Source organism: Hyperolius riggenbachi, chromosome 5, assembly GCF_040937935.1.
Source record: "Hyperolius riggenbachi isolate aHypRig1 chromosome 5, aHypRig1.pri, whole genome shotgun sequence".
In the NCBI taxonomy this organism is placed as follows: Eukaryota; Metazoa; Chordata; class Amphibia; order Anura; family Hyperoliidae; genus Hyperolius; species Hyperolius riggenbachi.
Window position 1 is genome coordinate 382,161,514 of NC_090650.1, and position 288,358 is coordinate 382,449,871.

Genomic DNA, 288,358 nt, shown 5'->3' on the forward strand with positions numbered 1-288,358 from the left:
AGGGTCACTCGGGAATTGTGGATTGCTAAACGGCAAGCAGACAGGATACTTAGGAGATATTGGGTGGCCACTGTACTGGACACATGCTGGATTCACTCTAGATTCTCAGCGGAGTCGGTCTTTATCAGCTGCCATGGCCAAGTTTAATCCAGCATGTACGGTATACGTAGCTTTATAAGGATTTATACAGAGATTCTGGCCAGCCTACCTGCTCGCTGCACATTTTCTTTGGCTGTTGGGCGGAGCAACTGCCATTCATTAAGTGCTTTTGAAAATAAAGAAAATCCTGAGAACCACCCATGAGGAGATGGGCTAGTCCAAAACCTGCCGGTTCTGTCAGATTTCTACTACTTAGAGCTAGATCACACTCTGCATTTTATTGCGTGATCGCGATTCGGCGGGAAATGTGTGAACCAGCCCTTACTGTAAGTGACAGCAAGATAGGAGGATGTAGTTTATGGCTCATTTTACTCTGGAAGAAACACACTTCTTATTTGTATGTGTTTACAGGTATTTTACATTTTACAATTTTTGCAATAGTGGTCCTTTAAGAGCAGGGGTAGGGAACCTATGGCTCAGGAGCCAGATGTGGCTCTTTTGATAGCTATGTCTGGCTCACAGTGAAATCAGTGTAGGGGTTGATTCACTAAATTACACTGCTCAAGCAGCGCAGCTTAGTGTAAGTAACATTTTCAAAGTAGGCACACTACTGCTGTAGAATGCATTACTAACTTACTCACACTACCCCAAAACGAACAGCTGCTCCAATTGTCCCAGACACAGTTTTGTATGTAGTTTTATCCAAAGAATGTGTGGGAAAGAAATTTCTAAAGAACCATGTCTATTACTATTTATTGGGATACAGGTCTTGGAGCGGACGCAAGGAAGGTGCCAAATAAACTGGTCCACACAATTATTATAGCAGCTAGAAAAGTTATATTTAACAGATGGATTTATCCAACGATTCCAAAGATTGGGGAATTAAAAAGGGAACTGAAATGTTTATTTGACAGGGAAAAATTCATAACATTGGCACACAAAAGCAAATTTACTAAAAGATTTTTTGAGAAATGCAAAAAAATTGATTACTTTCTACTATACAAAATCAGAAATAGAAATAATTATGGAACTGTTTGGGTGTACAGAATGGTACTGTGTGGAGCAGTTACATGGCAATTTGGGAAAGCTTGAATGTTCTCCTAAAGGGGACATTATCAGTGGCGTAGCTATGGAGCTCGGGGCCCCGGTGCGAGTTTTACATTGCCCCCCCCCCCCAGCACTCTATAGGTAACACTTGGTACGGCGCAACAAAAACCTGCCAAGGTCATCCACAGTATTATGGCCCATACTCACGGGCAGCAAAAGAGGCCTGTCGCCAGCACACGTGGGCGTGTGGGCGACAGGCCGGCGACAGCTCCTCGCCAGGTCCCTCCGCGTACACACGCAGAAGAAGGACCAGCGGCGCGACGGAAGCTGTCGCCGACGTTCCTCCTCCCCCCGCCGGAAGCTCCGCATACCTCAATGGAGGTTGCTGTCGCTAGTCCGCGTACTCACGCGGACTAGCGACAGTTGCGGCGGAGGTGCGGCGGCGACGGTCGCCAGGCGATTGAAACTTTCAATCGCCTGGCAACTTCAGCGACGGGCGACAGTTCGGGGTGCGCGCCCGTGCGACGGCCCATACTCACGGGCGACCAGGGACGGATCTAGACCAAGTTGCCCCAAGTTGCGCCTGGGGCAAGGTCAGGTTTTGGCGCCTAAACTGCCATTTCCCATCCACATTTTGCCGCCTTTTTAAGAATTGAACAAACTGCGCCTGGGGCAAGAGACCTGCTTGCCCCCCCCCCCCTAGATCCGTCCCTGCGGGCGACCTGTCGCCGCAACACGCGCGCGCCGTGTGTTGCGGCGACAATTGTAGCCCGTGGGCCATTAGAGGTGCAAGAACAGAATGGGGAACAGTTTGTTAATGATTATTATCATTCAAAGTATCTAGAAGTTATTATTACCACCACAGGACCAATAAACAGCTAATACTTTGGTTGAAGACCTGATCTGCCGCATAAATGGAATAGATATATTGGGAGACTAACCCCTCACGTTCATAAAAATACTGCAACAAGGAGATTTGCCCCTCTTGCCAAATGCTTAAAGTGGACCCAAATTAAAAATACAAGATTTCAGAAATAAAATCTATTTTCTAAATTATAATAAAAAATAGCAGCCTTTTTTCAGCTGCATGATGACAAATATAAAATATTTTACATTTATTGGAGGAACCCCTCCCTTCCTTTCAAATTGCCGGGATTTTCCCGGCAAACTGGTGGAGTAGGTGGTGTCCGGCAAAGGAGGAATTGCTAATGGCTGCCCCCAGTATAACCCTAGCTATGAAAAGAGAAGGGTGAAAAGCAGTCACTGAAATGATCATAGGTTTGGAGGAGTGTTTATTTATCTTTGTATGTGTCAGAGTGGTGCAACTAAATATTTCTAATTAAAAAAATGTTTGGTTTGGGTCCGCTTAAAGGCTCTTCAGCTAGGAAGCAGTAGATTTGGGCGCATGAGACAAGTGGACAAAAAGGGCGCCCCATTCACTTTCATTATAAATATCGTTTAATGGGCGCTGAATGGGGAAAATAAGGCGCCGGAGATTTTTAAGGATTTATAACGGCGCCCGGAGATTTTTAAGGATTTATAACTATGTTTGTGATGATTTAAGTTTACAAAATGAGCCTGTGACGAATAACGTTTATGAAGATAATAAATCACTATTTCTAAAACATTTCTAACACATTATTATCCACCCTAAAAAATAATTTACATTTTTTTTCTTTACATTCTTTATTTATTCATGTCTGTAAAACATTATTATCCATAGGGGGTTTTAGGTTTAGGCACCAACAGGGGGGTCTTAGGTTTAGGCACCTACAGGGGGGTCTTAGGTTTAGGCACTAACAGGGGGGTCTTAGGTTTAGGCACCAACAGGGGGGTCTTAGGGTTAGGCACCTACAGGGGGGTCTTAGGGTTAGGCACCTACAGGGGGGTCTTAGGTTTAGGCACTAACAGGGGGGTCTTAGGTTTAGGCACTAACAGGGGGGTCTTAGGGTTAGGCACCAACAGGGGGGTCTTAGGGTTAGGCACCAACAGGGGGGTCTTAGGGTTAGGCACCAACAGGGGGGTCTTAGGTTTAGGCACCAACAGGGGGTCTAGGGGTTAGGGATAGGTACAGGGAGGGTTTTTAATAAACGAAAATATAAGTTTCACTTTACAAACAGGGAAGATTAACGTTTTAAGAATTGCCGATCTCATACACATTATTTAGTGATTTATACATTTTTAAATCACTATTTATAAACGAAATTCTACACAATAATTTCTATAAACGATATTTCCATTTATCGTTTATACCACGCGCCCTTTTTTCCCGACGCCCTTTTCGTACGTACGCTGAGCTAGAACATATTGTTTAATTAAAATGTATTTTAGAAATAGGCTTTTGTCTTTTGACATCCGGTTAGTAAAATTTGAAAGTCTTTGAACTGTTTGATAGGAGTTTTGGGGGGGGGGGGGTGGGGGGAGGGAAATATAAAAGGTGGGAAAAGAAGAAAAAACAGGGGGTTGGCTGATTTTGTAGAAACCTGCAATGTTGGTACGAAAAGTTGGTTGTGATATCAAGAAAGTGTATTTTCTTTTCAAATCATTTTTATATATGATTGCAATGCTATTTTTGAAATTGTACCACTTTTCCCACAATAAAACTTTGTTAAAAAAAAATAAAAGCGAGATCTTGTCAATGGAGTGCTGAGAGCTGGATGAGTTTTTTCTCCTTTATACTCTGGTCAGGACTCTGCATAGTAAAGGAGGGAGGGAGGCACTAGGGGAGGAGAGTTAGCAACCTTTCCATCTTCAGGCGCCTGTAGGCACGGGCCTACAGTGCCTTATGGTAAATCTGGCCCTGAGCTTCCTGCTGAATCCCCATCCCCAACACTTACAGACCTGCAGACCAGGGTTGACTGGGAGAAAGGAGAGCAGCGCACAGTAACTGTGTACGCATTTGAAGTGTACTCCATGGTCATTGTGCCGCTCTCCCCTCTGTTCACATTGCCGTTCATCTGAGGTCTGTGTGAGAGTGACTTTGCCAAGTACATACAGATGTCCTTCGATGTATACTGACAACTGGCTAGCAATCAGTTGTGCTGGAAAACTGTGCCTGATCACTGTTTGCATCACCTTCCCAAGCAATAGCAGCTTGTGTCTGCTCGCTCTACAAAGCTGAACTCCAAGTGCAATCAGAAGTGTAAAAGGGTTTATGTCCAGCGGTCATTCCAAAACTGCCAACTGTTTTTTTTTTTATAGCAGTTGCTGTAAGTTATCTAGCAGTTGCTGCCAGTTATAACTGAAAGGACAACTGATGAGTAAGGTAATATCCATGTTTCTCTATGGCTCAAGTGGGCGATATTACAGTTTAACAGTGTGCTGACCCGGAAGCTGTTATGGGGTGATGGCCATTTTCAAAATGGAGAACGGAGAATTCCATTGATCACAGTGGACAAACAGGACGCAGGAGAGGAGAAATAGATTAAGTAGCAGATTACACAGGAGATAAGTATGACTTGTGTATGGTTATTTTAACTTTTCATTTTCAGTTCAGGTTTCCTTTAAGCTTGGCCTTAAACCATTTATGTCAGACAAATGAAAACCTATCATAAATCATTTGCTAATAATAAATGAGATTATTTATGTGGAATCTCACACGCAGGTGTTAATTTATGAGAATAATTATCTGCTAATTAACACAATACCGTTCTCAGGGCTGCTTAAAGAGGAACCATCGTGGAAATCTTAAAATTTAAAACAACTACAAATAAGAAGTACGTTTCTTCCAGAGTAAAATGAGCCATAAATTACATTTCTCCTATGTTGCTGTCACTCACAGTAGGTAGTAGAAATCTGACAGAACCGACAGGTTTTGGGCTAGTCCATCTCTCTATAGGGGATTCTCAGTATGGCCTTTATTCTTTATAGAGACATTCCCTGAAAATGCTTATTACAAAGATGCTGACCAGCCTCCCTGCTCGCTGTACACTATTTTGGCAGTTGGACGGAGCAACTGCCATTCATTAAGTGCTTTTGAGAACCTCCCTATGAGGAGATGGGCTAGTCCAAAATCTGTCGGTAATGTCAGATTTCTACTACTTACTGTAAGTGACAGCAACATAGGAGAAAAGTCATTTATGGCTCATTTTACTGTAGGAGAAATGTACTTCCAATTTGTATGTGTTTTAAATTTTAAGATTTTCGCGACCGTTCCTCTTTTAGGTTTTGACTCATGATTATTATTATTATTCAGTATTTATATAGCGCCGACATCTTCTCCAGCACTGTACAGAGTATATAGTCTTGTCACTAACTGTCCCTCAGAGGGTTGCACAATCTAATCCCTCCCTAGCATATGTCTGTGTATTGTGTAGTGTATGAATCGCAGTCTAGGGTCAATTTAGGGGAAGCCAATTAACTTACCTGTATGTTTTTAGCATGTTGGAGGAAACTAGAGTGCCCAGAGGAAACCCATGCAGATACAGGGAGAACATACAAACACTACGCAGATAGTGCCCTGGCTGGGATTTGCAACTCAGCACTGCAAGGCAAGAGTTCTAACCAATACGCCGCTGTGCTGACCAATGATACAAAGTGTATTTAGCAAAAATGTTAACATGTGGGATGAGACAGTAGTTAAAGGGAACCTGAAGTGACAGGGTTATGGCTGGAATGTTTATTTAATTTTAAACAATACCAGTTGCCTGGCAGCCCTGCTGCTCCTCTGCCTCTAATACTCTTAGCCATAGACCCTGAACAAGCATGCAGCAGATCAGGTGTTTCTGACAAAAATCTGACAAGATTTGTGGCATGCTTGTTTCAAGTGTGGGATTCAGACACTGCTGCAGCCAGAATGATCAGCAGGACAGCCAGGCAACTGGTATTGTTTAAAGGGAAATAAATATAGCAGCCTCCATATACCTTTCGCTTCAAGTTTCCTTAAAGGCTCGTACATACGCTTGACTACAGTCGACTGAGGCGGCCGATGTCAACTGTCTCAGCCAAAAATCAAGCGTGTGTACAGCTGCCCCCGACTTCTCACCCCCAACCCAACAGTGGATCAACTCACTCGAACGACGGCCAACTTCCATTGTTCATGCCGCTCCTCCACCTGCTTTGTGATGTCAAGTCCCTCCGCCCCCCCATTACGCATAGCAACAGAACGTGTTGCCAGCTACATAACTGACGTGTCTGTACAGGCTGCAATGTCATGTCGCCCAAACGGGTCGGGCCCCGACGGGCAACACAAGTTAAAGGGTGTGTACGTACCTTTAAATGCACTAAAGATGTTCAGTGAACCAACTCCTCCATTCCCCCTTCACTCAGAGCCTTCCGCCACCCCTCCATGATTTCATCTGATCTAGGTGCTTTGTGAGGTTACAGCTTATAGATTGCTATTGGAAGCACACTTGGCTGTGCTGAAACCCATAAGTTTTCTGCATTGTGTTTCGAGTTTTTTTTTGTATGCATTTTAGTTTGTCCATTTTTTCATGCTTTTTTGTGTGTTTGCGGCTTTTCAATATTTTCACTTTTTCCGGGGAGAATAATACAGTATCATGTATCGCTTATTAAAAAAACGCATGTCAAAATGTGGTAAAATACACTTCTTCTGCATCTCCATTGAAATACATTATGTGCGATTCAAATGCGTTTCACAGACGTATGCAGCAATTTGTGCGTTTAAAAAAGGGAATCGCAGGAATATGCAGGGCCGGTTCTAGCTACAATGGGGCCCCAGGGCAAAAGTAACTTGAAGGGGTCCTCCCAGGCGTGTAACTAGAAATCACTGCTGGGCCCCCCTGCAAAACTTTGGATGGGGCCCCCTCCCCCTGCATACTGAATAGGGACTGTTTACAAATCTTTGTCTACCAAACTTTGTACGATTCATTATCAGTGGCTGAGCAGATGCAGTCATTAGAACAACTGTGCAGAGAGCAGAAAGTTTTTTTCTTTCCTTTCCCTTAGTTGTCAGTCTCTCAGGATGAGGCCCCCTGTGGTTTCTGGGCCCCCCTGCGGCTGCATCCCTTGCAGGGTGTATTGTTACGCCCCTGGGCCCTCCTGCAGCCCCCTTTGCAACTAAATCACCCCCAGGGCCCCTGAGCTGTCTGCCAGACACAAACCAATTTTCTCCCCGTCACTCAATATCATTAGGTGTCCATCATATGTTCCCTAAAAAGCATTGTTGGGGTTCCCATTATTCACCTCCTCTTTTTCCTATACAGAGTAATCACACAGCATCCCCGCTCTCATGGGTCACCATAGCTGGACGGGCACAGGCTCTGGGGCCCTGTCGTAATTGCCCCCTTTGCCTCTATGGAAACTATGGTATGCGTTTTTTATGTGGCCCATAGACTTTCATTACTGTGTGTGCTCTCTCTTGAAAGAGCTGCACGGCAAATAGATGGGCAGCGAACATGGGCATGCTGAAAACTATTAAACAAGGGCATATATGTATAAATGTCTGTAGTTAAGATTTGGTACTGGCAGTCTTTTCTATGTTTCAGGTGCTGTGAGGTAATTTTACCTCAGAAGAGATGCTGTTGTTAAGCAAAGTTTAAGCTGTATGATTAGTAGGTACAGCTTGAAGCGGATTGGACGGTGCATCATTCCCTCCAAAGCCCTCAGCCAATCATTGGGGTTGGCTGAGGTGAAATAAAACCAGTGGTCAAAGCAGTCAGTGTCACTGTGAGGAGAACTCTTGGACAGACCTGAGCTGCTGCCCACCCACCCGTCCCTTAATTTCTGATTTGTCGCGGGCTTCCTTATTGGGGGGTATGGTGAAAGAAAAGAACTGGTGGTAGCGATCGAGTCGGGTCCACAGACCATCGATCGAGCTTGGTGTTGGTTAATTTATGTGTTTTCACTTGGAAATAAAGTTAGTTGGTTATTGAATTATTCAATAAAGTTGGTTTGTCTGTTACACCCCCTTTTTTTTCCCCCCCAATAAACAATGGCCGCGGCCTGTTAAACGCCTCTGGTGGTGTGTGTCTCATTTATTTAATAAGTGGTATAGTAAGTTTTATGCTTAATAATGTTGAATGCATTCCCATGCATGTGGAGAGAGGATTTATGGCCTTGGTGGTCACAAGCACATGCAGGCCGAGCATCATCACGTCAGTATTTGCATGTACAATGCTGACCCATGCAAAGGTGCATGCGAAATCAGTTGCACACCAAGGGCTCTATTCATAAAACCTTACCGCAAGTTTTCCGCTCAAAACAGCGGATTTTCCCGTCCATTTAGCAAAGTGGGCATTCATAAGAGCTGTTCCCGCATGAAAATCTACAATCCCCCAGCAGAGCGAGAAATGTCCGCCTTCTCCAGTGTTTTTCTAGATTTATCTAGAAAAAAGTAACAAAATGGCCATTCATAAAGATTAGAGGAAGCGGTATGTGGACGGGAAATACCGCTTCCTCTGATTTTGCGGATTACATACAAGTGAATGGGACAGACCTCCCAGAGAGAGCAGCGCACGGAGGGACTCTGCCGGCTGAAGTGTTTCCGCATGCCTTCCGACAGCTTACCGCCAGCCTTCAGCGGGAGATCTCCGCTCTGCGATCGCAGCTTTCAAGATTTCTTTGAATGACCACCCAGAAGTGTGAAATACCGCTGCGGTATTTTCCCTCCAGGAGTTTTCTCGCCACAACTTTTTTATGAATAGAGCCCCAAGAGTCAAAAGATAAATTGCTATATCACACCTCTCCTACAAACACCCAGTGCTTTTGTTGTAGGCAGCTCTAGCGATTTGGGACCTGTATGTTTTTGTTATTGCTTCAACCAGTTATCGAACTTGGCTTATTTGACCTCATCTGATCTCAGATCTGGCTTGCAAGACTATTTGTGATCTGCTGTCCTTGATACCAACCTGACCTGTATGTCTATTCCTGATCTTCTGCTCCAGCTGTCAGCTTGATTGAGCATCCAGCTTGGTGAGCTTGTGAGTCCCCAGACTTCTTGTTCTATTCCTGTTCTACCTTCCTTGGGGCAATCCTAGGAGTGGCAGCCTGATGCTGACTGGCAGCCCAGAATACATTGCCATTATGGGTTGCGGTACATTGACCCCTGCAGGGCACTCTAGTGAAGACTGGTTACTCAGCCACTTCCACTCTTTGCCTAGGGAAAGCTTATGCCTACCACTGGTGCAGAGTGAACAGTTCCTGTGACAACATGTCAGAACTGATGGGCTGTCTAAGGGCTCGTTTACATTGCATTCCGTTTGCGTGGCCGTCCGCGTTGGCCTTGTTTTCAGGCATTTTAAAAAAAAAATTCTGTGCATTGTACGTTTTTGTTAAGCACTTTTCTAAGCGCTTTTGCAGAGCAATTGCGTTTTTTCACTTCCTGACGTTAGTCAAGAAGTGAACTCTTTGATCCGGAAAATAATAAATACAATGTATTTTTTCTTAAAAACACTCACGCCATTTTGTAAGCGTTTTGCACTTTCCTATACCTTCCATTGAGGCGGAATCGCCTCAAAAATGGCCCATGCACCGCTTATCTGAGCGGATCAGAAACAAACCGCTCAGGTGTGAACTTTATCATAGAGAATCCTTGCACAAGCGCTTTCAGGGCGATTTTGAAAATCGCCAGTGCTTAAAAAAATCTCAAAAATGCCCCTAGTGTGAATGAGCCCTCAGGCCCGGTTCAAATCTGCGTTTTTTTGCAGAGCCGGCCGTATGGATCCGGCCATCTGGATCCTGGAAAACCGTCCATTTTTACAGCCAGTGTGCTGTAAAACAGACTTCCATAGGTTCCTATTGTGCTGCAAAACCTATTTCTGTTTTTTTCAGCGGAACAGACCACAGAACCGTATGGCCAGTTCAGTTGGCAAAAGATAATGTGAACTGAGCCTAAATCAGTTGGCAGTGGAGTGGAAGCTGAAGTGAAAAAATTTTAAGAAATTGACCGGTTCTTTTCTGTTAGCTGGGCGCAACCACTAGGTGGCGCTAAAACGCCAGCGATCGCTAGCAGCAGAGTTACATCTTTCCCTACTATCCATGGCGGCCCGGAGGGGGAATAGTAATTAACGCCACCTAGTGGTTGCGCCCAGAATAGTACCAATTGACCATTCGGCTCCTTCCACACTTTGTCTGTTTGCCATCATCACAGCTACGAGTGACAATCCCCCTGGCGCTGTTTCCCCAGTGTATAAATGTATGTGTGCATGTGAGCAGTTACCTGTCCTGTGTCACGATGCCTGCCCATCGTCCAGATCCGCCGCCACTTCCATTAGCCCAATAAACGCCACATAGCAAGCCGTCCTGTGTGTGTGACATCACATACGTGTCACGCTTGTATGCAGCTAATGGAAGAGTGGAACAGCGACCGGATCAGTGAATAATGGCGCACCGCGCCTATGCAGAAAAATTGCGCGGTATTAAAAAGATACGCTTATCGCTATTTATTGTTAGTACTGCATAATAATGGCGCACAGGGAAAAAAAGAAGAAAAATGGCACACAGTAATGTTATTTATCAATAGCGCTGTTCATATGCCAAACCGCAGACGTTATTGCGCACAGTAACGTTATTTATCAATAGCTAACCTACATAAGCCAAACTGCAGGAGTTATTTAACTGCAAAACGGTGAATGGATTTAATGTAACACTGTCAAGGTTAGGGTTAGGCACCATCAGGGGAGATTTAGGGTTAGGCACCACCAGGAAGGTCTTAGGGTTAGGCACCACCAGGGGGTGCTTAGAGTTAGGCACCTCCAGGGGGGTGGTTAGGGTTAGGCACCAACAGGGGGGTCTTAGGGTTAGGCACCACCAGGGGGTGCTTAGGGTTAGGCACCTCCAGGGGGGTGGTTAGGGTTAGGCACCACCAGGGGGGTCTTAGGGTTAGGCACCACCAGGAAGGTCTTAGGGTTAGGCACCACCAGGGGGGTCTTAGGGTTAGGCACCTCCAGGAGGGTGGTTAGGGTTAGGCACCACCAGGGGGGTCTTAGGGTTAGGCACCACCAGGGGGGTCTTAGGGTTAGGCACCACCAGGGGGGTGCTTAGGGTTAGGCACCTCCAGGGGGGTGGTTAGGGTTAGGCACCACCAGTGGGGTGGTTAGGGTTAGGCACCACCAGGGGGTGTTTAGGGGTTAGGGATATGCACAGAGAGGGTTCTGTGTGTTAACGATAAATAACGATAAAGCTAAATAACAATAAGGCTTTGACGTTAAATAGTGATAAACGACAAACAGATTAGCGGCAACACCGTGCGCCATTATTAGCAGGCGCCATTTTCAGATGGATCCTACAGTGACACAGGAAAGGTAATGTATACATGCACATGCATGTACATTTATACACTAGGGAACAGAGGTGTTCGACCATAGAAAACTGATACAAATCTGACAGGACTGTACTAGACTGGACCGGAAATGTGTAAACACAGCCATAAAAACACATACCAAACTGATGCCAACTGTCAAACACAGACAAACAGGACTGGACACCTTAGGCATCTGATGAGCCCACATTACAGACAGTAACGATAACTAAAGTAACATATTACCACTACGTGTTCATTAGAGATTGGCAGCATTGCATAGTTCCGTGTGCGGCCTGAAGGGGGAGCCAAAGAGAAGCGCCCGAACGCCGCCGAACACCTAGACGGAAAAAGCCGAAGCGACCTGGCCAGGTATCTCTTACCTGGGAGACCACGTGGGAAGGGGGAGGGTCAGACACATCCCAATGACAAGTCACCAGCCACTGCAAGGCGCCGAGCAGGGGCGCAGCCTGCATTGTATTGGCTCACCCACAGGAGTGCAAAACAAAAAAGAGGCAAAACCGGCCTCTCCCTCCCCTCCCCCCACCTGGATCCTCCTGCAGAGTGAGCAGGTCCCCAGGGTGTCCTGTTCCATAGCTATAGGTGGAGGTGATTCAAGGTGTAGGGTGGTGTTGTGTGGTTTTTGGGGGGGCTTTTCTTTCACTTTTTGGGGGAAGGTGAAAGTTTTTTTTCTCTTTTTTGTTGTTGTTTTATTTTTTGTATATATTTGTGTTGTTTTTGGGCCACTTTAAACTCATCATGACTGCGGCTTCCCCGGATTACCTGGTGATTTTGTTCACTGGCACTGCGGGGGCAAACTGTGCTAAGCTGGGCTCCGATGAGAAGGAAGTCATCCAGCTGTTGTGGAAAGTGATAGATTTGGCCAACAGGAAGGTGAGTACTCCCCTCTGCGGGGATCCCGTCTGCAGGCAGAGCACCTGCCTGGGCCAGGAGGGGGGCTGCATGGAGGGCACGAGTCACACTGGGCTGCTTTTTGTCTTTCTAGGTGGGGGAGCTGCACGATGTTAAGGTCAGACCTGATCACCTGGACTTGACAGAAGAATGCAAAGAAGCCAGCAAGATAGAAGTAGAGAGCCTGTATATGGCCTCACAGCTAGAGCAAGCCCTGCAACAGGTGAGCAGCCCCCTCTCCAACCATCACCATCGTGTGTGTCTTTATGGGGTATTGTCATAGAGCATTGTGCATGTCACTATATGGATGATTGTCATAAAGCATCTGTGTGTGTGTGTCACACTATATGGAGGTGTGTGTGTGTGTGCGTGTTACTATATGGAGGCAGGTGTGTGTGTTAGTTACTATATGGAGGATTGTCAGCGTGAGTGTGTTGCTATATGGAGGATTGTGTGTGTGTTACTATATGGAGGTGTGTGTGTGTGTGTGTGTGTGTGTTACTATATGGAGGATTGTCAGTGTGAGTGTGTTGCTATATGGAGGTGTGTGTGTGTGTGTTACTATATGGAGGATTGTGAGTGTTGCTATATGGAGGATTGTGTGTGTGTGTGTGTGTGTGTGTGTGTTACTATATGGAGGCAGGTGTGTGTGTTAGTTACTATATGGAGGAGTGTGAGTGTGTTGCTATATGGAGGTGTGTGTGTGTGTGTGTGTGTGTGTGTGTGTGTGTGTGTGTGTGTGTGTGTGTGTGTGTGTGTTACTATATGGAGGCAGGTGTGTGTGTTAGTTACTATATAGGCCTCAATTCACTAAGCTTTATCAAACACTTTATCAAACGTTTGATAATTTACCTCATGGGTAAAAACTAATTTTGAATTCCCTAAGGTGTTATATTATGTTATATATTTATTGAATGTTTTATCAATAAAATATTTGATAAGTATTTAACACTTTAGTGAATTCAAAATTCGATTTTACACATGAGGTAAATTATCAAACGTTTGATAAAGTGTTTGATAAATCTTAGTGAATTGAGGCTTATATGGAGGATTGTCAGCGTGTGTTGCTATATGGAGGATTGTGTGTGTGTGTGTGTGTGTTACTATATTGAGGATTGTCAGTGTGAGTGTGTTGCTATATGGAGGATTGTCCTGAAGCATGGGGTGTGTGTGTCAAACTATATGGAGAAGTGTCATGCAGTGTGCTGTGTCACACTATGGAGGATTGTCTTGGTGTGTGTCACACTACATGGCATAGTCGTGGAGCATGCTGAGTGTGTGTGCGCACTGCTGTCTCCACTTCCTTGTTTGCAAATGTCATGCAGGAACGCTGAGATTCCCATTGAGCCACTGTCATGCTGCCCAGGAAGTTAGATTTCCAACTTTTATTTTAATTTTTTTTTTAATCTGGATCATTGGATCATTTTTCATAGGGGTGTGTCATAAAGATGGGTTTAGACATGACTTGAATTTGTTGTTTCACAGGAACCATAATTAGCAGGGATTGGAACAGTAGGTTGTACAGGGCTAATTGGGTTCAGCAAGTTGATGGTTAATTGTCAAACTGCTTTATTAGTTAATCAAGGTGTCAGATATTCCTTCAGCTTTTCTCAATCTGGTTATTCCTGTGCAAAGTTTCCCAGTTTAGCCCTGCTAATTCTGGCTCATGTGTTTTGTTTTTTAAAGAGTGAAGCTGTTTTAGATCACAGCATTGGGCTCTATTCTCAAAGACTTCCCGCATGCGGTAAAGTACATGCGGGAAGTTTGCACCCAAAATACCGGCAAGTTGGGATTCTCAAAATGTTCCGCATGTTTTTTCCGCATGCGGAAAAAGTGTGATAAAAGTGCGGGATTCATGCGGTAAAATTTCCGCAAAAGTCGGTATTTTCCGCAATAAAAGATCAATTCTCAAAGATGTTCAGGCGCATCATTTCTTCGTTAATTACCGAATTTTTATCACCTACAAGAAGTAGGTGATATATTCCGCATCCCATTGACTGTAATGAAGTGTGGAGGCTTAAGGGCTGTGCTTGCTGGACTTTAACTTTTTTTTTTTAAACACTTTTTCATGCGACCTTTTTACCGCATGATTCCCGCATGAATAATGCCTGTTTCCGCATCTTTTTTCACGCATGCGGAAAACATGCGGAAAATATTAGTGAATCTGGAAATTTTGCGGCGTTTTCCGCATGCGCTTAATTTCCGCACAAATAAAAAATACCGCACATGCTTTTGAGAATAGAGCCCTTTGTGGGGGAGATTTGCCAAACCAGTGCTAGTACAATTGGAGCAAACCTTGGAATAGAGTGGACCATACACAACGCGACCAATCAGAATCAATCATCTGGACACCTGATCCACTGTTCTCTTGCACTGGATTGGATAAATGTGTCCCATTAGGAGTTCGGCTCCAATATTCAAGCACTGGTATTGATAAATCTGTCCACACGATCTATTTATCGGGGGATTGGAATTGTGGGTCCATATTATAGCTTTATAATGCTAATACTATGTTCTAGGTGTTTTTAACTAGCTCCTTCATGTATGGACTGATCTATCCAGGGGTTGACTGTATTTCTGCCTTTCATAGCTGAGTATCATTACACCCACAGAAAGTCATTAACTAAACAGGTGGCTTGGGTTTGCACAACTACAGCTGTGGCGTTATCCGCCCATAATCCGTCTGCTGGTAGCTAGTAATCACACAAGGGCAGAGATCCGGGTGTTGCTGGTGTTCCTGGAGGAGGGACTAATTTACTGGAGCGCCATAGGAAGTCTGTCTCCTCTCCTGTGTGTCTATTATGGTCTCACCTGGCACTACAATTACACGCTATGCTTAGTTACATTTCGCTTTACATCTTTTCTGTATAATGCTTCTCTGATTAGATGTCAGGGGAAGAGAGGACAGGGAAGTCTTGGGGCTCATGCGCTGTTATTAATAGCCTATTTCACATCACAGGTTTAGGGCTGATGGCATTCTCTGCAGAGATAGATAAATGGAAGCCAAGCCATGTTTGTCTTCAGTATTTTAACACTAATTGGCACACCAGGTGCTGCCTTATTAACTCTATCATTGCCTGCCTGAAGCTGCTTACACTAACTGCTGCATAATGCTACACAGTCAGATGTCCATAAGAAATGACATGGAGGGATATAGATTAGTATCATTTTAAATTCAGCGCACTCATAAATGGCAACCGGTTAAGTTCACACCGCAAGACGCAATTGCGATTTTCAGCACGCTTTTTGAATGAATGTGTGATTTGCACATCCAAAAAAAGGCATTGCTAAAAGTTTGTTTGCGATTTTTTTTTTTTTTTTTTTTTTTTTTTTTTTTTTTTTTTTTTTTTTACAAAATTGCAACGCTAGTGATCTGCAAGCTTGTAGCAGTCAATGTGGACCAGGCATGGGCAAACTCGGCCCTCCAGCTGTTACGGAACTACAAGTCCTACAAAGCATTTGCCTTTGAGTCATGCCTGTGGCTGTCAGACTCCTGCAATGCATTGTGGGACTTGTAGTTCCTTAACAGCTGGAGGGCCAAATTTTCCCATGCCTGGTGTGGACCATCCCTTAAGGAGGCCATACATGATCCAACCAAAATAGTTTTTCAATTGAGCAGAGGCAATCACATTTTCTGAAGTTCCTATTTAAAAAAAAAAAAAAAAAAAAAACCTATAATTTTTTTTGGTTCTTTTCCGTTAGCCGGGCGCATCCTCTAGATGGCGATAGAACTCCAGAAGTGTTACATCTTTCCCTACTATCCTACTGGAGGGGGAATAGTAATTATCGCCACCTAGAGGATGCGCCCGGCTAACGGAAGTGTTTTATTTATTAATTTATTTATTTTTATCAGCCAAGGTGGTAGATTCTGATACATGATGTTTTAGAACAATGAAATGGTAGTGTAGGGTTGGTTAGATGTATTTGTATTTAAAAAAAAAAAAAAAAAAAAAAAAAAAAAAAAAATTATATAGTCAATCAAGAAAATTGATTGTGTTTAAAGAGTCTGAAGCGAGAATAAATCTCGCTTCAGACCTCATAGATAGCAGGGGCATGTGTGCCCCTGCTAAACCGCCGCTATCGCGCCGCTAAACGGGGGTCCCTTCACCCCCAAATACCCTCGGTGCAGCGGGGGAGCGCTTCCTGGTTGGGGCAGGGCTAACCGCAGCAGCTCTGCCCCACGCGCATCTGTCAGCGTGCATCTCCGCCTCTCCCCGCCCCTCTCAGTCTTTCTTCACTGAGAGGGGTGGGGGAGAGGCGGCGATGCGCCGCTGATAGACGCGACTGGAGGCAGGGCTGCAGCCGTTAGCCCTGCCTCCAGGAGCGACCAAGTCTGTGACCAAGTGTTGCAGTGGGGGGTTTGGGGGTGAAGGGAACCCCGTTTAGCCGCGGGATAGCGGCGTTTTAGCAGGGGCACGCATGCCCTTGCTAACTATGAGCTCTGAAGCGAGATTTATTCTCGCTTCAGTCTCTTTAAGGCCTCTTTCACAGTGCGACGTTAAAATCGCATGTTACTAAATTTTTCAACGCAGGCTAACGCACAGCAGTACTAAGTCTGCGACATTCACAGTGCACACGTTGCGTTTGTGTGCACCATGTAGCGTTATTAGGTGTTGCATGCTGTGCGTTATACACGTTGTTAGCTGCGTTGGCCTGTTTGCACATGCTCAGTAATGACTTGGAAGCATACTTTTCATTGCCTGTATGCTCTACTGTATGCGATAACTGGGCATTAAGTTGCATTGCAACTTTTTTTGGGTGTTGCAATTTGCGTTGCGACTTTAGTCGTCAGCCTCAAACCGCAACGCCCTACTGTGAAAGAGGCCTTAATTCCTAAATGGCCACCCTAACATTAATGCATTCAAATATTTAAAATTCTCATAAAATTGTTACAAAACCACAGATTGGTAATATCTACATTCAGATGCATTGGCCTCCATTCACAATGTGCAGTAAATACATTTTTTAATGGAAAATGTCCACATTCACAAAATATTTTCTAAGTGAGGGTAAAGGTTGGTAAAGTGTGGTAACAAGGCGTTAATAGTTTAAAAAGTCGGTAAAAGTGCGGAAAAGTTCAGCAAACACAGCTCAGAAGGCTCTAGACTACGTGTAACTGGATGTCAATTGAAAAATGGCACCAGGTACTTACAGGTGATTAAAAAAAAATGGTAATTAAGGATGAAACTATGCGCTCCTTTTTTCATGATGAATTTAATTTTTTCTGGAATTTACCTCTGAAATAACACATTTTTACCAACCTGTTACTGCACTTTTATCACTTTTTTTACCGCACTTTTTTTCCACAAACATTAATTTCAGGCGGAAAACATTGTGAATGTGGACATGGTCATACATAAGTTGGTAATTTTATGGCACTTCGTTAAGGTACCCATACACTTATAAATTTCCAGCCGATTCGATCATCGGATGCCTGTCCAGTCGAATCTGACAGGAATCTATCTGATGTGTGCCACACACTACGAACAGATTTCCAATAGATTGCAGTATGAAATCTATTGAAAATCCTTTGAAATGCAGCATTGCACTATTCGATCCAATGCAACGCTATAGGCTATCGATCTGCCGCCAGCAGCCAATCTAACTAGAAATTTTGTCTTGATTGATCGAGTAAATCGAATTTGGCCAGAAATCGATCAATTGGTCAATCGTGCTGCTTGCTGCATCGATTTCTAACCGCTTCGATCAGAGTGGTCGAATTGGCCGCATATCGATGAGTGTATGGTTAACTTTACTGCGTGCGGTAACTCATTGTAAATAGAGGCTCATGTGCGCCCGGCGGATCGCTGAAAACCTGAACGATAGTCTGTACACACGCCGGATTTGACGTGCGAATGACGGGTCGTTCGCAAAAATCCGACGTGTGTATGGGCCATACCACTGATTCATGCAATCTAATGAACAGTTTGCTCCTCTGTCAATGATTGCAGCCTGTCAATACACTGTTGTTTTATCACAGTCCTGTTTAAACAAACATCAGTAGTAAATGTGTAGGTTTGAATGCTGACAGTAATTGTTTCATTACTATGTGTATTTGCAACAATAGCTAATTGATCAGGCCTGCTGAGTTTCCAGTGAGTCAGCCCTGTAGGCAGACAGAGCTTTCATAGCAGCTGGTTGGGCAGTTTACATAACAATGGCAGAACTGGGTAACAATGCAGGTGATGTTTCCTTCTGATAACTTGTAGCTTTTTTTGTAAATGAATATTGGCACTTTTGCTGCCAATCGACCATCTGATTAAATCATTATTGGAATGGATGAAAATGTGTGCTGCCAAGAGCGTTCCCGATCAACTATGCAACCAATTTCAGGCTGAAATTGGTCGACTGTATCAATCGGACTTGCTGCAAGTTGTTGAGCTGTTGTGGTCGATCAGGTGCACGGTAGTAATGGTAAGCGATATCGGAACGAGCAATGAAACCTTGGTGCTGTTCCCCATTGTATAAATGTGACCAACACCCCCATTAGCTGTATACAGGCCGGTGGCACGCATGACGTCACACTTGCGCAGCGTGCTATCCTCTGCCGGCGTGTATACCGCTACTGGAAGAGTGTTGGATTCTGAAGACGGATAGGCATTGCACAGGTGGGCGACACAGGTCAGGTAATGCACATCCGGGGTGGGGGGTACATTTTTATAAACTGAGGGGGGGGGGGGGCAGCAGCATGGAGGCGGACTTGGCTGATTCACGAGAGATTTCATGCTGAAATCTTTTAGGAGTCGGCCTGCAGTGTATGAAAAGCCGGCAGATCTCTCTCTAATCAGACTCGATTAGAGAGATTTGTTTCTTAATCAAATCAATCATTGCTAGATGTATGGCTACTTTTAAAGCGGACCTGAACTCAGAATGTCCTCTGCTCTAAAAGATGCACAACAGCATAATAACCTTTAAACAAACATTTTTTTTTTTTTTTTACACCTGATAGAAATGCTAAAATAAATCTGCACTGTTTCTACTTCCTGATTCATGAAAGCAGACATGTTAACATCCTGTGCTTTCTAATGGCCTTACCTGCCATCTCTGCCATAAGCAGTCATGTGACACAGAGGAGAGATCAGATTACAACTTGTGATTAGACATACATGAGGGGGAATTAAACTGGCTAAACTCTCAATACATAAAGGGTGCAATTCTCCATGTATTTCTTCAGTCCTGTGCAAGCGTTCAGGTCCTTTCTAAAGCTAAGATCGTCAAATTGATCGATTAGTTTCCAGCATGTGCGATTTGCTCTTGACAACAGGATCAATTTTCAGATCCATACTGCACAAAATCTATTCCCGTTATCAATCAAAAGCAGATTGGACATGCTTGAAATGATCAATTTACCCATCAATCTGATGGGAAAATTACTTGTGTACCAGCTTTAGTGGGGAAAAAAAAACTTTTTTGTTTTTTACAATAAAGATCTTCATACACACTTTGAATTTCCCACTCGATTTCTGGCAGATTCGATTGATCTGCTGGGGATTGATTTCCCCAAGTGTCCAGTTGATTCTGACCAAAAATTGGTTGACCGTATCAATCAGGTAGGATAAAATGTAGGTCGATTGGGGCAGGACAGGAATGGCACAAGATCGCCGACCCATAGCGTTGTACTGCACAGAACAGAACAGTGCAATGCTGCAGTACAATCAATTGATTTTTTTTTTCCAGTAGATTCCCTGCTGGATGGTCCAGTACACACACATTATGGCCTAGTGCACACCAAAAACCGCTAGCAGATCCGCAAAATGCTAGCAGATTTTGAAACGCTTTCTTTTTCTGCAGCGTTTCAGCTAGCGTTTTGCGGTTTTGTGTAGTGGTTTTGGTATAGTAGATTTCATGTATTGTTACAGTAAAGCTGTTACTGAACAGCTACTGTAACAAAAAACGCCTGGCAAACCGCTCTGAAGTGCCATTTTTTTTCAGAGCGGTTTTCCTATACTTAACATTGAGGCAGAAATGCATCCGCAATCCAAAATCTGCAGCAGCCCGGGAGTATGCGTTTCTGCAAAACGCCTCCCGCTCTGGTGTGCACCAGCCCATTGAAATACATTACCCTAGCGGATCCGCACCCGCAAGCAGATCGCAAACCGCAGCGGAAACGCTCCGGTGTGCACTAGGCCTATGTGTGTAGACTATAGCTACATACAAACACTGGATTAAATTCAGCAGAGGCCACTGATAAGGGCCAACTCGGGCGAGAATATAATGTCCCTACTTTATTATGTATTCTTTTAGCACTGTCCTCAGGCCAGAGTCCATGGTCCTATCACTATCTAAATCAGAGGGGCTCGTAATCTAATTCCTGCCATAGTTTGGTATCCTAATAGTCCTAGGCAATTTTGTTTCGGGAGAATAGTCTTATCGGTATGGGACAATTGCCCAGTCTGACTCTGTGGTAGCACTGGCACTGTTCTGTATTCCTCTGCAGCCCAGGGGCCTTCCAATCTTACCTCCCTCCCTGCACCCCACCAAGAAAGAACAGGCACACTTGGCCAGGTAAATCCTGCAAGTCTCTTCTGTGATTTTTCATTAGCATAATATATGGCAATGCGATCACACACCCGACACGTTTGGCACATTGACTGTCAGCACTCAGCATATATTGGATAAGGTTTATATTGTTCAGAGGGCAATAAAACTGTGGTGGACCAATAATAGAGCAAATTTTGCATCCCTTGAATGGCCTTCCATTGTTTAAGGATGCATCTGTCTGCTTTGAGAGTCTGTGGGTTATATACAAAGGTTGCTTATCAGAGAGATCTATAATGCCTTTTCTAGCTGGTACACCTTTAGGCTGCTTACACACAGGGACGTTACTGTAACGCTCCGCCAACGCACAGCAATGTAACACAAGTGGGCTGTTCACACAGCCCACGTGGCGTTACATGTAACGCTGCACGTTGTCCGGAAAGTGCAGCATGCTACGGTGTTAGAGCGGCTATAGCCGCGTTAGACTGTTTGCACATGCTCAGTGGGGGGCAGAGAGGAGGCGGGGAGAGCCAGCTACAGTAGCCGCGCACATGGCTACTTAATATTCACTGCACTGGCGGCAGCTGATTGGCCGGCGGGACCATGTGATGCGGAGTGTCTTGCTCCGCATCACGTGGTCCCGCCGGCCAATCAGCGCCACTCTGGGAGACCTTATAGGGATAGAGCCGCCTAACGAGGCTCACTCTACCGTCCTCTTGCAGCACCATACGTTGTTAGGTGCACGTTATGCGACCTTAACGTGGCACCTAACGCAACGTCTTGGTGCGCAAGTAGCCTCAGGCAATAAGATGTTTAGTGGGCTGTGAGCAGGGCAGACAGTGTGGTCAGAACTGATCTGAGAAAAGCAATTGCTTTACCATCTTGGCAATTGAACTGCTGCCTCTTCTACGTTTTGTACCGCGTGGTTCTGTACCAAGCAATCATTCCTGCCACAAATTATCTCCTCACCTGACTGGACAGGAAACCACCTTGCTTGAGCAGGTTGTATAATCTGTCCAAAGCTAAAGGGAAGTTTACCAGTGGGCTTGTGAGAGTCAGGAAATGCTTGACTGCTTCCATCAGGGATTGAATCTTCAGGAAATATATAATTAAAGCACACCTGAACTGAAAAGCATATGGAGATTTGCTGGCTGTCTTGCTGATCCTCTGTATTTGATACCCTTTGGGCCCATTCACACTTGAAATTGGCAAAACGGTAGTGCTTAGCATTACGGTTTTGCACGGATGATTTTACCGTGGTAAAAACACTGTACACTCTCACGATTCAGAGTGCTTTTTTTTTTTTTTTTTTTTAAGCATTGTATGGCGATTGCTCCAGAATTGCAAGAAAATGCTGCAGGCAACACATTTGCGATCGGCAGCAATCATGGCAGTGAGATCACCACCATAGGGTTACAATTGCGCTAGCTCTTTAAAAAGTGCTAGCGCATTGGCGATTAGTGGGAATCACGTGGCGTCACACGTGACTGGTCCACGCTCCTCTCCTCTTGCTCCCCTTCTGGTAAGCGCGCTCTCACTGTCCTCAGCGTTCTTACCACTCTTACTTCCACCATCCTACTAGTTGCGACCTTTGCACACTACAGGTCTCACAAGTTTCCAGGTCTGGTTTGGGCTCTTTCTACTGTTCACCTGTCTTGTCACCAATTCATCATTCTTAATTCCCACACAGTCACTTGTCATTGTAGTTCCCTATAGAGCTCTGTTTTATGCACTAAACACTTTATATGTGCCTGTGGTGGGAGCTTTGTTCAAGTAGTAATCGTATCACAATAAATGGAGTATGGAGTGTTTCATATAACTGTCGGGCATTATTTATTTATGTATGCTGCCCATGTGTGTGTTTAATTTTTGTTTACATTTCATACCAATAAGGCCTTGTTCACGTTATCAATCGCAAGCAATGAGCGATTTACTGAGCAATTTTTGATGGCGCTTTTCTAAGCGATTTTTGCATAGCAATGGTGTGGTGTTTTTTAACTTCTTGACTTCAGTCAGGAAATTAACTGTTTGGCCTGGAAATTTATAAATGCATTTATTCACTGAAAGCGCTCAGGAAATCGTTTTTCAAAGCGCTTTTTTCAAGCACTTAGCGATTTCCCTATCCTTACTATTGAATTGCAAATGCTCAAAAAATTATGCAGAAGTTACATTTTGCAATTGGATAGAAAGCTCATCGCTTATATGAGAACATTCGCATAAGTTACCATTGCACTAGCAGTTGGGACACGCTAGCGATTTTAAAAATATCCTTCAAAGCGCAACTTGTTTTATTAAAAAAAATAAATTGCCTGGCTGTTGTGCTGATCCAGCATTTCTGAAGTTCATCTACAGTCACAGAAATGGAATTGGCTTCCAATAGCTTATCAGCAATAGTTTTCATTATATCCTTTGTTTGTGTGGTTGGCAGGAGGGGAGAGGATACTCACACATAACAGATCTCATTCTTGATTCACCTTGGAGAGTTCTCTGGTGCTGTCAGTTCTTTTTACACCAGTTGTTGCCTGTCTGATAAATCCCTAGTGTAAGTTGTAGTTGGTGCTTTGTAAACATTTTGTAGAAAACTGGAGAGAATTCAGAGCCGTCCACGTTTTAGTTTGGTTGAGTCTATTTGAGATCCTGTCATGAAACAGAACGGTTTATTGATCCGTTTTTATCTCAGAAGTGCTCAATTTACCTTAAGCCAGGTACACACCTCCATATGTCATCAGGAATAAGCCTTATCTGCACATTGCACAATTTTTCTTCTTCTAATAGTTCAGACATTGGATTTGATAGATACATCAGACATGCCAATGGATGTTCAGTCGTAGGCAGGAATGGTACGCAGTGAAAGCTTCTATAGCTTTGTCTTGCGTCATGTGGTACAAGGTTGGTGGCAACAGGATTGATATTGGTTCAGACATCTTGTGTGTGTGTGTGTGTGTGTGTGTGTGTGTGTGTGTGTGTGTGTAGAGAGACAGGAGGCTGGTCCCTGTTCCTTAAAGGGCAATTGTTGTGAGAAGAATGTGGAGGCTGCCATATATAGGGATTTGGGTGCATGCTGCTGGAAACTGTCCAGAATTTAATTGCAGTGCGATTCAGACGGCTAGCCATAGGAGTAATAGACAGCGTTTTCCAGTCCAACTAACCCGTGGGGAAACGCTACAGATTTGGCCCTAGTTGAGTCAGGCCCTTACCCTGTAGAACAATCGGCAGGCCAAGGCATTGTGAGAAGGTATTTGTGCTTGTAGTCAAGGGCAACCAGATGTATTTCTCATTTCCATTGCAAATCAGATCTGTAAATTGACCGTTGGTTCCTCTGAAATGTCTGCTTCTAGTTCCAACAGTCACTCGCATACACAGAGGATCAAAAATGCAGAGTACAGAGCCACAGACTTCCTGTCTTCCCACATGAGGAATGGACAGTATGAATTAGAAAATCTACAGACCACATTTCTAAAAAGTGTGCATATCCTTATGATCACTCATATCTGTACCTGCATTCATCTTCTTAAGGTCATTTTAGACACGTTTGCTTTTAAATTACACGTGAAGCAAAAACGAAAATTGAAATTGGGCATCAACTTGCCTCTGACACCTCTTCTGCTGTCCATTGGCCTCAACCCCCACTCTGCCCCCTATATTATTCAACAGACTTGTCAGCCGAAGTGAGAAAGTGGTCATGCGTGGTTAAGAATTGCTCATACTCTGGTAAACATACGGGACTATGACCAGAACACTCCATGGATCTGGGAATGGGAGGGTCCCTGAAAACAACCAGCAGCAGGGAGTGTTAAAGGGAACCTGAAGCGTAAGGCATACGTAGGCTACCATTTTTTCTTTTTTTTTTTTTTTTTTCTTTTGAACAATGCCAATTGCCTGGCAGTCCTACTGATTTTTCTGGTCAGTAGTGTCTGAAAAAAATCTGACAAGATAAGTTGCATGCCTGTTTGAGGTTTGTGATTCAAATGCCTGATCTGCATGCTTATTCATGGTATATGGATAAAAGTATCAGGCAGATGATAAGCAGGACAGCCAGGCAAGTGGAATTGTTTAAAAGGAAATCAATATGGCAGCCTCCATATCCCTCTCACTTTAGGTTCCCTTTGAAAAATCGTAGCATGCAAGACAGAATGTTTAATTTTCAGCACGCTTTAGGAGTATTTTACAAGGAACCCGACCTGAGAGACATATGGAGACTGTCATGTTTGTTTCCTTTTAAACAATACCAGTTGCCTGGCAGTCCTGCTCATCTTTCTGGTCAGTAGTGTCTGAATCGCACATCTGAAACAAGCATGCAGCTAATCTTGTCAGAAACGCATGATCTGCATGCTCCATGGTCTATAGCTAAAAGTATGAGGGTAGGAACCCACTAGGCAAAATCGCATATGGAAAACGCATATGCGATTCTGCCTAGTGTTCCTGCTCTTAGGGCCCATTCACATGTAAAAGCGCAAAATGGTAGCGCTTAGCACTATCGCGGGTGATTTGTTTTTTTTTTGTCTTTTTTTTGTTTTTGTTTCCGCAATTAGTGCGATAAAATCACTGTATACTCCCGCGATTCAGAGCGATTGTGATCAGCGCTTGTTCAAGCACTGTACTGCGTTTGCTGGAGAATTGTGGCAAAATGCTGTAGGTAACACATTTTGTGATTGCCGTTAATCGTGAAACGCCTGCGAACGATGGAAATCATGGCAGTGAGATCACTGCCATTAGGTTACTATTGTGCTAGCGCTCTATTGCGCTAGTGGGAATCGCCCGGTAATTGCCAAATGAGAACGGGCCCTTAGGGCTCGTTCACACGAGGGGCATTTTTGGCCTTTTTTCAAGCGCAGACTATTTTTAAAATCGCCCACAAAACTCTTGTGCAATGAATCTCTATGAGAAGGGTCAAATCATCGCGGTTCGTGCGCTGTGCGCGCAGCAAAGCGGTGCCTGGGCCATTTTTGGGGCGATTTTTTTTTTTTTTTTTTTTTTTTTTTTTTTTTTTTTTTTTTTTTTTTTTTTTTTTTTGCCTCAATGGAAGGTATAGGAAAAAAGCAAATGCTCACAATCGATTTATGCAGTGATTGCGTTCACGTTTTAAGAATAAATACACTGTATTTATTCTTTTCTGAGTCAGAGTGCACTTCCTGACTTGCGTGGAACTCGGGGAGTGAATTACAAAACCACTCTGGAAAAGCGCTAAGAAAATCGCTTTTACCAGAAACGCAGCGTGCAGTGGAGCGCCGGGAGCAGGAAAAAAGCCCACAAAAGCGCAAAGCGCTTGCGTTTTCGATTTCAGGTGTGAATGAGGCCTTAGAGCCAGAGGATCAGCAGGACAGCCAGGCAAGGTGCTTTTTTACTTTTTTTTTTTTTTTTTTTTTTTTTTTTTAAATTTAGGAAATGTCAGCTTCTATATGTCTTTTAACTCAGATTTCCTTTAATATGCTACTGGACAGTTTGTTTTTTTTCCCCCCTAAACTTACTTTATGAGTTATGATGACCTTAATATGGAGAAATGAGTTTCACCTGATCACAATGAAATGAAATATTACGGTGTTGACCTCGGCTGGCTTGTGTGTTAATCCTACCACTTAATGTTACACTGGAGGGTTTCCCTAGACCTGTAAATTTTAACCAGACTGCTGTGCTACTCAAGCCTGTCGCTACTGTGCGTGTGCGAGCCTGTCCCCCCATGCGTGTCTAATCTTGTGGTAGCAGCACAGTCTTGCTGGTAACATCTGAGCGCAGGGTCTGCACAGCCAGCGAGGTTAGTGAAGCCTTCGGGGTACAACAGTCTCCAGTATCCAGGGGAAGATATATTTGTGCATTCTGCTGAATACTGAAACGGATTGTAAAGTGTTGCCTACACCTCTCCATGCAGTGGTTGTTTTTGGTGGTTTTGTTTTTTAACTTTTCTTAAGGTGCATACACACATCAGACTATAGTCTTTGGAAAATGAAAGATCACTGACAGGCATTCATCTGCAGATCAGATCCACCAGGATGGATTTTCAGATCTGCAGATGATTGCTAGTTGATCTGCAGATGAATGTCAGTTAAATCATGTGTGTATGATGATCTGCAGATCTCATAGACTATCATTGCAATTTGCAGGAATGGATTTTTGGCAGGAACAGATCTTTTGCAGATACTGATCTTTTGTGTCTGTACAGCATCTGTGTGTGCAGCATCTTGCAAAGATTTTTTTTATGATGTGGAGTTCAGCTCCATAGAAAAGACTGTGTAGAGTATGGCTCTCATACTACATGAAGGGTGGTAAGATTGGTCTGTGATCTTTCATTTTCCAAAGACTATAGTCTGATGTGTGTATGTGGCCTTATTCTTCTGTTACTGCACCTGATGACTTCACTGGTAAGTTTTTGAACTTCTACTTTTGCGTTAAAGGCACAATCGTTCCATAGCGAAAATGTCTTAAAGTGATCCCGAGGTGAGTTAGAGGCTGCCATACTTATGTCCTTTTAAAGGGGAGCTTCAGCCTAAGCAAACACACTGTCATTAAGTTACTGTACATTAGTTATGTTAATTAAAACAGACAGGTAATATAATCTCTTACCCACCCTGTTTTTTAAAAGAACAGGCAAATGTTTGTGATTTCATGAGGACAGCCATCTTTTTGGTTGAAAGGAGGTGGCATAGAGCATGAGACACCGTTCCAACTGTCCTGTGTCCTCATCACCCCTCCCAGCTGCACGCATTAGGCTTCAAATCTCAAATTCAAAGTAAAAAAGATTTAAGCCAAAAGTGCAGAAGAACATCAGAAATCCCATCATGCTTTGCGCAGCATCAGGTGAAAATGCCTGGGCAGTTTTCTTCTGTGCATCTAAAAATGAGGTTTGGGTAAGAAAAACAAAGTTCTGATGCTGTGAAACTGTTAAAGAAACACCAAGCCTTTTCAGTGCTGCTGAGTAGATTTTTAGTCTGGAAGGACTCTGTGAAGTTTCATTTGGTTTGGACACTGATGAGGACTGAGACTACAAATGTTACAAGTAAATGTATACCTTTCCAAGAAGGGCAAAAAATAAGTTACAAAATGTTATAACTCGCCATTTCTCCTGTGTAACAATATTACTAATCCCTGCAACACAGTCCCTTACCTTAGGGGAAAAAAAAAGACCCACAACGTTTTCCATACCACACATACTAACAAAATAGTCTCCATGTACGAATTATACATTACCTTTTTTCTTTTACTTATTTTTTTTGTTGCATGTTAGTGTTATAAAATGTAACATTTTCAAATTGTGTTGAAAACAATCAAAACAAGTTGTCAGAGAGCTCATCCTTTTATCTACATTTCCCTGTGTGTAACAAGACATGACTCCACTTGCAAACAAATTCAACTTACAAACTTCCAGGACATGACCTGATTGTAAGTAGGGAACCACCTGTATTATTATGCATTTATTTCATGCGGGCATTGTCTGCAAAGTACTCCAAATAGTTAAGATCATTAACTGTACAATAGTCTTTTATGATTCTGAAATACAGGTGTCCCTTAAAGAGACACTGAAGCGAAAAAAAATATATGATATAATGAATTGGTTGTGTACTATGAATAATTACTAGAAGATTGGCAGCAAAGAAAATATTCTCATATTTTTATTTTCAGGTATATAGTGTTTTTTCTAACATTGCATCATTCTATAATGTGTGCAGATTACACAACACTCTGCATTCAAAATGATTCTTTCAGAGCAGTCTGTGAAGTAATGACCTCTCCTCTGGCAGAGGAAAAATAAAAAATTAACTAACAGTTGAGATAATAAAAGTCAGACAACAGCCCTCTCCACGACTTTTGAAAGTCGTAGAGCTTAATGGCTTTTTTGTATAGAGATAACAGCTGGAGTTTCTTAAATCTTCCTGTACTGGAAACAATTAGACTGATGTATCTGATCTTAATGTTTTATTTCTTAGCTGTACTACACATACAAATCATAATATCATAATTTTTTTTTCGCTTCAGTGTCTCTTTAAGGTCCATACACACGTCGGATTTTTCCGAACGACTGGTCGTTTGAACGTCCCGTTGTTCAGTCGTCCGCACGCCAAATCGGGCACGTGTACAGTCCGTCGTTCGGGTGATAAGACTGGTCTTGAGCGATCCGCCCGGCGACCCGTCGTTCGGGAAAAATCCGACGTGTGTATGGGCCTTTACTTACAAACAGGTTATGTTCCGAAAAGTTTGTAAGTTGAGTCTTGTTATACATAAGTGTGTAAATGATTTACCTTTGGATGTATAGTATATACAAATTTTTTATTTTTTTTCAAATGTGCTTTTAAAGTGTTACAAGCTGTTTACAAAACGTAAAAAAAAACCCAGAACTGTATATTTTGTATATGGAGACAACTTTTGTATGTATGACATGTTGGGTTGCAATGAACGCTGTTTAGCATGCAGTAAAGGTGCTCATACATCTACTGTTTTTGCAACCCGGTCGACCATATGATTTGATAATTCTATCAAATTGGATGAAAATTGGTGCCGCAATAAGCGATACTCGATTGACTAGTTGACCAATTTTGGGCTAATATTGGCAAATGCGTCGATAGGGCATGCTGGAATGATCTCGGTCGAAAGTGCTCAATGGCCTGCCCTGCGGTAACCGCTTGTGATATCATCATAACAACCAATTACGACGGGTCCCCAGTCGGCGGTCACTGTCCATCTCTGACACAAGCACTTAGAAAATGGCAGTTGCTCCATCCAGTCGCCAGAATACTGTGCATGGTATGGGGGGGGGGGGGGGGGGTCATGCATCTTTGTATAGATTTCCTCTAGGGAGTGCTTTTGTAAAATATAGATTATAGATAAAATACTGATCCTCTCCTATGAAGCAATGGACTAGTCAAAAACGTTCTGTTAGATTTCTACTAACTACTGTAAGTAATGGCAAAACAGAAGAAAGGTGTGTTTTGTTTTGTTTTTTAACTCCTTTTACTCTAGAAGAAACCTACTTCTTAGTTGCAAGTGTTTACATGTATATTTTAAATTTTAACAATTTTTACGTGATAAGTTTGGCAGATAGTTTTTCACGCGTGCCTGATGAAGCGGATTTTGTACTGAGAAATGCATAGCAATACTTTAGTATTTTTATTTATTTATTTTTTGAGTAAAAATCAGTTTAGTCAACTTGCTAGAGGTAAGTCCACAGTTACCTCCTTTTTTTTTTTTTTTTTTTTTTTTTAACATTGTATTCCCTGTGGTGCCTCTGCTGCCCTTGCTGATTGCCGTTAAGACTGTAAAGTGGTTGTGTCCACAACTATAGTAGTAGCATGTCACTTCCTGGCTATGATCTGGTGTGAATGGTGATCACGTGCAGGAACTGTTCAGAGGTTCTCTTTTGCAATGTCTCAATGAGGAGAATCTTTCACTAGGGAAAGAATGCTTCGTCATGCTGTCATTCACTAATTGAGCAAAGTAACATATTTCTTCCATGTCTGTCAGTGTCCAGATTAGTATTGCAGTGTAATGAGGAATCCACTTCGGGAGTGTCAATGTTTCAGACACAGAGCCGTGAAAAGATTTGATTAACCAATGGCTAACACGTGCTAAACTGTTACTGGTATAGATCACAGTCCGACCCTTTTTTTTATTTTTATTTTTTTTCCCCTACCTTCTCCTTAGTTACAATGTAATATATTTCTTTTTGGCATGATACAGACATAAATACTTTATCTGTTATAAAAAGTAGTGGATGGATAGTGTTCTGGTTAAGGGCTCTCCCTCTGACACAGGTAACCAGGGTTCAAATCTTGTCTCTTCCTGTTCCGTAAGCCAGCACCTTTTCATTAGGGAGACCTTGGGCAAGACTCCCTAACACTGCTACTGCCTATAGAGTGCGTTTTAGTGGCTGCAGCTCTGGCGCTTTGGGGACCTCAGGAGAAAAGCGCGATATAAATGTTTTTTTGTCTAAATGTATGCACAATAATTGTTTTACTTGTAGCAAATGCTATGCTAATATGAAAAGGGGGAATTGATAGAAGAACAGATCCACGTGATTTGAAAGTGAATCTAGTGTATTTACAGTGGCCCCGATGCCTCGACTAGCCATCAGCCCGTTGGATCAATTTAACCAAGTGTGTTAGTCAACCCGCCTGCTGCATGCGCTTTGTTGCCCTCTTGCCTGTATGAAAGATGCCTAAATGAGTTTCTCAGAATAACTGTCACTGATAGTAAGGACTACTGTACTGTGCCTTTTCTTTTTTTTCAAAGCTATGTGTATGTCTGATTGGCACCCCCCCTTAATTGGCTTGGCTCCCCTCTACACCACATTGGGGCTGCACTCTTTGTGTGTGTGTGTGTGTGTGTGTGTGCCGCTCATACACAATTGGCTCCGGCATACTGCTTGTGTGGTTACTGCATACCCGCACTGATGGAAGAGGAGGTGCGTAGCCCTGATATGATTGCCTAGAATACCTTGTCACCAGCCTTCCTGGGGGGGGGGGGTCAGAGTACTGAGAGAAGCCTCAATAGGATCCTGAGGCTTCCCTCTATTTAGGTAAATATCTAATTATTCAGCTTGGGTAAACTTTAAGGGCATATGAAGTGGTGCCTAAACACCGTACATTTCAAAACACTGCACGCTAATTTTGGCGCAGCGTAAACATCACTCTAGTTAGGGGTGCAGGAAATGGCAGTAGTAGACTGTTAGTAAACTTACCAATATTCTACTATTTGCTTGATATAGTGAAATATGTAACGGACCTAACCTCTCCCTACTCTCTTCCCCCCCCAAAGCAGGCCACTAATAACCACACACATACTAAACCCCTGCAACAAAAATGGGCAGGTGCCAGGACTGCACGTTATACACACTGTGGCTACTAATAGTGGAAGCAACTCTCCCATTTTTTTTCCTTTAACTGCTCCAGCCTAAACAGGGGCCTGAAATATTGCTGTAGTTCCTTGTTTAACACACGCTTGTTTCCTTTTTTGCAGTTCAACCAGTCAGTGGGTAACGAGATAAACATTGGCGTGGGGACCTCTTTCTGCCTGTGCACCGATGGCCAGCTTCACATTAGACAAGTGTTACATCCAGAAGCCTCCAAAAAGGTAACTCCTCCCCCTTCTACCAGCCACGCTGTGTCCTGGAAATTATAATGGCATTGTTGAACATACGTAATGGATCCAGTAGGATGCAACAGGCAGTACCAAGATTATGGCTTTCCTTTGACAAATGCATTAAATTTTCATAGAGGTTATACAACAGCTGGCATTTTCAAAGCAAACCTGTCACATAATTGTAGAGATTATTTCCATCGCAGCCTTTGTGCTGTAAAGTATTTGTGTATTTTATACAGTGTTATATATTACCCTGCAAACCTATAGTGAACCAGAACTCCTAGGATTGTGTAAGGGGGGTGGGGAGGAGGGGCTACAAAGGACCTAAAAGCCCTCTAGCTAAAATGCTATGGAAAACAGAAGTTTGCCTTCTTAAAACAGGTGTTTGCCATTATTTAGGTTGGAGTGAGCATATGATGTTTCCCACAATGCATCACTGCTGAATATGCAAGTCATCCATTGTTCTCCCTGTAAGATAGCCACACCTCCAGAACCACTGGAATGCAATAATGTGTCAGCTTGTTAATTGTACAGAGCCACAATAATCTACCATGCATACAGACTTTTGGCTTGATTGCTCCTCATCAGTGCATGGCGTGGACTAATGTGGCTCTATGGGGTGGCAAACTCCCATAGTTACGGACTACCCAGCAAGCTCATGGTGAACAAGAAATCCCAGGAGTGTTTAAGGGGCTACAATGGGCCTAAAAGCCCCCTTAAAATGCATGGAAAACAAGTTTGCTTTCTTAAAACAGAAAGTATTTGCTGTATGTTATACGGAGTGCCTAAAATAAAGCTGTGATCATTAATGCAATATACTTCATATATATTCAGTTTTGTTACTGGTAGACTAACAAAAATATTGGTATCGGTACTCCAATACTGTTTGTAGATGTTTGCATGTTAGATGTCAGCACTTCAGCGGAGGGATAAGTGTAGGTAGTCATTTTTGTAAAAAAAAAAAACCTATGTAGCGTGGGTTTGGGCCAATCAAATGCACTTCCTACAGATTTTGGCTCAATTCCAATTTGCATATAATTTACATGCAATCCAGGATTCCTAGCGTCTCACTGACCCTCTAGTCAGGGCAGTTTCTAGGCTAAATTTCACCCAGTTCGAGAGTCAAAAAATATGCCCCCCCCCTTTCCCCAAAATCAGAAACATTGTGCGTTAAAAAAAAACAAAAAACTACTTACCTGGGGGGTGGGGGCTCCTCCACCTCCTGACAGCCTATGCGTATTTCAACTGCAGTTCTGCTCCCAGACGGTATCCCGAGATCCCCTCCATAGTAGCCACTAAAGAGGTCGGCAGCTTCTGTGCCTCCTAAGTGCACGGCCACACTGATCCCACTCCTGTAGTTGGCCGCGTTCTAAATACTGGCCGTGTTGAACGCTAGTAAAACTACAAGCAGCGAGGTTGCAGGCCCGCATAGGCGCAAAAAACGCTGACCTGCTACGGAGGGGACCCCGGTTGGGAGTGGAGCTGCAACAAGGAACACATATGCTGCCAGGGCTGGAGTAATCCCCAGGTAAGTAGATCTGTTTTTTTTTTTTTTTTTTTTTAAACTCCCAGACAACTATGTAAAATCACAAATTGGAACTAGGCTACGAGTGCCATTGTATCATGCACTGAGCAAGGGTCTCTGGCTGAGGGGGTCTCGGGTGGTATTGTAAGTTACAAATATTACAATACCACCTCAGGCCACCTCAGCCAGAGACCCCCCCCCCCCCCTACATGTTGCAATCCCACTGGCCTGACCCCACAACCCCCCTCCCAGTACATGGGACAGCACGGTGGCATAGTGGTTAGCGCTCTCGCCTTGCAACGCTGGGTTCCCGGTTTGAATCCCAGCCTGGTCAACATCTGCAAGGAGTTTGTATGTTCTCCTCCGCACTCCTTATCCACCGCCTCCATCATGGCATCCAGCTGCGGGGAAATCACAGCCAGCAGATCCCAGAGGCAAGCAGCCAGTCACTGTGCCACACATACAGCTCATTAGCATACTCTGCATACAGTTGATTACTGTGCCATACGTGTAATCTACCTATTACTACCATGGGAGCAACCATCACTATACCTATCTCTGTACCATGTACAATGCATGTAGCCCACCACAGTGCCAACCATGTAGCTCATCACTGTGCCATCCATAGAGTCCATTACCATAGTATGCATATAGTCCATCCCTGCACCATCCATGTAGCCCACCACAGTGCCATCCATCCCTGCAGCCCATCAGTGCCCCTCACAGCAGCCCATCAGTGCCATCCATCCCTGCAGCCCATCAGTGCCCCACACAACAGCATGCCATCCATCCCTGCACCATCCATGTAGCCCACCACAGTGCCATCCATCCCAGCAGCCCATCAGTGCCCCTCACAGCAGCCCATCAGTGCCATCCATCCCTGCAGCCCATCAGTGCCCCACACAACAGCATGCCATCCATCCCTGCACCATCCATGTAGCCCACCACAGTGCCATCCATCCCTGCAGCCCATCAGTGCCATCCATCCCAGCAGCCCATCAGTGCCATCCATCCCAGCAGCCCATCAGTGCCCCTCACAGCAGCCCATCTGTGCCATCCATCCCTGCAGCCCATCAGTGCCCCACACAACAGCAGTCCATCAGTGCCATGCCATCCATCCCTGCACCATCCATGTAGCCCACCACAGTGCCATCCATCCCTGCAGCCCTATCAGTGCCCCACACAGCAGCAGCCCATCAGTGCCATCCATCCCTGCACCATCCATGTAGCCCACCACAGTGCCATCCATCCCTGCAGCCCATCAGTGGCATCCATCCCTGCACACATCCCATCAGTGCCCCTCACAGCAGCATCCCATCAGTGGCATCCATCCCTGCAGCTCATCAGTGGCACTGGCATCCATCCCTGCACACATCCCATCAGTGCCCCACACAGCAGCAGCCTGGCAGATCCTGCAGGATGGATGTATTAATCAGCAGGAGGTGCCCCCCTCCTCCCCTCTTACCTTGATCATTGATGATGATGGCCTAGAAGAGCCCCCCCCCCCAGCGCCCCACACTCCTTATCCACCGCCTCCATCATGGCATCCAGCTGCGGGGACAATCCAGAGAGGAGAAATCACAGCCAGCAGATCCCAGCCGCGGCCGCTCCTGTCACGTGACGTCAACACGCGGGAGCACCCGCCGCCCAGAAGGATCTAGGCTAGCTAGGAAGTAGGAGGAACTGAAGCCGGCGGTGATCGCGCTGGCGCGCACAGCTCCTCCTGCCTCTTGCTGCACCGCGTCCGCACGTCACCGGCGGCGGCTCCTGGCAGTGACGTGACGTCACCCTTCTCCTTCTGCCTGGCGCCCCCCCTAATCTGTCTCTCATCAGCGCCCCGTTCAGCAGAACCGGCAGAACGGGGCAAGAAATGGCCCTGCCTCTAGTATAGTCCATTTGTACAAAAGAAGCAGTGGGAATAGTTTTTAAAGTGGACCTGAACTTAGAACTTCCTCTCTGCTCTAAAAGATGAGCAACAGCATAATGACCTTTACACAAAAACATTTATTTGCTCCAGCTTACAGAACTCCTGCAATAAATCTGCAGTGTCTATTTCCTGCTTTCATGGAAGCAGTCAAAGGGTTAGCATTCTGTTTACATATTAGCTGTCTACTGAGGATTGCGGAATTTCTGTGCTTAGAGATCAAATTATACTCATAATTACTTGAAGATGAGGGGGCATTAGACATGCTCTTTTCTCTAGGAAAACATGGTGCCTTTCTCGGTTTTCCTTGTGTCCTATGCAGGAGTTTAAGTCCACTTTGTAAAAGCACCAATTTGAAGTTGAGACTTGCATGTTGGGCACAGTGTAACAGCTTATGCTCTACATACCCAGAGTAACATGCCCGTATTGTGTGTGTTTAAAAAGGGGCCCCTGATCAGTAAACCTATGCATTTTTTTTATTTTTTTTTTAAGAGGAGCTGTCAGCCATACTATCTCGGAAAAAAACCCACATATATAAGTAGATAAATACTTGCTCTACTTACATAACATATGTATTGCACTGTCCACGTTTTTGATTTTAGTGATTTTTCTACAGTAAAAAAGAGAATATCCTTCTTAGCATTTCCCATTTAACTGTGGCTGTTTTGAAGCCAATCCTGATGTCATTTCCTCCTTTACTCTCCTCTGCCTGATTTGCCTGCCCTTCACTATAAAAAGTGCATTGTCTCAGCATGAGAAATATTGGCCATTCAGAGAGGAACAGAGGTGTAGGAGGGGAAAACGGGAGGGAAAGAGGCTTCAGCCAATCGGGCTGCATTAGTTAAGTCTGAGGGGAAGTAGAGCAGCAAAAAAGGAAAACCCAACATGCCCTGCAACTTCCTTTTTGTGTACCAAATAAGTCAGGTAAACTGGGGAATGATCATTTATCAACAAGAAAAGTAATAGTGATTTTAACTTTTGGATTGCCTGATTAGCATCCTTATTACTTGTTTACCAGATAAAAATAAAGAATTGATTTTATGCCCAACAGTTACACTTTAAACACACTAATTATCCGAGTATCTCACCTGATAGCGAAGTAAGCAAAGTGCCCAACTGTTGCTTTTTTTTTCTAGTCAAGCAAAGAGTCTGATAAAGAGCAGTTTTAAAAATCTGACCAGATAACCTGAAGCAGTCTAGCTGGAGGAGTTGACAGCAGATTCACTGTACAGGGCTGCTGCTTTTTTTTTTTTTCTTCTTCATGCTTTTCAGACTGAAGAGGGAGAAAATGCACAGAGCTTTTTAATGACAAGATTGCCAGTCTGAATGACTGGGCTCTTACGGCAGTTTCCACTAGGGTGACTTCACCAAGTTTACCCACATGCACATTCTGATGGGTATTCTCTTCTTCTAGATTTGGGCGCAGCCAGCACCGCCATAGACTATAATAGGAATCAGTCTATAGCGGCGCTCAGTGAGTAACATCGGCGCCGTCAGCAGACTGAGCCGAAGTTGCTTAAAAAACAATAATTCGGCCTACAGCAATCGCTGGAAGCCAAATTCTATCATTCCCCCACTACCCATGGCGGCCTGGAGGGGGAATAGTAATTAACACGGCCTGGACTTGTGCAGAAGCAGGATCAGCCATATATCGGCTGTATCCTGCGCCCAAGTCTATCGGCGCCGATTTCATATGTATGCGAACTACGTGCCTGTTGGCCACAAGTGCCTCTTGGTTGTGATTAAAGGGACTCGGAGCACCTCTCATGAAGTATGCTTTTAAAGAGACTCTAACCAGTAATGCAAAGTACTTAAAGGGAACCTTAACTGAGATGGATATGGCTGTTTCCTTTTAAACAATACCAGTTGCCTGGCAGTCCTGCTGAACTCTTTGGCTGCAGTAGTGGCTGAATCACACACCTGAAACAAGCGTGCAGCTAATCCAGTCTGACTTCAGTCAGAGCACCTGATCTGCATGCTTGTTGAGGGGCTGTGGCTAAAAGTATTGGAGAGTCCGGCAACTGGTATTATTTTAAAGCCGTATTGTCACCATAAAAATCTAATTTCAACAGCAACTGGTCTGAGCGTATTAAGTGATAAAGATGCTAAGCTTGCATTCAAAACTTTCAAAACTTTTTCTGCTGTTATGATTTGGAGTTATCACATAAGGAACACTGGCCCTTTAGTAGTCGTTGTTAAAGAATTGCATGCTGGGTTTTTTTTTATCTATAATCTATTCCTCCTCTTCCCTTTATTTCCCTGCCAGCTGCTTATCTGAAACCTAATCCCCTACTCACTTGTGTTTACAAGCAAGGCTGAGGCGACTCAGCGATTGGAGGAGACAAGAAAAAAAGGAAAGGGCAGAAATGACATCACGAGTTAGCCTTAACTGTGGGAAAAAGACATGGCCCCCACCAGGAACAGAATTCTCGTCATTTACTATGTAACATTCACTGAAATCAAAACGTGGACAGTATAATGCATGAAATATAAGTAGATCAAGTATCTATCTACTTATATATGTGTTTTTTTCCCCCTGGCAAAGTATGGCTGATCCTACTGCTTTAAAAGGGAAACATCCATATCCTTCTCAGTTTCGGTTCCCTTTAAATATGCATACCTTTCTGTAGCTTGTGCTCTCCTCTTTCATTTGTTCTACACCAAATAGTTTTCGTTTGCTTTTCAATTTAAAAATCGCGGCTGCCATCTTGGCTATGTATATAACTTCCGGGTCGCCCCTGTCTTCTCTGTTAGAGAAGTGCATCGCTGAATGAAGCAGGAAGAGGAAGTGACACACATGGCCATTGCAAGAGGCTCCTCCAGAGGGATCATAGCACGACTTTGTTGGAAGTCGTCTGGCTTAAAGGCATGCCCGTGATAGGTGCTCGGTGTCCCTTTTTTAAAATGAAGCCGAATAGCCGTGTTTGTGTTTGTAACGCCATGTGTCATCATGTGACACACAGTGGAGTTTCCCATTGGCAAAAAAAACCACCATAACCTGTCACGTTGTCATTAAATCAATGAAGTTGGGCTTTGAACACGAGTAAGGAGTCTGGCAAGTGGGAAGGCTGCCGTCTTGTTTTCACCATTTGTTTTTCAATATGGATGCTCATTCAGATTACTCTTCATTGAAATTTCTGCATTTCCGATCGGAAATCTGCATTTTCAGTTTGATTTCCACAGAAAATAATTTTAGCCCAATCGCAGAACTCTGAATCAGTGGACCAATCGGAGAAGGCAGAATTTTTCTGCGAAAATCTGATTACTGCAGTTTTACACAAATCACAAGACTCTGATACTGAGTATTCCAGAGTCTGGCCAGTGATTGGTCTAAAATTTCAGTGGTATTCTGATTAGCACGGTTTAGTGAATCAAGCCCCTGGTGTGCAGAAAACGCATACAGAAATCCGACAGATGAGTGTGCTCCCAGCCTCAGCTTATTACACTCACTCTGTCTAGCTCTGATGTAGCAGAACTGGCTCTGCAGACTTCTCCAGCATCACTACAGTACACAGCACTTGGGGAGGGGTAGAGAGGTTGGGGCTGGGCATTGTACACAAGGGCCTGCTGCACACTGAATAGGGCCTGTCTACAAATCTTTGTTTGCAAAACTTTGATTCCTTATCAGTGGCTGAGTATATGCAGTCATTAATTGTGCAGAGAGCACATTTTTTTTTTCACTTCTTGCCCTTAGTTGTCACTCTCTCTCAGGACAGAGTCCCCTGTGGCTTCTGGGCCCCCCTGCAGCTGCATCCCTTACAGGGTCTATTGTTACGCCCCTGATCACAAGTTTATGATGTATTTCCAGTGCACTTCACTGCTTATCTCTCTTTGGATATATTACATTACCTGTTTGTGATAATGAGCAGGAACACTACTTTTATTGCACTGACTTGGCAAAGTGGCTTTTGTTCCTAACCAATCAGATCTCTTGCTCAGCTTCATACAAATAAGGAGATGAAGCTTGATTGGCTGGTAGGAATGCCCTCTACATAAGTTCCAGTTTTCATTCATCTAGGCTGTTTATAGGCCATGAAGCTTATTATACAGCACAACTACCATAATTGCCTGTCAGCAACAAGTTGTATTTGTCTCCTGTGATTGGTTACGCTGTGCTTTTCTTGTATGCCTTCATTAAACCTAATGCTGATGGCACAATAGCCTAAATATAAAGAGGAAGAGCCCCTCTTGTTTTTTCATTGAATCCGATACAGATTTAGTAATGGGAATCTTGGTGTGACCAGTGAATACAATATAGCTGGATAACATGTGTAGAGTCTCTAATTATATCTTCATTAGTGAGCCATGTTCCCAGGGGATCCCTCTGGCCTGCCTGATCTTTGTTTACCTTTTATGCTATTCTTACAGGTACACAGGTTATTCTGATGCGCGTCTTTTAGAGCAGAGAGGAAGTTTTGAGTTCAGGTCCGCTTTAACGGACACCTGAGGGTACTTTTGCCACATCCCACCGCCATTCAATGAGTCTAGGGAGACTTTCATACTGCGACGCGACAGAAGTGGCGTTTTCGCCACGTTCCCGACGCAGGTCCCAAACTACGTTAACATGCGGCTTCTGTGTCGACTTGCAGTGATCTGCGTCGGCCCGTAAGTCATGTCAGTCTATGGCGATGTGTAGATTTTAAAAAAATTTACCGACGCTGTGTGCATGCGTGGAAGCGTATTTAAACCATATGCTTTCGCATACCCAAAGCAGGAAGTGACGTCAAGCGCAAGTCTTTTCGTGCATGGCTGGTGGCCAGATGAAAAACCGCAATAGTACGGTGTTCCCTGAAGGCCTGTTTTTGACGGTGTGATGCGGTGCACCGGGCACGACGCACCGCATCGCCAACGCTGGTTTACAGTGTGAAACCAACCTGAAGTGAGAGGGACATGGAGGCTGCCATATTTATTCCTTTTTTAAAGCAATATCCATTTCTTGGCTATCCCGCTGTTCCTCTGCCCCTAATAGTTACAGCCATAGACCCTGAACAAGCATGCAGCAGATCGGGGGTGTTTCTGACAATATTGTCAGATCTGCCAAGATTAGCCGCATGCTTGTTTCTGGTTTTATTCAGACACTACTGCAGCCAAATAGATCAGCAGGGCTGCTAGGCAACTGCTATTTAATAAGAAAGAAATATGGCTTCCTCCATATACCTCTCACTTCAATTGTTCTTTTTAAAGGAAACCTGAAGTACCCCAAAAAAAGTTTCTTAGCTGGGGCTTCTGCTAGCCCCCAGCAGTTGCCCTGTGCCCGTGCTGCTACCAAACGATCCTTCGGTCCCCCAGCTCGGCTCAGTTTCACTTCAGTAGCTGTTCACTGTGTGGCCCTGGCCGCGCACATTTTCATTCGCTCCAGTCACCGGAAGCATCCTGCGCAGGCGCAATAGAGGCCTGCTAGGAGCCCTCCTTCGTCCATCTTGGTAGGTTTTCATTGGTGCTCTGCTGGTAATAAACACCTCCATAGCTCCCAACTGTTGTTTTTATTTAGGAGGGACAGTCTCTCTTTAGGAACCGAATCCCTTTGTCCCTCTTCCTTCCTCATTTGTCCCTCTTTCGGGACTGATGTACCGATTGAGGAAATGTGTTTTTTTTTTTTTTTTTTTTTTTTTTTTTTTTAAATGAAGGAAAACTACTGATCTAAAGGACCAGTGTGATCTAGATGATAAAAGTACATATTTTGCTTCTGAATTCTTTGTGGTATCCATGGTGAGGGGTGTGATGGGAGGTGTGGCAGGGGTGTGTCTTATTGGCCCTCTTTCTTATGTAAGAACGTTGGGAGGTATGCACCTCTGTGCACGGCATAGTGGTAATCCTTAAAGTGTTACTGTCGGGCATAAAATAAAAAAAACATTCTTTATTTTTATCTGATAAACAAGTAATAAGGATGCTAACCAATCCAAAAGTGGACCTGAACTCTTGCACAGGACAGAAGGAAAACCTAGAAAAATACATGCTGTATGTATTTAGAGAGTTTGGCCATCATGATTGGCTTCAAAATGGCCACAGTCCTAAAAAGGATTTTCTCTTTAAACTGTTTCCTTACTCTAAATACACCTGACACTGCAGCTGCTCTTGGTAGATTTTGGGGCTCCATATTAAGAGTGCTTGGGGCCCCATGTAAAACTTGCACTCGGGCCCCAAGCTCCTTCGTTTCACCACTGAGTCCAAGTCATTCAGCAGGAATGGTACCCGCTGATAGGGTGCATGATCAACCTGAAATCACTAGGGGTAGGACTCTACCAATCTACTATAGGAATACCGGTATATTTTGGTTTGTATAGCTCTGCAGACATGTTCGAAAAAAGTTCCAACACCTCCCAAAATGTTTCAGGTCTTAATTCTGGCTTCAGGCTGTGTCAGAGAAAGGAACTCTGTATCTTCCTCTTATCTTCCAAGCACTCCCTCAGGTCCTTTTCATAGATAATAAATTCTGAGACCGCTGGAAATAATGTCCATGCTACAATTCATGTCTGAACAGACCCGTGTGATGTTTCTGCATTCCAGCTACTATTCAGCCTGTTCGGGATTAAGCCTCATATGCACCTGTACTTTTTATTAAAGGTGAACTGTAACCTCTCTTGCCAGAGCGACTTAAAGGCGGATTCAGAAGTCATTTCAATGTAATTAGTGAAATTGCTACCGTGATTACCGTAAGCAATTACAACTGAGGCCAATTTTAGTTTGAAGGGAATTTTTTTTTCCCTGGGCGGGTTTGAGAAGGGATCCCCTATTTCTTCCCAGCAACTGAAGAGGCTCTGAACTGTAGTTTGTCCATGAATCAATCCCGAACTCTTCATATACAAGACCGACATCATAGAAGCTGCTTGGTATAATAAAGGCTTCTTGCACACTGCATGCATTTCCAATTCCGCTTTTTAATCGGATCTGATTCAGATTTTTAATCTTTACTGCATGCTGTGTTTTTTGATCAGTTTTTCTGTTGAATGTATTCAGGGAAAATCGGAATTGAAAATCGGAAAACTGAATTGGAAAACTGATTTGCAGTGTGCAGGGAGCCTAAAGAGGAACTGTAACCAAGGATTGAACTTCATCCCAATCAGTAGCTGATACCCCCTTTTCCTATGAGAAATCTTTACCTTTTCTGGAGTAGATAATCAGGGGGTCTGTATGGCTGATATTGTAGTGAATCTCCTCCCACAGTGTTATGTCAGGACCATGGTCCTGACAGATTCCTGTCTGTGTACCCTGTTGTATTGTGGGAAATGACAGCTGTTTCCAACTGCCAAGCAACCAGTATCTATTTAAAAAAAAAATAAAAAAAATGTGGTTATTGATGATGGCAGTTGGTGCTGTTTGGTGGTGGTAGTAGTAGTAGAGTGGATTACTTGTGAATCGATTCGTTTCCCCCCCCCCAGTAGTCTCAAGACTGCTGGGCACAACTGGCATAGAGAAACAGTCTAGCCATTGGCATGACACTTGATTGCCTGCGGTGACCGACGTCTGTACAGCTGTACACTCAGTGACAGGTCAGGAGCAGAGACCACGGACTGCAGAAAAATGTAGCTTAGTCTTTCAGCTTGTCGCCTCATCAATCATAAACCATTAGCTCGGGTGGTTGTGATCTGTGTGCATCAGACTAAACTTGCATCTGTGGAAATGTTGCTTTCTCTCTTCACCCTCCACCACACGCACCCCTTCCCTGCTCTCTGCAGGTGTTTGTCTACCTGTGACTTGGTAAATATTGGCTCATACAGTTGCAGGAAAACTTTCAGGCAAGCAGAGCAGGACATGTGCTCTCCGGAGGAGCCAGATCTTCTCTGATTCTGGCTATGCAGGTGTGTAAGAAAGCGAGATGGTCTCCATAGCGAGGTCAACAAGCAGGACTGGTTCCTCTGCTTGTGCAGCGTTAGAATGAGCTGAGCTGCCCAGAAACATTCAGAACAGAAAGGAATTGTTCTTATCCATGGCTCATGGAAGGCAGGTGGATAGCTGGATGTAGATTATGGCGATTACTTACAGCATAGGCATCAGTGTTTATACTACCCGACATGCCATTATCACAGCATTGTCATATTGCTGAAATCACTGGAGAGGGTTTGGTTTTCTGGCAAAAAAGTTATCAATATCGAGAATCAGCACCAAAAACTTATGTGAGCATTTTTAGTAAAATGCTATAGGTTTTATAGAAGCGCAGCACAAAAACTGAGTGTTTTTTTTTTTTTTTTTTTTTTTTTTTAATGCAGAGTAGACCGTATGCAGGCAGTTCCTAAAGTATGCAACTCTGTCCTGTCACCCCATTCCCAACCCCCCAAAAAAGGTACCGGTAAACTGTTTTGGACAAGATTTATAATTCTCAAATGCTATTGTTTGCAAAAAATATTGCTCTATGGAAGTGTCTTGAGAGAGAGAGAGAGAGAGAGAGAGAGAGAGACTCTCAACTGTCCTCTCTTTCTTGGAAGGACAGTTCCTCTTTGAGAACTACAGTGGTTTGCAAAAGTATTCAGCCCCCTTGACGTTTCCACATTTTGTCATATTACTGCCACAAACCTGTATATATATATTTTTTTGGAATTCCACGTGAAAGACCAATACAAAGCGGTGTACACGTGAGAAGTGGAACAAAAATCGTACATAAATCAAACCTTTTTTTTTTACAAATAACTACAAAGTGGGGTGTGCGTAATTATTCAGCCCCCTTAGGTCTGATTGCAGTCAAGTTGCCCATAGACATCGCCTGGTGAGTGCTAATGACTAAATAGAGTGCACCTGTGTGTAATCTGTCAGTACAAATACAGCTGCTCTGTGACGGCCTCAGAGGTTGTCTAAGAGAATATTGGGATCAACAACATCATGAAGTCCAAAGAACACACCAGACAGGTCAGGGATAAAGTTATTGAGAAATTTAAAGCAGGCTTAGGTTACAAAAAGATTTCCAAAGCCTTGAACATCCCACGGAGCACTGTTCAAGCGATCATTCAGAAATGGAAGGAGTATGGCACAACTGTAAACCTACCAAGACAAGGCCGTCCACCTAAACTCACAGGCTGAACAAAGAGAGCGCTGATCAGAAATGCAGTCAAGAGGCCCATGGTGACTCTGGATGAGCTGCAGAGATCTACGGCTCAGGTGGGGGAATCTGTCCATAGGACAACTATTAGTCGTGTGCTGCACAAAGTTGGCCTTTATGGAAGAGTGGCAAGAAGAAAGCCATTGTTAACAGAAAAGCATAAAAAGTCACGTTTGCAGTTTGCCACAAGCCATGTGGGGGACACAGCAAACATGTGGAAAAAAGTGCTCTGGTCAGATGAGACCAAAATGAAACTTTTTGTCCAAAATGCAAAATGCTATGTGTGGCGCAAAACCTACACTGCACATCACTCTGAACACACCATCCCCACTGTCAAATATGGTGGTGGAAGCATCATGCTCTGGGGGTGCATCTCTTCAGCAGGGGCAGGGAAGCTGGTCAGAGTTGATGGGAAGATGGATGGAGCCAAATACAGGGCAATCTTGGAAGAAAACCTCTTGTAGTCTGCAAAAGACTTGAGACTGGGGAGAAGGTTCACCTTCCAGCAGGACAATGACCCTAAACGTAAAGCCAGGGCAACAATGGAATGGTTTAAAACAAAACATATCCATGTGTTAGAATGGCCCAGTCAAAGTCCAGATCTAAATGCAATTGAGAATCTGTGGCAAGATCTGAAAAAAACTGCTGTTCACAAACGCTGTCCATCTAATCTGACTGAGCTGGAGCTGTTTTGCAAAGAATGGGCAAGGATTTCAGTCTCTAGATGTGCAAAGCTGGTAGAGACATACCTTAAAAGACTGGCAGCTGTAATTGCAGCAAAAGGTGGTTCTACAAAGTATTGACTCAAGGGGCTGAATAATTACACACAACCCACTTTGCAGTTTTTTTGTTTTTTTTTGTTTTTTTTTAATGGTTTGGCATCATGTATGATTTTCGTTCCACTTCTCACATGTACACCACTTTGTATTGGTCTTTCACGTTGAATTTCAATAAAAATGATTCAGGTTTGTGGCAGTAATATTACAAAATGTGGAAAACTTCAAGGGGGCCGAATACTTTTGCAAACCACTGTAAATCCCTCTGTCCCTCTCTCTCCCTCATTTGTCCCTCTTTCAGGACTAATATATGGATCTGTGTAAATGTATTTTTTTTCTACTGTTAAAATGTTTAATTGGCTCCAAACTTCCCATTTAAATGTGTATTTTTCTTAAAGTGGACCTGAACTCAGAACGTCCCCTCTGCTCTAAAAGATATGCAGCAGAATAATAACCTTTAAACAAAGAACATTTCTTTGTTACAGCTGATACAAATCCTAAAATAAATCTGAACTCTTTCTACTTGCTGATTCATGGAAGCAGAAATATTAACACCCTGTGCTTTCAAATGAGCTTAAAGAGACACTGAAGCGAAAAAAAATATATAATGAATTGGTTGTGTACTATGAATAATTACTAGAAGATTAGCAGCAAAGAAAATATTCTCACGTTTTTATTTTCGGGTATATAGTGTTTTTTTTCTAACATTGCATCATTCTATAATATGTGCAGATTACACAACACTCAGCATTCTAAATGATTCTTTCAGAGCAGTCAGTGAACAAATTTTCTTTTTCTCTGCCAGAGGAGAGGTCATTAGTTCACAAACAGTTGAGATAATAAAAGTCAGACAGCCCTCTCCACGACTTTGAAAGTCGTAGAGCTTAATGGCTTTTTTGCATAGAGATAACTGGAGTTTCTTAACTCTTAAGGTGGCCATACACTGGTCGATGTGCCATTAGATCGACCAGCTGACAGATCCCTATCTGATCGAATCTGATCAGATAGGGATCGTATGGCTGCCTTTACTGCAAACAGATTGTGAATCGATTTCAGCCTGAAACCGATCACAATCTGTTCAGCTGCTCCTGCCGCCTGTCCCCCCCCCCCCCCCCCCGTATACATTACCTGAGGCTGGCTCCCGGGCATCTTCTCCGCACTGCACCGCACCGCTGTTCTTGCTCCATCCCGGCGCTTCCTGTGTTACTCCGTGACCAGGAAGTTCAAATAGAGCGCCCTCTATTTCAACTTCCTGGTCACCGGAGTGACACAGGAAGTATAAGCGTACACTGGGACATGCGGAAATGCGGTGCAGCGAGGAGAAGAGGACCCCGGAGCCAGCTTCAGGTAATGTATACATGCTCGGATCGGGCCCGAATCGTACGCCGCAAGCGACGCGCTCCTACCGCCGGGCGATCGAGGGTAATTTCCCGCACGGCGCGATCGACGGTCCGATCCGATTTCGGGAGGGAATCGGATCGGCGGGTGCGTTTAGCGCAAGCGATTGGCAGCAGATCCGATCCCAGGATCGGATCTGCTGTCGAAACGGCCGTGAATCGAGCCAGTGTATGGCCTGCTTTACTGTACTGGAAACAATTAGACTGATGTATCTGATCTTAATGTTTTATTTCTTAGCTGTACTACACATACAAATCATAATACCGTAAAAAAATGTTTTCGCTTTAGTGTCTCTTTAACTGCCATCCCTGCCATGGCAGTCATGTGACACAGGTGAGAGATCAAATTACAATTTGAAATTGGACACAAATGAGGGGGAATTAAACAAGCTAAACTCTCTCTAAAAGCATACTGGGTGCATTTCTGTTTTCCTTCTGTCCTGTGCAGTTTATTTCCAAACAGTAATATGAATAAAAACTAGAAATGATGGAAAGAGCCAGAGTGGTTTCAATTCTAAAATTAAGTATTTTGCTTATTATTTTTTTAGTGGCATGTGCGGCTAGGATTGTGGCAGTGCTGTGGTAAGAGGTGTGGCAGGGGTGTGTCTTAGTGTCCCTCTTGCTCATCTCAAAAAGTTGGGAGGTATGAGCAAGTGTCGTGTAGGGGTCCCCATGTTTTTGCAGAGAGCATAATTTCACCTAAAGCCAACCCTGACCCCCAATCGGATCTACCCCCACCCACTACTGCAGAGGCAAATTGAAACTGCATTATCTTGCCAGAGAGTTTCTAAAGAATAAAGGAAATGCTGAGAATCCACTGTGAGCAGATGGAGAAGTCCAAAAACAGTCAGATCTGTCATTTTTATGGCCTACTGTAAGTGACAGTAACCTAGGAAAAATCTATAGTGCATTTTAGGGCCAGTTCACACGGACGTTTGACGGTGTTTACTGCCTAGCGCCCGGGACCGGTCTGTTAAACTTTCCCATTCAAGTGAATGGGGATGTTTACCATTGCGCGGTTACTGTTGATCAAATGCTGCGTTCCAATCCCGATTTTCCCCGTAGTTTCAGCAAACCCTAGAAGCCTCATGTGGCATCTAGGGTCGATTCACTGTTGCGACTTCATGTACACTTGTGGGGATGAAAACTGCCGATCGCAACGGGACGCAGATGATCGCTGCAGAAAAGCCCCTGAACCCGAACGCCTTCAAACAGACGAGAAGCTGCCGTCTGAACCGGCCTTATTTACTCTGAGAATTGTAAAACTTATAAATATGTATTTTTATTTTTTACAACTTTTTGCAATAGTGGTCCTTTTAAAGCGAGAGTGTCACCATCAGGGGCGTTTCTAGGGTCCTTTCGTTTCGGGGGCACCTGTGGGAACCAGGTGGGGAGGTATATGGCAAGAAATAGGCATGGCCATGAGGTGAGTGGGCGTTGCCATGGGTGGGGCCAAATGTACATGTACATGTACATGAACTTAGCAGCGGTGTAAGCTACAGATAACGGGCCTGCCCATCGAAATATTGGATGGAGCCCCCTGTCCTTTATTTAGATAATTTACAATCAGTATAGGCATAGATCAAAGATGTATACGCACATACAATTTTGATTGGTCAATCACTGACCCCCAATTTTACCACCCCCGTGCAGTAAGTGGGCCAACAGACAATGAATTTTATGAACAGAGCTAAAATTGGCTAATCAAAATTGTATGTGTGTACCAGGCTTTACAGCTAATACTGTACATACTGAAAGTAGCAGGGATCAGCATACAATATAGCTGGTTTACAATCAGTAAAGGCACAGAGTAACACCTTACACTGTACACACTGGAGGTAAATCAGCACACAGTGCAGGCACTAGAGAACAGCGTATACTGTACATACTGTAGGCAGCAGAATTCATCACACTGCAGCTAGCGTGCCAAAAATGAGGATCACGTTGTGCGGCGTGCTTATCGCGCTGCACCGAAAAATGGGTGGGCCATGGACCAGAATATAGGTGTGCTAACGGGTGGAGACAAATTTACATGAACCTAGCAATGGTGGGACATTAGATTATGACAGTGGTGGCGAACCTTTTGGAGGCCGAGTGCCCTAACTGCAACCCAAAAGTCACTTATCTATCGCAAAGTGGCAACAGCAATTTAAACTAAATACTGTACAAACGTTTTAACTCATACATGAACATTATGGAAAATCCAAGTTGAAAATAAACTGTGAAGATAAACCATTTCATACATCCTACTCCTGAAAAATGTATTCAATTTTTTAGAACCTCCCAGTTTTATTTTCTGTTTTTAAAAAGCTAAAAAAGTAGGTTTAATGCTATTGTCTCATATAAGGATTCAGCTTTTCCCATAGTCTCGCAGTTAGCAATCATGTGACCCCCAACAAGACAAATTCAGCAGTCATGAGGCACATAAATAGACAGCATTTCACATAAATAGGCAGAATGCCCCCTTAATATGGTAGCCCCCCAAGTTAGGTAGTGAGTGACAGGTGCCTCCAGTTAGGTAGTGAGTGACAGGGACCCCAATAGTGAGTGCCAGGGAGCCCCTTTAGGCAGTGAGTGCCAGGGAGCCCCTTTAGGCAGTGAGTGAGTGCCAGGGAGCCCCTTTAGGCAGTGAGTGAGTGCCAGGGAGCCCCTTTAGGTAGTGAGTGAGTGCCAGGGAGGCCCCTTTAGGTAGTGAGTGAGTGCCAGGGAGGCCCCTTTAGGTAGTGAGTGAGGGAGGCCCCTTTAGGTAGTGAGTGAGTGACAGGGAGGTCCCCCCCCCTCACCTGGCAGTGTATTCAGACCTCAGGATCAGCGGCGACCCGACCAGTACTTGCGGGCGCCGGACGCACCCGCTCGATATGCGGAAGTGATGTCACTTCCGCATATCAGTGCGGGCGCTGGGTCCTAGCGCCCGCACGATTGGTCGCCGGCTCGCCGCCTGATCCTGAGGTCTGAGTGACGCGGCTGGAGGGAGCCGCTGACAGAGGGGGTGGCGGCGCGAAGAGATCTGGGGCACCCCAGGACAGATTAGGGGCACGTGCCCCCCCCCCCCCCCCCCCCAAATAGGGCTAGCGACGCCCCTGGTCACCATAAAAAAAAGTTAAGGGAAGAATGACATCAGTATTTAGCCTCAGCTGTAAGCAAAAGACATGGTTCCCACCAGGAACAAAAATCTCTTAATTTACTATATAAATTTCACTGAAATCAATACATGTTATGGTAGTAGATAAAGTGTGTGTGTGTATGCCTGATCCTACTGCTTTAAGGTTTTGCTTGGGTAAACCCATTGTGTAAAAGCACATATGTGGCTTTCCTGATCCTGGAACCTTACTGCAATACTGTATAGCTCAGTTGCCTTTGTGCCCTGTGATTTTCATCAGGGAAGGTTTGTTTACAGAATGATACTTTGAATTAGCAGCAAGGTGCATTCGCAACCAGACAGAACAGAGGTTGCTCAGTTATACAAACCGTGGCCAATGTTATGAAGGATTAAAAATGTGCGCCTCATTGCCCAGAGTCGCCACATCCTGGAGAGATGGGAGGCTGGGATTCCTGGCACAACCCAAAAGGCTCCGTTCTTGTTGACCAACTGACTTCAGAGGAACATCCCAAAGAGCGACTTGATGCGCATTGTACACACCGACTGCACTTATCACTCACTGTGCAAATATTGTCCCCATTCATTTGTCACTTTTGTAAATGGAGGCCAAGTGTAGTTGTACAAATAAGGAGCAATGTCACATGCAATGCTCTACAAGGTTCCGGGCCCATTCATGCATTACATGTTTAATCTCATTAGATTATGTAGGTTGTGTTTTTCTAATGGTAGCTGCACACTTATCGATTTTGTTTTTGTTTCCCAGTTCTACTACCGGCAATATTGATCACGTTGATGAATCAGTCAGTAGCCTATGCCCCAACATGTCCAACCCAGGAGCATAACAATAGACCCTGCAAGGGATGCATAAGCAGGGGGGCCCAGAAGCCATAGGGGGCCCTGGGGGAAGAAGTTTATTTTCCCTGTTCTGAGAGACAACTAAGGGCACCACGGGGAAAAAGACTCTGCTCTCTGCACAATTGTTCTAATGCCTGTACCTGCTCAGCCACTGATAACGAATCATACAAAGTTTTGTAGACAGTCCCTATTCAGTGTGCAGCAGGCTTTTGTGTACAGTGCCCTGGCCCCAACCTCTCTACCCCTCCCCCTAGTGCTGTGTACTGTGGTGATGCTGGAGGAGTCTGAAGAGCCAGTTCTGCTCCATCAGAGCTAGACAGAGTGGGTGTAGTAATCTGAGGCTGGGAGCACTCTCGTTTTCTATATGCGTTTTCTGCACACCATGTGTGTCTATATGTGAAAACGTTCACCTTTTTTATCACAGAAGCTAATGTAATTGATAGAGAAAATTCCTGCAGTGTTTCACTGCTGTCTGTTTTTTATCTGCATGGAGAAAAACACATTTGTGCACTAGCCGATTGAATAACATTCGTTCTCAGTTTACCTGTGCAGAAAGCTGAGGGGGGGGGGGGGGGGGGGGGGGAGATTAGTGACGCCCCTGGTCCAACCAATTGTAATTTTAATCTATTTTGGTTGAAAATTTAGATTTTTCTATCCTGTTCGATCGACAATCTTGATTGGCGCAGGAGTGTAGCATTGCAATGCATTGAGTCGTGCTAAACTGCAGTTTTTAAAACCATTTCATGCTGAAATTCAATATGCTGTGTGGTGGGGTAGGAGAGGAATAGATTCCTCTGTAATCAGATTGACACGATGGAGTTTTATCTTTTTGCTGCATTGGGTGGAAATCTACAAGTGTGTGTGCACCAGAAGTGTGTTTATATATTCGCTGTAGCATTGTAGTCACTTTGCTGAAGCATTTTCTTGTTTTGTGCTCAGTAACATGGCACATAGCAATGGGGGATAAACAGAAGCTTGTGACTGAGGTTAGGCAGGGGCGTAACTAGAGGAGAGCGACCCAAGCTGTAGGGAGGCCCTGACTACTACTTTACGCCCTCTAATAAAGGGGTCCACCCTTCAGATCAAGTGCTTTGTGGCTACACTTGTTATGGATGTGAAGATTACAATGTCCACTCTTGTTTTATGATGCTTACAAGATGCACCCCCCCAAAGCTGTGAGGGTCACCAAGGGAAAGGGTGTAAATATTGGGTGGGCCCCATCAAAGTGCCCATGGAGTAATACGCTGCTGGTAGACTTGGGCGCAGGATACAGCCAGTATATGGCTTATCCTGCTGCTGCACAAGTACAGGTGGTGTGTTAATTACTATTCATCCTCCAGGTCCATGTGGATGGTGGGGAATGATGTAATCTGGAGGCCGAATTAGTGTTTGAAAGGTAACTTAAAGGGAACCTGAGGCAAGTAAAATTATTTAAAATAAACACATGACGTAGCTGCAAACTAATATTAAATACTTAACTCACCGTCCGTTCCTCTCAGCTCACCACTTTCTTCTTACAGTGACCCCTTCCAGTTCTGACAATATTTGTCAGAACTGAAATATAGCAGTTGCTGTTATTTTATACATCAGCAGCGGTCAGTTACAACTGAATGTGCAAGGTAATGTCCATGTTTCCCTATGGCTCAAGTGGGTGATATTACAGTTTAACAGTGTGCTGACCAGGAAAATGTTAGGGGGTGATGGCCATTTTTAAAATGGAGGACTGAGAATTCCATTGATCAGTGGACAAATGGAACGCAGGTAAAGAGATTGAGTAGATTACACAGGAGGCAAGTATGATCTGTGTATGGTTATTTTGACTTTTTATTTTCAGTTCAGGTTGTCTATACGCTCCATCTTTTGACAGCGCCGAAGTTACTCCCTGTGCGCTGCTATAGCTGTAATTCCTATTATGGGCTATGATGGCTCCGGCTGCGCCCAAATCTCCTGCACTTTTATTATAGCGCTCGGCCCCATGATTTGCAGTTACACCACTGAGGCTAGGTTCACTCTAGGCCCAAAACACAAATCTATTGCGGCAGGAGCGCATGTGTAAACTGATGCTATGGTCAGCAAATGATTTGTTTACACTTGCCACTTAAAACTGAGGTGGAGAGCATGTGAATGTCATTGATATTAATATGCGCACAGAATGTACTCGCCTGTCTTTTGTGTTTTTGATCGCCATTCTGGTCCTCCATGCACATTGACCGGTGCTGGGCTCAAGGAAAAACAGCAGTATCAGCGTTCCAGTAGAACCAGAAGGCTATCATTGGATTGCAAAAAGACCAATGGCAATCCTCCAGAGCACCAGGAAGGATTCTCATTGGTTCAGTGGTAGACCAATGAGAATTCTTCATGTTGCTATGTTGGATTTCCATTGATCTATCCAATAGTAGTCCTGTGCTTCTGCCAGGGTCCTGAGCTTACCGGAGCGCAGCGCTTGCCACTCAGGATATGCTGTGAATGCACTGTGTGCATCTGGCGTAGTGGGGCATAGCCTTAAGGTGGCCACACACCATGCAATTTTTTAAAATATCTATTCAATTTAAGAATTACAATCAATTTTTCTGACTGATTGTAACATTTCAAAAATATGACCAATGTACCACACACCTATGTTCAATTTTTTCCTCAATTATGATAAAAATGATTGGAAACTCAGAGAAAATTGCTAGGGTGTGTATATTAATAAATTAACAATCCAACACACACCATACAATCTTTAGTAGAGATTGAAAAGAAATATCTGGCATTCCGGATCGATTTAAATCTAAAAAAAGGGAAATCCGATCGGATTTTTCAGTCGAATGGAAAAAAAGCTTTCGATTCTTTCGAGAGATACGATCGTTTTTATCGAATTACTGTAAAATCGGATCATTTTATTGTATGGTGTGTGGCCACCTTTAAAGAGAACCCAAGGTGGATCTTCGGGGGCAGATGGACAAAGAGGCATGCTCTCTGCCTAATGACATGGCTCTGTGTCCCCCAGACGCCACTCTCTACTCCCCACTGCCCTGCTATAGCGACAATATTGGTCACTAGCTCTGAAGTAAACACAGCATAGAGGAATTCCCTGTTCAGCTCCTCCTGGCCGCGCCTCCTGACCCCCCCCCCCCCCCCCCCTCATAGAGCCCTTTTGCAGTCACTGCATTTGCTCTTTATTGATGTTGCAGTAGTGATGACTATGCCTTAAATGCTGGGAATCGTTAACAAAACCATTCCTTTTCCCATTGCTTTTATATATTTTAAGGACCACTTAAGTGAGAGATCTGGATGCTGCCATATTTATTTTCTTTTTAAACCATGCACATTGCCTGGCTGTCCTGCTGGTCCAGTTTTTTTGTTTTGTTTTTTTTAGAAGATTGGTTACTGACTTGTTTTAGGTGTGTGATTCAGTCACAACTGAAGCCAGAATGAGCCGAACAGCCAGGCAACTAGTAAGGCTTTAAGGGCCCTTTTCCACTAGCAATCGCAATCACAAACGCCAGCGATTGCAATTGCGATTTTTCATTAATTCTGTTATGCGATTGCAATTTGTGATTTTCATTTGCATTGCATTATCATTGTAAAAATCGTTCCAGCAAGCGATTGCGATTTGCGATTAGCGATCTCCAAATCTAATCACTGTAGTGGAAAATACTTCTCGTGATTTCTATGATAAAGTAACAACTCTAGCGATTTAAAAATCACTAGCGATTTCGCAATTCAGCAATCACAATCGCTCTAGTGGAAAAAGGCCCTAAAAGGAAATAAATCTGGCAGCCTTCATATCACTCATTTTAGTTTCCCTTTAAAGAACAAGTGACACCCATGCTAACCTAGAAATAAAAAAAAACACATATATGAGAAGATAAATGCTGCTTCTACTTACATAGCAGATGTATTGTGCTATCCATGTACTGATTCCTGTGAATTTTATAAAGGGAAAAACAGAAAATCCTATTCTAGGCTTGCCAAGCTAATGCTGACATAATTTCCTCCCTGACTCTTGTTTTCCCCCCTCCCTTCTCTTGCTCATTGTATATTCATTAGCTGCCCTCCTTCCAGAGTCTTAAAGAGAACCCGAGGTGGGAATTACTTTTACTATTGGGGCACAGAGGCTGGTTGTGCGCACTAAGACCAGCCTCTGTTGCCCCATCGTGTGTCTCCATGTCCCCCCTGCTCGCCGCTATACCCCCCGCATTGCTGGCGACACGCAGCGTGTCGCCAGCTCAATGTTTACCTTGCGCTGTCAGTCAGCGCTGCTCCCCCGCCTCCTCCGCATCGGCGCACCCGCCCGTGTCCCTTCCCTCCCGCTGATAGGAGGGAAGTGACGCGGCGGGTGGCGCCGATGCGGGGGAGCGGCGCTGACTGACAGCGCAAGGTAAACATTGAGCTGGCGACACGCTGCGTGTCGCCAGCAATGCGGGGGGTATAGCGGCGAGCAGGGGGGACATGGAGGCACATCATGGGGCAACAGAGGCTGGTCTTAGTGCGCACAACCAGCCTCTGTGCCCCAATAGTAAAAGTAATTCCCACCTCGGGTTCTCTTTAAGACACTCCCACTGAGGTGTATACTAACAAATGCACTGTTTTTAAAAAAAAAAAAATTATTTACACATCCAATCACTGAGTCACCTCAGCCATGCTTGTAAACACAAGTAATCAGAGGGTGTTTCTGATAAGCAGCTAGGCAGGGAAATGGAAGAGGAGGAATATATTGTAGATAAAAATAACTCCCAGCATTCAACTCTTTGGCACTGTTTGGCACTAGGGCCAGTGCTCCATAAAGTATGTGATTACTACAAACCATAACAGCAGAAAAAGTTTTGCAAGTTTTGAATGCAGGATTAGCATCTTTATCACGTAATACACTCAGACCAGTTGCTGGTGAAATTTTTATTTTTATGGTGAAAATACCGCTTTAAAGTAACTTGTCCTTTCACTCACTAGAAGTCTTTCGTCTGAGCAACAAATAATTCTGAGGTTGCTTGTTTATAAAAAAAGACAAATGAAATGTTTTATCATTATCACTCCTTTTTAAAATGCATGGAATTATTACTGCACCCCATGAGGTAAGCACAATACCCATTGTATGAATAGGGGACGGGGCAGATATTAAAGTGGTAGTAGCAATGCTTGCAGGGACAATGACCTGTTGATGGATTTGGCAGTGAGGTGGGAGGAGTTCCGATGATCCGCCCCCAGGATAGATGGGCAATGAGATGCTATTGGTGCTTTATCAGCCTGCATGCAAATGTAAAGCAAATTGTATGCAGGTTGGAATTGGGACTAACAAATACACTTCCTGACAGTTTTCACTGGCCCAACTGACTGTTCCTACAGGCAGGTCTCCGGCAGGCGTACGAGAGGAATCGCCGCCCGGAGACTTGGGTGCAGGATACAGCCGGTATTCCGTATTAATTTGTCCAACCCAGGAGTGAGCAGGGCATGCATGTAAAAAAGGGCGCTGGGGTTTGCTGCTAGTAGAATCTCGCTAAAATGGGTAATATTCTACTACTGAATCCCGATAATAAAATATCTGTAATATTTACTGATATTGTACTATGGCTAAACCTAACCTTACTCCCGCACAGAACCCCCCCCCCCCTGGTGGTGCCTAACCCTAACCCCCAGCTGCCCCCCAAGTTTCCTCCCCTCTCTACTGCACAGCCGTGATATGTGGCAATCCAGGTAAATGTTGCCGCCTGGAGGCCCCAACGATTTAGCGGTAGTGATTTGATCCCAGACGCTGGGGCTTGTGGAAATGCTAATGGCAGTGTTGCATTGCGAAAATGCAAATAGGGGTGCGGCATTGTGGAAATGCCGCTATTTGCATTTCTGCTAGCCCCAGCACCAATTATTCAAATCACTAACGCTAATCAGACGCCTTCCGGGGGCCAACATTTACCTTGATTAGCGCATATCGCAGCTATTATTAAAGCCGCAAATTTGGGGCGAAGGTGAATTTTGGCACCCAATAGCGGCCAACGCTGCGCACCCACATTTCCTTTCTTTGCAGCCATTCATGGCTTTTATAATGGGTGCTGTTATTTCCGAAAGCCTCCTGGGCCCTTCTTTCCTGCTTCAGCGAGGTGGGCAATTTTAGCAGATGTCTCCCTCCATTGGTGACCGTTTGAGAAAAACTGTAGTTAGGAGAAGCCTGGCTCCTGGAATTTGTCTCGCCTCTGCTGTAGGCTAGAATACTTTCTCAATCACTCACCCAGACAATAAGTATGCAGATCGGCAGTTGTGATCCCACTAAACAGCCTGCTAAAGTCCAAGCAGAAGCCATGCACTATATGGAATGTATATCGGTTACAACATTGTGCATTGCCTTATACACTTTGTTGTTTGTGTTTTTTTTTTTTATTTTATTTTTTTTTATTTTTTATTTTTGTTGTTGTTAATATATGTGATATCAAGGTTTCCCCACGGTCTGTTACCTGTAATTACTAGTAATTGAAGGCAGCTAAATTACTGCAGAGGTGTCAGATGTGCTGTGGTGGTTGCAATGCAAAGCATGATGGGAGATCAGCTGAATATCTGGAGAGTAGCTGGCTGTTATAAGTAGGGATGATTAATGAGATGCAAATCATTCTTAGTTCATGTAGAATTATATTACTTCTGGAATCACATATGTGGCTTGAAAATGGACCAATCAAATTAAACTGCGGTAAGACTTAATTGGTTCAATTTCAAGCTGCATACATAGAGATGAGCGTAATGACCTAATTACGATTTTGCGAAATTTCGCGTAATTAGTGTAATTACGATTATGGCCGTAAGTACATAATCGTAACGAAGAAGGATTTCGTGAAATTTCGCGTAAGCGTAATTTTCGCGTAATTTTCGCATTACAGTCGTATCATGCCGTAATTTCGCATTAAACGCTACCGTAATTTCGCGTTAAACCGTAACGCTCCGTATAATATAAAAAAGTCGCCGACTTTAAGGGTTAATAGCAAAGCCCCCTTAAATGCTCAGAGCCTCAAATTTGGAGAATATATTAAGGAGATCAGGAGGAATAAGAGGAAAAAAAATTTTTTCAAAAAGACCTTATAGTTTTTGAGAAAATCGATGTTAAAGTTTCAAAGGAAAAATGTAAACATTTAAAAACCCGCCGACTTTAACGGTTAATAGCAAAGCCTGCTTAAAGTTTAGGAACACCAAATTCCCAGGGTATATTAAGGGGATCAGTGGGAATAAGAGGAAAAATTTTTTTTTCAAAAAGACCTTATAGTTTTTGAGAAAATCGATTTTTAAGTTTCAAGGGCGAAAATGTCTTTTAAATGCGGAAAATGTCAGTTTTTTTTGCACAGGTAACAATAGTGTATTATTTTCATAGATTCCCCCAAGTGGGAAGAGTTTTACTTACTTCGTTCTGAGTGTGGGAAATATAAAAAAAAAACGACGTGGGGTCCCCCTCCCAGACCTCTTTAACCCCTTGTCCCCCATGCAGGCTGGCAGTGGCGTAGCTAAGGAGCTGTGGGCCCCGATGCAAATTTTACGATGGGGCCCCCCAAGAACTCTATACATAACAATTGATACGGCGCACAAAAACCTGCCAATGGCAACTACAGTGTCAGATGTGCAAGAAGGGAATGGGAACTAGTTTCTTAATGATTACCACTATTCAAAGTATCTATAGAAGTGATTATTATGAGCACAGGACCAATAGAGAGGTAATACTGTGGTTGAGGGAGGGTCCACCGGGGCCCCTCTGGCCCAAGGGCCCCGATGCGGTCGCAACCTCTGCAACCCCTATTGCTACGCCCCTGCAGGCTGGGATAGCCAGAATGCGGAGCACCGGCCGCGTGGGGCTCCGCACCCTGACTATACCAGCCCGCATGGTCCATGGATTGGGGGGTCTCGGAAGGGGAGGGGCAGCCAAGCTTTCCCCTCCCCCTCCGAGCCCTTGTCCAATCCAAGGACAAGGGGCTCTTCTCCACCTCCGATGGGCGGTGGAGGTGGAGGCCGCGATTTCCTGGGTGGGGGGTTCATGGTGGAATCTGGGAGTCCCCTTTAAAAAGGGGTCCCCCAGATGCCCACCCCCCTCCCAGGAGAAATGAGTATAGAGGTACTTGTAGTACCCCTTACCCATTTCCTTTAAGAGTTAAAAGTAAATAAACACACAAACACATAGAAAAAGTATTTTAATTGAACAAAAAACATAACCACGAAAAAAGTCCTTTAATATTCTTAATTAACCATTAATACTTACCTGTCCCTTTAAATAAATGATCCCACGCAATATCCTCGGAAATGTTCTATCAGTTACAATGTAACAAAGTTATTATGTAACAACTTTGTTACATTGTAACTACGCCGCACCCGACGCCACTCGCCGCTCAGCTGCCGCATACGCGTCCGTGCAGGGCGCTAAGTCCCCGCAGCTCCCGCTGTCCACCCCGCCCACATCTGTCACCCACATGTCGGTGACATGTGGGTGACATGTGGGAGAGGCGGGGAGGGCAGCGGAGCCGGCGGGGACTTAGCGTCCTGCACGGACCCGACAGAGCTCTGAGCTATATAGCTCAGAGCTCTGAGAAGCATCTTTGTATTTGGGCTCCAAGGAGCCCCATTGGTCCTTAGCAGACCAATGGGGTTCCTTCAAATCAGAAGGAACCCCATTGGTCTGCTAAGGACCAATGGGGCTCCTTGGAGCCCAAATACAAAGATGCTTTTGAGAGCTCTGAGCTATAGCTCAGAGCTCGGGTCCTGCAGCGCAGACGCGGTGGCGGCGGCGGCGGTGAGTGACGTCGGGTGCGGCGTAGTTACAATGTAACAAAGTTGTTATATTGTAATAACTTTGTTACATTGTAACTGATAGAACATTTCCGAGGATATTGCGTGGGATCATTTATTTAAAGGGACAGGTAAGTATTAATGGTTAATTAAGAATATTAAAGGACTTTTTTCGTGGTTATGTTTTTTGTTCAATTAAAATACTTTTTCTATGTGTTTGTGTGTTTATTTACTTTAACTCTTAAAGGAAATGGGTAAGGGGTACTACAAGTACCTCTATACTCATTTCTCCTGGGAGGGGGGTGGGCATCTGGGGGACCCCTTTTTAAAGGGGACTCCCAGATTCCACCATGAACCCCCCACCCAGGAAATCGCGGCCTCCACCTCCACCGCCCATCGGAGGTGGAGAAGAGCCCCTTGTCCTTGGATTGGACAAGGGCTCGGAGGGGGAGGGGAAAGCTTGGCTGCCCCTCCCCTTCCGAGACCCCCCAATCCATGGACCATGCGGGCTGGTATAGTCAGGGTGCGGAGCCCCACGCGGCCGGTGCTCCGCATTCTGGCTATCCCAGCCTGCATGGGGGACAAGGGGTTAAAGAGGTCTGGGAGGGGGGACCCCACGTCGTTTTTTTTTTTATATTTCCCACACTCAGAACGAAGTAAGTAAAACTCTTCCCACTTGGGGGAATCTATGAAAATAATACACTATTGTTACCTGTGCAAAAAAAACTGACATTTTCCGCATTTAAAAGACATTTTCGCCCTTGAAACTTAAAAATCGATTTTCTCAAAAACTATAAGGTCTTTTTGAAAAAAATTTTTTTCCTCTTATTCCCACTGATCCCCTTAATATACCCTGGGAATTTGGTGTTCCTAAACTTTAAGCAGGCTTTGCTATTAACCGTTAAAGTCGGCGGGTTTTTAAATGTTTACATTTTTCCTTTGAAACTTTAACATCGATTTTCTCAAAAACTATAAGGTCTTTTTGAAAAAAAAATTTTTCCTCTTATTCCTCCTGATCTCCTTAATATATTCTCCAAATTTGAGGCTCTTAGCATTTAAGGGGGCTTTGCTATTAACCCTTAAAGTCGGCGGCTTTTTTATATTATACGGAGCGTTACGGTTTAACGCGAAATTACGGTAGCGTTTAATGCGAAATTACGGCATGAACGAAACGCGAAATTTCGCGTTGAAAATTACGCTTACGGTATTTTCAATTACGATTTTAATGGCAATTTCGCTACGCTAATTTCGCATCGTAATCGCAAATTTCGCATGCGTAATTATAGTAATGCGAAATTACGAAAATTTCAGCTCAACTCTATGCATACATTTGCATACTTGGAATTATTTGCATCTAATTGATCATCCCTACTTGTGGGCCAAAGAAAATTAAGGTAGCCATGCATTGTAAATGTATTTATTATTATTATTATTATTATGTTCGATCAGACAGTCTAATCGACCTTTAAATCAAAGTGGATTTCAAAATCGATATTTAGGGCTAAAATTTGGTTTGAAAGAATTAACCGGAGAACACAGAACATTTATATCGCACTTTTCTCCTTTTTGGACTCAAAGCGCCAATTTTATTATTTTTTGCCTTCTTAAAAAAAACAAACAAAGGTATTTGCAATAATTCAGCTTTAAGTGAGCAAGTGTGGTTTCCCATGATGCATCACTTCCGAATATGCAAATCCTCTCTGCCCCTGCAAGCAAGGCTGTACATCCAGAACCACTGGTGTAGTGTGTGTGTAGCCTGTAGCTTACAAGTTTGATTGATATGGCTCCGTAAAACATGCAAGCCTGTTTCAGACTTTGTGGATGTCATTAGTGTATGGCATAAATTTTATATTGCTCTGAGATGGGGCTTGGACCAGTATCATGGTGACCAAGAACAAATAGGAAGAGTATAAGCTAAAAGAGACCAAAAAACCCTCTCAACCCATTCTCAGCACAGTTGGTAGAACTCATTGGGGTCAATGCACAAGACTTCTCATAAATGACTTATTTTTCTCCCGATTAATAAAAATAACCTTTCAGCACATTTACAAGCAAAATAATCATGTAAACTAAGTTGTTCCTGATTTACTTCATTTCAATATTACTTTTCTTACCTTAATTACAGTATTTCTTTTTATTTATTTATTTTTGCTCTTTGGGAGCTTAAAAATGTAACGTAGTTAGGGGAAAACAGGTGAAAAAGCTTTGTGAATCATGCCCATTGTGCTGTAAATTCTTGGAATTCTTTGATCTCTCTCTAAGCAGAAAATATGGAAACTGAAACCAAACTCTGTTTTTGTCTCACACTGCCCCTAGTGACATGTGGCCATAAATACACATTACAGCATTAGTAATTGGATGCAGGGAAATAAAACCATTAAGTTAAAAAAAAAAAGTGCTAAAATTGGACTGGTGCACTTGAAAGCCTCCTAAATTGGCTGCTAAAGGGTTAATAAAACATGCCAAATATAGAAGGCCAAATTGTATTTGCTGGAGTGCCAAGGTTAGCCATGACTGCCTTATACTGTCCTAGTAGTTCTGGGTCCCCATGAGCTATCTGAGCCCTTTTTAGTGAAGGATTAGAGATAACTCCATAAGGGTTTTTAGCAGTTGCTCCTGCATGCACATCATTCCACATACACTTCTGCAGATTAAAAAATCGACTATAAATTGCTCATTTAAAGCTTGGCAAGATATCCATGTTAACACCCTTTTAATAAACACACAAGGAAAAGCTACATGATCATGTGAGCAGTAAATGGGCTGTGATCCCTGTGCTGTGCTTTTGTTGTTCCTTATTAAAATAGCAATCTACCTAATGAAGTGAGTGCTTGGATGGGATGGGCACATGAAGTGAGTGCTTGGATGGGCACAAATTATAACCGTTTTAGTTTACGTGGGCTTAAAGCGAACCCGAGGTGGGTTTGAAGAATGTTATCTCCATACAGAGGCTGGATCTGCCTATACAGCCCAGCCTCTGTTGCAATCCCTCATAAATCACAGCCGTGCTGCTGACAAACAGCTTGTCAGAGCTGGCTGTGTTTATCTCTATAGTGTCAGTCTGCTGCTCTCCCCGCCTCCTGCAAAACTCTAGTCCCCGCCTGCATCCCTTCCCTCCCTGCTGATTGGAGGGAAGGGACGGGGGCAGGGACCGGAGCTATGCAGGAGGTGGAGAGCAGCTGAGACTGACACTACAGATGTAAACACAGCCTCACAGCATGGCTGTGATTTATGAGGGATTGCAGAGTGCAGGGGGACCTTGGGGGGGGGGGGGGGGGGGGGTTGGGATAGCAACAGAGGCTGGCCTGTATAGGCAGATCCAGCCTCTGTATGCAGATAACATTCTTTAAACACACCTCGGGTTCTCTTTAAAGTGGATCTACAGGCCAAACCAGATGGCATACTGATGCATGCACTCTTATGTCCCGTCCGTCTTATATGGGTGAAGCTGTCTGATGATCATAGCCACCAATGGGGAGCTACTAATGCAGTGACTGGTGGAGGGCCCAATGTGAACCCTGTTCAGGAGCTGAGGTAGCATCCTGGCCTCTGAAGCCTCTATTACTGATTTGGATTTCTCAATTTGAATTCTTGGCACCTCCCCTGCCTGCTCACACGGAAAGTTTCCAACATATCCAACCACACCTTCGAATGAAGTACCCAAAATGAATAGAAAGTAATTAATCGGGTATATTGAGGGCAATGGATATCCGGAGCAGTGCTTTTCAGCGCTGCTATATTTGGGCGCAGCCGGCGCCTCCATAGACTTCAATAGGAATCATTCCTATTGAAGCGCTCAGTGAGTAACGTCGGCTCCGTCAGAAGACAGAGCCGACGTTGCTTAAAAACATAATAATTCGGCCTCCAGCAATCGCTGGAAGCCGAATTATTTCATTCCCCCACTATCCATGTCGGCCTGGAAGGGGAATAGTAATTAAATCGGCCCGGACTTGTGCAGAAGCAGGATCAGCTATATACCGCTGTATCCTGCGCCCAAGTCTACCGGCGCCGATTTCAAATGTACGCAGTAATTAATCGGGTATATTGAGGGCAATGGATATCTGGCAGTGATTGGATCGACGGGAAAAATCAACGTGTATGCCTAGCTTAGAAGGAAGCTATGTTCCCTGCAACTGAGAGCATGTGAAAGATACAGGTATTGCTGCCCTTCCTTGACTGGTCAGCATCGGGATTTGCCATAATCCAGCCTTTGTGTGGCTAATAAGTAGATGTATGCATTGAGAATCAATATTTTTATGTGGAGTAACCTATTTTATGTTTCCTCTCTACAGAATATACTACTTCCTGAATGTTTCTACTCCTTTTTTGACTTACGGAAAGAGTTCAAGAAGTGCTGCCCCGGATCCGGTGAACTGAGTGAGCTGGATGTGACCGCCATGGCAACTTGTATCCTTTTCTTATTTGGTATTTGGATGTGTCCTGATCATTACAGGAGTACAGATGCTTCCTTTTCAGAATTGATATCTGGTGATATATGCACAGTGCATGGAAAAGGGAGAATTCACAGAATTTTTAAGCCTTCTGGTCACAGCTACAAATAATTTATCTGAAATAATTGAGTCAAAACAGAAATGGAACAAAAATTCCATCCATGGCAGATTTAATAAAAAACAGAACGTGGCTGGGAATACCATTTGGTCATTCACTAATGTATAAGACTACTAATCTGCCCGTCTGTGTAGTCGGTCTGTTCTCTTTTGAAAAACCACTCCTATGATCAAGTTATGTCACAACAACAAAGCATTTGTAAAGCGCTTTTCTCCCGTAGCACCCAAAGCACATAAGCTTGTCTTACATCAGTACATAGGGATGTGTACAGCGGAAAAAGTTAAGTGCCACTCTAAACAGGTGGCTATTCAGTTTTGATTTAAAAGTTTCAAGGGTAGGAGCTGTTTGGTAATACATTCCACAGGGTAGAGGCAGCATGACAGAAACCTCTGGCTCCAAAGGTTTTTAGTTTGACTCAGGGGGTGGTCAAGTTATTGGATCCTTTTGATCTGAGGTTGTGGGAAGTGTGACAGTTGCAACAAATCCTTCAGGTATCCGGGGCCTAGATCATGTAAGTATTTGAATGTTAGCATGCCAGTTTTGAAAAGGATTCTCCATTTTTTGGGTACTAGCCAGTGTAGTGAGTAGAGGGTTGGTGTTATGTGGTAATGGCAGGGTTGGCTTGTCATGCAATATAATTTATAACCGATATTAAAACTATGATGGTAATATTCATGTGACAATACTACATGCAGTGGCTATGTTTGGGCATGTAACAATTGGATGCTGGCAGCAATTTTCTTATGATTAAGTGTTGTGTATTGTGTATATCAAATTCAGGTACTTGACCTGAACTTGAAATTAACTTTGTTTACACACATGAGACGTTGCATCCATTTGAGAAAGTCTTGTATGCAATACAGTAAGCCTCTGAGGAAGTGACACCGAGATCACAAAACTTGTGAGCCGTAGACTGTTTTTTTTATTTATTTATTTTTGCAGTCTATGCATAAAAGATTTGACATTTCAAATGTGGAATATACATTTTGGATGTAAACCTATATGCTATATAGAGTATTTATGAACTGTGGCTTGTATGTTAACCACTGATGAATTCAGTTGGTCTTGATGAGCATTAGTGTAGCACAAATAGCCATTTGGATGTATTGATTTTATTAAATAAAACTGCAGTATTGGGCATACATTATCAGAAGATGAAATTTATTCTCAACCACAGCGGCAAATAAAACTCTCCATTCATTTCTTGAGGCTTTGGTGAGAATGGAATGGAGAATCTGCCTACAGGAAGGGGCAATCCGTTTCAATGGCCTCCAGATAGTCTGCAAAATGACATGCATATTTCTCAAATGCCTGGTGCACACAATGCAATTTCCCATCAGATTGACGGTTGAATCCTTAATTTTAGACAGGTCTGATCGGATTTGTTTTTTTTTTTTTTATTTTTTTTTTTTTCCCTGATCCATTTTCCAATTCTAGAAAAATCAATCAGAAAAATTGAAATCTGAAATTGGAATGGACCTGTTGGAAATTATAGGTTCAACTATCAGTCTGACAGGAAATTGCATTGTGCAGGGCTGGATTAACCATAAGGCATTGTAGGCATGTGCCTACAGGCGCCTGGTGATGGAAAGGCTATTTCCTCTGCTCCTTGAGTGCCTTCCTCCCTCCTTCCCTATGCAGAGTCCTGAGCAGAGCGTGAATGAGGTTACTCACCCAGCTCTCAGCATTCCACTGACAAGATCTTACTTCAGTCGGGGGCAACTTAATACTGCGGGTACCTTTTGGCTACCTAATACTACGGGAAGTTAGGTAGAAGCTACAGCTGGGCCAGCCAGCACACTTGTGGTGCGGGTTTGTAGAATCATAGAGGGCGACATCTAGGGTGCCAGGACATCTGTGCCTATAGGCTCCTGTGATCTAAATCCGAGCCTGGCATCGTGTGTACCAGGCATATGAGGACTTTGGTGAATAGCCTGGAATTTCATAACCCTAATTTATCACTATATTTCCTCCCTGTTCTCCAGTAGCTCTCTCACACTTCGCAGTAGCTGATTAGTTGGAAGTGTGATGTGCTTCATGACCTGGTCATTTGCAGCGCGTGAATTGAAGCCAAGTGGTTTTATCACAAAAGGCTGTAAATCTCCTTTGTGCTGGTAATCTCTGGCAGGCCGAGTATCTGGAAAGCAGCAGTGTTTTCAGAGCCTAGAATGGGAGTGGAGCCCAGACACTCCTCTGTTGATTCTTGTCATGTGGCGGCCCACACAGCCACGCTGCATCCGCGTTCCCTCCTCTCTCCTGTGAAGGTGCGTTCCGCACACATCACAGGAGCTTTTTTTCCACTTGTCTTTAATTATTTGAATCGTTTGCCAGGGAGTAGATTGTAAATTTAATTGAACTTTTTATTTTCTCTTTTGTAATGCAACTGTATCATACTTTTTCATCCATATCCCTTTTGATGATATGTATTTGAGCTCTGGATGACTTAAGTTAAGATGTATTTGTATGTTCTCCTCTCAAGCTTGACAAACGACAAGTCGGGTGACAAGTTGTTCGAAAAAGTTGGACGTGTGTACATTTATCCGTGCCTGGAGACTTGATTTCCAGTCAAATGAAAGGAAGTGGAAATGGGACAAGACTTCACAGAGAAGTAAAAGCATATATTCCTGGTTGAGGAAGAGAATACACAAATACCCTTCCCTTGTCTCTGTGAAGGCCCGTTCCTTGGACAGATCCAGTTTAGCTTATGGGTTGACAGCCAGTCTCCTTGGTCCTATAAAATCTCATTCTACAAAGCTGACTAGAATGACAAAAGGCAACTTTAGCTACATCTGTTACACAGCAAATTGCAAGTCAACAATACAGATAATTTTTACTTTTTCACTGAATGGAAACCCAGAAGTAGTTTGTTGGGAAACATTTTTGCTCTGCTCCAAGCTGGCCACATATAAATGACTTTATTCCAATCTGATCAGATTGGTTAGATTTTTTTTCTTCCATTAGTGATCCCAAATGATGATTTCTGATCATTCATATGAATCATCGTTCGTGAACGATCTGCCATTGTATTGTTAGTGGCCACCACAAACCTGGCATACATTTGCAAAGTACACAAACTTCACCCAACTAGAGGTTCCCATTTCTCCTTTTCTCTGTAACATGAGCCTCTTGGCCAGGCCAGGGCAGGACAGATGCACAGACATGGGAGATCTGACCACCAGAGGAAGGATGTTAGGAGTAGGACTTGAGCGGCTGAACTGATGTGGAGGAACATGAAATGCCTGCAGATTTAGCTGTTATCTAGCGTCTCATCTAGGGTGTAACCAGCTTCTGGCATTCAGAAACCATTTCCTTGGAATAATTGGATTTACTAATGACTTCACTCCAGGAATCAAACACCTGTCTGCTGAGTCCATGAAGTTCTTTTCTGAGGAGTTGTTAGAGGGACAGGAGAGGCGTTTTTGGGATTGAGGATAAAGGAAAACTGTAATGAGAGGGATATGGAGGCTGTCATATTTATTTCTTTTTAAACAATACCAGTTGCCTGGCAGCCCTGCTGTCGAATTGGTTGCAGTAGTGTCTGAAGTACACCAGAAACAAACATGCAGCTAATCTTAGGCAGCATGGTGGTAGAGGTCAACATCTGCAAGGAGTTTGTATGTTATCCCCGTATCTGCGTAGTTTTCCTCCGGGTACTCCCGTTTCCTCCGACATCCCAAAAACCTACAGATGAGTTAATTGGCTTCCCCCTAAAAATTGTCCCTGGACTATGATTCATACACTACATGATATATACTGTACATAGACATGACTATGGCAGGGATTAGATTGTGAGCCCCTCTTAGGGACAGTTGGTGACAAGACTATATACTCTGTACAGTGCTGCGGAATAATAATCTTGTCAGATCTGACAATGTCAGAAACTCTTGATCTGCTGCATGCTTGTTCAGGGTCTATGGCACAAAGTATTAGAGGCAGAGGATCAGCAGGACAGCCGGGCAACTGGTATTGATTAAAAGGAAATAAATGTCAGCCTCCTTATCCCTTTTGCTTCAGTTTTCCTTTAAGTTGTTTGCTAGTACTGTGCACGATTATGGCAATCTGTGGCAACATAGTTTTAGTAGGACTGCCTTCCTTGATTATAGATGAATCTTCTAAATGTATTCAGATTTCCCATCCCTTGTGTCCTGATCCATACTGATTCATAACCCCACCCAAGGAGTCGTCGGTCAACACTGCACCTCTGCTGAGCAGACCTGATCAATGAGATAACAATTGCGTGTTGCATGTTGATTTAGGCTGCTTCCACACAGGGACATTACAGGCGCACGTCAGTGCAGCCTGTAACGCTCCCCAACTCGCAGCAATACAAAGTCAATGGGGCAGTTCACACTGCCCACGTTGCGTTACATGCTACATTCTTCTTCAGAATGTGCAGCATACTATAGCGTTCCAGCGGCTTATGCTGCGTTAGACTGTTTGCACATGCTCAGTGTTGGGGCAGAGAGGAGGCGGGGAGAGGCCGCTACGTAGCCGCGCACATGGCTACTCAATATGCACTGCACTGGTGGCCGCTGATTGGCTGGCGGTACCACGTGATGCGGAGTGTTTCACTCCGTATCACGTGGTCCCGCCGGCCAATCAGCGCCACTCTCACTGCCCTAATGTGGAAAGAGCCGCTTAACGCGGCTCACTCAACGTCCTCTACCAACACCGGCAGGTGTTGCGTTAGGGGACGTTATGCGACCATAACGTCCACTATAACGCAACGTCCCGGTGTGTAACTAGCCTGAATGCAGATTGTACACTGCTTAAGATGGGATCCATAAAAATTGTTAGGAAGTGCATTTGATTGGCTCTATTTTAAGATGCGTAACGTTTGCTTTAAAGCTGCATACATCGGCTATCTCTACTGGGCTATCTCTACAGCTGCTGCATGCGAATGGGGTATCTCGTGTAATCTAGTCTTCTCTGTTCTTAAAGTACAACTGAAGTGAGAAGTATATGGAGGCAACCATATTTATTTCCTTTTAAACCATACCAGTTGCCTGGTAGCCCTGCTGATCCATTTGGATGCAGTAGAGTCAGAATCGCACACCTGAAACAAACATTCAGCTAATCTTGTCAGATCTGACAATGTCAGAAACACCTGATCTGCTGCATGCTTGTACGGGGCCAGTGGCTAAAAATATTAGAGGCAGATGATCAGCAGGACAGACAGGCAACTGGTGTTGCTTAAAAGGAAATAAATATGGCATATTCCCCTCACTTCAGTTGTCCTTTCAAAACCACAAAAAATAGTGCATCTTGTCTTCATTAGAATACATATGCTTTCCACTCCTAGATTTTGACCTGTTGCCTGCTCAGCTTAACCAGTATAAACAGCCGATATAGGAGTATCTAGCATACTGTACGATGCCTCCACCCCCAGACTTCTGTGTGGTATAATTCCCTCCTCCAACTCTAATCAGTCCGCCTGAATAGGATGTTGGTTTGTGGATGAGGGAAGGTAAAAGTTGAATTTGTGTGTGCGATCTAATTACTAATAACCTTATTTGCTTCATACAAGGAAGTGGCTTGTAGAGTCTAATTTAGTTAACATGCAGTTATTAATTGTTCAGTGATTTGCTAGCTCCAACTTCCTGTCCTGTCACTTCCTGCCTATGAACAGCCTTTGCTGTTGTGCAGACCGAGCAGTATGGATGGACATAGCTCACCTCTGGGATAGGATCTTGCCGTTATGTTAAGCGTCTATGCAAATCGTTGGCAGTGTTTCCTGCTTGGCTTGTTCCAGGTTCACACATCCTGGATGTGCTGGTTCTTTGTTTGTCTAATATGAGCTTTCTGCTGAGAATGCTATGGGTGGCTTCCTGTCAGAGAACGCACTGAAGCCTTCACTTCTCGGCTGCTCGTGTTTTTATTCAGAGTCACTCTTGTTCTTCTTCGTCTTAGTCTCAGCTTACCTGTCCAAACCAGGGCATGTCGCTCCCCTCTCCCAGCTGTTTTCCAATGCATTTCCCTTGCTGTAGTGTTTGGAGCTCTCAGACAATAGGACAAGCTTGTCAGTTCTTCTGTAGGAGATCTATGGTGAGAGGACAGGTTTTGTATAGGGGCTGTGAAGAACCATGAAGAGCAAGGCAGGATACTGGCTGAATACTTATTACATGATTATACCTCAGACAATGTAATGCCAGTTTGGGCAATGATCTACTACCCACTTAATTACATACTTCCTGACTTATTTGAGAAAAGAGGGACATTTAAGTTGACCTGCCACACCTCTAGCCACACCCCTTGCTATGCATATCACAAATCCTAATAAAGATGTAGTTTTGTTATTCAAACCACTCTGGTCCTTCCTCATTATTAGTTTTCCTGCATTTTAAAATAAGAAATATAATCATTCAATTGATGGGAATAATGTTTACAGTTTCTGTAGAGAAATACGTATTAACACAGATCTGTGTACACCAGTCCCGATAGAGGGACAAATGAAGGAGGGACAGTGGGATTTGGTTCCCAAAGAGGTACTGTTGGGAGCTATGCAATTTGCTATCCATTTCCAGTATTCACAGTGCTCATGAGGGCAGTATCTTTGTCCCTTGTAATTATGGTATTGAGCTCTTACAGGTGGCCATACACTCGTTAGATTAGCAGCAGATAGATCATCAGATTTCTGATCTGATGTGTTTAGGAACAGATTTCCAATAGATTTCAGTATGAAAGCTATTGAAAATCGATCTAATGGCATTTTTTTGCCATTAGATTTCCATTAGGTCCAATGCAAAATGAGCAGTCTCAACAGATCGACCTACATTTTCCAGCCTGTCAGATCGATTTGAAATGGGCCGCAAATCGATCGGTCAATCAATTTGCGATCAATTGATTTCGATCGATCGGCCGCTAATCGGCTCAGTGTATGGGCCCCTTAAGAATGTGAGTGTGTGTAGCTCTATTTAAGCCCCAGGATACCCCTGGCATATATTCTTTGCTTTGATTTTGTATGATACTCTTTTGACCTGGGTAAAGGGAACATTTTAGTGTGAATTGAGAGGAATATGGAGGCTGAAATATTTCCTTTAAGCAATACCAGGTACCTGGCTATCCTGCTGATCCTCTCCCTCTGTTACGGTTATCCATAGATCCTGAACAAGCATGCAGATAAGGTGTTTGCATCTGACTGGACTAGCTGAATGCTCGTTTCAGGTGTGTGATTCAGACACTACTGATGCAAGAATGACCAGCAGGTCAGCCAGGCAACAGGTATTTCTGCACTTCCAACTCATGGTATTGCAGGAAGTGTCAAGTTCCATTAACTTTAATAGCCATTGCGACAAGCTGTGGTAGGAAAAGGTAACTGTAAAAGGGCCCTCAGCTACACAGAATTCAGATAAATGTTGCCTGAAACAGTCTTTCATGATCACATGGATGTTTGTATAGTTTCCCAGTCAATATACAGATTCGTTTCTGGGAGCTCTGCCAAGCTGCCCATTCTGTTCTACGTATAGTGGAGGCAATAAGGCTGGCAATTTGTTGCTGCAGCTGTATGTACAGTCAGGCTGCGCAGACCACAACTGTTTAAAGGAAAGGATCATCCCTGGCCCTGCTCACACAAGATCAATCCAAAACTATCTTCATACACTTTGTAGGTTTTCCCCAGGGAATTGGTTTTCTAATTTTTCAAAACCCTGTAAATGAGCTACACCTTACTCTACGATAGGGGTATGAGACTATGGTAGAGATTTAGATTGGCAGCTCCTCTGACGGACATTCAGTGACATGATTATGTACTTTGTACAGTGCTGCAGAAGATGTCAGTGTTCTATCAATTAATAGTCAGCTTCTGGTGAGTGATATCTGCTCTCTTCTTGCCTAGATATTGTCCTCTTCCCCCTACTCCATAGCCAAAATAAATAATGCCTAAAGTTTATCTTTCATGAGGCGTTTAACATAATGCTGCATCAGGAATTTTTCAGTTTTAGCGGTGCCTTCACCTTGATGCTGAATTTGTTTTTTTTATTGTTTTGTTTTACTACTGTATATCTTTTTTTTTTTTTTTTTTTTTTTTTTTTTTTTTTTTTTAGCCCTTGGCTACCTGTGCTGAGAACTTGCTACAAAGCTTAACCTTTCCCAGCTAATGTCTATGTTGAAAGAGTTAACGCTGCGCTGTTTGGGTAGGGACAGTCCAAGTAACATGACAGATCCTATATGTCAATCCTGCTGAGCAAGTTTGGTCTGTTTTGGATGCCTTATGGCAGGCCCAGTGCAGGATTCTTGGCTGTTACTATGTGAATCACTCCACCTATTTCACTACCGCCTTTCCCTGCAGAGAAAATGCCGTTTAAATGTGTAATTGCGGCCTTGTGATCCACCTAGTTTTTTGCTTTTGTCGGTATAATGCGAAAAACTATTAAACCCTCTGCGTTGGACCTTTTATTACGCTTAAATGTTTTTAAGCTTGCCAATGTTTCTTTTTTTTATCTTTGCAATGGGCAAAGTAATCCTAAGAGCTCAAACGGGAAAAAGGCTATATAATAATCCTAATTACCTGAACATTGTTTTTGCATTGGTGGAATGGCAAAATAAAGTATGAACTTTTGCCAGTAATTTCAATAATCTTTTGTAAAAGATTATCTTCATTTTTTGTGAATACCCTTACATTCTGATTGTTTTTTTAGATTCTATACTAAGTTTTAGAAGTGTTTGGAAGTGTTCAGTGGCGTAGCTAAGGAGCTGTGGGCCCCGATGCAAGTTTTACCATGGGGCCCCGAAGCACTCTATACATATCAATTGATACGGCGCACCAAAACCTGCCAATGGCAACTACAGTGTCTGAGGTGCAAGAAGGGGATGGGGAACAGTTTGTTAATGATTACCACTATTCAAAGTATCTATAGAAGTGATTATTATGAGCACAGGACCAATAGAAAGCGAATACTGGAGTTGAGGGAAGGTCCTTCGGGGCCCCTCTGGCCCAAGGGCCCTGATGCGGTCGCTACCTCTGCACCCCCTATTGCTACGCCCCTGGAAGTGTTTTTTGGTTGTCTATGTTCTCTTTGGAGAGAGGTCCTCTCCTTGTCCCTGGAACCTCCAAGGTGGGTTGTAGCCGTAATATTGAGAATAAAGGAATGAAGAGTTCCAGAAAAAAATTGTGTAGAGTAGGAGGTTTTTTTTGTGTTGTTTTTTTTTGTGTTTTTTTGTTTTGTTTTTTTTCATACATAGGTTGCTTAGTTCACTACCACATTTTAAGATAAAGGCCCATATCCTACTTTCCCCTGATATTTGATAGTTGCATCCAGTTCATAACAATGGGAATTTACAGATTGACTGCACCAGGTTCCCTGCACCGAAGCAAGGCCGGATTTATACTTTTATAGCCCCTAGGCCAAGCATGTTGTGGCTCCCCTACCATGTTCAGTAGTGCAGCCTCCTCTTCCATGTGTATCGTCCATGTACTGCAGCCCCCTTCTATGCCATGTGCAGCCCGCTCTTCCATGTGTATCGTCCATGTACTGCAGCCCCTCTTATTCCATGTGCAGCCCGCTCTTCCATGTGCATCGTCCATGTACTGCAGCCCCCTTCCATGCCATGTGCAGCCCGCTCTTCCATGTGTATCATCCATGTACTGCAGCCCCTCCCATGCCATGTGCAGCCCGCTCTTCCATGTGTATCGTCCATGTACTGCAGCCCCTCCCATGCCATGTGCAGCGCGCTCTTCCATGTGTATCGTCCATGTACTGCAGCCCCTCCCATGCCATGTGCAGCCCGCTCTTCCATGTGTATCATCCATGTACTGCTGCCTCTCTACCGTAAAGCGCTCGATTGGGCATTAGCTTTCCTTTTTCATGTAATGCTCTCCATTTGCTGCTTTCTTTCATATAGCAGTCATAGCAATACCTTTTTCATGTTCAGGTGCCTCATTGTGCAGTAGCTGACCAAGGCCCGGGCCTTTGTGGCCTTTCCAGAAATCCGCACTCTGGACATGAGGAACCAAAATGGGGCCCTCCTCCAGTTGCTGCATTAGCGCTCATTGGTGCTGTGGTTGTAGTAAACACTTTTTATGTGTTCTTTGAATAGTGGGAATCCAAAACCATTCCTTTGCTTATGCTTGCCTCACATTGGCTGTCCTTCAGGCCTATTGGTCTGTATTATACGATTATAAGGACTGTGCCACAGGGAGGGGACTAACCACAGATGTCTGCACTAGGGCCCATGGTTCTGTAGCTAGGTCACTGCTCACATCACAAACTTTCCTTTTGGAGATCACTCTTAAAGGATCACTATCATGAACAATTGTACAATTTAAAATACTTGTAAATGCATACAAAGTGTGTTTCTTCCGGAGTAAAATGAGCTATAAATTACTTTTCTCTTATGTTGCTGTCACTTACTGTAGTTAATAGAAATCTGACAGAACTGACAGGGTTTTGACTAGTCCATCTCGCTATGGGGGGTTCTCAGTATTTCAGTTATTCTTTAAAAGCACTTTCTGGAAAGCATCTATACAAAGATGCCAGCTGCTCCCCGCACTAGTTTGCAAGCTTCCCTGCCAGGTCAACTTCTGCAAGGAGTTTGTATGTTCTCCCCGTGTCTGCGTGGTTTTCCTCCGGGCACATCCAGTTTCCTCCCACCTCTCAAAAACATACAGATATGTTAATTGTCTGCCCGTAAATTGGCCCTAGACTATGATACAAGCACTACACGATATAGACATAGGTGGGACTGTGCTAGGGATTAGATTGTGAGCTCCTCTGAGGCACAGTTTGTGACAAGACCATCTACTCTGTACAATGCTGCGTAATAGGTCGGCGCTATATAGTCAAATCTCTTTTTAATGTATTTTACATTTTACAATTTTTTGCAATAGTGGTCCTTGTAGATCCTCAGCAAGCTCTGTCAAGGTAATTAAATTTGCAGACGACACCACCATAGTCGGCCTGATCTCCAACAACGACGAGCAGGCATACCGCCACCAGGTGGACAGGATTTGCCACTGGTGCAAGGAGAACAAGCTGATCCTCAACAATGCAAAAACGGTGGAGATTATCATTGACTTTAGGAAACATGCCTCCACCCCACCTCCACTGCACATTGGTGGAACGGAGGTGGAGAAAGTGCCCTGTGTCCGCCTCCTCGGCACCACCATCTCCAACACCCTGAAGTGGAAGGCAAACACTGTCTCCACCCAGAGGAAAGCCCAGCAGAGGCTTTACTTCCTCCGCCAACTGAAGAAGTTCGGCATGTCACGGAAACTCCTGGCGAACTTCTATACCGCAACCATCGAATCCATCCTCTTATTCCATCACTGTCTGGTATGCTGGCTCCACCGAAGACGACAGACGCAAATTACAGAGGGTCATCAGGTCAGCGGAAAGAATCATCGGACACACTCCCTACCCTAGACTCCCTCTATAATGCCAGACTACGCTCCAGAGCTCTGAAGATCGCCAAGGATCCCTCCCACCAGGGGCGTAGGAATAGGCCCTGCAGCCCCTGCGCCCGCGGGGGGGCCCGGCCCCCCCCTGGGGCCCGCTCGGGGCCGTTTTGTGGGTGCTGGAGGGGTGGCAGCATGAGGGGAAAGCCTTGCCCACAGTCGGCGGGGAGAGGGGTAGTTCCCCCCTCTCCCTCACCTCGGGGCTCTCCCCTCTGCGCTCCCCTCCAGCTCGTAAGTGTCTGTGGGGCTGTGGTGGGCAGCGAGCGGCGGGCAGATACATACCTGCTTCCGTGCGTTCCATCGGAGACTTCTCTCTCTAGCGGCTGACGTCACTTCCGGAAGTGACGTCAGCCGCTAGAGGGAGAAGTCTCCGATGGAACGCACGGAAGCAGGTATGTATCTGCCCGCCGCTCGCTCGCCCACCACAGCCCCACAGACACTTACGAGCTGGAGGGGAGCGCAGAGGGGAGAGCCCCGAGGTGAGGGAGAGGGGGGAACTACCCCTCTCCCCGCCGACTGTGGGCAAGGCTTTCCCCTCATGCTGCCACCCCTCCAGCACCCACAAAACGGCCCCGGGGGGGGGGGGGGGCAACCCGCTCAGAAAATCTGCAGGGGGGCCCAGTGGGGCATAGTTACGCCCCTGCCTCCCACCCTGGCCACCAGTTTTTCAACCAGCTCCCCTTGGGGCGGAGGTACCGGTCCATCTCCACAAAGACCACGAGACACAAAAACAGCTTCTTCCCCTCAGCTGTAATTTCACTAAACTCTATAAACTCTGCACATGCTCTGCCCCCGTAGGCCCCCCCATGTTGACTTCGTGCCTGCAAACCACATGGCAGATGTATTTGGAAAAGTATTATGTATGTTTTTGAGATGAAGTGTTGTCTACTATGTTCTATGCTCTGTTTGTCTCTTATGTTTCTATACATATGCCCTGTATTCATGTGCCAAGCCCAATTCCGGGCACGACCCAGTCGTGCTTGGCGAAATAAATGCGATTCTGATTCTTTAATTCCAACTATAGTCCAACCTCTCCACCATAGTCTACAGCTAATCTATCAGGGAAGGAAGGGGCGCAGGCGGGGAGCGGCGATACGGAGGAGGCGGGGGAGCGGCGAGAGTGACAGTGGCAATGTAAACAGCCGGCTATTGACCTTCTGCGTGTCACTAGCATGGCGATTTTGATTTATGGAAGCAAGCAGAGGGCGGGGGGGGGGTCTGGGTGAGAACGATATAGTAACAGAGGCTGGGCAGTATATGCAGACCTAGCCTCTGTGTGCAATTAGGATTTTTAAAACCCACCTCTAGTTCTCTTTAAAGGATACCCGAGGTGATGGGACATGAGATAGACATGTGTATGTACAGTGCCAAGCACACAAATAACTATGCGGTGTTCCTGTCTGAGTCAGGACTGAGAAAAAAAGGAAGTGACTACAGTGTGACCCTCACGGATAGGAAATGTCAACTATAAAACACTTTCCTAGCAGAAAATGGCTTCTGAGAGCAGGCAAGAGATAAAAGGTTCAATAGTTCAGATTTTAGCTCTGGCATAATGCAGTGAATGTGTCATTGAGCAAAAAAAATAAAACAGTTAAAACTTAAAGGAATACTATCGATACCCAAGTGTTCTAAAATGACAGTGTGCAAATAATGTCTAAGTAGCTGTGTAAACATTTTACTACTTTTCATGTTAAATATCAGAGGCAAAAGCTGTAATTTATTGAGGGTAGGATTTGGCTATATTGGGACAAATCAATTGCAGAAGGGGTATCTGCTTCAATGCACAGCCAGAGTTGCATATCAGACTACAGAAAGCAAATATCAAACATATCAAACTCTGAAAGCAAAAACAATATGAAAAAGCTGTGAGAATTAGTTACATTTCCTCTGCTCTCTTCACACTTCAGTCAGAAACAGAGCTCCCAACAGCTGCAGCTCCTGTGTCCTGTCTCTCTCTGTCACACACAGAGCTACACATAGAGTTAACTGATCAAGTGTGAGGGGAATTTCCCCTCTCCTCATGGCTCAGTCAGCCCTCAATTTTGGCGCCAGTAAACTTTGACTGTATTTTGCTAACAGTAAACAATGAAGTTGCTAGTAGAATGTATACACCAGTACTTAGCAGCACTTCCCAAACAATTCCTGTGTCAATTGAAAAAAATATGTGAATCGATAGTATTCCTTTAAAGTAGATTTAAACCTAAAATAAAACTGTGGAATATCTTTAAAAATCATTTTTAGAAAAAGGAAGATGGATAAAATTGTTTGTTTCATTACTTTATTTTCGCTTTGGGTGTCCTTTAATCTCTACTTATCTGGCTTGCAGTCACTGCTATGTATCCCTTTTTCTTATTTCTCTCTGCTTCAAACACAATAGGGGAATGATAGGTGAGTGAGCTGTGCTGCCCCTCCTACACTGCGCCCTGAGGCTGGAGCCTCTCTGGCCTCTACCCCGCCCCGAGCTTTTGGCTGGACCATGAGAGCCTCTGCCATTTAAATGTGCTACATCATACTTCCTCCCTACGTCCTCCAGGACGGCCCTCCTCCTGAGATTGTGTAGTCTCCCCTCCCAAATCGGAAACACCTGACAAGAATTAGAATAATAATTAGTATAAATCCCACCCCTCCACAATCTCCCCTCAGTTTTTTGTATGTTTCCTACACTCACCACGGAAGCACCTACGGAGTCCTGGTGGTAGGGGAGCCTGATGGCACCTACTTTGTCTAAGGATGGCCAGGCAGGAGGATTGAAAGGATGTCGTTGGAAAGCGGTACGAGTCAGCGCTGGGCGCGACCCGTCTGGTGGTTTTTTTAGGCAGCCAGACCTTTTCTCCACTTGGGGGTGGGGGAGGTTGTAGGATTTCTCCCATCCCACTGCTCTCCTAGACGGCATGGCGGCTGGGTGACGCCGTCTCCTCTTCCGCATTGAAGTTCCGGAAGTTGGAGGCGGAAGTGACGCGGAGGCACGCCGCATGGCGCAGAGGCGGCGTGCGCGTACATTAAAGGGGCGGTTCCGGCGTGCCAGCGGGGGTCATTTGCATGCAGTCTGGCCACGCGTTACAGCTCTATCTCCGCACAGCACAGCCGCAAGCAGGAACGCCAGATCACCCAGCACGCCAGCAAGTTTGCACTGAGTGCAGCAACACTCTGCAGGGGCCATGCAGCAGCCAACAGAGTCCTCTCCAGAGACGAAGCAGACGCCTCCGGCTGGCACTGAGGAGTCAGGTCAGCAGCCGGTAAGGTTCCTTGCATTCCTGTTTTATTATGCTACAGTGTGCTAGTCTGTTACTAGCTAAAACATTCCCTGGATTTGTTTGTTTTCTTACAGAAGCCAGTCAAGAGCTCAGGAAAATCTAATAAGTGTACTAAATGTGGGGGCAGGCTACCTGAGGGAACTTCTAAATCTTTATGTACTGATTGTTACAATAAATCAAAGTCTCATTCTCCGAGACCCGAGAGCACTACTGTAGCATTGTTAGATTTAATGAAATCAATGAAACAGGAATTAGCTACTACATTTTCTGCATTTAGAGCAGCTCTACCTCCTTGTCCAGTCCAGATGGTCCCTCTTCCACAGGTTCCGGCAGCTTTACCAGCATCATCTACTGCCCAGCCTGTTGTAATAACTTCCCAATTACAGGTTCCACAGACTGGTTCTGTCCCTATCGATCAGAGTGTATCCTTGCCTGTACTCCCTAGTACCCAGAGGGTGGATACGGAGGTTCCCCAGAACGTTGGTATTGAGAATCCCTCACCGTTTTCGGACGTTTCTGAGGCATCAGATGAGGGAGAGCTGGCTGAGTCTGACGCTTCAGGTAATACATCAGCTACAGTTCCTAGGTATTTGTTCAATGCTGAGGACACGTCTGAGCTGCTGAAAGCAGTTTATGATTCGGAACAAATTGAACAACCCAGGCCATCCTCTACTCCACAAGATGATATTTATAGGGGACTAGAGGATCGCGGAGGTCGGGTTTTTCCTGTCCATAGAGCTGTCAGGAGTATTATTTCCGCTCAGTGGAAGGATCCGGAGGGAAGGCTTTTTATCCCTAGATCTTTTAAACGGCGTTTTCCCTTTAACATGGAGGAACATGAATCATTGTTCAAGTGTCCTCGATTAGATGCTCCTCTTTCTCAGTGTTCCAAGGATACTGATTTATCCTTTGAAGATATGGGGACCTTGAAGGACCCGATGGATAGGAAGGCAGAGGCCCTGCTTAAAAGAGCGTGGGATTCAACGTCCTTCTCTTTTAAACCGGCCATTTCCTCGGTTTGTGTAGCCCGGAACTTGGATAAGTGGGTTCGTGGGCTCCAGGAACGTCTGGAGGAGGGCACTCCACATGCTAGAATCCTAGAGAGCCTTCCGGTTATCATCAAATCTATTGCCTTCCTGGCGGACGCAGCAACTGAATCCCTCAGAGCTGCCGCCAAGACAGCGGCCTTAATTAACTCAGCACGAAGGGCCGTTTGGTTAAATACGTGGCAGGGAGATGTTACCTCCAAGCAGAAGCTATGTGGAATGGCGTTTCAGGGGGATCTTTTGTTCGGACGAGATTTGGACTCGGTTTTGGAAAGATCTTCCAATAGAGCCAGGAAATTCCCGGATAAGAATAAGAGCGGGAAGCGGTCCTTTCAGAGCAGGAAGCCCTTTCTTAGGCAGGACCAGCCGAATAGAGGGCATAGACAAAATAAGAAATGGACCTATAATGCAGGCAGAGGCAGGCCATTCCTGTTCAATAAACCCCAGCCAGCCCCGTCCACTGCAAAGTCCGCCAAGTGACAGCCAGATCCCGGTGGGGGGGAGACTTCTCCACTTCTTTCCGGAGTGGCAGAAGATAACAAAGAACGACTTTATTCTATCTCTGATCCAGCTGGGTTACAAGATAAAATTTGTATCTCCTCCTCCCTCCCGGGTGATAGTCACTTCTATCCCCAGGGACCAGATCAAGGCAGAGGCCCTTATGGACTCGGTTTCCTCTCTTCTGCAGAAGAACGTGATTCGACCGGTTCCAGCTCAGGAACAGGGGAAGGGGTTCTATTCGCGGGTATTTTTAATCCAGAAGAAGTCAGGGAAGTTTCGAATGATATTGAATTTGAAACCCTTGAATCCCTACATTGTAGTGAAGAGGTTCAGAATGGAGAGCATTGCCTCAGTTCGCAACCTCATATCTCCAGGGGATTTTCTGGCATCAGTGGATCTGGAGGATGCTTACCTCCACGTCCCGATACACCCGCTGTTTCAGAAATATCTGAGATTTGCAGTCCGGACGGGGGAGTCGATATGCCATTTTCAATATCAGGCTCTCCCGTTCGGAATTTCGTCGGCCCCAAGAATCTTTACGAAGATTATGGCAGAGGTGATGTCCTTTTTACATCTCCACAATATAAGGGTCCTGCCTTACTTGGACGACTTCCTTTTTATGGCAGGGACCCGAGAAGCCTTGCAGAGGGAGCTAAATTTTTCACTCCAGCTCTTGAGCAGTCTGGGTTGGATAGTGAGCATGGAAAAGTCTCAATTGCACCCGGTTCAGAGCTTAATTTTTTTGGGGCTAAGTTGGGACACGACGGTCAGACGTGTCTTTCTACCCAAGCAGAAGATAGACAAGCTGAGGTCAGAGATTCAGGGAATCAGATTGAATTCTCAGGTTCCTCTTCGAAGGTTAGTATCAATCCTGGGTCTAATGTCGTCTGCCATTCCAGCAGTAGAATGGGCCCAGGCCCACTCTCGGGGCCTACAGACTTGGGTCCTAGCGAATTGGGACAGAGATCACCGGTCTTTAGACAGGAGAGTGATGTTACCCGACCAGGTTATACAGTCACTTCTCTGGTGGGATCATTTGATCAATCTAGACCAGGGTCGCAGATGGAACCAGGAGATCCCATTAAAGTTGTATACGGACGCGAGCGCCTGGGGTTGGGGTGCCCACTGTTTGGGTCACCAGGCTCAGGGACGATGGGACGAACAAATGTCTCACAAATCATCCAATTACAGAGAACTCAGGGCGATCCTTCTGGGATTACAGGCCTTGCATCCGGTAATCTCCGGCTCGGAAGTCCTTGTGTTCTCGGACAACTTTGTGTCGGTCTGTTATGTCAGGAAGCAGGGGGGCACTCGTGTTCCGGACCTGCAGGGCCTGACAGAACAGATCATGTCATGGTCAGAAGCCAACCTGGAGTCGATATCAGCGGTCCATGTTCGGGGGATCCACAACAAACAGGCAGACTCTCTGAGCAGGGGCGTGGTACAGGAGTCAGAATGGGAGCTCAATCCCGATGTTTTTCAGGAGATCACAGAAAGTTGGGGATCTCCGGTTCTCGACCTGTTTGCCAATCCAGAGAACGCAAAGTCAAAGATTTTTGTACCCTGGATCCTTCTGTTTCAATAAACAGAATAGATGGCCTGTCGATTCCGTGGCCAGAGGGACTGCTTTACGCTTTTCCACCGTTCAAGTTGATTCCAAGGGTTCTCAGGAAGATCCTGACAGAACATGCGGAGGTCTTACTGATCGCGCCTTGGTGGCCGAGGAGAGCTTGGTATCCTCTCCTTCAGTCCCTTGTGATCAGGGGCCCTTGGCATCTACCATGCAGACCGGACCTGCTGTTACAGAAGGGCCAGGTCCATCCGAGCCCAGAGGTCTTACATCTGACCGCATGGATCCTGAGGAGCAGATTTTGAGGCATCACGGATTTTCCAGTGATGTGGTTAAAACATTACTGGCCTGTAGGAAGCCAGCGACTAGGAGAAAGTACAACAAAGTTTGGTACACCTTCTCCGCTTGGAAACAGAGGGATGTTTCCAGGTCAGATAACATTATCTCAGTTTTGGACTTTTTACAGCACGGGGTGCAGTTAGGCTTATCTGTTAGTACCCTAAGGGCCCAGGTGTCGGCCCTTTCGGTTTTTCTTTCTAGGCGACTATCAGCCGATGTTTATGTTAAAAATTTTCTGAGGTCAGTAGAGCGTTCTCAACCGATCCCTCAGAAACTGGTTCCTCCATGGGATTTGTCATTAGTATTGGATTTTTTAACCTCAGACAGGTTTGAACCCTTGGATTCGGTCCCGTTAACCACTTCTCTACCACAGGGTTTTTCACCTAAAAACCACAGCAATTTTCACATTTAAGGGAGGCAAGGGTTAATGGGCTTAATGGGGGTATAATTTATTTAAAAAAAACCTCACTGATGCTGATCAGTCACTAATGCTGTGTTAGTTATCTGAGATCCTCTCAAGAGTGATCTCAGTAACTGTAACAGCATAGTGACTGATACAATGTTTACACACATTCTGCATGAATAAGCACTGTCATTGGCTTTGTGAACACATGTTCACATCAGCCAATCACAGACCAGCGGGTGCCCGACGCGTATGCCCGTCCGCATGCACGCGGACGCGATCGCGCACGCGAACGCGATCGCGCACGCGAACGCGATCGCGCACAGCAGGAAAATAAACAGGAGTTGCCTATCTACGCCCCTGTGACTCAGGTGAATTTTAAAGGGGCGTAGATAAGCGTGGCAGAGGTTGTTAAGTGGTTAAAGTTCCTTACACTTAAGGTTGTTTTTTTGGTGGCCATCACTTCGGCTCGTAGAGTCGGTGATATTCAGGCATTGTCTATTAAAGATCCGTACATGGTGGTCCATACGGACAGGATTATCTTTAAGCTAGATCCGTCATACTTACCCAAGGTATCTACGTCCTTTCATAGGACTCAGGATATTGTACTGCCATCCTTTGTGGCTAATCCACAGAATGACAAGGAGAGGAGGTTGAGCTCTTTGGATGTTAGAAGGGCAGTTTTGATTTATCTGGATAGAACCAGAGAGTGGAGAACTTCCACTAGCCTTTTTGTATCATTTGGTGGTTCTAAGAGGGGAAGCCAGGTTTCCAAAATAACAGTGTCTAGATGGATTAAGCAGCTAATATCCCTAGCATACTCAGAGGCTCAGTTAAAGGTACCTGACCACATTACGGCACACTCAACAAGATCCTTATCAACGTCTTGGGCGGAGAGATCAGGAGCTTCTCTGGAGCAGATATGTCGGGCCGCGACCTGGTCCAGCCACTCGACCTTTGTCAAGCACTACAGAGTGCAGCTTCTTTCAAGCCAGGATCAGGCCTTTGGCCGCAAGGTTCTTCAAGCCGTTATCCCACCCTAGAGGTAAAATTTCTCGCTAAATCTCAGGAGGGCCGTCCTGGAGGACGTAGGGAGGAAGTGCCGGCTGCTTACCTGGTAGCAGTGTTCCGGCGAGTCCTCCAGGACGGCCGCCTAAGTTCCAGACCCTATTATATCTATTAATGGTATGGTAGTGGTTGGTGGACTAGTTGTTTCTCTTCATTAAACTGAGGGGAGATTGTGGAGGGGTGGGATTTATACTAATTATTATTCTAATTCTTGTCAGGTGTTTCCGATTTGGGAGGGGAGACTACACAATCTCAGGAGGAGGGCCGTCCTGGAGGACTCGCCGGAACACTGCTACCAGGTAAGCAGCCGGCACTTTGTTTGCTGAAAGGACTCTGCACCCCCAGCATGGAGCTGACTGACATGCCTGCCCTGGATATTGTTCACAGCTTACTGTGCAGGGTGCAGCCAGTGATTCATGGCATACTCTTACATGCATTCAGTGTTTAACCCTTCTAAAGCTGTATGTTGCCAAGCTGCTAGTCAGGCTGCCGGGAATCCCATCTCTGTCTCCAGCAAACTTCGTGCGGCTTGTGCTGTAAAATGACTTGTTTGTCTGTCTGCGTCATTGCACAACAAATGTCTTAATGCTGATGTGTTTGATTAGTGCAAGTAGTGACAAGCTGGAGTCATTGCAGTAAAGAGAAGGGTTGGGTCCCTGTGCATGCTAATGAGTTATTCTGAAAACGTGTGGGAAGAATATAATCCCTAATGTTTACCTCTTACAGCTTCTCCTTCTAGCCTAAAAGGGGAAAATGGGGTTTTAATTTACTGAATTAAAAATATTTGGTGTTTAAAAGCTAATACACCATGCCATTTTTCCCATCAGACCGATGGGAGATTTTCCTGGCTAATAATTTCTAGCATGTCTGATCTGCTTCTGTTCGAGAAAAGTATGGATTGTGAGATCTGTACTGCACCAAAATGATCCCCTTCTCAATTGGCAGCAGTGTGGACATGCTGGAAATGTCCCATCGATGGAAAATCTCCCTTCACGCTGATGGGAAAATTGAATGGCGTGTATAAGCCTTAAAGCCGCAGGGACAGCCATACTATCCCAGGTAAAAAAACAAAACAAACATAAATGGACAAATACTTGATCTACTTACATAACACATGTATTGTACAATCCACATTTTGATTTTCGATAACTTTATATAGTAAAGAGAGAAATGTTTCAGGCTTTTTCCATCTTTACTGCTTCTGACTGAAGCCAATCCTGATGTAATTTTCTCCCTTACCAATGTTTTCTCCTAGAAACTGCACTGTCTTATCTAGCTTGCTTTGTAAACACGTGAGGACAGCATAGCTTGTATTTCAGCAGTTTCTGTAGAGGGATGAGGTATATTTCCCTTCTCAGCCTCGTGTCACACTGAACTGCCCTTAGCTGATCAGTGAGGAGCAGAAATGTGGGAATGCAGATGACCAGCTTCCCTCTCCTCGGCAATGCACTAAAAAGAGCCAGGCTGACTGATGAGATTGATTACAGCAGACTCATTTATGATTATATTGGAATGCTTGCAATGCAGACTGCATGTAGACTACATGATAAACCCATAGCAATAGGTAAATGGAATTTTATTTTATGGCTGATTTCCAGGCCTGGAGCCAGGCTACATGCTCGTTGCCTGCATCCAATTCACAAAACACTATAGTAAATCTATATTTACTTTAGTGCTGTATGAATTGGATAAAGGCAAATGCATGGAATAGGAATGATGGGGCAAGTTTTAGTGTTTGATTGGAGCTGTAATGGTGTATAAAGACAGTGATGACCAGTCACTGTTTTAGACACCATGATTGGCTCTATGCTGTAGAAAGGGTCAGGTTTTAGGCTTTTGTTTGACAAGGGTGTGATCACCTGTACTCTGGTTTTTATATGGCACCAAGCAGAGTAGGTTGCCTAGGGCGTGAAATCACCCAGCAGTTGGCACAGGCTAACTCTATAAAGCGTTGTCCCCTCCTGTGTATGTGTTTTTTTTTTTGTTTTTTTGTTTATAATCTTTTGTCAGTGGGGCAATTACAAGCTACTGGATAAATCGCTCTATTTGCTGCAAATATAAATCCAAATATTAAACCCAAATTACACTTAAAGGACACCCGAGGTGACATGACATGATGAACTAGACATGTGTATGTACAGTGCCCAGCACACAAATAACTAGACAGCGTTCCTTTACTTTCTCTGCCTGAAAGAGTTAAAAATCAGGTATGCAAATGAGTTTCTGTCTGGGTCGGGACCGGGTCCGACTATAACGTAACCCTCACTGATAAGAAATTACAGCCGTAAAGCACTTTCTTGGCAGAAAATGGCTTCTGAGAGCAGGAAATAGATTAAAAAAAAGGGCAATAGTTCATAGATTTTAGCTCTGGCATACTTAAAATGAATGTTATTGAGAAGAGGCCATGAAACGGTAAAAACTTTAAAAAAAAATAGATTTTAAATATAAAATAAAACCGTGGAATAACTAAGTCCTTTTTAGGAGGATGGATACAATTGTTTCTCATAATTTTTTTTCCGCCTCTGATGTATTTTACGGAGCTGCTGTACCTGCACTCAACGTTGCGGTTTGTGGCACCCAAAGTACCTACTGTACTAATATTTCCTACCACTTCTACAGTATTATGCACCAATGCCCCAAATGCAATAAACCTTTTTTTTTTTCTTGTATTTTATTTATTTTTTATTAACTTGCCAATAAAATGCATTTTAAATCACCAGCAAGCAACTCGTGAGTACTTTTTTTTCACCTACTCTTTGGACCCTTTTCAATTGCATAGTGCTGAAAAGTTACTTCAAGTAGAGTACATTATGTGCCCTTGCTTGTTCCGTGGTACAATGCCACGGAAGATGGCACTATATAAATAATGTATAATTATCAATGGCTAATACAACTGCTGGTGATGATGAAGATGAAAGGGAGAAAGGAGTAGTGTCAGCTCATTTTTAAAGAGAAGCTGTCAGCCATACTATCTCAGGAAAAAACTCATAAGTAGATAAATACTTGCTCAACTTGCATAACCTATGTATTTTCACTGTCCATTTTTTGATTGTAGTCATTTTTCTAAAGTAAAAAGAGAAAATCCTTCCTAGCATTTCCCGTTTTTTATCTGTGGATATATTAAAAGGAAGCACTGATGTAATTTCTTCCCTTACACTCCTCTGCCTGATTGTATATGCATTGCCTGCCCTTCACTATAGAAAGTGCATTGTCTCAACATGAGAAATGTTGGCCAATCAGAGAGTAACAGAGGTGTGTGAGGGGAAAACGGGAGGGAAAGAGGCTTCAGCCAAACAGGCCGCATTAGTTAAGTCTGAGGGGAAGTAGAGGAGCAAAAAAGGACAACCCAGAATACCCTGCAGCTTCCTTTGTGTGTAGCAACTTTTGTGTGTACCAAATAAGTCAGGTAAACTGGGGAATGATCATTTATCAACAAGACAAATAGTGATTTTAACTTTTGGATTGCCTGGTTAGTCTCCTCGTTATTACTTGTTGTTTACCAGATAAAAATAAGATTTGATTTTTGATTTTATGCCAGACAGGTACACTTTTTTTAAAGGAGGATCTTGAGAAATGTAGTCTTGATAAACCTGTAGAAGTGATTGGCTTCATGTCAGTGTTGCCTCAGACACATAGGCAACCTACCATGAAGCCACCTGAAACGTGATTCAGAAGGCAAAATAAAAGGGGGCGGTGTTTGGACAAACGCATCCTCCAAAGTTTACTTCAGGCAGCAGAAAGTCTAGAACCGCCCCCTGGGGCTTTCATTAGGTTTAGAAGAAAAAGCTAATCTATTTGCTTGCATGCGTTTTGTACCAGCTGTTATCTATCTTAAAAAATGTTCTGTTTTTGTCTTTTTTTTTCCCCCCTTTGTATTTTTTGTGTACTATATATATCCCTTAACTTAAAATGTCCAGATCTGGGGCTAGAGACTGCAAACGCACACATGTCCCATGGAGCTTCAGAGGCGACGGCTATGGGGGATATTATCGTCAACTTAATTTCAAAGCCATATAGTAAGTAGCAGGTCATTTCACCTTTATGTGTATTTTTGTACTACAAAGGTCATTTGTGATATTTGATTATGCAGTACTAAATAAGAATTCCACATGAGTGTGTCTCTCTGAGGTGGTGGTTTCCGAAAAGTCTTGCTTGGTTATTTCCCACCCTTTTGTGAAAAATCGCTAGGTACCAGCCCCACTCCAATACTATATTGATGGAATATATTAAGGTGCCCATTAATGTTACAATGTTGATTGTACAACCTTACCACTTTTATGTAATGTAAGGAACTACCTAAAGCATCCACTCAAAGTATATTCTCTCATTGTACAATGAAGATTGTAGCATTGATGGGCTCCTATTATTTTTACTGCCAGTGACGTGCTGTTCCTGATCTAGAAGGCTGCCAGACTATGTAACTTCTGGCTGTAGCCTGTTACATCTGCAGACTCTGTACATATCAGTTTCTGCATAGCTTTGGCAGTTGGAGGCGTGGCATAGGGATGCGGCTGTACTTCCTGTATGGCCAGAGGACCCAGAAGACACCTGTTACTGTGGCAGGAGAGGTCAAGTATGTTGCCTTTTTATGACTCCAGTTTGGTGAAACTTGGTGCCTAGGCCATAGTGATGATACATATTTATTTATTTTCACTATAAGGTGGACAATGATGAAGCTATACCTGCAGAAGGCTCCTTTATCACAAGTAACATTCTAGTAGTTGAAGTCTTTGGATCTGTGACAAGATTGGGACTTCACCTATTTATAGGATGTTTCTCTTACACAGCTGCCAGCTGTGCCTCGTTTATCGGTATTCTTCCTGTAATAGCTATTTAGTCCCTGATGTGTTCTAGATAGGTTTTCGGCTTTTTACACAAGCTGACTGCACATCAATGGCTTTAAATGAATGGCGTTTTCTTTGTCATCTGTAAGATCGCATGAAGAGCTTTAATTGGTTACTGCTGATCTCTAGTCAAGTAGGGCTTTCAGAAAAGGGTTACACTTGAGGCTGTGGAAAAATGGCAGCGTTTTCCTGCGGCTGGATATGTTCTTGGAGAGCATCATCTACAGAAGTGGATGAAAAATGCTGCCAGCCAAGGAGCCATCACCAGCAAGCATTAGTCAGTGCTGAGGAAGTGCCAGTGTTAACGGTGTGTCTGAGTACCTGATCTACTGCATGCTTGTTCAAGGTCTATGGCTAGAAGTATTAGAGACACAAGACCAAGAGGACTGCCAGGCAACTGGTATTGTTTAAAAGATAATAAATATGGCAGCCTCCATATACCTCTTGCTTCAGTTGCCCTTTAAAGCTTGATAATTACACAGTGCAGCTGGCATTTAGTCGTATTCCTTGATGAGTAGGGAAAAAAATGAATAACTTGTAAGCAGGATTTTTTAAGTGTAGACTTAAATTTACTAATGCAAATGGCCAGGGCAGCATGACCTAGAAAGCTGTGTTTATTTTGTAGCATTGAGCTCTGCAAGTTGCTGCATCTGTCTTCTCCTAATACAATTACTGGGCAGGAGTGCAACAATGGAATCTTACAACCTGGTCATTGACCTCTAACTTGACTTTTTGTTTTTAGGTCACAAGTTTTCTGACCCAGAAAGAGTTAACTACAAATTTGAATCTGGCACTTGGTGAGTTTTTACTGAATTTGTTTTTAGGCTGGATATCCAATATGGCATGTTAAAGCGGAACCAAACATTTTTTTTTTAATTAAAATGATTTAGTTGCACCACTGTAACACATACAAAGATAAATAAACACTCCTTCAAACCTATGAGCATTGCAGTGCATGCTTTTCACCCTTCTCTTTTCATAACTAGGGTTATACTGGGGGCATCCATTAGCAATTCCTCCATTGCCAGACACCACCTACTCCACCAGTTTGCCGGATTTTTCCCGGCAATTTGAAAGGAAGGGAGGGGTTCCTCCAATAAATGTAAAATATTGTATATTTGTCGTCATGAAGCTGAAAAAAGGCTGCTATTTATTATTCTAATTTAGAAAATAGATTTTATTTCTGAAATCTTGTATTTTTAATTTGGGTCCACTTTAAAGGACAACTGAGGTGACATGTGACAGAGATGGACATGTGTATGTACGGTGCTAAGCACACAAATGACTATGCTGTGTTCCTTTTCTTTTCTTTCTCTACCTGAAAGAGTTAATCAGGTATGCAAGTGACAGTTTCTGTCCGGGTCGGGACCGGGTCTGACTGATTCAGAGTCCAGACTATAGCATAACCCTCACTGATGAGTAATTAAAGCCATAAAATACTTTCCTGTCAGTAAATGGCTTCTGAGAGCAGGAAAAAAGATAAAACATGGTCATTGAATCATAGATTTGAGCTCTAGCATACCTTTGTGAAGGTGTGCAGTGACCATGAAACAATAAAAGCTTAAAAACTATATTTGAATTTAAAATAACTTTGGGATATTAAAAAAGTCATTTTTAGGAGGATAGATGCAATTGTTTTTCTCATTAGTTTTTCACCTCTGTCCTTTAATGAATATAATCCATGTGGATATGTTTAACGTTGGTGTATTTTAAAATGAGGATCTGGTCAATAATACAGTATATTTTACCCTGTTGTAAGATATTTCCCTATTGCTTCAGCACAAGCAGGATTCAGACTGGCCCTAATTCTGCACAATGTCCCTCCATATTTAACAGCGGGACAAAAGCATTCTTGTTCCAGCTCTGTGATGTAAAATCTATTCGAGACACAAGACCAAGAGGACTGCCCAGCAACTGGCATTGTTTAAAAGGAAATAAATATGGCAGCCTCCATATACCTCTCGCTTCAGTTGCCCTTTAAAGCTTGATGATTACACAGTGCAGCTGGCATTTAGTTGTATTCCTTGATAAGCAGGAAAAAAAAAAAATAACTTGTAAGCAGGATTTTACAAGCGTAGACTTTAATTTATTAATGCAAATGCCCAGGGCAGCATGACCTAAAAAGTAGTGTTTATTTTGTAGCATTGAGCCCTGCAAGTTACTGCATCTGTCTTCTCCTAATTCAATTACTTTGTATAAAGTGCCCTTTAAAGCTTGATAATTACACAGTGCAGCTGGCATTTAGTTGTATTCCTTGATGATCCGAATTTAAAAATGGATAACTTGTAAGACCAAGTGACGAATCAGCAAGTAAGGCCTCCCCAACCCCAATCTACCTACGCTGCTTTACAATCTGCTGCCTGCCTAAATACACTAAAGGGGATCTGCAACTAGTAGCCTGGTCCAGAACCTGGGAAGTATACATAATGAGCGACTACACATTTGCATGGAGTAAATGACTGGACTGTTTAAGAACCAAGAATCAAAAGTAAATTATTTTGTGGTCTTGTTGGGATCGACCAGAAGATTTTGGGGTTCTTGGCTGTTGAGCAATCAAGAGGGACAGTAAGTATTGATTGTGCTTATAGCATGCTTTGTGCAAATAACTGATTATTGTAATAAGAACCCAGAAGATACCCAGGAGGATAGAATGGAATGGCCATAGGACACTTGTACTTTGATTTGGCATTCTCATCCAATCAAGAAATCAAAAATTATTTTGAGACGATTGGCCATATATGAATGTCAGAATAATAGAGAGATGGGTCATTACTGTGTGTCCCATTTTGGTTTTGCAGCAGCAAACTGGAGATGATTGACGATAACACGATTATCCGAGCTCGTGGTCTACCATGGCAGTCATCTGATCAGGATATCGCCCGATTCTTCAAGGGATTGAATATTGCAAAGTAAGTTTGTGATTCCCCCTAGTCCACCTACTTCCCCCTTGCCCTAATATCCCTGTTGTATCTTTTGTACACCTATGTCTTAGTTATTTTGTGTTTTTGTTTTTCCCAGTTGGGAAATTGCCATATCTTAAGGGGTGATTGCTTACACCCTGCGTTATCACAGGTAAGATGAAAGCAGGGATCAGGGCAGGTTCTGGTAATTTTGCTGAATAAGATCCCTTGCTGTAGCCGTGTGTTTCCCCCCCTAAGCTGGGTTGCTGTATTTAGAATGGTCATAATTCTGTCCTTTTTTCCTTTTGGCGGGAATTTCCTTTTGGACTCCACGGTCATCTGATCTACTGTGATTTGATCTCTGCATGTCATTTGCTTTATGGTTGCAGTGAACATTGTTGTTGTTTGGTGGTTTTATTACTATTGATGACCATGGGAGAAGGTTGTCTTCAAATTAACTGGATGTTGCACATTGTCACAGATTCACAAGAGGTGTATGCCTCTTGGCCTTGCACAGCTGTGGATGGGGGTAAAGGTGTAACTCTGTTGGGCCTCTTGTGTAAAGTGCCCCAGTGGTGAGACTGGTTTTAGGGAAAGCTGTTTGACTGCCCATAGCATCCTGTCAGATTCTTTTACTGGTGCATTGTGGGAGAATCTGTTTGCTGAGAGTGGAAGGTTTCCCTCTTGACACTTGAGCTCATGAGGCCTCGTGTTCTGGAGGAAAGGAGTTCTTGTTGCTTACGGCAACCAGATCTTTAGTTTCAGACCTGCATTGTAGAAACGGCAGTTGGAACTGTGAATTGCTTGCTATGAATAAGAAGGCTTTGCAGCAGAGTACGATTTTAAACAAGTATTCCAAAGAAAAGTCTGTGTTTGCATAGCAACCAATCAGCTTCTACCTGTTGTTCCCCGATGCAGGTTTGTGAAGGAACCATCGGCTTTATTCAATAAGGCACTTCAAAAGACCATGACCAATAGCAACAAATCACAAATCTCTTGGCTGTAATAACCATATAATTGACCTCTCGTTGCTATGGGTGCTGCACAGATCATGGCCTTATTGAATGACTCCGAAAGAATCTGCTGTTATGGGTGGAAGAATACTTTTCATTTTGAACATTTTTCATCTGAGGCTTTGGCAGGCAACCTGTTGCTCTCCTGCAGTCGTGACACAAAGGGTGGTCATACCTAGATAGACATGTTCAGGTAGTGTTGCAGATTTATACTTTGCCTGTAAGGTTTTCCCTCAGCCATAGCCAGTGCATCATGTGGTAGAAACAGATATTACTAATTTATGTGATTCTTCTAGACCATATTATAGGGAAGCGGGAAAAAAGGGCGTAGGCAGCTAGTGGACAAAAAGGGCGCCGCCATTCACTCTCATAATAAAGAACGTTTAATGGGCGCTGAGCAGGAAAAAAGGGCGCCGGAGATAAATAACGTTTACAAACGGCGCCCGGAGATTTTTAATGATTTATAACTGTGCTTGTGGTGATTTACGTTTATAAAATGCACCCGTGCCGAATAACGTTTATAAAAATACTAAACATCTTATTTACTAATTAAAACATTATTTAAAGTTTTATCCCTTACTGTTTGTAAAACATTATTATTCACAAAATTAAGCGATCAGTACGTAACGTAAATTGCAATATTTTTTGCAGCTACAATTAGTAAAACCTTATTATCCACATAATAAAGCAGTCAGTAAGGGAGGTCTTAGGTTTAGGCACCACCAGGGGGGTCTTAGGTTTAGGCACCACCAGGGGGGTCTTAGGTTTAGGCACCCCCCGGGGGGTCTTAGGTTTAGGCACCCCCCGGGGGGTCTTAGGTTTAGGCACCCCCCGGGGGGTCTTAGGTTTCGGCACCCCCGGGGGGTCTTAGGTTTCGGCACCCCCGGGGGGTCTTAGGTTTCGGCACCCCCGGGGGGGTCTTAGGTTTAGGCACCACCAGGGGGGTCTTAGGTTTAGGCACCACCAGGGGGGTCTTAGGTTTAGGCACCACCAGGGGGGTCTTAGGTTTAGGCACCACCAGGGGGGTCTTAGGTGTAGGCACCACCAGGGGGGTCTTAGGTGTAGGCACCACCAGGGGGGTCTTAGGTGTAGGCACCACCAGGGGGGTCTTAGGTGTAGGCACCACCAGGGGGGTCTTAGGTGTAGGCACCACCAGGGGGGGTCTTAGGTGTAGGCACCACCAGGGGGGTCTTAGGTGTAGGCACCACCAGGGGGGTCTTAGGTGTAGGCACCACCAGGGGGGTCTTAGGTGTAGGCACCACCAGGGGGGTCTTAGGTGTAGGCACCACCAGGGGGGTCTAGGGGTTAGGGATAGGTACAGGGAGGGCTCTGTGTGAGAGTAGGGTTAAGTATAGTTACAGTACAATATAAACCAGCAGGGGGGTGGTTAGGGACCACTAGGGGGGTCTAGGGGTTAGGGATAGGTACAGGGAGGGTTGTGTGTGAGAGTAGGCTTAGGTATAGTTTTAGTAAAATTTTAGTAATACTAATGTTTTACAACACTTATTACGAACGTAGTTATATTTATATCATCGTTATAAAGAATATTTTCAGATTTTATTATAAGAACAAACCATAAATGAAGGTTATGCACAATAATATACAATTATAACAATTAAACATATATTATCGTTTTTTTAATAAACTTAATTATATGTTTCACTTTTGAAACAGGGAAGATTAACGTTTTCCCAATTGCCGATTTCATAAACATTATTTAATTTATAATTTTGTAAAACATTTGTAAACTTAATATAGCACACTATTTTTATAAACGCTATTAATGATTAATTAGCGTTTTACACCCCGCGCCCTTTTTGTCCGGGCGCCCTTTTTGTACGTACGCATATTATAGACCATACTACCATATCTTTCCTATTGCCACAGACATACAATTAACACAATGCAGAGTAAGACAGATACACAGAACTGCGGATTTCTGATTCTCCAGTGACATTAAAGGACCACTATTGCGGAAAATTTAAACATTTAGAATACATGAAAACATATAAAAAGTACATTTCTCCCAGAGCAAAGTTTTACTAGGGTGCCCCAAGAATTGTAGTTATGACACTGGTGGAGACTGTCAAAAAATGTGTGGCATACATATACCACAAATGCAGCAAAGCTAACTATGAATAGCACTTCTCTTCTGTAACAGGCCAGCCATTCTCTTCAGACTGTACAACTTTTTGTTCCCATTCTTCTCAAGTAGCTTCATGTTTATTAAGCTAGACATACACCTCAAGGTTTCCAGACAATTAGATTACTCTGAATCTGCTGGAAACCTGTTGATGCCAAAATATCTGATCAACTCCTTCGATTTTGGGCAATTTATCAATCAGAAATGTAATGAGACATGTTGGAGAATCTCCATGTCCAAGTGGTGGGGCAGGAGCATCAAAGGATGGGTGGCGGCATACAGCTGCAATGCATCAAGCAGGACGGTGCTAACGGGGCAATCAATGCCCAGTGGATTTGTTCTCAAATGTATCTGAAGTTAAGGTTTCTTCCATTAAACAAAACATTTTCAACTGAAGAGGCTATCGGCTGGCTTTGCAATACTGTGCCGGTACTGACTCCCCATACACAACCTATAGCTGTTATGGTAGATTACTTGAACTGGTGCAGCATGATGGTGTATACAAACACAATAGACAGTCTTTAAAGTGGTTTTTCAAATCTGGTTACTTGCATAATGCAGACAGTTGCTAGTGGAATGCAGAATTCTCACCCCACCCTTTACCCTTATCACACCAAACGCCTTAGGCAAGATGAGAGGAAGACTATTGAAGATGCATGTTTACTATAAACACTTTATTTGCTTAGTAATCACACACACACACACACACACACACACACACACACACACACACACACACACACACACACACACACACACACACACACACACACACACACACACACACACACACACACACACACACACACACACACACACACACACGTACGTTAAAGGCACAGGGTTTGAGTCCTGGCTGAAGCTAGTACCTGTTCAGTAAGGAATCCTTGGGCAAGAGCACTGCAGGGTGTGGTCTACTAAGTGCCCTTAGTGGCTACGGCTCTCAAACACTTTGAGCCCAACAGGATAATGTCATACCTCCCAACTTTTTGAGAAGAGCAAAGGGGACACTTAAGCCACGCCCCTGCCACACCCTGACCATGCCTCTAGTCGCACATACCATAAAGATTTCATAAGAAAAATAGGTTTCATAATTCAAACCACATTGGTCCTTTCTATCCTAGTTCATTTTCCCTCATAGTAACATTTTAAAATTAGTAATATATCAATTTAAAGGTTGGGAATAAAGTTTTGAGTCAATCAAACAAATTTTTAATATAGAAGTATATATATTTACATAGAAAGAGGGACAAAGTCCTAAAAGGGACAAATGAGGGTGAAAGAGGGACAGGACTCCCAAAAAGGGATTGTCCCTCCGAAAAAGGGACAGTTGGGAGCTATGGAATGTTGTTGTTGTTCACACACAAGTAGTTCTAGTATAGCTATTTTGGGTACACTTAAGTCTGGTACACACATCCAGTCTTGATTGTCCAACTAACCACTTCTATGTAGTATGAGGTCCACCGGGACTTGAATACTTTGAACACATTCTGTAGGTAAGCTCTTGTACTACATAGAGCAGTGTTTCTCTATATTTTTTTGGTATGTACCCCCTTTAAAACCCGTGTACTCACCAAGTACCCCCTGACATAGTAACCATTATGACAAGTACCCCTTAACAAATATATATTGAATCGTAGTGCATGATAATGGTTCTAAACCACTTCCAAGTATGTACTATTGCTTTTAATTAGCTAAAATACTAATTTGGTGTTTAAATAAGATTTATAATTTTCTAAAACACTAAATTGGTTATTCTTGGTTAAGTTTATCAAGCCCGAGTACCCCCTGGAACCATCAGAAGTACCCCCTGGGGTACGCGTACCGCATGTTGAGAACCCAGGACATAGAGGACCTAAAGTTGGGCAATTAAGATCCCTAGCCATATACAGTTCAAATAGTAACTAGGTCAGGCAATCTATAGAGTGTTCCCAGATTCAAATATCAGTGGGAGAATTGTGATCAAGATATTACACAGAAGCTGATCATAAATCGGTTACTTTGTATAGTTATTATTACTGCATTAGTGGAGTTTTTGGAGTCTTGTCACCCCAGTAGTTTGCTGTCTGCAACCACCCCATGCAACAAGCTGTCACAGAGGACTTTGTAGTGTCATTGCTGCAGGAGAGCCGCAGGTTTCCTATATGGGGTTACATGTGCATATCTGTATGTAGATATCTTGTTCTGATGACTGTCTGTATGTTGCATGCGTAGGGGCGGAGCTGCACTGTGTCTCAATGCTCAGGGGAGGAGGAATGGAGAGGCTCTGGTCAGGTTTGTCAGTGAAGAGCACAGAGACCTGGCTCTGCAGAGACACAAGCATCACATGGGGAACAGATACATTGAGGTAAGTTCTGCTGCTCTGCCTCCGTCACATGTTACAGCTCTCTCGCTCTCTGTAGCATTCATAACTCCTCATACCTTTTGTTGTTTTCCTCCTCTAGGTGTATAAAGCCACTGGAGAAGACTTTCTAAAAATAGCTGGAGGTAACTTATGAGCTAAAACCGTGCTGTTTTTTTTATTCACTGCAATTTCTTGTAAGTATAGGAACTGGAAGCACTAAAACGGTGATACTAGACTAGCAGGAGGGAAAGGATTCTCTTAAAGCGGACCTGAACTCAGAACTTCCTCTTTGCTCTAAAAGATTAGCAACAGCATAATAACCTTTTAAAGAAACATTTGTTACAGCTGATAGAAATCCTGCAACAAATCTGAAGCGTCTACTTCCTGCTTTCATGGAAGCGGACATAGGGTTAACATCCTGTGTTTATAAATTAGCTGCTATGTCGAGGCAGCCAGCTGACACAGCTGAGATCAAATTACAGCTGTGATTAGTCAGATGAGAGGGAATTAAAGGAAACCTTAACTAAGAGGGATATGCATGTTTCCTTTTAAACAATACCAGTTGCCTGACAGTCCTGCTGATCTATTTGGCTGCAGTAGTGGGTGAATCTCACACTTGAAACAAGCATGCAGCTAATCCAGTCTGACTTCAGTCAGAGCACCTGATCTGCATGCTTGTTGAGGGGCTGTGAATGAAAGTATTAGAGACACCGGATGAGCAGTAGTCAGGCAACTGGTATTATTTTAAAAGGAAAAATCCATATCCTTCTCCGTTTAAACTCTCTAAATACACGCAGGGTGCCTTGCACAGTTTTCTCCTTCTGTCCTGAGCAAGAGTTCAGGTCCAGCAAGGTTGACATCTGTTTAGAGGCAAGCAGATTGGGTTGGTGAAATCTGCCTCTGGTGAAGGCACGAGCAGTGTTCTCATTATTTCCACCTGTTTTATGACATGTTGTTTGGCCACTAATGTAACCTCAAATCACCTTCTCCTGCATAAAGACTTGTATCAGGATTGCTGTTTAATGTCTGTATTTTGACACTGTTAAAGTGGAACTCCATCTCAAATGTTTGTTTTGGACAACACAGAGAAAGGTTAGGAACTGTGCCAGATATTCTAGCTGGCTTTAGATGTCTACAAAGACTTCTCTTCAGTAATGGGGCCTATGAAATCAGAAAGTGAGTTTAGTTTCCCAATGGGAACACAGACAGCAACAAAAACAGTTTAGCAGCATGTTTTTGTGTATGGATATCATGGTGTTGGGTTCTTTGTTTTTTTTTTTCTTTGTTCCCTTCTGCCTATGTTTATTTCCTCCCTTTATTTTCTATTTAGTGACCTACTCTAAGAATAGGAAGTGAGGGCAAAATCTCTAAACAGGAACAGAAAGGGTAATAAAAAAGAATCTAGCAGAGGTACAGACCTTGCCATGCTTTCCTTACGCCATCCAAAAATACATTTTGGCTGGAGCTCTACTTTAAAGCAATAGGTTCCCTGTGGATCAAAGTGATAAAATCTGTGGGGAAAAAACAATACATATTTTTACACTTGTAATAGATGTTCAGGAAATGCAGGTGTAAAACCCTGAGCTAAAGCCACAAAAAGGCATCAGCAGGATGTAAGATGTAACATTATCTATGGATGGTAAAAGATCTGTACATATTGCTTATGCAGCCATTATGGACACCAAGCATAGAACAAGGAGTGCTAATAGAGATGAGTCACCAACTCTTCTTCACTCCTTTTTTTTTATCCTTTTTCTGGTTTGCAGGGACATCTAATGAAGTGGCTCAGTTCTTGTCCAAGGAGAACCAGGTGATTGTTCGCATGCGGGGTCTGCCCTTCACTGCCACTGCCGAGGAGGTCCTGACCTTCTTTGGACAGCACTGCCCTGTGACTGGAGGCAAGGAAGGAATTCTGTTTGTTACCTACCCTGACGGCCGGCCGACAGGAGATGCATTTGTGTTGTTTGCCTGTGAGGAGTATGCACAGAACGCACTAAAGAAGCACAAAGACTTGCTGGGCAAGAGATACATCGAGCTGTTCAGGAGTACAGCAGCTGAGGTGCAGCAGGTACGTTAGGGGGGATTATGGAACTCTTCTGATTTCTGGATTTTCTATTTGTGTATGTTTACCTATATAACACAATATAATATGTGGAGTTTATATGACACAAAGTGGGTGCAACTTTAAAACTCCAGACCAAAAATGCTATGTTAGTATGATTTCCAGACCTGTTGCTGGATGCAGCTAACTAGGTTACCCCCTCCCCACCCACCCTTATCCGCTTACAGGATTTCTCACGTGTGTCTCTTTTCCTCTGGAACTCTCTCCCTGAACAATCATTCATTCGCTACCAATGAACTACCAGACAGTTGTGCAAAGTTCTGTTCCTGCTTGTGGATGAACTGGAATCTGTATTCAAGATTTATTTTTTTTTCTAAAGCCTGCTACACTTTCAATTTTGTTTGGCCAATCACTGAGCAGATTGTGTAGGTAACCCTCACACTACATGGAGGTGGTAAAATTGGTCAGAGTATTCAATATCTGCTGGCCTCATACTTACATGGAAGGTCGTAACATTTTCAGTGATTGGCCAATCATAATTGAAAGTGTGTACCAAACTTTAGTCTGTTCAGCATCTGACAACGTTTTCTAACAATTCTTAAACCCAAGCTAAATGCTGTACTCATCAGGAAAGCATGTGATCAAGCCTAAGCCATTCTAGCCATTAGTGACCCACTATTGCTTCCAGCCAAGCTCAGCATAAAACATACAGTTCCATGTCATCAGCAGGTCCGGATTTGTACTCTTTACCGCCCTAGGCCACTGTCACCAGCCGCCCCCCCCCCTTTCAGTGTAGGTAGCGAGATTACCCTCCCCCCCTTCCCTTTAGTATAGGTAGCCTGATGACACCCCCCCCATACAGGTAGCCGGTTTAAGGCAGGTTTAAGCAATATGTATCAGGCGATCCCTGCCGAAGCCTGTTCCTGGGGACTCTGATGTACAGTATGTGCTTTCCCCTTGCCTTTTGTTTTTTTTTGTTTTTGTTTTTTTCCACTTCCTGGACCGAGCTCTCATAGGCCGGTCCCTCTCTCCTATTGTCTTGGAACGTCTGGTAAAGCAGTAATACTGTCTATTTACATAGTTAATACAAGGTGTGCTACAAAACTGTGCACAATCTGTATTGCTCTTGTTTGACCATGTAACTTGTATGTAAAATGTTTGATATAGTATTTGCCTGTCCAATCCTCTAAACTGGAGACTGACTTTTTTTTTCCTCTTGATCTTGGTTAAGTTACTCTATTAATATTTAACAAAGGTGCTGTAATGTGTTCCTTTCTTTTTGCCCTCAGCCATGTGAATTCCAGCACTGTGTAAACAGCACTGGGGAATATCCAGCAAACTTGCCGGTCACCCCACTGCAACAATATTGCTCAAGTGTTAAGAGAACTTGTTGTGTGAATAAAATAATCTAAGCAGTGCAAATTTGGACAGAGGCGCCAGGCAGGTTAAAATGATCTAAAAACAACTAAAAAGGAGGAGTACAGGTGGACTTACCTCCTGAAATGATGGACAATCGAGATTGTTCAAATCGCAAATAACAATTTATTTTGGCACTCCGCAACGCGTTTCGCAGGTATAACCCACTTCATCAGGCAAGGAGTGCAAGCTCAAAAAGGTCCAATAGTGGCAATGCGCCTCTGTCGACTATTGGACCTTTTTGAGCTTGCACTCCTTGCCTGATGAAGCGGGTTATACCTGCGAAACGCGTTGCGGAGTGCCAAAATAAATTGTTATTTGCGATTTGAACAATCTCGATTGTCCATCATTTCAGGAGGTAAGTCCACCTGTACTCCTCCTTTTTAGTTGTTTTTAGATCATTTTAACCTGCCTGGCGCCTCTGTCCAAATTTGCACAGTATATAGTCCACCTTGGGTGGAGGGGACTGTCCCCTTCTTTCTATCTACAGAGAGCGACTTCTTAAACCTGAGTGGGGTCAGGTTCTAATACTCCCCACCTGCAGTTCAAGTGGTTGCCTATGTGGTAACCCGTGTTTGTGAGTATATCCACATCTGTTAATTATTTCGCCAACAATTGTTAGACTTACTGCACTATATTGGGCTCTCGGTTTTTCTTTTTGTTTCAAGTGCAAAATAATCTAAAGCCCATCTTAAGAAACGATTGTTGTTTACCCCACCTGTCCTGCGCTACTCCATATTCTGTCCGATTTAATCAGTCTGGCTGCAGCCAATGCAAGCTTTGCATGGCTCAATATAGTACAGAGAGCTATGGGAACATCCATTGTGTAATGCTTCTAATTGCCCTTTTGAACATCTCAGCACTGTCCTGTTATCAGGAGTGTTTTCTCAACCAGATACAAGTTTTTTTTTTTTTTTTTTTTTGGTTTCTGTAGTGATGGGCATGATCAGTTTGGTCAGGTGATAGATATGCAAAGATTTGCTAGTCATGATCATGTGCTAAAGCAGGATGTGATCACAGCAAATCAGAACTTTGCAAATCTATCAGCTGATAAAACAAATCGCATGCTGCACCACGAGTTCTCCTAGGCATGGGGACCATCACTAGCTTTTGTTTGCTGTTCAGGAAAAGGTCTAGTGCAGTCTCACTTCTACCACTGCATGGATAAAGCTCTGGTTTATTAACCTTTGTAATGACTACGAAAACCAAAATCAAAATGTCAGTGATTGCACCCTGTTCATCTGCAATGACACAATTATGTGTGCGCATTTTATGTATTCCTGTGGATTGTGATCCCTCATCCTATTAGCAGTGGAATAGAGACTTCCCTTAAAGGACAACTGTATTGAGAGGAATATGGAGGCTGCCAAATTTTTTTTTTCTTTTAATCAATACTCTTTGCATGGCTGTCCTGCTGATCATCTGCCTCTAATCCTTTTAGCCATAGACCCTGAACAAGCATGCAGTATATCAGGTGTTTGACATTATTGTCAGATCTGACAGGATTAGCTGCATGCTTGTTTCTGGGCCAAATAGATTAGCAGGTCTTCCAGGCAACTAGTATTGTTTATTGGGAAATAAACATGGCAGCTTCCATATACCTCTCTCTACAGTTGTCCTTTAAAGAGGAACTGTAACCCAGGATTGAACTTAATCCCAATCAGTAGCTGATACCTCCTTTCCCATGAGAAATGTTTACATTTTTTTTTCTTGAATAGATTATCAGATGGGTCTGAATAGCTGATATTGTGGTGAAACCCCTCCCACAGTGTGATGTCATGACCATGGTCCTAAATGTTTACGGTCTGAACTTCATTGCATTATGGGAAATAACTTTTTCCAACTGCCAAGCAAGCAGCGTCTCCCTCTGTGCCTAGAACTCTCAGTAATGAATATTCTGTACAGATCACCTGGAACTAAAGATGTCCCCACCATACAGTTCAGAATGTAAATCAGGAAACACTATAAATGCTTATTGTTAAAAAAAAAAAAGCCATTTTATTCCGTTATTTTCACTACAGTTTGTCTTTAAAGAGAACTGGCCCAAGATGGGACATAATGTGCCGTTGCCAGATTCCTGGCTAAAGTGTGTTTTTTTTTTTTTTTTTTGTTTGTTTTTTTTTTTCCTCTGCAGGTTCTGAACAGATACTCTTCTACTCCACTTATCCCTCTTCCAACACCACCAATCATCCCTGTACTACCTCAGCCCTTCATCCCTCCAATCAACGTCAGAGACTGTATACGACTCAGAGGCCTTCCTTATGCTGCCACCATCGAGGACATCTTGGAGTTTTTGGGTGAATTTTCTGCGGACATCAGGACACACGGCGTTCATATGGTTCTCAACCACCAGGTAGATTTTGTTTTGTTACACTTTCAGGTACTATGTCGGCTCTTGTGTTTACTTATGACTTTCTGTCTCCATTTAGGCTTCTTTCCCACCAGGACGTCGTGTTTTAGGGGACGTTATAGGTCGCATAACGTGCCCCTAACACAACGCCTGGTGGTGGTGGAGGAGGACGCTACCTAGAGCTGCGTTATGCAGCTCTTGATGCGCCTTTTTTGTGCTGTGCGATGCGGAGACCACGTGATCCGCATCACGTGGTCCCGCCAGCCAATCGTCACACAGAGCGGCCGCTCCAGGAAGTAAACACTGCACGCCACAGTGCAGTGAATATTAATTGGCCATGTGGCTGGCCGCGGAGGAGGAGGGGGAGACCTCCTCCTCCAACATCACTGATCATGTGCAAACAGTCTAACGCGGCTTAGCCGCGTATAACGCACAGCATGCAGCACTTTCATGCAGCATTGATTTTTTTTCATTGCTGTGCGGCGGGCTGCGTTACAGGCGGCACTAACGTGCGCCTGTAACGTCCCACTGTGAAAGCAGCCTAAATCTTGAAATGTTCCCTTTTTAGTTTAGTAAGTAGCTGAATGAGGTCTACTGGAAACGGCACAGAAGATCTTTTTCTGTTGCACAGATTATACCCAGCAGATAATGTATGTTTAAAATGTATTGACTTGTTTGTTTGAGTTTAAAGGATACTTACAGGATACGTAAAATAACTAGACAAAGTTTAAATATTTTTTTTATGAAAGCAAGACTAACCATTCCAAGCAAAAGTAGCACTGTGAATTGTTAATTGAGATTCATGTTGGAAAAAAAAAAAAAAACACAGATGTGAGCCCCAGAGGTTTATAGGCCATTTTAATGGTTTATTGCTCGGTCATACAACTTGGCACCTAAATGAATTTTACCCCTTTTTTATTCTCATCAATGGAGCTTGCTTTTGTTTGTTTGCTGCTGCATTTTTTTTTGGTTTGTTATAAAAAAAAACAAAGCACCATTTTTGCTTTTTTTTTTTTTTTTTTTTTTTTTTTTTTTTTTTTTTTTTTTTTTTTTTTCCATCTCCCCCTTCCTTTCTAAATTGACTCTACACTACGATACATACATTACACATACTGTATATAGGCATATGCCTATGATTGGGAATCAATTGTGAGCCCATCAGAGGGACAGTAAAGTGACATGGATGTAATCTATGCAGCGCTGCGTAAGATGTCAGTGCTATATAAATCATTCTTGTCCCGTACATAAACAGCCTGCCAGCTCCGATTGTGGGCTGGCAGGCTGATCACTGCGGCCCACTTTTACTCCTCGCGAGATCACGCCATATGGCGTCCTGGAGGAACGAGAGCCACTCAGCGGCTGCCGATCGGTGTTAGGCAAGTGATTAAAAAAAAAGTTGTTGGTTTTTTTTTTTGTTTTCTTATCTGAAGCATAAGACATTTTTGCAGCCTAAGCATGCATAATGCCATTAGATTGATGGAAAATGTCTTTTCTGATTTCCGAGAAAGGTATAGATTTTGAGATCCGTATGGCACAAAATTGATCCCTTTCTAGATTAGAAACAGGAAATTTCCGATTCATCTGAAGAGAATATTGCATGGTAGATACCAGGCGTAATTGTGTCTTATGCCGGGAATACTAGATTATGCCGCCGGATCGATTCCTGCTCGTCCCCGTGGGCGAGTCTTATCTTTTGCTCGTTTTCCTTATCTTTTTCCATTGTCCCGCTCGCGGTATCGATCCGGCGGGTGATTGGACATGTCGGAAATTATCACTCGAGCCATCTAATGGAGAAATACAGTAGAGACCCACTATAGTAAACAGCTGGCTTCAGTAACCTATGTAGGCATGTCTCGGTCATGCATTTGTATAAATACCAGTATACAATCTGATGAATTCTGATATCCTAACTACTTGGCCAGGTCCCTTGAAGTGTAATATAAGTGGATTTTGCAGTATTATATAGAAGTGGAGTAGCGCATGGAGGAAAGGCTTGCAGATTTAAGCCCTATCTAGTCACACAGTTCTGTCTCCCATAATGGTTAAATTGCAACTATTGTGTGACCAGCAGGCAGCTAGAGACCCTGCATTATGGTGGGGGAGATAATTGGATGCAGGAGGATCCCCAGCAGTTGCTAGTCACCTGCTAGTTTTGATAAAGGTAGAAGACTAGGCAGTACAGACAGCCATTTGTTCCTCTTTCAGAGGGCCAGTCCCTCTTTGGGAACCCAATCCATTTGTCCCTCTTTCTTCCTCATTTACCCGCCTTTTATGAATCCTGTACAGATCTATGTAAATGTGTTTTTCTATTTAAAATGTGTTTGGCTCTAAATGTTATCCTTTTTAAATCGATAATTTCTTATATTCAAATGTTAATATGAAGGAAAATGAACCAGGATAGAAAGGACCAAGGTGGTGTGAATTATAAAACAACCTATTTTTCTTATGAATTCTTTATGGTATGCGTGACTAGGGGTGTGCTGGGGCGTTATTAGAGATGTGATGGGGGTGTGTGGTTGGGATGTGGCAGGGGCGTGGCCTAGTGTTCCTCTTTCTTATCTCAAAAAGTTGGAAGTTATGGATATCAGAAATATGCAGACAGCTGGGAATGGCTGCAGTTTATAGAGCTGAAAGGAATCTGTTTTATTTTTGTTTCCTTTCAAATATGGGTTTTATTTTTATCCATCTATACATGTATGTATGTGTGTTTGTCACAATTATCAGTTGAATGGATTGCTAGGCTGACTCAGCAGTGTATGTATAGCCACACAAGGCTGCTGGGTATTTGAACTGCTCGAGTTCACCTTTGTATTGGGCTGCCTGTCTTTATGGCTGGCGTATGGCGTTGTTTGTTGTAGGACGGCAGCCTAAACAATGCGGCTCAGTGAGATTGCTCTGCGACTGCCACGTTTACTAAAGTCCCACCAGGTGTACAATAAAACAATGCAGAGCTATTATGTGGAGCTGTCAGTGTACCTAAACCCTGGCGCACAGCGTCTGTCACGTGACCACAACAGATCGCTAACTTATCCAAGGTCACAAAGCAAAGGCGCTGCTGAGACTATCAGTGCTGGGTGACACCCATTTACTTAATGACAAGAGATGTAATGATTTCCGTAGCATGCTGGGGTTAACCCTTTGTGTCTTGGTAGTTTTAGGTTTTGTGAGTAATAAAAGCAGGCTGCTGTGTCAGTACTACTTACAGCTTCTTTGGACTCCTGGGCCCATATGCAATTTACTTTTTCTCCTTAGTTTTCTTCTAGGACAGTGATAGGCAAACGTAACACTCCAGCTGTTAAGGAACTCCACGCTCCCCCGACTAGACCCGTTCCAGTTCGCGTACAGAGCAAACAGGTCCACTGACGCCATCAACATCTGCCTAGAGCTCATCAGTGACCACCTGGATAAGCCTGATTCATACGCCAGAGTCCTCCTACTCGACTTCATCTCAGCATTTAATACAATCTGCCCTCGCATCCTCCAGAACAACCTGAAGGCACTTGGCGTCCACTCGTCCCTACGCCACTGGATCACAAACCTACTGACCAACAGATCACAAGTTGTCAAGCTGGGCAAGTTCTCCTCCCAAGTAAGGTCTACTAACACAGGTGCCCCGCAGGGCTGTGTCCTGTCGCCAATCCGGTTTTCCCTCTACACCAACAACTGCAGATCCACAGCAGACTCGGTCAAGGTCGTCAAATTCGCTGACGACACCATCATTGGTCTAGTGTCCAAAAATGATGAGCAAGACTATCGTCAACAAGTCGACAGAATTTGCCACTGGTGCAAGGAAAACAGGCTGGTCCTCAACACAGCTAAAACCGTTGAGATGGTTGTTGACTTCAGGCAGCAGGCCCCCACCCCACCCCCAATCTTCAATGAAGGCATGGAGGTGGAAAAGGTATCTAGTGTCCGCCTCCTTGGAACCCAGATCACCAGGGACCTGTGCTGGAAGACTCACACAAGCACCACACAGAGGAAGACCCAACAAAGGCTCTTCTTCCTTCCCCAGCTGAGGAAGTTTGGGATGGCACAGGAGCTTCTACTCTGCCACTATAGAATCCGTCATCTGCACCTCTATCCTGGTGTGGTATGCTGGATCCTCAAACAGGGACAAATACAAGCTCCAGAGGGTCATCAGGTCAGTGGAGAGAATCATTGGGAAACCACTCCCTTAGCTTGACCTCCTCTATAACTCCAGACTGCGTTCCAGAGCACAAAGGATCGCAAACGACCGCTCACACCCAGGCCACCGTTACTTTAATGTGCTCCCATCCGGTAGAAGGCTACAGATCATTTCCACCAAGACAGCTAGGCATATGAACTCCTTCTTCCCTGCTGCCGTTAAACTCTTGAATTCCATTCGCTGGCTCCCTCCGTCAGGCCAGTAGTCAGATCATCTAGTTCCAACGATACGGGTGATAGGTCATCCACTGGCTGTGTTTGCTGTTTCCCCTGCCACCCGTGTCCCTATTAGTGCCCTACTCTGCTAAGCTACACCTATCTTATTGTACATTTTACTTGCACTATTGTGTTTTTACTGTAATGCGTCATCCATCTACTGTTGGTTTTGTTTTTTGGTTGCTAGAGGTCATGTTTGTTATCAATGTCTCTGTTGTTGCCTTTTGTGTTGCCTTTTTTGTTTTATTTTTTTTTTTTGTGTTGCTGAGTTCTGTTGTGCCAAACCCAATTCCGGGCATGACCCAGTCATGCTTGGCGAAATAAACTGATTCTGAACTACAAATTCCACAATGCATTTGCCTTTATGAATCATGACTGTGGCTGTCAGACTCCTGCAATGCATTGTTGGACTTGTGGTTCCTTAACAGCTGGAGAGCCAAGTTTGCCTATCAGTGCCCTAGGAGATCATTTTTCATCATGCATTTAAAATAACTTCAGCATTTTGCAATTAAAAAAATACAAATACAACAAAGCCGTTAAATGACTATCAAAATTATTTTGAATATTTTCTTGCTTGCTGGTGATTTAAAAATGCATTTTATTTACAAATTGTGAAAATGTCACCTAGGAGAAAAGTGTAATTGCATCTAGGCCCAGGACCCATATGCCGGTAACGTTTTCTCCTCCTGACCTGGAGATAAGTTTTCATTTTCTATTTAGAATAACTTTTCAGCATTTGCAATTTAAAAAAAAAAGGTGTAAAAGTACTACTGATACAATTGTAAGGCCCGGTTCACACTTGCGGTTCTCTGCCAAACGGACCGGATGACCTGACCGGATCCGGTCCGGATCGGAACCGTACGGTTCTGATCCGGATCCGGTCAGGTTGCATCAGGTGTTCATCAGGATGCGATCCGGATCCGTTTGGCAAAAGTTAGTACAAACCAAATAAAATGTTGGGGTCTGGGAGGTCAGCAGAAGGTGGACCTGTGGAATCAGACCCTCCGCTGTTTAGCACTCACCTCCACCTCCGACATGCTGCCAATATCTCCAGCACGTTTAAAGTCGCTGCTGATCCACTCCAAAATGCTTGCCCATGTGTCCCCAACCAAAATCGCCGCAACAATCCGCATAGGAAGTGGGGTAGAACATCCGGATTTTTAGCCAGTGTTGTGCGCTCTCCGGTTCTCATTGCTTTGTATTGGCCGGATGGTGCAGTCCGGCTCCGCCCCGGATACGGCTGCCGGAGGAGCCGGACCAAAAAATAGCGCATGTTGGGTCTTATGCCGGAGTCCGGATCTGGTCCGGACGAAACGGACGCATGTGAACGCACGCATAGGCTTTCATTGCTATGCCGTGCGTCCGTTCCGTCCGTCCCGCATGCGGTCCGGCTCCGGCACGGCGATTCCGGACGGCGCCCGCTAATGTGAACCGGGCCTTAGTGTTTTGTTGCTTGCTGGTGATTTTAAAAGAAATGTTGTTGCCAAGTTTTAAAAATATCACCTATGCAATTAACTAAAAAGTGAATTGCACTCAGTCATATGGACTCAGTACTCATTTTCTCCTGCGTTTTCTTCTAGGGCTCTAGGCAATACTTTCACACCTTTTTAATTTCACACCAATTGATTAATTGCCTTTTGAAGTGGACCTGAACCATTGCACAGGACAGAAGACAGAAATCCAGCCTGCAGAGAGTTTAGCCCGTCTAATCCCCCCCCCCCCCCATCTGTGACTAATCACCAGTGTAATTTGATCCCTCAGCTGTCAGATGACTGCCACGGCAGAAAGGCTAATTTGTAAACACAGGATGTTAACCCTATGTCTGCGTCATTGAAAGCGGGAAGAAGACACTGCAGGTTTATTGCAGGAATTGTATCAGCTGTAACAAGCAATGTTTTGCTTTAAAGGTTATTATGCTGTTGCGTATCTTTTAGAGCAGAGAGGAAGTTCTGAGTTCAGGTCTGCTTTAAACCAGCAGCTAGCAAGAAGGTGCTCAGAATATTTTTTTTTTTTACTTATAAATGTATTTTTTAGTACCTTTTCAATTGCTGGAAAGTTGTTATAGAGGATGGAAAACTTTTGAGAAAAAGTGAATTGGATAAGGGACACAGGCCTTTGAATTTTAGATGTCAAGTCACAAGGGTTAACTATTTGTTGCAAGGTTTGCCAGGGAGGTTGTTCCTGTGAATAGATCAGGCACTAAACTAGAACTGGGGAAGAGGAAATCTGTCCTGGCGGGGCTTTAAAGGGACTCCGAGCACCTCTCATGGGTATGCCTTTAAGACTCCGACCAGCACTGCAAAGTACCTAAAGATGCATACCTTTCTGTAGCTTGTGCTCTCCTCTTTCATTTGATGCCTGAATCGCAGCTGCCATCTTGGCTATGTTATAACTTCCGGGTCACCCTTGTCTTCTCTGTTAGAGAAGTGCATCACTGAATGAAGCAGGAAGAGGAAGTGACATGCATGACCATTGCTAGAGGCTCCTCCCGAGGGGTCATAGCACGACTTTGTTGGAAGTAGTTTGGCTTAAAGGCATGCCCATCAGAGGTGCTCGGAGTCCCTTTAAGAACTTCTCCTGGGATAATCTTGGTGTCTGGGTACACTTGGGAGATATTTCCCTTGCCACTTGTTACAGATATCACAGTACACAAGAAGTGATGGCGGGTGTCAGTGGGGGGGGGGGGGGGGGAGGGGGGCGGACATACAACTATAAAGAAGGTATTTGTTGTCTGTCCTGTTAGGTATATTTCGCTTGTTGCATGCACTCATGCATGATAAAGACAAAGTGAGGTGATATCTCCTCTAGGGACACAGACAGCAGTAACCAGCTGATAGTGGTTTTATCCAGGGGTCTAGTCCTGGAAAAAGAAGTGAGTGGACTCACCCGGAAAACCTCTGCGCCGCACGCAGCGCACCAAAAAATGGGCGTGGTCAAGCATAATGTGGGCGTGGTCATGGGTGGGGCCAAATATACATGACCTTAGCAGTGATGTAAAAGGTCTGCCAGGGAAGTTTGAGCTCTGCCGTAGTGTATCCCCCCAAAATAGATGTAATCTGACAGCATTTCACCAAAAAGACACATAATCTGGTAGAAGTTCCTCCAAAATACAGATAATATGGAAGTGGTTCCCCCAAAATAGACAGTGTGGCAGCAGCAGTTCCCCCAACATACACATAATTTGGAAGCAGTTCCCCAAAATACGCAAAACCTGGCAGCGGATCACCCAAAATACACGTAACACCCAAAATACATATAATCTGGCAGCAGTGGTCCCCCAAACATACACAATCTGGCAGCAGTTCCCCAAAATACGCATAATCTGGCAGCAGTCGTTCCCCTAACATACACATAATCTGGCAGCTGTTCCCCAAAATACACGTAATCTGGCAGCAGCTGTTCCTCTAACATACACATAATCTGGCAGCTGTTCCCCAAAATACATAACAGCAGATAATCTGACAGCAGTTCCCCCAAAATGGGTACCCCCAGCATAGGTAGCCAGGTCTATAGGTGTCCCCAGTATAAGTAGCCATGAGTATAGTAGTCCCCAGTATATGTAGCCAGAGGTATATGTGCCTAGTATATGTAGCCAGGGGTATATATCCCTAGTATATGTAGCCAGGGGTATATATGCCCAGTATATGCAGCCAGGGGGTATATGTGTGCAGTATATGTAGCCAGGGGTATATGTGCGCAGTATATGTAGCCAGGGGTATATGTGCCCAGTATATGTAGCCAGGGGTATATGTGCCCAGTATATGTAGCCAGGGGTATATGTGCCCAGTATATGTAGCCAGGGGTATATGTGCCCAGTATATGTAGCCAGGGGTATATGTGCCCAGTATATGTAGCCAGGGGTATATGTGCCCAGTATATGTAGCCAGGGGTATATGTGCCCAGTATATGTAGCCAGGGGTATATGTGCCCAGTATATGTAGCCAGGGGTATATGTGCCCAGTATATGTAGCCAGGGGTATATGTGCCCAGTATATGTAGCCAGGGGTATATGTGCCCAGTATATGTAGCCAGGGGTATATGTGCCCAGTATATGTAGCCAGGGGTATATGTGCTCAGTATATGTAGCCAGGGGTATATGTGCTCAGTATATGTAGCCAGGGGTATATGTGCTCAGTATATGTAGCCAGGGGTATATGTGCCCAGTATATGTAGCCAGGGGTATATGTGCTCAGTATATGTAGCCAGGGGTATATGTGCCCAGAATAGGTGTCCCCCAGCAGGAGGGGAGCAGCGCTGTGGAAGGAGAGCTGTGAGCAGCACCTTAGGGTGCTCTCCTTTCCTCGCTCTCCCCTCCTGAAGTAATGTGCGCGCAGCCGGCAGCGGGCGGGACTTACCTCTCCTCGTCGTCGGAACTCCGGATCTACGTGCCGCAAGTCTGGTCTGATACAGACCAGAGCAGCTGCACGCAGATCCGACGCCGGAACGAGGAGAGGTAAGTCCCGCCCGCTGCCGGCTGCCTGCACTTTACTTTAGGAGGGGAGAGCGAGGGAAAGAGAGCCCCAAGGTGAGGGGAGGGGGGGGGAAATGGCCCCCCTTCTCCACCGCTGCTCACAGCTCTCTTTCCACTGCGCTGCTCCCCTCCGAACATGGCAGGGTGAACGGCGCCCACCCCAGGGAAATAGTAAGTGGACGCCGTTCACCCGCGTCCACGCACCACTCGACCCCTGGTTTTATCCCATTATTATGGAAATTCTAAAACTAAATGGACCATATTCAATTAACTTTTTCTCCTTTTTAGTTTTGGCCAAGTTAATAATTTCACACTTTGGCCTAGTGCACACCAGAGCTGTTCTGCTGCGGTTTGCGATCCGCTTGCGGGTGCGGATCCGCTAGGGTAATGTATTTCAATGGACTGGTACACACCAGAGCGGGAGGCGTTTTGCAGAAACGCATACTCCCAGGCTGCTGCAGATTTTGGATTGCGGATGCAATGTTAAGTATAGGAAAAACGCAAACCGCTCTGAAAAACGGCACTTCAGAGCGGTTTGCCAGGCATTTTTGTTACAGTAGCTGTTCAGTAACAGCTTTACTGTAACAATACATGAAATCTACTACACCAAAAACGCTTCACAAAACTGCAAAATGCTAGCTGAAACGCTGCAGAAAAAGAAAGTGTTTCAAAATCTGCCAGCATTTTGCGGATCTGCTAGCGGTTTTTGGTGTGCACCAGGCCCAAGCCAGTAAAATGCCCAAACTCACAGCAAGCAAGGAATATTACAAAATTTTGAGTACTTTTTTTTTTTTTTTTTTTTACTAGTTTTTGGTATGTCTTCAAGTGCAAAATGCTGAAGTTTATATTAAAAATAAAAAATTATCAAACTATGGCCCGTATGCAATTCACTTTTTCTCCTGAGTTTTCTCCCAGGTGATATTTCAAATTTGACAATAAAATGCCTTTTGAACCCCCAGCAAACAAAATGCTGAAAATGTTGATCGCACTTTGTCACCAACTTTTTGGTACTTTTTACATTGCAATCGAAGTTGAAAAATTATCTCCTAGGAGAAAACTCAAAGAAAAGCTAAATTGCATATGGGCCCGATGTGTTTTGGGTGCATAGAAGCTAAAATTTCTGCCACTTTATTATTAATTTGTATTGAATACTTTTGAGTGACAAATTGCATACAAGGGTCCATCTCACTAGTGATTTATCACCTGTGTTGGAGGGTTTTCACCAATAGAATACAAGGGGCATCGATTTGTAACGCCAACAGAAAAGACATTTTAAACACAAGTGGTGCCGTTGTTGTGGTCTCTGAAAAAGCCCTACTGCATAACTGCATATATTTTGGTGCACAAAGTGTTGTTCTACACTAGTATCAGGGAAGTCATGCACTCACCTCTTTCTTTATCTTGTGTTGTACAGTTGCTATGAGTTACGTGTGTGTGTGTGTGTGTCTCTCTCTGATTGATAACCCTGTATATCAAACTAGAGAATGGATATTTGTCTTTGCATGCATTCCTGTTGTAACACGTGAGCCATATTAATCCGCTGAAACCATTGTTCTGGAGAAACTTCGTATTGGCAGGTTACCAATAACCGATCCAGTTTCTGGATCTTGGAAAGAATTTACGGTTTTCTTCAGGTGGATTACATAATATCAGTCACTGTGCTGTGGACACTCAGTGCTCACAGCTCCCTTTACACCAGCAGGAAGTGCAGGGCAATAACAGGATCAGGAAATGTGTACAGTATCAGAAATGTTCGGGCATAGTACAAACTGTAATAGCAATCTTGTCAGGAGGCATTATCCTAGATTTTAAAGTTGTTGTTGCGTGTGTGTGTTTTTTTTTTTTTTTTTTTTTATAGAAGAAAAGGTTACCCTACTTAACGTTTCAAGGCTTTTGCTCACTCTATTTGTAGAACGGGGACAGGCTCCGAACTCAATGAGATGCAAATAGATCTCCGTTGAAGACGGTTTATGCAAACTTATGAATACTGAAAATGGACCAATTAAATTTTAGGAAGGATTCCCGCATTACTCCAAAGGATTCCCTAGTGGTGGTTTAGTGGTCCCTCTGAAATTCCCCTCCCCCCCCCCAAAACACACACACACACACACACACACACACACACACACACACACACACACACACACACACACACACCCTGGTGGCCCCTCTGTTGTGCTCCCTATTCCCCCCCCCCCCCCCCCATCCCATGCAGAGTTGCATGCAGTGGGCGGCGTTTATGGTCTATGCTGGCTGCCTCCAGTGGCCTCCACTAAAGGTCCCATCTGTCTTCTGCAGCGCTGCCCGCTTTCTACTTCCTGATTCTCAGCATGCAAACCTGTAAGGTGGTAGTTTTTAGCCCAGAGGACACACTTTACTTATTTTTTTTTTTTTTTTTTGTTGTGTGTGTGGAAATGTATAAAATATTGTGTTTATTTACAAGCTAGCAGATGTTATGGTAAGGCCCTCATGTAATGGAAGCTCTGTACAGGCACACAGCAGCCAGTGAAGGTGATGGTACTCCAGGTCAATAGCGCCATGCTGTTGTGATGTCACTGTTGCAGGGAAAAGCAAAATGTTCTGCACGTGTCCATGTTATAACCCTATTTTACTTCAAGGAACACAGGTATTATGCCATAAGTTTAATATTTTTTACCTCCATAAAGGGTCGGCCATCAGGGGACTCCTTCATTCAGATGAAGTCTGCAGAGCGGGCCTTCCTGGCAGCACAGAAGTGTCACAAGAAGACCATGAAGGACAGATACGTGGAGGTGTTTCAGTGTTCTGCTGAGGAGATGAACTTTGTCTTAATGGGGGGAACTTTAAATCGCAATGGCTTGTCCCCGCCGCCATGTAAGTTACCATGTAAGTGTGGGCTTGAGGGTCTTGCCGCTTCTCTGCGCTTGAGCTGGTAGGTGTTGGAACTGCTTTCCTTCCTGTGGGTATTTTGGTTCATCGTTGGCCGTTTATCGTGTTCACTCACAAACGCACACAAATCAACGGTTGCAATTCTCTTGTGGTGAATGAGATTTGGGGCACCAGTGGGAATGTCTATGGGATCTCTATGCTGCCCATTAAAGGGGAACTAAACCAAAGAGTGAGGCCATCCTATTAGATAACGCATATGAAGTCCTGATATTGTGCCAGCATGGAAACTTGCAATGTTGGTTTCTGTATACTGTAAAAACTGATTGGCTTGTTCTCCATTTCTTACCTGCCAGTCATTACTAATACCCATTTATAGAAACCCTTAACTTGGGCTACACAAAGGCCTGAGTCAACCAATCAGGAATAAGCTTTCAGTAGACTGCCTAATCCAACTGACCTATTTGATGAAGTGTGCAAAGTTCAAAGTAAGTGAACTCAGTGCAGCCAGTACAAATTCTCTTTACTAAATGGGGAACTATATGAAACCATTTTGGTTGCTGTTGGTACTTCATTTTGAAGTCCGCACTTAAAACAAGCCTGAAGTGAGAAAAAAAACTCGATATAATGAATTGTATGTGTAGTATGGATAATGAACGTTAGTAGCAAAGAAAAGTCATTTTTTATTTTGTTATATAGGTTTTTTTGTTTTTGTTTGTTTTTTAGAACATTGCATCATTCTGTTACATTTGCAGTTTTAAAACCACACCCTGTCTTTAAAGCTGTACAACAAATCAGAAGTAAAGACCTTTTTTTCAGTAAAACCTTATCTCAAGCAGTCTCTCACTGTGATTCTTGGCTGTTAGTGACCCAGAGATGAGAATAGCTGCCGTTTTTTACTTACCCAGTGCTTTCTCCAGCATAAGCATGGCTTTGTCCCTCGCCGTCCTCCTACGATGTCCCGTTCAGCCACAGTGAGCTCCGGTAAGCAGCTTAGTGACTTCAGCGGTGGACCTTCTGCGCATGCGCAGACATTCTACGCAAGCGCAGAAGGCCCCGGCTGACGTCACTCAGACTGAGCCACTTGCCGGGAGTTGACTGCAGTTGAACGGAGGATTTCAGGACGGCGGCGAGGGACACATCCATGCTTATGGGTCAGGAGGAAGCCCCCGAGTGAGTAAAAAAAGGCAGTTTTCTTCATCTATGGGTCACTTTAAGTGCCTCAGAAAACAGGACTGTATTTCACCCAGTGGGTTGAATTGATCAGATAAGCTCTTTTGCATAGGTAACCGAAGTTTTTTTTTTTTTTTTTTTTTTTTTCCCCTTTTCCTTTACTGGAATATTACACTTTTTTTCCCCTTTGCTATTAATCTATTTCTTAGCTGTACTACACATACAATTCATTATCTCATAAGTTTATTTTCACTTCATGTTTGCTTTAAAGGACCACTATGGTGAAACATTGCAAAATGTAAAAAGCATAATAAAAGCATGTAAAAATACATGCAAGATGTACTTTGTCCCAGAGTAAAATGTACTATATATAACTTTTTTCCAATGTTGCTGTCAGAGTAGGAAATAAAAAATCTAACACATCTGATCTTCTGGTGGGAAATTCTCAGGGTTTCTCCAATTCAGACCTGTAAGATTTTCACTACCAACTGTAAGTGACGGCAACATAGGAAAAGGCAATTTATAGGCAATCTTTCTGGGGAAAACGTAGGTCTTGTAAGTATGTGTTTACATGTATTTAACATTTGACAGGTTTTTTTTTGTTTTTTTTTTTAACATGATTATGGTCCCTTAAGCGGATCCGAGATGAAAAACTAACTATGTAACTTGTCTATATATCTTATCTAAAGTTTATATAGTTTACACAGCAAATCTGGCTGCAAACCGCTTCAACAGTATATTATTACTTCTTCCTGTGATACAATGAGAGCAGCCATATTCTGCTTGTGATCATTACACACAGGCAAGCTGATCTGCATCTCCACCCCTCTGCCTCTGGAATCTGGCTAGTAACCTCCTCCTGCCCAGACTGAGCTCCCATAATCCCTTGCTACACGGGTCACAGAGTGCCAAGGTGCTGGAGGAGCTGTGGGCGAGTCTTGTTTAGTTTTTAGGAAATTAAGGTATTAAAACAAAACAAAAATTGGCTTGAGGAATGCCCTATAAACTATATGTAAGGAACACAATTATGCAATGAGTAAAAGTTTATCTCAAATCCACTAACTCCTCGCAATGGCAAGTTTGCCACAGACTGCCTGTAGGGAATGCTGTAAGATAAGAAATGGGTACTATACACCTTTTTACCAATCAAAACCAGTCTCAAGTAATGAGTTCTGCATTTTGGGTTTAGTTCCCCTTTATGTCACTTTTCGTAGATTAGAAGCTTTTATCCAAAGCAAAGTGTGAAGCTGCATTCTTGATTTTTCCTCTATTTTATGATGTATATTTATCTGAATTGTATACCTTTGTCGGGAGACAATGCTGCCCGGTGACCACATAGACCTACTGGGGCTTTCGTTTCTATACCAGGATCATTGGACAAAATGGGTTTTCCCACAGACCTGCTCTGGATCAATTAAAGTTGACCTGAACTCTTGCACAGGACTGAAGGAAAACTGAGGAAAAGGCACCCTGTATGAATTTAGAGAGTTTAGCCTGCCTAATTCCCCCTCATCTGTGACTAATCACAGCTGTAATTTGAGCTGTCAGTTGGTTGCCTCAGCTGAGTAGCTAATTTGTAAACACAGGATGTTAACCGTATGTCTGCTTCCATGAAAGCAGGAAGTAGACACACTGCAGATGTATTTCAGGATTTGTATCATCTGTAGCAAAGAAATGTTTTTCTTTTAGGAGCCACATATTACCGAAAATACATCAGACTTTGTTTTGTCTCTAACATTCCTTTCCCCCCCCTCCCCCCCCCCCCCCCCCCCCAATTAAAAAACAAAATAGTTTTGAACCGGGACGTCTGTCCTGAAATCTGATTTTCAGAATGTCATCCTCTGCAGGTTTGCGCACGTTTGAGTGTTTACAAGCTTCAGTAACTGCACCCTGCAGGTGTCTCCCCGTCTAGCATTACCTTTCTGCAAGGGAACCGCTTCACTGCCCATCTCAGGCTCAGCCAAGACTGAAACAGGATAATTTCTGCTTGACTATCGGCAGAAATCTGGTGCAAAACATCAGTTAGGCCATTCACACTAGAGAGTTTTGCCGCGATTTCGGCAAAAAGCTCAAACACTAGCACTTTTTAAAAGCGCTAGTGTAATAAAACCCTATGAGCCTGTTCTTACTTGGGCGATTTGCACTAATCGCCGCAAACACCCAAAATCGCGAAACGCAAATGCGTAGCCTGCACCATTTTCAGGCAATTTCCTGGTGATTGCGTTTCAGTGCTATAGAAGCGCTAAATGCGATCGCGGAAAAATCGTCAGTGTCCAGTGATTTTTCGACGTGTAATCGTGGAAAATCATTCCCGCAAAACAACGGCGGTAATCACCGGCGTTTTGCGCTTTTAAGTGTGAATGGGGCCTTAGTCATCATTGGTGCTCAGGTATAGGAGCTCATGTCAGTTAGGGTTAGGCACAAGCTGAGAAAAACAGATATTAATTCACAAAGCAGTATCTGTTTTTCTATCTGTTTTTGCATCAGTTATAAAGGTGTACCATGTGCACAAGGCCTCAGACTAGATTCATAGTGAGAGTTGTGTTCCCTGTAACAGGAGGGATGCAGCGGAATGGGAGTAATACTTGGCCATTATTCAATCAAATAGTCACTCATTCCTGTGATCAGCTTTTGTATGGCTTCCTTCAAAGTCGCAGAGTCTGAGTGCGACCTGTGGGAATTCTGCATGGACATTTAATGCAAATTGTATGCAGCTGGGAATTGGGCCAATCAGAATGTATTTTCTGTAGGCAAGCCTGGATTTACATCACAGGAGCCCATCGGCACAGAAGTTCTGACACCCTAGACTTTTCCCTCCATGAGCCTACAAACCCCCACCGAACCACACTGCAAGTTAGCTGTCTGGTCCAGTTGTCACCTCTGCCAGGCATGGGTAGCCAGAGGTACCCCTTAATTCTGAGGGTACCTCTGACTACCTAATACTAAGTAGCTGGAGGTGCCCCAAGTATTAGGTAGCTACAGCTGAAGGGAGATCTTGTCAGTGGAATGCCCAGAGTCGGGTGAGTAACCTTTTATGTGCTGCTCAGGAATCTGCGTAGGAAAGGAGAGGTAGGCACTCCGCCTTTCCATCAGGAGCCTGTAAGCACGTGCCTACAGTGCCTTATGGAAAGCCTGGCCTGTAGGGTTTGATTGGCACAACTACATGTTGTGCCCAGTTTGCATTGCATTTGGTTCTTGGTTACTGTTATTGAGCACACAGAGCTGGACAGGCCACCAGGTGGAGTGCTAAACCATTATCGCCAATATCGCCTTTTCATTTACGTTTGCTATTTCCCGAGATAAAAATTGCAAAAAACCTCTCCATTCACTTCAATGTGATTTCCTGTAAAAGGTTTACATGCTACAGGCGTGATTTGGTGTGGCTGCTTCACTATAGGAATTTCAATGTAAGTATTTGTTCAAATCCTACACTCAGGGAAAATCTATTAGAGCCTGAGCCCACTAACAGTTGTGTGCAGTTGTGTCCGCTTTTCAGCAACACATCGTTACAGATGCTGAAAAGTGGGCACAACTGCGTTAGTGGGCTCAGGCCCTCCTAAAAGCCGATCCTGCACCCTGTAATGTTTCCAGTAGATCTGCTGTTTAATTGGCCCATCAAGTGTAATTATATCTTTATATACTCAGACTGATCTTTCTTTTATGCTTTACTTTTTGTAAGTATACTGAGGGGCATTGCCATCACTGAGGGCATGTGGGCTTATGAATGGCAGACAGTAAGAGTCCAGTTTGCTGCCCTCCAGTACTAGAAAACCTCAAATTTAAGAAGAAGAAAAGTCAATTGAATACGGGCCTAAGGCCACATACACACATCAGACCATAGTCTTTTGAAAATGAAAGATCACAGACCAATCTTACCACCCTTCATGTAGTATGAGAGCCATACCTTCAGTCTTTTCTATGGAGCTGAACTCCCCATCAGAAAAAAACTTTGCAAGATGCTGCACACAAAGATGCTGTACAGACACAAAAGATCAGTATCTGCAAAAGATCTGTTCCTGCCAAAGATCAGTTCCTGCAAATTGCATTTATAGTCTGAGATCTGCAGATCATCATACACACCTTGTTTAACTGACATTCATCTGCAGATCAGACCATCATCTGCAGATCTGAAAATCCATCCTGGTGGATCTGATCTGCAGATAAATGTCTGTTAAACAAGGTGTGTATGATGATCTGCAGATATCAGACTATGAATGCATTTTGCAGGAACAGATCTTTTGCAGATACTGATCTTTTGAATGTCTACAGCATCTTTGTGTGCAGCATCTTGCAAAGATTTCTGTCTGATGGGGAGTTCAGCTCCATAGAAAAGACTGTGTAGGTATGGCTCTCATACTACATGGAAGGGGGTAAAATTGGTCTGTGATCTTTCATTTTCAAAAGACTATGGTCTGATGTGTGTATGAGCCTTAAGTGTAGTCAGCCTTTAAAAAGAGTTTGCGTTGAGTGTATGCGCAACTACTAATTTATTAGCCCTTCAATGATCCCACTCTCTCTCTGACCCAAATAAGGATGCAAATTTTTGGTACCTAGCAGAAACATCCAGTCCAGGTTTGCTGAATTTCTTATGATCTCTACTGATCACAAACCTGAGTAAATCTGTAAATCTACCAAAATTATTTCTTAAAGGACCTCTGTCGCGAAAATTGTAAAATTTAAAATACATGTTAACGTATACAAATAAGTACGTTTCTTCTAGAGTAAAATGAGCCAGAAATTACTTTTCTCCTATGCTGCTGTCACTTACAGTAAGTAGTAGAAATCTGACATTACTGACAGATTTTGGATTAGCCCATCTTTTCATGCGGGGTTCTCAGGCTTTTTCTTTAATTTTAAAAGCACTTGCTCCGTCCAACTGCCAAGATAGTGTGCAGGGAGGCTGGCCAGCATCTTTGTAGAAATCTTTTTCAGGGAATGTCTTTATAAAAAATAAAGGCCATGCTGAGAATCGCCCATGCAGAGATGGACTAACCCAAAATGTCAGATTTCTACTGCCTACTGTAAGTGACAGCAGCATAGGATAAAAGTAATTTAGGGCTCATTTTACTCAGGAAGAAATGTACTTATTTGTATGTGTTCTTTAAATTTTAAGATTTTCGCGACAGTTCCTCTTTAAGTAAGCCTGGCTTAATAACCCCCTCTCTCTTCAGTTTGCTGATTTTTCTGTTTTTTTTGGAGACTGTCCAGTCCTTTAGCACCTGGGTATTAAAACTGAAGACTAGTTCTACTAAGTGCCTGTATCCTAGCACATACGGCTCATTTTAGCCGGAAAAGAATTCTCAGTCTGGGTACTATAAACTTTTGCTTTATTGGCTTTCTTATTTTCCTCCTGACAGCTTCAGCGCAGCTATCATTTTGTAGTAGTGCTTTATGGAGGGTTTGAAATGAGATTGAGCTGTGGGCGGAGGTCTGGGCATCCACAGCGAGCATATAAAGCTTGATGATCGAGCATAAGCCAGTTATAGTGTGGACATGTATGGTGGAGTAGTGTCTATATACGAAAGTAGATCCTCCTAAGTGTGAAACGTTTTATTTTCACCATTCTGTTGGTAGAGAACCAGTTTCACAGAAGACCACAGGATTGTATAGAGGTCTCCTCAGCTGAGCCTGTTCCTCTGCCTTGTGTTTTATGTTGTGTTTCTCCTCCACTAGGTCTGTCTCCTCCATCATACACCTTTCCTGCACCTACAGCTGTTATCCCTGCAGAGGCAGCTACTATCTACCAGCCTTCCCTGCTCCTGAATCCTCGCGCCCTACAACCGCAAGCCGCATATTACCCTGGAGCTCAGCTCTTCATGAACTACACTGCTTACTACCCAAGGTAAGACTTCTTGTGAAAATGAAGGCTTTCTTTTTCATGCCTTTCATGCTTAGACATGAGAGATAATGTATGAACAATCCCGATATATCAGAAGTTGCCAGTTGGTGGCGACCTTGATCAGCAAAGCAACTAGCATTGTAGTCCCAGATTCCCAACATGATCTCCAGCCACACTCACAACTTCATAGCATTTGCTTTAATGCTAAACTAGAGTGGGGAGAAGAAAAGCAGCAGGTCAGGGAATGTGGGATGTTTAAAATGAACCCCAAAACATTTATTCGATTAAAAGGGGTTGTAACAACCAAAAACCAAAAAATTGGCTAAAATTACTTCGTGCCCCGAATAGAAATGTAGACCCCACCCCTTTTTTTTTTTTTTTTCCTGGTCTGTGTGCCTTTGCCGAACTGTGCAGTGCCAACAGGATTGTGGGAAGTCGTATCTCTAAATACAAATGACAAACTTCCCATTTCAGATAAGACAATGACACTGTGACCAGAAGGTAATTGAATCCCCTCTCCCTTTTGAAGAGTTTACACAGCGATGTAAGCCTGTTATCTAGGCGATTGCTGTGGGAGGCACAGTCAACTGTAAAATAAGCAGTAAATGAACACTGAATTAGGTATAAAAAAGAAAAGAGCAGAAGTGATGTCCCTTTTGGCATCACAGAGAAACAGTAAAGATGGAAAAACAAAAGAATGTCTGCCGGTTTTGATATCACACTTCTCTTAAATCCCACAGCGAGTACTAAAAACAGGTAAACTAAATACATTTCTTATTGGAAGATTTATTTTTTTCAGTTAATATGGTTTTATATAGTTAATATTTCAGTTAAAACCTCAGGTTCCAACTCTCAAACCTCCCTGAGGTTGACGCCTTAATCATCGGTAGTAGTATTATTATGCACAAACAGCAATATTAGTTCTGCGCATAAGCACTGCGAGATATGCTAGTAGCGTGACCTGTAGTACTCTAGTAGTGTGCCTGCTACTACGGTAACGCGCATGTTACCGTAGCAACGGCCGTGCTACTGGAGTACTGTGGGTCACGCTACTAGCGTATCTCGCGGTACTTGCATGTGGAAGTAATGGTAATATTGCTGTGAGTGCGCGGTGATATTCCCAATGTTTAATGAATCGACCCCCACTGTCTCATACATGCGTAATTTCAGTGATCGTAGGACACTCCCAGCAGCTGTGTACTTCTCCCAACCTCTCTCCTTTGCTGATAACCGTCTCATGACTGCTCTTTTTAATATGCGTTCCTGATAGGCTGCAGCCAGAGACGTACCGGTAACTAGAAATCACTAGGCCCCCGTGCAAAACTTTGGGTGGGGCCCCCTCAAACTTTGGGTGGGGCCCCCTCCCCCCTGCTTTTTATACAGGTAAACTGAGAATCTTTTTCAATTTTCTAGTGCACACTTGAATGTATTTTCCCCATGCAAATAAAAACAGACAGCAGTGAAGCACTGCATGCATTTTCTCTATCAATAACATTATCTCCAGTGGTAAAACATGCATGTTTTCACACACACAGATACACATGGTGTGCAGAAAACTGACAGGCAAGTGTGCTCCCAGCCTCAGCTTATTACACACACACTGTCCATTCTGATGTAGCAGAACTGGCTCAGCAGAATTCTCCAGCATCACTACAGTACACAGCACCTGGTGAGGGGTGGAAAGGCTGGGGGCAGAACAGCGCTGTACACAAGAGCCTGCTACACTGAATAGGCACTGTCTACAAATTTTTATCTACAAAACTTTGTATGATTCGTTATCCGTGGCTGAGCAGATGCAGTCATTAGAACTGTGCAGGGAGCAGAATTTTTTTTTTCTTTAGTTGTCCGTCTCTCAGGACAGGGAAAAGAAACGTATCCCCCTATGGGGCCCCCTGCAGCTGCATCCCTTGCTGGGTCTATTGTTACGCCCCTGGCTGCAGCCACATGTGACAGGACATTCTAATGACTTCAGGCAGCTAATAAGACTTCACTTAACCTGACTCATTCAGAGCTGGACTTTTCTCAAGAAGGGAGGAAATGGCAATATTGAAGGTAAACAGGTGTTCCTGACTGACAAAGTCATTGTGAGTGATAATTTAAAAATGGGGGCTCTGATTCTCGTTTGTGCCTATTTGTGTCTGTAAGCACAGTAAACACAAGATACAAAAGAAATGAAGCCTAGAAACGCCATCCTTACAGGTAAAGAGATGCTCTGTGGCACATATTATTTGTTTAGTATAGTTTATTGGTAGCAAGTTTCCTAATTTCCTAGAAGTCATTAGCACAATGACCACGTTCAGAAGAGATGTCTGTATGTACCATAACAGAACATACTACTCTCCAGTATCGTAGCAATAGGGGATGCAGAGGATGCGACGGCACCTGGACTAGAGGGGCCCATTAAGGGTCCTCCATCTATCTTATTAGCTTTTCATTGGTGCTATGTTGGCTTTGAACACCTAGTGGCAATCCTTAAAGAGACTCTGTAACATGAAAAAGATCCCCTGGGGGGTACTCACCTCAGGTGGGGGAAGCCTCCGGATCCTAATGAGGCTTCCCACGCCGTCCTCTGTCCCACGGGGGTCTCGCTGCAGCCCTCTGAACAGCCGGCGACTGTGCCGACTGTAATTTCAATATTTACCTTTGCTGGCTCCAGCTAGGGCGCTGTGGCTGCTTTCCTCTCCGAACTACGCGGAAATACCAGATCTCAGTCGGGTCCGCTCCACTGCGCAGGCGCCGGAAACTTGCGCCTGCGCAGTAGAGCAGACCCGACGGCGATCGGGTATTTCCGTGTAGTTCGGAGCCGACAGCCGTCAGAGCGCCTGCGCTGGAGCCAGGAAGGTAAATATTACGTCACGGCTGCACAGAGGGCTGCAGCGAGACCCCCGTGGGACAGAGGACAGCCTGGGAAGCCTCATTAGGATCCGGAGGCTTCCCCCACCCGAGGTGAGTACCCCCCAGGGGATTTTTTGAGGTTACAGATCCTCTTTAAACTGTTTCCTTACTCCAAATACACCTCTGACACCGAAGCTGTCCTTGGGAGGTTTTGTGGCTCAATATCGAGTGCTTGGGGCCCCATGCAGGCCCGGATTTATATCACAGGAGCCTATAGGCACAGATGTACTGGCACTCTACACTTCACCCTCCACAAACCCCCCGCCAAGCCACACTGTGCTGGCTGTCCCAGCTGTCACTTCTCCCTTACTTCTCTTGCCCTTCATAGATGGCTACATTAGCATTAATTAGCCAGAAGTACCCTCAGAATTAAGCAGCTAGAGGCACCACTAACTGAAGGGAGATCTGATAAGTGGAATGCTGAGAGCTGGGTGAGTAACCTCTCATTTACACTTTGCTCGGGACTAATGCATAGGGAAAGAAAGAGGGAGGCGCTCTGGGAGGGGAGTGAGCCACCTTTCTGTCATCAGGCGCCTGTAGGCACGTGTCTACAGTGCCTTATCACAAAAGAGAGTGAGTAATAGGCCCCCAAAGAGGGTCAAGGCCATGGACCTGTTAACTCTTATAAATCCACAAAAAGCGTCCATCTAGGCTACCATAATAGATCACCAAAGATAAATAGTCAATAATGTTTATTAGGGACTTATCCCAGCAACCAATAAAATCATTTAAAACCATGCAGCGCACAGATCAGCCAACTTAATACCACGTAAATAATATATGTCACAATACATATAGTTATCTGCAGTACTGGCAAAAAACCATTGTATGGGCTATCAGGAATATAAATGCACCCTCCGAGATACGTCATATCTATAATGAAGCTGCCAAATGTAGAAGAAGAGTCTTAGGCCCGGTTCACATTAGCGTTCGCTGTCCGGATTCGCCTGATCATATCCGGACCGTATACTGTACAAACGGAACGTACGTTCCGCATAGCAATGCAAAGTCTATGCGGACGTTCATACGCGTACGTTCCGTACAGAACAGAGCCGGATCGGATCCGGACTCCAGACACTTTTCCAACATGCTCTATTTTTCGGGTCCGGATCATCCGGCCCACGCACCCAGAGCCTGACTGCACCATCCGTGCATAGAAACCAATGGGGAACGGAAAGCACAGAGCACACTGGCCTTAAAAAACTGACATTCTACCCCACTTCCTATGCATTTTCTAGCGGTCATTTTGCATGGGGACACATGGGCCCAGCATTTTTGGAGTGGAGCAGCAGTGAATAATTTCTGGAGCTGTTTGGCAGTATGTCTGACGTGGCGGTGAGGCCCTAAACAGCGGAGGACCTTATTCTACAGGTGCACCTTCTGCTGACCTCCCAGACCCCAACATTTTTATTTATTTTTGTATCTCTTTTACCAAACTGATCCGGATTGCAGCCGTATACACCTACCTGATGCAACGCGACCGGATCTGGATTGGAACCGTACGGTTCTGATCCGGTCCGGTCATCCGGTCCATTTGGCACAGAAACGCAAGTGTGAACAGGGCCTTACCCAGTCCTGCAAAATCTGTGGACCCGCTTGCCTCTCTGTGCACCCTTTGCTGGTGATGGAGGTTTATGACAGTATTTGCATATTTGTAATCTGTTTCCTGACTGCGTAGGTCTGTTAAAGTGGATCCGAGATGAAAAACTAACTATAACAAGTAACTTGTCTATATATCTTATCTAAAGTTTAGATAGTTTACACAGCAAATATAGCTGCAAACCGCTTTAATAGAAAATGATTATTTCTTCCTGTGATACAATGACCGCAGCCATGTTTGTAAACATTACACAGATGCAGGCTTATCTGTATCTTGATCACTTAGGCCCAGTGCACACCGAGCGGTTTTTGGAGCGATCCGCCGGCCGCATCCACCTGGAAAAATGCTTGGCTAATGTATTGCAATGGGATGGTGCACACCGGCGGTTTGAGGTTTTTGCCAAGCCGCAAACGCTCCTCCTGCTGCGCGTTTGCGGTTTTCGGAAGCGTTTCGTCAATGTAAAGTATAGGAAAAACGCAAACCGCTCTGAAGAACGCTACTTCAGAGCGGTTTGCCAGGCATTTTTGTTACAGAAGCTGTTCAGTAACAGCTTTTACTGTAACAATGTGTAATCTGCTACACAAAAATGCACCCAAAACCGCTAGGTATGTTTAGAAAACCTCTCTAAACCTACCTAGAATCGCTCTGAAATCAGCTCCCAAAACCGCTAGCGTATTGCGGATCTGCTAGCGGTTTTGGTGTGCACTGGGCCTAAGCCTGTGAAAAAAACCTAATCCCTCCCTCCTCCCCTCTACCTCTGAAATCAATGGCTAGTAACACCACCTCCTCCTCCTCCTGCCCAGACTGAGCTCCCATGAACCCTTGCTACTGCCTTGGCTCTCTGAAAACCTGTGGGCGTGATTCATTTAGTTTATAGGGAATTAGAGTATTAAAACAAAAACAAAAAAATATTTCGCTTGAGGAATGCCCTATAAACAATAGGAAAAGAACACTATTATGCAATGAGTAAAAGTTCACCTCTGATCCTCTTTAACCACTTGTCGACCAGGGGTGATTTGCCTGATCTGTGCTGCGTGGGCTCTCCAGCCCGCAGCACAGATCAGTATTATGCCAGGGCGATCAGACTTCCCCCTCCCCCCCTTTTTTTTTCCCCCACTAGGGGGATGTCCTGCTGGGGGGGGGTCTGATCGCCGCCGGCTTGCTGCACTTTGCCGGGGGGGGGGGGGCTCTTCAAAGCCCTCCTCCATCGTTTTCTGTGATCCCTCTCTCTCCCTCCCTACCTCTTCCTTCCTGGGCTGCGCAGGACGGATATCTGTCCTGCGCATTGAAGGATAGGCTTCAGCCTATCATATGCCGGCGATCCCCGGCCAATCAGAGATCGCCGATCTGCCCTATGATGTAAACAGCGGGGATTTCTTCCCCGCGTGTTTACATTTTGCCGGCGAGCCGCGATCGGCGGCTCTCCGGCTGTTCACGGAGACTCCCTCCGTGAACGGACATGGAAAGGTTTCCATGGAAACCCGCAGATGACCAGTTTACGCCAATCGGCGTTAGCTGGTCGTCAAGAGGTTAAGGTGCTAATACACCCATAATTTAATAAGACCTTCTTAGTGAACAGGCCTTCTTAAAACAGAAGGTATTTGCAAAAATTCAGCTTTAGGTGAGCAACTGTGGTTTCCCATGATGCATCACGCCCAAATATGAAAATAATCTTTATGCCCCTGGAAGCCAGGTTCACATCCAGAACTGCTGGTGTATAACTTACAGGTCACCATGAACTATCTGGGTATTCTAAGTACTGGCCAAAGCCCTATCCCATAGAGCCGTATGATTCCATGCCATGCATTGATGAGCACCAGAAGTCTGAAATAGGCTGTCTGTATGTTGGGTTGATGTGGCTCTTTAACATTTGTTAGCTACAGGCTCACTATACACCAGCAGTTCTGGATGTGCAGCCTGGCTCTTTATAAAGAGATTATTTACATATTCAGGAGTGATGCGTCATGAGAAATCACAGCTGCTGAGGGATATGGAGGTTGACATGTTAATTTCCTTTGAAATAATGCGCATTGTCTGGCTGTCCTGCTGATCCTCTGCCATAGACCCTGAACAAGCATGCAGATCAGATTATGCATCGGATCCACACTTTTCAAGATGAGATGAACACTTAAGCCACACCCCTAATCACGCCTCAACACACCCCTAGTCATGCATACGATAAAGATTTCATAAGAAAAATGTGTTTTTAGAATTCAAACCACATTGGTCCTTTCTGTACTGGTTCATTTTCACTCATAGTAATATTTGACAATAAGAAATACCGTATATCCATTTAAAGTATAGAAATAAAGTTGAGTGAAATGAACACATTTTTTCAGTAGAAAAATACATATATTTACACAATGTGTACATCAGTCATGAATGAGGGACAAATGAGGGAGAAAGAGGGACAGGGTTCCCAAAGAGACTGTCCCTCCAAAAGAGGGATAGTAGGGAGCTATGCAGATGTCTATGACCAAGCTTAGAAGATTGGCTGCATGCTTGTTTCAGGTGTGTGATTTAGACCCTACTGATTAAAAAGAACAGCAGGACTGCAAGGCTGGTATTGTTTAAAAGGAAATATGGCAACTTCCATATACCTCTCACAGTCTGGTTCCTTTTAAAGCTGAATTATTGCAAACACCTTCTGTTTTAAAGAAAGCGAAATTATACTTCTAATGAACATTTGAGGGTGGCAGAGCACTTTGTAATGGTTGTATTGATATTGAAGGGGCAGTGGCAGGCAGGTAATGGGTGACTGAGCAGCATTAAATCTCTTGCAGTGAATGCTTCTGTTATGAGCAGGAGTCTCGCAAGCTGCCAGATAGTTGCCCTGGAGTGAAATAGTTGAGTAAGGTCAAGGCCTCCGCTCTCCTGCAGCTTCTGTGGAGTATGAAGAATGCTGTTTATTCAGAAAATGCAGCTACTCTTCTACTGCTCTATAGTTTGCAGGGCTGAGGTGTGGCAGAGCAGAAATTCCCTCTGAATGAGGACAGGCTGGTCTTTTAGCTGCTGATAACTTTCACCGATAGAAGCCAGTCATGAGTCACAGCCAATGATGGCAAACCTGGTTCTTTTTGTAGGTCTTAAAATGACCATTTATCCCAAAGCTAATACATGAAGACTTGAGCCTCATACACATGCCAGAGAAATCTCCCATCATCCTGTGCGGTACAGGTCGACAGTCCAGCGGTTACAGCTGCCCCACATCGTTGTTTTAGTGAACCGCCACAGAGGATCGCTGAATAAGTAAAGAGTGCATTACTACTTATTCCCGCTCAGTAGGCTGCTGCTTGCTAGTCTCACACTGGCCCGGATTTACCTCACAGGAGCCTATAGGCACAGATCTCCTGGCACCTTAGATTTCACCCTCCATGAACCTATAAATGCCCACCGAACTGCACTACAAGTGTGCTGGCTGTCCCAGCTGTCACTTCTCCCTTACTTCCCTTGCCTATCATAGGTAGTTACCGGTTCCCCTTAATATTGATGGTACTTCTGGCTGCCTAATACTAAGAAGCTACAGGTGCCCCAAAGTATTAGGTAGCCAGAGGTACCCTCAGTATTGAAGGGGAACTTCAACCTAAACATACTGTCATCAAGTTACATTAGTTATGTTAATTAGAATAGATAGGTAATCTCTTACCCACCCTGTTTTAGAAGAACAGGCAAATGTTTGTGATTCATGGGGGCTGCCATCTTTTTGGTTAAAAGGAGGTGACAAGGAGCAGGAGACACAGTTCCAACTGTCCTGTGTCCTGATAACCCCTCCCAGCTGCACACGCTAGGCTTCAAATATCAAATTCAAAATGTAAAAAAAAAAAATTGCACCAAAACAGCAGAACGAGAACAACAAAATCAGAAATCCTATCATGCTTTGCACAGCATCAGGGGAAAAAGCCCGGGCAGTTTTCTTCTGTGCAGCTAAAAATGAGGCTTGTATAAGAGAAACAAAGTTCTGATGCTGTGAAACTGTTAAAGAAACACCAAGCCTTTTCATTGCTGCTGAGTCGATGTTTAGTCTGGAGGTTCACTTTAAAGGGAACTTGAAGCAATACCAGTTGCCTGCAGTCCTTCTGATCATTCTGGCACTAGTAGTGTCTGAATCACACCTAAAACAAGCATGGGGCCAGTCTTGTCAAATCTTTATCACAATGCAATTTAGCACAGCACTGTGCAAACGATGGCCCATGGGTCAGATCCGGCTCATGTGCACTGTAACGCCTGCGGATAGGCAGCTGGAACGTGCACACATATACATATATGCATGCACGCACACACATATACACACACGCACACGTGACTACCAGCGTTCTAGTGTGTGGGGCACATATGTGATGTCAAACATGCACCCCATGTGCTATAACTGCAGCAACCACGTGGGGGCGCAAATACAGACGTAGGTGGACGGCAGTAGGTAAAGTATAACTGCCCGTGGGGGGCACATAAAACCTTTTTCATGCTGAAATTGATCGGCCTGCAATGTATGGGCAGCTGACCTGTCTTTTGGTTGAGTCTGCCCATCGTCGATGTATGCCTACCCTAAGATTTTACAATTCAGTCCAGTAGGTGAAACTGCACATGGAGTGAAACAATATTTGTAACACTTCTAATTCTTCTAATGGGATATAAATTATTTGTTTGGTGCTGAACACAAGTGGAGAAATGAGACTTGTTCATTTCTCTGTGTGATATAAGCTTGTCTCCATAACAGAAGCATGTGCAGGAACAGGTGCACAGTGACCTCCTATACTGCAGGCTATCCCTGCAAGTCCTAACGTGACCACAAGCTTACTGGAAGAATTAACTGCTCTCAAAGCAACGCCCAAACCTACAATACCAGTTTTTCAGTCTCGTAGACCTAATCTTCATACTGCGCATCATGCTTTCATTCCCTATACTTATAGACATGCATGTAGCATAAAATAATATGAAACTCGGAGTAGTGTCAAGACAATTTGTTATTAAGGACTTCTCTCTCAAAATCAGAAAAACAAGTGATATCAGACAGAGGGAGCAGGGACTGTCAATGATTTCAGTTTAGAACAATCACAATCGTGAATAAGTAATGACTGAACAGTGAGCAAGTATCGCTGCTGGTATCGAGTGAATACTTGCACACAAATCATTGCGTGGACCTGTGGTGTCGATTCTGTTAATAAAACAAATGTGTGGTCATAGTGAAACCATACTGCCACAGTGTAGGATAGAGCCCAGTAATCTACGGGTAATGGTACAAGCTCAGTGTCCTGCTCAGAAATGTCTGGTCCCCACCGCACCTCACGTGTTTCGTGAACCCAGGTGATTCATCTGAGGTTCCCTCCCTATCGGTGTCTTTACTGTCCTGTAACTGGTGGTGGACAAAACCACTACAAATGATAATAGTTAAACCTAAAAAGACAAAATTAACTGTCCATAGACTGTGTTAGCGCAAAAGATGTAGGCCCTATAGACATGCTAGAAGGGAGAGGCCTGAAGGGCCCACGAGGGTGCCATTTTGGCCTAGATTCTAGCGTGTACAAATGTTCCATGATGATGCTTAGAGATCTAGCCAGTGGCTGCGCTACACTGGAGCTAGGGAAGGCACAGGCACCCCTGGTAATTACTGTACTGGAGGTCCTCACCTTTCACCAGGTTATAGTCTGCCCCATAAGTTCTGAAAACATAAGGTATTTGCAATTCAGCTTCATGTGAGCATGAAAGATCTCCCAAGATGCATCACTGCTAAATATGTAAATCTTCTGTGTCCTGGAATGCCTAAAATACATGCAGGTGTATATGGAGAAAGGGCACTGGGAAATTTGAGCTCTGGATCAAGGCGCAAGAATATCGGAAATGCTAACACTTTAGCAAACCCACCTCTTATTACCCCCCATACTTTCAACACTATCCGTCCCTTTAGCTACTCCTAAAACTAGCCCCCCTGCTACCCTATGCCTAGCACTACCTGTCCCTTCTTGCACATTCTCTGCTACCAGCTAGAAGTGCGGCTCCCAAATTACTCACTGGGCGCCGCTATAGCCATAATTTACATTGTGGCACCCAAATGACCTGCCTCACATGCAGCTGCTGGTGCTCTGTGTGCCATATGGCATACTAATTTTAGAGCCATACTCTGCCAACCTGCATGTAGCCGTTTTGGAGTACTTCTTCCTTACGAGTGCTTGGCATGGATGAATATGGCTCTGTGGTGGGACTTGTAGATCCCCATGAGGTAATTTTGTGATGTGCCTTTAATGCCGGGTGGTAGGATGCTTGTCCCGATCCATGTGGTTGAGATGCTCCATATTGCAATGCAGTAAAGAGAAATCCTGACCCGCTGCTTCTATTTCTGTAATTACAGAATGTCATTCACTTAACCATATTTCCACTGATGATCTCCTCCTTCTGCTTTCCCACACAGTCCGCCAGGTTCTCCAAGCAATCTTGGTTTCTTCCCAGCGACAGCCAGTGCGGCCAGCCTCCCTCCTCACGGCGCAGCCGCGGTGGTGCGCATGCAGGGGCTGGCCTACAACTCCGGCGTAAAAGAGATTTTGAACTTCTTCCAAGGTTATCAGGTAAGGGTATCATGAAAGATAAAAGGCAAGAGGCTAAACAAATGTGACATCGAACGCACTGAACTGACATTCATAAGAACTGTATGAAATGAGTGTTGTGATTTCCTCCCTGCCTGGACCTCCTGTGAAGGATCAGTGTCATTAAAAACAACCTCTGCCCACTTTGGCCAATGACCTCTTCCATGGCATTGTACATAGTTTATATATTTTTGTCACTTAACTGTCCCTCAGAGGTGCTCACAATCTAATCCATACCATAGTCTTGTGTAGTGTATGTATGTACCGTACATGTATCGCGGAGTGTGTCAGTGCTGGTCGTAATGGAAAAATCTACGCTTACGGATCATTACGTGTAATTTTACACTATTAAGCATTACGCAATTACGGTTACAGCGTAGGAAATTATCTACGGTTCATCACTGTAATTACGCGTTAACTTACGCAGTTACGCGTAAGGATACCATAATGTAGGCGCTTACACTACGATGTTACGCGTAGTGCCGTAATACCCATTAATGCTTATTTTTTGCCGCATACGGACGATGTGAACGCAATAGCAGTCAATGTGACAGTTATTGCGTACATATTATTCGTATGCGTCAAAACGTACGCTTATACTGAAGGGCAGGAGAAGATACTATTGGTTGCTTAGGATGTTGACTGATTGGCTACTCTTAGAAAAGGGGAGTTTTTACGTTAGTAATTACACGTAAAATTACGCGTAAGTATTCTTAAAATTACGCATACCTAGCAATTACGGTAGACAGCGTAATTACGATACCACTTAACTGCTTACGCGTAAATAATTACGCGTAAGGCCGTAAGTTAAATTTACATTGAATTACGGTGCGTAATTACGCTCATGCGTAATTTCGGCCCAGCACTGGGGTGTGTATATCGTAGCCAGTTAACTTATCTGTATGTTTTTGGGATGTGGGCGGAAACCGGAGAGCCCAAGCAGGTATGGGGAGTACATACAAACTCCGTGCAGATAGTGTCTTGGGAATGGTTCAAATTGGCGGACCCAGCGCTGCAAGGCGAGAGTGCTTACCACTACGCCACTGTGCTGCTCTTTAGGTACATGTAATAAAGGCGCACGGGAAAAGGGGTTCCGGTAATACCAATTGCAGAATATCAGTAATACTGACCTTATACTAACCACCTGTATTTTAATTCTCGTGGTTACCCTCCCCTATCTTTGCCGAACAGTAACTACCCTCCCACTCTGTGTACTGGTACAAACTTCTGCCAACCAAGTCATAGAGCTATTTATGAGTAATTGCCCCTGCTGATACTGCACAGCTATAACATAGCCATGAGTCCAGGGCCGAGGCAGAGGCGAGAGAGGCTCAAGCCTTGGGCGCAGTGTACGAGAGGGCACACAACTCACTCAGCAATCATTTTCCCTATTGTGTTTGAAGCAGAGCGAAATAAGATAAGATGCATGGCAATAACTGCAAGCCTGATAAGAGATTAAGGTGTGTGGGGGTTTGGGGCCCTTGGGCCCCTCTTAGTCTAATAGCAATCAGTGTGTGACAGCTGAGGTGGGAGGGATTGGGGGGGGCGCACTTTGGTGTCTCAGCCTTGGGTGCTGGAGGACCTTGTTCTGGCTCTGCATGAGTTAAACACCCACCTTAACCCCCCCTTCCCCAGGTGCCAGAACTAGCATTATAGTAATTATACCACCCAAACCAACTGCGGCAAGGCACCCTACTGTGTTGTTGCTGTTATCAAGGCCACCTTATAAAATCAGCCCCTTCGGCTGGAAATAAAAAAATTTTGAAGGGCTTTTTACACTCTGCTCTGACCCACATTTTTCCTCAATGCCGTGTTAGTGGAAAGGCCATTTCATTTTGTTCACCTGGAGGATGTAAATCCTCTACAGCCTTTCATGTGCTATAAAAATGTAAAACTCCACTGAGAGGATATACATGCATGTGTTTCATCTCACTCTGTAGCATGACTGTGCTCATACAGCAGCAGTGCCCTGGCATAGACTGTATTAGCTTTGTCTATCTGAGGCGGCAGCATCAGTAACTGTTAAGTTTTAAAGGACAACTATTACAAAAAATTTTAAAATGTAAAATACATATAAATGTTCATTTCTCATGGAGTAAGTTGCACTATAAATGTTTTTTAGCATGTTGCTGTCACTTACAGTAGGTCGGAAACAGCTGACCGATCTAACATGTTTTGGACTAGTCCCTTTCCATATGGGTGATTGGTAAGTGCTATTTACAAAAGCACTTACTTGAATGGTGGTTGCTTAGGCTAGGTTTCCATTGCTGCGAATCCGGGCCGATTTCCCCGCCCACGAATTCGGATGGATTTTAGCAGCCTATAGAAGTCTATGTAAGCCATCCAAATTCGTGGACGAGGAAAAATCTGAGGCCCTGCAGCATAATTTTGTGCGTGACTGTCCGAATTCTGCTGCGAGAGGCAGCAGCTGTGCCGGCATAACGTCTCGCAAGATGCATCCCGACGCATAAGTGGAAACGAGGCCTTAGTCCAACTGCCGACATAGTTAGCAAGCAAGTAGGAAGGTCGGCAGGCATCTTTGCATCGATCCTTTCCAGGGAGTGCTTTTATAAAGAATAAAGGTAGTACTGAGAATCTCCCATGAGGAGATGGCTTAGTCCAAATTTTTTCAGATATGTCAGCTTTTTTTTTTTCTACCTAGGGTAAGGGACTGCAACATAGGAAAATACACTATGCATGACTTATTTCCTGTCGCAGAAATGTACATTTTATGTTTATGTATACTCAAAGTAACCATTTTCACGCTAGTGTTCCTTTCAGTGACTTATCTCTTTGCAAAAAATGAGAAATTCTTTTTCACTGTACAGCAATACTAAAGTACATCTAAAGGTATTGGGGACAACCTAACGGACAAGTAACACTGGTGTACAGTATTCAATAACATACTTGTAAAACGCAGCAGCCTAATCTACCCATACAAGAGTGCTGATTTCTCTAAACAATACTTTTCATGTTCCTCTCCTTTTTAATGTCTTAGTACTCTCCTGAAGAGGGTCTCCTTCCTGTAACTGACCAGACCCGGGCTTTGATCACCCACCCTAAGGAGTGGGTGTGCATTTAGTCTTCCTAGGGACTGCATATGGAGGTATGTAAAATACTATTTACAGTATCTACACTTTACCATCAACACATTCTCCTAATGGCGTTAAAGGGCCTTAAAACTGTACTTTATATACAAGTAATTTTCATGAAGGAGTCCGCACACATACCGTAGAAGCAATAAACGTGAAGTATTTTTTCTCCCATCACATACATGTGCAGACACGGTCTGACCTGCTTAGGTCGACGCACGTTTCGGGGCCACGCAGGGGCCCCTTTGTCAAGACAGATAGCAGATAAGACTTTCCTAAGACCACAATAAAGGGGCATATATGAAATGGAATAGGCATTGGTTGTTTAGCTTGCTAAATAGTTAGTCTAAATAACTAATGCCAAAATAGGAACTTCTAATGGGTCCAAGGGGTAGTCGAGCGTGATATATTCAAGTTTAACAAATGTATACTTTCAGAAAATAATAAATGCTATGTAAACAAAACACAATCTCTAGTATTTTAGCTAATTAAAAGCAATAATAAATGCTTGGAAACTGGTTAGAAATGATTACCATGTACTACTATTAAATATATCGGTATCAAGAGCTACATGAGATAATCATTCATGCCAGGAAGTACTTGGCCACAGCAGGATTTCAAAAAAGGGGGGGTACATACCATGACGTGTTGGGAAACCCCAATATAATGTATTGAGAGGGTGGAAAGCTCGGAATCAGAATCTTTTTTCGCCAAGCACGACTGGGTCGTGCCCGGAATTGGGCTTGGCGCATGGATACAGGGCGTATACATAGACATATGAGGCTGAACTGGACTTCACTACTACAAGCGAGTATAGTCAAGCAAGTTTGTTCACCATTTTATTTTATTTTTTCAGCGTTTTTTTTCAGATTTACTTCGTACTTTCACCTGTTCTTGTGTGGTGGTTTTTTTTTGTTTGTTTTTTAAACCAAGTTAATGGAAATACTTTCTTTTAATTAAATGTGGAATGATAGTTTGCAAATCGGTGACAAAATTGAGATTTGAATGAAGTTAATGCAATTAAGCTGCAAAGTCTTATATGTGTGTTTTATGTCTTCTATGCAACAGACCCTCCTTGACCACGCCTGTAAGTAGTCACCTCACCAAGCATGCAGCATCTGGAGTCCTTCTCTATGAACTTGAATTCTTCACTGGATGGACCTTTAAATGTCTGTCTGCCTATGTAAGACTTCTAAGACTTGGACTTTAAAAAGAAGGTTGACACCTTCCAGAAGAACTTGGCAGAACGACAGACTGTCTAATGTGCAAAGCTACTGAACCCCGAGGAGAGATCAGCTGTTTAACACAACGTATTGTACCGCTTAAGGAAAATATTGATGGCTGACCAATGTACACACGACAACGTTGCTTTATTTCCGCATTAAGGAGATCTTCCCTTTCCAAAACTGACTTCTAGATAAGTAGGACAAACCGCTAAGTATAAGGAATTTATATGTAATAAGTTTTTATTTTGGAACTTCCTGATGGTCTTCAAAACTGCTGCTCTGAAAGTGTTAATACAGCGGGTAACACATTTTTATATACTTTACTAGATTTTTTTCTTTCTTTTTTAGTTCTTAAACCGTTTGTTCACCTTGTCATGCAAACAATCTGCCACAATTAAGAACCGTCTGGTCTGACACTGCGTTCTGAGATCTCATGCAATTTTTTGATGCATTTTTTTAAAAATACATTTAAATTCCTAAAACTTTCCAGATGTCCTATGTACCGGTAACCTTTTTAGTTTGTTATTAAAAGCTGTCAAAAAAATAAATATAAATAATAATAAAAAAATAATAATAAAAAGAAAACCCTTATGTGCTGGTAACATGAACCTGATTACCTGTGTGTGCAACTGGCACTCCCATGATGCACTCCTGTCTTGCTTTTTTTGTCAAACCTGGTTTGTTACATTACCTTTATATATAATATATGTATATATTTTTTTGAGGATAGCTTGTGAACATTATATATGACAGAACTGCTTTAAGTATGAATTAGCGCTTTATTAATTATTCACTTCAAGTGTTTTTTTTTTTTTTAATTGTCTTTATAAAGCACCGGTGGCAGTTCCACAAATGGAGCCTCCACCTATTATCAAGGCGCATTGTTGCCATGTTTGAATAAAGTGTCAAGTCATATGCTGAGTCTGTTTATTTTTTTACAAGATGCTTTTAAAGAGGAACTCCAGTGAAAATAATGTAATAAAGTGCTTCATTTTTACAATAATTATGTATAAATGATTTAGTCAGGGTTTGCTCATTGTAAAATCTTTCCTCTCCCAGATTCACATTCTGACATGTATTACATGGTGACATTGTTACTGTGGGCAGGTTATGTAGCTGCTCCTAGCTGTTTTGGCTGTTAAAGACAGCTGTAAGCAGCTATTTCCTGTCTGTGAACATTGTTACATTGTGGCAGTTTGTCAGGAGTACTGCGGTCCTCAGAGCTTCTTGTGGGAGGGGTTTCACCACAATATCAGTCATAAAGCGCCCCCTGATGGTCTGTTTGTGAAAAGCAATATATTTCTCATGTAAAAGGGGGTATCAGCTACTGATTGGAATAAAGTTAAATTCTTGGTTAGAGTTCCTCTTTAAGGCTAGGTTCACTGTAGGACGTTGCGTTGTAATGCGACATTAGTCGTAATGCAACATTACAATGCAACCAAAAAGTGGTAGCGCAAATTAACGCTGCATTGTCGTCGCATATAGTAGATACAGTGAAGCATACAGGCAATGAAATGTATGCTTTCCTGTACCTGGTAACGTGTGCATTTACAGGCAACACACTACAGCCATGCTTTGTCATAACGCTACACGTTACAATTCAACGCTAAAGTCGCATTGTGAATGTCACATAGACTTATCATTACAGTGCGGTAAGCTGCGCTATAAGATAATGTATTTATAATGCAGCTCTGAAACGTCACACTGTGAACCTAGCCTCAAGGAAATCAAAACCCTGCTTGTTGAGCACCTGAAGAGAAAATGAGAAAATAGTAACTGGGAGCGTGTGGTCTCTTTTAATGAAAATTTGGGGTGATGTTCGGGTTGTGGATTGATCCTTAAATGTAAATTTTGTATGCAGCTTAAACAAGTCCCACCAAGGTTTAGATGGTTTGGTGCATTTTCAAGCTGCATTTATTTGCATACAGAGTTTGGATAATCCTGCATCAGCTAAGAATTATTTGCATCTCATTGACCATCCCTGGTAGTGACTAGTGAGCAAAAAATTCTAACATGCAGATTTCCACTGACCCAGGAACAGAGAATTTGAGCCAATCAAAGCCAGTACTGGATTTGGCTGTCAGCTGGCTGATGGGCAATCATGTATAGGTTTTGGCTAAATTAAGTTTCCTCCCTGTGCAAGTGTAGTTTTGTGTGTTACAATATTGTGCTCCTTGTGGCTGTTTGTATAAGAGACGTAACCCGTCTAGGAATCCTAATGCTTGCCAAGTAAGTTATCTTTATAACAGAGCATTTGCTTCAGTCTAGAGTTAGAGGAATTTTAGGTTTATGGTCAAGCAAAAACTAGAAATCACCCAGCCCTCTTTAAAGTGAACCCGAGGTGAGCGTGATATGGAGGCTGCCATATTTATTTCCTTTTAAACAATACTAGTTGCCTGGCAGCCCTGCTGATCTATTTGGCTGCAGTAGTGAACTGAATTACACCAGAAACAAGCATGAAGCTAATCTTGTCAGTTCTGACAACATTGGCAGAAACCCCTGACCTGCTGTATGCTTGTTCAGGGTCTATGGTTGAAAGAATTAGAGGCCGAGGACCAGCACGGCAGCCAGGCAACTGGTATTGCTTAAAAGGAGATAAATATGGCAGCCTCAATATTATTCTCACCTCTGGTTCCCTTTAAGGTTTGTAGAGTAATGCTAAGTAGTAGCCTAAGTAAATGCTTTAAAAGGGATTGATGATGTGGCCTTCTTTACCCTTCCCCTTTCCCATTGTAGTTGATGGGATTACAGAAAATCTAGACTATTCATTACGGCTATAGCGTTGCAACCAGAATTACTATAAAATAACTAATTCAGGTGCCGGCAATAACTATGCCCCTGAATTACCCAGCCAAAGGAACAAATTAGCGCTAACCCATTACCTGTCCTTTGTATTTGTGTATTTAAACCCAGGTTCTGAGCATGTGGTACATGTAAAACTATTTACATTAACTAGAACACATTTTTACATTTTAGAAAATAATCCTATTTACGGCAAACCAAATCTGTTATTTTACCTAAAAATCAATTGGGAACACTTAGAATAATAAAAACACTAAATGTGTACAAATTATTTTTAATAGCGAACATGTAAACAAGCAGCTGAGACCTCATCAGTGTCCACCCGCCTACAAGTCAGTATTCAGTATATGCACCGTTTGGTGGCAATTACAGGTGTATAGATGGGTTTATATTGGCTTTTGCAAAATGTCACAGTGCAATTTGCCTCATTCTTATTCTTTTCAAAACTGCTGAAGGACTGTTGAGAACCTTGGTGATCTACCAAACTTGACCCATTGCTTGGGAACTTATTATTATTATTATTATTTAGTATTTATATAGCGCCAGGGGCGTAGCAATAGGGGGTGCAGCGGTAGCGACCGCATCGGGGCCCTTGGGCCAGTGGGGCCCCGAATGGCCCTCCCTCAACTACAGTATTAGCTCTATATTGGTCCTGTGCTCATATTAATCACTTCTATGGATGCTTTGAATAGTGGTAATCATTAACAAACTGTTCCCCATCCCCTTCTTGCTCCTCTGACATTGTAGTTGCCATTGGCAGCTTTTAGTGCGCCGTTTCAATTGCTATGTATAGAGTGCATGGGGGGCCCCATTGTAAAACTTGCATCGGGGCCCACAGCTCCTTAGCTACGCCACTGTATAGCGCCGACATCTTACGCAGCGCTGTACAGAGTATATTGTCTTGTCACTAACTGTCCCTCAAAGGAGCTCACAATCTAATCCCTACTATAGTTATATGTGTATGTATGTATCATGTAGTGTATATATTGTAGTCTAAGGCCAATTTTAGGGGGAAGCCAATTAACTTATCTGTATGTTTTTGGGATGTGGGAGGAAACTAGCGTGCCCGGAGAAAACCCACGCAGACACAGGGAGAACATACAAACTCCTTGCAGATAGTACCCTGGCTGGGATTTGAACCTGGGACCTAGCGCTGCAAGGCAAGAGCGCTAACCACTACGCCACCGTGCTGATCAATGTGTGGACAGATGAAATGCTTGTTACCTAGTGGTCATGTGACAGCTATTAAAGTGCAAGCACCTGGAAGAACCATTTTATAATCCATTATAAAGAAAGTAAAGAAAAAATTGGGGTGGTGCTCAGGACCTGCATTTGCACAAAAACACTTTTCACAAACCTTTTAACAATCTGAATTCTAAACCTACACTCAAAACATACAGCATGGCCCATATGCAATTCACTTTTTCACCTGAGTTTTCTCCTAGGAGATAATTTTTCATCTTCATTTTTAACCGCTTGCTGGCTACGTCAGGACCGCCTAACTCCGATCGGCGGAAGGTCCGTGGGCCGGGGATTGCAGGAGATTGTGCGCGCATCTCCGCATGAATGACTGAGTGGAGCTTTGCCATCAGTCTCCCAGCAAAACCGCTGTCTAATAAACCTGTACAGCGTAGCACTGTACTGGGGACAGCCGTGTGACACTGCTGTCCCCTCCATTGGCTCAGGGGTGATCCGCTGTCATAGGCTGAAGCCTATGACAGCCAATAACAGTGATTGGCTGGTGGGGGGGCTGACCAAATTTATTTAAAAATATATATAAAATCTTTTTCTCTAATCGCATTCCGGGACAACAGGAGATCCAGTCCCTCCTCCGGATCTGGGGAAACCACAATCAAGAAGTATTAAAAGCTCCCGCCCTCCCTCATCCCTCAGTTCATCTGTGTTTCCCTCCAGGAAACACCGTCAAGAAGCGGCTCCCATTTTTTATTTTTGGACCTTACCGGAGGGTGAGGTTTTCTCCTAGGGAAGCCAGGTCCTGGATGGGTTCCAGAGGGGATTCGGGGGACCCAGGTTTCCAGTTGGGGGGAGAGCGCCTGATTGTGCATGAAACAGCGCTGCTCCCCGGCCTCTCGCACGGAACGCCAGCTGTCTAGGCGCGTGTATCGGCCGCATGGACTTCCGGGAGGCGTAACTGCGGAGATCGTGACGTCAGACGCCGGCAGGAGAGTATCTCGGAGGGCGCGCTGACGTCACATGCGGCGGAAGGGGAGGTTTTTTAATACGGAAGACCCAGAGAGGAAGAGTGGCTGGCGTCTTCCGTGTATACGAGGCAGCATGGAGACACAGCAGGGGACAAAGTCTTCCAGCCAGCCTCAGCCCCAAACAGCGGCAGCAGTTTCTGGCGGGGTGAGTCCTCCGTTGGAGGAGGTTTATACTGATCTTGTTAGAGACTAATTAAGACGCAGTGGTTTGTCTTTTTTTCTCTTTTTATAGGCAAAATCTGAGCCTAAAACTTTAACTACAGCCCCTGAAAAGAAGTACAAACGTTGTGGTTTATGTAGTGTGAAGATTCCTATTGAGGCCCCTAAAAATGCTTGCCAGACTTGCATAGATGCCTTGATAGCCTCTGAAACTTCCAGCATTTTAAAAGGAGTTATGGAGTCAGTTAACATTAAAATGCTGGATACTTTGGAAAAATTTAAGGAGTCCTTTATCCCTCCACCAACAGAGTCTAGGCCTGGTCCTTCCTCTATTTCCCTCCCGGGCCCTTCGGGGCCTCCGTCCCGTCCTTCCTCTATGTCTGATACCTTGGGGGGCATGGGGCTGGGGGAGGGTGAAGAGGAATTAGAGGAGGAGGAGGGTGAGGACATGTCAGAAATTATTTCTCTAGAGGAGGGGGAGCAGGTTCAATCTGGGGAGTCGGACTCAGAGCAATTAGTCCGAACCCCTAGATTTTTGTTTTCCCCAGATGAATCTTCTGAGTTACTCAAAGCTGTTTATGCTACGGAGCAGATTAAAGAAACAGTGTCTGAGCCTACCCCCCAGGATCTGGTATATTCGGGTTTAGCTAGGCCCGTGGGACGTGTATTCCCTATCCACAAATCTTTGCAGGAGATTATTTCCTCGCAATGGCAGGACCCTGAAAGACGTTTGTTTGTACCAAAATCGGCTAAGAGGAAGTATCCCTTTGCTCAGGAGGAGATTGATAAATGGATCAAATGCCCTAAATTAGATGCGGCTTTAGCCAAATATTCAAAGGATTCTGACTTATCCTTTGAGGACGCAGGCACTCTAAAAGACCCTATGGACAAAAGAGTGGAAGGGCTTCTGAAGAAAGCCTGGGAGTCGGCAGCATTTGCTTTCCTACCAGGGATTTCAGCCACATGTATTTCTCGAAATTTGAGAATTTGGATGGATAACCTAATTTCTCAAATTTCAAAAGGGGCGCCTGCCAAAGATTATGCAGCTTCCTTACCGGTAGTTCTAAGGGCAGTAGCTTTTTTAGCGGATGCAATTACGGAAATGGTCAGAATTACGGCGCGCACTACTGCGCTCATTAATTCGGCCAGACGGGCTATTTGGCTGAAGACCTGGGAGGGGGATTTGACCTCAAAAAATAGGTTATGTTCCATCCCCTTTGAAGGGAATCTTCTCTTTGGAGCCGAATTAGATAAGGTCTTATCCCGGTCGGCTGAGAGGGGTAAGCAGTTTCCAAATAAAAAGAGAGTGCTGAATGGGAAGAGACCTTTTGTGGCTAAAAAACAAACTAGTGAACAGTCTTCTTCCTGGCCTGTAAAAAATAGGAATGTGCAGAGGAAATGGTCCTTTCCGAAAGGAAGGGGAAGAGGGGGTTTCACTTTGGGAAACCCCAAACCTTCCAGTCAAGACAAATGACGTCTTTCCAGTGGGGGGCAGACTAACCTTTTTTCAGTTGGAATGGGAGAAGTTAGATCCCGATCCTTTTGTGTTGCAAATTATAAAGCGGGGTTACCGCCTTCAATTCTCTGTTTGTCCCCCCCCCCCCCCCCCCCCCCACAGGATTTTTGTGAATCAGATTCCGAGAGATCCAGAGAAGGCTCTGGGCCTAGAATCAGAGATCCACAAGTTTTTGGAGAAAAGGGTAATAATCCAGGTCCCTCGGTCAGAGGAGTTCCAGGGTTATTATTCCCACGTGTTTTTGGTAAAGAAAGCAAACAGGGATTTCAGATTTATTCTGAATCTGAAGTCCCTGAATCCATATTTGGACTACAAGAAATTCAGGATGGAGAGCATTTATTCCGTGAGAGCTCTCCTTCAAGGACAGGAATTTTTCATTTCAATAGATCTGCAGGACGCGTATCTGCACATACCCATTTTTTCAGGCCATCAAAAATATTTGAGATTCGCGATCCGGGATCATTCCCGGATTCGCCATTTCCAATTTCAGGCTCTGCCTTTCGGCATCGCATCAGCCCCCCGCATCTTCACCAAGGTTCTGGCAGAGGTGATGAAAGAGCTGAGGCTACAACAAATCTCAATCGTGCCATATTTGGACGATCTTCTGGTGTTTGCCCAGTCAAGAGAGCTCTTACTGGCTCACAGAGAGATCGTGATACAGTCTCTCACTCGGGTTGGGTGGATTATAAATCATGCCAAGTCTTTCTTAACCCCAACTCAGCAGATAACCTTCCTGGGTTATCGCATAGATTCCGTGATGCAAAAGATTTTCCTGCCTCAGGAGAAAATTCTAAAGATTCAGAGGGAGGTAGAAAGGCTTCTGACGCTGAGGGATTGTTCCCTTCGCCAGATCATGAGTCTTTTGGGTTTATTTACAGCCGCAATCCCGGCTGTGATATGGGCTCAGTCACACGCCAGACGATTGCAGAATCTTCTTCTATCAAACTGGGACAGGTCCCAGACCTCTCTAGACTTCCGGACAATCATTCCGGAGCAGGTGAGAACAAGCCTATCCTGGTGGTTGATTCAGGAGAATCTACATCAGGGGAGATGGTGGAGGCAGCAGAACCCAATACAGATCTTCTCAGATGCGAGTTCATGGGGCTGGGGGGCGACAGTTCAGGGTCAACACGCACAGGGCTCCTGGGATCCTGTCGTAAGGAGAAAGTCGTCCAATTTCAGAGAGCTGAAGGCAGTTCAGGAAGCTCTCAGGTCATTTCAAGGAATGATAGAGAAACGACAATGTCACGACGGTGGCTTATTTATCGAAACAGGGGGGGGGGACAAGATCCAACGATCTCATGTCCCTTTCCTCAGAAATCTTCGATTGGGTAGAGCTAAAGGTTCTATCTTTAGCTGCTATCCACATAAAAGGAGTATTGAATCGGGAGGCGGACTTTTTGAGTCGTCACCAAATAAATCAGTCAGAATGGAGCCTCCATTCACAGATTTTTTCCGAGGTAACAGAGATCTTCGGAGTTCCGGACATAGATCTCTTTGCCTCCCCAGACAATGCGAAGGTGAGTCGTTTTTACTCCCTTTTCAGGAGCCCAGGGTCTCTGGGATTGGACGCACTCAGTCTCCCATGGCATTTCAGTCTATGTTATGCTTTTCCTCCACTGATTCTCATTCCTCAGGTACTGGTAAAACTTCAAAGAGAAAAAGTAAGAATGATTCTAATTGCCCCTATGTGGCCAAAGAGGCCATGGTATGCAACCCTGTTAAAATTATCGGAGAAACCTCCGTATCCTCTCCCAGAGCGAGAGGACCTACTGATGCAGGGTCCCCTGAAACATCCCAAGCCCCACTTATTCAAACTGGCAGCTTGGATCCTGAGAGGGTAATTTTAAGGAATAAGGGTGTCTCGGCGAAGGTTATCGAGACGCTTATGAAATGTAGGAAGCCGGTGACTCAGAAAATTTATCGGAAGGTCTGGAAGGTTTTTCTGGCATGGTGTGCTACTAAAGATAGAAACAGGGAATTGACTAGCTCAGTATTAGATTTTCTTCAGGATGGCTGGGAAATGAACCTTGCGCCTAGCACCTTGAAGGTTCAGTGTTCGGCCCTGTCTATTTTATTAGATAGACATCTAGCTCAGGAGGAATTAGTTAGGAATTTCTTTAGGGCCATTCAAAGATCGACTCCTGTTAAACGGAAAATCTTCCCACAATGGGATTTGTCGTTGGTCCTAAACAGCATTATGAGGCCACCCTTTGAACCAATTGAGGAGATCGACATCAAACTACTTTCCTTTAAATTGGCTTTCCTGATTGCTATCACGTCAGCAAGAAGAATAGGGGATTTGCAAGCATTGTCCGTTAAGGATCCGTTCTTAATTATTTGTCCCGACAGTGTGCGACTAAGATTAGACCCAGCCTACCTACCTAAGGTCTCTTCAGAGTTTCACCGCTCTCAGGAGATCATTTTGCCATCTTTCAGCACTAATTCATCCAATAGTAGAGAAAGGGATTTTCACTGTTTGGATGTGAGACGTACGCTTCTGGTATATTTATCTAGATCTAGGGAGTTTAGGAGATCCAGTAATCTGTTTATACTGTTCACGGGCAAGAACAAGGGTCAGCAGGCATCGAAACAGACGATAGCCAGGTGGATTAAGCATGCCATAGTTTTGGCTTATCAGAATAGTGATTGTCCTATACCGAATGATATTAAAGCCCACTCCACACGTTCCTTATCTACATCGTGGGCGGAAAGAGCAGGGGCAACAATACAACAGATCTGTCAAGCAGCAACCTGGTCGACGGCATCTACGTTTATCAAGCATTATAGAGTGGATGTGTTGTCTCAACAAGACCAGTCGTTTGGCAGAAAGGTGCTCCAGGCAGTGATCCCTCCCTAGGTGGGTCTTTTTGTTGAAAGACTTCTTGTCTATCTCTCCTGTTGTCCCGGAATGCGATTAGAGAAATACTCCTATTAGACCTACCGGTAATGGAGTTTCTAAGCGTATTCCGGGACAACGCCTATAACCCGGCCCTGTCTATAGGGCACCTTTCTATGGGGGAGTCAGTTGAGGCACTTGTTGGTGTATAGATTTCTCTCTTCATTTCCGGTGGTTTTTTGTCGGTTCTACTTTTAAATGCACTGAGGTATGAGGGAGGGCGGGAGCTTTTAATACTTCTTGATTGTGGTTTCCCCAGATCCGGAGGAGGGACCGGATCTCCTGTTGTCCCGGAATACGCTTAGAAACTCCATTACCGGTAGGTCTAATAGGAGTATTTTCTACAAAGAATAACCTGGGAGCGATCAGACCCCGCCAGCAGAAAGCTCTGTTGGTGGGGAGAAAGGGGGGGCGGGTGTATGCTGTGTTGTGTGGCCCTGCAGCGAGGCCTTGGAGCTGCAGTGGCCCTTTTCGTGAAAAATGGTCTGGTCTTTAGCGGGGTTTAACACTGGTCTTCAAGTGGTTAAATACCTTTCCAGCACTTTTCAATAAAAAAAAAAAGACCAAAAAATGTAGGTGAAAAAGTACTATCAAAATTATTTGAGTTATTTCTTGCTTTCTGGTGGCTTAAAATGCATTTTGACAAGTTTAAAAATATCACCTACGCAGTTTGCCACAAGCCATGTGGGGGACACAGCAACCATGTGGAAGAAGGTGCTCTGGTCAGATGAGACCAAAATGGAACTTTTGGGCCAAAATGCAAAACGCTATGTGTGGTAGAAAACTAACAATGCACATCACTCTGAACACACCATCCCCACTGTCAAATATGCTGGTGGCAGCATTATGCTCGGGGGGTGCATCTCTTCAGCAGGGACAGGGAAGCTGGTCAGAGTTGATGGGAAGATGGATGGAGCCAAATACAGGGCAAACTTGGAAGAAAACCTCTTGGAGACTGCAAAAGACTTGAGACTGGGACGGAGGGTCACCTTCCAGCAGGACAATGACCCTAAACATAAAGCCAGGACAACAATGGAATGGTTTAAAACAAAACATATCTATGTGTTTAGAATGGCTCAGTCAAAGTCCAGATCTAAATCCAATCGAGAATCTGTGGCAAGATCTGAAAACTGCTGTTCACAAACGCTGTCCATCTAATCTGACTGAGCTGGAGCTGTTTTGCAAAGAAGAATGGGCAAGGATTTCAGTCTCTAGATGTGCAAAGCTGGTAGAGACAGACCCTAAAAGACTGGCAGCTGTAATTGCAGCAAAAGGTGGTTCTACAAAGTATTGACTCAGGGGGCCGAATAATTACGCACACCCCACTTTGCAGTTATTTATTTGTAAAAAAAAATGTTTGGAATGATGTATGATTTTCGATCCACTTCTCACATGTACACCATTTTGTATTGGTCTTTCAGGTGGAATTCCAATAAAATTGATGCATGTTTGTGGCAGTAATGTGACAAAATGTGGAAAACTTCAAGGGGGCTGAATACTTTTGCAACCCACTGTAACTAATGCAGCCTTATTGGCTGAAGCCTCTCTCCCTCCCATTTCCCCTCCCACACATCTGTTCCTTTCTGATTGACCAATATTTCTCATGCTGAGAAAAGTAAAATAAACCAGCTCTGCAGTCACACAATTACAATGCACTTTCTATTGCAGAGCTGGGTGGGAGTGGCTGGAGACTGGAAGGGCGGGCAAAGCATACACAGAGTTAGGACCCATTCACACTTGCAAAACACTAGCGCTTTTGCTAGCGTTTTGCTCTGGCAATTTTTGCGTTGAACGCAAAAAAATCGCCATTCACCCACATTTTTGCGTGATCGTGTTTAGCGCTTCTATAGCACTGAAACACAATCGCCGGGAAATTGCCTGAAAATGGTGAAGGCTACATGTTTGTATTTGGCGATTTGCGTTAATCCCCGGCGATTAACGCAAATCGCCCAAATGAAAATGGGCCCATAGGATATTATTGCACTAGCGCTTTAAAAAGCTCTAGCGCTTGAGCGTTTTGCCGAAATCACCGGCAAACCGCTCTAGTGTGAATGGGCCCTCAGTGAGGAAACATCAGGATTGGCTTCAAGATAGACAGTTTCAATAAAAATGTGTATTTTTTTTTTTTTTTTGCGCGGATCACTTTTTTTCTCTCAGGGGGACAGCCGTGTCACACGGCTGTCCCCAGTAGAGTGCTGCTGTAGATCGCAGCGCTGTACACTTATTAGACAGCGGTTTCACCTTCTAACAGTTTCCAAAGCAGCGATCGCCGCTGGGAGGCTGATGGCGGAGCGGAGCTCTGTCATTCAAGCAGGGATGCGCGCACGATCTCCTGCAAACTCCGTCCCTAGGACTGCACGCCAATCGGCGTTAGGCAGTCCTGGGGCTGCCGCCACGTCCACACCCATCGGCGTGACGCGGTTGGCAACTGGTTAACGTACCCCTGCCTCAAGGCAAACCTACCTAAAGAAGCTGAGAGTATGCCCATGCTGGATCCACATACCTCTGTGTGTTGTCTGTTCCTCTCCTCATTCTCTTTATTAGGTGGCAAAAGATGGCAATGATTAATATCAGGGATTACACAAAAGAAAAATCAAAAGTCTACCCTTGCAAAAATAGATATTGTTTTAAAGGGAACCTGAGGTGAGATGGATATGAAGGCTGCCATATTTCCTTGTAAACAATGCTAGTTGCCTGGCAGCCCTGTTGATCTTATATCAGTGTCAATCAAAACCCTGGAACAAGCATATGGCTAACGAGGTAAAACATGAGACAGAATACCCGATCTGTTGCATGCTTGTTCGGGGTCTATGGCTAAAACTATTAGATACAGGATCAGGAGGACTTCCAGGCAACTGGTATTGTTTAAAAGGAAATAAATATGGCAGCTTCCATATCCCTAGCACCTCAGGTTCCCTTTAATTTGAAAACATCTAAAACGGTCCTCAAAATAGCTTTAATGTGCAGGTAACACAGAAAGGTGTTGGTAACGCTCACCTGGTTCAAATGGCAGAGTAGTAAGTTTGCTGAAAGGACTTGGCATTAGTGTTGTTGCAGTGGCACACATGCACCTGCAGTAATGGCTTTAATATGCATGGAAGGTTATGGAATAACTTGCCGACCTTTCAAGCAATCCTCAGTATTGTGTGATCACTGATGAGGTGAGGTTTGCAGTGGAGTTGGTATTACTGAAGGAACACTTCCTGCAGCCAGAAGAGGATCTGGAGGTTTGGGAGGACCCAACCTCTTACCATCCCCTACCTTTCTTCGATACAAAAGAGCAGATGTTGTTTTGGCCACACTTTTTAATGGATGGGAAAGTCATGGCGGCTATACTTGGCATAACACCCCTCACAGATGGGCTTGTTGATCTCTAGGGTATAAATGTGAGGATGAGGTTTGTAGTTGCACCCTGGGTTGTAATCTTTTGCCACCTAATGTACAATTTTGAGTAAATCTGGGTATGTGAGGTTAATCAATCTTAAAAAAAATGGATTGATGTATATCCACCACAGCTGGCCATTGTTGCACATGTGACCCTTTGGTTAAGATACATTGATGATGTCATGGTCTGGCAGGGAACTGAGGATCAGTTGATGCAGATTGATGACTTATATTTTAACCTCCCTGGCGGTATTGACAACGCAAAACATGTTTGAACTGTATTGACGTGCATACACATCATTACTCTCCTGCACTGTATACTAGAACCTTGCTTGACACATTTTGGCAAGTTACAGGAAAAAAAAGCTTATGAAAATTAATTGAATCGCTGGACTGGTGTGCAGCATGGCGAGAGTGCAGGCCATGGCGGTTTTCAAGCCCATTTCAAGCCCCCCCCCCCCCCCCCCGCCCTTCGAGACACTCATATAGCCGGCGGTCATTGCTTCATTGTGATACGCAAGCCCCTTCACCGCGGCAAGGTAATGATCACGAAGGGGAATTGCAGCAAGAAAAATGAGGCAGGCATGTACACGCACCAGAAAAATTATTATAGCGGCCGCTGCTAGCAGCGGCCTTAAAAATTCAGGAATCTGCTTGGAGTCCTGGACCCTGTTGGTGGTGGCGGAGAAGGCAGTCAAGCGGCCTGCAGGCAGAGATGCTGTGTGAGGAGCGACTTAGTCTTGGGGCAGGGAGTCACACGGCGTGCAGGCAGAGATGCTGTGTGTGGGGACTGACTTAGTCTTCGGGCAGGCCTGAGCGTGCTTTACAGACCAGGCATCCGTGGTCAGATCGACTCTTAACCCAACGCTGTGTGCCAGTGATGTCACCACTTGCCTTTCAACATCACGGTACAGTTTAGGTATCGCCTTTTATGAGAAATGATTGCGGCCTGGTATCCTCCACTGCGGTGTGTGGCTTTGCTTTTGTGTGCTGCTTTTCCTCAGGTGGTCATCCCATTGCAGTTTGTGCTTTGTAATCATGTGCCTTCGTAAGGTAATTGTCCGGCCCTACGCGAGTCTTGTTCTTTCCACGGCTCAATTTTCGGTGGCAGAGAGTACAGATGGCATTGCTCTCATCTGAGGCAGACACACAAAAAAATGTCAACACCGCTGAGCCCTGTGATGATGGCACTTTGGTGATGGCTGCTGACGGAGTGTTAAGTGGGGTGCCAGAAACAGAGCAGGAGGAGGAAGATATGTCACGCTTCCATGCGGAAGCTGAGAAAGATGAGGTGTTCTGTGTTAAATAGTCAACTACGTCCTGACAATATTGGGGGTTGATGGCACATGCCTTCTTCTGAACACTGTACTTTAGTCGAGGGCCGCACGAAATCACTATAGCGCGACCTCAAACAGACCTGCCAGGTGGGCTGCCTCTGGCTCTGCCTCTTGTTTTGTTCATATTGGGGGAGATGAAGTGAAAGGTATGCACTGACTTGACTAATACAATGTACGGTTACACAGGTGCAGTAATCAGGTATGCAGTGACTGCTGGTACAACAATGTGCGGTTACACAGGTGCAGTTAACAGGTATGCACGGACTGGTATATAAAACAGCGTGCCGTCACACAGGTGCAGTGAACAGGTATGCAGTGACTGGTATTACAAATGTGCAGCTGTCACATACACAGGTACTGTGAACAGGTCCAGCGACTGGTGGTGGTATAGAAAACTGCACAGATGCACTGAACAGGTGGGTATGCAGTGATTGGTATTACAAATGTGCAGCTGTCACACACACAGGTATTGTGAATAGGTCCAGCGACTGGTGGTGGTATATAAAACTGCACAGGTGCACTGAACAGGTGGCTGAGGACCGTATCGATTCCAGGTAGCTTGGTGTTTTTTGCATAGGCTGCGGCTGGGCGATCACACCTCGCATAATACCTGATCAGGTCTCTTATAGAAACAGCGCGCATATCCTGGCCAGGTAAAGATGTTTTTATTTGTGGGAATTTTAATCATGCTATGAGATACATGTAGCCAAGGCTTAATTAAAACTTTTGTACGTGCATTGAGACAGCAGTTTTGTTTTTTGTATTGGGATATACTGTATATTGTAGCGCCTTTTGAGGCTAATCCGAAGCACTATCTGTCCCATGAGAATATGATCATGGCTGAAGAGAGGGCGTTAGGATATGTGCTTCTAATCTTTTGATAGGTTGATACCCCGTATGCTTGCATGTTACGCATGTAATAGGGCCAGAGTTAGGACACAAAATTACAGAGGAGCCTCTGCGTGGCACATGTGACTATGCAAAATAATGCAAATTTTTTGAAAACTAAGACCTTTTTACTAAGCTGTAGGGATAGTAGTGGTTCCTGAATGGGTGGTGTGCAAAGGGTTAATTGATTTTGCTGTTTTAACACCCCACCTTTACCACCTCCATTTTGCCTCACTTGAGGCGATGAGCTTGGATTCTGTGTCTTTCTTGTCGCTTATAAACCATGTGGCCAGTGTTAAAGGAAACCTGAGACCAAAGAGGTCTCAGGTCTTATACTTACCTGGGGCTTTTTCCAGCCCCCTTGAGGCCGCTCGGTTCCTCGCCGTCTCTCCGGGCCGCTCCTGTCTCCCGCTGGACGGCCCGGTATTCTGGCCGAGTTGTGCTTTGTTGCGTGTATCCTGTCCAGCCGCGCACATTCCCGCGGGCTAGAGGAAGACCCAGGTAAGTATAAAACCTGAGATCTCTTTGGTCTCAGGCACACTTTAAATCCATCCAAATCTGTCCTGTAATTATTGTCAGCATTTGAACAGCTCACACTGTTGTGTGTATAATGTGTATGGATGTCTATTGTAGCGTCTTTTAAGGGTTTTTCTGAAAACACTATCTGTCCCAGACGTTCATATCCCAAGAGAGGATTTTAAGATATGTGCTCCTAATCTTTTGATAGATGAATGCACTGTATGCTTGCATGTTGCATTATGCATGTAATAGGGCCAGAGTTGGGATACATACATGGCAGTCTCTGCATGGCGTATGTGAAAAATATGCTTTTTTTTGTGTAAACTAACACCCCTGCTTTTAACTTTGCTGATCACTGACCGAGGTGTCAGGGGGCATCAGAGGCCACGGTACACACGCTAGACTCAGCGGAAGTGATCTTTATCGGCCCCTAGTTTCATCTAGCGTGTGTACAAAGATGTAGGTTCATTTTGGAAGAACTAATTAACTTATCGGTATGTTTATGTGATGAGGGAGAAAACACGCAAACACGGGAGAACATACAAAATCTATGTAGAAAGTGTCCTGATCAGGAACCAAACCAGAGACTTCAGAACTGCAAGGCGAGAGTGTTAAAGGACAACTGAAGCAAGAGGGATATGGAGGCTGCCATATTTATTTTCTTTTAAGCCAGTTGCCTGGCTGTCCTGCCGATCCTCTGCCTCTAATACTTTTAGCCAGAGACCCTGAACAAGCCTGCAGCAGATCAGGTGTTTCTGACATTATTGTCAGATCTGACAAGATTAGCTGCATGCTTGTTTCTGGTGTTATTCGGGGCACTACTGCAGCCAAATAGACCAGCAGGGCTTCCGGGCAACTGGTATTGTTTAAAAGGAAATAAATATGGCAGATTCCATATTCCTCTCACTTCAGTTTCCCTTTAACCACTTAGGCACAATGTATATATTTTTAAAAACAGCATATTGCTAAAGATATAATGTATATAATACAGAACTAATAAAGCCATGTCTTCTCTAGCAAAATAATAATTAAAAAATGATCCTAAAGGCTAGTCAGCTTTATCCAGGAGGTGGAAGCTGGGGATAGTAAATCAATGGTTAATTAACACAGTTGCTAGTTAATTAGATCAGCTGTTACAAGTTTTGATTTCCTAACCCCACCTTCTGCTTCCTGGGTGTGGCTAATTAGCTTGTTATGAGTGGTTTGTCACCTATCACAAATCTCACATCAAAGGTTATTGCACTTTGCAGTCATTTGCTATTTGCCCACTAGAGGGTGCCATAATTCTATGAATGAATAATTTAGATTTAAAATAACGTGGTTCAGTAAGAAGGGGAGAAAGTTCTACTGCGCACAACTGGTTAAAAGTGGTTGTAAACTAATGAATGGATTGCTACACGCGTGTGATCTTCCTTTTGTTGAAAAACATGGGTACTTTTTGTAAGCATTTGACAAAACACAACAATCTAGTTTGTATTTCTACCCTAAATGGGATTTCTTTAGGCTGGCATTATATAAATAAACTAGTGACTTAGCCCATTTAAAAACAGGTTAGGTTCGTCACCGCGCCGCGCGCGAGCGCACATGTCCGCCCGCCCCGCCGCCCCCTGGCTGTCCTGCTCCTCCGTCCAAAGGGTGTCCCTGTGGCACATGCACAGTAGTGCAAACACAGGGGGACACACACACGGACACACATGGGCGCAGAGACAAAGGGGTTTTATTATGTAGTATAATATAATAATTTGCTAAAAGCACATCAATGTGAATAAAATTTAGAGTCAATTAAACATGTTTTTCAGTAGAAGAATACAAATATTTACACAGATCTGTACATCACTCCTGAAAGAAAGACAAATGAGGAAGAAAGAGAGATGGGGGACGGTTCCCAAAGAGGGACTGTCCCACCAAAAGAGGGACAGTTGGGAGCTATGGCAAAAATATAAAATATTTTGCTGATAAAACTAAAAGAGGCGTTATGAATGGAGTTTCACAAGCAGGTTCATATTATAGCCTACTAGGGACTTAGCCCGTTTAAAAACGGGCTAGGTCCGTCACCGCAGCCAGGGCGCGTGCGTGCACCCGGCGCGCGTGCCCGCCTGTCCGCCCCCTGGCTGTCCTGCTCCGTCCAAAGGGTGTCCCTGCGGCACATGCGTACTAGCGCAAATGCAGGGACACACACACACGGACACACACACACACGGACACACACGGATGCAGAGACAAAGGGTTATTATGTAGGATTATTTTCCTCGACGGGAGCAGAACATGTTGGTAACTCGGTATCTGTTTATAAGTTTCTTGACTCAGTGATGGGAATATAAATATACAGTACTTATATTGTGTTTGTGACTTTGCAGTGGCGTGACTACGTATAGCTGGGCTCATCCCCCAGCTCCCCCCCCCCTGTGATGGAGGTTAGGGGGTAGCCCGGCCCAATGTAGGTCCTGTCACATGATATGGGATGGAAGCCACATGGTGATTGGCTGGCTGCACGGCAACTAAATAAGAAGTGTAGAGGACCTGTGTCGCCGCCCAGGGCAGGTAAAGTATAACGCTCCACTGCAGTGCAACTCTGCATTAGATCGGTACAGGACCCTCCCCCCCCACCCCCCAAGCTCCTGCCCCCCCCCGCTTCACAACAACTGGGGTCGCGGGTACTGTTACGCCCATGGTACTTGGGACCAATCCTGAAAGCAGAGATTGAGTTTTCAAGGAAAAAGATACCACAGCAGTTGGGAACCTCTCACTGGTCCACAGTCTTCTTGGATCCTCTTAAAGGCCCACCGTTCCTGCATAGGAAGCTGTTCTTCTTCTGTTGGGGCTCCCAGCCATGGATGAGCACATCCACACTGGGCATGTGTGAGGAAACTGCAGCCATCACCAGATTGTCTCACCTTGGTTCTCCCAGTGACTACTATAGAGCTCAGTGGTGGAGCAATAAGGGTTACAGAGGTCTCGACCGCACTGGGGCCCTTGGGCCAGAGGGTCCCTGTTGAGCCCTCCCTCAACTGCAGTATTAGCTCTCTATTGGACCTGTGCTGGTAATAATCACGCCTATGGATGCTTTAAAGCGGAACCAAGGAACTTAAAAGGACTTCTGGCAGCCCCGTGCAGCCTTCCTGTTCCGCACCAGCCCTCCACGATCCTCCGTTCTCCCGCCGCCAGCTAGTTTCGTTACTGTTGACTTGTAGGTCGACAGCAACTGCGCCTGCACTCCCCGAGCCATGCCTATCTTTCTCTGTGTTCCAGCCCGCAATAGCATCTTGCGCTATTAGCAAAGGAGACAATTGCGAGCTGGAACGCAAAGAAAGATAGGCGGGGCACGCCGCTGCAGTTGCTGTGTCGGCAGTAACAAAACTAGCTGGCGGTGGGAGAACAGAGGATCGTGGAGAACTGGTGTGGGACTGGAAGGCTGCACGGGGCTGGCAGAAGTGCCAGGTAAGTGAAACACTTTGTTTTTTTAAGTTCTTCAGTTCCGCTTTAAATAGTAGTGATCAATAACAAGCTGTTATCCCCCTCTTGCACCTCTGACACTGTGGTTGTCCTTGGCAGGTTTTGGTGCGCCGTATCAATTGTTATGTATAGCGTGCTTGGGGGGCACTCAATGTAAAACTTGCACTGGGGCCCACAGCTCCTTAGCTACACCACTGATAGAGCTGTATATTTTGCAGCCATTAGAAACCACAGGCTGATTGAAGTTAAGTCTACAGGCGTTGGCTGGTGCTGAGGATTAAGATGACATGGGGCCTAGGTCACATAGCCGTTTTACCTACTGCTGATGGTCACCTGGCTTTTTTAGTCAGATTTGATGGGGGCTAGCATCCACAATGATGATCCGCCTCTGGTGCTAAATAAATATGGCTCTGTGAAGAACCAAGCTGAATTGTTCTACTTCAAATGAGATATTATGGTAGTCAGGGTTCTAGACTTTTTGCCACCTGAGGCAAACTTGTGAGATGCCGCCGCAGCACCCCCACAAGTATGATAACCCCCTCCCTAAAATAGGTAGCCTGGTGGGGGTAGCAGGCAGGAAGGGGGTATTGGGCACAGTAGTGGGGAGGGGGATCGGACCCCCCCTCCCTCACCTGGGTCCCCCGATCTGCCCTCCCCCTCTGGCTATTAAGTGCAGCAGCGTATATTGTCAGGTAACTGGCGGGGATGACTCACCCCTTCCGCGTTCCAGCGTGCATTCCACTCTCGTCACTTCCTGCAATGCCGTCCACTTACAGTACAGTGGGTGGCATTGCAGGAAGTAACAAGAGTGGACGCACGCTGGAATGCGGAATCGGTGAGTCATCCCCGCCCGCTGCCTATTTTCACTACGCTGCTGCGCTTAAAGGAACACTATCAATACCCAAGTGTTCTAAAATGATAATGTACAAATAATGTCTAAGTAGCTGTGTAAACATTTTCCTAATTTTCATGTTAAATATCAGAGGCAAAAGCTTCAATTCATTGTGTATAGGATTTACTGTAACTCTAGTGGGACAAATCATTTGCAAAGGGCTGTCTGCTTCAATGCACAGCCAGTGTTGTTTTTTGCATACACAGGATCCAGAGTCTTTCTTTTCTTAGGTAAGTATTTTCTTTTTTGAGCTGAGCTTTGGCTCAGGTACACGTTAACAATTTGGCTGCGACTGTCACCATAACTTTCCAGCATTCATAGCATTCAAAATGGAGACACAGCCAACCAAGTGCAGGTCCAGAAAAAACCCAAGTGAATACCGTGACATAAAAATTGGCATTTGTAGGCCACCCATGATACACTTGCCACTCAATGACCACAATGCCAAAGGGATGCTGCTGTTGTTACCCACATACTTCCTGCCTGACAGTCATGGGAATGGGGCCTAAATCTGCTATAGATGACAGCACACAGACCGTGAGTGCAAGTCACATGCGTGTTGTCATCAGACGTGCCCTGATCCTCTGTTTTCCAGGTTCCATTACTAGATAAAGGAAAACAAGCTATTTATATCTGCTGAGGGCTCGGCCCACATGCTATTTGGAGCATGGAGTGAATATTAGAGTCACTGGACAATTATCTGGGTTGGCTGTGAGGCAGGTTTGTTATGGGTGATCTGCTGCAGATGTGTCTCTGTGGATTTCTCACTGCTGCACTGTTATTCCACAATCCACACACAGGCCTAGTGTACACCAGAGCGGTTCGGTTGCGGTTTGCGATCCGCTTGCGGGTGCGGATCCGCTTGGGTAATGTATTTCAATGGGCTGGTGCACACCAGAGCGGGAGGCGTTTTGCAGAAACGCATACTCCCGGGCTGCTGCAGATTTTGGATTGCGGATGCGTTTCTGCCTCAATGTTAAGTATAGGAAAAACGCAAACTGCTCTGAAAAACGGCACTTCAGAGCGGTTTGCCAGGCGTTTTTTGTTACAGTAGCTGTTCAGTAACAGCTTTACTGTAACAATACATGAAATCTACTACACCAAAAACGCTTCCCAAAACCACAAAAATGCTAGCTGAAACGCTACAGAAAAAGAAGAAAAAGCGTTTCAAAATCTGCTAGCATTTTGCGGATCTGCTAGCGGTTTTTGGTGTGCACCAGGCCACAGTGGTGATTACCTGGACTATCGCAGACCTCCCCTGACCCCAATGCCCTTCCTGCTCAACATGGGTGGATAAGCGTGTTATTAATAAGAAGGAAGGGCTGCCAGTGGATAAACAGGATACAGAACACTTCAAGTGTAGCAAAGCAAAACACCTACAGAGGTTAATCACAATAACTTATCTCTCGTTAACCTCTAGGCTCTAGCATTGCTGCCAGTGTTTTCCTGTGGAGCTGCAGCTAATGACAGGGCTCATTTATAAAAGGGACAAAAGGACATTCTACAGACAAACAAAACATGTTTTGTTTGTTTTTTGAGCTTACTACCACCTTCTAGCACTTTTCCAGATTGTAACTTTTGATTTTGGCATCATTGTCAATTTTATAAAAAATCTGGAGGCTGTCATTATTATTTCCTTTGAAAGCAGACCTGACCTCAGAACTTCCTCTCTGCTGTAAAAGATAAACAACAGCATAATAACATTTCTTTGTTACAGCTGATACAAATCCTGCAATAAATATGCCATGTGTTTACTTCCTACTTTCATGGAAGCAGAAATAGGGTGAACATCCTGCGTTTACAAATTAGCTGCTCTGCCGAGGCAGCCAGCTGACACAGATGAGAGATCAAATTGCTGTTGTGATTACTCACAGAAGAGAGAGAATTAGAGAGGGTAAACTCTAAACTCTCTAAATACATACAGGGTGCATTTCTCTCTGTTTTCCTGCTGTCCTGTGCAAGAGTTCAGGTCCACTTTAAACAGTACCAGTTGCCTAGCTATCCTGCTGATCCTTTGCCTCCAATATAGAAACGCTAGTGTAAAACGTTGCGTTTTATGCAGCAATGTTATTCTATGGGACGCAGAAAAACTGTGTTGCACTGTGTTTTTACAGTATGCATTTTGCAAATGCTGGTAGTGTTGCATAATATGCAGACTGGCTGCCAAAACGCACATAATGAAAGTCTATGGTAACGCATATGCATACCCGTTTTGCATGCGTTTTTTTAATGCATTTTTGATCAAAAAAATAAAGATCTCTGATGTGTTTCTGCTTCATGTTGTCCTCCTAGTGATTTGCATACAAAACACATATGCATTTTACATTAGCAAACCGCAAATGCATAAAAACGCATGAAAAACGCATCTGCGTAAAAAAAATGCACACGCAAAACACACCAAAAACGCAGTAAAAACGCAATAGATAAATCACAAACACATCATCCTAAGGCCCCATTCAGACTTACTAAACGCAAAACGCCGGCAATTTTTTCAGCTGTTTTGCAGGAGTGATTTTTCCGCGATTTCACGTGGAAAAATCACTGAACACTGTGGCGATTTTAGTGAGATCGCATTTAGCTCTTCTATAGCACTGAAACGCGATCGCCGGGAAATCACCTGAAAATGGTGTAGGGGACGCGTTTCTGCCCGTTTTTGGGCGATTTGCAGCGATTAGGGTTTCATTATGCTAGCGCTTTTAAAAAGCGCTAGCGTTTGAGGGTTTTGCCGAAATTGCGGCAAAACGCTCTAGTGTGAATGGGGCCTAAAACGCTACTTTTTCACACTATGTCATATGTGAACCCAGCCTCAGGGATGCTGATGCTGAAGGGGAGCTGTCTCCTGTTACCGAACGCTAGCAGGGGGCTGGCCAGTGTACAGGAGCAGCTGATAGGCGGGGAACTTTCAGCTTCCTGTGTGAAAGGCGCCTCAGAATTTGATATTAGCAATACTTGGTCATGGAATCCATTTGTGGAGGTCACCTGACTATGAGTGTGTGGAATCTTACTTAGGCCCCATTCACACTAGAGCGTTTTGCCGCGATTTCAGCAAAACACTCAAACGCTAGCGCTTTTTAAAAGTGCTAGCTTAATGAAACCCTATGGGCCCGTTCTTACTTTGCCGATTTGCGCTAATCGCCGCAAATCGCCCAAAAACGCGAAACGCAAACGCGTCACCTGCACCATTTTCAGGCGATTTCCCGCCAATCGCGTTTCAGTGCTATAGAAGCGCTAAATACGATCGCGGCAAAATCGCCGCACTGTTCAGTGATTTTTTTCACGTGAAATCGCGGAAAAATCACTCCTGCAAAACACCGGCAAAAATCGCCGGGGTTTTGCATTTTGTAAGTGTGAATGGGGCCTCAGGGATATATTTACTCAGCACATGAAAGCCATTTAAGACAGACAGTGTTGTGAGGTCTCTGGAACATGTGCAGCCATGACGCTGGGATTCTTTAGGTAATACTATATCTGCATAGCAAGCAACGGGCTGTAGGTCTTATGCTGGGAATACACGTTTCGTTTTTGCCTTCGTTTTAGCCTTCGATTCGTTTGGTAAACGAATTGAGTGTTGAAAACGTATATGAGAAAATAGTCATAATCTCATTATAGTTTCGATTAATAGACCCCAAAAACGAACGACTAGTGATCGAACATGTTTGATATTATCTCTCTTTATCCATCTAATCGAGCCATTGGTAGGCTTGATGGCTGTTCAGATCGATTATATATTCGTTTATGCCGTCCGTCCCTGTACTACGTTTCGTTTCTTTGCAGCCTTCGATCATTGGAAAAACGAAACCATCAGAATCGAAAAAAAAAACGAAACCGTGGGTGGTGATATTAACCGTACGATCGATTATTTCGGGATCGAAAAGGACAAAAGGCACAATCGAAACGAAGGTTTAAACGAAGGCAAAAACGAAACGTGTATTCCCAGCATAAGTAAGAGCCACTAATAATTATAGTCAAATGTCATCTAAATGGAACCAGAGAGCAAAAGACAATAGGATAGAAAGCAAAACGTATAGGAACAGCTAAAGCTAAAACTATCTTCTGCTCTATCCGTGATAAAAATGTCTGTCCTCCTTGCAGAGATCAACATTGAGTAAGTAGGATGGAGGCATTCTAATGCTGGATCCACACAGTGCGTTCGCGCACTCGATTTCCCGCTCGATTCCCGTTGATTCGTTTATTTCCAACATGTCCGATTTGGATTTCGATGGATCGTTAGGTCGATTCACATGCAAAGTATGCCGAATCGACCTAACGATCCATCGAAATCCAAATCGGACATGTTGGAAATAAACGAATCGACGGGAACCGAGCGGGAAATCCAGTGCGCGAACGCACCGTGTGTATCCAGCATTATGGAAGCACCATCATGGAGGCACATGGTTGGAGTAAGTAGGATGGAGGCATAGGAGCATACAGCAAAGCTGCTGCTGAAGTGAAGAGGGCCGGCGCCTGGAGCTTTTGTAAGTCGCTTTTGCTGTGTGCTGCTCTGCATAATTATAGTGACACGCCCCCATGGCTCCTACCATGCCCTGCCAGTTGCCTGAGACTAACGGTTGGTAGTCTCTACTGTAATAATAAGAAAATGACAGGTGGCTCCTCTGTCAGATGAAAGTACCTGGTTATGTCAGAGAATCCCTTTTCCACTGCATAGTAGTAGCAGTAGGGTATTGTACCGTGTTAGCCAACAGTAAAAGCAAGATTTAGTGGTGTAGCAATACGGGATGCAGAGGCAGCAACCATATTAGGGCCCACCCCTCAGACACAGTATTAGCTCTTTATTGGTCCTGTGCTGATAATATTCGCTTCTATAGTTGATTTGAATAGTAGTGCTCATTAACACACATCCCCTTCTTGCACCTCTGACTCTGTGGTTGTTCTTGATTGGTTTTGGTGTGTTGTATCAATTCTTATCTATGGAACGCTTGGGTGGCTCCAATGCTAAACTTGCACTGGGGCCCACGGCTTCTTAGCTACGCCGCTGGCAAGATGTTTTGAATATTTGAATTTTGATTCAACATTTCTTCCTTTTCCACTGCAAAACACAAATTGGAAACACATGCATTTTTTCCCCTGATTCTGGCCCGGTGCACACCAAAAACCGCTCGCTGATCCGCAAAATGCTAGCAGATTTTGAAACGCTTTTTCTTCTTTTTCTGCAGCGTTTCAGCTAGCGTTTTGCGGTTTTGTGAAGCGTTTTTGGTGTAGTAGATTTCATGTATTGTTACAGTAAAGCGGTTACTGAACAGCTTCTGTAACAAAAAACGCCTGGCAAACCGCTCTGAACTGCCGTTTTTCAGAGCGGTTTGCGTTTTTCCTATACTTAACATTGAGGCAGAAACGCCTCCGCAACCTAAAATCTGCAGCAGCCCGGGAGTATGCGTTTCTGCAAAACGCCTCCCGCTCTGGTGTGCACCAGCCCATTGAAATACATTGCCCTAGCGGATCCGCACCCGCAAGCGGATCGCAAACCGCAGCAGGACCGCTCTGGTGTGCACTAGGCCTCTATGTGTTTTTAGTAGGGCATTTGCAGATCCCATTTAATTACACTGAATGGAAGGCACCAAATGCAGCGAGCGGCGCTTGTTGTGGAGACTGGAGGAGAAGGGTTGGCGAAATGTAGGTGATCCAAAAATCGGTGGAAAAGGACCTGGCATCACAAGCAGCTCTGTGCCTAATGAAACAGAGTAACCAAGCAGCTCGGAGTGACCCAAACCACTAGGAATGTATAGGGTGATAATTAAACAAATGAAAATTGCTTCTGCAATATCTTTTTATGTTACGTAAAGCTTTTCAATGTTATTAGCTTTTATCATTACAAGAAATGGAAACCACAGACTCATCAGTGAAATGTAAGCCTTGCTGCTTCCCTCTGCTGGCCTGCCGTTACATCACACTCTGACAGCTGTTACATCACCTTCTGCCGACTGTTACATCACACTCTGCCAATCGTTACATCACACTCTGCTGGCTGTTACATCACAGAAATAACACTGTGGTCTTCACTAACATAACCCTGTGAGCTGCAGGTATAAGGGACGTCTACTCTGATCCAAGCTGATTAAAAATAAAAAATATACTTACCCGGGGCTTCCTCCAGCCCCTGGCAGCCGTCCTGTGCCCTCACCGCAGCCCCAGATTCCACAAGTTAAGCCTCATACACACGCTCAACAGCAGTCAGGTGATTCCACAAGTTAAGCCTCATACACACGCTCAACAGCAGTCAGGTATCAATAGGTTCACAGCTCAGTAGATTTATTAAAATGAGCTAGGTGCAGCCTGAACACATACGTTTGCAGATTTTATCATCACTTCAACAGAGACAAAAGCTAATGAGTTTAGAAAATCCAGTGGATCAGTCAAAAACAGTCTTATCAGTCTGCCGACAGCCTGTACTCACGTACTACTGTCGGCAGAATAACTGCGCCGCGGGAGGGTCTAACAGACCCGTCGTCTGTTACAATAGTGCGTGTATACGCACCTTAATGGACCACTATCGCGAAAATCATAACATTTTAAATACATGTAAACACATACAATTATGAAGCACATTTCTTCCAGAGTAAAATTACTTTTCTCCTATGTTGCTGTCACTTAGTCCTGGTCCACACTAGGTCCGGAAACGTATCCGTGGCTGCGTTTTTCAAACCTGATGAAAAACGGAGTCCCGGATACTAATGTTCAAAATAGCAGCCAGCCTCATCCAAGTAAAAAACGGATCCGTCTGCGTTTGCGGGGACCCGTTTTCAAAACCTGAACGGAAGGTCCGGATCTGCTGCATTTTCACGCAACGGATCAGGACCACGGATACACGCAGGGGTAGTGAAAGTAATGAGAAAACGCATCTCCAGCTCTACAGGCAAAAAACGGATGTAAAAAACGGATAGCCTGAGCTTTATGATTGGCCCAAAAAAATCCTCCCACTCCTTCCTAATGATAGAGACGTTTTCTGTCAGGGAAAAACTGAACGGAAACTGATGCAAAACTGATGCACTTTCATCAGTTTGCAGTACGGTGGGTACTTCCCCTAATCTTCCCCTGATCCGGACTGCAGTGTCCGTCCTGCAACTGTGTCTAGTGTGGACCCAGCCTTACAGTAGGTAGTAGAAATCTGACAGAACCAAAAGGGTTTTGGACTGACCCATCTCCCTATAGGGGAGCACTTAATGAATGGCAGTTGCTCCATCCAACTGCCAAAAAAAGTGTACAGCGAGCAGGGAGTCTGGCCAGCATCTTTGTATAAATCCTTTTCAGGGAGTGTCTTTATAAAGAATAAAGGCCATGCTGACAATCCCCTATGGAGAGATGCACTAGCCCAAAACATGTCGGTAATGTCAGATTTCTACTACCTGCTGTAAGCGACAGCAACATAGGAGAAAAGTAATTTATGGCTCATTTAACTCTGGAAGAAACATACTTCTTATTTGTATGTGTTTACATGTATTTTAAATTTCAAATTTTTTCATCATAGTGGTCCTTTAAAAATCCATTATTGAAGCAGAGACCACAAAGATTACAGATTATATTCTATAGATAAGAGTTGACAACACTTGTATCTCAAGGACGGGGTAAAATGAATAAAGTAATTAAATTGCATTATTGATAAGGGCTGCGTTTGAAGGAAATGACCATATCTGGCATCAGAGTCTCGGTATGGATATCACGCGTGAATGTGAGTGTGTGCCCGGCTTCTGTCATGTCACTACTTGTTTTTACACATTTAGCAGGATACACGGTTCAGTTTTCAGGATGCAAACAGGATGAAGACACTGACAACATGTCCCAGAGGAAGCCCATTATCCTGGGCAATAAACTGCTGGATTCTGCAGCCTCACAGCTGACAGCCAGGCCTGTCTCAAAATAGAACATTCTGATTTGCTGCGGAGACAAGCTGACTGTGGAAGGCCCCACGCTAAGCACAAATGCTTCCTGGGTCTGTGCATAGCCAGACAAATACAAAACAAATACAAACATTGTTTGTTTTTCTTTTGTCCATAAACTTCTGTATTAGCTGATATTCAATATTCCACTTTTTTAAAAAAAAAAAAGAAGAACCTGGACGCGGGTAGAGGGTGCCGTGCCTGTGGTTTCCTCTGGCCCCATGGGGTCCCTCGGTGTCCTCTGGGCTCCCTCTGTTCTCCCAATGGCGGCTCCGTTGGCTGCGTGGCATGGCCGGGAATTGTGCGCAATTCTGCATGTGTGGCCTGTTAATTTTTTCGGCTTGCGCGTGTCTCCCGGTGTGAGGGGGGGGAGCATGGGACCTCGCAGGCTGCGGATGGCTGGAGGGTGGGTTCAGTGTGGCGTTTTTTGCTTGTGTTGAGGTTCCCTTTAATAGTTTTGCCTGAATCATCGTTTGTTGATTCTGCATACGGTGGTCCAGTGCGTTTTTCATTTGTTGTAAGAAAAAAAAAACACTTTTAAGGTACCTGGTCAGGAGTCCAGGTACAGGCCACTTCCCTGCAAGATGCAGTTTTCTCAGACAGATTCAGCCTATACCTTCCCTGTCAAAGCAGGAACTGCAGCCCCACCCACTGGGTTTTAAACAAAGCCACTGAGCTCTTCTGCTTCTGGTCATGTGATAACATTTTTAACGCAGGACTGTTTGTTGCAGAAGTCTCATTTCGCACACAAAAGACACCTGAGCACTTGTATTGCTAAGCACAGGGGCGTAGCAATAGGGGGTGCAGAGGTAGCAACCGCATCGGGGCCCTTGGGCCAGAGGGGCCCCAAAGGGCCCTCCTTTAACTACAGAATGAGCTCTCTATTGGTCCTATGCTCATAATAATGACTTCTGTAGATACTTTGAATAGTGGTAATCATTAACTAGCTGTTCCCCATCCCCTTCTTGCACCTCTGACACTGTAGTTGCCATTGGCAGATTTTGGTGCGCCGTATAAATTATGTATAGAGTGCTTGGGGGGCCCCATTGTAAAACTTGCATCGGGGCCCACAGCTCCTTAGCTACGCCACTGGCTAAGCATTTATATGGGATTTATAGAGGCCAGCACAGGACTAGGAAGACTCTAGTATCCAGAACCTTCCTTCTGCTTAGGTAAGTATCCAATCTGAAGGGAGTTACCTCACTTCAGGTTCCCTTTAAATGTTATTCTGAAGACATCATCTCTTTTATTGAAAGTGTACCTGAAATGAGAAAAAAAAATGATACATACGTGTGGCTTCCTCCAGCCCCCTTCTGGCTGATCGCTCCCTCGCCGCATTCCCACACCGCTTGGATCCTTCTCTAGGCGGCCCGGTAATTCCACCAGTCGCAGCAGCCGCACACGTTCCCCCATCGTACTCCCGCTGCCGGGAGCGTTGTACACCTGCACAGTAGTACGGTGCAGAATGCTCCCATTGACGGGAGAGCGACGGGGGCACGCAGCCAGGCCGTGCATGCGCAGATGCCCTTATTTGCGGAGTTAACGGGGCATCTAGCGGAAGATCTAGGCGGCCCAGGAGGACAACGAGGGACAGATCAGCCAGCAGGGGGCTGGAGGAAGCCCCAGGTATGTATACATTTTTTTTCCGCTCCCAGGTCTCCTTTAGGCCTCTTTTCCACGGAGAGTTGAACTGTGTGCTCATCAAGCAGTTACCAGGCAGCAGCAAGCAGTTGTGAGTTTGAGAGGCATTTCACTGCCTATCAACTGCCTGTGGACAAGAGGCCTTAAAGTGTACCACAGACCTTATTAACTAAATATTTGATACTTACCCAGGGCTTCCTCCTGCCCCATAAACACATCTGAGTCCCACGCCGTCCTCCCGCGGTCTGCCATTCAGCCGCGATCAGCCCCGATAGCTGGCTCAGTCGGGTCCAGTCTAGGTCTTCTGCGCATGCGCGGACCTCTCACACATGTGCAGTAGATCCGGATTGACACGACTGAGCCAGTTACAGGGGCTAATCGTGTCTAGGGTTGCCACCTCATCCCTTTAAATACCAGCCCATATGAATTATACAGGATCTTCTCAAAAAATTAGCATATTGTGATAAAGTTCATTATTTTCTGTAATGTACTGATAAACATTAGACTTTCATACATTTTAGATTCATTACACACAGATGAAGTAGTTCAAGCCTATTTATTGTTTTAATATTGATAATTTTGGCATATAGCTCATGAAAACCCAAAATTCATATCTCAAAAAATTAGCATATTTCATGCGACCAATAAAAGAAAAGTGTTTTTAAAACAAAAAAAGTCAACTTTCAAATAATTATGTTCAGTTGCACTCAATACTTGGTCGGGAATCCTTTTGCAGAAATGACTGCTTCAATGCGGCGTGGCATGGAGGCAATCAGCCTGTGGCACTGCTCAGGTGTTATGGAGGCCCAGGATGCTTCGATAGCGGCCTTAAGCTCATCCAGAGTGTTGGGTCTTGCATCTCTCAACTTTCTCTTTACAATATCCCACAGATTCTCTATGGGGTTCAGGTCAAGAGAGTTGGCAGGCCAATTGAGCACAGTAATACCATGGTCAGTAAACCATTTACCAGTGGTTTTGGCACTGTGAGCAGGTGCCAGGTCGTGCTGAAAATGAAATCTTCATCTCCATAATGCTTTTCAGCAGATGGAAGCATGAACCCACTTTTGAACCAGAAACAGCGTCAGAAGCGCCTGACCTGGGGTACAGAGAAGCAGCACTGGACTGTTGCTCAGTGGTCCAAAGTACTTTTTTCGGATGAAAGCAACTTTTACATGTCATTCGGAAATCAAGGTGCCAGAGTCTGGAGGAAGACTGGGGAGAGGAAAATGCCAAAATGCCTTAAGTCCAGTGCACTGTCAAGTACCCACAGTCAGTGATGGTCTGGGGTGCCATGTCAGCTGCTGGTGTTGGTCCACTGTGTTTTATCAAGGGCAGGGTCAATGCAGCTAGCTATCAGGAGATTTTGGAGCACTTCATGCTTCCATCTGCTGAAAAGCTTTATGGAGATGAAGATTTCATTTTTCAGCACGACCTGGCACCTGCTCACAGTGCCAAAACCACTGGTAAATAGTTTACTGACCATGGTATTACTGTGCTCAATTGGCCTGCCAACTTTCTTGACCTGAACCCCATAGAGAATCTGTGGGATATTGTGAAGAGAAAGTTGAGGGACGCAAGACCCAACACTCTGGATGAGCTTAAAGGACTTACGCGTCCGCGCCCTCCGTGCAGTTCCGCCGGGTCCCCTTCCTGAGATCGCCCCCCGCGCCGACCCCGACCCCCCAGGCCGGGTCGGGCTCTCGTGCCGCTCTCAATATGGCCGCTTCCATTGGCCGCGGCTGCGCAGTCCGCCTGGCCGCGAGTGCGGCTGCGCAGCTCTACGGCCAACCCCCCGAACCACGCGTGGTTCAGGGGGTTGGCCGTAGAGCTGCGCAGCCGCACTCGCGGCCAGGTGGACTGCGCAGCCGCGGCCAATGGAAGCGGCCATATTGAGAGCGGCACGAGAGCCCGACCCGGCCTGGGGGGTCGGGGTCGGCGCGGGGGACGATCTCAGGAAGGGGACCCGGCGGAACTGCACGGAGGGCGCGGACGGCGTCCTCCGTGCATTTAAACAGCTTACAGGTACTTTGCTTTTTTTAGACATTTTGGCCTCGTAAGTCCTTTAAGGCCGCTATCGAAGCATCCTGGGCCTCCATAACACCTGAGCAGTGCCACAGGCTGATTGCCTCCATGCCACGCCGCATTGAAGCAGTCATTTCTGCAAAAGGATTCCCGACCAAGTATTGAGTGCATAACAGAACATAATTATTTGAAGGTTGATTTTTTTTTGTTTTAAAAACACTTTTCTTTTATTGGTCGCATGAAATATGCTAATTTTTTGAGATAGGAATTTTGGGTTTTCATGAGCTGTATGCCAAAATCATCAATATTAAAACAATAAAAGGCTTGAACTACTTCATTTGTGTGTAATGAATCTAAAATATATGAAAGTCTAATGTTTATCAGTACATTACAGAAAATAATGAACTTTATCACAATATGCTAATTTTTTTAGAAGATCCTGTACATGCCTTGTGACTAGTAAGATTCCGTTTAGGCACTGATTATGTGTGAGTAGCCACAGAACCTGTATAATTCATATGTGCTGGTATTTAAAGGGGTGAGGTGGCAAACTCTGAATTTGCGGCTGAACGCCAGATGGCGGGAGGATGGCATGGGACTCAGAAGTGTCTATGGGGTGGGAGGAAGCACCGGGTAAGTATCAAATCTTTAGTTAATGAGGTCTCTGGTTTACTTTAAACAGCTGAGAGGATAAGCTGGGAGCAGCACAAGCAGACACTGATGATTAAGCTCCTCTGCTCATTAGGTGCAGCAGTGCAGACCGCAAGCATGTGAGCACTCAGTCACAGCACACGGATGTTCAATAAAGTCTCTTTTGATACACTAAGCAGAGATGTGAGCGCAGGAAGGAGGTATTAGCCATGCATGCGTGCGCTTGCCAGGCTAGTTAGCTGATAGCAGTAAATCTAAGTGAGGTCACAAGCCCATTACAGTCAGGATTTTCCTCTAGCCTCTTAACAGCAGCGCACGTGCCGCAAGATGTACTGAGATGCAGAAGCTACCTAGCCTGACACTAATTACTCTGGGCTTGTTTCACTGAACCGCTGTCTAGTCCGCTACATCCTCCTTTTCTTCTATAAATAAACTTCAACTATAAAAATGCATGAAATGAAGTTTCGTCTGGAAAGTTCTATCCTCTTGTATGTTATACTGCACAGTGATGTATACTGTGTGACAACCTTGTATTTACATAGAGCTATCCGCTATAATCTATGCATTGTTATTAAAGAACGACTGACCTGAGAGGGATATGGAGGCTGCCATATTTATTTCCTTTTAAAGGGACTCCGAGCTCACGAAAAAAAGAAAAGTTGTACTCACCAGGGGCTTTCTCCAGCCCAGTGCTGGTCGGGAGGTCCCACGCCGGCGTCCTGGCTCCTCTCCTTCTCCCCGCTCCGGTATAGCTGACAGGCCGCAGCCCGGGCGACACTCGGTGGAGTGTCGGGCTGCAGCTTCCGCGTATGACGCGGATTACGTCACACGCCGGCCGCCTCGCGTCATCACGGCGGCCGGCGTGAAAGTACTGCGCATGCGCGATTAAAGCGCGCATGCGCAGTACTTTCACGCCGGCCGCCGTGATGACGCGAGGCGGCCGGCGTGTGACGTAATCCGCGTCATACGCGGAAGCTGCAGCCCGACACTCCACCGAGTGTCGCCCGGGCTGCGGCCTGTCAGCTATACCGGAGCGGGGAGAAGGAGAGGAGCCAGGACGCCGGCGTGGGACCTCCCGACCAGCACTGGGCTGGAGAAAGCCCCTGGTGAGTACAACTTTTCTTTTTTACGTGAGCTCGGAGTCCCTTTAAACATTGCACATTGCTTGGCTGTCCTGCTGATCCTCTGCCTAAAATACTTGTAGCCATAGCCCCTGAACAAGCATGCAGATTAGATGTTTGATTGTATTTGCCGCATGCTTGTTTCAGGTGTGTGATTCAGACACTACTGATGCATGAGAGATCAGCAAGATGCCAGGAAACTGGTATTGTTTAAAAGGAAATAAACATGGCAGTCTCCATATTCCTCTCAGGTCAGTTGTCCTTTAACCATTTTAGCCGCCCAGACGTGATCCTCACGTCCAGGCGGCTCCTCTGCTGCGGTGCCGCGCTCCCGTGCGCCATCGCGGGCGCGCCCCCGTGCTGTGTTCCCCGATAGCCCTGTGATCAGTGAACAGGAACATGGTTCCCGATCACCGATCAAAATCCCCAGCAGAAAAACTGATGGTCTCTTACCAGTCTTTCTGCAAAAAAAAAGTTTCCCCGTCCACCTTGTGCTTCCGGTTAGCGAGAAGCACAAACAAAAAAAACTCAAGGTGGCCATCTTGTGGCCAAATAGTAAAACTACATCTACAAACATTTTTGAAGAGAATTCACACAAATTTTAACATTTAAAATTAACTGTTTATTTCCCACACCAAAAAATTACCCAAATGAAATTTTTAATGGAAAAAAAAATTACAATAAAAAAAAACAAAAAAAAAACATAAATAGTTACCTAAGAGTCTGAACTAAATATGCATTTAAAGGGGGTATACTACGAACATTTTTTAAATTATAAGCTTGTAAATAGTGATGGACGTAAAACGGAAAAAATGCACCGTTATTTCCAAATAAAATATTGGCGCCATACATTGTGATAGGGACAAAATTTAAATGGTGTCATAACCGAGACAAACGGGCAAATAAAATACATAGGTTTTAACCATTTCCGCCGCCCGGACGTGAAGCTCACGTCTGGGCGGCAGCTCAGCAGCGCTCCCGCGCTTGGGCGCGCTCCCGCCCGCGATCGCGGGCGCGCCCCCGCATCCCCGCTGTGCCGCCCGGTAGCCCTGGGATCAGTGAAAGGGAACATGGTTCCCGATCACCGATCCCTTTCCCCCGCAGAAAAACCGAAGCGCTCACCTGTGAGGCTCCGGCTCTTCTGCCCGGCCAGATTTCCGCATCCCCCTTGTACTTCCGCGTAACAGGAAGTACAAGGAGGGAAACTAAAAACGAAGGTGGCCATCTTGTGGCCAAATAGTAAACTACAGCTACACATATTAAACATAACAATTTACACAGAAAACAACATTAAAAATTAACAGTTTATGTCCCACACCAAAATATTCCCCAAATAAAAGTTTTAATAGTAAAAAAAAAAAAATTACAATTAGAAAAAAAAAAAAAAAGACATAAATAGTTACCTAAGGGTCTGAACTTTTAAAATATGCATTTGAAGGGGGTATACTACAAACATTTTTAAAATTATAAGCTTGTAAATAGTGATGGACGCAAAACGGAAACGATGCACCTTTATTTACAAATAAAATATTGGCGTCATACATTGTGATAGGGACAAAATTTAAATGGTATAATAATCGAGACATACGGGCAAATAAAATACATAGGTTTTAATTATGGTAGCGTGGATTATTTTAAAGCTATAATGGCCGAAAACTGAGAATTAATGAATTTTTTCCATTTTTTTCTTATTAATCTTGTTAAAATGCATTTACGGTAAAGTGGCTCTTAGCAAAATGTACCACCCACAGAAAGCCTAATTAGTGGCGGAAAAAACAAGATATAGATCAATAAATTGTGATAAGTAGTGATAAAGTTATTAGCGAATGAATGGGAGGTGAAAATTGCTCTGATGCATAAGTCGAAAAATCCCCGCGGGCTGAAATGGTTAATTATGGTAGCATGGATTATTTTAAAGCCAATGGGTACCGCTATAAAAATAAAAGTCAGATACTCACCTAAGGAGAGGGAAGGCTCGGTCCTAATGAGCCTTCCCTCTCCTCTCCCGGTGTCCTCGGTGCTGCGCTGGCTCCCCCGTTTGCGTCCGCCGCCGCAGGGACTTTGGAGGTCTTCGGGAGCACTCGGGAGCTTCGGGAGCACTCGAGCGTCCCGTCTTCGGGCTTCCGAAGACGGGACGCTACATACTACGCACGCGCGATTGCGTCACAGAGGACGCTCGCGCATGCGCAGTATGGAGCGGCCCGTCTTCAGGAGCCCGAGTGCTCCTGAAGGCTTCCGAAACATACCTTCGGCAGCGGAAGTGGCAGTATTTGACCGAACTGGTCGAATACTGCTACGGGGGATCCTGCGCGGGACTGGGCACCGGGAGAGGAGAGGGAAGGCTCATTAGGACCGAGCCTTCCCTCTCCTTAGGTGAGTATCTGACTTTTTTATTTTTATAGCGGTACACATTACTTTAAAGCTATAATGGACAGATACTTAGGTGAGTATCTGACTATTTTATTTTTATAGCGGTACACATTACTTTAAAGCTATAATGGAGAAAACTGAGAAATAATGATTTTTTTTTCCATTTTTTTCTTACTAATCCTGTTAAAATGCATTTATAAAAAAATAATTCTTAGCAAAATGTACCACCCAAAGAAAGCCTAATTAGTGGCGAAAAAAACAAGATATAGATCAATAACTTGTGATAAGTAGTGATGAAGTTATTAGCGAATGAATGGGAGGTGAAAATTGCTCTGATGCATAAGGTGAAAAATCCCCGCGGGCTGAAATGGTTAAAGGATGCAGAGGTTGCTTGCTACCCTCCTGGAGCCACTACATTAGACCTTCTTTGGTGTTGTAGGCCTCAATTCACAAGCGGCTGTTCGATAAAATAAATTAGGCCAGTAAATACCGCATTCAGTATTTTAGATTTTTTTTTTTTTACCAAAGTCACTAAGATTTCCTCACTGTTGCTTCTCTAAGCCCTGCTCTGTAATGTCACCAGCTGTGGAGTAGTGATGTTCATGTCTAGAAGAACTCGCGGAGAAACATGTGAACAGTTTGGACAGGTGATAGATATGTAAGTATCTCATTTGCTAGTCATGACATTGTGCTAAAGCAGGATGTTACGACAGCAAATTAGAGCACATCTAACGACATACAGAAAACCCTTTTTGAATGTCTCCTTCTTCTGTCCTGTGATTCTTATGTCCCGCCTGCCTGTGCATCGGATCAAATGGAGTGAGAAGCAGGACTGTGTGGCTCAACCAACTGGCAGTCTGCTACATCGGTCAATTTTACCGCATGCTGATTGCTAGTTACTGACAGGTCAGAGCTAGTGTGAAATAGTAAAAATGTTTACTTGATTTACTGAATGCTTTAATCTTTGTGAATTGACATTTTTTTGATATATTTACCATATTAATCTGTAATTTACCTCACTAGTCAGTAATTTTACTTTTGAATGCTGTGTCAGCTTTAGTGAATTGGCATTTTACAAACTGTGTGGTAAAATAAGCTGATTTCTGCATTACTGAATGCGGTGATGCATTGTGAATGAAGCCCAAAGTGGTATTAAGCATCTATGTGTCCTCTGTGCCTCCCTTGGTGTCCTCTGTGCCCCCTTGGTGTCCTCCTCCACATGATCCCCATGTATAGATAAAAGCAGCGGCAGAGCGTCTCTCTCCTCACCTCATCCCTTGTAGCCTGTGGCAATCAGATAGCAGCTCTCCTTTCCCTCACTGCTCCCCTAGTGCTGGCTTCTGCTGATTGAGTTATTACACCCGACCAGCACTAGGGGAGCAGTGAGGGAGAGGAGAAGACTCTGATCGGCATGGGCGCAGATGGATGAGGGAGTCCCTGACAGCGGTTCGTATCAGCCGACGTTCGTAAGGCCCCGTTCACACTTGCGTTTTGGCAAATAAACGGACCGGATCCTGATCGGATCCTGACCTGATCCTGATCAGAACCGCACGGTTCCGATCCGGATCCGGTCCGTTTGTATCAGGCATGCATCAGGCTGCCATCCGGATCCGGATCCGGATCCGGATTAAAGGTATAATGTATGAAAGTGGATAAATTGTGTATTTTTTCACTTTTTTCCCCTATTTTCATTTTAAAATGCATAGAAAATAAGGTAATTACTGGTAACAACTGTAAGCCACAAAAAGCCACTGCTTATGTAAAGAGTTGGTGAATCCTGTAAATAAACATAGTTTCAGTTATACTGCCTCAGTGACTACTGAACACAACAAAAATGGGGAGAAAGAGTCCATGTCTTTTAGGCCCCATTCACACTTGCGTTTTGCCTTGCAAACGGACCGGATCCTGATCGGATCCTGATCGGATCAGGACCTGATCCTGATCGGAACCGTACGGTTCGGATCAGGATCCGATCAGGATCCGGTCCGTTTGCATCAGGCATGCATCAGGCTGCCATCCGGATCCGTGGGCAAAAAATAGCGAAATTAAATAAAAAAATGTTGGGGTCAGCAGAAGGTGCACCTGGTGCACCTGTAGAATCAGGTTCCTCCGCTGTAGGCCTCACCTCCACCTCCGACATTGTGCCAAACAGCTCCAGCACGTCTGTCACTGCTGCTTCACTCCAGACATGCTTGACCCATGTGTCCCCATCCGAAATGGCCGCTTGGATACGCATAGGAAGTGGGGTAGAACGTCAGGTTTTTGTAGGCTGTGCCTTCCGTTCCCCATTGGTTTCTGTGTTCCTGATGGTGCTGTCAGGCTCAGGTCCGGCTCCGGTCCGGGTGCGTGGGCCGGAGATCCGGACCCAAAAAATAGCGCATGTTGGAAAAGAGTCCGGAGTCCGGATCCGATCCGGCTCCGTACTGTACGGAACGGACACGTGTGAACGTCCGCATAGACTTTACATTGCTATGCGGAACGTACGTTCCGTTTGTACAGTATGCGGTCCGGATCAGATCCGGAAAATCCGGAGAGCGAACGCTAATGTGAACCGGGCCTAAGACACCCTGTTTTTGGAATATAAGACATGGACTATAAGGCCCGGTTCACATTAGCGTTCGCTATCAGGATTTTCCGCATCGGATCCGGAATGCATACTGTACAAACGGAACGTACGTTCCGCATAGCAATGTAATGTCTATGCGGACGTTCACACGCGTCCGTTCCGTACGTACCGGAGCCGGATCGGATCCGGACTCCGGACTCTTTTCCAACATGCGCTATTTTTTGGGTCCGGATCTCCGGCCCACGCACCCGGACCGCAGCCGGACCGGAGCCTGACAGCACCATCCGGAACACAGAAACCAATGGGAAACGGAAGGCACAGAACACACTGCCTACAAAAACCTGACGTTCTACCCCACTTCCTATGCGTAATTATCCAAGCGGCCATTTCGGATGGGGACACATGGGCCAAGCATGTCTGGAGTGGAGCAGCAGTGACAGACGTGCTGGAGCTGTTTTGGCAGAATGTCGGAGGTGGAGGTGAGGCCTACAGCGGAGGAACCTGATTCTACAGGTGCACCTTCTGCTGACCCCAACATTTTTTTATTTAATTTCGCTATTTTTTTGCCCACGGATCCGGATGGCAGCCTGATGCATGCCTGATGCAAACGGACCGGATCCTGATCGGATCCTGATCCGAACCGTACGGTTCCGATCAGGATCAGGTCCTGATCCGATCAGGATCCGATCAGGATCCGGTCCGTTTGCAAGGCAAAACGCAAGTGTGAATGGGGCCTAAAAGACATGGACTCTTTCTCCCCATTTTTGTTGTGTTCAGTAGTCACTGAGGCAGTATAACTGAAACTATGTTTATTTACAGGATTCACCAACTCTTTACATAAGCAGTGGCTTTTTGTGGCTTACAGTTGTTACCAGTAATTACCTTATTTTCTATGCATTTTAAAATGGAAATAGGGGAAAAAAGTGAAAAAATACACAATTTATCCACTTTCATACATTATACCTTTAATGTCCTATTGTACATTAAACCCACACATTTTATTTGTCTATCTCTCCTGTTTACCGTATTTAAACAGTTCTTTTGTTTTGATAATGTATTAGTAACACATTGTATACACTACCTAATTGTTATTAATTAATATTAATTAATTAATATGTAATTGTCTGCTCCTAAAATGTTTATTGTTTCGCTTGTTATGCTGGGGATACAGGGTACGTTTCTGTACCGTGTATCGACCAGCTGATCCGGCCAGCTGATAATATTCAGCTGTCCCGATCATGCCGCTTGACCCCCGCCCGCTCGATCCCGGGGACGAGGGGCAATCTATGCGCGCACACGCGCAGACGAGCGGGGACGCGGCGGGCACGCGGCGGGGGTCGATCCGGTGGCTAATCGGCCGCTGGATCGACCCCTGTATGCCCAGCATAAATTCATTAGGCTTGCCATTGAATTCCCTAGGGGAAGGAAAGTGCATTTGCTTTCATTCTGTAACAACTGTATAGCATTTTTATCAGCTCAGAGATACCGTAACTAAACAGTGTTCTCTAGGATTTTGTGGGAAGAGAGTGCAGAGACTTAGTTTAATGTCATAAAGCTTCTACTGGTTAAAGGGGGGCACGTCTGGCTATCTGAATGGGGTGAGGGGGCACATATAGCTATCTAAATAACTTTTGACTCCGCCCATGACCATACTTTGATGTGTGGCCATGCCCATTTTGTCCAGAAGGGGGCACAAAAACTCCCAGGTGCTGAAAACCCTATCTACGCCTCTGGCTGCTCATCCTGCATAACCAGGGCCGGCGCTACCATAGAGGCAGAGGAGGCAGCTGCCCCAGGGCCCCAGAGCTTGTAGGGGCCCCCAGTGGCTACAAGAGGAAAAAAAATTTCAAATCGGCCTTATAGTTTTTGAGAAAATCGATTTTAAAGTTTCAAAGGAAAAAAAATACACATTTTAAAACCTGCCGACTTTAATGGTTGATAGCAACTCCACCTTAAATGCTAGAAACCCTAAATTTGCAGGATATGTTAAGGAGATAATTAGGAATAAGAGGAAAAAACAATTTTTCAAAAAGACCTTATAGATTTTGAGAAAATCGATTTTAAAGTTTCGAAGGAAAAAAGTATACTTTTAAATGCGGTAAATGTCACTTTTAGTAGCAAACCTAACGGTAGTGTAATTTTACATGCATCAAACGAAAGCGCAATAAATTTCCTGACGGGGTTTCCAGGGGGTCTATACGCAGCCGCAGCGCTTTGGCCAGAGATCGCTATACAGCCGCAATATGGCTGTATGAAGATCCCTGACATTTTTTTCTATTTTTCCAATTTTCTTTTTTATGTTTAGAGTGTGGGAATTTAAAAAAAAAAAAATAATGATGTGGGGTCCCCCCTCCTGAAACTTTTTAACCCCTTGTCCCCCATGCAGGCTGGGATAGCCAGAATGTGGAGCTCCGACCGATTGGGACATCCCACCCTGACTATACCAGCTGCAAAAAAGGTCCCCTAATGCCGATTTTTGTTCCGGGGTATATGTTGGGGGGGGGGGGGGGGGGGCCCAGGTTTATTTTGCCCTGGGGCCCCATTGTTGCTTAAACCGGCCCTGTGCATAACAGCCACAATAGTTCACAGTTCAGCAATCAACTCCCACCTGATTTTTTCCTACATTGGACCACCACATGCGTCACAAATGTATGATATTTAGCTGTGCCAAAACTGCCAGAACCTAGACAAATGTTATGGAATGCTCACACACAGCGGTTATTGCAGTATGCACTGTAGCCTGAAAGGGCTTTTATCATCTCAATTTGTTTTTAAATCATTTCCCTGTTTCTTCAGCACATGTATACAAATTATACACAGAGGAGGCATCAAATACGCCTCAGACACTGAACAGATGTGTGGGGTGAACAGCAGAGCTCACAACAAGGGAGTTACATTAGAGGAGAGGATTACTGTAGCTCAGGGTTATCTCCAGCTGTCAGATTCATTACATAGAAAAGTCACTGTTATTCTCTACCTCAGGTCAGTCACTACAGCATATCTCCTAGGCCTGGATTTACATAACTGGAGCCTATAGGCACAGATGTCCTGGCACCCTAGACTTCCCCCTCCAGGAACCCCGGATATCACTTCTCCCTTACTTCTCTTGCCCATCATAGGTAGATACAGGTGTCCCTTAGTATTAGGTAGGTAGAGGTACCCTCAGTATAAAGTAGCTAGAGGTGCTCCCGGGTGAAGGGAGATCTCATCAGTGGAATGCCGAGATCCGGTTGAGTAACCTCTCAAATACAGGACTCTGCATAGGGAAGGGAGGGAGGCATTCGGGGAGGGGAGTGAGCCCCCTTTCCATCATCAGGCGCCTGTAGGCACGTGCCTAAAGTACCTTATGGTAAATCCAGCCCTGATATCTCCCATGTGTCTGAGATGGGAAGAGGGGAGATTCTCCTGTTCAAAAAAAAGGTAAAAGATACACCTGAGATGCTCCGCCTCTTCCTCACTTGGGGAGTATATGTATAAAAAACAAAAGGAAGCCCCACTATCAATAGTGTAAAACTGCTTTAAAGGGGAACTGAAGAGAGAGGTATATGGAGGCTGCCATGTTTATTTCCTTTTAAGCAATACCAGTTGCCTGGCAGCCCTGCTGATGTATTTGGCTGCAGTAGTGTCTGAATCACACCAGAAACAAGCATGCAGCTAATGTTGTCAGATCTGACACTAATATCAGAAATCCCTGATCTGTGGCATGCTTGTTCAGGGTCTATGGCTATTATTATTATTTATTGGAGTTCCGAAGCTTGTTTGGGTGTTGCGTCAAAATATATACAAAAACAGAACACTATGATTTGTAAATATAAAGGGGGGGGGGGGGATGGGGGCAACGTCCTCCCCATTTTGCCCAACGTGCAGACCCTGACACATCAAACAGCGTTTTTCGTGTCGTTTTTTAAAAAACACCTCCATTGCCTTACATTACAATTGCGGTAAAATCATGACAAAATTGCCACAATCACGATTTTTCAAAAAATCATGTTTGCGGCAATTTTGCCACAATTTCAATGTAAGTCAATGGCGGCATTTTATAAAAAACAAAAATGACCCACAAATTGCTGTTTGGTGTGTCAGGGCTCTTTGTCTGAGCAGAGGTCTCCTTAAAGGGGTTCTTTCGCGAAAAAAGTAGGCAGTTAGAAAATGTGACAGATGACAGGTTTTGGATCAGTCCATCTTTTTAAGGAGGATTCTCAGGGCTTTCTTTGTTTTCAACAGCATTTCCTGAACAGCAGTTTAATTGCCAAAATAGCAAGATACCAGCCGGCCTCCCTAATCACTTGCACATTATTATGTCAGTTAGATTTTGCAACTGTTGTTCAGGAAATGCTGTTGAAAACAAAGAAAGCCCTAAGAATCCCCCTTAAAAAGATGGACTGGCCCAAAACCTGTCATCTGTCACATTTTTTAACTGCCTACTTTTTTCGGGAAAGAACCGCTTTAAAGAAAACCTGCCCAAAAAAAAAAAATCCCCCTGGGGGATACTTACCTTGGGAGGGAGAAGCCTCTGGATCCTAACAATGCTTCCCCCGTCCTCCTCCGTCGCTCCATTAAGGGCCTGTACACACTGCTGCGCTTGCGTTGCGTTTTTAAAAACGCATGCGTTTTTAAAAACGCAAGGTCTTTTGAAAAAGAATGAAAATCGTGATGACTTGTACACACTGGTGCGATGCGTTTTTAAAAAAACGCAAACGCAGTGCCTGCTGCGCTTTTTTAAGCGCAGCGCATGAAAAACGCATTAAAACGCATGCGCTTGCGTTTTTGCCTGCGTTTTTCAGAAGTCAGTATCCCAGAAGACTCTGCAATCTCCTGATTCCTGTTGAAATGTAAACTAGAAAAAAAACAAAGGATTCTTTAGCCAATCAGCAATTACAAGAAAAACGCAAACGCACAAAAAACGCAGGCAAAAGCGCATGCGTTTTTAAAACTACAGGCACTTTAAAAACGCATGCGCTTGCGTTTTTGCCTGCGTTTTTCAGTGTGTACAGGCCTTTAGCCTGCTGGGACCCCCGACGTGCGGCGATGTATATATTTACCTCCACACACTCTTGTGCAGGTGTACTAGTGGCTTTTGATTCAGGTAAGGCGGAAATAGCCAAATAGCCAAACCCGATCAATCCGCTCTACTGCGCAGCCAGAACTGGGTTGCCTGCAGCTACAGGGATGGGGGAAGCCTCATTGGGACCCTAAGGCTTCCCCCTCCCGAGGTAAGTACCCCCCAGGGGACATTTTTTATACAGACTCTCTTTAAAGTTTGTCTTAGGCCTAGGACCCACTACAAAGCACAAAGCGCATTTGCAATCGCTAGCAATTTGTGGTAGCACTTTGGAAGCGGTTTCCCTGCTCCTATACAATACATTAAAATGAAAACGCTCCCAAAATGCTGCATGTCCTGCGATAGCGACTTTCCTAATCGCAATCGCTCCAGTGGGATCTGCTCCATCCACTTACATTGGCAAAGCGTTTTGGGAAATCGCTAGCGATTGAAAGCGATCCCAAAACGCTGCCAAAAATGGTGGGTCCCAGCCCTAAGTGTGCATAGCCCAGCCTCCTGATCCTCATGTGCTCGTTATTAGCCTGATCTGAGCGACTACTATTTGTTTTCTGTGCAGGATTCATAGTTGGCTGCTCACTGAAATGGACAGATCATTGTAACGTTGAGGCTAGGAAAACACTTAGCAGAAGCGCTAGCGTTGCGGAAAACGCAGCATCTTTGCCACCAATGGTAGTCAATGGGCCGCATCAAAAAACGCATGTAAAAAACGCACATGTGCTTTGTATGCGTTTTAAATCGTGTTTTCTAAAATGCTGGTTTTGTTGCATAAATTTCAAAAACGCATCAAAAAACACACATAATGAAAGCCAAGAGTAACACAATGTAATGCGTTTTGTATGCATTTTTCATGCGTTTTTATGTTTTTTTTAATTGTTTTTTGATGTATTTCCGCTTCCTGTTGTCTTCCTAGTGATTTACATAAAACGTAATAGAAAAACGCATGGAAAACGCATACGAAATGCATATGCGTTTTGTATAAGCGAACTGCAAATGCGTAAAAACGCGCGCAAAATGCTAAAAAAAAATGCATATGTGGAAAAAAAGGCAAGCGCACAAAAAACGCACTAAAAACGCAGAACAAACCCCCCACCCCCACCCGCACATGACAGAAAACGCGACCTTTCAAGCACAGCCCTATGTGTACGCAGCCTCAAATTGCAAAAAGAAACACTGACGCTCAAAACATTTTTTTAACTAAAGTGAATTTGTCAGGTAATATTGGCTTCTAGAAATATGAGAGACACAATAGAGTACCGAGTCTGTCCCCAGGCCTGTAATTTACTGGCAGCTCTCAGCACTCTGCCCAGAGACAGCAGCAAGTTTACAACCAACCCCAGATTCCAGCCGCCTCCCCCTCCCATCCACATATGAGCCACACAGGCCGAATCAGCAGGCTTGTCAGATCCGCACGCATTTGTTGGCATTACGTTACCAGGCAATCTGTGTGGAAGACAAAAGTCATATATGGATAGGTTAATCGCATGCCTGTGACATTAATTGAGGCTGGTCCTAGGATTCTAGCAATTACATTCCCCAATTTCATGCATGAATTATATATTTAAGTGCTGTCATTTTGTACCTGGGATTTTCTCATTGTTTTAGTTATTAAAGTGTATCTGGGATCTGGCGAAAGAAAGAAATTATACAACCCTGGGGCTTCGTTCAGGCCCCTTCAGACTGATCAGTCCCTCGCCATCCTCCCAGGCCACCTGGATCTTTTGCTAGGCAGCCCGGTAATACAGCCATCGGGGCGTAGTGCGCTTACGCGGTCAGGCCCCGAGCGCGCGCCCCATCGCTTCCTGTTGCCAGGAAAGTTCTGCACCTATGCAGTACTATTGCGCAGGTGCAGAACGCTCCCGGCCATGGGAGCACAACAGGGGTGCGCGCAGCCGTACTGCACATGTGCCAACTGGGGGATTACTGGGCTACCTAGCAAAGGATCCAGATGGCCTGGGAGGACGACGATAGACCGATCACCCTGAAGGGGCCTGAAGAAAGCCCCAGGGTTGTAGAATTCCTTTATTTTGCTAGATCTCATGTACACTTTAAGTAAATATTTGCATAAAAAAGTGTGGTTCACATAGCATTTACTACAACAGAAGAAGTATTTAGGGTAGAAACTACCTACAATGGGCATGCGACTATAGTGGTGATTAAACTTTTTAACTCAAACACATGGGGTTCTCAATTTTGACTGAGTGGCCAGACCAGAATAGGGGTTAATGCCGCCCAGCACTGGAGGCACAAATAGGCTCCAGTGCTGGGCTCCGGACGCCATTCACCAGTAGTCCTTCTGCTGCAAACAGACATCCGCAGCCCTAGATGAGGTCAGCTGCAGACGGTGAACTGGCGGCACACAATCCCTCCCTGCATCGGCAGGCTGGATGAAATGGCCAAACAGGCCGTAGTTTGCCCACCCCCTGGATTAGATTATAAACCCCTCTGGGGAACAGTTAGGAACAAGGCTATACAGGATCTTCTCAAAAAATTAGCATATTGTGATAAAGTTCATTATTTTCTGTAATGTACTGATAAACATTAGACTTTCATATATTTTAGATTCAAATACGCACAACTGAAGTAGTTCAAGCCTTTTATTGTTTTAATATTGATGATTTTGGCATACAGCTCATGAAAACCCAAATTTCCTATCTCAAAAAAAATAGCATATTTCATCCGACCAATAAAAGAAAAGTGTTTTTAAAACAAAAAAAGTCAACCTTCAAATAATTATGTTCAGTTATGCACTCAATACTTGGTCGGGAATCCTTTTTGCAGAAATGACTGCTTCAGTGCGGCGTGGCATGGAGGCAATCAGCCTGTGGCACTGCTCAGGTGTTAGGGAGGCCCAGGATGCTTCGATAGCGGCCTTAAGCTCGTCCAGAGTATTAGGTCTTGCGTCTCTCAAATTTCTCTTCACAATATCCCACAGATTCTCTATGGGGTTCAGGTCAGGGGAGTTGGCAGACCAGTTGAGCACAGTAATACCATGGTCAGTAAACCATTTACCAGTGGTTTTGGCACTGTGAGCAGGTGCCAGGTTGTGCTGAAAAATGAAATCTTCATCTCCATAAAGCTTTTCAGCAGATGGAAGCATGAACCCACTTTTGAACCAGAAACAGCGGCAGAAGCGCCTGACCTGGGCTACAGAGAAGCAGCACTGGACTGTTGCTCAGTGGTCCAAAGTACTTTTTTCAGATGAAAGCAACTTTTACATGTCATTCGGAAATCAAGGTGCCAAAGTCTGGAGGAAGACTGGGGAGAGGGAAATGCCAAAATGCCTGAAGTCCAGTGTCAAGTACCCACAGTCAGTGATGGTCTGGGGTGCCATGTCAGCTGCTGGTGTTGGTCCACTGTGTTTTATCAAGGGCAGGGTCAATGCAGCTAGCTATCAGGAGATTTTGGAGCACTTCATGCTTCCATCTGCTGAAAGCTTTATGGAAATGAAGATTTCATTTTTCAGCACGACCTGGCACCTGCTCACAGTGCCAAAACCACTGGTAAATGGTTTACTGACCATGGTATTACTGTGCTCAATTGGCCTGCCAACTCTTCTGACCTGAACCCCATAGAGAATCAGTGGGATATTGTGAAGAGAAAGTTGACAGACGCAAGACCCAACACTCTGAACGAGCTTAAGGCCGCTATCGAAGCATCCTGGGCCTCCATAACACCTGAGCAGTGCCACAGGCTGATTGCCTCCATGCCATGCCGCATTGAAGCAGTCATTTCTGCAAAAGGATTCCCGGCCAAGTATTGAGTGCATAACTGAACATAATTATTTGAAGGTTGACTTTTTTGTTTTAAAAACACTTTTCTTTTATTGATTGGTTTTAATGTTTATCAGTACATTACAGAAAATAATGAACTTTATCACAATATGCTAATTTTTTGAGAAGATCCTGTATATACTCTCTACAGCACTGCGGAAGATGTCAGCACTATTTACTTAATAAATAATAATAGGGATGGGCGAGTTGCCCCTGAGGTGCAATGCTGGAGGAGGGAGCAGCATGGGTGCAGAGGGAGGAGAAGCTGTCTGTATGCATAGCGAGAGGTAAGTAACTCACCATCTAGGCCGGGAGAGATGCACACAATCTGGCTTCCTCTTCAGCATCCTGGTTTCTATAAATGCAGGATGTCAGTTATCACATGACTACTGCAACGGAGGTTTACATGATGACTGACATTGCTGCAGCTATTGGAGTCTCTCCCAGTCTGAATGGTGAGTTACTTACCTCTTGCTCCACTTCCCTATGCATGATGGGGGGCTCTGGCTGCCTCTACTGAGGGCTAGATAGTGACACAGGAGACCAGGGATTGACTCTTGGCTCTACCTGTTCAGTAAGCCAGCTCTTATTCAGTGAGGAGACCTTGGGCAAGACTACCTAAAACTGCTACTGCCTATAGAACGCAGCCTAGTGGCTGCAGCTCTGGCGCTTTGAGTCCCCCAAGAGAAAAGAATGCAATATAAATGTGCTGTGTCTTGTTTTGTGCGAGTCTGGCTACCTATACTGGAAGGACATCAGGCTATCTATACTGGGAAGACATCTGGATACCTATACTGGGAGGACATCTGGATACCTATACTGGAAGGTCATCTGACTACCTATACTGGGAAGACATCTGGCTACCTCTATACTGGAAGGTCATCTGAATACCTATACTGGGAAGACATCTGGATACCTATCCTGGGAGGACATCTGGATACCTATGCTGCAGTGGAGGACTACATCTGGCTACCTATACTCAGGGGCGCCGCCAGGCACCAAGCAGACCAAGCGGCTGCTTGGGGCCTCATGTTTTTAGGGGCCTCGGAGTCTCCGTGACGTCGTTATGACGTCACACCGTCACCGTCCTGCCGCAGCGGCTGCTTGGTACTCGGGCTCAGGGGGCGGGCAGACTCCGGCGAGGGGAAGGCTCTGTCCCTGCCCACCCACCAATAGAGCGGCTGCTTGGCCGCTTTAGTTCCGCCCCCGCCCACTGCTCTGACCACCCTCCCTGAAGCCGGGTGTATGCGCCGCATACTTCCGGTTCTGCGTTCCACATGGACTGCAGGAACCGGAAGTACAAATGGTGCATGACTCCCGGCAAAGCCACCACTCTCCTTGCCCGCCTGTCTGCTTCTACCCCTGCTCCCTGCCCGCTCGCTATCTATGGGGGCACCTACTTATGCCTAGCTATCTACCTATGGGGGCACCTAGCTACCTATAGGGGCACCTAGCTATGCCTAGCTACCTATGGGGCACCTACCTACACCTAGCTACCTATGGGGCACCTACCTACACCTAGCTACCTATGGGGCACCTACCTACGCCTAGCTACCTATAGTGGCACCTAGCTACCTATACTGGGACTCTTACCTACCTATGGTTCACCTACCTACACTTAGCTACCTACAGGGGGCACCTAGCTACCTATAGGGGCACCTAGCTATGCCTAGCTACCTATGGGGCACCTACCTACACCTAGCTACCTATGGGGCACCTACCTACACCTAGCTACCTATGGGGCACCTACCTACGCCTAGCTACCTGTAGTGGCACCTAGCTACCTATACTGGGACTCCTACCTACCTATGGAGCACCTACCTACACCTAGCTACCTACAGGGGGCACCTACCTATGCCTAGCTACCTATGGGGCACCTACCTACCTATGGGGGAACCTACCTACGCCTAGCTACCTATGGGGCACCTCCCTACGCCTAGCTACCTACAGGGGGCACCTACCGACGCCTAGCTACCTATGGGGCACCTACCTATGCCTAGCTGCCTATGGAGCACCTACCTATGGGGCACCTACCTACCTATGGGGGAACCTACCTATGCCTAGCTACCTATAGGGGCACCTAGCTACACCTAGCTACCTATGGGGGCACCTAGCTACACCTAGCTACCTATGGGGGCACCTACCTATGCCTAGCTACCTACAGGGGGCACCTACTGACGCCTAGCTACCTATGGGCACCTACCTACGCCTAGCTGCCTATGGGGGCACCTACCTACGCCTAGCTACCTATAGGGGCACCTAGCTATGCCTAGCTACCTATGGGGCACCTACCCACGCCTAGCTACCTATGGGGCACCTACCTACACCTAGCTACCTATGGGGCACCTACCTACGCCTAGCTACCTATGGGGCACCTACCTACGCCTAGCTAACTATAGTGGCACCTAGCTACCTATACTGGGACTCCTACCTACCTATGGAGCACCTACCTATGCCTAGCTACCTACAGGGGGCACCTACCTATGCCTAGCTACCTATGGGGCACCTACCTACCTATGGGGGAACCTACCTACGCCTAGCTACCTATGGGGCACCTCCCTACGCCTAGCTACCTACAGGGGGCACTTACCGACGCCTAGCTACCTATGGGGCACCTACCTACGCCTAGCTGCCTATGGAGAACCTACCTATGGGGCACCTACCTACCTATGGGGGAACCTACCTATGCCTAGCTACCTATAGGGGCACCTAGCTACACCTAGCTACCTATAGGGGCACCTAGCTACCTATGGGGGCACCTACATATGCCTAGCTACCTACAGGGGGCACCTACCTACGCCTAGCTACCTATGGGGCACCTACCTACGCCTAGCTACCTATAGGGGCACCTACCTACGCCTAGCTACCTACGGGGGCGCCTATTTACGCCTAGCTACCTTTACTGGGACACCTACCTATTACACTCCTCCCCACTTAGTGTCTGTCACCCTCCTCCACACCCCATTAGTATCACCCACCTCCCAACCCAGTCAGTGTCACCCTCTCCCCACCCAGTGTTATCCTCCTCCCCACCTAGTGTCATCCTCCTCCCCAACTAGTGTCATCCTCCTCCCCTTCCAGGCAATGTCACCCTCCTTCCGCCCAGTGTCGCCCTCTCAGCCGCATCCAGTTTCACTATCCCACCCTACTCAGCAGCTCCATCCCGCCAGCACCCAGTGGGCCAGAACATTTAATTAAATTATGTCTAAGGTAACATTTGCTGCATTTTTATATGTGTATTTTCCATGTGTGGGTGGATAATGCTTACTGAATTTTAACGTGTGGGAGGTAATATTTGCCTAATTTCCGATTTGATGCATTTCATATGTCAAAAGTAAAGTTTGCTGTATTCCATGTGTTAGGGAAATCATTTGCTGCATTCATTTGTCGGAAGTTGGGGTTGTTGCATATCATGTTTCAGATGTAATGGTTCTTGCATTTCATGTATTGGAGGTAATAGTTGTTGCTTATCATGTGTCGGAAGTAAGGTTTTTGCATATCATGTGTGAGAAGTAGGGGTTGTTGCCAGGGCTATGGAGTCGGAGTCGAGGAGTCGGGGCAATTTTGGGCACCTGGAGTTGGAGTCGTTGATTTCATAAACTGAGGAGTTGGAGTCAGGAGTCGGATGATTTTTGTACAAAATCCACAGCCCTGTTAAGTATTATACTAAGGAGTCGGAGTCAAGGAGTCAGAGCCATTTTGGGTACCCGGAGTCAGAGTTGGAGTCGGGAGTCGTGGTTTCATAAACTGATGAGTCTGAATCGGAATATTTTTGTACCGACTCCACAGCCCTGGTTGTTGCATATCATGTGTCAGAGGTAATGGTTCTTGCATTTGATGTGTCGGAGGTAACGGTTGTTGCAGTTTATATGTCAGAGGTAATGGTTGCTGCATTTATTACTTGATGGTCATAGTTGGCTACATTTGCTGCTTTGGGATCATTGTTGCAGCATTTGACATTCTTTTGTCATCTCATGATTACTAAATGGTATGCTAATAAATAGCAGTTTCTGCTGATTTATCATCTGCGCATCCATGATGCAAATCTTCTTTCTCACCACATCATGGCAGAAACACTGCTTCCTTATAGTTTGTGGAATGTCTAATTACTCTTAGGCTCCCTGCACACTGCATGTGATTCCGATTTTTAATCGTTACTGCATGCTGTTTGTTCTGCGTTATTTTGTTGCTAGCATTCAGGGAAAATTGGAATCGCAAATCGGATTTGCAGTGTGCAGGGAGCCTTATGCTGGGTACACACTATGAGATTTTCTGGTCGATTTACTGTCGGATGGATTATTTCCAACATGTCCGATTTGCTTTTCGATTGTTTTCCGAGCATTTTCCGATCGATTTCCGTGCACTTTAATATGAAATCGATCGGAAAATGCTCGGAAAACAATCGGAAAGCAAATCGAACATGTTGGAAATAATCCATCTGACAGTAAATCGACCAGAAAATCTCAGTGTGTACCCAGCATTAGAGTAACTTTGCCTAACTGTTGTGGGAGGAAACTCTGGCCTGCCGCCTCACTGTTATGCGTTACATTAGTTAGCCCCGCTCACATGATGTCATGACCATGCCCATTTTTTTGCAGCGGCGCGCTACGCGTGCCGCACTGACGTACCTTGGCACCTATACTGTTGGCTGTGATCAGGCTTGGGGCTGGTGTACCGGGCTGGCTGTGTGCTCTGTTGTGCATGCTTGGCCGTGTTTGCTCCTGCTTATCACAGCGTTCTGTGCTAGTGCATTACTACAGCCGTGACCTCTTGTGCAGCACTTTACAAAGTACATAGCCATGTCACTGACTGCTCTCAGAGGAGCTCCCCATCTAATCCCTACCATAGTCTAATGTCCTACTTATGTATTTTTTATGTATTTTTTTCTTTTTTTAGGGGGGGGGGGGGGGTAAAGTCTACCGCTTTCTACATTGAAATGTTTGTTTTGTTTTTGTGGTCCATATTGACATGTAAGCATCATGCAGTTGGCTCCACCCACATGTCATGGCCACACCCTGTCTCCACCCACATGTCATGTCACGCCCACTTTCCCGCGCAATGAACACACCCATTTTTTTAGGTTGTGGGCCTCGGCCTGCAGTCCGCTTGGGGCCACAAAAACCTTAGCTGCACCCCTGCCTATACTAAGGGTGACATCTGGCTACCTATACTGGGGGGGGGGGGGATCTGGATACCTATACTGGGGGGGGGGGGGGCCGTCTGACTTCATATACTGGGAGGACATCTAGCTACTTATACTTTGGGAGATGACTACATCTGGCCACCTATACTGGAAGGACATCTGATTACCTATTGTTGGGAAGACATATGACCACCTATACTACGGGGGTGATCTGGCTACCTATACTAGGGGCGACATCTTGCTACCTGTACTTGGAGGAGGCTACATCTGGCTACCTACTCTGGGGTACATGTGGCCAGGGCTGGCCGAGGCATAGGCTGGAGAGGCTCCAGCCTCAGGGCGCAGTGTAGGAGGGGGCGCAGAATTCATTCAGCTGTCATTCCTAATTGTGTATGAAGCAGAAAGAAATAAGATAAAGGGGATACATGGCAGTGATTGCAAGCCATATAACTAGATATTAAGGTGTTGGGGAGGTTGTGGGCCCTGTGGCCCTCTTAGTCTAATAGCAATCAGTGTGTGACAGCTGGGGTGAGAGGGATGGAGGGGCGCACTTTGGTGACTCAGCCTTGGGTGCTGGAGGACCTTGTCCCGGCTCTGCATGTGGCTATCCATACTGGGGGGAAAGCATCTGGCTATCTACACTGCTGGGATCATCTAGAAACCTATGCTGGGGTGGGCTAGACTTGCTACCTATACTTGGGGGGGGGGGGGGGCTCTTCTGGCTACCTAAACTGATATGGGTTGCATCTGGCTACCTACACTGCTGGGATCATCTAGGGGGGGGGGGGGGCTGTCTGGCTACCTATTCTGGGAGGGAGGCTGAACGTTGCAACTTAATACTGGGGGCTCTTCTGGCTACCTAAACTGATATGGGTTGCATCTGGCTACCGATACTGGTGGTCCTGTCTGGCTACCTGGGGACATGGGACGGCAGTGTAAACCCCAGAGGATTTGAAAACACTTTCCACACTATCCACTGATACAGTCATTTTTCTGGAGTTGTGATTTTATTCATGTACCTTTTTTTTACATCCCTCTGGCACTATAGCAGATGTGCAATTAACTGTTTTAGGCCCCACAGAAAGATTATTATTACTTCTGATTCTAAACCCCATCTGTTGTGAGGACTGTGATGTTCTAAAAATAGTAATACTAAACTTTAAAAAACATACTAACCCAAACTATAGCAAGGTAAATTAATGAAGCAATTTGTACAGAGCCACTATGGAGGTGTGATAAGCATAGAAAAGAAAAGTACGGTAATCACCCTGGTCAGATAGTTCTGTATGAAATAGGGATTCATAAATATAATTGTCACAGACTTTTGTAGCGTTTGGCTGAGGGGGTTCAGAGGAAGTCAGGGAAGGGGCAATGTTCATGCTCAGCTAAGCAATTTCCCAAGGCTTAAATATGGGCACTGAAGAAAGTGACCAGAGCAAGTTGTTGGGGCATAAATCCATGACTCAACTGCCATATGCTAGATGGGAGTCCTGGAGTTGCAGAGAGTGCGGTTGTCTTGAGCCAGTGAGGTCAAGGGGCCCCCAGCCATCACATTCTGTACAATGTTAATTTTAGACTGTGAGCCTGTTCAGCAGAGAGCTCACTCCAATGATGTGCATGGTAATAATCTTATGGTTAGGCTAGGCCCACACTATATACCCTACACAAAGTGTGCTAATACGCAATTGGTAACATAATATATGTATGTTATCTACTGAAAATGTGTTTAATTGACTCTAAACTTTATTCCCATCCTTAAATCATACACGTTAAACTCCGCCCCAAGGGCCAAATCTTTGCCTCAAAGCCATTACATTTGTTCCCCCAGTGGTTGCCCCACTTTGCATTATGTTTGGCCCACTCTAGACCACCAGGGAAACTATATTGAAGGCAAAGTCCTAGAACACCAGGGAAGCCATATGGAGGAGGTAGTGGGAAAGCACTAATCACAGGGAACTGTATAGTGGAGGGTGTTGGCCTCTAGACACCAGAGAAATGTATTTAAGAGGGAGGACCACCAGACATCAGGGAACTATATAGGGGAGGGAGGAGGGCCACTAGATACCAGGGAACTATATTGGGGAGGGAGGAGGACCACTAGATACCAGGATACTGTATAGGGGAGGAAGGTGGCCAATAGGCATTGAGATTGGCCCGTGACTAGGTCCCAGTGTTCAATTTCGGCCTACTTTGTATTTGAATTTGACACCCCTGCTTTAAATTAATATATTTCTTATTTTAAAATGTTAATATGAAGGAAAATGAACAGGACAGAAAGGACCGGAGTAGTTTGAATTATAAAACATCTTTTTTTTAATGAAATCTTTATGGTATGTGGCAGGGACGTGGCTTAAATGCCCCTCTTTTTTATCTCAAAAAGTTGGGAGGTACGTTTTAGAAATAAGAGGTACAGTGTCGTAACTAGATTTAATAGGGCCGCCCTGCAAAAATGATAGCATGGGGCCCCCTTGGTCCCCAAACCTAATAAAGGTACGTGGTAGAAATGGCAGCAGAGAGTGTTCTGCTGTGCTGCAGCGTCTGAAAGCAGGAAAAAATTAGACGTTCCGGCTACTCACTACTCTGAATAGTGGGAGGAGGTGGTAGTGATGGTTTATGTGAGCAAACGGGGAGGTGCTTTGCTAATTGGCTGCACTTGCGGTTGGGGAGAGGGAAGAGGAGGGCCCCCCCAAAGCCTCTGGGCCCCCCTGCGATGGCCGGGTCGCAGGGGTGATTGCTACGCCCATGGGGTAGTAAAATATCAGTATAAAACGGATATTCTACTATTGAGAATGAGGGATAGTAGAATATTTTAATGGGCACCTTTATGAGATGTACGCCGGGCCATTTCTTGTACCACAGACTTGACACTGGTATAGGGATTCTGGGAGTTACAGCTTTTGTCTTGCCCCTTTGCAGAGTGAACAGCAGGTTGATGCCATCCATGTGACATCAGCCTCTCCATATAGCCTGTAAAAAAGCTCTCTCTGGGCCAGTGCACACCAAAAATTGCTAGCGTAATGACAAACGCTTAGCCTTTTTTGAAGCATTTTTTGAAGCAATTCCAGGCATGTGCCTCCTGTCTGACAAAACAAAAGATAACCTTTGATCTCTATTTGCCAGGACTCCAGTCATCATAAACATGGATTATTAGTGTTTTAATGGTTAAAACCCCTACCTGTTTTCCAATGTGAGATTTGCACCCACTTTCTCAAGCCCAAGATTTTCAAGGGGGGGGGGGGGGAATTCCTGAAAGGTCTCCATCAGCTACGCACAATACAGTATAATATTAATTCCTGTCCGACCGACTGACAACGGGATCGATCAAGAGCAGTTTGGATACAGATAATAATGAGGACAGCCGACATTAGTAATGAAGGGGAAAGTGAAGCATTCACCCAGCAGGGCACAGGGCTGTGCTCTTACCTTACCCTGTTAAGTTCCCCAGAGCTGCTCCATGCTCTGTAAGCACGCTGCTGCGCCATGCTCTGTAAACACGCTGCTGCGCCATGCTCTGTACACACGCTGCTGCTACATCCAAAGTCAACTGTAGCAGGGAAAGAAAGGGGCAGTGCTGGGTGCTGCAGGATGCCTGCAGATATTCTGGTGTCTCAACTTGCACTGGCCCTGGTCTAAGGGGGGATTCTGGGCAGCTGTAATCCCCCCCTGCATTTGCCTATGTGTCACTAAGAAAAGGAAGTGAGTTGAGATCTCTGCAGTCAGGATACCTCAAACAATAAAAACACACTTTTTAGGGAAGTACCAGCCATCAGACTCGCCCCCACCTTTAACCACTTTGTCCTCCTTGACGTATAAAAACGTCAAGAAGGACAGGCGCGCTCCCGCGGCCGATCGCGCGCGTGCACGCGCACTCCCGGCCGCGGAGTCGGTAGCCACGGAATCAATGTGTCGGGCTATGGAGCCCGATCATTGATTCCTCTCCCCCGCTGAAAAAGCGACAGCTTCTCTCGGAAGCTTCGCTCTTTCTGAAGCTGTGTCCCTCTAAGCGTACATTGTACGCTTAGAGTGACGTCATGTAAAAAAAATCGAGATTGCCATCTTGTGGCCAAAAAGTAAAACTACAAGTAAATACCCAAAAAGATTACACTACACCAATATTTCCCCAAATAAAACACTTTTATATCCCACCCTCCCAAAAATGCCCACATAAAATGTTTAATAAAAAAAAAAAAAAACATTACTATAAAAAAAAAAAAACACATAAATATTTACCTAAGGGTCTAAACTTTTTAAATATCTATGTAAAGATGAAATATTTCTCTCTATTTTTTTTTTATAAGCCTGTAAATAGTGATGTATGCAAAACGGAAAAAATGCTCTTTTATTTCCAAATAAAATATTGTCGCGATACATTGTGATAGGGACATAATTTAAATGGTGAAATAACCGTGACAAATGGGCAATAACAATACGTGAGTTTTAATTATGGAGGCATGTATTATTTTAAAACTATAATGGCCGAAAACTGACAAATAATGAATTTTTTCATTTTTTTTCTTATTCTTCCTGTTAAAATGCATTTACAATAAAGTGGCTCTTAGCAAAATGTACCCCCCAAAGAAAGCCTAATTGGTGGCGGAAAAAACAAGCTATAGATCAGTTCATTGTGATAAGTAGTGATAAAGTTATAGGCTAATGAATGGGAGGTGAACATTGCTCGGATGCATAAGCTGAAAACAACTGAGATGTTAAGTGGTTAATACCTTCAAACAAGCTCTCAAGACTCACCTTTTCATGCTCGCACACCCCCTCTACACCAGCACCATAGTACGTTCTGTTATGCTGGGGATACACGGTACGTTTTGTACCATGTATCGAGCCGCACGATAGATTGCAGTCCGTCCCGGCTCGTCCCCGCACGCGGCCGGATCGATTCCCGCTTCTACCCGCGGGCACTTCCTTATCTGCGCTTTGTTTTTTCTTTTGTCCTGCCCGCCGGTATTGAGCGCGGAATCGATCCGGCGGGTCATCGGACACGCCGGATATTATCAATCGAGCCATCAGCGGCTCGATTGATAATAAAAAATTAAACGTGTATGCCATTGCCCAGCATTAGACACCCTCTCAACAGATGCATCTTTTGTCTCCACCCCCACCCTTTACATTGTAAGCCTCTGGCTGGGCCCTCCTTCCTAGTGTTTCCAGCTTGATTATACAATCTTACTGTCAATCACCCCTCTCGTGCACTAGAACAGTCTCTATTTTGACCTGACACTGTACTGTTATCAAATCATTTGCATGATCTTGTTTTGTTGTGAGTTTCCTGTATGTTCTATCTTGCATGTTTACCCATTTATCTATTGTGCAGCGCTGCGTAATATGTTGGTGCTTTATAAATACAATAAATAATAATAAAGTACTAGAACATCTATGAAGCTTTTATTGCTGCAGTAGTTCCCATTGTGATGTTTCTGGTCACTTCCTGTCCTAGTGACACAGAAAACAGGAAGTAATGGACTATAGCCCCAACAGGGGGCACAGAGAGAAATAAAGGTTTGAACATGGTTATAATCCTTCCTCGTTCTATCAAACTAAAAAAAAATCACTTTAGACAGTATTTTTAGACCTGTGTCTGGAGATGGACATTAAAAATAGAAGATATCTGTTTTCATTCAAATGTGAAATCCTATGAACAGTTGTACGCCACTGCCTCCTACGCCTGTGTGATTCTGCTGGAGCTGATGTCATACTGACAACTGTAGCCATTGAGTACCCCACATTCTTTTTATGTCCTATCATCCATAATGACTTATTCAGGCAGCAACTGCATCTGCCAGAGTTCATGTATTTAGATTTCAGGAATGTGTGTCAAATTGCTGTGAAAACAATTAGCATACTTCAGCATTAGCCATTCCGAACTATTCAGTAAGAATTGAGAGTGGTTCTGGATGTAAGCCTGGCTTCAGGGGCATAAAGAGATCATTTACATATTCAGCAGTGGTGCATTTTGGGTAACCACAGTTAGTCACTTAAAGCTGAATTATCGCAAATACCTTCTGTTTTAAGAAGGAAAACTACACTGACTATTACTTTTTAGTAAGAGGGCTTTTCGGTCTCTTTTAGTTCCCTATACTTTCCTTGCAGTTTGGGTATTTTATCCCAATGTAATTTACAGAATTAGGCTGGATTCATACTGTACAAAATATAATACCTATAAAGACCTTAAATCTTAACTTTTACTGAATAAATATTGAAAAAAACAAACTTCATAAAGCAGTTTAGACTAGTCTGGGAGAGGGAATTTATAGTTTAGGGTCCTTTTACACTTAATCAGTTGCTCTCAGTTATAACTAAAAGAAAACTGATTTTCAAAGTAATGCCCATGTTTTCCTATGGCACCTTTTACACTTAACGCGTTTTAACTGAAATCTTCTTCCCAACGCACTGCTATGGAAAAAACGCGTACCAACGCGCACTAACATGTACTAACGCATACCAACTGATTAAGTGTAAACGGGGACCAAGTAAAAGTGGCTGCATCAGCTTATATCCACCTTAGGTCTGCCCTCTAACCATTTGTCAAGTTGGCCTGCAAAGATAGCCATGAGGCTATGATGCAGTTTTTGTTATTTTTCTGGTATTTGCACTATGATGTATAGCACTGTATGCACTTTTAAAGGGGCCCTGAGCAGTGCAATAAAATGGGCAAATTAACTTACCTGGGGCTTCCTCCAGCCCCTCGTAGTCGATGAAGTCCCTCGGCTTGTGGACTCCCTCCGGGCTCCCTCCGTTCTGCCCCCGGCTGCTCCATTAGAGTGCCAACTTCAGCCGAAGTTGTGGGCCACTGCGCATGCGCAGCCCATCCGCGCGCCCATCTTGCTCACGCGCCCGTCAATGTAAAAATTCCGTGCATGTGCAGTTTATTCTTTCAAGAATTGTGTGTGCGTAGAACACTGACGGCGAAAGCGCGCAAGCGAGACTGCGCGCAGAGGGGCCGTGCTTGCGCAGTGGCCCATGACTTCAGCTGAAGTCGCCCCTCTAATGGAGCTGGCTGGAGCAGAACGGTGGGAGCCCGGAGGACGCCAAGGGACTTCATCAACTACAAGGGGCTGAAGGAAGCCCCAGGTAAGTTAATTTGCCCGTTTCTTTGTACTGCTCAGAGTCCCTTTAATTTTCACTGATAAAACCCCCATTTCTAAAGGGAGTGAAGCATGTTGGGTTGTGGTGAGGTGATGTTTTAGGAAGAGTAATTATTTATCTGAGTTACAGGGCAGACCTAAGGTGGGTATAAGCTGATACAGCCACTTTTACTTCATCTGTAAACTACAAATTCTCTCTCCCAGACTAGTCTAAACTGCTTTAATAAGTGTCTTTGCCATTGAAGGCCATCTATTTATTACTTTTGTTTGTGTGTGTTTTTTTATGTTTATTCAGTTAAAGCTAAGTTTTTATGTCTTTATCAGGGGCAAACCCAAGATTTTCAAGGGGGAGATTCCTGAACGATCTCCCTCATCCACGCACAATACAGTATAATAATATGGTAGGACATCATGCTGGGTACACATAATGCAATTTCCCATCTGACTGACAGGATCTGACAATTATTTCCTAATTGTCCGATCTGCTCCCGAACCACAACAGGATCGATCAGGAGCAATTTGGTTACAGATAACAATGAGTACAGCCGACATTGGTTGAAGAGGAAATGAAGGGGAAAGTGAAGCATTCACCCAGCAGGGCACAGGGCTGTGCTCATAACTGACTCTGTTAAGTTCTCCAGACCTGCTCCATGCTCTGTATACACACTGCTGCTCCAGGCTCTGTACACACGCTGCTGCTCCATGCTCTGTACACACGCTGCTGCTCCAGGCTCTGTACACACGCTGCTGCTCCATGCTCTGTACACACGTTGCTGCTCCATGTTCTGTACACACGCTGCTGGGGGGGGGGGGCAGTGCTGAGAGCTGCAGGATGCCTGGAGTGGCTGGATAGTGTAATGGTTAAGGGTTGTGCCTCTGACATGGGAGACCAGGGTTTGAATCTCGGCTCTGCCTGTTCAGTAAGCCAGAACCTATTCAGCAGGAGACCTTAGGCAAGTCTCCCCAACACTGCTACTGCCTATAGAGCGCGTCCTAGTGGCTACAGCTCTGGCGCTTTGAGTCCGCCAGGAGAAAAGCGCTATATAAGTGTTTGTCTTTTGCAGATATTCTGCTGTCTCAACTTATACCTTTTCCCAGACACTGCACCGGCCATGGTCTGAGGGGGGATCCTGGGCAGCTGTAATCCCCCCCTGCGGTTGCCTATGTTTATAGGTATAATATTGTGTTTTGCTTATGGATGAATATCCCAGGACAAGCATGCAGCCTATACAGGACTGGCATGAAAGCCCTCTTATTCCACACTCGTGCGCATGTATGGCAGTTCCCCAGTAAGGCCATAGCATCTCTTTCCATTGCTCTGCATGGGGTCCCATCTACATACAGCATGTGCTTCTGACATACTTTGCAGATTAATATTTGTGAATGTGCCGGCTTGTCTTTCACCCACCCGGCAGTGTCGCACGTGGCATGACGCATGCTGACTGATAGAAAATATCACGCTGGTAGATAAAGAGAATAGCCTGACTTTCACCTTGAGCGGCTGAAAAACAAGTATTCCCAAAATGGCAACTTGGATACAATGATTAACTGACAAGTTATTTCAGGTCACTATAGCACAAATATTTACGAGAGAGATTAGCCATGGTAACTAATTAAACAGTTCCAGATCCTTATTTCCTTTAGAGGAAAAACAATCAGTTTGCATCCTTTGCATTCCGTAACAGGCACAGAGTTTTGGGAGTGAAGTTTTGTTTTTTTATTTTGTACAGATTACAATCGTGCCCAGCAGCATAAACATGTTTTTAAAATTGCATCAATCATTTTAACCTTACAAATGCCAGGCATGGTATCCAGAACGATGTTGTGATCATTGATAATGCTAATACCAGAAAGAATAGCAGGAAGTGGTGACACATTTGTCTGCACTTAAAGGACTCCGAGGGGAAAATAAACAAATGAAATAAACAATTGTATCTATCTTCCTTCCCCTAAAAATGACTTTTTAAGATATTCCACAGTTTTATTTTATTTTTAAATCTACTTTTTAAGTTTTAACATTTTTACTGTTTTTGCTCAATGACACATTCATTGAAGTATGCCAGAGCTAAAATCTATGAACTATTGATCCTTTTTATCTATTTCCTGCTTTCAGAAGCCATTTTCTGCTAGGAAAGTGTTTTATAGTTTGAATTTCCTATCAGTGAGGGTCACACTGTAGTCACTCCCTGTCTGAGTCAGGAATGAGTTTGATATTTATGACTGATATTTAACTCTTTTAGGGCCCTTTTCCACTAGCAATCGCTAGCGTTCACGCTGAACGCTAGCGATTGCTGAATTGCAATTACCGGCGATTCCCCGACGTTCGCGGCCGCGATTTTGCTATGCTATGCACTGCATAGCAAAATCGCGGCAAATATCGCTCCGCCGCGCGTTCGCGTTCCCGGCAAAAACGAATCGCGGTAGTGGAAATGACCTACCGCGATTCCTATGTTAAAAAGCAAACCGTAGCGATTGTAAAATCGCTAGCGGTTTGCGTTTTTGCGATTCAGTGGCTGGTGGAAAAGGGCCCTTAAGCATAGAAAAAAAAGGAACACAGCATAGTTATTTGTGTGCTTAGCACTGTACATACCCATGTCTATCTCATCATGTCACATGATGAGATAGACACAGTTCCTTTAAAGTGATCTGATAACGACAGGGGAGCCGCAGGGGGGCCCAGAGCTATAAGGGGGCCCGACTACCATTCCAATAAAATCCTTCAGATCAGGTGATTTTGTGGCTACACTTGTTATGGGTGTGAAGATTACAGTGTCCGACTTGTTTTTACAGTGGGTTGCAAAAGTATTCGCCCCCTTGAAGTTTTCCACATTTTGTCACATTACTGCCACAAACATGAATCAATTTTATTGGAATTCCACGTGAAAGACCAATACAAAGTGGTGTACACATGGAACGAAAATCATACATGATTCCAAATTTTTTTTACAAATAAATAACTGCAAAGTGGGGTGTGCATAATTATTCAGCCCCCTGAGTCAATACTTTGTAGAACCACCTTTTGCTGCAATTACAGCTGCCAGTCTTTTAGGGTATGTCTCTACCAACTTTGCACATCTAGAGACTGAAATCCTTGCCCATTCTTCTTTGCAAAACAGCTTCAGCTCAGTTAGATTAGATGGACAGCATTTGTGAACAGCAATTTTTCAGATCTTGCCACAGATTCTCGATTGGATTTAGATCTGGACTTTGACTGGGCCATTCTAACACATAGATATGTTTTGTTTTAAACCATTCCATTGCTGCCCTGGCTTTATGTTTAGGGTCATTGTCCTGCTGGAAGGTGAACCTCCACCCCAGTCTCAAGTCTTTTGCAGTCTCCAAGAGGTTTTCTTCCAAGTTTGCCCTGTATTTGGCTCCATCCATCTTCCCATCAACTCTGACCAGCTTCCCTGTCCCTGTTGAAGAGAAGCACCCCGAGAGCATGATGCTGCCATCACCATATTTGACAGTGGGGATGGTGTGTTCAGAGTGATGTGCAGTGTTAGTTTTCCGCCACACACAGCGGTTGGCATTTTGGCCAAAAAGTTCCATTTTGGTCTCATCTGACCAGAGCACCTTCTTCCACATGTTTGCTGTGTCCCCCACATGGCTTGTGGCAAACTGCAAACGGGACTTCTTATGCTTTCTGTTAACAATGCCTTTCTTCTTGCCACTCTTCCATAAAGGCCAACTTTGTACAGTGCATGACTAATAGTTGTCCTATGGACAGAGTCTCCCACCTGAGCTGTAGATCTCTGCAGCTCGTCCAGAGTCACCATGGGCCTCTTGACTGCATTTCTGATCAGCGCTCTCCTTGTTCGGCCTGTGAGTTTAGATGGATGGCCTTGTCTTGGTAGGTTTACAGTTGTGCCATACTCCTTCCATTTCTGAATGATCGCTTGAACAGTGCTCCGTGGGATGTTCAAGGCTTTGGAAATCTTTTTGTAGCCTAAGCCTTCTTTAAATTTCTCAATAACTTGATTCCTGACCTGTCTTGTGTGTTCTTTGGACTTCACGGTGTTGTTGATCCCAATATTCTCTTAGACAACCTCTGAGGCCCTCACAGAGCAGCTGTATTTGTACTGACATTAGATTACACACAGGTGCACTCTATTTAGTCATTAGCACTCATCAGGCAATGTCTATAGGCAACTGACTGCACTCAGATCAAAGGGGGTCGGATAATTATGCACACACCACTTTGCAGTTATTTATTTGTAAAAAAAAAATTGGAATCATGTATGATTTTCGTTCCACTTTGTCATGTGTACACCACTTTGTGTTGGTCTTTCATGTGGAATTCCAATAAAATTGATTCATGTTTGTGGCAGTAATATGACAAAATGTGGAAAACTTCAAGGGGGCCGAGTACTTTTGCAACCCACTGTATAACCCTTACAAGCCCCCAGGCTGTGAGGGTCCCTGGGGGTAGGCAAGGGAAAGGGTGTAAACACTGGGGCCCCCCATCAAAGTAGTGCTGGTGGCATCAGGTGGCAAATCTGGGGGGGGCGGCACCCGCCTGTCCATGGATGCTGGGCCCGCCCGCCGAGCTGAACAGGTAGCTGGCAGAAAGGGGGTATTGGGCCTAGCGGTGGGGAGGGGAGTCGGACCCCCCTCCCTCGCCTGGGTCCCCCGATCTGCACACCTCCTCCAGCGTTAAGTACTAGCCTGCATATGATGAAGAGGCAACGGGCGGGGGAATCACTCACCTCTTCCGCGTTCCATCATGTGCTCTACTGACGTCACTTCCGGCAACACCGCCCACTGTATTGTAAGTGGACGGCCTTGCAGGAAGTGACGTCAGTGGAGCGCACGATGGAACGCGGAAGAGGTGAGTGATTCCCCCGCCCGTTGCCTCTTCATCATATGCAGGCTGGTACTTAACGCTGGAGGAGGAGCGCAGATCGGGGGACCCAGGCGAGGGAGGGGGGGTCCGACCCCCCTCCCCACCGCTAGGCCGAATACCCCCTTTCTGCCAGCTACCCCTCCAGCTCGGGGGGGGGGGCGATTTTTGCTAATTTTGCCTCAGGCGGCAAAAAGTCTAGGGCCGGCCCTGGCTGTCACCCCCGTTCAAATTTGCGGCCTACGGGAGATCTCGAAAAGGCTTTTGAAACACTCGGTCCCCGAGCGCTCCCAAAGACAGGCAACTCCGTACTGCAAACAAATACGTGCATGTGCAGTACAGAGCCATACAGGTCCTTCTCAAAAAATTAGCATATTGTGATAAAGTTCATTATTTTCTGTAATGTACTGATTTACATTAGACTTTCATATATTTTAGATTCATTACACACAACTGAAGTAGTTCAAGCCTTTTATTATTTTAATATTGATGATTTTGGCATACAGCTCATGAAAACCCAAAATTCCTATCTCAAAAAATTGCAGCTAGCTATCAGGAGATTTTGGAGCACTTCATGCTTCCATCTGCTGAAACGCTTTATGGAGATAAAGATTTCATTTTTCAGCACGGCCTGGCACCTGCTCACAGTGCCAAAACCACTGGTAAATGGTTTACTGACCATGGTATTACTGTGCTCAATTGGCCTTCCAACTCTCCTGACCTGAACCCCATAGAGAATCTGTGGGATATTGTGAAGAGAAAGTTGAGAGACGCAAGACCCAACACTCTGGATGAGATTAAAGTGGAATATAAACCCTGCATTTCAACTTTGCTCTAAAACATTATTTACAGCATATTATATGCAACCAGCATTTTTTTTTTACTAGACCAGCATTGGAAGGGTTACACACAGAGGTTTAAAGTTCCTGGAGAGAACTGCTGCCGCATCCGAAGCTTACATAGATACATTTCAGCAAAACAAAATGTAACAACTGTGGAATGTGACTCACTCTCTCTGACTGTGCAGGAGCTGGAGGACAGCCAAAGAGTGTGTAACATTCACCACTTGCTACATTTTGTTTACTGAAATGTATCGATTTAAACTTCGGCTTTCGGGAGCTGCTCTCTCCACAGAACTTTAAAACTCTGTGTGTAACCCTTCCAATGCTGGTCTAGTAAAAAAAAAAAATGCTGGTTGCATATAATATGCTGTAAATAATGTTTTAGAGCAAAGTTGAAATGCAGGGTTATATTCCGCTTTAAGGCCGCTATCGAAGCATCCTGAGCCTCCATAACACCTGAGCAGTGCCACAGGCTGATTGCCTCCATGCCACGCCGCATTGATGCAGTCATTTCTGCAAAAGGATTCCCAACCAAGTATTGAGTGCATAACTGAACATAATTATTTGAAGGTTGACTTTTTTTTTGTTTTAAAAACACTTTTCTTTTATTGGTCGGATGAAATATGCTAATTTTTTGAGATAGGAACTTTGGGTTTTCATGAGCTGTATGCCAAAATCATCAATATTAAAACAATAAAAGGCTTGAACTACTTCAGTTGTGTGTAATGAATCTAAAATATATGAAAGTCTAAAGTTTATCAGTACATTACAGAAAACAATGAACTTTATCACAATATGCTAATTTTTTGAGAAGATCCTGTAGTGTCCTAACTTGAGGCGAAGTGCCTGGATATATGTGTTTTTCCTTAAAGAACTAGTCGATCAGTTTGGCATATTTTTTCATACTTACGATTGCAAATGGTTTCAATATTGGTAATAGTTTAGATCCTTTAATGCTGTGGATCGGTTAAGATGATATTTTCTTTCGACCTGAATGATCTGATTGACAATATGATCATTCATTAAAAACTGTACTGTTAATAGGCACCTTAGCATATCCTTGGTGGCTATAATCGATAGAATGTATCCTCATTTCTGTTTTTCTTTTTATTGCAAATCATTGTCTGTTATGGGACCATTTCCCAGAAAGTTACATAAGAAGAGAAAGCCAGACTGATGTTTACACAGTGTCAGTGAACAGAATGACCTTAAAATCACCTCAAAGCACAGTCCCACATAACATAACACATTGTGAGTCCAGCCTAGCGGTCATTAGCAGCATTGTTAATTGTGTGATATGAACTATACTGCATGGTTAAGTGAACATGATTACCCAGAAGCATTTGCACTGCATACTTGCCTCTGCCCTCAGCAGCCCTGCGACAAAGCTGTGATTTTAACAGCAATGCTTCCCCATTCCTGTTATTGATTGGAATTTAAAGTCTTCATTAAAATACATGAGTTTGTGTTTGTAGCAGATGGGATGAGGGTGCGCAAGCTGCTTTACATCCGTTCAGGCAATAATCACTCTGCCATCTGAATACCATTCAAGTACGTGAACCTGGCTGCCACATACAGGCAGTTTGAACCTTGTGTCCCAGTTTACCTTTGATTATCAAACCAGTAAGTAAATAGTAAATTTATTTATACACATCTAGCCAGAAAACCTATGAGAAGAACAGTTAACAACAATAAAAATAACATTTCTATAGTGCTTTTCTCCCACAGGACGCACAGCACCTAGGCTCTCTCAGATTCAGTAATTGGTAGTAAGATGAAGTATTAACACAATAAAATTTTATTTCTGCAAATGCCAAACTAAACAGGTGGGTTTCCAGTCTGGGTTTAAACACGTAAAATACGCAGGCTTCACGTAGTGCGTAGCGTAGTTGATGCGACCGCTTATGCCCTTATGCGGAAAAATTTCCGCAATAATCTGCTAACTATGCGCATACATAAACTAATATAAGCATACATTCCACCATCCAATGTGGAATTGTATGCGTATAAAGGGCAATAAAATTTCTGCGCATGCGCAATGACCCATATAAATGCAGTTACCGCACGCGTAGTTGACTTCGCAATACATACGTCAACTACGCGTAGCGGGCGAAGCTCCGCATGGCGGGACTACGACTACGCGGAAATGCGTACGTGTAGTTCTTAAACTTCGCCTACGAACTACGATGCGTAGTTGCGTACTACGATGCATAGATTCGCGCTGGCGTAGTTTACGAGCAACCCTGGTCCTGATCTGCTTAGGTAAGGAGCTACATAATGTGGCAGCGGCATGACAGAAGGCTCTGGGACCAAAAGTTTCCAGGTGGACTCTGGGTATGACTAGAATATTAGAACCTGTGGATCTGAGATTGCAGGGATTGCTACGCAGCTGTAACATTTCTTTCATGTATCCAGGGCCCAGATTATGCAGTGATTTAAATGTCAATAGGCCGATCTTGAATAGGATCCTCCACTTGATAGGTAGCCAGTGAAGGGAGGGCAGGATTGGTTTTATGTGGAAGTGATGAGGTTGGGTAGATAACAGTCTGGCAGCAGTATTCTGTATCAGCTGTAGGCGGTACAAGTCCTTGTTTGGAAGGCCGGTGTAGAGAGCATTACAATAGTCCAGTTGTAAAGGAAGGAGTGACAGGAGGATTTGTTTCCAAATTAGAGGCATGTGAGAGTGGAGGACCTCATCCTTCACTTCCTGCCGCGTAGAGAAGTGAAACTATCTGAACGCATACAGGTAAAAAGGGCCACTGGTAGAAAAGGTACTGGAGAACGCTGCAGGAAAATTACTGATATTCTACTAGTTCATTCCAACATAAAATATTGGTAATCTTTACCGCTATTTCACTATTACATAACCTAACCCCCCCGCTGAACCCCCCTTCCCCCACCCCACCCTATCCACTGGTGCTGACATTTTATCGCTGCTGTTGGTGTCAACGGTAATAGCCAAAATGAGTGGCTATTAGCGGTAATTTGGATACTGGAGGTGCCCAATAAAATAGCCAAGGCCATCCGCTAGGAAAATTGTGGTTACAAATAGCGCACACTATGCAAATTTCAACTACAAAAAGTGGGCACTGTGCAAATAGCAGGTGCACTTTATCGGGCATTTCCAGTGTCCGAATTACCGTTAATAGCTGCCTATGGCAGCGCAGTTTTTCACCAGGGTCCGTTTTACCTGATTCGGGTGAAATACCTTCTGTTTGAAGAAAGCAACATTTTTTGGGGCTCTCAGACTCTTCTCATGCCACCCTCACCAAATGTTGCCTGTACCTGGCGGAATAAAGGACACGTGAAATGGACTAGCTGGTAGCCGGTAGTGCTCTCGGTTTTCATGTGCTCGCATCAGGAATTAAAGTGTAACGAATGTGGAATTATCTCCGTGGTCAGCGCACAAACTGTGCGCCGAAACTGCAGAAACCCTCCACAAGCGTTTGAAATAAGGGAACCCAGCTCTGGTGCAAATGCACCTGTAGAGAGGAATTCCAACCGGCAGATGCCAGATATGCCAGATAGAAATTGTACAAGGGGAAGCAATACAGGGCAAAATAGCCTCTCTCTCTCTCGAGAGAGAGAGTGAGTACAGAGACAGAATGTATATATGTCCACCAATCTAGTCGGCACCCGGCGATGGTTGACATACAACAGCGAAGACCAAAATGAGAAAGCAATCGCAAGAATGGCGATTGCTAATAGAGACACAAGACTGAGAAAAGACAGATCATAAAATGAATAAAGACAGAACCAATAACAAACTGTAATCCAACACGAAGGAACAGACAGGACTAGCTAAACGCGGTCACCACACGTTAAGCGCAATAGCGACAAAGCGCGTTCAAGGCACGGCCACCACACGTTAAGCGCAACAGCGTACCAACCCTAACTAACTATTGAACACAGAACCGAGAAAGCTTTGCTAATCGGTTGCCTAACACCAGACAACAGCAAGCGTTCACACCAGACAAAAGCTCAGGCCCACACTCCAGGAACATAGGTCAGAAGGATCCACCGCCTCTACCGCCAAGGCAAATGCAATGCAAACAGACAGACAGATGGAGCAACCAGTAGCAACCGCTGCTCTGGCTTACACTCCAAGACAGAGCACAGGAGGATCCACCGCCTCTACCGCTAGGGCGAATGCGATCCAAACAGACAGAGCGATTCACTATCAGCCACCGTTGGAGAAAGTGCAATCGCAACAGATAAGATAAGACAGAACTAGGCCATACAAATAATTAACAATCTGACTGCACTAGAAGGAATGCTAGTGCACTCCCAAGGATAACTACTCTAAAGCAATATTAGCAAACAATCAGCAGAGGGGCTGAAACTCAAGGTAAGTCCAGCAGAACCAAACCTTTATGACCAGCAGGGAATTCTGGGAGGAAATGGCATTTATCCTGCCAGCCTTCAAAAGAGGCAGAGTTATCAATAACCAGATGAGTGAATGCAAATCCCTCACCAGAACAGCAAGTCTGAAACTCGCAGAGTAAAAAACAGGTCTCCTTTCCAGGGAACTGCAGCATGCAGACCTTAAAAATGGTCAAAAAAGCTGCCTGCCTGTGCAGACAGCAGAGCAGATCATTACAGAAAGACACATAAATAGAAAACTCCTGTACATGAAAAGAATACGATGTCCAGCAAAACAGCTTCCCAAAACAGATGAGCACTGCAACCTCTGAGGAACACCGAAGATATTTCCAAGACCTCATCAAGTTTCATCCCGCATGTTCTCTGGTCTGGATCACAGACCTTCATACAGGATGATACCAGCATTAGTAAGCAGAAATTAAGATCTGGCGCTGTAAATATATGCCAAGCAGACAGAAATGCAACAGTTATTCTGTAGCTAAGGAATTTATTTACTTCATTAAATGTATTCTTTATTGTGGACACTCTTTGCAGTCTGATAATAAATAAATAATTTTCGGAATCATTGTTCAGTTAAAGGACACCTGAGGCGAAATAATAAACGAATGAAATGAACGATTGTATCTATCTTCCTTCTCCTAAAAATGACTTTGTAAGATATTCCACAGTTTTATTGCATGTTTAAATCTACTTTTTAAGTTTTAACTGTTTTATTGTTTTTGCTCAATGACACATTCATTGAAGTATGCCAGAGCTAAACATCTATGAACTATTGATCCTTTTTTTTCTCTTTCCTACTCTCAGAAGCCATTTTCTTCTAGGAAAGTGTTTTATAATTGGAATTTCTTATCAGTGAGGGTCACACTGTAGTCACTTCCTGTCTGAGTCAGGACTGAGTCAACCAGTTACATACCTGATATTTAACTCTTTCAGGAATAGAAAGAAAAAAAAAGGAACACAGCCTAGTTATTTGTGTGCTTGGCACTGTACATACCCATGTCTATCTCATCATGTCACATGTCACCTCAGGTATCCTTTAAGCTGGCCACAGAAAGGTGCTGTAGCAATAGCCTAGCAAGATTCGTGTGCAGTTGGTGGCCTCCCTCAAAGGTAAAGAAGACAATATAAACAGCGGGACAGAGGCACCTAGATTTTAATTAAACTGTGCTAAAAGCAATAAAAGGAAAAAAAAGAGGTGGCTTAACTCAGGGATGACAAAAATTGAATTCCAAACGTAACAATTTTTATTTGCAAAGCTTTTCGTGGGGATAGAAAACCCACTTCTTCAAGCAAATTTTCAGTGCCTTATGGCGGCGGGCAATGCTCTGCTGCTCACACGGCAGGCACTGACAATTGGCCTGAAGAAGGGGGGTTTATATCAATTCTATATATTTGTGTCACTGGGTTGTACTGTGTGTTGAACAACTCATGTAGCTATGCTCATTATTTTATGTTTTTGTACTATGTAAAGCACTATGGAAGACGCTGGCACTATATAAATACAAAATAATAATAAGACCATGACTATGGTAATGATTAGATTATGAGCTCCTTGGAAAAACAGTATCATTACTATATCTACATAAAGCACTGCACAAGGTGTAAGCGTTGTATAAATACAAAATAACAATCATTATTGCAAACAGGAATACTGGTTTGTAAGAGCAGCACTAGCAAGTCTATGCAAGTACTGGGAAGAAACAAAACAAACAAAAAACACAAAATTGTCTGCGACTAGGTGACAGTAGTTTGTGACCCTCACCTGAGTCAAATAAATCCTTAGTGGTGGTTCTTGAAAGGTCAGTAATTAGCAGTTGTTGAATGCACATAGCAAGAGTGAGGTTTGTTTTTGACATTTTTTTGTGGGTAATAGCACAGCTAAAGGCAGGTAAACAGAACATGAAATCACTTAAACTCGCTTTGAAGTTTTAGATTACAGTGGGGGAATTATTAGGGTTAGTGTCAATTTGGAATTGCTATCTGTGTCTCTTCTGAGATTTCTCCCTATTTTCTGTTTTTGGTGAGATAAGTGAAACAGCAAATTAGTGATATTTCACCAACATTTTTGTTCACTGAACAGTTGTACACTGCTGTTAACATGATCAAAGCAACGAGATGTAACTGTATGTTAAAGTAAACCTGAGGTGAGAGACATATGGATGCTGCCATATTTATTTCCTTTTAAACAATGCAGATTGTGCCTGGCTGTCCTGCTGATCCACTACCTCTGGCTTCAGAATTCTCAAAAACTAAATATTCCGCAGAGATGCACCTGACGGGACTAAAGAGGGCACCACCTGTGATAAATGTCAGAATGTAAATCAGGATGAGGAAAGATTTTACAATGGGAAAACACTGACTAAAAAATCTATATAGGAATATTGTAAAAAAAAAAATAAGCACATTTATTTATTACTTTATTTTCACTACAGTTCCTCTTTAAATAGCACAATGATGGTCTATTGGTCTATCAGGATCCATTAGTGTACTGATGCATGAGGCTTGATTCACACTATGATGGATTTGAGCTGCGCATGGTGACAGGTGTTGCGCTGTCACTTCCCCAGTTTGAATCTCTTGCTCAGAGTGTTACTGTTGAGTTCCTTGCATCTGGCATGTCATATACCACATTGGTCTTATGAGATATCTGTCCTCTGTCTGGCATCTGTAAACATTGAACTGAAACGCACACTGGTCAGAACAGACATGTCAGCACATGCGCTATCACCGCGCACGGCACTAATTCCTAGTTCAGAGTCTCTCTATTGTGTCTGTCGCATCGGACATACCATACATAGCATTGCTATTTTGACACGTCCTACTTCTGTTTGTTGTCCTTAAAATCTGTGTCCACAACTTTGCGTTCCCCCACTGCAATGGACACCATAGTTACATAGTTATTTTGGTTGAAAAAAGACATACGACCATCGAGTTCAACCAGTACAAAGTACAACTCCAGCCTGCTCCCTCACATATCCCAGTCAGAACGGACATATTGGCGCATGTCTAAACGCATGTTTTAGGTTATCTAGTAGGAGTTCTAGGTTACCATGAGCTTGCTGGTTAGTCTGTACCTCTCAGTGTTACAAGCCCTACTCCATAGAGCCAAATTAATCCACGCCATGCACTGATGAGGATCAAACAATTCGAAACAGTCTGTATGCATGTTGGATTATTATGGCTCTGTACAAATTAACAAGCTGACACATCATTGCATTCCAGCGGTTCTGGAGGGGTGTTTAGCTTCTAAAGGTAACAATGGTTAATTTGCATATATTCAGCAGTGATGTACTGGGAGACATCTCAAGCTCACTCTAACCTGAATTATCGCAAATTCTTTCTGTTTTAAGAAAGCAAACTTTTGTTTTTTTGTCATATGTTAAAGGGTAACTGGCCTAAGGTAGAGCGTATTCTTGACGGAAAAAGTGAATTTTGAGGGCACGTTTAAAGATATCAAAGGTTGGAGAGTGACAGCTGCGTAGTAGATGTGCAATCCAGAAGATGGGTGAAGCACATATTATTACTTAGTATTTATATAGCACCGACATCTACCACAGCGCTGTACAGAGTATGTAGTCTTGTCACTAACTGCCCCTCAGCGGAGCTCACAATCTAGTTCCTACCATAGTCATATGTCTATATTGTGTAGCATACTGTATGTATCATAGTCTAGGGACAATTTAGGGGGGAAGCCCATTTACTTATCTGTATGTTTTGGAATGTGAGAGGAAACTGGAGTGCCTGGAGGGAACCCACACAGACACAGAACATACAAACTCCTTGCAGATGTTGACCTGGCTGGGATTCGAACCAGGAACCCAGCGCTGCGAAACGAGAGCACTAACCACTACACCACCGTGCTGTATGCGTGAATGTGAGGAGGTGGTTATAGAGGAGGACAAAAGAAGGTTGTGTGCAGATCTGAGATTGTGGTTGGGTTGGTATCTGGAAACTAGTAAGGAGATGTACAGGGGAGAGAGATTCTGGAGAGCTTTGTAAGTTAGGGTTTAGCTCAGGAAGAGGTATGCAGGATGTATACAATGTGGGGATTGAGGAAATCAGTGGGCACTCATTACAAATGCAGAGCCTGCAGGGAAGGAAATTGAGGGGAGGAGGTGTGCACTATATACTGAACCTTCTATCAGACCATACATTGCCATGTCCACTTACTTTTATTGAGGAGGAGAAACATACAAGGTGTCATTGCTTAAATGTGCTGCATCTGGAAGTCCCTTTAAAATGTTGCTATAGGATAGTTATTTGTAATTATGCCCCCGACTCATATGAACGTTTATAATTGCACGCTTAATGCCTACGTGCTGGGAGTGTTAAAGACAGAAACCCGATGGAAGGATTCTTTTTATTCCATTCAGTGGCTGAGAAAAGAAAGGGGTTTAGCAGTGGAAATGAACAAATGTTCGCAGTGAGGGTAATGACAATGGGGCTGAATAAAGACTGCTGTATATAAGCTGCCTATAGACTTGCTGCGGGAGGTTAGTGGCGTGGCCCAGCTAATCTCAGGACATTCTAGCAGCTAAGTGATAAACACAAACACTCAGTTCAGTAGCCAACAGTCTTATTTCTATTTACAGAGGGAGAGAGCATGAGATGATAAGCAAAGCATAGGCTGCACTGCCTGCACATATCTCTGGCACTGTTTACACTGGCCTGGGAATGGTACAGGAACACTCCTACTAAACATAAAGGGCTTGATTCACAAAGCGTGCTAAGAGTTAGCACGCTTGTGAAAAGCCCTGTATGACTCCTAAAGTTAGTTTAGGTGTGATAAGTAGCACACGCATGCAAAGTCCCGTGCAAATAACTTTGTGCGCACATCGCGGTGCGCGCGAAACATTGCATCGCGGTGCGACAAAAACGGCGTACCTGATGCGCCTATAAGGTCGCATGCGGTGCCACCTTAATGTCGCACAGTCGCACCCCATGCAACCTTATAAGCACATCAGGTGCGCCGTTTTCGTCGCACCGCGATGCGACGTTTCACGTGCAAAGTTTTGCACGCAGGACTTTGCGTGCGATGTGATTTTAAAAAACGGTGCTAACCTACTTAGCACCCTGGTTAACACGCCCAAAGTCTTTAGGCGTGCTAAGTAGGTTAGCACCGCTTTGTGAATCGAGGCCAAAACCAGTTTTCAGGGGCGTAACAATAGACCCTGCAAAGTATGCAGCCACAGGGGGGCCCAGAAGTCACAGGGGGCTCATCCTGAGAGACTAACTACTAAGGGCAAGGAGAGGGAAAAAAATGTTCTGCTCTCTGCACAATTGTTCTAATGACTGCATCTGCTCAGCCACTGATAAGGAGTCATACAAAGTTTTGTAGACAGACCCTATTCAGTGTGCAGCAGACTCTTCTGTACAGTGCCCGACCCCCAACCTATCTAGCCCCTTCCCAAGTGCTGTGTACTGTAGTGATGCTGGAGAAGTCTGCAGAGCCAGTTTGCACAGAAACTACTGTGCTCAGACACATGATAGCGGTAGGCCTAACATCCCCTACCCCTTTTATAACCCCATCCACCGTACCCAAACTTAACACTAAAATGACCACACTGACACCAAGCATTGGATTAATTAAAGGCCAATGCAGCCCAATTTTATTTAACAAATAACTCAATCATAATAATAACATTAACATCCTAGACGTTGAACGTCCACGAAACCAGAGAGCTGGGGTAAGGGGACCGGAGGTGTCCTCAGAAACTGAAAGGGGTAAACACGTAAAGCTGGCGTGCAGCCTGTAACCTGCCCCTACCCACGGTCACCGGGTCAGGGACGGCTGCATGCCCACCTGATCACCAATCTCCGACGCTCGTAAGCCATCCGGATTTGTGCCTTGACAAATCCCCACCATCACTGTCGTCAAACCTCCGGAACCCCCCACCCCTCCTGCTGCAATGACGATGAAGACCTAGGAAAAAGACAACACAACCTGAAATAATAAAAAAAGGGAGGGAGGGAGGGAGTTTCGTGTCCTCACACTTGCTGACCCTTGCTAAGCCCGCCCCCTCTATAAATAGTTTCCCCCGTGAGCCTGCCCTTTCCTCTCCTCTGGCCCGGAAGTAGCTCCCTCAGCAGCAATTAACCCCCATCAGTGCTGGAGGAAATCCGCTGTATGGGAAGCAGCCACCTTATCATGCGTGGCCTTCCGTACTGCGGTCCCCTCCATCTCCAGGCCCTTACTTCTATACCCGACAGCATTACAGATATTACTATTATTATTTAGTATTTATATAACGCCAACATCTTCCACAGCGCTGTACAGGAATCGAATCCCTCTGTCCCTCTTTGTTCCACATTTGTCCCTCTGATGTACAGATCGGTGTAATTATATGTATATTTTCTAATGAAAAATGTGTTTAATGGTCTCTAAACTTTAATCCTATCAATTAAATTGATATATTTATTATTTTCAAATGTTTAAACTAAGAAAAATTACTGATGATAAAAAGGACCAGTGTGATTTGAATGGCAAAACGACATCTTTTGCTTCTGAATTCTTTGTGATATGCATGGCTAGGGGTGTGGTGGGGGCGTGTCTTAGAGTGTCCCTCTTTATCTGAAAAAGTTGGGAGGTATGATATTGTATTGTCACTTAACTGTCCCTCAGAGGGGCTCACAGTCTAATCCCTACCCTAGTCATATGTCTATATAATGTACAGTATGTATCAACTATGAACTATGTAGAAAGGACAGGGAGGGCACTGCAGTGGCCCCAACCGTCCCGTTTTCATCGGGACGGTCCCGATTTGGGGGTCCCCTCCCACCATCCCGCACTGCCCCCCCTTCTGTCCCGGCCGCTGGGCAAGGGGAGAGAAAAAACGGATCGAGGCACTAGCCGTGGGGGATGCCGTATGCTACGTTAGATGGGTGGCCGCTGTTTCTCCCTCCCTCCCTCCCTCTTAATATGCCCCCCAATGTGTCCCCCCCCCCCCCGCCTGCAGAGAGTTAGGGCTGTCATTAACCTTACCATTGCCTCTCCGTACCGGGATCTGGCTCTTCTAGGCTTCCTGCTTCCTGTGACGTCACAGGAAGCCGAGAAGACCAGATGAGATCCCGGTGCGGAGAGGCAATGGTAAGATTAATGACAGCCCTCTGCAGGTAGGGGGGACACTGGGGGGCATATTAGGAGGGAGGGAGGGTGAAATAGCGGCCACCCATCCCACATAGCATACGGCATCCCCCGCGGCTGGTGCCTCGATCAGTTTTTTCTCTCCCCTCCTCCCCACCCACGGGCACCCTCACACTCCCCCCACCTACGGGCACCCTCACGCTCCCCCCCCTTTCGGGAGTAATATTAATTAATAATAAAATAAAAATATTTATTTTTTTAAAATTGGTGGGCGTGTCTAGGGGGTGTTGGGGGTGTGGTTAGGGGGTGTGGCCTGTGTCCCATTTTCTGAAATTAAAATGTTGGAAGGTATGTACTGGGCAGCAGGTGGAAGCGAACATACATTACCTGCTACAGCTGCTTGGTCCTGTCTCTTGGCTTCATCCAGCGCAACACCACAACCCATTACCATAGCTTTCTGGATGGCAGCAGCGGCGTCGCTGTCCACATGATGCAGGGGCGGAGCCACACTGTGCCTGCCATTAATGTAAGGACCACTAGGTCACGCAGTGAATACTGTGGGAGGATGGAGGAGAATTTGCACCAGAAATAAAGGGATGACCCTAATGTTGCTTATGGAGGGAGTGTTGGGGACCCCCAGATTATTTTTGCCTCGGGGCTCCATCGCAGCTAGAACCTTCCCTGAGGAAACCGGAGTACCCGGAGGAAACCCACATTAACATGGGAACAACATACAAACTCTGTGCAGATAGTGCCCTGGCTGGGATTCAAACCGGGGAGCCAGCTATATAAATAGAGCAAGATGTCAGTGCTATAATAATAACTTTCAAAATGGCAAAAGTTAGATACTCACTTTAGTACAGGGAAGCCTCTCACCAAAAGTGCTCACGATTTGAATCTAACATTTAAAAAAAAAAAGGGGGGGGGGGGGCGCTACCCTCATGTCTCCAAGCAGCTGCAGACTACAGTTCAACTATCATATCTAAACCCTCACAAAATGACTTTCTCTTAATTTTGTGTGGTCGGGTATTAGTCATGGAGAGAATCCGAAGACTCTGAATTTCTCTTAATTTTTTCAAGATGCCCCCAAAAAATCTATCTTGTGTTACAGCTGCTTTTAAATTGACATTCTTCAAAGGGTGATTTGCGAACTGAGGCAATTTTTTTAAGAGGAGGCAGAAAATTATAAGCATGATTTGTCCTCTCACCTCCACCCCCACTCCATTCAAGCAAGCCAGATGTTGTCATCAGTCTGTGTGCAGCCATCTTCTGCAGAGAGCGTGACAGCTTGCAGGCCTGCTGTATAGAGCACATTATAGAGGCCAAAGGCCCAGGGCTGCAAACTGTCATAACCAGCAGCAAATGACTAGGTTCATCCTGGACTGCAGCAATTACTGTTTTTTTATTGTTAACAATATGTTTTGGCTTAAGGTGGCCATACATCTGACAACTTGGCGACTGATTGACCACTGATTCGATTATTATTACATAATTGGATGAAAATCAGTGGCACCAAGTGCATGCCCAATAAACTATGTGACAAATTTCAGGCCGAAATTGGTCACATTAATCAGTTGGACACGCTGCAATAAGAAGGGTTGACTTGCTCGATCAAGTGCGTGACGGTAACAGCGAGCGATATTGGGATGAGCGACGAATGCAACGAAACCCTGAGGCTGCTCCCCCTAATGTGCAATATACCCCACAGTGCCCCCCACCAGTGCAGAGTGCAGTATACATTACCTGTCCGTGGCCGATGCTTGTCCTCTGCTGGCTCCAGGCGCTGTCCTTCCTTCATACCAGCGTCCCTTGTGGTTGCTATAGTAAAGCGGGCACATGTCTGACAACACACGCCCACGTTACTTCGGCAGCCACATGGGGCACGTGTATGGATGAAGGGCCACGCCCGGAGCCTGGGCACCGGGGGGAGGGGGGGGGTGTACATTGCACATTAGGGAGACTGGCAGGCTGGTGAAGTGGTGGATGTGGAACCACAAGGGAATGAGCCTCAGGTGTATGAGCAGCTAACAGATCTCTCATAGCTCCCAAGTGTCCCTCTTTTGGAGGGACAGGCCCTCTTTGGGAGCCCTGTCCCTCTGACCCTCTTTCCTCCTCATTTGTCCCTCTTTCAGGACTTTGTCCCTCTTTCTATGTAAATATATGTATTTCTCTACTAAAAAATGTTTGATTGACTTTAACCTTTATTCCCATCCTTTAAATTGATACATTACTCATTTTAAAATGTTAATATGAAGGAAAATGAACCAGAAAGGACCAGTGTGGTGTAAATTATAAAACAACATATTTTTCTTATAAAATCTTTAGGGTATGTGTGACTAGGGGTGTGATTAGGGGTATGGCAGGGGCGTGGCTTAAGTGTCCCTCTTTCTCATCTCAAAAAGTTGGGAGGTATGGATCTCTCTCTAATCAGATTTGATCTTGGTCGAATATATCCATCATCGCTAGACATATGGCTACCTTTATGCTGGATACACACGTTGTGATTTCCCGCTCGATACGCGGGATCGATTTGAATATTTCCGACATGTTCGATTCGATTTCGTTTGATACAGCCATAGATTTTGCAGACTTATCATGCAAAATCGATGGCTGTATCGAACGTAACCGAATTGAACATGCCGGAAATAATCGATCGATCCCGCGGATCGAGCGGAAAATCGCAACATGTGTATCTTGCATTAGATTTGTGGAACCACCGTGGATTTTTTAAAATAATGAGTTTAAAATGATTTTCTTTTTTCTACACTGGTTGTCTTAAGAACAAGTGGCTTGCTTTTGTGATTACTTGTTTTGTGCTTTCACCTGTAATGCAAATAATCCTCCCATTTCCTCCAGGCACACTCAACAGGTAAGTCGGCTTGTTGTTTCAAGTTTAAAGTTTCAAAAGCCTTAAAGCAAGCAAACCTGAACTGAAATGTAAAAGTCAAAATAAACAAACACACGTCATACTCACCTCCCGCAGAGTCTACTCATCAATCTCTTTCTCCTCTCCTGCGTCCTGTTTGTCCACTGTGATCAACGGAATTCTCCATCCTCCATTTTAAAAATGGCAATGACCCTGTAACAGCTTCTGGGTCATCACACTGTTAAAGTGGATCCGAGATAAACTTTTACTCATTGCATAATTGTGTTCCTTACATATAGTTTATAGGGCATTCCCTCAAGCCAAATACTTTTTTGTTTTTGTTTTAATACTCTAATTCTCTATAAACTAAACAAGCCACGCCCACAGCTTTTCAGAGTGCCTTGGCATTTTCAGACAGTAGCAAAAGCTTATACGAGCTCAGTCTGGGCAGGAGGAGGGTAGGTGATACTAGCCATTGATTTCAGAGGCAGAGGGGAGGAGGGAGGATGAGAAGGGACTGAATTTACACACAGGCAAGCTGATAGCATCTCCAGCCCTTAGCCTGTGACAATGTGACAAACAGAACATGGCATTGTATCACAGGAATAAATAATCATAAACTTTTGAAACTTTTGCAGTTAGATATGCTGTGTAAAAATCTAAACTTTAGATAAGATATATAGACAAGTTACTTGTTATAGTTAGTTTTTCATCTCGGATCCACTTTAATGTAACATTGCCCACTTGAGCCATAGGGAAACATGGACATTACCTTGCTTATCAGTTGTCCTTTCAGTTATAACTGACAGCAACTGGTATATAACTGACATCAACTGATATATTTCAGTTGACAAACTCTTGGCAGAACTGTAGAAAACTGTGAGCTTCTGAGAGGAACTGACAGCGAGGTATGTACTGTATGTAATATTCATTTGCAGGTACATCATGTGTTCATGTTAAATAATTTTACTTGGTTCACTTTAAGCCTGGTATACACTTTCAATTATGATTGGCCAACCACTGACCAATTTTACCTCCTCCGTGTAGTATGAGGGTCAACAGATATTGGATACTATGAACAGATCATGTAGGTAAGCTCTCATTCTGCATGGAAATGGTAAAATTGGTCAGGGATTGGCCAATCAAAGTTGAAAGTATGTAAAAGGCTTTAGGCTCCATACCATCCAACGTGATGCAATTTTATTTCAGCGGGGGCTTTTACACTGTTACTTTTGCGGCGCAATGATTTCCGATGGCATAACGCACAGCATGCAGTGCGTTACTGGGCGACACCGTGGTGCAAGCATAAGGTTTATGGACTGAATGCTGCACTCTACCACTTGCCTCGCATTGGTAAGGTGTATCACCATTACAGTCCTATTTTTCAGGAGGTGTATACTATGTAAGAAACCTAAAAAAAAAAGTATACCTATATACTCGTATATAAGCCTACACACGCATAAGCCAAGGTACCCACTTTTCGCTCAGAAAAGAGGAAAAAGTGATTGACTCGTGTATAACCCCCCTCCCAAATATAGCCCCCTCCACAGTAGCCAGATGTTCCCCCAGTACAAGTCAGCCCCCCTCCCCATAGCCAGATGTGCCCCAGGATCGTACAGCTGTGTCTCAAGAAGCCACTAGATGGCGTCATAGATATGAGACGCAGCGATTGCCACACAGGAAGAATCCCCGATCATTGCACCGCTGATATGTTGCTTGTATGCTCCGCTCCACAAGCCAGGAGACACAGGTAACCTTGAGCAGCACACTCTGCACACCATGTTGCAGGGGAGGGAGGGCACAGACACAGAAGGGAGCAAGCTGGCAAGAACAGGATCACTAGTGCACAATCCTTACACTCCTCTGCCATTAACAAAACCTGCTCCACCATCTGTTTTGCTCCACCGGCTCGCATATAAGCCGAGGGGGTAACTTTTCAGCACAATTTTTATGCTGAAAAATTAGGCTTTTACGCAAGTATATATAGAAAACTACAAACATATCTCATATTCAATGCTCAGTATAATAGCAATCAGGCTGATAAGTGAATATAAACAAGTTATAGAAGCAAGTTGGTAGACAGAATACATATTTTATTGGACAAATGTGCTTATCAGTGCAGTTCCCCTCGCTTCCTCTCCTTTCTGGATTCAGCCAGGTCAATCTGGTATTTCTACATTTCCAGCATAATTGCATTTAATTAGAAACTATGTGTTTACATGAAGGAGTGGGCCTTTTAGTGTACAGAAAGTAGGTGGTAGTATGAGGTCACACACTCTCCACATCGGCGGCGTATATATGGCTAATGGAAGAGCAGGGGATTGGGAAGACGGATGGGCACCGCGCGGTGGGCGACACAGGACAGGTAATATATACATGCACACAACAGGGGTACATTTATACGCTAAGGGAACAGCGTCGGGGGTTTTGCCGGGTTCGTAGCTCACACCGATATTGCTCGCCAGTACTGCTTCGCACCCAGCGGCCCGACCACAATGGCCCGACATCTTGCAGCATGTCCGATCGATACATGCGACCAAGTTTGGCCCAAAATTAGTTGCATCGCCGATCGGGCATGCACTTGGCCGCACCGATTTTCATCCGATTCAATAATAATGATAGAATCGGCTGGTCGATTGGCCGCCTAGTCGAGAGAAGTATAGCCGCCTTAAGACAAGAAGGGAAGAATTTAGCTACATTATGTACCGTGGTTAGTTTTGCCTTTATTACTTTGTACACTTTTAACAGATGGCTCTACTGCACAAGTTACTTTTCAGTCGCTGTGACATTTTGCTTTTATGGCCCATACTCACGGGCTACAATTGTCGCCGCAACACGCGGCGCGAGCGTGTTGCGGCGACAGGTCGCCCGTGAGTATGGGCCGTCGCACGAGCGCGCACTCCGAACTGTCGCCCGCCGCTGAGGTCGCCAGGCGGTTGAAAGTTTCAATCGCCTGGCGACAGTCGCCACCGCACCTGTCGCTAGTCCGCGTGGGTACGCGGACTAGCGACAGCAACCTCCATTGAGAATGCGGAGCTTCCGGCGGGGGGAGGAGGAACGTCGGCGATAGCTTCCGTCACGCCGCTGGTCCCTCTTCCGCGTGTGTACGCGGAGGGACCTGGCGAGGAGCTGTCGCCGGCCTGTCGCCCACACGCTCACGTGTGCTGGCGACAGGCAACTTTTGCTGCCCGTGAGTACGGGCCACTACACTTTTTAGTTGCAGCACTAGTTTAGCAACATGTCACAGCAGCACGTTAGCTCATGTGCCACAAGCTAAACAGAAAGAGACAGATGGAATCTTGTTGCCAGCTACTTGCAACACCTACACTTCCTCTGGATTTCATCAGAAAACCCATTGTCAACATGCTACTATGTGCTTCCTGCAGTGACTATAGAGCCAAAAGCATGCTAGTGAAATTCATCTCATGCTAGTCTGCAATACAACCTCTTGCTGGAAACTCTCATTGATAAAAACACCTTAGTTTCCAGTTGAGGCAAATCAGCCAGCTGCCCAGGAAGTAGTGAAATCTCTTAGCTTGTTCACATTAGGGGCGATTTTTTTTTTTACGCTGGACATTTTAAAAATCGCCTTAAAAGCAGTTCTGCAATGTTGCTCAATGTAAGTGTTCTCACATATCCAATCGCAAACACGGCTTCTGCACCATTTTCAAAGCATTTGCAATTCAATAGAAAGCCTATGAAAATCGCTAAGCGCTTGAAAAAGCGCTTTGAAAAGTGATTTCCCAAGTGTTTTTTTAAAGGGAACCTTAACTGAGAGGGATATGGATGTTTGTTTGGTTTTTTTTTAAACAATACCAGTTGCTCGTCAGTCCTGCTGATCTCTTTGGCTGCAGTAGTGGCTGAATCACACACCCGAAACAAGCATGCATCAAAACCAGTCTGACTTCAGTCAGAGCACCTGATCTCCATGCTTGTTCAGGGGCTGTGGCTAAAAGTATTAGAGAGACACAGGATCAGCAGGAGAGTCAGGCAACTGGTATTATTGTAAAAGGAAAATTCCTTCTCAGTTTAGGTTCCCATTAAAGGATACCCGAACATATGTGACATAATGAGATAGACATGTGTATGTACAGTGCCAAGCACACAAATAACTATGCTGTGTTCCTTTTTTACTTTCTCTGTCTGAAAGAGTTAAAAATCACATATGTAAGTGGCTGACTCAGTCCTGGCTCTTACAGGAAGTGACTACAGTGTGACCCTCACTGATAAGAAATTCCAACTATAAAACACTTTCCTGGCTTCTGAGAGCAGGAAAGAGATAAAAAGGGGAATTTCTTATCAGTGAGGGTCACACTGTAGTCACTTCCTGTCTGAGTCAGGACTGAGTCAGCCACTTACATACCTGATATTTAACTCTTTGGCCTAGTGCACACCAGAGCGGTTCGGCAGCGTTTTGAGATCCGCTTGCGGCTGCGGATACGCCTGGTTAATGTATTTCAATGGGGGTGTGCACACCAGAGCGGGAGGCGTTTTGCAGAAACGCATACTCCCGGGCTGCTGCAGATTTTGGATTGTGGAGGCGTTTCTGCCTCCAATGTAAGGTATAGGAAAACCGCAGACCACTCTGAAAAACGCCAGTTCAGAGCGGTTTTGCAGGCGTTTTTTTGTTACAGAAGCAGTAACAGCTTTACTGTAACAATGTATGAAATCTACTACACCAAAAACGCTTCACAAAACCGCAAAATGCTAGATGAAACGCTACAGAAAAATAAGAAAAAGCTTTTCAAAATCTGCTAGCATTTTGCCGATCTTCTAGCGGTTTTTGGTGTGCACCAGGCCTTTCAGACAGAGAAAGAAAAAAAGGAACACAGCATAGTTATTTGTGTGCTAGGCACTGTAAATACACATCTATCTCATTATGTCACATGTCAGTTTAGGTTCCCTTTAAAGTGGACCTGAACTCTTGCACAGGAGAGAAAAAAAACATAGAGAAATGCACCCTGTATTTATTAAAAGAGTTTAACCTGTTTAATTCCCCCTCATTTGTGTGTAATCACAAGTCGTAATTTGATCTCTCCCCTGTGTCACATGACTGCCACGGCAGGGATGGCAGATAAGCTCATTTGAAAGCACAGGCTTTTAACAATATGTCTGCTGAGTTCAAGTCCGCTTTAAGGACAACTGAAGTGAGGAGAATATGGAGATTGCAATATTTATATCCTTTCAAACAATACCAGTTGCCTGGAAACCCTGCTGATCTATTTGGCTGCAGTAGTGTCTGAATCACACCAGAAACAAGCACGCAGCTAATGATGTCAGAAATCCCTGATCTGTGGCATGCTTGTTCAGGGTCTATGGCTATTATTATTATTATTATTTACTGGAGTTACCGAAGCTTGTGTGGGTGCTGCGTAGTGTTGGGCGAACAGTGTTCGCCACTGTTCGGGTTCTGCAGAACATCACCCTGTTCGGGTGATGTTCGAGTTCGGCCGAACACCTGATGGTGTTCGGCCAAACCGTTCGCCACATGGCCGAACTAAGAGCGCATGGCCGAACGTTCCCCGAACGTTCGGCTAGCGCTGTGATTGGCCGAACGGGTCACGTGGTTCGGGCCCGAACGCGCTCTGATTGGCCGAACGGTCACGTGGTTCGGGTAAATAAATACCCGAACCACGTCATATCTCCTCCATTTGTCTGTGGGTTTAGCTTTGGGTAGGCAGGCAGGGTAGTTCGCTCTCCAGCCACGCTAGCCAGGGTCCCCCCCAGTCATTGTGTGTCGCTGCTGGGAACAGTAGTACACCGCTCGCTCAGCCACACTATATATAGCATTGTTTACTGCCACTGTGTACCTCGCTCAGCCACGCTATATATAGCATTGTGTTTTCTGACACTCTGTGTACACGGCTTAGCCTGGCTATATAGCATTGTGTGTACTGCCACTGTGCACCTCGCTCAGCCACGCTATATATAGCATTGTGTGTACTGCCACTGTGCACCTCGCTCAGCCACGCTATATATAGCATTGTGTTTACTGCCACTCTGTGTACACGGCTCAGCCAGACTATATAGCATTGTGTGTACTGCCACTGTGCACCTCGCTCAGCCACGCTATATATAGCATTGTGTTTTCTGACACTCTGTGTACACGGCTTAGCCTGACTATATAGCATTGTGTGTACTGCCACTGTGCACCTCGCTCAGCCACGCTATATATAGCATTGTGTTTACTGCCACTCTGTGTACACCGCTCAGCCAGACTATATACCATTGTTTACTGACACTCTGTGTACACCGCTCAGCCAGACTATATACCATTGTTTACTGACACTCTGTGTACACGGCTCAGCCTGACTATATAGCATTGTGTGTACTGCCACTGTGTACCTCGCTCAGCCACGCTATATATAGCATTGTTTACTGACACTCTGTGTACACGGCTCAGCCAGACTATATAGCATTGTGTGTACTTCCACTCTGTGTACACCGCTCAGCCAGACTATATAGCATTGTGTGTACTGCCACTGTGTACCTCGCTCAGCCACGCTATATATAGCATTGTTTACTGACACTCTGTGTACACGGCTCAGCCAGACTATATAGCATTGTGTGTACTGCCACTCTGTGTTCACGGCTCAGCCAGACTATATAGCATTGTGTGTACTGCCACTCTGTGTACACCGCTCAGCCAGACTATATAGCATTGTGTGTACTGCCACTCTGTGTACACGGCTCAGCCAGACTATATAGCATTGTGTGTACTGCCACTCTGTGTACACCGCTCAGCCAGACTATATAGCATTGCGTACTCTGCCAGTCAGTGTGTATATTGCTGGGATCAGTAATACTCCACTCACCGCCAACCACTATATGAGCTCACCATGAGTTCCTCAGAGACCTCCGCTGTGAGCAGCACTCCCAACAACAGCAACAGCCAACGCCCCACGCAAGCTATAACATCCACCCCAGCAGCCAGTGGTCAGCAGCAGCCCTCTCCGGAGGAGAATGTTGTGTCCATCGGTCCGTCGCCAGAACGATTAATGAGGGCTGCCATTGAGGAGATGATGGAGCCTGATGTGGAGGAGGAGGTCGGGCTCAGGCCAGCATCCCAAGTTAATGTTGAGGACGATGAGGGGTCTGTGTCTGGGGATGTTGGGGTGGCAGAGGTGGTGGGTGGGTCAGACTCAGGAGAAGAGTTGTATGATGAGGATGATGATCGGGACCATCTGTATGTGCCTCAGAGTCCGACCCCGGAAAACATGTTGTATCGTGTGTTTAGGTACTAAAATCTGCGTTCCCACTTCCCAGTACTGCCCGCAGTGCCCGGGTCCACGGATCCATATAATTTTTTGGGCAGCACTATCAAACTGTGGTACTATGAGTGAGTTGCCATGGTCCTTCTGTGCTGCCTGTCACACTCACCGTCTGTCTGCAGATGGATTGTTCAACACAGCTACGCCATCTGACATGTAGTCCTGGACCTTGACCATCTTCTCTAGGCGATTGGTGTTGGAGGACGTGGAACTGCCCGATTGCTGTTCTGTGGGCTGCTGCATGGGTGTCAGAAAATGTTCCCACTCCAAGGACACTGCCAATACCATTCCCTTTTGGGCACTAGCAGCAGCTTGTGTTCTTTGCTGCCCTCCTGGTCCTCCTGGGTTTGCTGAAGTCAGTCTGTCGGCGTACAACTGGCTAGATAAGGAGGAGGATGTCAATCTCCTCTCTAAAGTCTCCATCCTCAAGGGCCTGCTGGAATTGTTCCATTTTTGACCTGTCTGACACTTTCTTCAATCAGTTTTTTAACATTGTGTTTGTATAAACTGGGTATAAACCCAGTAATTGGTGTTGTCCAGATTCCAGAATAATGAATAATAATGAATAGTGAATAATGCGCGGGCCGCGTTCAATGCAGTCTAGCATGAATTGAGCCATGTGTGCCAGAGAGTCCTGCCAGACTCCTCTATCTTCATGTTCTTGTAAGCGTTGTGATTGTTGTGATGCACCATATTCGTCACCAGCATCACTTTCTTCCTCTTCTGCTGTCCTTTCCCGCTAAATTGTGGAAGTCCAACGTGCACCGCTCTGTCCCTCGGCAGTGGGGGCATCCAATTCCTGCTCCAACTCCAGCTGTTCCTCGTCCTGTTCTTTGTCATAGCTGGGACCAGCGTTTCCTGAGGCAGGTTGCCTGATGTTGGTATCATCACGCTGATCGTTTTCATCTTCAGAATCCCCCACTTGCATCATGCCAGCGGTTTCCATCTTCAACATTGATTTCTTCAGTAAACACAGCAGTGGTATTGTAATGCTGACTGTAGAGTTGTCACTGCTCAGTCACGCAACGTGGATTGCTCAAAATTTTGGAGGACTTGGCAGAGATCCAACATGGTGGCCCAATCAGATCCACAGAAGCTTGGTAGCTACTAGCTGCTGGAATGCGCCTCGGCACTGCGCAAAAGCCTGCTAGCATGTGCAGCGTAGAATTCCAGCGCGTAGGCAGGGACATCACCCAGCGAGCGATGGTGCGCTAGATTGAAGCGCTCCTGCATCTCTTGGTGAGTCCTTCAGAAGCGGTACTGGACTTTTAACAATGTTTTTTTTTTTTTTCCTTCAACAGAAGATCTGCCACGTTGGAGTGAGGAGGACGCCGCCGACCCCGACACCAAGCTGAACCCCGGCGAACTCCAAGCAGAGGATCTTCAGGAACCCTCAAGGCTTTGAGCAAGCTGAGGAGGATCAGCAGTCCCGACGAGACCTCTGCTGATATGCGACTGAGTGCAGTGGAGCTCCCCAGAACAACCTCTCAGTTGTCACTTTGTCACTGGTCACTTTGTCACTTTGTCATTTTGTCACTTTGTCAGTTGTCACTGGTCACTTTGTCACTTTGTCATTTTGTCACTTGTCACTTTGTCACTTCTCACTTTGTCACTTTGTCACTTGTCACTTGTCACTTTGTCACTTGTCACTTGTCACTTGTCACTTTGTCAGTTGTCACTGGTCACTTTGTCACTTTGTCATTTGTCACTTGTCACTTGTCACTTTGTCACTTCTCACTTTGTCACTTGTCACTTGTCACTTTGTCATTTTGTCACTTTGTCACTGGTCACTTTGTCACTGGTCACTTTGTCACTGGTCACTTTGTCACTTGTCACTTGGTCACTTGTCCAGATGATCTCGGTACACCTCCTGAGATTCAAATTCCTGCACACATTGCTCTGGGATTTGGGTGTGATGAATGATGCATCTAACTGGCCACCGGAGGCAATTAAGGCCTTCAAAACATTGAAAGCAGCTTTCTGTTCCGCCCCCAATTTTGCGTCATGTTGAGTTGTTGACGTCATGTTCATCCTCGGCCTCGCCTTGCATTTCAGTGCGAGGTGCATTTTCCACAGAAAAAGGTTGTGAATCCGGGCACAACATTTGTGGCTGTTCCATTGACCTTTCACAGGTAGAAGATTGTGGGGGTGGGAATAGCTCCTCCGAATAGCCCATTGTGTCCTGAAAACTACTCATTGCATTGCTTTGCGCACACATTTTTTTGTCCTCATGCAAGGCCTGAGTTGCACCTGAAAGCGTGGCCTTTTCCTCCTGCGCCTCCTCCTGTTCCATCACGTCTGCTGCTGCTGGGTTAGCGTTGACGCCCGGTCCCTGTTTATTGAACCTCTTATCTTTATTACATTTATGACTGCATGGCGGTAAAAAGCATGCTATCCGCACGCTTCTTGTCCTCATGCAAGGCCTGGGTTGTTGTGTCTCAAAAAGCATGGCCTTCTCCTCCTGCGCCTGCTCCTGTTCCATCACGTGTGCTGCTGCTGCTGGGTTACCGTTACCGGTCCCTTTTCCTGGAACCTCTTCTCTGTATTACATTTATGACTGCATGGCGACAAAAAGCATGTTACCTGTGCAAAGAAACATGACATTTTCCACATTTAAAAGACAGTTTTTCCTTTGAAACTTTACAATCAATTTTCTCAAAAACTATAAGCTCTTTTTCAAATATTTTTTTTCCTCTTGTACCCACTCCCAAGGTGCACATACCCTGCTAATTTGGGGTATGTAGCATGTAAGGAAGCTTTACAAAGCACGAAAGTTCGGGTCCCCATTGACTTCCATTATGTTCGGAGTTCGGCGCGAACACCCGAACATCGCGGCGATGTTCGGCGAACCCGAACATCTAGGTGTTCGCCCAACACTAGTGCTGCGTCAAAATATATAAACACAGAACACTATAATTTGTAAATATAAAGCAAACTGAAAGTGAGAGGCATATGGTGGCTGCCATATTCATTTCCTTTTAAACAATACCACAGTAGAAGCCCTTTCTAGTAAACTCTAAGGCCAGAAACCCACTGAAAACCGCAAACGCAACCGCTAGCGTTTTGTCTGAGCGGTTTGCAAGCGGATTCATGCGCGTTTTGGGTTGTGTTTTGCAACATTGTATTATTTTCCCCAGCGGGTGCCTAGCGTTTTGCGTTTTTATCCTGATTGGTCCTGTGAATTATTTTTCATTTTGTTACAGTGTGCTGAACCGCAAAACGCTAGCAAAACCGCTCAGTTTAGGTTTTGCTGAGCGTTTCCGCTAGCGGTTCAATACTTTATATTGAAGCGCTAATGCTCCCAAAATGCTGCACGTCCTGCGTTTGCGTTTCTGAGAAACGCAAACGCTCCTGTGGAAGTTGCCCCATCCATTAACATTAGCCCAGCGTTTTGGCAAACTGCTAGCGTATCGCAGTGCTGCCAAAACGCTGCCAAAAGCGCTCCTGTGGGTTCCAGCCCTAAGGGACCTGGCAAAGTAGTTTACTGAAAGTTGGATTATTATGGCTCTACAAATAACAAGCTGACACATCAGTGCATTCCACGGGATCTGGAGGTGTGGCTAGCTCACAGGGACAACAATGGGTGATCTGCATATTTCAGCAGTGATGCATTGTGGGAGAAATCTTGGTGCTCACGCCTACCTGAATTATCGCAAATACTTTTTGTTTTAAGAAAGCAAACTTTTGTTTTCCATAGCATTTTAGTAAGGGGGCTTTTTTTGGTCCTTTGTAGCCCCTTACACACTCCATTGAGCTCTGGTTCACCATGAGCTCGCTGGTTAGTCTGTACCTCTATATCAGAAAGTTCACTATAGTACTATATCTTTATTCAGTCAATAATTTGTGAATAAAACGTGCGAGGGGGCAATGCATATGACCCTGTCGGAGCAGTTGCGGTGCAATGTGATGGGACAGAGCATCAGAACAGAAATGCCAGGCATAAAAGCAGCCCCCGAGCTGAGAGACATATGGAGGCTTCATATTTATTTCCTTTTAAACAATACCAGTTGCCTGGCTCTCCTGCTCATCTTTCTTGTCAGCAGTGTCTGAATCACACATCTGAAACAAGCTTGCAGGTAATCTAGTCATATTTTTGTCAGAAACATGTAAACTGCATGCTTGTTCAGGGTCTATGGCTCAGGGCTAAGGGCTGGTGCACACCAGAGCGGTTCTGAAGCATGTTTTAATACGCTTGCAGGGGGAAAACCGCTTGGCTAATGAAAGTGAATGGGATGGTGCACACCAGAGCGGGTTGTTTTTTCCACAAACGCAAACTCGGGGGCTGCAGCATTTTGTAGATTTCTGAGGCGTTTCTGCCTCAATGTTAAAGTATAGGAAAGTGGAAAACCACTCTGGAAACCGCTAGATCAGAGCTGTTTTCCAGGCATTTTTGTTACAGAAGCTGTTCAGTAACAGCTTTACTGTAACAATATTTGTAATCTGCTACACAAAATCGCTCCTAAGAATGCTAGGCATGATTAGAAAACGTGCCTAGAATCGTTCTGAAATCTGCTTCAAAAACCTCTAGCGTTTTGCAGATCTGCTAGAGGATTTTGGTGTGCACTGGGCCTAAAGCTACATACACACATACAACAACGATCGTTCGTTGTGAACGACGGACGAAAGATCTTTTAATTGACGAAAGAACGACCTAAGTAAAGTTATCTTTTAAAGATGTGTAATGATCTGATTGTTAACGAAGGATCCGGAACAATGTTACATACTGTTCCTGGAAGTGACATCATAGCAAGTTCCGCCCACACGTAACAAACAGTTCAAAACGTACATTACACTGTAAAACTAACGTTACGTATATTACATTACAGTACAAGATTTCATACTGTAGGTATGTAGGTAGAGCATTTACATAATATATAGTGTTGGCAAAACATACAAAAATACACTCTGTCCTGTTAAAATGACAATTATGGTATAATCATGTAGCAATTAACGTGTCACAGGACACATTCATAGAACGAACGTTACATCACGAAAAGCAACTGTTGCGCTTGCGCATAAAAATGAAAGGTTCTATGGAGATAACCAAATGCGCATGTCAAGCCTAGTACGAACGACCGTTTTCTAACGATGTACTACTTTTGCAAAGGATCGTGGTTTAAAAAAATCCGCCAAGGCAGATCTTTCGTTTTTTAACGATCTAGCTTGTCTATCATTTGACTTAATGATCATTGGATTTTTTTTTAAACGATCATTGTTTGAAATGATCGGGGAACGATTGTTTCGAATGACTGTAGTCGCATGTGTGTACGCGCCTTAAGACACACTGCAGAGCACTTTTTGATCTGTCAGCACTGCATTCACTGTTTTAAACAAATTCTCATTGACTTCCAATAAAATAAAGACAAAAATTGATGCATTCGTGATAAAAAAAAAAAAATAAAAAAAAAATTCAAGATTGTGGCAATTTTGCCATGATTTAATGCAAGTTAATGTGTTTTTTTTTTGTTTTTTTTTTTAAAGAAAAGCCAACACAGAACTGACAGATCAAAAACCGCTGTGCAGTGTGGCAAAACCCTACAAGTATTAGAGGCAGTGGATCAGCAGAACAGCCATGTAATGTGCACCTCGGGAGCCTTTAAAGTGGACCTGAACTCAGAACTTCCTCTCTGCTCTAAAAGTTAAGCAACAGCATTATATCCTTGAGGCCCTGTTTACAATGCTCAGTTGACACAACTCATTGCCCATACAATGCTATGAGCCTGTTCACAGTACCGAGTTGTAAACTGATCGCACTGTTCTAACCTGCTGCATACAGGCTTTGCATTAAAGTCTATGCCAATGGAAAACATTTCTTTGATACAAATCCTGCAGGATTTAAACCTTTAAAGAAGCAGACATAAGGTTAACATCCTGTGTTTACAAATTAGCTGCTCTGCTGAGGCAGCCAGCTGAGAAATCAAGTTTACATTTGTGATTAGTCACAGATGGGGGGTGGGGGGGGGGATTAGGCTCTCTAAATACATACAGGGAGCATTTCCCTATATTTTCCTTCTTTCCTGTGCAAGAGTTCAGGTCCACTTTAAATGGGATAAAGTAGGCACTAGGCACAAGCAGCCCCAGCTTGTCTCGGGGAGAAGGGAGACTAATAACAAGCTGTATGCATAGAGCATGGTCATCTAGGGCTGTCAGCATAAACACAAGAAGGTCTGGCAATACTCATTTCATGCCTACGACACAGATTAAATTATTGGAGCTACAGCCAGACTTTTTTTAGCTGAGGACAGAGCTGGTTAAAGTCATAACCTGCTTTTTATAGCTGTGTCCTGATTCTACCTCCTCCGCAAATCCTGTCTCAAGGGAATCCAAAAAAGGTGAAGGAAAGTGTGCAATGTGACAGACAGTAATAAAAACCTGACTTGAATATATATATATATATATATATATATATATATATATATATATACATACACATATACATACATATACACACACACACCTATAGATAATAACCTTTAAAGAATAACATTTCTTTTGTTACAGCTGATACAAATCCTGCAATAAACCTGCAGTGTGTCTACTTCCTGTTTTCATTGAAGCAGATATAGGGTTAACATCCTGTGTTCACCAATTAGCTGCTCTGCCTAGGCAGCCAGCTGAGAGATCAAATTACAAACTTGTGATTAGTCAGGGCCCGTTTCCACAATTCGCATAGCCAATACAAGTGGATGGGACTGTTTCCACTTGTCAGGATTCCTTTGCGATTTTCTGTGCAGAAAAAATCTGCACGGCAGAGCCATCAGAATTCGCATACCGCTATGCAAATCACATACAATGTATTTAATAGGGAATTCGCATGCGGTATTGGTATGCGAATTGGACAGGCAAAAATGGCGCACAGCGCCAATAGTGTCAGAATGGCGCTGCATTACAACGATATTTATCGTTTTATATGTTCAATTTTTTTTAGCAGGGATCAGGCTGGAGAGGCAGCGGGCTGGCAGCGGGGTCGGGCTGGAGAGGCAGCGGGCAGTAGGCTGGCAGCGGGGGTCGGGCTGAAGAGGCAGCGGGGTGGAGGGAGGATTACGCAGCAATGCAGCATGTGTATATTGTGTATACATTACCTTGTCCCGGCCGGCGATCGCCACCTTCACTTCATAGCTTGCACGAGTTCTGCATCCAGCCAATCACCATGCGGAAACTGAAGCCGCATGGTGATTGGCTGGATGCAGGACTCCTGTAAGCTATGGAGTGAAGGAGCGATCGCCGGCCGGGACAAGGTAATGTATACACAATATACACATGCTGCGTAATCCTCCCTCCACCCCGCTGCCTCTTCAGCCCGACCCCCGCTGCCAGCCCGCTGCCTCTCCACCCTGACACCGCTGCCAGCCCACTGCCCGCTGCCTCTCCAGCCCGACCCCCGCTGCCAGCCCGACCCCCTCTGCTAGTTCCCTGCATTTTTCAATGGCGCACCGTTCTGCTGTTTTATAAAACGCTATTTACCGTTTTAATGTATTTACATTAAAACGGTAAATAGCGTTTTATAATCGGCAGAACGGTGCGCCATTATTTCCTCCGCGCCATTTTTTACTGTATGCTGCGAATTTGCATACGATTTCGCATGGAATCAATGGAAAAGCACACAGGCACTGCCATGGTTAAATTCGCATACATCGTCATTAATGCGAAATCTTATGCAAATTTGCATGAAAATTCGCATATAACCGCATGCAAAATTCACATCCGCATGCAAAAATTTTTATTGCAGCGATTCCCACCGCACAAGTGGAAACGGGCCCTTACAGATGAGGGGTGATTAGACAGGCTAAACTCTCTTAATACATACAGGGTGCATTTCTCTCCATTTTCCTTCTGTCCTGTGCATGAGTTCAGGTCCACTTTAAACTAGAGGGAAGATGCCATCTGATGTTGATGGTCACAAAGAGGTAATGTATTAGCAGCTGTGCGATTACAGGCCCAGGAACACACCTCAGGTTTCCTTTAAATAGGGCTCTAAAACCAAGTCCACACACTTTCAACAACTGTCAAATGGAAGCATTGTTTTGGGAGGGATTGTTGTATAGGCACATTATTTCACAGGCTGTTCTGTTCTATGAAAAACACATAAGAGATGGCCAGCTGCACAGACTACATTATTATGGTGTGTCTATATAGCACTGCTACTTTACAGAGTACATAGTCATGTCACTGCCTGACCTCAGAGAAGCTCACAATATAATCCTACAGTCATAATGACCTACCAGATTAGTATTATGTAATTCTATAGCACTTTACAGAGTACATAGTCACATCACTGATGCTCCTCAGAGAGGCTCACAACTGAATCCCTACCTAAGGCATCGTTTCCATGCAGAGCCCCATGGCTCTGCATTGCATGTCACTCCCGGTGGGGGGCGGGGCTTGTGATCCCATTCATTATACTGATGAATGCAAGCAACCATGCGCGGCGATGCTCTGATGCCGCCCCCCTGACGCTAGTAACAGTGGAGGAGCACGGCCCTGATGTGGAGTGGGGCTGCACTGGACATTAGACCACTAAGGGGAGCCTCAATAGAATCCTGAGGCTTCCCCCTCCTTAGGTAAATAACTGTTTTTGAACCCAGCCAGGGTTCCCTTTACACAATACCATTTGCCTGGAATCTAGCTGATTTCTTTGGCTGCAGTTATGTTTGAATCACTCACCTGAAACAAGCATGCGTGTAATCTAGTCAGACTTCAGTCAGAGCACCTGATCTGCATATGCTTGATCAGGGTCTATGGCTAAAAGTATTATGGTGTGTACACACTTGAAAGATAAATGAAAGATCACAGACTAAGTTTACCCCCTTCCATGTAGTATGAGAGCCATACTCTACACAGTCTATTCTATTGAGCTGAACTCCCCATCAGATATAAATCTTTGCAAGATGCTGCACACATTCAACAGATCAGTTCCTGCAAAATGCATTCATAGTCTGATATCTGCAGATCCTCATACACACCTTGTTTAACAGACATTCATCTGCAGATCTGACAAATCATCTGCAGATCTGAAGATCCATCCTGGTGGATCTGATTTGCAGATGAATGTCTGTTAAACAAGGTGTGTAAGAGGATTTGCAGATATAGACTATGAATGCATTTTGCAGGAACAGATCTTTTGAATGTGTACAGCATCTTTGTGTGCAGCATCTTGCAAAGATTTCTATCTGATGGGGAGTTCAGCTCAATAGAATAGACTGTAGGTATGGCTCTCATACTACATGGAAGGGGGTAAAATTGGTCTGATGTCTTTCATTTATCTTTCAAGTGTGTATGTAGCATTAGAGGCAGGTGATCAGCAGGGCTGCCAGGCAATGTGCATTACTTTAAAGGGATACTGTAGGGGGGTCAGGGGAAAATGAGTTGAACTTACCCGGGGCTTCTAACGGTCCCCCGCAGACATCCTGTGTTGGCGCAGCCACTCACCGATGCTCCGGCCCCGCCTCCGGTTCACTTCTGGAATTTCAGACTTTAAAGTCTGAAAACCACTGCGCCTGCGTTGCCGTGTCCTCGATCCCGCTGATGTCACCAAGAGCGCACAGCGCAGGCCCAGTATGGTCTGTGTCTGTGCAGTACACTCCTGGTGACATCAGCGGGAGTGAGGACATGGCAACGCAGGCGCAGTGGTTTTCTGACTTTAAAGTCAGAAATTCCAGAAGTGAACTGGAGGCGGGGCCGGAGCATCGGTGAATGGCTGCTCCAACACAGGATGTCTGCGGAGGACCATTAGAAGCCCCGGGTAAGTTCAACTCATTTTCCCCCCGACCCCCCTACAGTATCCCTTTAAAGCAGTGTTTCTCAACGTTATTGGTATGTACCTCTTTTAAAACCCTGTACTCACCAAGTTCCCCCTAGCATAGTTAACAGCACAAATTCTCCTTGAGAAATATATATTTATTCTAGTACATGATAATTGGATCTAAACCATTTCCAAGCATTTACTATTGCTTTTCATTAGCTAAAATACTAAATTGGTGTTTAAATAAGATTTATTTTCTAAAACTCTAAATTTGTTATTCTTGGTTAAGTATAGGAAGCCCAAATACCTCCTGGAACCATCAGAAGTACCCCCTGGGGTACGCGTACCACATATTGAGAACCTAGGCTTTAAAGCAACTACGGATCTCAGCCTCCATATCCCTCTCACTTCAGGTGTGCATTTAAGGGTTTACACTTAAAATAAGTACTCTTTTTTGGGATAAGGAAGGAAAACGCAGAGGAAACCAATGCAAACACCAGAACAAACACGCTCCACGCTGAAACTGTGCAAGAATTGCAGACTCCAGCGCTGCAGGGGGAGAGTGAATGAAAGTTGGTTGTTAGCGATCCGACAAGTCATCCGTACAGTAGATGGTTCTCAGCCGAGGCACCTTAAAGGAATACTATCGAAGTATGCATTTATTTTGAAATGCTATATGTTATAGCACACATTAGGACAAGTACTAGGAGTAATTTGATTCCTCACACAGCTGTTCCTCTCAGCTGTAAAATCCTCCGTCAGTTTTGGTGTCAGTGCTGGATACAAAATGTATCTAAATACTGAGCTCCCAGAGGGCTAGACCATGTCTTTGCACAAGGGGAGTTGCTATCAACTCCTCAGTTTATACTTTAATTATCACCTTGCTGAAAGAATCTTGTTGATATGGTGGTAAGGGGTTAAAGATTCTAGCAATGTGTGTTTATTATCTTTGCTTCTCTTGACTGATAAATATACTAATAATGCTAATTGTAGACAGTGGTCTGCCCCTCTCAGCAGCTTGTAAAGTGGATGCAGCCTGGAGTGAATCACCTCAAGCAGGCAGCCAGTCTGAGTGTAAACAAAGACTAGTGTTATAGCTTGTTATATTCCAGTAATATTACAGCTAATTTAGTTACCTGTTACCACCTCAGATCAGCCGTTTCTCCTCAGGTCTCCTGCATGCTGTGAGTGACACAGTGAAATCTATTTGTGAGCTGTGTGACAGAGTAACCAAGCAGCTCAGGGTGACCCAAACTACTATGAGCTGTGTGAGAAATGAATTTTTAAGCAGGGATAGTGAGAGAGAGACCTGGGTGAATAAATAAAGTGCCCCTAGCACTAGTGGTAATGTGTACACTAATATAGAGTATTAAAAAAAAAAAGTCGTTTCAATTGATAGTATTCCTTTAAGCTGAAAGTATTGTTCTACTTCTCACTGCTACATAGCAAGAGAACGCATACCTTGTCTGTACGGCGCCTCGCCCCGTATTGTGGCCTGAGAGTTGCCCCATACTGTGCCTATTCGGCCGCATCCTTGCTCCCACTGAAGTCACCAGGATCGTACTGCGCAGACTGTACTGGGTCTGCCCCATACACTCCCAGTGATGTCAGCGGGAGCGCATGCACAGCCACACAGGCGCAGTGGTTTTCCGACTTTGAAGTTGCAAATTCTGGAAATGAACCGGAGGCGGGGCCGGAGCATCGGTGAGTGGCTGCGCGGGCACAGGATGTCTGTGGGGGACCATTACAAGCCCCAGGTAAGTTCAACTCTTTTCCCCCTACAGTACTCCTTTAAAAAGAGAACCCAAGGTGGGTTTTAAAAATCTTATTAGAAGAGGTTGGGTCTGCATATCATGCTCAGCCTGTTACTATACAGTTCACCCCCAGGCCCCCCCTGCGTTCTGCTGTGTCCCCAAAATAAAACCACCATGCTAGCAACACACAGGGTGTCGCTAGCAAGCTGTTTACATGTAAACTGTCACTCTCCACCGCTCCCCTTCCCTCCAATCAGAGGGCAGGGAAGGAACACAGGTGGGGAGCAGTGACATAAAGGAGGCGGGGGAGCAGCGAAGGGTCAGTTTACATGTAAACAGCTTGCTAGGGACGCGCTGTGTGTCGCTAGCACGGCGGTTTTATTTTGGAGGCCAGCAGAGCCCAGGGGGAGGGGCCTGAGGGTGAACTGTATAGTAACAGAGGCTGGGCATTATATGCAGACCCAGCCTCTGTGTGCGAATAGGATTATTAAAACCCACCCCGGGTTCTTTTTAAGTCACTGTTCGACCATTGTAAAACCTTTCACTGTGATTTAAAGTCTGAAATTGACATCTTTAGTCTTGTCAGATACAAGTCTGTAGAATATTTGTTTACTGAGAATTCTTAAGCAAGTAGAAAAGATACCTGGTTTCAAGAATGCTCAGGGAGGAGAATTCCGCATAGCTAAACAGCCAGGGCCCGTTCTAGACTTTTTGCTGCCTGAGTTAACAAAAAGTCTAGAAGGCCCAACCCCCCCGAAATTGGAAAGATCGCACAGCACATGACAATTTGCACCGCATGTTTTAGCTGCAGTGAGCCCCCCAAAACCAGGTACAGTTGCCTCCAGTATAGGTTGGCCAGGCACTCTCCACTTCCTGTTTCTGCCTAGTGCTGTCCAGACTTCTGCCGCCTGAGAAATGGACTAGGCCTGTAAACAGCCCAAGCTAAGCATCACTGGGAGGGTGGGGCTAGATACCAATGTAGAATACCTTATAGGAAGTGTTTCTGATGATGAAACCTGGAAAATGGCCATAAAAGTGGGTGCCTGGAATAATTTACTGCATTCTGCTCCATGTCACTACAATGCCTCTTAAGTCATTGGAAGTTGTAATTCATTCATTCATAGCTCCATTTATCATTAAAAGGAAAACAAACAACTCAAGGCGGCATAAATATATCAAAAGTTTATTGTACACATTTTCATAAATCCTGAAATTCCAGGAACACAAGTCATCAACACTTCGGTACGAAGGGTACACTTTCCAACGGCCATAGCTGGCATAACTGACCATTGGTTCAAGTCCGTTTTGTTTTTAGCTTAAACATATGGACCAGAACTGTACAGAAATTACAAAACAAATGTTTTCCTGTTAAAGAGGGGGAAAAAAAAAAAAAAAAAAAAAAAAAAAAAAGAAGTACTGCTCCTCAGAACTAATCAGGAGCTAACAGAATAGGAGCCAGACAGGAGTAAGTTCCCACGGCAACCAACACAGAAACCAATAGAGCTGGCCTTCACGGCAAACCCCAAAAAGTGAGGAAAATCTGATTGGCTGCCTTTGGCAATAAAAAAAAAAGCCTCCACTTTCACTCCAAATTTCAAACAACCTCCTACATTAGGCCTATCGTAGGAAAAAAAAATAAAGCTAAGAAACTGTAGTAAAAGCAGTTATTGACCTGACCAACCATATCACCTCATCACCTTTGCTCACCAGTAAGCAAAAAGATTGGTTGCCACAGGTAACAGCTTAATGGACAACTAAAGTGAGAAACATAAGAAGGCTTCTATATTTATTTCCTTTTAAGCAAAAACCAGTTGCCTGGCAGCCCTGCTGATCCATTTGGCTGCATTAGTGTCTCAATGACACCAGAAGCAAGCATGCAGCTAATCTTTTCAGATCTGAAAAATGTCAAAACACAACTATCTGCTGCATGCTTGTTCAGAGTCTATGGATAAAAGTATTAGAGGCAAAGGATCAGCAGAGCTGCCAGGCAACTGGTATTTCTTTAAAAGAAAAAAAATAAAATATGGCAGTCTCCATATATCTCTCACATCAGCTGTCCTTTAAAGCATAAGTGAACAATGAAGCTCTGCAGCTACTGGTGTCCATTCTGAGATCCCTGCAGTTAGTACTCAGATCAAGCAAGTAGGCCCCAAGCACACATAGGAGCAGGCAGAGCTTTGTTGACATGATTCTGGTTGCTCCTTTCATCCACTAGAGCAGTGAAGGCCAACCTTGGCACTCCAGCTGTGACAAAACTACAAATCCCATCATGCCTCTGCCTCCCTGAGTTATGCTTAGAGCTGTCAGAGTATTGCAATGCCTAATGGAACGTGTAGTTCTACCACAGCTGGAGTGCCAAGGTTAGCCATCACTGCACTAGAGTGTGCAACTTTGCACCTCACACTGGTGTACAGTCTCTCTAGGAATCTAACAAGAAGCTGAGAGCATTAGTCAACCCTTCCAAGGGGAGAGATGGAGGCTGCCATAATTTGTTTTCTTTTAAACAATACCAGTTGACTTGGCAGTCCTGCTGATCTTTCTGATTAGTAGTCAAATCTTGTCAGAAACATCTGATCTGCATGCTTGTTCAGGGCCTATGGCTAAAAGTATTAGAGGATCCGCAGCACAGCCAGGCAACCTGCATAGTTTAATTTGTCAGCCTCCATATCCCTCTCACCTTGGGTTCCCTTTAATTCAAACCCCTATCTTTTTATTTTAACCCTGTATGTCTGAAACAGAAACCCTTCAAACTCTTCAATATGGCACAGGGTATTTACGTGCTAATCATCTTGACCTATAAAAGAAAAAAAAAAATCTTAAAGACCATAAGTACAGCACCAAAGATCAGGAGTAAAGATCCCTCTAACAAAAGTAGGTTTTAGATTTTGATAGCAAAACAAGGAAGAAAACAAGTTATGGTAGCCGTACATCAGGCGATGATGGGCAGATTCGACCAAGAGACATATTTCTCTCTGATCAAATCCGATTAGAGAGATCTGTCAGCTGCCCATATACCACAGGCCTATTCCGGGATCAATTTCATGCCAAAATCTCCCAGGAATCAGACAAGTCCGGCACCTCGCCGCTGCCCCTCTAGTGTATAAATGTACATGTATGTGTGCATCCATTACCTGCTCTGTGTCGCGGTGCCCATCAGTCTTCTGAAGCCGCCGTTCTTCCATTAGCCCTATACACGCTGCCGGCGTGGCGAGTGACTTCACACACGCGCGCCGCATGCTATGTGCTGGCGGCATGGAAGAGTGGTGAATTCGGAAGGCAGATGGACACTAACACAGGACAGGTAATGTATAACTGCACACGTATATTTACACACTGGGGGAAGAGCGCCGGGGGTTTTGTCACTCATCCCGATATCGCTTGCCGTTACCGCTGCGCATCCGATCGACCACGACAGCCTGACATCTTGCAGCATGTCCGATCAACGTGCTCAGCCCGATTCGAAAATTCATCCCATTTAATAATTATCAAATCAGAAGGTCGATCGCCCATAGATGTATGGGTACCTTTAAACACTCAACAGCCATGGTTAGCGGACCAATCATGTGAGCTAGCAGATTAAGAATTACCAGAACGCTTTGCTGCAGCACCAGCTATCCGCATTCTAGAGCATGGATACAAATTGCACTGCTGGATGGATCTAGTTGCGCCCTGTACAAAGAAACCAGAGACTTAATAGCTTATGATCTTTGCTCTATACCAAGTAACACATTCTAATGCCAGTTTAGTCATTAAATATGAAATTAGCCTTGGTTACTGAATGAAATATCACCTTAAAAAAGGAAGAATATTTCAAAATGTTCAATGATCCAAGAAACTAAGATGACTATTCAAAGCCATCTTATTTTTAGTATATCTCTAGCATGTAATAGAAATAGCACATTGTATTGATGGTTTTGCAACAAGTTTTTTTTGCATTTCACTATGAAAGAGTTTTCTTGTTCAGGCTGAAAACTGAATAAAGTTCGATAAAAAAAAAAAAAAAAAAAAAATTATATGTATCTACACATTTGTTTGAAAGACTGCAGCAGTGGAACAAATGAGATTTGCAATTCTTAATCTGTCATAAGGTGCCCATTAACGGTACAATTTTTACATCAGATGCAATCTTTTGACGCAATATGAACAATCGTAACTAATCGGAAGGCAATGATCGATTGTTCCCATTAACGGAACAATTTAAGAAGGTTTTACATTCCAATTCAATCATAAAATCCAACTTTCGGGATTATTTTCCCTTTTCCGATCAACCAAAGAATCGTATCACATCGATTTGCACCACAGACGGCGATGTCATCTATACAATACGATCATAAAAAAGTGTGTCAACTGATAGAATCTAAAGGAGAAATTGTACCATTAATGGATGCCTATAGGGTTGAAACGCTATAAATATATTAGCTATTCCCTTGTAGCAAAATTTTAATTATCTGTAACTCATCACTGTGAAAAAACACTCAGTCTTATTACACAGCTTTCAGACCAAATGGCTTGCTAATAAAGCAAAACAGACATAGGTCATAGATGCAAGGTAGTATCATGAAAAAAAAAAAAAGTCCACAGCTGTAATTCCATTTATCGCTGCATCAAGACAGAAAAAAAAAAAAATAATTAAAATAAAGACTAAATTATCCTATTGGCTGCATCACACAAAGTGTGGCATATTTCACATTGGCTTGTAATAAAAAAAATAAAAAAAAAAAAATAGAAGGACTATGGGGTTATTCTAACTAGACTGTGCAACCGAACCAGCAAGGATTGACCTTCAGTATATACTGTACCAGCAAAGCACTGCCAGGCAAACCAATAATACCGAGATGCAAGCACAAGCCAGTCTCTTGCAAAACTGTAAACAAGAAGCAAAGAACAATTATGTAATACCATATAAGGAAGAAAAAAAAAAATCATGTGCTCATTTACATACCCCCACCCACACTCCTTTGGGATCATTAAACACAACTTGTGTACTAGGCACATGTAGGTTGTGGTAGTACACAAAAGGAAATGCAAATATTTGCAACAATATTCTCTTTCAATTGTATAAAAGCTAACTAATAAAGGGGGGAATAAAACAGTGCATGTCCATTGTTCAAACTAAGGAGCCCCAATATTGTGAAAGCTGCATGGAACCGATTCAAGTATGACAATTTAACAAAAAATAAAAATAACCAAAGTAAAAAAAAAAAAAAATCCACAGCATGCCAGTGGCTTGTTGATGAATTGCACGCAACAGTCAAATCTTGCTTGTATACTGTAGCAGATAATCCAAGACCATTTGTCCCTGAGGTCTCACAGCCTTCTTGCCATTTCCAAACCTGCAATTGCAGAGGCATGATGGGTGAAAACCAAATAGAGAGGGTGGTCTAACGCACATGGTTAGTGGTCTGGCATTATTGCAGGTAGGAACATTTTGCGGTGATAAATAATGAGGACAGGACAATTGACCATTGTGTGGCTGAACACCAAAGTAAAAAAAACAAAAAAACAAAAACCCACTTAGCTCAAAATCTTTAGTGTCAGTTTTAACAAGAGTTCCTCCTAATAACAGTCATGTTCTTCTGAGAAGTCACTTTAACCAAGTGTGGATCTGAATGTGGCCAGTCAAACAATGGTCAGTGGCACATCGTTATAAAAACAAGACAGGCTAATAGGTGGAATTCATAACATGGACGCTGATGGATTTGTTACTAGAGAAAACCCATTAACACCACTACATTAAATCTAAACCCTTTGCCCATCATCTTTCACTTTATCATAAAAGCTGAGAATTTGATGTTCTGCTCATTGGCTTGGACTGCCACCCCATTATTTCTTGAACAAATGAGAAGCTTTGTGAGGGATGTAAGAACTGAACATTAGTTTTCCATTATCTTCTTCTAGCCTGTGCAGGAAGTGGGACAGTACTGTCACATGATGATCTCCCATACAGATTGCTGTTGTTCAGAGCCTTCAAGCAAAATGTAACCCATCACTGCTGAATTGGCTATTGTTATAAAAAAACTCTCCCTAAGGGCCCTTTTCCACCAGCGAGTTTGCGCTGGCTGAATCGCAAAACCGCAAACCGCTAGCGATTTTACAATCGCTACGGTTTGCTTTTTAACATAGGAATCGCGGTAGGTCATTTCCACTACCGCGATTCGCTTTTGTCGGGAACGCGAACGCGCGGCGGAGCAATAATTGCCGCGATTTTGCTATGCAGTGCATAGCATAGCAAAATCGCGGCCGCAAACGTCGGGGGAATCGCCGGTTTTGCGATTCAGCAATCGCTAGCGTTCAGCATGAACGCTAGCGATTGCAGGTGGAAAAGGGCCCTTAAACATAGCATGATATTTTAGTGCATGTGGTCAACAGCACAGCAGAACTGCTGGGAGGCATGCTGTCACTGCATGGTGGACTTCTTTGAAGCAGCCAATAAATGCATGCCTGTCTCTATGGGAGTATGTGACTGCGCAATAGACCTCCACTGCTGCAAGCAGATTTCAGTTACACTCTTCATTGTATGGTGTGTCCCTTATAAAAACAATGCAATGCTCTAGTTGCCATTGCAGTGGGTTTTGATCATGGCTGTTGCTGCACAATGAAATATGTCCCTGCTGGCTATCTTCAGTATGGTGATCTCATTAGATCCAGTATGGTGGTCTCATTAGATCAAGTCTGTCACTGTACAAGGTTTTCATCGAGTTAGGCTGACACTGCATCATCAGGTCACTCATGATGGTCACTCTGATCAAAGACTGTCTATGAACCGCATTCTGCTCAGATCCAGACTGCAAAATGCAACATGACCTTCTCATCAACGACTGTTCATTTATGATGGCCACCTCTGATCAAAGACTATCACACTGCATGGTGGTCTCCTCTGATCCAGGCTGTCACTGCATGTTTGTCTCCAATCATAGGAGGGTGTCACTGCATGATGGTCTGTCTGCTCTGTCACTGCATGAGGATCTCCAGTGATACAAGGGCTATCACTACATGATGGTCTCCTCTGATCCATGCATGATGGTTTCCATTCATTCGAGGCTGTCACTGCATGATGGTGTGCTCTGGTCCAGGCTGTCACTGCATGATGGTCTCCTCTGATCCATGCATGATGGTTCCATTCATTCGAGGCTGTCACTGCATGATGGTGTGCTCTGGTCCAGGCTGTCACTGCATGATGGTCTCCTCTGAGACATGCATGATGGTTTCCATTCATTCCAGGCTGTCACTGCATGATGGTGTGCTCTGGTCCAGGCTGTCACTGCATGATGGTCTCCTCTGATCCATGCATGATGGTTTCCATTCATTCGAGGCTGGCACTGCATGATGGTGTGCTCTGGTCCAGGCTGTCACTGCATGATGGTCTCCTCTGATCCATGCATGATGGTTTCCATTCATTCGAGGCTGGCACTGCATGATGGTGTGCTCTGGTCCAGGCTGTCACTGCATGATGGTTTCCATTCATTCCAGGCTGTCACTGCATGATGGTGTGCCCTGGTCCAGGCTGTTACTGCATGATGGTATCTCTCTCTGCAGGCTGTCACTGCACGGTGGGCTCTGTTGCTGCAGCTGTCACTGCACGGTGGTCTCTGCAGGCTCCGCCACTCTGCATTGCACTGACTCCCCCGTCGCACTGGCCGCCTCTCCGGCTAGATGTAGCCTCCTGACTGCCTCTTTGATGAGGTTGCCGGACAGCAGGAGCTCCTGCAGCAGCTGATGCGGATCCTCCTCCTCCCCGTCCTCTCCGTGCTTCCTCCGCAGCCAGCCCCGGCCGCACAGCTGCTTGTTGCCCCCCGGGCAGCTCCTGGCCCCGGCATGCTGGTGGTTGCAGCGGGCGGCCGCCCTGGGAGTGCACACCGGGTACGGCGTAGTCCTGCCTCGCACACACGAGCACATGGCGGCGGAGGAGGGCGGCCTGGGAACGGTGGCAGGCTTCAGGACACCCCCGTACGCCATGCTGCAGGAGGTCGGGGATCGGTGGGCATTCAGCTGCAGCGCTGACCCGATACGGGCCACCAGCGAGTCCACCTCCTTGGAGCCCACCGTGACGGACTGCTCCAGCAGCAGGAAGCTCTCCTTGCGGCACGGCATGCTGAGATCGCACAGAGCCACCGCCCGGCTCACCGGCCCTGCTGCTGAGGTTTGTAAACAATGGGTGACGTAGTTCTTTCTTCGGATCCTACCATTCTTTTACCTCCGGGGGTGCAATCTTCCTACTCACTACAGATCATTGAGCCCCTTCTTTGCTTTTTTGATTGTTCTTGTAACTAAAGGGAAATAAATCATAAGGATTGATTTAAAATTGCGATATCTTGATTCATCTCTTCTGAACCTAAAGAATTTAGTGGACCGTACCATCCTCGGTTCCCCCCCTTTGTCTTTCTCAGCGTTTGTCACCGCCCCTTTGCTTTTTTTGAAGCGGCTCGTACGTTGGTGACGTTACCTTGTTTTGGTGTGTCTGTCAGTCAGAGAGAGAGCCTAGTGCTGAGGGGGGCGGAGCCAGAGCTGGATTCAGAGACACAAAGCGTCAGTCACAACACGAGGCGCGGAGGAGGGGCGGGAGGGCTGCGTGACCTCCCAGTAACCTAGGGACAGCAGCCTGGCAACTGCTGCAGAGGCGGCCTGACTCCATGTTTGCTTTGTTTTCAGCAGAGGTGTGAAAAACAGCAACTGCGGCCATTCTCGCACATGGCTGACAAATGTAGACAGTCTGTACTGATCAGGACTGTGTGGCAAACATAGAACTCAGTGCAGACACAACTTTAAAGGGAACCTAAAGTGAACAAAAAAAAAGTCTCACCTGGTGCTTCTACCAGCCACCTGCAGCCGCCCTGTGCCTGCGCCAATACGGAACAATCCTTGGGCCCCCGCAGTGACTAAGTTTCGTTTTCGCCAGCCAGCCACTGCGTCTGTGCAGTCTTGGCCGCGTGCATCCTCAATCACGCTGTGGTCGTTGGGTGCGGCCTGTGCATGCACAGTTTGGGATTTTATCATACTGCGCATGCGCAGGACACTTCCAGTGGTGGGAGCGTGGTTGAGGACGTGTGTGGCCAGGGTCGCGCAGGCGCAGTGGCCAGCCAATTATCTAAGCTTCATGGTAAAGATGGCAGAGCATAAAGAATCAGAATCATATTATTTGTCGCCAAGCATGACTTGGTCGTGCCTGGAATTGGGCTTGGCACAAAGGCTATCATTCATAAAGGAGCTGTCGGTAAGGGGAATCAATGCGGGAAAACACCGCTGCCGGTATTTTAGACTTCTGGGTGGGCATTCATATAAATGTATCCATGTGCGGTAGCAGTGCGGAGATTCCCCCGAACTAGGCTGGCGGTAGGCAGGCAGAGACACGGAAGCTGCCGAGTTGATACATTTCTCCGTGTTCCGCTCTGCTGCAGCTGCCTGGGAGGTCTGTGTGTCTCCATTCACTTACATTGGTATCGCCACATCAGAGGGAGCGGTACTTCCCGACCTCACACCGCTTGCGGTGATCTTTATGAATTAACATTTTGCTACATTTGTTCCGATAATCACCGCACAAGGCGGTGATTTATCACTCTGCTCGGTAGTGTCATTTTTTCATGCGGAAAGAGCCTTTATGAATGCAGACTTTTCCGAGTGGTCAGTAAAGTCAGCTGTTTTAAGCATTTCCGCATGCGGAAATGCTTTATGAATGATAGCCTAAGAAGGTACAGGAAAAGACAGACAGCAGAGATAACAGATTACAACAAACAAATGCAATTACAGTAATACATAACAGAGAAAAATCTTGTCCACAGTAAATATGGAGTTCTACCGTGCAGACATGCTGCCCTGCAGAGCGGATTTGGCACGGCAGCATGTCTGCATGGCAGAACTCCATATTTACTGTGGAAAAGGTTTTTCTCTGTTATGTATAAGGGCCCGTTTCCACTCATGCGGTGGGAATCGCCGCGGTAAAAATTTGCATGCAGGTGCGAATTTCACATGCAGTTATATGCAAATTTTCATGCAAATTTTCATACGATTTTGCATGGATGACGATGTATGCGAATTTAACCATGGCAGTGCCTAGGGGCTTTTCCATTGATTCCATGCGAAATCATATGCGAATACTGCAAAACCAATGGCGCATGCGAATTCCCTATTAAATACATTGTATGCGATTCGCATAGCGGTATGCAAATTCTGATGGCTCCGCCGTGCAGATTTTTTCTGCACAGAAAAATGCAAAGGAATCCTGACAAGTGGAAACAGTCCCATCTACTTGTATTGGCTATGCGAATTCGCATGCGGCATACGCCCCTCACTGTAATTGCATTTGTTTGTTGTATTCTACCCTGTTATCTCTGCTGTCTGTGTTTTCCTGTACCTGCTTTGTGCCAAGCCCAATTCCGGGCGCGACCAAGTTGTGCTTGGCGACAAATAAAATGATTCTGATTCTTTATGCTCTCTGCCATCTTCACCATAAAGCTTAGATAATTGGCTGGCCACTGCGCCTGCGTGATCCTGGCCACACACGTCCTCAACCACGCTTGGATGCAGGGCTGGGCAAAGGCGAGAGAGGCTCCAGCTTCAGGGCACAGTGTAGGAGGGGGAGCACAACTCACTATCATTCCCCTATTGTGTTTAAAGCAGAGGGAAATAAGAAAAGGGGATACATGGCAGTGACTGCAAGCCAGATAACTAGAGATTAAGGTGTTGTAGGGGTCTGGGGCACCTCTTAGTCTAATAGCAATCTGTGTGTGACTGCTGGGGTGGGGGGGGGGGATGCAGGAGCGTAGTAACAGGGGTTGCAGAGGTTGCAACCATATCGGGGCCCTTGGGCCAGAGGGGCCCCAAAGGACCCTCCCCTTGCTACAGTTTTAGCTCTCTATTGGTCCTGTGCTCATAATAATCACTTCTATAGATACTTTGAATAGTGGTAATCATTACCAAACTGTTCGCCATTCCCTTCTTGCACCTCTAACACTGTAGTTGCCATTGGCAGGTTTTGGTGTGCTGTATCAATTGTTATGTATAGGGTGCTTGGGGGGCCCCATTGTAAAACTTGCATCTGGGCCCACAGCTCCTTAGCTACGCCACTGGAGGGGCGCACTTTGGTGTCTCAGCCTTGGCTACTGAAGGACCTTGTCCCGCCTCTGGTTGGAGGGCTAGGGAGCAGAACCCCACCCCCACCCCAGTATTTACAAATCTCCCTTATGCTGAATACACACCATGCGTTTCCGCGTCGAATGCATCCGTCGATACGCAGCGATTCGATTATTTCCGAGCATTTCCGAACGCATTTCGATGATTTGTAGGTCGATTGCCATGTAAAGTATGGCAAATCGACCTAATGATCCATCGGAACTTGAATCAGACATGTTGGAAATAATCGAATCGATGCGTATCGACGGACGCATCGAACGCGGAAACGCATGGTGTGTATCCAGCATTATGGGGAGCCACTGGGAGCTGCAGGAAGTGTAGAAGATGGCGCCAAGAGGTCCGGTAAGTCACTTCTGCTGTGCATGGGAGGAGGTTAGTGTTATTTTGACCTTCTCAAGCAACCGTCAAAAACACATATATTGCATCAGGCAATCACTACCTGTGCCGGATAATAGGGATTTTACTGTACTGTGCACTCTGTGTATACCATTTCCTATTAGAAAAATACCCAACCCACACTAGTGTGGAGGGATGCAACCTTTCATTTATCTCACTTTTTATACATCTGTATATTCTTTTTGCGACTTAACGGAAATCGGTAATAAGAAAAAAACTGCCCCTGGGGGTCACTTACCTCAGGAGGTAATCAGGCTTCCCCCATCCTCTTCACCCTCCGGGAACCAGCGCTGGCAGCCACCGAATGCCACGTGCGGCAATATTTACGATCTGCGCTCCATGGGGATAGCCGAGCCAGATCGGGGGACTCACGCCTGCGCAGTATAGCAGAACTGATCGAGCTCGACTATGTCCACCTGAGCCAGCTGATACTGAGCCTGTGCAGGAGTGCAGATTCAAAATATTGCTGTGCGCTACTGCGCCTGCACACAGCGTGTCGCGGGATTGTTGGGTAGCCAGTGCTGGATCCCTGAGGCTCAAGAGGACGGGGGAAGCCTCATTAGGATCTTGAGGCTTCCCCCTCCTGAGCTAAGTACCCCATAGGGGCATTTTTTTTCTTACAGATTGACTTTAAATTTTCCAAATCCTGATATTTGCACTTGTTTATAGACTCCTGAGCATTGCTGTTGTTTTTAGCATAGCTGCCTAATTGCCTGAGAAAGCACCTGATCACCACGTGTAGCTGCTGGACTGCTATCTGTTGTTTATGCACAGCCCTTGCTAATCCCAGAGCAGGATGTATGGCAAAGGGAAGTATGTTGTCGGTTTCTCAATGTTTCTCAGATGGTGTTTTCATGTGGCTGTATGATGCAATCGCCTGCTATTGACTAAGGAAAGCCATGTTAGGTGGAAAAGAATGTTCTGCATAGATAACTGCCTTGTTTATAACATATACCACCCTGCGGATTATTCTGGCACTTGAGGTCACAGTGTCTAATTTTGATTTTGTTTATTCGTCACTTTTCCGGTGGGCGTCACAAGGAATTTTCAGAATCTGCTAAAGGCATTACCGATGCTTCTGAGAATCCCAGGGATGTTTGTATATAGCTGCAAAAAGAGTGTTTGTTCTGTGCTATCCAGGACAGGCTTCCCAGCATCACACTTCCCAGAACTGAGGCCTTGATAGGGATGTAAAAGCTGTTGGTTTAGCACCAGTATATGCTAAGAATGCAGTCAGATCTCATAGCCATCGCTACTCCCAAACTGGAAACTGGGCCAGGTAGGTCACACCTCCAGTCTGTTGTGACTTTATCAACAATCTCTGTAAACAAACGCTGCTTGGCCCTCACCTGGGTAACCTGCTCTGTTCTATGGAGAGGGGAGGGGGAAGATGAGCAGGAGGCAGAAACAGATTAAAATTAAAGTGAACCTTAACCCTTAGTTTTGTTTTCGGCCGACTACCAGTCGGCCCCCAGCAATGCGTCCTCTTCTTTGCCGAAAACGAAACTAAGCCACGGCGGGGGACCCGGAGGACACTCGATGGGCACAGGACGGCTGCAGGGGGCTTGGGGAAGCCCCAGGTAAGAGAACCATTTTCTTCTTTCAGGGGTAAGGTTCACTTTAACCTAAACTCTAACATGGGCAGCATCTGCAAGGAGTTTGTATGTTCTCCCCATGTCGGTGTGGGTTTCCTCCAGGCACTCCAGTTTCCTCCCACATCCCAAAAACATACAGATACGTTAATTGGCCTCCCCCTAAATTGGCCCTAGACTGTGATACATGCACTACACGATATAGATATATGACTATGGTAGGGACTAGATTATTAGTGCCTCTGAGGGACAGTTAGTGACAAGACAATGTACTGTGCTGCGTAATATGTTGGCACTATATAAATACTTAAATAAATAATTAAAACTCTTGCACAGGAGAGAAGGAAAACAAAGAGAAATGCACCCTGTATGTATTTAGAGAGTTTAGCCTGTTTAACTACCCCCTCATCTGTGTTTATTAAAGCAAGTTTTTATGCAAGTGAGCCCAAAGGCGGCTTCACCAATCCACTAGGGACATCCCACTGATACTCCCCAAGTCCTCCCACTCCGGGAGAGATAAATTACACCGTTGCGTCATCTGACGAAGGCGTGGTAAACGCCGAAACGCGTTGTGACGTCAGACCGCTTCACCGCGACCTGCCTCTGCCCACCGCTACCCACTCCACGCTAGAAACATCACTCCCCATCACTCTGGCCAAGCGTGGGAGACAGAAGAGGACTGCTGGCAGGCTTGACAGGCGCATTTGTCAACAGACACACTGTGAGTGTAACTTTTAAAGCGTGTTTTTTTTTTAAGTAAAAAATGTAATGCACCAGAGGAGCGCTCCTGTTTCTTTTACTATTTCTCTGCAGACTGCCTGATGTTGTCATTGAGAATCCTCATGTATTGCTCTTTTTTCATGGTTCCGTTTACTGTGATTAGGTTCCCTGGTCCATTGGCTGAAAAACACCCCCAAAGCATTCGGTTCCCACCACCATGTTTGACAGTGGGGATGGCGTTCATTGAGTTGAAGGCTTCTCCTTTTTTACGCCAAATGAAGGAAACATAATTTTTCAATTTTTGTTTCATTTTACCATAACACAGAAGCCCAAAAGTCTTCTTCTTTATCCAGATATGCATTTGCAAAGCGAGCTTTTGTGCCTTATCTGGAGAAGTGGCATCCTCCTTGGTCTGCATCCGTGGAACCCAGCAGTGTGCAGTGTCTGTTGGATTGTCTGCCTTGAGACATTGCCACCAGCAGAGCCCAGATTCACCAGGAAGGCATTGGTGGTGATCCTTGGATTCTTTTTCACCTTGTATCTTGTATTTTTTAATAATACGTTGCACTGTAGCCACTGGAACGTGAAAACATTTAGAAATGGCCTTGTAGCCCTTTCCTGTCTTGTGAGCAGCCACAATGCGCAGCTGCAGGTCCTCACTGAGCTCCTTTGTCTTAGCCATGACTGTCCACAAAGCAACTGCAGAGACCTGCTGTTTTTCTCCTGTTACATTGATTAAAACAGCTGTTCCCAATAAATCAGGGTAATTAGGATGCTTTAGAACAGCTTGGATTATTTGGAATGAGATAGAACTTTGGATTTTCCCACAGACTGTGACAGTTTGTGAATGGTATGAATAATTTTGCACTAGACACTTTTTGCTCAAATTTAAATAAAACCTGAGAATTTTTGTTTTGTTTTGTTTTTTTAATAATGCCTCTTGTACATCATCTTATTATCTTTTGGGAGTCACCTATGTCATTTTTTGTCAAAAAAAATTACTTGCTGGTTGAATCAGAATCAGAATCAGAATCTCAGAATCAGAATCTTTATTATCGCCAAGCACGACTGGGTCGTGCCCGGAATTGGGCTTGGCACATACAGGGTACTGATACAGGATATAGATACAGATACAGAACAGAACATAATACCAGGTGCAGAGAGACAAAGTGGTATAAGTTACAAACACAAAAACAACCAAAGAGTCCGCTTAAGCTAGAGCGCCATCTATGTGCAGAGTGCCTCAGTGCGGGCACGGTATTGTGGGATGGGAATGGCAATTTTGTGGATAGAGTTCAGAAGGTTGACAGCCGAGGGAAAAAAGCTGTTTTTATGTCTTGAGGTCTTGGTGAAGATGGACCGGAACCGGAGCCTCCGGCCCGAGGGTAGCTGACTAAAGAAGCGATGGCCTGGGTGTGAGGGGTCGTTGGTGATCTTTAATGCTCTGGAGTACAGCCTGGAATGGTAAAGGAGGTCCAGAGTGGGAAGGGATCTCCCAATGATCCTCTCCGCTGATCTGATGACCCTCTGCAGTTTGAGCCTGTCACTGACAGAGGAGCTGGCGTACCAAACCAGGATGGAAGAGCATAGGACGGATTCGATTGTAGCGGAGTAGAAGTTTGTCAGAAGTTTTTGGGCCATACCAAACTTTTTTAGTTGACGGAGAAAGAAAAGTCTCTGTTGGGCTTTCCTCTGTGTGGAAGCAGTGTTGGCCTTCCACCTCAGGTCATTAGAGATGGTTGTGCCCAGAAGTCGGACACTGGGGACTCTTTCTACTTCCTTGTCATCGATGCGGATTGGGGGTGGGGTGGAGGCGCGCCTCCTGAAGTCGACTACCATCTCTACAGTTTTTGCTGTGTTTAGGACCAATCCATTCTCTCTGCACCAGTGACAGACCCTTTCGACCTGGTGGCGGTACTCCTTCTCATCGTTATTGGTGATGAGACCGACAATGGTCGTGTCGTCAGCGAATTTGATTACTTTTACAGAGTCCGTCGTGGATTTGCAGTTGTTCGTGTACAGAGAGAACAGAAACGGCGACAGGACACAGCCTTGTGGGGCTCCTGTGTTGGTGATCCTAGGTTGTGAGGAGATAGTGCCTAGCCTAACGACCTGGGACCTGTTGGTGAGGAAGTCTGTGATCCACAGGCGTAGGGTGGGGTGGACTCCTAGCGCAGCGAGATTGTCTTGCAATATTTTGGGGCTGATGGTGTTGAATGCTGAGCTGAAGTCCTGTAGGAGGATCCTGGCGTAGGAGTCTGGTCTATCTAGGTGATCATAGACGAGCTCCAAGCAGATGTTAATGGCATCATCAGTGGACCGGTTTGCTCTATACGCGAACTGGTGTGGATCTAGCAGTCCCTCTGTGGAGTGCTTAAGGAGAGGGAGCACCATGCTTTCCAAAGCTTTCATGATCACGGATGTAAGTGCCACGGGCCTGAAGTTGTTGAGGTCGAGGATTCCCTGCTTTTTGGGGACAGGGATAATGGCGGACCTCTTGAAGCACACGGGTACTTTGCCACCCTGGAGGGACCTCGTGAAGATGGAAGAAAGGGTGGGAGCAAGCTGATGAGCGCAAGTTTTCAGGCAGGCTGGTGACACTCCGTCCGGACCAGAGGCTTTCCTAGCATTCAGCCTAAGCAAGTGTTTCAGTACATCCGCCTCCCTCACTGACGGTGGGGGTGAGTTTGGGCCCAGGGTGTCAACGTCGGAAGGTTGTGCAGGCGGCTGTAGGAGTCCTGTAGGTGTTGGCTGGTTCAAGAATCTGCAGTAGAAGTCACTGAGACTCTCGGCAAGCTCAGTGGTGGGTGTAGCATGCTGAGGGGGAGGCTTGTAGTTGGTGGCAGCCTTAAGCCCTTTCCACACAGCTCGTGAGTCGTTTGAGGATAGCTTCTGTTCCAGCTTTTCCGCGTAGCACCTCTTTGCGGACCTCAGTTCCCTGTTTAGGTCGTTCCTTGCCCTCTTGTAATCCTCCTGGTTGCCGGACTTGTGCGCAGCTTCTTTGTTGCGTCGCAGTTGTCGTAGGCTATTTGAGAACCACGGTTTATCGTTTGGATATAGTTTGAAGGATTTTGTTGGGATACAGGAGTTCTCGCAGAAGCTAATGTACGAGGATACGTTGTCTGCCCACTCGTCCAGGTTAGGCGATTCCAGAGCCTTCCAGTCTGTGCAGTCAAAGCAGGCCTGGAGTTGTAGTTTAGCCTCACTTGACCACACTTTGAAGGATTTGGTGACAGGTTTTGAGGTTTCCAGGCGCCTCTTGTAAGTAGGTATCAGGTGGATCATGCAGTGGTCAGATGAGCCTATTGCTGCCCACGGTGTCGCTTTGTATGCATCCTTCAGGGCCGTGTAGCAATGGTCGAGGGTGTTGGCACTCCTGGTGGGGCAGGTGATGTGCTGATGGAAGCGGGGCAGTTCATTTCGGAGGTTGGCCTTGTTGAAATCCCCCAAGATAATGAACAGCGAGTCCGGGAGGGCCGTCTCCCACTGCGTGATGGTGTCACTGAGATCCCGCAGGGCGGCATTTACCTCTGCATCAGGAGGGATATACACACCCACGAGGACGTAGGAGGAGAACTCCCTGGGTGAGTAGGTTGGCCTGCAGTTGATCAGGAGGAGTTCAAGTTCTGGTGTGCATTTTTTGGCCAGTACAGAAGTGTTGGAGCACCAGGCGGAGCTGACGTAGAAGCAGATGCCGCCCCCTTTCTTTTTCCCAGAGAGGGTGCTGTCACGGTCTGCTCGGACAAGGCTGAACCCTGGGAGCTGGAGGGCACTCTCAGGGATGTCGTCATGAAGCCATGTTTCGGTAAAGCAGAAGACTGGGGTGTTGTTACCGAGTTCCCTCTTGTCACTGAGGAGTCTCAGTTCGTCTAGCTTGTTAGGGAGAGAGCGGACGTTAGCTAGGAGGACTGCAGGGATGGCTGACCGCAGGCCCCTCCTCTTCAACCTCGCCCGGACGCCTGATCGACAGCCCCTGCGGCGCTGGCTAGCGCGAGGCCAAGACGTAGAAGCAGTGATTTCTTGGATGTAGCTCCAAACAGAGTTGGACAGGAGCCTGTCCTCCGGGTGTAGGGCTGAGATATGCTCCCATTTGAGTAGCGCTGCTCTGGAGTAGTATGTATGAGTGGGGTGGAATAGCATTGGAGGCACGGATGGTAACACAGTACGGTGCGTCATGGCATGTACAACAGTGATAGTACTAGTGCGCACAGATGTGTGCTAACAGTCCGTCCGCAGTGTGACACAGATGTAACAACACATGTGCGATAACAGTCCATCCAAAGTGTGGCACAGATGTAAAACACATGTGCGATAACAGTCCCAGTGTGACAAGTCCTTGATGTGGGAGGCGTGTGCAATAACAGTTCATCTGCAGTGTGCCACAGATGTAAGAGGCATGTGCAATAAGTCCAACAGCAGCGTGTCACAAGTGTAAAAAGCATGTGCAATACAGTCCCTCAGCCGTGTGACAGAAAGGCCTGTGCCATAAACAAGGCCATCAGCAGTGTGACACAGATGCAACAACAGTCACTCAGCATTGTGGCGCAGTCACAAGCATGTACAATAGCAGGCCATCAGCAGTGCAGTAGCGGTGCAATACAGTCCATAAACTGGCAGCGGTGCAATACAGTCCATAACCTGGCAGTGAAAAGCAAAAAGTCTTTGATGCACAAACAGTTCAAACATCAGCAGGTAGTATATACATTTCCCAGAGCAGGCAGTGATGGTGCACTAGGCTAAACCCTGTACCAAAATGGCACTAGTGCCCAGCAGCACAGTACTCAGCAGCGGCAGTACCACAAAAGGTTTCCAGGACCATGTGGCAGGGCCCCAGAGAGGGCTCACCTGGTGAAAGATGGAGCGTGAGACTAGAGTCCTGGTGTGATGGGAAAACCTGGATCCGGTCAGATGTGAGGTGATGCTCCGTAGCCTCTGAGCAGTGCTGCGGGGATGTAGCAGGCTGCGGGAAGCAGAGGGCCGTTAGTATGGCCGGATGTGTCGGCTGATGTGCGGTCCAGGACTGGGGCACTGTGCTCGAGTCTGGAGAGGTGACGTCTGGCTGCGGAGGAGCTTCTGTGGACTGAGAGGCTGACTGGCAGCAGTGGCTGTGCGCTGAGCTGTGGGATCCGACAGAGGCAGCCGCGGTTCGGGTGGGAGCCGGTCCAGTGAAGGTGAGCGTGGGCTGGTGCGGGCATACGGCCGCCGATGATTTGCATTGGCTGGTCCGGATTGAGTTACCTCACGTGGGTCCTGAGGGTACCCGCCGAGGGAGCAGATCCTCGGTGCTTGCAGTGGACTGACTTGATCCAGGGCTGAGGCACACGTGCTTGTACGCTCCACGTGGGTGGCCGACACCGGAGCCTTCCTCTGTTCCGGCTTCGCTCGATTAGGAGCGCTAGGGCGCTCTGCACGCTGCGCTGGACAGAGAAACCTAAGCTACAAGGGAACTAAACTAAAAAAACACAGAGAAAACCGAACGAAAAACTAAATAAAAAGCACTAAGAAGGGAGGAAAACAGAATTGTATCAGAGCCCTGTGTACCGAGGCAGCCTAGTCAGGCAGGGCTACCATTAAGGCAAAGGAGGCAGCTGCCCCAGGGCCCCAGAGCTTGTAGGGGCCCCCAGTGGCTACAAGAGGAAAAAAGAATTTTCAAATCCGCCTTATAGTTTTTGAGAAAATCGATTTTAAAGTTTCAAAGGAAAAAAAAAACACATTTAAAAACCTGCCGACTTTAATGGTTAATAGCAAATCCACCTTAAATGCTAGAAACCCTAAATTTGCAGGATATGTTAAGGAGATCATTAGGAATAAGAGGAAAAAACAATTTTTCAAAAAGACCTTATAGTTTTTGAGAAAATCGATTTTAAAGTTTAGAAGGAAAAAAGAATATTTTTAAATGCGGTAAATGTCACTTTTAGTAGCAAACCTAACGGTAGTGTAATTTTACATGTATCAAACGAAAGCGCAATCAATTTCCTGACGTGGTTTCCAGGGGGTCTATACGCAGCCGCAGCGCTTTGGCCAGGGATCGCTATACAGCCGCAATATGGCTGTATGAAGATCCCTGGCATTTTTTCCTATTTTCCCAATCTTTTTTTTTTATGTTTAGAGTGTGGGAATTTTTTTTAAAAAAAATTATGTGGGGTCCCCCCTCCTGAAACTTTTTAACCCCTTGTCCCCCATGCAGGCTGGGATAGCCAGAATGTGGAGCTCTGACCGATTGGGACTTCACACCCTGACTATACCAGCTTCAAAAAAGGTCCCCTAATGCCGATTTTTGTTCCGGGGTATATGTTGGGGGGGGGGGCAGGTTTATTTTGCCCTAGGGCCCCATTGTTGCTTAGACCGGCCCTGAATACAAGTATGTTAACTTTAGGTCAAAATTTGCCAGGGGTATTAATAATTATGCTCTTTAAAAATTGGCAAATACTCAGGCTCATTTTTTTATGCTATAGATAATTTTATATAAATAACCTCTGCAGACATTGCATTAATCTTAGAACAATTGTCCTCCGTTTGCAGATATTCTCTCGTGTGTAAACATAGCTGAACGTTATGTATATACTGTAAGAAAAAACCTCGCCTTGTAATGCCTTCTTGGAAAAGCGATACTGGGACAGCTACAGGCAAGATTTATTAGCAACCACCTGTAAGCCTGCTAGTACTGAGCTGATGAATCCTATTGCCGAGCAGCAGATGACAAACATCAATCTTCTGCACAGCCTGAGATGACAATCTGGCCATTATACAACTCTGGGGAGTTTCATCAGAAACACGGCCACAGCCATTCTCCACCATCAAACGTCCAGTCAAATCACCACAGCATCATTCTCATGTTTAAAAGCAAAAACACTTACAGAAAACCTGCCATGAATGTGAAAAATGGCCACAACAATGTGTTTTTGTTTTTAGTTTACTTCCGGCTGTCTCCACTAAAGAGACTGAAGACATTTCCCCTGACCCTCTATTGCATTATGAGGGGAAGGAAGACCGCGAATATGTCTTTGTAGAGCCCAACGTTCCAGAACAGGATCCCTCTTCATGTTCTGGCCATGCTGCAAGCCGTGGACAAGCGCATGTGGAGTGGTCATGAACGGGTAAGGTCCACGCATGCCCCGTAGAACAAATCTGCTTGTGCGCAGGTAAGATGCACACATGCCCAGTAGAAAAAAGCTGCTCCTGCACAGCTTTTTCCCTCCATGCATGCATGAGTGCACTACGAGCTCGTATTCTACTAGGCATGCATGGACCTTACTTGCACGTGCCCAGTCCGCATGTGCTTGCCAATGGCCTTGCTTGAGACCAGAAAACATCTATTTGACAAATGATGTTGAATGGGTATAGAGCAGGCCTGGGCAAACTACGGCCCACAGGCTGCATTTGGCCCGCGTGAGCTATGAAGGCGGTCCACCGATAGGGAGCTGTATTCCTCTCCACTCCCCTTCCCCCTCCCGCTGTTGTTTAAAATATATGTGTAGAGTATGTACAAGAAGTAACGTTACCCAATCGCTTGTTCCAGTGGCGATCTCCATGGCAACAGCGGCATCATGTTACCTGCTGTCATTACATACCAGCACCTCACATGAAGCAGCCGTCGCCATGTAGATCGCCGCTGGAATGAACGATTGGCTGAGTTACACCCAATCACTCCTTGGCGACATAAAGTCTAGAGGTTGGTAGCGAGAAGGAGCGGGCCACATTCAAAAAAGTTTGCCCACCCCCGGTATAGAGGGATCCAGCACTGGAGCGGTGGGCTTTAGGAGGATCTGGGAAGCCTCTGGATTATCCAGAAGCTTCTCACTACCGAGGTAAGTATCTCCAGCACCCAAGGCTGAGGCACCAAAGTGCGCCCCTCCATCCCTCCCACCCCAGCCATCTCACACTGATTGCTATTAGACTAAGAGGGGCCCCAGGGGCCCCCAACACCTTGATCTCTAGTTATCTGGCTTGCAGTCACTGCCATGTATCCCCTTTTCTTATTTCTCTAATCTTCAAACACAATAGGGGAATGATAGCTGAGTGAGCTGTGCGCCCCCTCCTACACTGCGCCCTGAGGCTGGAGCCTCTCTTGCCTTTGCCTCGGCCCAGTCCTGGTGGGCACTGATCACAGTTGGCCATTGGGAATAGCTTAGTGAGAGGGGAGTTGACAATGTAAAGCTCAGGCCTGAGTCTCATTTCATAAACAGCCAGATACAGATTCACTGCAACAGGAATTGTCGTACTTAAATGGTACAAACCATTGATTAATGATATTGAACATTTCAACAATAACAACGGTATAAGCATACGTACATATAGAATCAAACATCAAAGGGTCTCCACTAGCTTCGTATACTAGAGAGGCCTAGGTCAATTGTATAGGCATGGACAATCGACATTGTAAACCATGAAACAGAACAAAAAGATCCTATAGATCCACGGCAAGCAGCGCCATGGACCTGCAGTCCTGAAAAAGGGGTTGTAGATGAGAGGATGGGGAGAAGCCTCCTGCCCTCTCGATGTGCCTACCCCAGGGCACACCTACTGATTTTATGTCACTTGTTGGGGATCGGGACCCGTTCCTCTAGGGTGACATCGCTGGCCGACCCGTACAGACTTGTGTCCGCTAAACGTGATCAGCCATCGCAGGGGTTAGTTGATCTGCCGAGCAGAACGCTTGGGGGTCGGTGGCCACTGTACACATGCCTAAGTATCGGCGGTCATTATCGTCAGGTGGGCGTTGTAGTCTGGTGTGTGTTAGGGCCTTTAGCTATTTACCTCATAAAATTCCTTGGAGGGTGAGAATAACTCTAAAGGTCCGTACAAATCTTTGACGGATGTCGCCTGTCAGGGATCAGGACCTGATCCCCATGGGTGACATTGCTGGGCCGGGCTGCACAGACGCGTATCAGCTGTGTTGATGGCTATGCGCTATTTTGTTATGCGGGGGGGGGGGGGCAGGACTACGACGGAGGGATGAAGAGCGGCATGTGAGTGCTGTCACGCGAGGGAGCAGTGGAAACAATGGAATCGGCATCGCTGCGGGTTGCTCGCAGGTTTGGCGTCAGGAGTCGCTGGCTGCTGTATCGGCCTCCTCAGTCGACTTTTAACTCAGGACTGTGTACGCGCCTTAACTAATATTCCTAGACAAACTTAAAACTACCAGAATCTTAGCCTTAATCCCTAAAGAGTGCTGCTTGATAAATCAGTAATGTAGGCAGCTGGTATATCTGTATTCACTTCTGTTTCATCAGCAGAGATGAGTGGAATGTCACATTTCAGCCACTCATTGCCTTGGGACAACCACCTCCCAAGGTTCATAGACATAGACAAGGAAATTCAAAAGCCTTGAGAATGACTTCATTTCTGGCCTTGTCCATGTAAACTGATAATCAATCTCTCTGAAGTGCCATCCCTTAGATTAGAAATAGTGTAACAACAGAGAGGTGTCATAACTAGCTGTAGAGATGGCCATGGCTAGTCAGTGTATCTTTCTTAAAACAGAAGGAAATTTGCAATAATTCAGCTATATTAAGTGAACAATTGTGGTTACCCACAATGCACTACTGAATATGCAAATTATCCCTTTTCGCCCTTGTTAAGCCAGGCAAGCATCCAGAACCGCTGGTGTATAGCAAGCCTTTAGCTTTAAATATTACACAGCCATATCAACCCCACATGTAGACAGCCTGCTTCGGACTTTTGGTCCTCATCAGTACATGGCAGGGATTGATAAGGCTGTATAGGATGGGGCTTGGACCAGTACAACAGAGTAACCAAGCATCTTAGGGTGACCCAAACTACTAGGAATGTGTAGGGGGATAAAAGGGACTAAAAAGCCCTCCTACTAAAAAAAAGCAAATCTTGTTTGTTTGTTTTAGTAGGAGGGCTTTTTGGTCCCCCTTTATCCCCCTATACATTCCTAGTAGTTTGGGTCACCCTGAGCTGCTTGGTTACTCTAGTGTATCTTTCCACCTACCAAGAGATTATTATACTGGCCATAAATCAGGGGTAATTAGCTAATTTTAGACTTAGAGATTGTTCACACCCAGGGCCGGGCCGAGGCATAGGCTGGAGAGGCTCCAGCCTCAGGGCGCAGTGTAGGAGGGGGCGCACAATTCATTAAGCTGTCATTCCTAATTGTGTATGAAGCAGAAAGAAATAAGAAAAGGGGATACATAGCAGTGACTGCAAGCCAGATAACTAGATATTAAGGTGTTGGGGAGGTTGTGGGCCCTGTGACCCTCTTAGTCTAATAGCAATCAGTGTGTGACAGCTGGGGTGGAAGGGATGGAGGGGCGCACTTTGGTGTCTCAGCCTTGGGTGCTGGAGGACCTTGTCCCTGCTCTGTTCACACCTGTCCATATGCATGTAGATAGTAACAATTTACTACTTAACAACGCGTGTTGGCAAATGTAACAAATTGAATTTAGACAATAATGATCAAGCCCTCACTAATATCCTGTACAGTAGGCACTCCCTTTCATGTGCATTTCCCATGGGCAGCAGCTGTACTCCAGTGCATTGTTACCCACCAGTAGCCTCCCTTTTCCATATGCAGCAACCCTTTTTTTATGTCCAACCACCTCCTTGGTCAGCAGCTGCCCAGGGCCTGGGCCTTTGTTGCCTTTCCAGAAATCTAGCCCTGGCTTTCAGCGTGGATACTGGTTCCCCAGGCTTACAGGAAAGGGAACTGCAGCAAACATCTTACAACCATTAATATGCCATCTAGACACCACTCAATGAAATAGCCTAGATTGCTAGAAGATACTTGCATTCAGGTATACAAAAGTGAATCTATGTACCAGTGGAGCTGTGGCCATTAAGTTCTATGGTTAATCGTTACATCAGATTAGAAAATGAAAGCTTTTCTACTTCTCCTGGTTTTATAACATCTCGATGTACTTTGATCTGTTTGTTTGCGTAGTTTGGTGAAGGAGCCTTCTGTCTCCGCTTTGGGGTTCTGAGGAAAAGACCGTTTGATTTTATAACTCACACAGGGGCTCTACGAGATAATTTGCACAAACTACGCACAAAATGTGCATCATTACATCCCAGAAGAACAGAAACAAGCCAGTCTGTTAAACAAGACAAGCGGCCTCAAAGACTTTCCTGTGGCTGAAACGCAAACACATGTGCCGCGGCGGGCCCGGGCTTTATCCTGTAAAGGTTATTTCAAGCAGCGAAAACAGAATATAAACTGTAAGTGTGCAGCTGTAGCAGCCTCCATGCTGGCAGACTGCGGTCAGGCATGTGAATTATGGGATACAGGTTGCACTGCTTATGTTGAAATCCAAGCCTTCACAACTGAGCCAGTACACAGAACAACTCCCCTATAAACACAGCACACGCTAATCTTTATACACCATGTGGGCAAAATAGCAAAAAATGCATCACCTGACAAAATACAGATGTCAAATGTATGAGGTGTAGATGCATTTCCATGATACGGGCTCTCTGTAATGTAAGCAAAAGAAATCAAATGGAAGGGCTTGTACAAATACTGTCTGGTGGATTAAAGATTGCACATTCAAACACCTTTTATATGTTCCTAAAATTCCGCTATAGTGAAAAAATTGTAACATATAAAATACATGAAAACCAATAAATAAAAAAAAACACATTTCTCCCAGAGTAAAATGAACTATAAATCACTTTTCTCCTATGTCGCTGTCACTAACAGTAGGTAGTCTGACAGAACTGACAGGTTTTAGACTAGCCCATCTCCTCATGGGGGATTTTCAAGGTTTTAGTTATTTTCAAGAGCACTTAGGCCTTGTTCACATTGCGTTCGGCTCGCGTGTCCATCCGCAGTGGGCTTATTTTGAGGCGTTGCTTCTTTCTGATTCCCAGCGCTTGGGTGGGCGATTCTTTTTATCGGTTTCTGACGCGTTTTTCCCGAGTTTTGGTAATTCACTCCCTGACGCAAGTCAGGAAGTGAACTTTTTGATCTGAAAAATAATAAATACAATGTATTTATTCTTAAAAACACAAACGCAATCGCTCCACAAAGCGGTTTTGTGTTGGTTTTGCTTTTTTCCGCCATTGAGGCGGAATTGTCTCAAAAATGGCTAAAGCACTGCTTGTCTAAACGGATCTGAAACGAACCACTTAGATATGAACTATCTCATAGAGAATCATTGTGTAAGCGTTTTCAGGGCGATTTTGAAAAATCGCCTGCGCTTCAAAAATAACAAAAACGCCTGCAGTGTGAACAAGCCCTTAGTGAATGGCAGTTACTGTGTGCAAACAAGTGGTGGTGTGGGGGGAGGGGCTGGGGCGGCCTTCATCTTTGTACAGATCTTTTCCAGGGAGTGCTTTTGTAAGGAATACATGAAATACTAAGAATCCCTCATGAAGAGATGGGCAAGTCAAAAACCTTTCAGTTCCATCAGATTTTCTACTACCTACTGTAACTGACAGCAACATACGAGAAAAGTAATTTATAGCTCATTTTACTCTAGAAGAAAAATGCTTCTTATTTGAATATGTTTACCTGTATTTTGAAAGTTAATTTTTTGCGATAGTGGTCCTTTCCCAAAGCTATGGTTGTTGCAAAGCACGATCTGAGGAATACGGTGACAGATATAAATATGAACATGTGTTCATCTCGGTCACGTATGCATGTTCAATCCTATGGGGGGGGGGGGGGGGATGGGGAAGTAGAACACCTCTCACTGTAGGGGAGCACAGTAGCAATCATTGGGACCTTGCGGCCCCAGGGCCGGATTTACCATAAGGCACTGTAGGCACGTACCTATAGGCGCCTGATGATGGAAAGGCGGCTCACTCCCCTCCCCTAGTGCCCCCCACCCTCCTTCCCTATGCAGAGTGCTAATGAGAGTGTAAATGAGAGGTTACTCACCCAGCTCTCGGCATTCTACTGACCAGGTCTGCCTTCATTTGGAGCATCTCTAGCTACTTAATACTGAGGGTATCTCTGGCTCCCTAAAGCTAAGGGACACCTGAAGCTACCTATGATGGGCAAGGGAAGTAAGGGGGAAGTGACAGTTTGGCCAGCCAGCACACTTGCGGTTTGGTTCAGGGGGCGTTTGTAGGTTCATGGAGGGCAAAGTCTAGGGTGCCAGGACATCTGTGCCTATAGGCTCCTGTGATGTAAATCCAGGCCTGTATGGCCCTCATTCCTATGTAGCAACCACCCTTTCCATGTGCAGCAGCCCTCTTCGCTCCATTGGTAGTCCCCTCTTTCCTTGTACAACATCTTTATACAGCTGCTCCACACTTCCATTTATTGCTCTCAATGTGTAGCCTCTTTGTTCCATTTTAGCCTTCTATTTCATATGCAGTAATCCCCTCTTCCATGTCCAGCCTTCCACTTGGGCAGCAGATGCTCTAGGCCAGGCATGGGCAAACTCGGCCCTTCAGCTGTTCCAGAACTACAAGTCCCACAATGCATTTGTCTTTATGAGTCATGACTGTAGCTGTCAGACTCCTGCAATGCATTGTGGGACTTGTAGTTTCTTAACAGCTGGAGGGCCAAGTTTGCCCATGCCTTCTCTAGGCCATGGCCTTTGTGGCCTTAGCAGAAATCCAGCCCTGCAGGTGATAAAGAGGTAGGGCAGAGGTAGAACAAAGGGGGAAACTGAAGGCACAGGGGGACAGAGTTGAGAGAGTGGGGGGCAGAGGTGCCACAGACAGTGACACTGAAGGCACTGGGGAACAAAGGTGAAGCAGAGGGGGGCATTGGAGGCACGGGGGGGGGGGGGGATAGAATAGGTACAAGGGACAGAGATGGCAGAGTGTTTTGACTTATAAGCAGATTCAAGTTAAGAACAAACCTACAGTCCCTATCTCATTCGTTAACAGCGGACTGCCTGTATTTCCGAGCATTGGGTAGAAACCTATAAGTCTATGGCCAGCTCTACAGCTGCATACGGAACCTACAGGTAGAGCATATGTTTCATAAATGCAAGACAACATGAGTTTATTACAAAAGCATCTCAGTGCAGGCGGTAACCATGACTGCAGTCACACAGACACTGATTTAATCACATCAGCAGCCCCGCTTTGAAGCACACTTTTGCCACCGAATACATCCAGCCCCGGTTTCCTGGCTCACATATGTTCTCCTACCCTAGCTGTAAATCAATCGCAATGAGATAGATACAGATGTTCTTGGAATTGCTGCCGGTTAGGAATGCCTGTTAGAGGTTTTGCTTTGGAAAATCACTAGTGTATTCAGCATAGTCACTTCCACACAGGTCTGAGAGTCATAGCCACCGGGTAATGCTGTACTCAGGTGCTACTCAAACCTAGCAATAAATTAGACACTCGAGGATAATTTATGCACCAGCTGCTCTGCTGTGTGTGTATCTGTGTTCATAACTGTGTTTGTATATTTGCATATATGTGTGTTTGTATGTGCATGTGTCCATTTACAAGCAGAAATGCTTGAAAACTCTTTTGTCTATACAGGTAGTCCCTGGTTAACGAAAGAGATAGGGACTGTAGGCTCGTTCTAAACCCAAATCCGTTCTTAAGTCGAAATGCTGTGCCATCTCTGTCCCCTTTGCATCCTATGTGCCCCCCTTTGCCTCCAGTGTCACTCTCTGTGCCTGTTTGTCACCCTGTGCCTCTCTATGTCCCCTCTCTGTGCCTCTTTTTGTCCCCCACTCTGTTAGTACCCCCTCTGTGCCCTCCATTTGTACTTCCTCCTTAACCCCGATTTGCCCCCTCTGTGCCTTCGTTTGTGCTTCCTATGTGCCCACATTTTGCCCCCTCTGTGCCTCTTTGCTCCATCTGTGCCTCTTTTCCCCCTCTGTGCCTCTTTGCCCCCTCTGTGCCTCTTTGCCCCCTCTGGACTCACCTCCGTACAAGTCCAACGCTGTCTGTCCTCTCCGCATCCAGCTCCCTCTAGCCGCATACAGCACCGCTTCCTGTATGTCATGTGACATACAGGAAGTGAAATGGTGCTGTACACGGCTAGAGGGAGCTGGATGCGGAGAGAGGAGGACAGACAGCGTTGGACTTGTACGGAGGTGAGTCCAATGCTGCTGCTGCACGCGCCGGTATTCCGATGAAATAACCTACCCGTCGAATGAGCCTACATTCACTACCAAACGTATAGCAAGGGGGTTAAGGGCAGAGGAGTAACTAGGAGCCACCGGGCTCCCCTACAGAGATTCTGACGGCCCTCCCCTGGGGCCCGCTCAGGGCCGTTTCGGGGGGCTGGAGGGGACGCCGCATGAGGTGAAAGCCATGGCCACACTTGGCGGGGAGGGGGTCGGTCCCCCCCTCCCTCACCTTGGGCTCTCCCCTCTGCGCTCCCCTCCAGCTTAAATTAGTGTCTGGGCAGCGGTGGGCAGATACATACCTTCCTTGCGTTCAACTGCGGATACTCCTCGCTCTAGCTTCTGATGCTACTTCCTGTTTATGCAAGAAGTGACGTCAGACGCTAGAAAGAGGAACATTCCCGGTGGAATGCAAGGAAGGTATGTATTTGCCCGCTTCCCGCCGCTGCCCAGACACTAATTTAAGCTGAAGGGGAGAGCCCGAGGTGAGGGGGGACCGCCCCCCCTCCACACCGACTGTGGCCCTGTGCGGGCCCCAGGGGGGGCCTGTCCCCCCCCCCGCGGGATCAGGGGCTGCATTGTTACGCCCATGGTTAAGGGTTAGGGGAGGGGGACGGGATAGTAAAGTCTATGGGATGTAGGTTAGTTCGACGGTGTAGGTTAGATTGTTGGAGCACTGGCACTTGGGGGAAGTTTGAAGCCGCTTCTTCAAACTTCCCCCATGCGGAAATGACGTCGTTGCGACGGGATCGGGCCGTTCGTATCGGTGGGTCGTTCGTAAGTCAGGCATTCGTAACCCAAGGACTACCTGTACTCTGTTGCAGGGCCGGCCTTAGGTTTGACAGCGCCCTGAGTGAAACCTGATTCTTGTGCCCCCCCACCCCTTCAGCCTACGCACGCACGCACACACGCACGCACGCACGCACGCACACACACACACACACACACACACACACACACACCTTTTCTCCTGAGTTACCTCCTAGAACAGTTGTTCCCAACCTTTTTGAAGTTGTGACACATCACGCCAAATGCTCAGATATCCGTGATACATCACATATGTATAATAGAAGAATACTAATAACCACAAAATGGATAGAAAGAGTGCATTATCCGGAATAAACTTAAAAATGAAGGCTAGTACCTTACAGGAATATTAATAAAAACAATCAATGGGAAAGTTGCCCTCCCCCAATTTGGAATGATAGCACAACAATTTTCGCCAGCCGCTCCCCCCCCCTCCCCCCAAAAAATGCCATCAGATTCAGTATAGGTAGGTAGCCAGGTATAGGTGCCCCCAGTATAGGATCTCATGTGTAGGAACCCTCAATATAGGTAGCCAAGCATAGATGCCCCAGTATAGGAAGTCAGATGTAAGTCTCCCCCATAGGTAGCCAGGCGTAGGTGCCTCCAGTATAGGTAGCCAGGTGTTAGTAGCCCTCAGTATAGGTAGCCAGGAGTAGGTGCTCTCCCTCAGTATAGGTAGCCAGCTATAGGTGCCCCCAGTATAGGAAGTCAGGTGTAGGTGCCCTCAGTATAGGTAGCCAGCTATAGGTGCCTCCAGTACAGGAAGTAAGGTGTAGGTGCCCTCAGTATAATTAGCCAGCTATAGGTGCCCTCTTGGAAGTCGGCGCCCTGAGCGAACGCTCCGGTCGCTCAGGTCAAAGGCCGGCTATGCTCTGTTGCTTACCGTAGGAATGTAGCCAAAACTTTTTGTAGGATGAAATGAGTCTCAAATTCTAAAGTTTTTTTATTTCTGTATTTCCTTTTGGGCAGATTTTCCCTCAGTTTTGTGCATCGTGCCCCTAGTGATAGTAACAAAAATAGAAATAGAATTGTACAAGTATGCCAAATATCTGAAATATTATAAGATGTAGAACACAGTGTATTCGTTAATTACTTTAGGGAAGATTCAGAGTTTATGGCAGATGGTAAGAAGTACACTTCAAGACACGGCTGCTATGTAAATACAGGAAATCAACAGTTTAAAAGGAATTTACTCATTAATCTTGTTGGTCTAATCTAATCTCAGAGCAGGCCATAAAGTTATTCAGCACAGGACAATTAGTCACTGCTAAGTGGTCCCACCTGTGGGTACACAATAATCACAGCGCTGCTTTATTTGCTAATGGTTAGCACATTGGTATATTATAGTCTATAGTGAGCAGCGCAGAGAGAACAATCTTCATAATCCACCACCACACCGATAAAAAATCGCACTCACCAGCTCCTCTGATCATACAAAATGATCATATGCGCTCAGTCAAACAACACTTCCTTTCCTTCCGATCAATACGGTCTGCTTCCTTTTCCTCTTCAGAAGCTCATAGGCCACATAAAATATATAAATTGCTCCACATAGCGTAATCAAGTTTCAAATAAAATGTATTCCTCTTTGAAATCAAAGTAAAACACACTCGCAGCGTACCACAACGTGGGTAGCATGAACCACCCCATAGACTTTTATTAGGCTGTGGTGAAAATACCTCACTGCAACACCCCAGTGTGAAAGGACCCTCAAGGGTAAAAACCCCGGAAACTGAAGGGGTTAATAACCTTCTGTCATTTATCTTCACCCCCAGGGGAAAGTGAATCCATATATGGGGGAGGGGGCTTACAGTTGACCACCAATTATCAGTGCCAGACGTGTGATTTGAGCACAGGTGTTTGGCTGTTGTAGTTGAGTGCCGGCTATCGGCTACAGTGCATAAAGTGGGAACCCAAATCCTATACCTGACACTGCTGAACTAAGGCCTCTTTTCCAGGGACAGTTGATAGGCAGTGAAATGCCTCTCAAATGCTCACAACTGCTCACTGCTTCCTGGTAACTGCTCAATGCTGCCTGGTAACTGCTTGCTGAGCACACAGTTCAACTGTCTGTGGAAAGGAGACCTAACTGACAAAGGCTCTACCACAGCACCAATACACAGTACGCCCAAAATAACAGCTTTACCACCTGTTACCTACATATCGATAAACCTGAAATACTAAAATCCAAAGTCTCTGATAGGTTTGATTCAAATATTCTGAAAAAAAATCTACCTAAATACTTAAAAAGGAACTTTAACTAAGGATTGAACTTCATTCTAATCAGTAGCTGATACCCCCTTTCCATGAGAAATCTTTACCTTTTCTTGTATAGATCATCAGGGAGCTCTGTATGGCTGATATTGTGGTGAAACCCCTCCCACAGTGTGATGTCATGACCATGGCCCTGACAGTTTGCTGTCTGTGAACCTTGTTACACTGTGGAAAATAACGGCTATTTCCAAGCCAAGCAAGCATCATCTCCCTGACTAAATAATCTGTACATGAATATTGTAAAAAATAAGTATTATGTTATTTTCACTACAGTTCGTCTTTAACATAGTAATAAACACTGCAGATTCCCTGTAACTGGCACTTGTTTGTCGGCCTTCAGGAGAGTGGAACCAGAGCGTTGAAATTTAGAGAAAACAGAGTAGCAGAGAGGAACCTTTGCCTTGAGCTTACATAACCTGAGGCTGGGTTGCATAACTGTATTTATAACCAATGGATGACCTGATGATGAGGGGAGCCGGGTGTATTACAGCACACAGCCCAGGTTCCTGGAAAGCTATTTCCACTGATAACCATTTCCATGAAAGTGAAAGGCCAGTACAGTATACCCTTATCATTCCACAAGTAAATAAGTAATACACTATTATCACATGTACTCATGAGGTGTGGCAGGCAACCATTTTACACACTTACACTGCAAGGTCAAAACAGTTTTAAAGTTGTATATAGGCATTTTTCTCCTTGCATAATGGTTGCTGTGCTGATGTTGGTATATTCTGAAAATGACATATATACTATGGCCCTAGGCAGGCCCGGATTTACATCACAGGAGCCTATAGACACAGATGTCCTGGCACCCTGAACATCACCCTCCATGAACCTACAAACCCCCTCCAAACCGCACCACAAGTGTGATGACTAGCCCAGTTTTACTTATCATAGTAAGAGGTGTCCCTGAGCATTAGGTAGCCAGAGGAACCCTACTTATTAAGTAGCTAATGGTGTTCTTGACTGAAAGGAGATCTCTTCAGTGGAATGTCGAGAGCTGGATGAGTAACCTCTCATTTACACTCTGCTCAGGACTCTGTATAGGGAAGGAATGAGGGAGGCACTCTGGGAGGAGTGAGACGCCTTTTCCTCATCAGGCGCCTGTAGGCGCGTGCCTACAGTGCCTTATGGTAAATTCGGCCCTGGCCCTAGGCTAGGTCCACACTGCGCTGGATGCACAAAGGTGCGCTCACAGTGTATCCTGAGGGGCTACGCTGTGCCCCGACGCAGTGTTGGACGGGATATTCATACTACTCACCATTGTGCACCCCGTCCTTCGCTGTTGTCGCCATTCGTTCCACCACCACCGCCATTGGGGTCCTCTGCCACTGCTGGCGCTGCCACTGGGCTTGGGGGGCAAGCGCCGGTACATTGATCAGAAATAGGCTCCCATTAGATTCCAAAAGACCAATGGGAATACTCCCCTAGCAACAGGGAAGGTTGTGATTGGTGCACCACTCAGTGAACCAATGAAAATTCTCCCTGCCAGGGGCTCTGAACTACCATATGTAGCAGTACATCGATTGCGTTTTTTCAGTCAGTTCTGATCCAAATAAATTGAGCCAGCTGCAGTCTTTCGCATGTGCACCCGATCATATGCGATTCACACATCATGATTCTGAATGGCTCTGCATTCTATATGCACATTTTTGCGTTTTTGTGGTTAAATTTTGCATGCATTTTCAATAGGGGTAAATAGGAAGTGGTCACGCAAGGTGTCATGTTGCTATGCTGTAGTAGAGAAAAATGCATGCAAAATTTCATGTTAAACACGAACATAAAAACGCGTATGCTATTTCACGTTTGCATTCAACTCGCATAAATGTACAATGACTCAAATTGCGCGCATAACTTTTTTTCTTGCCAATGGAAACAGGCCCTTAGGGTTTGTTCACACTAAGGGCGTTTTCTGCCTTTTTTCAAGCACAGCCGATTTTCAAAGCGGCCCACAAAACGCTTGTGCAATGATTCTCTATGAGAAGGTTCATATCAGCGCTTTTCGTATCAGCGCATATCAGCGCAAAGCAGTTCCTGTACCATTTTTGGGCCATTTTGCTACAATGGTAGGTATAGGAAGAACGCTAAACGCTCACAAAATCGCTTTATGCGGCGATTGCGTTCGCGCTTTTATGAATAAATACATTGTATTTATTCATTTCCGGGTGAAAGAGTTCACTTCCTGACTGATGTCAGGAAGTGAAAAAACGGAACCGCTCTGCAAAAGCGCTTTCAAAAGCGGTTTGTACTAAAGCGTAGCGTGCAGTGGAGTGCCAGGAGGGGGAGGGGGGGGGGGAACACAAAAAATCAAATAGCTGGTGCGCTGTGATTCTTGTTCTATTGAACGGGAATCACAAGCGCAAATTGGTGAGAATTGTGATATTTTGCCAGCTGAATCGCGATCGCGGACCCAAATGCGATCGTGGGCAAGCGCCGAATGTGAAATGTCCCTAAGACTTCGTCTGAAGTCCCTTTCTTTTTCTTTCCCTGTACAGCAAGTGTTAAAAGAACTAGTTCTGTTATTCATGCAAATGAGCTTGTCAAATGAGTGAATAGAGGACAAAACACTCTTATTTGGTTGAGGAGACAATGCTGTTAAGATTTTCCTGCTGAAAAGTTGAAAGGGTCATTTCTTGTCTTTGTATGGTAATAATGAATGATCTATTTACCATAAGTACCACACATACAATGAATTACTGTATTTATATTTAGTTCAGGTTTGCTTTAAAGGGAACATGAAGCAAGAGGTATATAGAGGCTGCCATATTTATCTTCTTTTAACCACTTGAGGAGTGCAGTGTTAAACCCCCCTAAAGACCAGGCTATTTTTCACAAAAAGGGCCACTGCAGCTTTAAGGCCAAGCTGCAGGGCCGCACAACACGGCACACAAATGATTCCCCCCCCTTTTCTCCCCACTAACAGAGCTCTCTGTTGGTTGGGTCTGATCGCTCCCCCAATGTTTGTTTTTTGTAATGTAAATATTTATGTTATTATTTTATTATTAATTTTACTATTTTTTTTCAATCATTTATTCCCATCCCTCCCTCCACCCGCCAGCCAATTATAGCGATCGGCTGTCATAGGCTTCAGCCTATGACAGCGGATCGCTCCTGTCTCCCCCAGGTGGACAATCGTGTCACACGGCAGTCCCCAGTACAGCGATGCCTTAGATCACAGTGCTGTACAGCCTAATTAGACGGCGGTTTCGCCGTCTAACAGTCACCAAGCGTCTGAAACAAAAAGAAAAACCGAGAGCCCAGTATAGTGCAGTAAGTCTAACAATTGTTGGCGAAATAATTAACAGATGTGGATATACTCACAAACACGGGTTACCACATAGGCAACCACTTGAAATGCAGGTGGGGAGTATTAGAACCTGACCCCACTCAGGTTTAAGAAGTCGCTCTCTGTAGATAGAAAGAAGGGGACAGTCCTCTCCACCCAAGGTGGACTATATACTGTGCAAATTTTGGACAGAGGCGCCAGGCAGGTTAAAATGATCTAAAAACAACTAAAAAGGAGGAGTACAGGTGGACTTACCCCCTGAAATGATGGACAATCGAGATTGTTCAAATCGCAAATAACAATTTATTTTGGCACTCCGCAACGCGTTTCGCAGGTATAACCCGCTTCATCAGGCAAGGAGTGCAAGCTCAAAAAGGTCCAATAGTGGCAATGCGCCTCTATAGAGGTGCATTGCCACTATTGCCACTATTGGACCTTTTCGAGCTTGCACTCCTTGCCTGATGAAGCGGGTTATACCTGCGAAACGCGTTGCGGAGTGCCAAAATAAATTGTTATTTGCGATTTGAACAATCTCGATTGTCCATCATTTCAGGAGGTAAGTCCACCTGTACTCCTCCTTTTTAGTTGTTTTTAGATCATTTTAACCTGCCTGGCGCCTCTGTCCAAAATTTGCACAGTCACCAAGCGTCGATCGCCGCTGGGAGACTGAAGGCGGAGCTGCGCGAGCTCCTGCTAGCCCCATTGAAAGCCGTTCACGCCAATCGGCGTGGAGCGGTCCGGGGGCTGCTGCCACGTTCACGCCAATCGGCGCGGATAGGTCGGAAAGTAGTTAGACAATGCAGATTGCCTGGCGTCCTCCTGATCTTTTATGCATCAGCAGTGTCTGAATCACACACCTGAAAAAAGCATGCAGCTAATGTTGTCAGATTTTTGTCAGAAACATCTTTTCTGCAGCACAGTAGCGGAAAGGGCAGCACTCTCGCCCTGCAGCGCTGGGTCCCTGGTTCAAATCCCAGCCAAGGCACTATTTGCACGAAGTTTATATGTTCTTCCTGTGTTTGCGTGGGTTTCCTCCAGGAACTCCAGTTTCCTCCACATCCCAAAAACATACAAATAAGTTAATTGGCTCCCTCCTAAACTGGCCCTAGAGTACGATGCATACACTACATGATATATACATAGACATATGACTATGCTAGGGATTAGATTGAGGTACAGTTAAGCGCCAATACAATATAGTCTGTACAGAGCTGTGGAAGATGTCGGCGCTGTATAAATATTAATAATTATTATAATCTGCATGCTTGAAGGTCTATGGCTAAAAGGCTCTCTTTAAAGTAGGAAGAAACTTCATATTAACTAAAAACAAAATCATTCAATAAGAAATTATTTATGTAACTTACCCACAAGCAAGCCGACCCACATATAAGCCGACCCCCCAACTTTTACCTGAAAAACCAGGAAAAAATGATTGACCCTCATATAAGCTGGGGGTAGGAAATGCTGTCCATGTGATCCCCCAGTGTGTCCCGGTATAGCTAGTATAGTGCCCAGTATGGGTAGGTGGTGCCTCAGTATAGCTAGTAAAGTGCCCAGTATAGCTAGTATAGTGCCCAGTATAGCTAGTATAGTGCCCAGTATGGGTAGGTAGTGCCCCAGTATAGCTAGTAAAGTGCTCAGTATAGCTAGTATTGTGCCCAGTATAGCTAGTATCTTGCCCAGTATAGCTAGTAAAGTGCCCAGTATGGGTAGGTAGTGCCCCAGTATAGCTAGTATAGTGGCCAGTATAGCTAGTATAGTGCCCAGTATAGCTAGTATCGTGCCCAGTATAGTGCCCAGTATGGGTAGGTAGTGCCCCAGTATAGCTAGTATAGTGCCCAGTATAGAGAGTATAGTGCCCCAGTATAGCTAGTATAGTGCCTCAGTATAGCTAGTATAGTGCCCAGTATAGGTAGGTAGTGCACCCCCACTCCCACCGCGGCTATTACCTTAGCTCGGCGCCGCTTCTATTCCCCTGTCCTGCTCGTAATCCACAGCAGCGCGACCCACGGCGGCTGCTGTGATGAGGGAAGAAGCCGTAGAGAGAGCGGCTTCCTGTAGCGGCGATGTGTATCGCCGTTACTATGGGAACCGCTCTCTCTCTACGGCTCTCTCCCTCCTCACATCAGCCGCCGGGGGGCGCGCTGCTGTGGATTACAAGCAGGAAAGGGGAATAGAGGCGGCAGATAATAGCTAAGATAATAGCAGCAGCGGCCGCGGGGGGAGCGGGGGGGGGCTTCATTTCTGACATATGACTCGCAAGCGAGCCGACCCCCCAACTTTTGACCCACTTTTTGGGGGTCAAAAATTCGGCTTGCTTGTGAGTATATATGGGGCTCGATTCACAAAGCGGTGATAACCCAGTTATCACGCCTAAAAGACTTTAGGCGTGATAACCTTTGCACCACTGAGTTATCACCGATTTTTGCTCTAACTCGCGCGAAGTTTCCGCGCGTACGCGCGTACGAGCGCGCGCAAAGTCCCATAGGGCTTAATGGGAGCTTCGCGCGAAGCGGGGGCGCTGCGCGCGCGCGTGCAAAACTTTGCGCGCGGAAAATTCGCGCGAGTTGCTTCTTATCATGCCTAAAGTGAGTTTAGGCGTGATAAGGGGCTTTTCACTGGCGTGCAAACACTTTGCACCGCTTTGTGAATCAAGCCCATGGTACCTATCCTGTTGTTTTTAGTGTTCCACTGTAAGTTTTAAGAGAAAGGTGATATGTAAAAAGGAAATAATATTTCACCTGGTTTCCATCTTTACTGTTTCTTTGTGATGCCCTTTCTTTCTTCTTTTTTTTCTTCCTTTTAACCAAGCTCAGTGTTAATTTATTGCTTCTTTTACAGATTTCTGTCCCTCCCTCAGAAAATATCACCTAGATAACAGGCTTACATCACTGTGTAAACTCTTCAAAGGGAGGGGAGATTCAATCACTTTCTGATCATAGTGTCCTTATCGTATCAGAATTATTTGCATTTTGAGATGTAGCTTAAAAGAAAAAAAAAACTTCCCACAATCCTTTTGGCACTGCATAGTTCAGCACAGAACTGCAAAGTCACACAGACCAGGTAAAAAATTAGACCAACAGGGACCTATTTTAGAAAAAAAAATAGTGTGCATATTTATTTGGGGCACTAACTATTATTATTAGGCCTTTTTATTTTTGGATGTTGCAACCCCTTTAACATTATGAATGTACAGCTGAAAAATCAACAGAAATGGTGTGATGCTATCAATCATCTCAGCATAGACTAGGATCTCAAAGGAATGTTTCCAGCATCTTGTGGAGTCCACACCTTGAAAACCAGATGATGCTTAGTGGACTAAAGCTGGATACTCACCTTAACAACGTCACATGATGGCACACAGCGAGTGTGAACAAGAGTTCAAATGATTGCAGCACTTTGCACGAAAGTCGTCAGGATCTTAAAGGACTTCCGAGGCCAAATTTAGAAAAAAAATGAAAAAAGTTACAGTGGCTTGCAAAAGTATTCGGCCCCCTTGAAGTTTTCCACATTTTGTCACATTACTGCCACAAACATGAATCTATTTATTGGAATTCCACATGAAAGACCAATACAAAGTGGTGTACATGTGAGAAGTGGAACAAAAATCATACATGATTCCAAACATTTTTTACAAATCAATAACTGCAAAGTGGGGTGTGCGTAATTATTCGGCCCCCTGAGTCAATACTTTGTAGAACCACCTTTTTTTCTGCAATTACAGCTGCCAGTCTTTTAGGGTATGTCTCTACCAGCTTTGCACATCTAGAGACTGAAATCCTTGCCCATTCTTTTTTGCAAAACAGCTCCAGCTCAGTCAGATTAGATGGACAGCGTTTGTGAACAGCAGTTTTCAGATCTTGCCACAGATTCTCGATTGGATTTAGATCTGGGCTTTGACTGGGCCATTCTAACACATGAATATGTTTTGTTTTAATCCATTCCATTGTTGCCCTGGCTTTATAATTAGGGTTGTTGTCCTGCTGGAAGGTGAACCTCCGCCCCATTCTCAAGTCTTTTGCAGACTCCAAGAGGTTTTCTTCCAAGATTGCCCTGTATTTGGCTCCATCCATCTTCCCATCAACTCTGACCAGCTTCCCTGTCCCTGCTGAAGAGAAGCACCCCCAGAGCATGATGCTGCCACCACCATATTTGCGCAGCCATAAGTGCGGATGCGCAGCTCTAGGGCCAACCCCCCGATCCATGTAACAGGCGGTTTCCTGTAGCATGGATCGGGCGGTTGGCCCTAGAGCTGCGTCGCTATACGGACTGTGCAGCCGCGGCCAGCTCCGGAGGCCATCTTTATGCAGGCTGGAGAGCCCAACCCGGGGGCCCGGCGGGACGGCACGGAGGGCGCGGACGGCGTCCTCCGTTCCTTCCAAACTGATGCAGGTATCTTACTTTTTTCATTTTTTTTCCCTAAATTTGGCCTTGGAAGTCCTTTAAAGATCCGATCCGCCATGACGGTCATTATCATTGCACATCACAAAACGTTGTCTGCCTTATTGCGCACTCATACCCACATTGTGAGATTGCATAAACGTTCGCTTGTTGGAAGAATCGCGATTTTGGGTACGAGCCTTAAAGAGAGTCTGAAGCGAGAATAGATCTCGCTTCAGACCTCATATATAGCAGGGGCACGTGTGCCCCTGCTAAAACGCCGCTATAGCGCGGCTTAACGGGGGTCCCTGTCCCCCCAAACCCCCTCCGTGCAGCGGGGGATCGCTTCCTGGTTGGGGCAGGGCTAACCGCCGCAGCCCTGCCCCATGCGCGTCTGTCAGACGCGTATCTCCGCCTCTCCCCCGCCCCTCTCAGTCTTCCTTCACTGAGAGGGGCGGGGGAGAGGCGGCGATGCGCGTCTGATAGACGTGCTGGGAGGCAGGGCTGCAGCCGTTAGCTCTGCCTCCAGGAAGAGAGACAGCCAGCGACCATTTTCCGACCATCTTTTGCGGGGGGTGGGTTGGGGGTAAAGGGACCCCCGTTAAGCCGCAGGATAGCGGCGTTTTAGCAGGGGCACACGTGCCCCTGCTATATATAAGACCTGAAGCGAGATTTAGTCTGGCTTCAGTGTCTCTTTAACAGAGGCCCTATCAGTGTTATTTTAGGCTTCCTATTGAAGTGCTCTGCTTATGGAGTACATTTTTCAGAGACCTTGAATACAAATGTTCCAAGTCATTAGGACTACTACATCAGTGCATACTAACTGCATTCATTCTTTGCCATGTGAAGGTTGCAGCACATATTTTATATCTCCCCTTATCAGTTGTAGTCAGAGCTCATTTACTACTTGTACATTGTGAAAAGATTAGATAGACAGGAATGGTCACAGAGGAGATAACACACTTGAGGGCCCTTTATAAAAGGTCATAAGGTGGTTGCAACACTGTAATCCTATCCCTGAAAAAAAGGAGGGTAATAGCCCTCAAATAGTTCTCAGCAAGAAAATCAAGTGCACATTTGGGTAATTTTAACCCTTTTATATGATTTGCACCTGCTAGTCAGAAAAGGGCCTGTAACTTAAAGTTATAAACTTGAAAAAGGAATGCAAAGAAAGAGTTAACTCAAGCCTCACTTACTGAAAAAAGGTCAATAATTTTACTGTGGATAGTATCCAAAGACAAGATATCAAAACACGATATAAAACACTGTAATCCTATCCCAGCAAATGAGGCAATGAAATCCTGGTGACATCTACAGATCAGTGTGGCCAATTCATCGGGCTTGATTCACAAAGCGGTGCTAACAGTTAGCACGCTGGTGAAAAGCCCTTTATCACGTCTAAACTCAGTTTAGGCGTGATAAGTTTAGGCGTGATAAGTTTAGGTGTGATAAGTTTAGGCGTGATAACTATAGCACTAACTGGGTTAGCACCGCAGTGCACAACTGATCAAAAAGTTTTACGCTAGCAAAGTCTGGTGCACTTCGCATAGAGTTTAATGGCGCTGCTTTGCGTGCGGGACTTTGAGCACGATCTAAACTTATCACGCCTAAACTTATCACGCCTAAACTGGCTTTTCACCAGCGTAGTGCAATCAATGGTTATCACGCCTAAAGTCTCTAACTGGGTTAGCACCGCTTTGTGAATCGAGCCCATCCCTTTAATTACTGACACATCTAAGTTATACAGGTTCTGGGGCTAAGCAGTGCCTTAACTGCATCTACCTCGCCACAAAACCTGTATAATTCATATGTGTCAGTAATTAAAGGGATGAGTTGGCAACACTGCTACAGATGCTTATCGGTCCTCGTAATCTTAAAGGGAACCCGAGGTAACCCGAGACCGGCGGCGATTGGAACCAGAGAGGTGAGTTGCCCTCCCTACACAGCGCTTCCCTGCAGTCAGACTCGGAGGGGGGAGCACGGAGGGCAGCCCGCGGCGTGGAAGGGAAGGAGAGGTCGGGCTGCCCTCCCCGCGGCTGACTCTCCTCTCCATTACAGCACCCACAACTCCTTCGCGTCCAGGGCGCCCGCACGGCCCTAGAAACGGGCCTGACAAGGAACACACATTGCTGGAATCTGTATCCCCTTACCACAATCTGAATAAGATTCTGAAGAAGGCCCCGCACCCTCTGCGGCGGGAGAGCCGGCATAGTAGTTACAACTCACCTTCCTTCCGCCGATCCCCCGCATCCTCTGTCTCCTTACTCCCCCGGCATCCATCGCGTTGGTAACAGCGCCCCCCTGTGATGACGTGACCGTTATTTACAGCAGAGAGGCAGAGCTGTGTGAGGAAGGTAATTACTCCTAGTACTTCTGGTAACGTGTGCCCTAACATACAACATTAAAAAAAAAAAAAGTTGTTTTAATCAATAGTATTTCTTTAAGAAATGCAAGTTGCCTGGCTGTGCCCTGATCCTGTGTCTCTAATACTTTTATTCTTATACGAAAAGAAGAATTCCCTTGCGCTCCAATGTGGAGGGTATGATCACATGCAACAATCTTCCCAACTCCTTGGTATGCTGTAATGTGCTGCTCCAGGAAATCAGGGCAAAGTAGGTCTAAAGAAAGAAATGGAGCGCACTATAGTGCATTACCAAGGCTTGGCTTTTATTCGCAAATGTACAAGTAATACTCACAAGATATAGCAATAAAAGACGCTTCTCAGCGGTACAGCCAACCGCTTCACTCTCTGGCAATATGTCGGCGGCGCGCTGTGGCCAGCAGCGCGATCTCCGGTGGACTGGAAGCCGTATCGCTCTGGGAGTGGGCGTGGCTGGAGGTCAGCGTGCATAGGACGTCATGACGCGTTTCGGCGCTCTGCGCCTTCGTCAGATGACGTCTCTATGCACTGCACGCTATTTAGCAAGAGTCCTGAGCCGTAGTCATGGTTACAGGAAAGCTCTTGAATATCAAAACTTTATTTAAAAATGAACAAAGCAAAACTAACAGTGGGCAGGAATGGAGCTGTACAATAGGATATCTGGGCGCTCCAGGATAAAAGGTTGTTATAACACATTAAGGAAAAAAAAACCTGTTAACCACTCTCCTAAAAAGACACGGGTACCCCAAAGAGGTGACTACTCTGCATCCGGGTACCTAGACAGATTCAGGGATAGGATGAGAGGAGAAAGGGAGGGAGCCATCCCCAAACATCCTGATGCCTTGAAATCCAAACCATCATCAACCCCCCCCAAAATGAATAAAAAGCGAGAAGAACCCAGGGGGCCAAGCCCTAAGACTAACCAAAATCCAGTAGGCCCCCTGCTCAAAGCCCTTAGCCCAGAAGGAGGAGTCAGAGACCCGGGACAAGACCATTTTTTAGAGGCAGCGCCCACTCTGACCCTGGGATCCCTAAGAAAAAGAGAGTTAGAAGATTCAGAAGGGGAAACAGAGGAGGGCGAGCCATCCAAGAGAGAAAGGAGAAGCTTAGGAGACACAACAGTGAGCATTCTACAATAAAAATATTTAATCTATCATCCCATACTCTCACGGCTAGCGAAAACTCCTTACTAAATAAGGGATTAAATTTCGCACCAACCGCCAAACCTAATGAATTCCAACTATACAAGGACCTACACAGGTTCATTAGATCTTTGACTCTCAAAAGATTCTTTGCATCTAAGAAAGAAAAAGCTGATATACACACAACTCCAGAAACAGTCACAGCACCTACAACATATGATGAAGACGGTGATTCACTACCCACGACTGACCTTGCTAAAAGTCCTCTAGAGGAAGAAGAAGACTGGCTACAGTTTATACCTGATACCAGTGTTAAGCACACTGGTTTCAGACCCCAGTCTATTTTTTATCCCACTCACTGTAGAGGCCAGTTTCTGAATACCTACTATCAAGTAGTACTAGACCAGTTTAAAAATGTTTGCAAAGAAGGTTCATCCAAGACCTACTGTAATTTAAACCTAACTGAGAAGAGAGCCCTGAAACAGTTCACAGAAAACAAGCAAATTGTCATCAGACAGGCAGATAAAGGGGGTGGGATAGTACTGATGGACTATGAAAACTATCGAGAGGAAGGCCTCAGGTTATTAAGAGACCTGTCTACGTACAAGCCACTCCCCAAAGATCCCACCCCTATTTATTTAAAGGAACTTCAACATCTTGTAGATAAAGCTTTCTGCAGTGGAATTCTGAATGAACAGGAGAAAAAATTTTTGGTCCCTAACCATCCCTCCATCCCTTACTTTTATCATATTCCTAAGATTCATAAGAACCCGTCAGAACCCCCGGGGAGACCCATTGTGGCAGGGATGGAGGGTTTGGTAGCTAACATCTCCTCTTATGTTGATTATTTCCTTCAGCCCATTGTACTACAGACCCAAGCCTACACGAGGGATTCATTGCATGTCATGGACATGTTACAAAATTATAGATGGGACAAGGACTATCTATGGGCATCTTTAGATGTGACATCACTTTATACCAGTATCCCACATAATAAGGGCTTGGAGGCTGTCCAATATTTTTTGATTCAAGATGGCTCGATCTCATTCACGCAAGGTCAATTCATTTTAGATTTATTACAGTATGCACTTTCGCATAACTATTTTAGCTTCATGGACCAATTATACCTACAGACCTGTGGGACATCTATGGGAGCAGGATTCGCCCCAAGCTTCGCCAACATCTATATGTCATACTGGGAAAGTCAACATATATGGGCAACTAACCCCTATGCAAAAAATGTTATATTTTATACAAGGTATATCGATGACATCTTGATAGTGTGGGATGGTGGTGCCGATTCATTTAAAGAATTTGTTACAATGTGCAATACGAATACATTCGGACTGGAGTTCACTTATGTAATTTCTGATAGGAATATTGTCTTTTTAGACCTGGAACTATTTGCAGACACTGAAGGGAAGATCTGCTCCAAAACACACTTTAAACCTACGGCAGGCAACTCGTATTTACATGCTTCGAGTTGCCATAATACCAAATGGATACGTAACATCCCTAGAAGCCAATTCCGTAGACTCAGACGGAATTGCACTTCAGATATAGATTACACGAATCAAAGTGAAGTGCTAAGTAAAAAATTCCTAGAGAAAGGGTATGAACTAGAATATATACAAGCCACCAGTGAGGAATTTAAGGGAACAACCACCCAACCAAAGAATGAGAATTTGCATAATACACCTCATGCAGAACTACCATTCATCACTCCATTTTCCGCAGCACATAGAAAAATTAAGACCATTCTAACACAAAACTGGCCCATTTTGAAACAAGATCCGCTGCTAAAAAACATCCTACCTGACCGTCCCTCTGTAATATTCAAGAGGGCCAGATCTATCAAGAATACTATCGCACCTAGCAATATAAGGAAGATTTCTGTAAGACCTAAAAGCATGTTTCCTTCTGCAGTTGGCAACTTTAGATGTCAGGTTAAGAGATGTGGGTGCTGTCCCTTCATTCAACATAGAGCAAAGGAGATAGTAGATGGGAATCAGCATACACATAAGATAAAAGAGTTCATAACATGTGGAAGTGATCACGTAGTCTACCTCTTAACTTGTGGTTGTCCTAAGGCCTATGTAGGCCGAACAACCCGACCACTCAGACAGAGATTAGGAGAACATAAGTGCAACATCTTGGAAGGCGTCGAAAAACACAGTGTTCCCCGCCATTTCAAGGTACACCATGACAGTTCTGTGGACTCACTCAGGATCCTGGGCCTGGAAATGATCCCTAAAAATTTATATCCTGGGGAAAGATTCAGAAAGCTCTGTGAGAGGGAGACTTTCTGGATCTTCAAAATGAATGCACTGAATCCAAATGGACTTAATGAGAGTTTGGAGATTTCCACATTTCTTTGAGTAGGGGTTGGAAAATTCTGTTTTTGAATATGAGCAATTCATTTAAATTTGATGAAGTAGTCTTGGCTTATAAATAATATATGTTCTTTTTTCTTACAGCTTCTCAAAAATAAACAAACCCCCCCCCCTAGCAGTTATCCACACTAGATGAGGGTGGTGAGTACATCATAAGTCAGGACCGGTCCATAGTAGGTCGATTAAGCTGATGTAAGCTTAATGTGCATGTTTACGGTTTTGCAGATAACACTCCGCTCTGCCCACCCCCCATCCCATCTCCCTCGCCTCCCCCCCACCCCCCTTCCCCTCCCCATACACTACATTCCCTTTCCCTTTTTCCTTTCCCCCCCCCCCCCCCTGTTTTCCCCCCCCCACCCTTTGACCCTCCGTCCCTATCCCTCCATGGTTTACTCGGTCCTCCAGGCATGGCCAACATCAGTTGCCCCAGTCCATTATAGTCGGACACCTTTTAACAATGAAGACAGCCCCACCGCCCACCTCCGCCCCCCTTTTTCTGTTTAGGATGCCCAATCTACATATTTTAATACAACTAGAATTATAACTAATATCCCTAAGAAACAATTTGGGCACATTCTCAGCACCTTTGAAAAGGGCAAATTAGAATCTTATATCCCTAGTAGGACCTTTTTAAGAATAGGGTCCTTCGATTTGCCTATCTGTCTATACATCAGTATCAATTCTGATGACTCACATACATGTGTACCTAGTTGTTTATGTACTCCTTTTGCTGTTGCAATTTTATATATATATATATTTATATATTCTGTTCACTGTAAATTGCTTGTATATACTTTTACCTTGTGTTGAAAATTCTCCTTTTACATGCAGTTATATACAGTCATTATACAGATATGATTGTCCCCTGTGGTGAACAATTCTAAGCTTATGAGACACCTAGAACGATTAAGGGGACCATTTGTCTCGTTCGATATGGTTTTATACAATTCTGCTTACCCATATTCGTTGTTTTTTAATTCATGTGTGTTTAAATGCAGGTTTTTATTGTTCTTTTAATTCGCCCCTGTGCCCGCATAACGCACATGTAGTTGCACACTTCTCTTTTCCATGTATGCTTACATGTTTATATGTTTTTATACAGACTGTCCATATTGTTTGTTCAGATGAATTTTCATGAATTGTGAGGGGCGCGCTGTGAGCCAGTATATCCCCCACCTCACCCCTTACCCCATTTTTATTCTTTAATGTGTCATTTTTATTCCTTAATGTGTCATTTTTTTTCCTTAATGTGTTATAACAACCTTTTATCCTGGAGCGCCCAGATATCCTATTGTACAGCTCCATTCCTGCCCACTGTTAGTTTTGCTTTGTTCATTTTTAAATAAAGTTTTGATATTCAAGAGCTTTCCTGTAACCATGACTACGGCTCAGGACTCTTGCTAAATAGCGTGCAGTGCATAGAGACGTCATCTGACGAAGGCGCAGAGCGCCGAAACGCGTCATGACGTCCTATGCACGCTGACCTCCAGCCACGCCCACTCCCAGAGCGATACGGCTTCCAGTCCACCGGAGATCGCGCTGCTGGCTACAGCGCGCCGCCGACATATTGCCAGAGAGTGAAGCGGTTGGCTGTACCGCTGAGAAGCGTCTTTTATTGCTATATCTTGTGAGTATTACTTGTACATTTGCGAATAAAAGCCAAGCCTTGGTAATGCACTATAGTGCGCTCCATTTCTTTCTTTAGACCTACTTTGCCCTGATTTCCTGGAGCAGCACATTACAGCATACCAAGGAGTTGGGAAGATTGTTGCATGTGATCATACCCTCCACATTGGAGCGCAAGGGAATTCTTCTTTTCGTTTTGGAACATACACTTGCTGAGCTTGGGACAGCCACTTGCAGCACCATCTGAGGACCAGTATATCATCACCATGCTAACCACCATGCCGGGTAATATTAATGAAACCTCAAAATGGGAAAAATTGAGAGTTGAGATTCACAATAACATGAAACTGATTGCAGACAGGGTGACTAATAACCCAAGCCCAGATACTCTCGCGACACCTACACTCAAAACTAACATAGATCATCCTGCTTCCTTGACACAAATGATCGCATTATTCAGGGAACTAGAGGATGCTAAGAAATACGAAAGTACACAGTGGATAGACTCCTCCTTCCTTTCGGAATACATCTCGACACAAATGGCCCCCAGGGGCATGAGAAACAAAAAAGATTGTGACTTCCTTGATTCTGATTTACATCTAATCTGGGAAGAAGCAGCGATTGAATGCACTGAAAAGTGGATGAAGATAGTGGTAGTACAACGGGAAAGGAATCTAACCAAAGTGCGCAAAGCAATCCCAGAAATTGAATCACAATTGAGTCAATTTAGTACTATGAGGGAATTCACTGGGTGGAAGGAAAAGATAGAAGCAGCCACGAAAACCATTGAGTCAGACCTGATCACCAAAAAACTCAAAAAATTTGAAAGGGACAAGACCGACTATGCATTGGGTAACATCTTTAAATGGGGTAATGATGAAAAGAAACATTCCCCACCTCTAATTACAACCAATAATAATAAAAAGAATCATAACAACCAGAACATGTTTGGCCCTTTAAATAAAGGGCCAAGAGCATCTAATAGGCACCCAAGTAGCCCCATTATTAGAAGTAAATGGGGCAACTCCCCGAGGAGAACTCCACAGACAGCGAAACTCCCTTTCAATAAGATATATAAACGTCCATACAAATTTGACCCTCCATCCCACCCTAATGAAAATAATCATAAAAGAAATGGTAGCGCCAAAAGATTTGAAGCCGCTAATTATAAAATCCACCGTAGATACCCTGAGAATAAGTCTAGGTATAAAGAAAATGAAAAGAATCCAAGAACAATGACGCCTGTTAACCACTCTCCTAAAAAGACACGGGTACCCCAAAGAGGTGACTACTCTGCATCCGGGTACCTAGACAGATTCAGGGATAGGATGAGAGGAGAAAGGGAGGGAGCCATCCCCAAACATCCTGATGCCTTGAAATCCAAACCATCATCAACCCCCCCCAAAATGAATAAAAAGCGAGAAGAACCCAGGGGGCCAAGCCCTAAGACTAACCAAAATCCAGTAGGCCCCCTGCTCAAAGCCCTTAGCCCAGAAGGAGGAGTCAGAGACCCGGGACAAGACCATTTTTTAGAGGCAGCGCCCACTCTGACCCTGGGATCCCTAAGAAAAAGAGAGTTAGAAGATTCAGAAGGGGAAACAGAGGAGGGCGAGCCATCCAAGAGAGAAAGGAGAAGCTTAGGAGACACAACAGTGAGCATTCTACAATAAAAATATTTAATCTATCATCCCATACTCTCACGGCTAGCGAAAACTCCTTACTAAATAAGGGATTAAATTTCGCACCAACCGCCAAACCTAATGAATTCCAACTATACAAGGACCTACACAGGTTCATTAGATCTTTGACTCTCAAAAGATTCTTTGCATCTAAGAAAGAAAAAGCTGATATACACACAACTCCAGAAACAGTCACAGCACCTACAACATATGATGAAGACGGTGATTCACTACCCACGACTGACCTTGCTAAAAGTCCTCTAGAGGAAGAAGAAGACTGGCTACAGTTTATACCTGATACCAGTGTTAAGCACACTGGTTTCAGACCCCAGTCTATTTTTTATCCCACTCACTGTAGAGGCCAGTTTCTGAATACCTACTATCAAGTAGTACTAGACCAGTTTAAAAATGTTTGCAAAGAAGGTTCATCCAAGACCTACTGTAATTTAAACCTAACTGAGAAGAGAGCCCTGAAACAGTTCACAGAAAACAAGCAAATTGTCATCAGACAGGCAGATAAAGGGGGTGGGATAGTACTGATGGACTATGAAAACTATCGAGAGGAAGGCCTCAGGTTATTAAGAGACCTGTCTACGTACAAGCCACTCCCCAAAGATCCCACCCCTATTTATTTAAAGGAACTTCAACATCTTGTAGATAAAGCTTTCTGCAGTGGAATTCTGAATGAACAGGAGAAAAAATTTTTGGTCCCTAACCATCCCTCCATCCCTTACTTTTATCATATTCCTAAGATTCATAAGAACCCGTCAGAACCCCCGGGGAGACCCATTGTGGCAGGGATGGAGGGTTTGGTAGCTAACATCTCCTCTTATGTTGATTATTTCCTTCAGCCCATTGTACTACAGACCCAAGCCTACACGAGGGATTCATTGCACGTCATGGACATGTTACAAAATTATAGATGGGACAAGGACTATCTATAGGTAACTTTAGATGTGACATCACTTTATACCAGTATCCCACATAATAAGGGCTTGGAGGCTGTCCAATATTTTTTGATTCAAGATGGCTCGATCTCATTCACGCAAGGTCAATTCATTTTAGATTTATTACAGTATGCACTTTCGCATAACTATTTTAGCTTCATGGACCAATTATACCTACAGACCTGTGGGACATCTATGGGAGCAGGATTCGCCCCAAGCTTCGCCAACATCTATATGTCATACTGGGAAAGTCAACATATATGGGCAACTAACCCCTATGCAAAAAATGTTATATTTTATACAAGGTATATCGATGACATCTTGATAGTGTGGGATGGTGGTGCCGATTCATTTAAAGAATTTGTTACAATGTGCAATACGAATACATTCGGACTGGAGTTCACTTATGTAATTTCTGATAGGAATATTGTCTTTTTAGACCTGGAACTATTTGCAGACACTGAAGGGAAGATCTGCTCCAAAACACACTTTAAACCTACGGCAGGCAACTCGTATTTACATGCTTCGAGTTGCCATAATACCAAATGGATACGTAACATCCCTAGAAGCCAATTCCGTAGACTCAGACGGAATTGCACTTCAGATATAGATTACACGAATCAAAGTGAAGTGCTAAGTAAAAAATTCCTAGAGAAAGGGTATGAACTAGAATATATACAAGCCACCAGTGAGGAATTTAAGGGAACAACCACCCAACCAAAGAATGAGAATTTGCATAATACACCTCATGCAGAACTACCATTCATCACTCCATTTTCCGCAGCACATAGAAAAATTAAGACCATTCTAACACAAAACTGGCCCATTTTGAAACAAGATCCGCTGCTAAAAAACATCCTACCTGACCGTCCCTCTGTAATATTCAAGAGGGCCAGATCTATCAAGAATACTATCGCACCTAGCAATATAAGGAAGATTTCTGTAAGACCTAAAAGCATGTTTCCTTCTGCAGTTGGCAACTTTAGATGTCAGGTTAAGAGATGTGGGTGCTGTCCCTTCATTCAACATAGAGCAAAGGAGATAGTAGATGGGAATCAGCATACACATAAGATAAAAGAGTTCATAACATGTGGAAGTGATCACGTAGTCTACCTCTTAACTTGTGGTTGTCCTAAGGCCTATGTAGGCCGAACAACCCGACCACTCAGACAGAGATTAGGAGAACATAAGTGCAACATCTTGGAAGGCGTCGAAAAACACAGTGTTCCCCGCCATTTCAAGGTACACCATGACAGTTCTGTGGACTCACTCAGGATCCTGGGCCTGGAAATGATCCCTAAAAATTTATATCCTGGGGAAAGATTCAGAAAGCTCTGTGAGAGGGAGACTTTCTGGATCTTCAAAATGAATGCACTGAATCCAAATGGACTTAATGAGAGTTTGGAGATTTCCACATTTCTTTGAGTAGGGGTTGGAAAATTCTGTTTTTGAATATGAGCAATTCATTTAAATTTGATGAAGTAGTCTTGGCTTATAAATAATATATGTTCTTTTTTCTTACAGCTTCTCAAAAATAAACAAAAAACCCCCCCTAGCAGTTATCCACACTAGATGAGGGTGGTGAGTACATCATAAGTCAGGACCGGTCCATAGTAGGTCGATTAAGCTGATGTAAGCTTAATGTGCATGTTTACGGTTTTGCAGATAACACTCCGCTCTGCCCACCCCCCATCCCATCTCCCTCGCCTCCCCCCCACCCTCCTTCCCCTCCCCATACACTACATTCCCTTTCCCTTTTTCCTTTCCCCCCCCCCTGTTTTCCCCCCCCCACCCTTTGACCCTCCCTCCCTATCCCTCCATGGTTTACTCGGTCCTCCAGGCATGGCCAACATCAGTTGCCCCAGTCCATTATAGTCGGACACCTTTTAACAATGAAGACAGCCCCACCGCCCACCTCCGCCCCCCTTTTTCTGTTTAGGATGCCCAATCTACATATTTTAATACAACTAGAATTATAACTAATATCCCTAAGAAACAATTTGGGCACATTCTCAGCACCTTTGAAAAGGGCAAATTAGAATCTTATATCCCTAGTAGGACCTTTTTAAGAATAGGGTCCTTCGATTTGCCTATCTGTCTATACATCAGTATCAATTCTGATGACTCACATACATGTGTACCTAGTTGTTTATGTACTCCTTTTGCTGTTGCAATTTTATATATATATATATTTATATATTCTGTTCACTGTAAATTGCTTGTATATACTTTTACCTTGTGTTGAAAATTCTCCTTTTACATGCAGTTATATACAGTCATTATACAGATATGATTGTCCCCTGTGGTGAACAATTCTAAGCTTATGAGACACCTAGAACGATTAAGGGGACCATTTGTCTCGTTCGATATGGTTTTATACAATTCTGCTTACCCATATTCGTTGTTTTTTAATTCATGTGTGTTTAAATGCAGGTTTTTATTGTTCTTTTAATTCGCCCCTGTGCCCGCATAACGCACATGTAGTTGCACACTTCTCTTTTCCATGTATGCTTACATGTTTATATGTTTTTATACAGACTGTCCATATTGTTTGTTCAGATGAATTTTCATGAATTGTGAGGGGCGCGCTGTGAGCCAGTATATCCCCCACCTCACCCCTTACCCCATTTTTATTCTTTAATGTGTCATTTTTATTCCTTAATGTGTCATTTTTTTTCCTTAATGTGTTATAACAACCTTTTATCCTGGAGCGCCCAGATATCCTATTGTACAGCTCCATTCCTGCCCACTGTTAGTTTTGCTTTGTTCATTTTTAAATAAAGTTTTGATATTCAAGAGCTTTCCTGTAACCATGACTACGGCTCAGGACTCTTGCTAAATAGCGTGCAGTGCATAGAGACGTCATCTGACGAAGGCGCAGAGCGCCGAAACGCGTCATGACGTCCTATGCACGCTGACCTCCAGCCACGCCCACTCCCAGAGCGATACGGCTTCCAGTCCACCGGAGATCGCGCTGCTGGCTACAGCGCGCCGCCGACATATTGCCAGAGAGTGAAGCGGTTGGCTGTACCGCTGAGAAGCGTCTTTTATTGCTATATCTTGTGAGTATTACTTGTACATTTGCGAATAAAAGCCAAGCCTTGGTAATGCACTATAGTGCGCTCCATTTCTTTCTTTAGACCTACTTTGCCCTGATTTCCTGGAGCAGCACATTACAGCATACCAAGGAGTTGGGAAGATTGTTGCATGTGATCATACCCTCCACATTGGAGCGCAAGGGAATTCTTCTTTTCGTTTTGGAACATACACTTGCTGAGCTTGGGACAGCCACTTGCAGCACCATCTGAGGACCAGTATATCATCACCATGCTAACCACCATGCCGGGTAATATTAATGAAACCTCAAAATGGGAAAAATTGAGAGTTGAGATTCACAATAACATGAAACTGATTGCAGACAGGGTGACTAATAACCCAAGCCCAGATACTCTCGCGACACCTACACTCAAAACTAACATAGATCATCCTGCTTCCTTGACACAAATGATCGCATTATTCAGGGAACTAGAGGATGCTAAGAAATACGAAAGTACACAGTGGATAGACTCCTCCTTCCTTTCGGAATACATCTCGACACAAATGGCCCCCAGGGGCATGAGAAACAAAAAAGATTGTGACTTCCTTGATTCTGATTTACATCTAATCTGGGAAGAAGCAGCGATTGAATGCACTGAAAAGTGGATGAAGATAGTGGTAGTACAACGGGAAAGGAATCTAACCAAAGTGCGCAAAGCAATCCCAGAAATTGAATCACAATTGAGTCAATTTAGTACTATGAGGGAATTCACTGGGTGGAAGGAAAAGATAGAAGCAGCCACGAAAACCATTGAGTCAGACCTGATCACCAAAAAACTCAAAAAATTTGAAAGGGACAAGACCGACTATGCATTGGG

At 44.9% G+C, this 288,358-nt stretch overlaps 2 protein-coding genes across 3 annotated transcripts; one reads left to right on the plus strand and one right to left on the minus strand.

Annotated features, from left to right (window-relative positions):
- Positions 1-11,894: 11,894 nt before the first annotated feature.
- ESRP1 (epithelial splicing regulatory protein 1) lies at positions 11,895-137,405 on the plus strand. 2 transcript variants are annotated; one of them, XM_068237668.1, is made up of 16 exons: positions 11,895-12,238; positions 12,351-12,479; positions 31,679-31,792; positions 63,432-63,546; positions 87,199-87,297; positions 88,868-88,922; positions 90,924-91,034; positions 96,396-96,528; positions 96,626-96,668; positions 98,292-98,593; positions 102,138-102,356; positions 113,892-114,090; positions 120,937-121,105; positions 132,001-132,154; positions 135,171-135,278; positions 136,333-137,405. In XM_068237668.1, exons 1-15 carry the CDS (start codon positions 12,104-12,106, stop codon positions 135,252-135,254), a joined length of 2,061 nt encoding a protein of 686 aa, XP_068093769.1. In that variant the 5' UTR covers positions 11,895-12,103; the 3' UTR covers positions 135,255-135,278; positions 136,333-137,405. The 2 variants fall into 2 exon arrangements, with proteins under 2 accessions (XP_068093769.1, XP_068093771.1); XM_068237670.1 differs by having other exon boundaries at positions 11,896-12,238; positions 113,892-114,078.
- A 103,609-nt stretch (positions 137,406-241,014) lies between these two features.
- Positions 241,015-242,828, minus strand: LOC137517827 (GSK-3-binding protein-like). The gene has a single exon (XM_068234877.1). The coding sequence runs from the start codon at positions 242,770-242,772 to the stop codon at positions 242,254-242,256; it is 519 nt and encodes a 172-aa protein (XP_068090978.1). The 5' UTR covers positions 242,773-242,828; the 3' UTR covers positions 241,015-242,253.
- Between the last annotated feature and the right edge of the window lie 45,530 nt (positions 242,829-288,358).

Excerpts from the sequence above, each read along its gene's own strand:
- ESRP1 (XM_068237668.1), top strand. The coding sequence starts at position 12,104 with ATGACTGCGGCTTCCCCGGATTACCTGGTGATTTTGTTCACTGGCACT. Across the intron at positions 12,480-31,678 it reads TAGAGCAAGCCCTGCAACAG|TTCAACCAGTCAGTGGGTAA; the intron begins GTGAGCAGCCCC and ends CCTTTTTTGCAG. Across the intron at positions 91,035-96,395 it reads AAGGGATTGAATATTGCAAA|GGGCGGAGCTGCACTGTGTC; the intron begins GTAAGTTTGTGA and ends TTGCATGCGTAG.
- LOC137517827 (XM_068234877.1), bottom strand. The coding sequence starts at position 242,772 with ATGCCGTGCCGCAAGGAGAGCTTCCTGCTGCTGGAGCAGTCCGTCACG.